General features: G+C 44.3%; 3 protein-coding genes and 2 pseudogenes across 11 annotated transcripts in view; 3 read left to right on the top strand and 2 right to left on the bottom strand.

The window, feature by feature from the left end:
* Positions 1-43590: 43590 nt before the first annotated feature.
* LOC133142595 (1-phosphatidylinositol 4,5-bisphosphate phosphodiesterase delta-3-A-like) lies at positions 43591-138534 on the top strand. Of its 6 annotated transcripts, XM_061263959.1 has the most exons (17): positions 43591-43936; positions 51055-51110; positions 56751-56824; positions 63891-64002; positions 72576-72804; positions 73244-73373; positions 73474-73699; positions 80760-80961; positions 85218-85362; positions 86255-86407; positions 98606-98749; positions 98822-98969; positions 113095-113211; positions 113407-113585; positions 114428-114563; positions 133077-133226; positions 134580-138534. In XM_061263959.1, exons 5-17 carry the CDS (start codon positions 72635-72637, stop codon positions 134702-134704), a joined length of 2025 nt encoding a protein of 674 aa, XP_061119943.1. In that variant the 5' UTR covers positions 43591-43936; positions 51055-51110; positions 56751-56824; positions 63891-64002; positions 72576-72634; the 3' UTR covers positions 134705-138534. The 6 variants fall into 6 exon arrangements, 5 of the variants coding, with proteins under 5 accessions (XP_061119943.1, XP_061119934.1, XP_061119924.1 ...); XR_009710225.1 differs by lacking the exons at positions 56751-56824; positions 134580-138534 and adding an exon at positions 127370-128083 and having other exon boundaries at positions 43592-43936; positions 133077-133206; XM_061263920.1 differs by lacking the exon at positions 56751-56824 and having other exon boundaries at positions 43593-43936.
* A 12593-nt stretch (positions 138535-151127) lies between these two features.
* Positions 151128-151245, top strand: LOC133150581 (5S ribosomal RNA; annotated as a pseudogene).
* A 405-nt stretch (positions 151246-151650) lies between these two features.
* LOC133150592 (5S ribosomal RNA) lies at positions 151651-151769 on the top strand (annotated as a pseudogene).
* A 43901-nt stretch (positions 151770-195670) lies between these two features.
* The window catches only part of itpr3 (inositol 1,4,5-trisphosphate receptor, type 3), a 534890-nt gene continuing 460938 nt past the window's right edge, over positions 195671-269622 (bottom strand). For both annotated transcript variants that reach the window (XM_061272597.1, XM_061272598.1), the window contains exons 50-59: positions 261013-261132; positions 260752-260927; positions 259032-259196; positions 258772-258961; positions 258587-258691; positions 235596-235714; positions 232164-232329; positions 220233-220393; positions 220012-220173; positions 195671-196324 (exon numbers count right to left, since the gene is read on the bottom strand). In XM_061272597.1, the coding sequence (XP_061128581.1) occupies positions 196214-196324; positions 220012-220173; positions 220233-220393; positions 232164-232329; positions 235596-235714; positions 258587-258691; positions 258772-258961; positions 259032-259196; positions 260752-260927; positions 261013-261132 (1475 nt within the window). In that variant the 3' untranslated portion in view covers positions 195671-196213. The remainder of the gene's footprint in view (positions 196325-220011; positions 220174-220232; positions 220394-232163; positions 232330-235595; positions 235715-258586; positions 258692-258771; positions 258962-259031; positions 259197-260751; positions 260928-261012; positions 261133-269622) is intronic.
* Positions 206192-212834, bottom strand: LOC133150443 (uncharacterized). 3 transcript variants are annotated; one of them, XR_009713768.1, is made up of 3 exons: positions 212764-212834; positions 206356-212652; positions 206192-206244 (listed from the first exon to the last, which is right to left on the bottom strand). XR_009713768.1 is itself a non-coding variant. In XM_061272977.1 (2 exons), exon 2 carries the CDS (start codon positions 209358-209360, stop codon positions 206607-206609), a length of 2754 nt encoding a protein of 917 aa, XP_061128961.1. In that variant the 5' UTR covers positions 209361-212652; positions 212764-212834; the 3' UTR covers positions 206192-206606. The 3 variants fall into 3 exon arrangements, 2 of the variants coding, with proteins under 2 accessions (XP_061128961.1, XP_061128960.1); XM_061272977.1 differs by having other exon boundaries at positions 206192-212652; XM_061272976.1 differs by lacking the exon at positions 206192-206244 and having other exon boundaries at positions 207238-212652.

The raw sequence follows: 269622 nt of genomic DNA, 5'->3' as shown, positions 1-269622 counted from the left end.
CGGGAGCGGCACCATTCAGAAAAAGTGCTCAGCTCGTCGAGAAAATGCGATTTAAGCGATAAAATTAAAAATGCTTATAAAGCATAAACCAAACGTTACAGGTGGTCATTTCTTCATGCGCAATGATAAACTCAGCACTCTGAAGCACCCAAGAGCGCTTTTTTCTATGCCAACCTAACCAGAGTGACGGGAGCGGCACCATTCAGAAAAAGTGCTCAGCTCGTCGAGAAAATGCGATTTAAGCAATAAAATTCAAAATGCTTATAAAACATGAACCAAACGTTGCAAATCTTGCACTAATCTCCACCCGTCAGAAGGTAGTGCCTTTTTTACAGGGAAAATTGGAGTATTGCAAGGAGAATCAGGGCAAGGAACGATGACACCTGCCTTTAATAAATCTGAAATAACAGGTGCAATACCCTGTAAGGCATCAGGTTTCAATGGGTACTGTCTCACACAAGGGCGGTATTCATTTTTAGGTCTAATAACAACAGGAAGTGTTCCTTTCACCAAACCTACGTCAGAAGGACCTGTCGACCAAAGTTCACTTGGAATCTCAGCGAGGATTTGCTCGTCATCTGACGACAGCACAAAGTATCAAAATGAGGATTGTTAGAGTGGTGTTCACTCTAACTTATTTTGCAAGAACCACACTGGAGACAAGTTAGTTTTTTTAGACACCTGCAGGCGGAGAGTTCACTCGTCGCTGTGCTTACAGCGATGGTCGAATGAAGTCTGACTCAGGCCTCGTCAGGTGCTTATTTATTGAGCGAAACAGAGTGGGGTTGCAAGTGGGGGTGTGGGAACACACAGGATAGGGTGAGGCCGGTCCCCTGCTGATCAAAGCATAGCAGGGGGCCTTTTACGACTTTCTGTAAATATAAGCAACTTTGATTGCTTCCTCTGCGTCTAGTCAATCAGTTGAAAAGATCTTAGCACTTTGGTCAACTACTTTTGTCTAGACAGGACAAGCTAGTTAAATTTTTACAGGTTACATTCCAACATAATCATACGATGAAGATATTCTGCAAACATATCCCTCTTGTTTCATCATATGATTATGTCAACCCCTATCAGTCAAACATAAGTAAGAAAATACAATGAAAGCAATAACTTCCAGTGAAGATGAGGTATTCCCTCAATACTCCAGTCCAAAGTATGTGTGTAACTTAAAAACCTGCGGCCAGATTAAATGCAGGAAAAGAGTTACACGGTCCCTCTGCCTTAGGCGACCAGAATGTTATCAATCAAGATAAAAATTGCTCGTGATTGTTCAGCCGTTGGGGGCTTGGCACGCCCACTGGTGGAGGGTGAGCACGATTCTCACCCCCTTCCCAGATCAGCTCCGTCCGGGGAGAACTTGGAAATATCTGCTGCGTGGTCGTTGTCTTCAGTGGCTCAGGGTGGACTACCTGGCCACCAAGGGGGAAGAGGATTATTCTGCCTCTGTTTGTACCGGGGGCGGGGACGCTGTCGATGGCGGATCTGGTTCCTTGCAGGAAACCTTCATCGGGGCGCACTGGGACAGATGATACCACGTATCTCCTTTGCCGGCCAGCCGGACGGCATGTGAGATGGGCTCATTCGAGATGTTTCTTCTGCTCCTCCCATCACTGTGTGTTGATTTCTTACGTGTCCTGTTAAGACTCCAAAAACAATTACATTTGACAAAACATTGAATCTTACAGTAGATTAAATCATTCTACTCCCCCACCGTTTTGACACATTCACGTAATGTGTCAATATTGTCGTTGGGGAGCGAAAAGGACCAGCAAGGTGTCTCGGACACATTATCATACCCATCCCAGCTGGACTAGATGGTTCTGTCTTGTCCAGCCACAGGAAACGGGCCTTCTCCATTGAACCATTTGACGTCAATGGTGCCCCTGAGTAATCATCAAATCCTATTCATCTCGATTTGTACTACACTTACAGGCGAGAGGGATCTTATTGTATCAAATTTTACAAATGACAAACCTCAAGACGCGACGCAGGTCTTGGAACCACATCGACGACCGGCAAACGCAAATGCCGGGTCAAGTACTGTTCTTCGCCTTTTCCTTGCAACTCTTGTAGTCAATTTTATTGCCCTTTTGAACTGGGCAGATAGGGGTGTTTGCGAGAAGAGTTTGAGCACTTCCTAATGATTCCCCCTAACCAAAGACCATTTATGACAGGGGCTATCCCATTTATTGCCTCCTGTTTTAGAGGAGATTCTCTGGTCTTTGTCGGATCTGGGCTGGGGGAATGGATGATAAGTCCTGTAGCAAATGGTTCCTTTGATCAGTCAAACAAATGTTGATTAGCCTAAGCGCGTGCCCTTCCAAACACGTACAGCACTTCCTCATAGCTTCTTTAGTCATTTTTCAATCATCTTCCAATTGTTTACAGCACAAGTTTGAAAAGCTCGAGAAAATTTTAACTTAATAGCATGACGCCAAATGTGTTAGAGAATCCATATGTCGTAAAGTGTTGTATTTTTACTGTCTTTCACTATCTGTCCTACTCACTCCCCCCTTCTGAGGCTTTTTTCCGTGTATAGTGCGCAAAATTTAACGAATTTATTGTCCTAAAATCTGGGGTGCGCATTATACATGGGTACAAAAAATTTGTAATTTTTTTTTTTTAAATTTTGTTTTTTTTAAATTTTTTTTTTTTTTTTTTAGAAAACAAAACCAACAACAGGACTGACCGACAAAGTCGTGGAACAAAAAGACAGGGTGACATTACCAAAGACAGGAACAGAAAGCAAACAGACATCATGACAGTAACACATGCAATGATCCGACGGTGAGCGAGGGGCAGACAGGACTTAAATACAAAACACGTTACATCGATTGAGGTGACACAGGAAGAGAGGGGCGACGCGAACAGAAACTATGGCAACCTAGACACATAGCAAAACTGGGGACGAGACGTGACAAATGTCCCTCGAAATGAAACTTGAAATCACCAAGTTTTGGTTTCCATGGGTGTTTTTATTCCTCTTCAACGTCTCTCCCATACAGAGCCGCCTTTTTCACGTCCGCACGCCTCTTTCCCGTGCGCGCACGGAGCGCGGTGGTGCGTTTATGGGCAGTCGGAGAAATCAACACCAACAAAAAAAATTACATCCAGCCTAGTTAAGACCATACCAAAGACTATAAAAATGGGACCCATTGCCTCCCTGCGTGTGTGACGATCATTGGGACATAAAAAAAAAAAAAAAGAAATGCGTATTATACATGGGTACAGGCTTTTTTCCAGCATCAGCATGCCATTTTTAGGGTGCGTATTATACATGGGGGCGCACTATACACGGAAAAAAACGGTAATTATCACTCCAAAAGCAACCTTTACTTTTCTTTTGTCTGTTTTTTTTCTTAGCATTTAACTTAAATTTCGTTGTACGTGTTACAATGACAAATAAAGATCTACCTATCTACTCAAAATCACTCTTCCTTCAAAGTCGCTCGACTAATTTTCCATGGTAGCCTCCAACAACTTCAACCAGTCAAGCTGTATTTTCCTTTCAGTCAGGCATTCAGTCATCAATGCTCATTTGTATCTCACACACAGCCTCCAAAAAGGAGTCTTTCTATCACATCAGTCCCAATTCATCCAAGCTCACCACACTATATTCACATACCATTTTCAACTCAAGGTTCCTGATAGAACAATCCACCAATCCAAAAAAAACCTCAACACACAAAAAAAAAACTGCTGGCAAATTAATCAGGATTTTTTTCTTTGTTTTTAAATTTGAAGAACTCAATCTCTCAGGTTCAGCTCGCATATAGAAGTTTGTATAATCTTATAACACAACCAGTCAACTATCTCTACTAAATGTCAATGTCTTAAATTCACAATTTTGATTCTTCCAATTCCTGAAAGCATGTTCTGTCGTTTCTTACTTAACATGCACTAGTGTGGATCAATTTCTGCAAACAGATTTCTCTCTTTTCCTCTCATTCTTATCTTTCAATTGTTTCTGTTCTGCGGTGCAAATTGGATAGACCACAGTCTAGCAAATTTCTTTATACTAAAAGTTTAGCCAATTTTCATCATTTTAACACACATGCACAGCTCTTGCGCGCGTAAGGTAGATCCCAGCACCAATGATTCGTCACAGGCTGGCCATTTCCTGTGGTCGATCATGAGCTAGTCCCTCCCACGCACGCGAGGACAGCACATTCTAATTTTTCATTTATCTTCTCGAAGCAAGTTGCATTTATTTACCACTTGATTTGGAAATTTTAACTTCAATGTACACACACAATTTGATCTCTGGTCATTTGTCATTGGGCATACAACAGCATTGCCATACTTTTCGTATGGACAGGAGCTCTAATAATCTAAAAAACGTTCTAATAATCTGGCAATGACATGTTCTGCTGTCATATGGACATCTGTTACTTCTTTCTCTGCATGAGAGATTCCCCCACCCCTTGATTAGTTTTGTCTTGCAAAACGACACGCTCTTGCCAAGTGCATAATGACCTCTAACCTTCGCCCAGTCTTTCCCAAAGAAGACATTGCAGCTTCTCCTGCTTCATGCCCATTCAGTCTATAGGAATGTATGATTCCAGCCATGTCTTCTGCCCATTTATCTGGGTCTTCAGCAACAAGGGTAACCCCTTCAACTGCTTTTCTTGCTTCTTCCAAAGTCCATGGCCGAAAAACATACGTATGTGGAGGTTGGCCTTTCCCTACAATAGGGTTTGGCACCTGTATCATTGGGCACACATCAACATTGTCCAAATTTTGGGAAAACCAGCAGTGGTCAAACTTCTTGTTTGTACAGGACTTCTAGCAATGTGACCCTGTCTTTTTTTATATTCTGTTATATGGAGGAGGGTGCAGGTCTGTTAAACCTGGATACAAGTTTTGCATACGAGCGGAAGATCCCTCTTGCTCCACTTGAGCTGCATTTCCAGCAGCGTCTGGAGCCGTGGCCGGGACAGTGCGCCTGCGCACTGTGGCCTCATTGTCTTCCGGCCTGACAAACATAGACGCAGCCTCATCACTTCTCAACTTTCTATCTTTTGTCTTTTGGATTTGTTCTCTTCTCTCTTGTGAAGCACTCAACCACATTCTAGCACAAATCAATTCTTTCTCTTTACTTTTCTTTTTCAGTCCCTTTGACTTCCTATTCACACTCTCCTCCAAAACATCAACCACTATCTTCCATACTTCCACTTTCAACTTTGCTTCTACTCCATACTTTTTCTTCCACCTTGGCATGTATCGCATACAATTAAGAAATTTACTCGCCATGTACTTCTCATCTCCTTCAAGAGCTAGGGATTTACCAGTTTTGTTTCCCATCTTAATTTGGTATTTTAGGTTTATACATTTTTTTATTTCTTTTCTCTTTTCTTTGAGGATCCTCAATGCAGGTTTAAATTGACCTTCCACCAAATTCTCTTTGCAGTCAATTTATCCTACCAGTCACACACTCAACCACACAACTTTCATGCAAACAGCTTGGAAAAACTGACCAAAAAAAAGATTCTACGCCCTTCCTCAATTAGGAGAAAGAAACTCTGTTTTTCTTTTTCTTAGCCTGTTCCTTCCACTGGGACTAGAATCCCAGCTGTTTCATAGCTTGGACAAAGCAAAGCCGTATCTCATAGCTAGGACAAACCAAAGCCGTATCTCATAGCTCGGACAAACCAAAGCTGTATCTCATAGCTAGGACAAACCAAAGCCGTATCTCATAGCTCGGACAAACCAAAGCCGTATCTCATAGCTAGGACAAACCAAAGCCGCATTTCATAGCTTGGACAAACCAAAGCTGTATCTCATAGCTAGGACAAATCAAAGCCGTATCAGCGCTTTTTTCTATGACTTACTTGTCCCCTTGGCCAGCTGCACTGCCGGGTCCCCGTCAATCCACCTCTGTCAGACGAAGACAGACCTAAGATGCTGGCCCAGCGAAGAACTTCCTTCCCAGGTCTTTCTTTACCAGGTCCTCCTAATGGACACTGACCCGTCGACGGTGTACAGCGTGTCGTCCTCCGTCAGCCAGATGGCGGGTATGAGGGTCCCGGGTTTCGGCACCAAAATGTTAGGGTGGTGCTCACTCTAACTTATTTTGCAAGAACCACACTGGAGACAAGTTAGTCGTTTTAGACACCTGCAGGCGGAGAGTTCACTCGTCGCTGTGCTTACAGCGATGTTCGAATGAAGTCTGACACAGGCCTCGTCAGGTGCTTATTTATTGAGAGAAACAGAGTGGGGTTGAAAGTGGGGGTGTGGGAACACACAGGATAGGGTGAGGCCGGTCCCCTGCTGATCAAAGCATAGCAGGGGGCCTTTTACGACTTTCTGTAAACAAAGCAACTTTGATTGCTTCCTCTGCGTCTAGTCGATCAGTTGAAAAGATCTTAGCACTTTGGTCAACTACTTTTGTCTAGACAGGACAAGCTAAATAAATTATTACAGGTTACATTCCAACATAATCATACGATGAAGATATTCGACCTCCATTCGACCATCGCTGTAAGCACAGCTATGAATGGACTCTCCGCCTGCAGGTGTTTGAAATGACTTGCTTGACTCCAGTGTCGTTCTTGCAAAATAAGTTAGAGTGAGCACCACCCTAACAACTGGGGTACTGGGGTCCAAACCATTTGCTGCTCTCACCCAGAAAGTCTTTCCTCCTTCTCCCACATCAGCAGGTATTTCGTGACACGTGGTCACACACGCACCTGAGTCACACAAAAACGTTATGGGAGTCCCATTTACCATCAAAGTTATCACAGGTTTCTCTACATTGTTCACCAACAAGTCCTGAATGTTCAAATCTACATCAGCAGAGGGAGCTGTTGCCAGGACAGTCTTTTCAATTTTATGTTGACCATCGGTTAGTCATAAGGGAGGATTAGCCTGACCCTTATGGGGATTTGGACAGTATTTTGCTGTATGGCCCTCTTTGCCACATGACCAACAAAGAGGAGGTCGGGAATCATGTCGCTTTCACTGACCCTGGGCCCGGGTCATAATCTGTTGGGTCATAATCGAGCGCACCACGATTATACCCTCCTCTGCCTCTGCCACGGAAATTCTCACGACCGCGCCCTCTCTGGCGTGGTTCGAAGGTTCTGTTTTGATAAAACACTTCAGATGATTTATCATTCGCAAAAAAGATGGTGGCCACTTTCCCTTTTTCTTTTCCCTTTTTAAATTGACAACTTTTTCAGCGTGTATAGCATGATCAATAAATTGTGGCAATGTAGAGGTTGGGAAAGTAATCATGTGTTTAGCAACCCAGCTCTGGATTGCTGGCCGTGAATTTGCATGTAGAGCATTTTTGAGCTGTTGGTCATAGACATCAGTTCCAGGCTCCAAACCACTATTGGCTTTGAACACCTTCTCCAATCTGTGTCTATAATCTTCAAACAACTCATCCTCTCTCTGTTTGGTTCGGCCAATATCTGTATAATTTGCTCTACGTTGAAATTTTATTTTGATCCTACCCAATAGTTGGTCAATTTGAGTTTTCAATGGCACCCCCACAAGGGACGGCTCCCGACGTCCCCAGAGCACTAAAACGCAAAAAAATCAGACGGCAGAGGAAGGCAACCCCCCCAGACGACCAGGTGGGGGGGTTAGTACTCCGTCGAAACGTCCGATTCCTCGTCGGACGCAGGATCGACGGACACAGGGGCAGAGGTCTCCGGCACCGGCAGACAAGGTTGCCTCGGGCGCTTACCTTTTGGCCCCTCAACCGTCCTCGGCCGTCCGCGCCTGGGGCCCGGTTGGTCCGGGTGACGGCGATGGAACTCCGCGATGAGCGAACAGTCGAGGATCCAGCGGCTCGGGACCCAAGAGCGGTGGGCGTCGTCATAGCCCTCCCAATCCACCAGGTATTGGAAGCCACGACCGCGCTGCTGCGATCGGAGCAGGGAGCGGATGGCGTAAGCCGGGCCCCCCTCGACGAGCTGGGGCGGCGGCGGCAGCACGGGCGCCGGTGCCAATGCGCGCTCAAAAACGGGCCGCACACGGGACACGTGGAACGTGGGGTGTACCTTCATGGAATCCGGAAGGAGTAGACGGACGGCGGACGGGCTGATCACTGTCTGGATGGGAAACGGCCCAACAAAGCGCGGTGCCAGCTTGCGGGACCCCTCTCGCTGCGGCAAATCCTGCGTCGAGAGCCACACCCGCTGGCCCACTCTGTACTCTGGGGCCGGCGACCGGCGCTTGTTTGCCTGGCGGGCGTAGCCTGAAACAGAGCGGAGAAGAGCGGTCCGGGCTCTCGCCCAGGCACGACGACAACGGCTGACACAAGCCTGGGCTGACGGGCACGCCACTTCACGTTCCTGGTGGGCGAACAAGGGTGGCTGGTACCCGAAGACGCAGTGGAAGGGCGACAGTCCCGTAGCCGAGCTAGGGAGGGAGTTGTGGGCGTACTCCACCCAAGGCAGCTGTTGGACCCACCCACGCTGGTCCCCGGCGGCCATGCATCGGAGGGACCTACCTAGCTCCTGGTTCAGACGCTCCGCTTGACCGTTGGACTGAGAGTGAAAACCCGACGAGAGGCTGGCCGTAGCGCCGAGGAGTCGGCAGAACTCCGCCCAGAAAGTGGACGCGAACTGTGGGCCACGGTCCGACACGATGTCCTGTGGGAGGCCGTGGTGACGAAACACCTCCCGCACCATGATGGACGCAGTCTGCTTCGCGGACGGAAGCTTAGGCAGGGGAATGAAGTGCCTCATTTTGCTGAACCGGTCCACCACCGTGAGGACCACCGTGTTCCCTTCCGAGGGGGGAAGGCCCGTAACAATGTCGATGGACAGGTGAGACCAGGGACGCCGGGGAACCGGCAAGGGTTGGAGTAGCCCGGCCGGAGGACGGGTGGAGGTCTTACAGCGGTTACATATTGAGCAGGCTCTGACGTAATCGCTGGTGTCCACCTGCCAGGTGGGCCACCTGCCAGGTGGGCCACCAGAAATGCTGTGCCACCACGAGGCCAGGCGTGAGTCGTGTGCCCATTGCAGTACGGACGAGCGCAGGCCCTCAGGGACGAACAGGCGACCTTCCGGGCAGTTGCTGGGACCGGGTTGGTCACGTGATGCGGCTTCCACTTGGCGTTCAATCTCCCATGACAGCGCCGCTACCCGCACCGAGCTCGGGAGAAGAGTGGGAGACGGACCCGTTCCTCCTCCCCGCCAGGAAACGAACGCGACAGGGCATCCGCCATCCCGGATGTATTCCTCCATGGCCTGGCGCTCAGGAGCGGACAGGGAGTAGACGCGTCCCTTGGGGGGGAAGGTGCCGGGCAGCAGGTCGATGGCGCAATCGTAAGACCAGTGGGGAGGAAGGGAGGTGGCCTTGGCCTTACTAAAAACTTCTTTGAGTTTGTGATAGACCACCGGTACGGTGGAGATGTCGGGGCTGTACCTGGGCGGGGCTCCACCGAGCGGGCCCTCAGGCACGTCCGATGGCAGCGTTCGCTCCAATGCCGAACCACCCCCACCTCCCAGTCCAGCACCGGGTTGTGCTGCCGCAGCCAAGGGTGCCCCAGGATGAGCTGCTGTCCTGGGAGGGGAAGGAGAAAAAACTGGATGGTCTCGTGGTGATTGCCGGAGAGCAGTACCTTGACTGGCTCAGTCACGAAGGCCACCTCGCCAATCAGACGGCCGTCGATGGCGCGTGCGGGAATGGGCGGGCTCAGAGGCCGGAAGTTAATCCCCCACTGGCGTGCCAGGCGACTGTCCATGAGGTTACCCTCCGCCCCGGAATCCACCAGGGCCGCCACGTTCCGGTCGCCCGCCGCGAGCTGGACACGTGCCTGTAACGTGAGCGAACTGGGACTGGAAGACCCTGTGCTGGTCGAGCTCACGCGGATCCCCCCACCCAGATCCATGGGCTCGGGTGGAGCGGTTGGCGGGTTTCGCAGGGACCTTCGCTCCCGGTCGCGCCGCCGCGTCTGGATCCGCCGGTCTACTCGGGCCGCCAAGTTCATTGCGTCCTTCAGGGCTCGCGGGCGATCGCGGGAAACCAGCTCGTCCTTCATGTACTCCGCGAGACCGTGGAGGAATGTGCTGACGAGCGCCGGCTCGTTCCACCCGCTGCTTCAGGCCAGGGTTCGGAATTTGAGGGCGTAATCTGCGACCGATCGGCTACCTTGACGCAGCGTCGCCAGTTCCTCGGCGGCGTCTTCGGCGGCAGAGCCCAGGTCGAACAAGCAGAGCAATTCCTCCGCGAATGCGTCGAACGTGTCATAAGCCGGGGCCCCCCTCTCGTATTCGGCCAAACCCCACATCCGCGCCTTGTCTGTGAGGTGAGTTAGGGCGAACCCGACTTTTGCAGCCTCCGATGCAAACGTGACGGGCTGGAGATCAAACATTATACGGCAGTTAGGTACGAACGCCCTCACATGCTTGGGATCTCCGCTGAATCGTTCAATGTTGCCGAGGCGGGGCTCCGGAATGTCCGCGAGCCTCCCGGCCTCGGTCGACGGGCGGGGCGAGGGTGCCGCGACAGCCGGGGGACAGCCGGGGGCGCAGCCACCGACAACCTCTGGAGGGCTTGGGCCATCTCCTGCTGCTGTTGCCGTTGGCCCACCCCGATTAGATTCCGGATTTCGCCGGATAGCCTGCCAATGCCGTCTCATCGTCCGCTGGCTGCATAGCGATGGTCCGTCTGTACTGTAAGGGATTGGAGAGTACAGCCAAGTGCGTGACGATAGAGAGGTTTATTGCGGGTGGGGGGTAAGATGGGCGAAGCTGGAGCCGGAGCTGGATCGGTGATCTGCTTCGACGAACAAGCGGTTCTTCTGTTTCCTCAAATTCTCCACTGACGTCAGATCGTCGTGGACCGGAGAGCGACACAGCATCTCGGGGCAGACGGACAATCGGATCTGCGCTGGCGGCGTTTATATAGCGCTGTCCATGCGGCTGTGGCAGGTGGCGGCGATTCCGCTGATGGGGGGGCGTGGTCCTGTCGCAGGTGGCGCCAGTACGTGACACATTATATTCTAATGGACGGCCGTGGTCATCAAAAGGATTCCACCCGCCCTTGACACTGGCCCAATCTTCGGTCAAGGTTGCCATAAAAACCTGCTGCACCTCATCACCTCTTAAGTTATAGGAAGCAATGAGTTGTATTATGTCGGTGCAGTATTGTTCAACGTCTTCAGAAGACAATGCTATTCCTTCTGTAGCTGATTTTACATCAGCTTGTGTCCATGTTCTGTATACTAAAATTGTGGGTCCCCCATCATCATGAGGATTTGCCACTTGAATCATTGGGTAAGCGTCAGCTACTTCCGCTCCCATGTAGCCTGGGCTGCAGCTTGCCGCGGGGGCCGAGGGAGAGGGAGCTTCTGACTTCACGCGGCTCCGCGTCACCATGGCATGAGCAGAATCACTATATTTTGGAGGATCATCTGCACTTGGCAATTTGGGGTACAAAGTCGGAAAGGATGGTTCGCTTTGGCATCCCACAACACCTTTCTTTGTAATTTGATCATCCTTTTCATCTTCATTTATCACACCCTCAGCCACGGCCCTCAAGCGAGGCCGCGCTGATGTCGTTTCATCATCTTCCTGCCTATGCATCAACAAACTCTCTTTGGATTTTTCTTCACTTCCCTTATTCTTCAATTTTTCTTTCAGTTGTCCACATTTTCTTTTCTCAGCTTCCAATTCCCATTGTACTATTAAATGATACCCGTCTTTATTCTTTTTATTCGCGCTACACTTGGCTTAAATTGATTGCTTGACGTTGTTTAATGATTTTGAGCTCAGCTGGCCATCAAAGTTGTAATCGGTTATCCATCCATCCATCCATCCATCTTCTTCCGCTTATCCGGGGTCGGGTCGCGGGGGCAGCAGCTTCGAGAGGGACTCCCAGACTTCCCTCTCCCCAGCCACTTCATCTAGCTCATCCCGGGGGATCCCAAGGCGTTCCCAGGCCAGCTGAGAGACATAGTCTCTCCAGCGCATCCTGGGTCGTCCCCGGGGTCTCCTACCGGTGGGACATGCCCGGAACACCTCCCCAGGGAGGCGTCCAGGAGGCATCCTGATGAGATGCCCGAGCCACCTCATCTGGCTCCTCTCAACGTAGAGGAGCAGCGACTCTACTCCGAGTCTCTCCCGGTTATCCATTTGTCAAGATATTTTATATTTTCTGGGTCGACCTATTCCATTAATTTCAAATCCTTGCATTTTAGTTCATGTCGGGGTAGAGACTTTCGCTTACTATTTAAGTTTCCCATGGTTTATTTTTCTAAATTTTGGAGTTGGTAGTTTGAATGGCACCTACAGTGTCCTAAAACCAACTTTATTCACAGGACAGTGGTTAAAAATTCGATGTGTGGTAAGTCTCCTTTCACCTCCCCGAAGGGAGCGGAGAGTTCTTGCCTCTGCACCCATACAAAGCCACTGTTTACAATCCTGTGTGTTTATATAGAGGAGCGCTCAAATGAGACAACTCTTAGTCAAACCGTACACAAGCACACCACGCGTTTTTTTTTTTTAGGAATAACAGAGGAGTCCGCCCTTCCCACTGCGGAATTTAACTAGCAAGAAAGCTAGGGGGCTCCACACCGCCCCTGCGGAATTTAAGTGTTTCTAATTGCACTTGATAGGGTCTAGAATACTCAAGGTTTTGAGTGACCTCTTGTCACTGCTCGTTTTAAGTGACCTCGTCACCGCTCATTCATTCCTTTTTAGTAGAATTAATATTCCTACTCACGGTCTGCTGATTTTCTTCCTCGGAAGATCTCGTCAACCCTCCCGGTGTCCAGCCGGACTGATCGAGACAGTCCCGTCAAAGAGCTTTTGTTTACCTCGGCCGAGGATTTTCCCCTGCGTCGAAGAGTCCGCTGGACCCGCCAGGTGTGTCGACATCCCAGACGAGCCCCCAATTTCTGTCAGGTTTAATTCGCTGACTGAATAACTATTAAGAGAAGGGTAACAGCAAACAAACCACAAGTGAGACAGAATATTAAGTCTTTTCTCGCGAGGAGTGCAGTACAGATAGCTTACAACAATCTCACTAAACTAAATATCTGTATGCACTCCCGCTCTTTTTATTTGGATTTGCCCTACCCACAATGTGAGACAGAAAGCCACTAAATGGGAGGAGGAAAGCATGTGGGCTTTGTCTCGTGAGGAAAAATCACTAGGTTTTTACATACTGATAAGAACATTTGGAAAGAGGAGTTTGAGTGGACTGGAGACGGAAGAAAAAAACCTTTGACCTCTAGTTAAAACATAGCAAGGGAAGTTTTACGACATTGTGTAGGATGCGACAAGCTAGGTTATTTATTACTGGTTATATCAGGGGTGGGCCACATCGGGCCCACGGGACCATTTAATCCGGCCCGCCAACCCTGAATAAATTGTATTATTAAACTTTCTTTTTTTGGTCATTTAGCCTGCAATGACTGCGATTCCCCAGTAGATGGGGAACCGCTCGCCTGCGCATTTACTACCAGAAGCCGTGTCAGAAAGCTCGGCACACACTCACAATAGCGTGTACGTACTCAGTAGTACGGACATGGCGCACTCGCGCTCTATTTGTATCAGTCCCGAATTTAGAGCGTGGGCTGTGACGACAGCATTCTTGTAACTCGCGCGCTGAGCTTTCAGATACAGTTTTATGCTAAAGCCACCCACAAACCTTCCCCTGGAATCTTTCTATTAAAATGAGTCGCCCAAGGAAAAGCAAGGTGGACACAGTGCCGAGTGTTTAAAAAAGAGTAGCCAATTTGGCTCGACGTACGCGACGTGATGTTCAGCCACATGAACATCAACATCAACCCGTCACAGATCGAGGTAAACGGACCAACACCTCAGATCTCTCCTAAGAATTGCCACAACAAATTTTACTCCAGACTATGACGCACTAGCAAAAAAGGGAGACCAACAACACTGTTCCCACTGAAAATGAACGGGAGGCTCTCAAGTTTATTGTAAAAAAATGCATTTTGAATATGATTTGTACACATAGCAGGGATCGAAACTAGCGACCATTCTCATTTTCAAACAATGCAGGATGCTCAAGGACATTGATGCACCACCTGTTTGCGACTAATCTTAACCTGTAAAGTTCTTAAGGCTTACTTTAAGGAAGTGTTTCCCGTTTCCTCACCTCTGTTACCAGGTGTTTGTGAGTTAAAACTGCTCTGATTTTCAGATACCCCTCACCGTGTTGCTGATTTGATTACTTTATTTGGATGTATGCTTTCACCGATTCTTCGAGATGATATATTTGGTCAGAATGTTTGCCGTTTGATGTAATCTCATAAAATAAACATCTTTCATTAATCTGACCTGCAGGCACTGAAGTGATGGAGACTGTTATTCATAATAACAGTGTCGTATTTTATGAGAATCACTGATAGCAGTTTTTTTGTGAATTATTATGATTTTTTTAATGCTGTTAATAAATGCATTTGTTTTCAAGAAACTTGTTTGGAATATCCATGCTTTACTACCTACTAAAGGCCAAAATATTTTATGCAATGACCTTTACAGGTCGCTTATATATGCTGCTGGTTCGGCCCTCCGGTCCAAATTTAGAACCCAGTTCGGCCCGCGAGTCAAAAGGTTTGCCCACCCCTGGGTTATATACATTCCAACCTAATCCTATGATCAAGATAGTTAGGAAAACCCTGACTTTAATGGTCACTTGGAGGTTCATCTGGGGTGCAAGACAGCAATGAGGCATGTTGTCTAACAAAGTGGTCTTTGTCTCGGTAGATGTCTTCTTTTTGCTGAGTTGTCACTGAGTTGCCAGCTGCGTCCTGTCTGACCCAGGCATAACTTTTCTCTTCTGTGGTACATCATAAAAACAGCAAGGCCAAACAGCAAGCATATATTGCAGGGCAGGTGACACGCCGTCTGGGCCCGGTGCCTTCCTGGTCTTTTGTCTCCGGAACATCTGGCGCACTTCCTCCTCGAGGATCTGGAGTGCGGGCGCGGCCTCTGCAAGAAAGAGAGTGAGTGACAACGATGATAGAGGTGTAGACAGAGCAGTTGTAGGGAGAGTTAAGTATGTAGATTGTGCTGCAGGAAGTCCCGTTGTGTGGGAGGACCGATCAAACCTGCAGTAGAACTTGTTTAGCTGGTTAGCAAGCCTTGGGCTCTCCACAGGACGGGGGGTTCATTTCCTGTAGCCCGTGATGCTCTGCAGACCTTTCCACACTGTTGAGGGATCAGGATTGGCAGAGAGGTGTCTCTTCAGGTTCTCCCCGTAACACCTCCTGGCTTTCCTGACCTCTCGGTTCAGTGTGTTTCTGGTCTGCCTGAACAGGTCGCGGTCGCTGCTCCTGTAGGCCTCCTCCTTGACTTCGCGCAGCCTCCTGAGGTTCGATGTAAACCAAGGTTTGTCGTTGTTGTACGTGCAGAAGGTCTTAGTCTGCACACACAGATCCTCACAAAAACTGATGGATGATGTGACAGTGTCAGTGAGTTCATGCAAGTCTGAAGTTGCAGCTTCGAAAACTCCCCAATCGGTGCAGTCAAAGCAGGCTTGGAGATCCTGCCTTGACTCCACTGTCCACTTCCTCACAGTCCTCACCACAGGCTTACAGGTTTTTAGTTTCTGCCTGTAGGCCGGGATCAGATGAACTAGACAGTGGTCCGAGAGTCCTAAAGCTGCACGAGCCGCAGAGTGGTATGCATCCTTGATCACGGTGTAGCAGTGGTCCAGAGTCTGTGCCCCTCTGATGGGACACGTTACGTGCTGTCTGTATCTGGGGAGTTCGTGTGCGAGGTTTGCCCTGTTGAGATCACCCAGAACAATGATGAGTGAATTTGGTAGAAGTTTCTCCATGTCTGTTACCTGGTCAGCGAGCATCTGCGTGGCTTCAGTCGCACGTGCGTGTGGTGGAATGTAAACAGCCGCCATGACGACCGAGGAGGACTCCCGTGGTGAATAGAACGGCCGGCAGTTTATGAAAAGTGTTTCTAGGAGAGGGCTGCAAAACTCTTTCAACACCGTGACATCAGTACACCAACGTTCATTAATGTAGAAACAGAGATCATCTCCCTTTGATTTTCCGGAGAGCTCCCCGCTGCGATCTGCCCCGCTAGCTCCACGGCGTGGTGGGGGGTTTGTTCGCTGAGCCACGTTTCCACAAAGCACAACCCGGCGGATCTGCTGAAGTCCGTGTTCCTTGAAGTGAGGAGCAGCAGTTCGTCCATCTTGTTCGCCAGGGAGCGGACATTCGCCAGATGAATTGACGGTAGGGCAGAACGGAACCCTCTCTGCCTCAGCCTTACGAGTGCTCTGGCTCGCTTTCCGGCTGGCTGGCTCGTCGCGCTAGCTTGTACAGCACCGCCGCTCCGGCTAGAATCTCCGACAAACCGTCTGAATCGGAGAGAACAGGAGAGAAAATACCAGAAGAAGACTGTCTGATGTTTAACAGCGCTTCTCTGGTAAAAGTGATCCGGGATGGACAGCAGAGGACACAGAAAACACACAAAAAAAGACAAAGAAACAGAGAGCGACTCACCGTGGCTGCCATCCGCGGCGCCATCATATGACGTTGTAGTAGACTACGTTTTTGCAAGGTGGTTGAGGCTTGATGGGCTGTATGTAGCACATGTGCGGGCTCAGCAAGGCATCATCACCTTGATTTAAGATTTCATCACACACTGCGCATTTTTTAACAGGGCAGCGATGTTTAGCACCGGTACCATCGGCTTTCACATAATATTGGAGACCACACTGCAAGCACTTTTTGTATGAGGTGCAGTTGATCACACAATTCGTCGCTCGAAACTCTTTATGTTTGGCAAAGTATTCTTCATTACGGCAAGTTTTGTTACAATTGGGGCAGATAGCATGTTTAAATCGCCGTTGTTTACAACGAGGATCGAGACAAATGTTAGTGTCCTTCACAGTGGTGGAACCGCCAATTTTCATGGCCCCTGTAACAGTGTCTGCAGAAGTAAGCATGTCCAACGAATGCCTCTATAGCTTTCACGCCGTAGTAATGGCCCTCGAGGTGTAAGACAAATAAAGTGTCTTCGTCTGTTTTGGGATAATGTGTGTCGAAAAAAGTCATGGGGCGGCTGTCTTCTTTTCGGTACATTACAGTTATTTTCCGTCTGAGAACTTTTTCAAATGTATGTATATCGCTCAGACTCACAGGTGTTTGACAATTCAACCCCACACTCATGTAAAAGCCGTGCCTGTCTTGTGGCCTGTTTTGTTGTTAGTGTGTCATTTAGCAGATAGGTTAGTGAGAGAGCAAAGCATAGATTGTTGTCCTTTTTACGAGGTATGTGTAAGTGTCGTTTTTTCAGCCTCAAAATTTCTTTGTTGGTACTGTTCACCAATCTGCGACGCATTCCGCCACGCAATGGGGTGACTATTTGCACATAAAGCTCTAAGCTCTCATCAGCCAAAAGCTCTACCGTTTTTTTCCATGTATAATGCGCCCCCATGTATAATACGCACCCTAAAAATGGCATGTTGATGCGGGAAAAAAGCCTGTACCCATGTATAATACGCACCCAAATTTTGACTCCTACTTAAGTCCGTGAATGTAAAATTATTTCAGAAAAAAGATCATCTTTGGGAACAACCGGATGTTATTCTGCCGGTCAATATCACTGCGCATGCGCTAGCATACTCAATAGTGAAGAAATGTTTCGGATTTGTGTAGGGTACATTGTGACAGCAAACGAGCAGGTGATCTAGCAAGCGTCTGATACGAGAGCATTGTGTTCGTATGGAGCGTGTTTGAAGTGAACAGCAGAGAACAAAGCGCATCTGTAATGGCGGCCTCCGTATGATATCCGGATTTTTAAAAAAAAAAAAAAAAAAAATTTTTTTTTTTTTTTTGGACCCATGTATAATGCGCACCCCAGATTTTAGGACAATAAATTAGTTAAATTTTGCGCATTATACAAGGAAAAAAACGGTATATTTGATTGAGCTAGACGTTCAAGGAGAGCCGATACATTATCTCTGATAGAGTTTATGTCGTTCTTTTGCTGGTAAATGTGAGCCCTATCATTTCCAGCCACTAACTCAGCTTGAATCACGTCACCTGGCTGTGTTCGCACATCAACCTCTTGCAAGACATCATCTATTTTTTCCTCAATCTGGAGGTAAAAGGTTGCAAAATCATTGATATACGTTTGTGATGGTATATTTAAATGCCGGCTTACCTCAATATTATTGAAATGCGATCTATTGACTACAACAGAACCGCCGCGCTGATCAGTTATTACAGAACTGTTAGATTGGTGGGGTATGTGTTGAAATGCTGGTGTGTTGTCATCAATAACATATATCTCGTGATCAATTATAACAGAGCAGTTGTTAGGCTGTAATGGCGGTGGAGTGTCAACAGTTATTACAGAAGCATTGTCACGATGGTGTTGAAATACGGGTATGCTGTCATCAATAACAACCGGCCATGAATCGACAGGCTTAACAGTCAACGGGTCAATCAGAGGCTGCGTATTTAGATTTTGGATCATGTTCAGCAATTGAGCAGGAATATCAAGACTGCTACGCCCGTTGCTATCGTTAGCTTGGTTATTTAATTCTGCTATCATGTTTAGCTGTTGGCAGAGTAGCCATACAGCAGCAGGTACTTGTGAGGAACCCAATCGCACCAAACTCAGACGAATAAAATAAAGAAAGACGAGGAGGACGATCAACTCTGTTTGCACACCATTTACTGCGACTACTGCGGCGACAGCTTGTAGGGACCCACTGTGCAGCATGCAGGAAGGCTTTTTATTAAACACCCCCACTTAACAGGTCATCACAGGTGGTTCCAATCACACAATAAATCAAGATGCTGTCATAAGAAAATAACACGATTTTAACATATTCTGACAAAACATACAATAGAAAAATGTATAAATGAGAGCATCTCTCAACATTAGCAATTGTGACGGGATCAGTGTAGGACTCTGTCTACCTTCATTCAGACTTTGATTGTTTAGCTCAATTACGACAACTTGCAAGTGGGCAAGCATATCAGGACTGTCTGTGTTTTCCCCCTCCAACAAGGCATTGTTCACAATGTTGAGCAAATCTGATATTTGGATTGTAGACGCATTGGTTGATGGCAAATCATTGTTAATGCTTGACAAATCTAGCTCAGGTGTATCACTTCTTTGATCTGTTTCACAAGGTGGCTGCAAATCTATTTCGTCAATGTTTGCTAAGAAATCCGACTCTGCTGACGTAAGGTTAGGATGGTCCATGATATTTATTTTTATGAAAATCACAACAGAAACAACAGTGTAGTAAAAAAAATATATATATCAGACCTATCTTGATTCGGCCAAATCTGTCAGAATACGTATTACCTTAAAACATTCTTGTAACCGACTTTTGTAGATGCAATTACCACTGCACTTCACAGGACGCCTTGAGTCGTGTGGTGATGGCTCTCGCGTGTCGACTCAGGCCTGGTGGTTGAGTGTTGCGTGTTGTAGAAGGGTGTCCGTCTGCTCCTTCTCGCTCTTTGAAACCCTCGTCCTGTGTCACGACGCTTAATGGAGGTAGATAATAAAAAGCAGTTAAATCGTTATAATACCAGCAAAATAGCCAGTCGAATGATAACATAGAAAGAGAAAAAAGAAGGAATACCTCTAACTTTGTTTATCGACTCTTGGGGAAGGCTCACGCCTCGTATGCAGATAAAGCGTCCGCCAATTCTGTGTCTGTGGATGCTTCCTGTTCCGCCTCTATGCTCGTGACAACTTTCTGTCGGTCGGCGTGGGGCGTGAGTTTGTTGGTATCACGTGACTCTGATGCGATTGATCTCACTGGCTGTGATGCTTCAAAATGACGTCCGGAGATGTCCACTAGAGTCTGGGTTTCAAAACCATCTTGTGTCGGCGGCTCTTTTTGTCTAGTGGCCGCTGCCACGAGATCTGTTACATACATAAAAAATAAATCACCAACTAATAGCATTTATATTAACTATTGTCATGTAACATGGGGGGTGTGTGTGTGTGTGGGGGGGGGGGGGGGACAGATGGTGCAAAAAGTGAGTATGGATTGCTCCCAGGAATAAATTGGCAAAGCTGAAAGTCCAAATTGTAGCAGCAGATGGTGCAAAATTCGAGTCGAGAATTATTGAATAAATTGGCAAGGCTGAAATTCCAAACCTTTCCAAAGGATGGAGCCAAACCGTAGCAGGAGACTAAAGATGAGCGGGGTCGGGTTATGGGTCACGCATGGAAGCACAAAAGTGTTTTTTATTTCATTTTCTTTTACTTGCTTGGCTAAAATATATTCTGTAACCGCTTAAAGCAATATTATCACACAATTAGACTAAGCTGCCCACTACTATGAAAATAGTGATGTGTTAAAAATTGTTGAAAGGTTGAAACAAATGTGTTATTATTTTCTTTTCTTTTCTTTGCTTGGCTGAAATATATTCTGTAACAGTTTAAAGCAATATTATCATACAATTGGACCAAGGTGCCCACCAAATGTGGTGTGTTAAAAAATGTTTAAAAGATTAATTCAAGGGTTCTGATTTTGGATTTTATGGTTGAGTAAAGTGTAACTTTGAAGTATTATTTTTATAAAAGGAGAAGTGAAGAAAAGAGGAAGTAAGGTACTCGCCAGGGTTTCGGACGAATTTTGGTGGAAGATAAAGAGTGGGGCGGAAACAGCTGCCCAAAAACAGCAAGTGCATGAGCGTGGGAAACTGGACAATGTGGAGGCCAGCAAAAAGGGCGGGGGGCAGAGAAGTCTATAAAAAGGTCGCCATGGACATCTACGGGGCTCTCTCCCGGACCGCGTTCATACGTGAAGAAGCCCGTATGAGTTTCAAGACTTTTTCTAAAGCCTTCGAGATCTTTGTGTGAGACGCAAGATTGCTGGCCTGGATTAACTTGGATTTACTCAAAAGAATTGGACTGGACAATTTTGCGTGAGGAGTTTGGTGAAGGGAACGACCATTGCAAAAGTTACTTTGGCAAAAGTAGTGCTAGGGTGCGCTAGACCAACGAATGCCTGAAGCCTTAACAAAGGCATCTAAAAAGTATCCGTAACGTAATACCAGCATCAAACAACCGAAGGGAGCCATCATTATGGCGCGGTCATTTCGACGACTCGCCTCGAATTGAGTTACTCGGCTCGCGCGTCGGATGACTTGAGGGATTGGCGCCGTAATGAAATTAGAGTGATTCTAGTAGAATTCATTTAACTCGGGTGGTCAGCTACGGACTAGTCCCTTCACCCCCGTCTTATTGAACCCGTTACCGGGGAGCTGGTGCCACTTTAATAAAAAGTGCGCGTTTGGCCTTTTGGCGCCCAAATGTTAGTAAATTTAGAAACACCTTGGCGCGAGTATGTATGTGGGTTTGTGTAGAAGTCAGCAGGCAGCAAGCAGCGGCCACACTGCCAATGCGATGTGACATATCGAGAGCCGTTTTGTTGACGCCACGTCATGTGGGTTAGGAGCCAAATGGTGCCGTGAGCATCCCTAGCCTCCTCCAGGAGAACCGTACATGCAGATAGGGGTCCTCTAGATGTTTCAAGCAGAGTTGCGGTGGAGATTAAATCCGCATATCCCTCCCATCTGAGATGGTCCAAGCTGTACCGCTCCCACTCCTTCACATAAATACCGTCCGGGACTAGCCAAGCTACATTAAAGCAGGCCGGGTAACAACAGTCCCCCACATAAGCTTTTCCGACCACCCAGGCCAATTTCATATGGTTCAATACACATAGGATGCATTCCGGTGCAATCTGGAACACATGGGAGCACAAATTTAACATATCTCATCATATATATCAAATCATAAACCCTCTACCCGCCCTGTGGTGTACAATAGGGGGGCTTCTCGCCACTACTAGGCACCCGATAGGGAATAGACACGGGTCTACTCAGATTAAGCAATCCTTCATTTTGTACCCAAGTTTCACACGGCTGTCGGTCGCTAGTGGGCTGACGCCTCCACCTTTTCTGCGGCGAGACGTACTCCCACAAGGCTCCCTCTACACTTCTGTACTCCTCTTCTTGATATTTGTCTGCACAATATTCTTTCCAATTAGGCATTGTAATACATTGTTCACGAGCCAAGGCCACCAGGCACTTTGTTTTATCTGCGTTACAAGTCATTGACCAGGGTCGAGGATTTACATAAATGTAGGGGGAGTACATGCCCGTGGGCCAAATATCTGTTTCTTTTGAATATACCGTTGCCATAAATTGGTAGTAAATTGTAGTTACATTTAAACAGGGTATCACCCATTGTTTCATTTCATACCCATTAAATCCCCACCATGTTTTGGCGGGGTCTCGAATGTTTATCTCAGACCACGTTTGTAACACCCCTTTTACCGTTTTGTTTGCCAAGAGACTGGTACAGTTGTGAACCCACCTAGTGCCCAAGACGGATCGTTTGATCTCATCCAGGTCACATCTTGGCGACTTTCCAACCATCCAGTCCCTGCCATGTGTAACACCTATATTGTTTTGGACAGTGCTTACAGTAATTTAGATCATGGACCAATTGTAAGTTCGGCTATATTTGCAGTGGTGATAGAGTAAGCAAAATAAATGACCACAGACCAAGGTTTGAATTGAACTGCCGGCTTATTTTAGAAGAGAAAAATTGAGAAAAATAGTTGACATACAATTTACAACAATAGACATACAATTTACATTTAAACTCAACGTTAGTTGAAGAAAATAAGTTTCCTTTCAGTAAGCTTTCCAGTTTAAAGAATTTCAATTAAAACCCGGGTTGTTTTATTAATTCTAAGGTTCAATCGGTTTAGTTACCTCACTTTGTGCTGTTTGAATAATATTCAATACAGGTAAGTAATTCGAAAACAATAGTAAATCTAATTTGAGTTCAGTAAAGCCACTTTTAAATTCCCTCGATTTCACTGGTTTTGTTCACACCAATCAATATTTCAATAACACCATTTCAGCATCATCGTATATATAGTTCACAAAAAATTAAAGTGACAAAATGTACAAACTCAAAACAATTCAGCAAAAGACTGAACGACTTTTGTTATCCAAATGTCTCTATATCCCTTCAGTTTGTTTCTCCTGCTTTGTTCCTGAAGAGTCAATCAATCCTTTCCGAAATCCACCTCGGTGTAGCAGTGGGGGGAAAAAAATATGTATAGATCCTACCAGGTTCGATGAACCTCGTCCATCAAGTGCTCTCCGCTCCTGCGTGAGAAAAGATTCAAAGGCCTCTTTGGTGGCTCGCCATCTTGCGACTCGCACAAGAAATCAGCTTCGTTATTAGTTCAGAGGTTTCTGAACCAACTCTCGTGAATAAAGTCCTGTTCCGCACTTAGTGCATCACCAAGTTGGAAAACGTTTGGAAACAGAAAAATAGGTCCATCAAATACAAAAAACTTTATATAATCCTGTGTCACGTTCCCTCTCTCTCTCTTTAGTTAACGGACTTACTCCCGTATCACCTTCGTCATCATCTCTCCAAAAAAAAAGACAGCGGGAAAGAAAAAAAAAAGTAGAGTTCGCATTTTTGGTCACATGGGTCTTTTCCTACGTCATCATGTCTCCTTCAAAATAAAAGTGAATCTTCATACCTTTGTCATTTTATCAAATACAAAACATTAATAAAATAATAAATTTGTATTGTTTTAATATTTTACATGCTTTTAATCTGTGTTGGTCTGTTTAGAAGATATTTACAATGTACTTTCTTTTGACTGTTTTTATTAACAGGCTCTTATTTTACAAGGCTATGTTAACCTGGGTTACACATGCAACCCAACATAAATTTTTCCCACTACACATGGGTCAATTTTGTCAAATTCTCCCGGTATCACTGTAAATTAATCATCAGGCGTGGGCACCCGCTGAACCCATAAGTGTCTCGTTGATGCGTACAACCGGTGTCCCCCCTGGTACCTGCTTGGCACAGCAATTTTTCTTTCAACCTGCCACAGCCACGGCAACGAATCATTCAACCAAAACTCAAAATCTACCGGACCTTTATAGGGTTGAATATCCTCCCCGCCCTTGTCGAAGCTGTGACAGGGGCCATCGTCTTTTGGTATTTATATGCCCACAAATGGTAATTGTCATCGCAAGATTGTCCCGAGTTAAAATAACACGAATCTAACCTACCCTCTGGCAATCCCAAAATGCCGACTTCTTTTTGTCGGGCCGGCTTCTACGTACCCGGTTAAGCCGACGCTCACTTTTTGAATAATTTGGAGTTGTCTCACGAACCAAATCCAAACAACTCCAACACGGTTCCCACCCGGGATAAGTACCGTGGCATGTGGAGTTTTTCATCGGAGCTGGGAATGAAAATTCCTCCGGATTCCTACTGCCCCTTTCCTAATAACCACCTTGAGATTCGGGCAATGGGACACACGAAGCATTACCATTCTGCGTGCTCATCACCCTCCTTGAAAATCCAATTTCTTTTAACATTTTTCCCTCCTGTTTTATTTTGCAAATCAAACCAATTGTTAGATTGGCAAATTTTTCGGGTGCCTTAAAATACCTATTATCACAAGCACTGATGCTGCGCTTGGTTTGTCGTGTCCCATTTACGAGCTCTAAACGGTCGGAAAAATGAGTTACTTCACTCAAGAGTTCCCTTTTCGTTTTATTCCGTTTCTCTTCCTGATCACCAGGGAGCGGAAAGGCCCCTGGTTTGAACGGCAAAGCGGTCATCTTTTCTGGTTGTCGTAGCACCGTTGTCCAATGTTGTCTAGCAGAAATGGCAGGTGCTGTGGAATCGTTCCACTCCACGGTGATGCTTCCAAACTCCACAGCCCAACAGGTCTGGTTGAAAAGCTTTGTTCCATCATATCTGATGTTGATCATCTCCATTGGGTCGTACAGGGCTGCACTCTTCCGAAGCGCGCAGCGGACTAGGACGCATGCCAAAATGACAATTATAGCCGCCAAGCCTGTCCATCGTCAGGGTCCGCTTCCATGGTGAGGGGGACAGAGGAGAAATAGTTGGCTTCCAATCAATTGTGCTCCAATCCACTGTAGGGTAGTCGAGCAGGCTTGGTGGCTCGTCGTAAAAAGGTGAGATTCGGGGAACCTCATACCCATTGTTCGCTCCTAAAGTTGCTCCTTGCTCTCGACGGGGGGACAGCATATCTATCCACCGGTCTTGAGCTTGCTCCGCGGTTCAGGGGAGGAATCACCTCTGGCCAGGCGCCATCAAGGTTTGGCCCTGGATTATTCCTCCTGGAAGCTGCGTTCGCATAAATTGGCTCCAAAGTTATCCATTCCTTATTCACATACCGTTTTTTTCCGTGTATAGTGCGCAAAATTTTACTAATTTATTGTCCTAAAATCCGGGGTGCGCATTATACATGGGTACAAAAAAAAAAAAAAAAAGTTTTTTTTTTTTTTTAATTTTTATTTTTATTTATTTTTTTTTAAGTCCCAATGATCGTCACACACGCAGGGAGGCAATGGGTCCCATTTTTATAGTCTTTGGTATGGTCTTAACTAGGCTGGATGTAAATTTTTTTGTTGGCGTTGATTTCTCCGACTGCCCGTAAACGCACCACCGCGCTTCGTGCGCGCACGGGACAGCAAACGAGCAGGTGATCGAGCAAGCGTCTGATACGAGAGCATTGCGGTCGCATGGAGCGTGTTTGAAGTGAACAGCAGAGAAGAAAGGCAAAGTGTTGTGAAATAAAATGCACAGAACGGATGCGCAAGACACGTCAGCTATATAAAGAGCGAGAGTTGTTTTCTTCCTATTAGTTTCAATTCACAGTTTAATTAGCAGTTTCAATCAGCAAATAACAAAATGCGTATTACAGGTAATATTTTATTTCACAACACTTTGCCTTGTTCCTTTGGTCTCTGCTGTTCATCCTAAAACACAAAGGCGCTCTTTAAGCAATGCGACAGTGAGCGCCCGGCGCGCTGCGGTTGCGCGACCGCACCAAATTAAGCTCCCTGCGCAGTGCGCACTGAGGTCCACTTAAATTTTAGAAAGTACATCAGGACTTTAAAAATATCTTCTAAATTTCAGCGACGGCTCTGTCACAATAATCGGCCAGCCCGGTGCAGTTGGGCGGTCGGCGGCGCGCTACGGTTGAGCGTTCTCTCGCACGCTCTCTCTCTCGCTCTCTCTAGCTCTCGCACACACGCAAACCGGATATCATACGGAGGCCGCCATTACAGATGCGCAGAACGGATGAGCAAGACACGTCAGCTATATAAAGAGCGAGAGTTCAGTTCTCTACCTAAATCCGTATTACAGGTAATATTTTATTTCACAACACTTTGCCTTGTTCCTTTCTTCTCTGCTGTTCACTTCAAACACGCTCCATGCGCACGGAGCGCGGTGGTGCGTTTACGGGCAGTCGGAGAAATCAACGCCAACAAAGAAAAATTACATCCAGCCTAGTTAAGACTATACCAAAGACTATAAAAATGGGACCCATTGCCTCCCTGCGTGTGTGACGATCATTGGGACTTAAAAAAAAAAAAAAAAAAAAAATTAAATTTTTTTTTAAAAGAAATTCATAAAAATTCGGTGCGTATTATACATGGGTACAAGCTTTTTTCCAGCATCAGCATGCCATTTTTAGGGGTGCGTACTATACATGGGGGCGCACTATACACGGAAAAAAACGGTAAATTTATTGCCCCTCTTCTTCCCGTTGTAAAGCCTTCTTTCCAAAGGCCGGATTGCTCCAGCCCTTTGCTTCGTTGTGTGGGGCACCCCCCAACCCCTGGATCTGCGAGGTCGCAGCCAGTAAGGACAGCCATGTAGTCGGGGAGAGTAAGTGGTGACCCACCACTCTCTAAGCCAGGGGTGGGCAAACTAGGGGCCGCGGGCCACATCCGGCCCACGGGACCGTTTAATCCGGCCCGCCAACCCTGAACAAATTGTATTATTAAACTTTTTTTTTTTGGTCATTTTGCCTGCAATGACTGCGTTTTCCCAGTAGATGGCGAAGCGCTCGCCTGCGCATTTACTACCGGAAGCCGTGTCAGAAAGCTCGGTGCACACTCACAAGTGCGTGTACGGACATGGCGCACTCTCGCTCTATTCGTATCAGTCCCGAATTTAGAGCGTGGGCTTTGACGACAGCGTTCTTATAATTCGCGCGCTGAGCTTTCAGATGCAGTTTTGCGCTAAAGCCACCCACAAACCTTCCCCTGGAATCCTTCCATTAAAATGAGTGGCCCGAAAAAAAAAGAAATGAGTGCCGAATGTTAAAAAAGAGTGGCCAATTTGGCTCGACGTACGCGACGTGACGTTCAGCCACATGAACGTCAACATCAACCCGTCACAGATCAAGGTAAACGGACCAACACCTCGGATCTCGCTTAAGAATTGCCACAACAAATTTTACTCCAGACTATGACGCACTAGCAAAAAAGGGACACCAACAACACTGTTCCCACTGAAAATGAACGGGAGGCTCGCAAGTTTATTGTAAAAAAATGCATTTTGAATATGATTTGTACACATAGCAGGGATTGAAACTAGCGACCATTCTCATTTTCAAACAATGCAGGATGCTCAAGGACATTGATGCACCACCTATTTGCGACTAATCTTAACCTGTAAAGTTCTTAAGGCTTACTTTAAGGAAGTGTTTTCCGTTTCCTCACCTCTGTTACCAGGTGTTTGCGAGTTAAAACTCTGCTCTGATTTTCAGATACCCCTCACCGTGTTGCTGTTTTGATTACTTTATTTGGATGTATGCTTTCACCGATTCTTCAAGATGAAAAATATTTGGTCAGAATGTTTGCCGTTTGATGTGATCTCATAAGATAAACATCTTTCATTAATCTGACCTGCAGGCACTGAAGTGATGGAGATTGTTATTCATAATAACAGTGTCGTATTTTATGAGAATCACTGATAGCAGTTTTTTAGTGAATTATTATTAAGAAAATGTGAATGCTGTTAATGCATTTGTTTTCAAAAAACTTGTTTGGAATATCCATGCTTTACTACCTACTAAAGGCCAAGATCTTTTATGCAATGACCTTTACAGGTCACTTATATGACTTCACACAACGCCTACGTCCATCTGCTCCTGGTCCGGCCCTCCGGTCCATATTTAGAACCCAGTTCGGCCCGCGAGTCAAAAAGTTTGCCCACCCCTGCTCTAAGCCCATCGTTCTCCTTCTCTTGGCTCTGTGCGGGTAGTCCATGGGTGATCACTCCTCGGGGTCGAATGAAGATCTGGTACTTCTCCCTCTCGTTATACAAGATTTCCTTCAGCCCCTCCTCTGTCACTGGCACCTCTCCTGTGACATCATCCAATTTGTCTCTCGGATGCGGCACTCCTCCCGCATGTGGCCTCCGCCCTCCTCGCTGTCACCCTCTGGCACTCTGTCTGATTCGGGGCATCTACAGTCCATTTACAACACATTGTTATCATATATACATATACACAAAAAAAGAATTGTCTCCTCTATTCGTTGTCCCTGCCCGGGGAGTCTGACTGACTCCACTGCTTAGTCAGCTCATCCACAGCGGCCCGTCGATTTTCCTCCCACCGCTGTGGTGGTGGTTTGTCAAACCACAATGTATAATAAGAAGCTGCTCGAGGCAACTCCGCTAATGATGCGTCAGACGCGGACGGCCCTGGTTCCTCAGGACTGGCGTCCACCGTATCGTCTGACATGTCGCTCTCTCGGCAGCCGACCTGTCTCCTAGTCCCGTAGGCTCTTCGCTTTCTCACCGCTAATATTGGACACGACTTGAGGGAGCGGTGGCGGTCCGGTCCCCATCTGGTGTTTCCACTCCCACCACATCCAGGCGTGGGACACGCCTCAAGGGTTCCTGCATACACAGGGCATGCTCCGAGCGAGCGGTGGGTACCGTTTTTTTCCGTGTATAGTGCGCGAAATTTACCTAATTTATTGTCCTAAAATCTGGGGTGCGTATTATACATGGGTACAAAGAAAAAAAAAATTTAATTTTAATTTTTTTTATTTTTTTATTTTTATTTTATTTTTTTAAAGAAAGTCATGGTACAACAAAACCAACAACAGGACTGACCGACAAAGTCGTGGAACAAAAAGACAGGGTGACATTACCAAAGACAGGAACAGAATGACAGTAACACATGCAATGATCCAACGGTGAGCGAGGGGCAGACAGGACTTAGATACAAAACACGTTACATCGATTGAGGTGACACAGGAAGAGAGGGGCGACGCGAACAGAAACTATGGCAACCTAGACACATAGCAAAACTGGGGACGAGACATGACAAATCTCCCCCGAAATAAAACTCACCTTTCTTCTTGTTTGTTGTCAATCGCGCATCGCATTCAGCCATCCTGGCCAACACACTTAGTCAGTAAAATACATAATTGACGACACATCGTTTGATGCGATGGTGCAATCCTTGAGGGTGTGTTATTGTCAAATATTGTTTGTTTTTAATCTCCATCGCGGACCGGACGTCATACGGAGGCCGCCATTACAGATGCGCAGAACAGATGCGCAAGACACGTCAGCTATATTAAGAGCGAGAGTTGTTTTCTTCCTATTAGTTTCAATTCACAGTTTAATTAGCAGTTTCAATCAGCAAATAACAAAATGCGTATTACAGGTAAAATTTTATTTCACAACACTTTGCCTTGTTCCTTTGGTCTCTGCTGTTCATCCTAAAACACAAAGGCGCTCTTTAAGCAATGCGACAGTGAGTGCCCGGCGCGCTGCGGTTGCGCGACCGCACCAAATTAAGCTCCCTGCGCAGTGCGCACTGAGGTCCACTTAAATTTTAGAAAGTACATCAGGACTTTAAAAATATCTTCTAAATTTCAGCGACGGCTCTGTCACAATAATGCTACCAGCGCGGTGCAGTTGGGCGGTCGGCGGCGTGCTACGGTTGAGAGTTCTCTCTTGCGCTCTCTCTCTCGCTCTCGCACACACGCGCACACACGCACACGCGCACACACGCAAACCGGATATCATACGGAGGCCGCCATTACAGATGCGCAGAACGGATGCGCAAGACACGTCAGCTATATAAAGAGTGAGAGTTCAGTTCAGTTCTCTACCTAAATCCGTATTACAGGTAATATTTTATTTCACAACACTTTGCCTTGTTCCTTTCGTCTCTGCTGTTCACTTCAAACACGCTCCATGCGACCGCAATGCTCTCGTATCAGACGCTTGCTCGATCACCTGCTCGTTTGCTGTCCCGTGCGCGCACGGAGCGCGGTGGTGCGTTTACGGGCAGTCGGAGAAATCAACGCCAACAAAAAAAATTACATCCAGCCTAGTTAAGACAATACCAAAGACTATAAAAATGGGACCCATTGCCTCCCTGCGTGTGGGACGATCATTGGGACTTAAAAAAAAAAGAAAAAAAAAAATTTAAACTTTTTTTAAAAAAAAAATCATAAAAATTGGGTGCGTATTATACATGGGTACAAGCTTTTTTCCAGCATCAGCATGCCATTTTTAGGGGTGCGTACTATACATGGGGGCGCACTATACACGGAAAAAAACGGTACTTGACCCTGGTCGGGTGCTACCACTCCCATCACAGCCAGGCATCGGGCAAGCTGCCGGATATAACTTCGTCAAGCACTGGTATGGGGATGGAAACTTCCCGGTTTGGTGACTTGCGCCACTGTCTTCCGCGTTTGGGCCCATCGCTAAATTTTCCCCTTGGTCTTCCGTAGTTTTGGGGAGAGAAGTGGTTAAATCCTTTAATTCTCCCGCCCCGCGTTTTTCAACGTCGTTCTCCTTAGTCAATATCGATTGGAGCAGGCCACCGAAATGGTGACCTGGTCCTCCGTCACTTGGAACCCCAAGTAATCCACTTGGAACCGGGCTAGTTGGCATTTCTTGAGATTCAGCTTCAGACCTGCAGCGGAGACTCGTTCCACAACTCTTTGCAGCAAGTCTAGATGTTCCTCTTCTGTGTCATTTGAAACAAACACATCATCGATATACACGGTGACATCCAAGCCATCCAAAACTTGTAAGACAGCTGATTGAAACACATTCGGGGAATTCTTGTATCCTTGCGGCAATCTTTGCCACACGTACGACTTCCCCCTGTGTGTAAATTCTGTTTTCCCTGTTTTGGCTAGTCGTAATGAAAAAAATCCATTTGCCAAGTCAATGCATGACTTTTATTTTCTCACTCTCAGCGTCTTGAGGGATGCCTGGGGATTTATGAGGCTCACCCGATTAGCCACCGTCCGGCGGTTAAGAACTTTAAAGTTGATCACCGGCCTCCAGCCTCCCCCGGTCGCCTCTGGTTTCTTTACTGCTTGAATTGAGCTATTGGTCACCGGATTTGGCTCTTCCCGAATGATGCCAAGCTGTAAAAGTTCCTTTACAATTGTTTCCATTTCAGCCACTGCGTCAGGGTTCAGGGGGTATTGTCTTACCGGTGGATGAACTCCCCCCTCAATTGTGTGGATGTACTTTGATCCAAGGTCTCCACAGTCGTTCTTGAAATACGCCACGGCTGCTTTCTCCAATATATTGGTCAGTTTCTGCTTTCCGTCCGGGGACAGGTCGCTGTCCTGGACCAGTTGGCTCTTGACGGTCTCTACATCCACAGGCTTGTACCACTCATTAAGTGGCATAATTATTGTCGGGCCCACACGGACTGTTTTTGCTCTTATCATTTCCAATCTTGTTTTTACTGACAGACGCTGGTGTTTCGGTTTTTGTAGATCCTCTGCATCTCTCAAAGTCAATAGATTATGGGGCCCTTTGACCCAAACTATTCCTTTCCGAATTCCAATGGGCATATTAGTCACTGATCCATCTGCCACCATCACAGTTAGGTGTCCTATTCTTTTTAAGGCTTTGCGGGTCATTGACACCTCGGCTCTGGTATCCACCAAATAAGGAGCTCCTTCGATTTCATCATAGAGGTTGTCTCCATCCCTGTAGACACCCGTCAGGGTGACCCGCGCCTCTTCTTCACTCATTTCCAGGGCCCAGCAGGGGCTGGAGCCTTGCGAGCCTTCGCCAGGCCTTCTTCTCATCTGGTGACATCTTGTCATATACGTCTTTTGCCACGTAACCTGTTGGATTTACTTTACTACTCATCGATTTTGGCCTGCCCTGAGTGTTCTGCCTCTGGTCATCATTAGACTTTTGCCCCTTCTCATAAGTTGGCTTTGGTGGTGGCTTCCACCCTGCCTGCGTTTCTTCTGTGCGAGAGCGAGCACTGCCCGATGGATTTGGCTTTTTTCTCTCCATGTAGTGTTTTGTTACTCTGTCCCATTTCTTTATGGATTCTTCGATTCGTGCCAGAGTTGCCTCCGCACCCAATTTCACAAAAGTCGTGTCTTTGTCCTCGGTAACTGCTCTCAAAACTCGCACATATGTGTTTGGGCTTACCACTTGCTTCAACTTTTGCCACACATTCAACAAGGTGAGACCCTGTTTTAGTGCTTCTTTAGCTCTGGTTATATGCACATCTTCGTCATCTTCTTCGTCATTCACCCATCTTTGATAGGCTTCCTGTGCTGTCTCATCTTGGCCGATGGGCTCGGCTGTAATGTATTGCAGCCGCATCTTTTTTGACAATTCTCCACCCGGACCGTCTTTGATTACTGGCCAAGTTGCCGATAAATATTCCTTGACACTTTCCTTCTGGTACTTAACGCCACCATGCCTTTTAGGGTCTTAAAGGCTCTTGTTTCTCTTTCCATGTCGTTTGCGGGCATCCCTGTGTTATCCAGGTAAGTCGCTCCCATCTGCGTGGTGTTCGGCTGAGCCTGCTGGGTGGAGTTTGCAATTATGTTGGTTTGTGTGGACATAGCGGGATTAGCAGCGTGTATGTCCAGGTCATTGCACGCTCTCAGTTCTTCTTGAGCGGCATTATACACGCCCTGCTTCATCCTTCGCAATAGTACATCAAACGTTATAGTCACAAAGCCTTCTCTAAAATCTTTTGTCAAGTCGGTGTAACTTACTAGAGTATGGTAGGCTGGTGTGTTTAACACGTTCATTGCCTCCCTGTAAGTTAATTTCACCGGGACGTCTATATTCCTTTCTATTTTTTCCCACTGCTAATTAAACTGTGAATTGAAACTAATAGGAAGAAAACAACTCTCGCTCTTTATATAGCTGACGTGTCTTGCGCATCCGTTCTGCGCATCTGTAATGGCGGCCTCCGTATGACGTCCGGTCCGAGATGGAGGTTAAAAAACAAACAATATTTGACAATAACACACTATCAAGGATTGCACCATCGCATCAAACGATGTGTCGTCAATTATGAATTTTACTAAGTGTGTTGGGCAGGATGGCTGAATGCGATGCGCAATTGACAACAAACAAGAAGAAAGGTGATTTCAAGTATTATTTCGGGGGAGATTTGTCATGTCTCGCCAGTTTTGTGTCTAGGTTGCCATAGTTTCTGTTCGCGTCGCCCCTCTCTTCCTGTGTCACCTCAATCGATGTAACGTGTTTTGTATTTAAGTCCTGTCTGCCCCTCGCTCACCGTCGGATCATTGCATGTGTTACTGTCATGATGTCTGTTTGCTTTCTGTTCCTGTCTTTGGTAATGTCACCCTGTCTTTTTGTTCCACGACTTTGTCGGTCAGTCCTGTTGTTGGTTTTGTTTTCTAAAAAAAAAAAAAAAAAAAAAAAATTTAAAAGTTTTTGTACCCATGTATAATGCGCACCACAGATTTTAGGACAATAAATTCGTTAAATTTTGCGCACTATACACGGAAAAAAACGGTATTAGATTTGTTAGTTTCCATCAGGTCACCCCTATGTCAAGCTTTAACACCATCTCCTGGTGACATTTTGGAATTACTACATGTTTTGGGATAGCCAATGTGCCTGGGCCAAATTTGATACCCAATTCTACACCATCTTGAACCACCATACCACTTGACAGGTGCGATTGGTTTCGGAATGGGCTGAAAATTTGGCCGAGTGAAACCAGTGAATGAGGCGGGAGCAGACTGAGGAAGGGACGTAGGTTCTGCCATGTAGACCAGTACCAGGATCGGATTCATGAAGCTGAGCCTGTGAGACCAGTTCTTTGATGTCCCAGGAAGGGGAGCTTATTGTGCAACTGGGGGAAAGGATGGGAACTGGTTGAACCGGGAGAAGAACAAGGACCAGCGAAACTGTCGAGAATTCAGGCGTTTGACAGACTGTAGTGTCAAGTGGCATGGTGGTTCGAGTTTTGCCAATATTGTGTATTATGTATAATGCGCCCCCATGTATAATACACACCCTAAAAGTGGCATGTTGATGCTGGAAAAAAGCCTGTACCCATGTATAACACGCACCCAAATTTTGACTCCTACTTAAGTCCGTAAACGTAAAAGTTTTTCAGAAAAAAGATCATCTTTGGGAACAACCGGATGTTATTCTGCCGGTCAGTATCACTGCGCATGCGCTAGCAAACTCGATAGCGAAGAAATGTTTCGGATTTGTGTAAGGTACATTGTGACAGCAAACGAGCAGGTGATCGAGCAAGCGTCTGATACGAGAGCATTGTGTTCGTATGGAGCGTGTTTGAAGTGAACAGCAGATAAGAAAGCACATCTTTAATGGCGGCTTCTGTATGATATCCGGATAAAAAAATAAAAATAAATAAATTGTACCCATGTATAATGCGCACCCCAGATTTTAGGACAATAAATTAGTTAAATTTTGCGCATTATACATGGAAAAAAACGGTATTTAGTAAAAGGGACAATTCATTTCATATAAAGATTTTTATAATTTACGTCTTCTCCTTTGCACTAATACAAATGAAAAAAGTGGACTTATTGTTAGTTCTACGTAATTTTGGAATACGTTTACTGGTCTGGCCCCCTTGAGATCCGATTAAGTTGTATGCGGCCCCCAGACCAAAATGAGTTTGACACCCGTGGTTTAAAGGGTAAAATTCTGTACTTTAGCCCCTCTGCAGTAACGCAGTATGTAGGGGAGACGAGAATTTATTTAAGCCGGTACGGAAATTAGATTCGTTCTGAGTCTAACCACTGTTCAGGTAACTAATCTATTGTTAGATTAATTCCATCATTTCCGGATGCCAGTCCCTTTTAAAGCAACAGGATCTTGGTGTTGAGTAATTCCTTTTCGACACCCGGGATCAAATTGATCGCGGCCGTTTCAGCGGCTCTTCCTTCCTATAATGATTGGGGCTTTTGTTAACCGCTCGGAATAGATTTAGCTGTCTTTGTTAATACCGCAGGAACTCGTTTATTTACACTAGCGTGCACCACACTAGCTGAGCTCAAGTTAACGGTTTTCGAACCAGAACCTAATGTCAAGAATTAAAGCTGTCTTCGTTTAAAAAAGAACTGGACGGTTTAAAGTATGACTATGATAGAGAAACAAAAGAGATTCAAAGTATAAAAGATCAAAATAATCATTAATCGAAATTATAAAGTAGAAATTTAATGAATAAGCAAGAAAAAGAATTACAAGTTTCAATTGTTCGAACAACTAACAATAATTTCCACTCACCCTTCTCAATAGAGCAAAAATGATGCAGTCTCGAAGTTCTCTCGATTGAAAACTCAAAAATATAGTAAAAAAGGGTAAGAGGCTAGGGGTCTAAAATGCTGTTTGGTGGAAAAGTCGAGTGATCAGTTCTCCTTGTTCCAAAATCCGAATTCTGTTTAAAAGAACAGGCTGGCCTAAAGAAGGGAGATGCCGACGCCCTAAAAATGGCCCCTCTCTCCTGCACCGAAGTCTGCATCTCAATTACGGGAAGGCTCAGTTACAGTCTCCGCTAATTCTGAGTTCTTACTCTTGCGTTCTCCTCTTTTTAATCTTTTAGGTTGCCCTGGTTACAAAGTCGTTGCTACACTAAAGGGAGGGGAAATTGTTACTGTAGCAATGCTGATTAGTAGGGGTGTAACGATTCATCGATACACATCGATTAATCGAAATAATGCTCTACGATTTGTTGGCATCGATGCTAAACATAAACATCGATCTATATCGCCCGTTTTTGACCTCAGACATTAGACGCGACTTTATTTTGAAATCCAGTTCATTGTTGCTTGCTTCCTCTTTCCGGGAGCAGTGCGCGGCGTGTTGTGTTGTGAGCAGAGCAGGCACGCGAAAGGGGAGCCGACAACTACGCGGCTCCTGAGCTAGTGCTATGGCTAGTGTTGATAAAGTTCAGTGTTAAAATAAGCACTTTATATACTACAATACTCTTGTAATTTCCTAAATAAAGAGTTTGCAGTACCTTGTTGATTTTGCGTATTAATTGTTATAAATCAGGATATTGTTCTATATCGATCGTAGAGCACTATATCGCGATGTATCATGAATGAATCACAGCAGTCTTTAAGATAACGGCAAATATCGTATTGTGCTTCTTTGTATCAATATGATATCGTATTGTGACAAAACCCGCGATTTACACCCCTACTGATTAGTTAACAAATGTTATGTGGTGCGAGGCCTTAGCCGATTTGTGACTCCAGCAGTGCAGAGTCTGTCCTGTTGTTCCTCAGCTGGTTGGCAGCCGGTTGGCTGACTCGTCCTTGATTAGATATCTCGAAGCGTGTCGAGTGCCGTTTTGCTGTGGAACACTGCAACTAGACTTTCTTGCTAAGGGACAAGCCTGAAGGAACAGATGGCGCCCGCGATGCCAAGCCGTCTGCCTCGCTCCTTTGCTGTTAAGTCTTTTTCCCTGCTCCTGCTGCTTTCTGCCTTCCAATATGTTTCTGCTCTGCTGACATATGATCGCTAGGGGTGTAACGATTCATCGATACACATCGATTAATCGATATAATGCTCTACGATTTATTGGCATCGATGCTAAACGTAAACATCGATTTATATCGCCATGTTTGACCTCGGACATTAGACGCAACTTTATTTTGAAATCCGGTTCATTGTTGCTTGCTTCCTCTTTCCGGGAGCAGTGTGTTGTGTTCTGAGCAGAGCAGGCACGTGAAAGGAGAGTCAACTAGTACGCGGCTCCTGGGCTGGTGCTATGGCTAGTGTCCAAAGTGACGAGGATATTTGCTCCCCTTTAGGCTTCAAGTCATTCGTTTGGAAGCACTTTGGATTCCAAAGAAAAGATGGCTCAACGGACAAGACACGTGCAGTTTGTAAATCCTGCCATGCGATGATCAAATATTCAGGGACCACAAATCTCGCCGCACATTTAAAGAAAAAACACCACATCAAAGTTCAGTGTTAAAATAAGCACTTTGTATACTACAATACTCTTGTAATTTCCTAAATAAGGAGTTTGCAGTACCTTGTTGATTTTGCGTATGAATTGTTATAAATCAGGATATTGTTCTATATTTTTTATTTAAAAAAAAAAAAAAAATCGATCGTAGAGCACTATATCGTGATGTATCGTGAATGAATCACAGCAGGCTTTAAGATATTGGCAAATATCGTATCGAGGTTCTTTGTATCGATATGATATCGTATCGTGACAAAACCTGCGATTTACACCCCTAATGATCGCCAAACCCTCCTCGACCTTAGGGCTTGGTTTAAATCCCCATTGCTACCTGATCGCCCATTTTTCAATCAGCAAACACCGGTGCTGGCGGACATTCCTGAACACCTGCGCCGACTGTCTACTGTGTTTCCCCGGAGGGATTGCGACCAAAAGACCCGTTTCGACACCAGCTGTCATGCCCTCTCCCCTAGAGAAAGCGCTCTAGAACATGAGGGAGACGTGCCGGTGTGATTGTCCACCTCAAAGCTCACCTGAGTGTCTCCCCCTCGGCTGAGCTGCGCCGCGGATTTTCTCCTCATGTCCGGTTTGTATGCAGCCGTTGGATCCAGCCCATCTTTCTGGTACCAGCCCCGCTGATTACTCCGGTAAACGGGCCTGCTACCCTGGCGCAGCTTAAAACTGGAACATTACGGAGAAAGCTTGTTTACATCCAGCCTCTCGACGCCGGCTCCATCTCGCCGCCTGGTCCTCCGCTCTTCCGGTTGCATCACTGACACGTCATCAGAGTGCCGACACCGCGGTAAGGAATAGCGCTGGAAACATCGCGAGACTTGGCCATACTGTCTGTCGAGGGAGGAGAGGTGTGGATCCAAGCCTGCTCTGTCCCATCCAGAGATCTACTGATCAATTCCAAATTAATACTGAACTTTTCAATGCTCAGTCCCTGTCAAATAAATCAAGCTTGGTCTATGATCACATTCTTGATAAAGATATTGACCTGATGCGCCTCACTGAGACCTGGCACCAAACTCAGGTTTTTTCATCATTAAATGAAGCCTGTCCCCCTGATTACAGTTACTTGCAGAGAGCTCGATGCACTGGCCAAGGTGGTGGCCTGGCAGTGATCTACTGCGACACTCTAAAGTAGGGGTGCCCAAACTTTTTTCATGGAGGGCTACATGCAGAAAAATATATGAAAAGCCGGGCCACTCACTAGAGATGAGGTTTATTGCCTCACCTCTAGTGTATTAAAGTTAACAAAATCAAATTTCAAACGTAGGTAAGTTATGCTTAATAATTGAATATGCTTAAAGGAAAACAAACACTACATCACAACTTTCCATTAATGGATTTTTATTTATATTTGTATCAAAAAGGATTGGCAGCTCATTTTCAAAACAGCAGCCTTAGATTGCCTCTTAGTCAGGATGGTGATCCCTCTTCATAGCCCTGTATAAAGGGAGAAAATACCGTTTTTTCCATGTATAATGCGCACAATTTAACTAATTTATTGTCCTAAAATCTGGGGTGCGCATTATACATGGGTACAATTTTTTTTTCATTTTTATTTTATTTATTTTTTTGTAATAAAATCATGGTACAACAATTTTTGAAGAAAATCTTGTCACGGATGGAGTGTGGAAAGGAGCAGGGCGACCAAGTGCAGCTTGGACCAGGGTTCATTGGAGGAACTCAAAACACAGACTTGGTGAACTAACATAACTCTCTAACAAAACCAACAACAGGACTGACCGACAAAGACGTGGAACAAAAAGACAGGGTGACATTACGCGCTATGGATCCGATGCGAATAGTCCTCTTCTTGACTGACAATGAATGTGATAGTTTAATACAATCAGCAAATAAAAAAATGCGTATTACAGGTAATATTTTATTTCACAACACTTTGCCTTGTTCTTTTTGTCTCTGCTGTTCACTTCACATACGCTCCATACGAACGCAATGCTCTCGTATCAGACGCTTGCTCGATCACCTGCTCGTTTGCTGTCACAATGTACCCTACACAAATCTGAAACACTTTTTGCGGCTCCGGGTCACAACGAGGGGCAAGTTTTGGTTTCCAAGGGTGTTTCTATTCTTCTTCAACTTCTCTCCCGTACAGAGCCGCCTTTTTCACATGTCCGCACGTCACTTTCCTCTTTTCATTTTAAACGATTCTTCAGAGAATCATCACACTGCATTTCGATAAATTCCAATTGGAGACTGTCTTCCACTTTTTCTGCATCCATTTTCTGGTTTCTGTTCCTGTCTTTGGTAATGTCACCCTGTCTTTTTGTTCCACGACTTTGTCGGTCAGTCCTGTTGTTGGTTTTGTTGTACCATGACTTTCTTTAAAAAATAAATAAAAAAATAATAAAAAAAAAATAAAAAAAATAAAAATTGTACCTATGTATAATGCGCACCCCAGATTTTAGGACAATAAATTAGTTAAATTTTGCGCACTATACACGGAAAAAAACGGTAATACCATTTACATCGGTAACTATTCTTCTGGCTCCCCTCTCGACGGCAGCATCCACCGCTTTCTCCAGGATTCTTGTCATCATCTTCAGGTAGTCCTGCTGGTTCAGGTCCGCCCGCCACTTCTGCATGACGGCATATATTATCAAAGTCAAAAGTCAAAGTCAAAGTCAGCTTTATTGTCAATCCCTTCATATGTCAAGACACACAAAGAAACCGAAATCCCGTTTCCTCCATCCCACGGTGACGAGACACAGTACACTATAAACACACAAGTAGACGACACAAAATAAAAACAAGAAGGCACAAACAATAACTAATAAATAAATAAAATGAGTGATGAATAAATATAAACAAATAACCCAATAAATAAGAGGAGCAAAACTGAGCCAGTGTGCGTACAGCAGACAGTAAGCATAGCGCAAAGTACAGGACGCTACGCAGAAAGGGGGGACGAGTTCAGGATCCTAACAGCCTGGAGTATGAAGCTGTTGGAGAGTCTGGTGGTGCGGGAGCGCAGGCTCCTGTACCTCTTCCCAGAGGGCAGAAGCTCAAACAAAGAGTGAGCGGGGTGACTCACATCACTCACAATCGTGGTCGCCTTGCGGGTGAGATGGGAGGTGTAAATGTCCTTCAAGGAGGGGAGCGAAGCACCAATAATCTTACCAGCCGTGTTCACTATGCGCTGCAGGGCCTTCAAGTTGTAGTCAGTGCAGCCGCCACCCCAAACAGCAATACAGCTGGAGAGGACGCTCTCAATGGTGCCGCGGTAAAATGTAGTCATGACGGCCGGAGGAGCGTTCGCTCGCCTGAGGTTCCGCAGGAAGCACAGGCGGCGCTGGGCTTTCTTTGCCAGTGATGCGGTGTTGGTGGACCAGGAGAGATCCTCACTGATGTGCATCCCCAGGAACTTGGCGCTGCTCACTCTCTCCACCACAGCACCGTCGCTGGTCAGCGGCAGGTGTTGGGTGTGACCCTTCCGGAAGTCCACAACAATCTCCTTGGTCTTGTCGACGTTCAGCAGGAGGTTGTTGTCACTGCACCACGTGGCCAGAAGGTCTACCTCAGACCTGTATTGAGTCTCGTCGCCCTCGGTGATGAGACCCACCAGAGTCGTGTCGTCGGCATATTTCAGCACGCGGTTGCTGCTGTAAGTTGCAGTGCACTCATGCGTCAGCAGGGTGAAGAGCAGCGGACTGAGCACGCAGCCTTGGGGGGCCCCCGTGCTCAGCGTGATGCTGGCGGAAATATTGTCGCCAACACGTACTACCTGAGGCCTCTGACAGAGGAAGTCCAGTAGCCAGTTGCAGAGGTAGGTACTGAGGCCCAGCTTGTCGAGTTTGCAGATGAGTCGTTGTGGCACAATGGTGTTGAAGGCAGAACTGAAGTCCAATACGTGTAGCTCGCTAGTTTAATGTAACTTAGCGCTTTGTGCATGAATAAAATTAGCATGAATAGACCCTCATCATGGAAAATGCTAGAAGAAATGCATGAAACTGACAACAAAAGAGAGACTGAGAAAGTGTGTTGTTGTCCCTGCACCACGTGGTCAGAAGGTCAACCTCCAGCCTGTATTGAGTCTCGTCGCCCTTGGTGATGAGACCCACCAGAGTCGTGTCGTCAGCAAATTTCACTATGCGGTTGTCACTGTAGGTTGCAGTGCAGTCATGCGTCAGCAGGGTGAAGAGCAGCGGATTGAGCATGCAGCCTTGGGGGGCCCCCATGCTCAGCGTGATGCTGGCCGAGATTTTGTCGCCAACACGTACCACCTGAGGCCTCTGACAGAGGAAGTCCAGTAGCCAGTTGCAGAGGTAGGTACTGAGTGAAGAGCAGCGGATTGAGCATGCAGCCTTGGGGGGCCCCCATGCTCAGCGTGATGCTGGCCGAGATTTTGTCGCCAACACGTACCACCTGAGGCCTCTGACAGAGGAAGTCCAGTAGCCAGTTGCAGAGGTAGGTACTGAGGCCCAGCTTGTCGAGTTTGCAGATGAGTCGTTGTGGCACAATGGTGTTGAAGGCAGAACTGAAGTCCACAAACAGCAATCTCACATACGAGTCCCTTCTCTCCAGGTGGGTGAGGGCCGAATGCAGGGCAGAGCAGATGGCATCCTCAGAGGACCGTTTGACTCGGTACGCAAACTCAGTGGGGGTGTGTTACTGTGAGTACAGCATTAAAACTTCATCTTTCTGACTTGTAGGATGCCCAGACCGCAGTAAAATGCGGGGTGCACTCAGAATTGCTTGCAAAGGCAATCACTATCGTGCAACAATAGCTGACTTTGGTCGAGAGGCCATCGCAACTCGCTTCCAGGTTAACTTCCCGAATCCAGATGTGGATGTTAGGGCAAAGTTCAGTAATCTTGTGTTTTGTGACTGCAGATTCGTCACAAGCCACATAAAAATCGTTGGACTGCAAAACTGTTCAAATCATCAATAAAATAACATGGAACAAAACTCCCTATTACATTTCCTGGCTGCAAGAAATTGCAAACAGTAAAAATAGATTAAAAATATAACCGTAGAATGCGGGATTGTAACCTGTGATGCAAAATAATAAAGAATACCGGGCTGACCACCATAACCCAAAGTCAGCTGTCATTGTATAATAGTGATAGAAATGTTGCGTACTTTTCTAAAACCCATTGTATATTTTGGTTACAAGGTAGACCTGGCGGGCTAAAGTAGGGTGACCAGATTTGGGGTTCTTTTGTGGGGGTGTTCGGGGGGTTCGTTTTTTTTGGAAGGGGGGGGTCATTATTTTTGATGAGGGGTCATTCGTGTAATGTAATGACACATATAACATGGTGTCTGTATAGAAATTGCATTTATTGGCCCGAATAACACAAAACATATATACAATAACAAAAACATATTGACACTAACAAAAACATATGTGTACGCTGACATTTTCGAGTTTTATAGTGGTACACTAAGTAAAAAAAGACAAAGGAAATACGGTCATCGGTGCAACATTTGAAGAGAAAAAAAGGCCTTCTCTTCAGTCCTCCTCTTCCGGGGTGCGTTGGCACCTTTATTTGCCACAGCACGTACTAAGTGCCTGCCTTGCATGTCAAGCACTCAGCTTCTTAAGGATCACGACCCTGGCGAAGGCTCGGTAATTTTTTATTCAACTCCTCGGTGAACGTGCATTTTCGTTTCGGCATTGCTTGTAAACACTCGGTGTACACTGGCCAGCCCACCTTACTTCGTAGCAAAGTGACAAGATTTGAGGAGAAGGGCTTGCCTTATTTGCGAACAATACAGAAAAACTTGAAATTGAGTGAAATGGAACGGAGTGGCAATTCTATTGACAATGTACTGTACATGTATTACGTTTGAGGCAGTCCAACAAAATCCCGGACAATTTTGAAATTCCCCCCGGATATTTTTTCAAAAACATTCATTCTCAAAACCAGAACATGTCCGAGAAAAACAGGACGTCTGGTCACCCTAGCTGAAGTAGCAGAAAATCTATTTACGGTAGCTGTGGTTAAAGTAGCTGATCTGTCTGGCACTTATCAAACAACTTCAATAAGGAAGCGACCACAGCATCAGGGATTCGTGCGTCTAAATCCGGAAAGGGGTTGTCTATTCTTTTTTTATTTGCAGAAGAGCAATCTTCGACAGGAATTGGAGTCAGATTACGTGACTAGGACGCGGTTGTCTAATGTTAACCAATGGAAGGATTTGGCAGTTGGGGGGGTCAATATCTGCCTGTAAAATAGGGGTTGGCTGATAGTGTAGTGATAGTGTGACAGATACTCGCTTGTCTTGTGTGCAGGCACCATGAGTTCGATTCCCGCATATGACGCGCGCGTGCGTGCTTGTGCGCGCGCGATTAAATAAATAAATCTGTCTGTAAAATATCCTGATGTCAACAAAACACATAATTAATATCTCGTTGGTTGCCACACTATCGCTGCTCATTGTCTAAAATTAAACGACAGTTATCCGATTAGCGTTTGCCAGCCGTCAAGTTACTGTCCTTCAATGATGCCAAACCGGAAATGAAATCCAGATATATATCAGTACCTTTTCGAATTTTTATTTTGAGAGCGATGCCTAAAGCGCGTTACTGTTACTTAACGTTTGCTCAATTTATACCTACAGATACAGTATTGGTGAATGATGTCATCGCATGGTTTCGTGTGTTTAATAAAGCTGTATTTTGTGACGTCAGCAACAAGAAGGTTGGATAAACGAGGTATCGACTGCGGCAGGGTATAAATCGTATGCGCGCTGAGCAAGCAACCATAAAGTAGACAGCAGTGATAGAAGGGAAGCAAAATCCTCCTCCTAAATATTATGTTGGGAAACAGAAGGAAAGCAGTCCCCGTGGATAAGACCAGGAGTACGATGTCCAACTCTAAAGCCATTGATCCGCTAAGAAGTCTTGGTAAGAATTTTGCGTGTGTTGTTCGCAAACTCATGCTGGAATGTTTTTTAATTGGTTGCCATCCTTAAAAACCGTTATCAAAGTGACTTAGATGATAGCTGTTTTGAATGTGAATTTGTCAAATACAATGCAAATTATTCCCTGATTCGTTTGACCCACAGGAGTTGCTGACGAGATTAAAATAAATGGATTTTTATTTTTAATCATTTACAGCAGCACCATAAGTGGTTATACCCCACAGATTAGAGAGAGAGAGAGAGAGAGAGAGAGAGAGAGAGAGAGAGAGAGAGAGAGAGAGAGAGAGAGAGAGAGAGAGAGAGAGAGAGAGAGAGAGAGAGAGAGAGAGAGAGAGAGAGAGAGAGAGAGAGAGAGATTAGCATCCTGGAGGATTGATTGATTGATTTTACGGGACATAAACGCATCACAGAAAGAGTCAAACGTTTGGAAGTAAAAAAGGAAAATGAATGTTGTTCAAGACATTTTTTGTGTTCAAACGGGGTAGTAAAAGACAAAACGACAAAACGCATCTAATGTAGTCCAACCCTCTTGTTTTGTATCATATTCACACATTGGCACGTTATTTATTTGTTTACAAAATAAATAAATAGATCCCAAAGCAAAATTAGACTGATGACAAACCCCACACCTATTAACACAAATATAGTCGAGTCTTGTAAACTATTTCAAATAAACATAGTATGTACAAGAAAAAAAACCCAAAACAAACAATAGCCTTTTATTAGTTGATCACTAAATACCTTCTGCTATTAAAGTGCATGATAATGCATATATTTAAATGTTATTATTAGATTGGTCGTTAGTATTCACAGCCAGAGTGGTGGCTAATTTCATATAATTGATTCTTCGGGTCAAGTTTATTTTAAAAATCCAAGGTCTTATGTCCAATATATCGAAATGTTAATTAGATTTCTTCATTGTTCATTGATTTCTTTATTGTGCCTTCATTTATTGTTGTTTGTTCATTTGTTTCTTACAGTTTTTTGTTGTTCAAATATGGTTTGCATATTTTTATAATGCTCAGTTTGTTTACATTGATTCATTTTAATGTCATCAAACTTTCTTCTGTGTGGACCTTTACTTCTTGTAGTTCCTTTGTGATGTTATCAATGATTGTGTTGTCCAGGATCATTTTGACAAAATATATCAAATGTTCTTGCTGTTGATTCAATAGTGCCGTAAAAACCTCTGTTTGTTGTTTCAGTAAATCGTTAACCTGTGATAATGTTAGATTGTCCTCTTCATGCTTTAGCTCTGGGTTTTTGTTTTGGTGCCATGACTACGACAGAGATTGGGTGTAGCCTGGTTGTCACTCGGCTGAGCGTTGTGTGGAGGCTTGTGATCGCTGATGGTAGTAATTAGCCGCTTCTTACCAAGCTGCAAACTTCTCGCCGGGCCGCTAATGGTGGTCGGCTACTTCTCTATATCGTTCGGCTCTGCGTGAGCTAAATCAGCCCCTCCAGGAGTGTATCCACCTTGTTGTAGAAGGATGCCAAAGTACCAGTCAACACTCTTCCTGCACTTGATACTCTCTTTGCGGTCACTCCTCTGTGAGATGTGCACATGAAATGGTACATCTGATGTATACAAACAAGCCAAAAATTGTCATACAAAGGTGTGTACATGCATTTTAAAGTTTGATTTCATTTGATTAATTTATTTTTGTTTTGTTTTAGGGGCGCACATAAAGTGAAGTTCAACTGTGAGCACGGTCTGTAATTTTTTCAAGGGTTAAGCAACTACAGTACACATTTGTGGTTGCAACCACTCTCCATTCTGTCTTTTATAGCATGTTGCAACCTCCATAAACACATGGGAGCTATTTCAAGTTTTTAAAGTGGCTTCCGCTCAAACCACCAAAACTGCTCCTCCCTTCCTTTAATTTCTCTTTTATCTAGGTCCCTAGGCGAATGCACAGATGGGATTTTGGAGCTGGGGACGAAGCTCATACAAGGCGATATAAAGAAAACCCGTAAAACTAGGGCTGTGAACAGCTATTAAGTGCCCTTGAAGCCCTGCAAATGGGGTACTGGCACATTGGGATAACTAGCACTTTCATTGATGTAATGTTTGTCAGACTTCCTGTTCAGTTTTGAGTCGAGCTTCAAAGACGTTTTGTAGGTTTTAAGCTGTATGTCTCCAATTTTGTCAAGGTGAAACGTTCAACTGGGGCTGTTTTGTTCAAAATTTGTAAAGGGTCTAAATACAGTATTTTCCGGACCATATGTTGCAGGTTTTTTTTCATAGTTTGGCCGGGGGTTGGACTTATAATCAGGAGCGAATTATATGTGAAGTTATTAACACATTATTACTTGATCAATAAAACATCATTTACTATAGTATAGTTGATCACGTGTTATTTTAACTTTAAACCACATGAGGGCGCACTAGGCCTGTGGAATAATTGGAGCCGCCATAACAATGAGTTTGACCTCAGCGTCGGATGTACTTCCGGAGTTGTTTATAACTGACACGGAGGACGAAAATTTTGATGGATTTAATAATTTGGAGTGACGCAGATGGTTCGATAAAATTGTCATTTATGTTATAGTCATTTGATATACAGTTTATATATAGTTGAATTTTGGTCATTATGTCTTCATTGATGATAGCCATTGTGTTCTTTTGTTCAGACTTTATATATAGTTATATAGGTCTGTGGAATAATTGAAACTGCAACTGACGATGAGTCCGACGTTAACGCCGCATCTACTTCCGGAGTTAGCAGCGGTATTTTTTTAAGTAACACAGGGTACGAAGATTTCGATGGATTTAATGATTTGGAGCTACACGAATGGTTTGATAAAATTGTTATTACAGTATACAGTTAATATACAGTTATATAGGCCTGTGAAATAACTGGAACTGCAACTGACGATGAGTCTGACGTCAGCGCCGGACGTACTTCCGGAGTCAGCAGCGGCGTTTTTTTTAAGTGAAACAGATTACGAAGATTTCAATGGATTTAATGATTTGGAGTGACACAGATGGTTAGAGAAATTTGTTATTTATGTTATAGTTAACATAACTAACTAGTGCGCCACCGAGTTAGGAGGCTGCCGGTTCAATTCCACCTCCAACCCTCCCTGTGTGGAGTTTGCATGTTCTCCCTGTTCCCGCGTGGGTTTTCTCCGGGCACTCTGGTTTCCTCCCACATCCCAAAAACATGCTTGGTAGGCCAATTGAGCACACCAAATTGCCCCTCGGTGTGAGTGCGAGTGCGGATGGTTGTTCGTCTCTGTGTGCCCTGCGATCGGCTGGCAACCATTTCAGAGTGTCCCCAGCCAACTGCCCGATGACTGCTGGGATAGGCTCCAGCACGCCTGCAACCCCCGTGGGGACAAGCGGTATAGAAAACGGATGGATGGATGCATGGATGTTATAGTTCAGGGGTCGGGAACCCTTTTGGCGGACAGAGCCATACATGCCCATTTTTTTACAAATAATTTCCCGTAAGAGCTATACCATTTAAAAAAGCAATAGGCTAGATACAATTAAATGCATGTATTTTAATTAAGACCAACGATTTTTTGAGTGTACTAATGTATTCTTTTTAGTAACATCACCAAAAGAGCCATATCTAACTCGCGAGCCATAGGTTCCCGACGCCTGTTATAGTTATTGGATATATAGTTTGTATATCGGTATATAGGGCTGTGGAATAATTGGAACCGGAACTGACAATGAGTTTGACCTCAGTGCTGCATGTACTTCCAGAGTCAGCAGCGCCGTTGTTTACACAGAGGACGAAGATTTTGATGGATTTAATGATTTGGAGGGACATGGATGGTTTGATAAACGTGTTATTTATGTTATAGTTATTTGAATAACTGCTAATATGTTACGTCAGGCACGTTCTCAGTTCCTTTTTTGTTTATGTAACGTTAGCATACCGTATTGTTTAGCCTGTTGCCTATTGATAACGGGCCTTCCAAAGAAACCATAATGCCGATGGGGCCCGTGACAAAAATGAGTTTGACACCCCTGCTCTACTGCCATGTTGAACAGGAAATCCTGCAATAGTGTCTTTCTTAAAGCTCTAATAATAGGCAAAGCAAGGCAGGTTTATATGAATAGCACATTTCATGTATAAAATAATTGAAAGCACTTTACATTAAAAAATTAAAACATAACAGAAAAATATGACATCATAATATTATAGTAAAATTATGAAATTATGCATTTGTCTTCTATTATAGCTGCATGTCTGATGTTGGTAGCAACCCAATCAGCGTTCAAATCACTAAATAATTCTGTGAGTTACAGTATAAAGAATGGCGCCAAACACAAACGCTCTAGCTGTTGTATCTCTATGGTCTTGGCAACTAAGAAGAAACTATGCAAGGCAGCCCATCCAGCGTTTGCTGTGAGGACTATTTAGCACTATTATGCAACATCGTGCGATAACTGACCCAGATTCTACTGTTTGCCATAATGTATTGTGAGATAATACAATCTTGTATTAATGCATTTTCAAATTGAATATCTTATGAATCATATTGAGAGTAGGGATTGCTGTTTGCTCGCTCTACACAACACAACATAATTTTCTTGTGTTAGGTGCAATTTTTCTTTCCAGTTTTCCAAGAGGAATTACTGAGTGATTTTCGGGGTATCGATTTTCAAAACACAAGAATTAAAAGAGGTGAAACAATATACTGTAATTTCTGGACTATAAGTCGCACCTGATTATAAACTGCATGAGCAAAAAATAGGGGAAAATCTTGTTTTCTTTCCATACATAAGCCGCACCGTACTAATAGCCGCATGTGCCCGCGTGTTATTTACAAAGAAAGACGGTACACAGAAAGAGTTTTTAAAGTTTTAATAACATACCTTAACTTTTCTCTCCAAACAATGCCTGTGATGCGGCAGTATCACAGCAGCAACACAGAAGTAACACCGCACTAATAGGGCTGGATTAAAAAAACATAGCGGTAAAAGTCACTGAGACGTGGCAGTAACACAGCAGCAACACGGTAGCGCAACACTAACAAGGATGGTTAAAAAAAAAAACACCAGTAAAAGTCACTGAGAGCCGTCTTCATCTTCCTCTTGTGCACTGAAACCATTGAAGTCTTCCTCCTCAGTGTCGGATTGGAATAGCGTCAGATATACATCGCCACACACTTTCTCAGTCTCTCTTTTGTTGTCAGTTTCATGCATTTCTTCTAGCATTTTCCATGATGAGGGTCTATTCATGCTAATTTTATTCATGCACAAAGCGCTAAGTTACATTAAACTAGCGAGCTACACGTATTGGACTTCAGTTCTGCCTTCAACACCATTGTGCCACAACGACTCATCTGCAAACTCGACAAGCTGGGCCTCAGTACCTACCTCTGCAACTGGCTACTGGACTTCCTCTGTCAGAGGCCTCAGGTAGTACGTGTTGGCGACAATATTTCCGCCAGCATCACGCTGAGCACGGGGGCCCCCCAAGGCTGCGTGCTCAGTCCGCTGCTCTTCACCCTGCTGACGCATGAGTGCACTGCAACTTACAGCAGCAACCGCGTGCTGAAATATGCCGACGACACGACTCTGGTGGGTCTCATCACCGAGGGCGACGAGACTCAATACAGGTCTGAGGTAGACCTTCTGGCCACGTGGTGCAGTGACAACAACCTCCTGCTGAACATCAACAAGACCAAGAAGATTGTTGTTGACTTCCGGAAGGGTCACACCCAACACCTGCCACTGACCATCGACGGTGCTGTGGTGGAGAGAGTGAGCAGCACCAGATTCCTGGGGGTGCACATCAGTGAGCACCTCTCCTGGACCACCAACACTGCATCACTGGCGAAGAAAGTTCAGCGCCGCCTGTACTTCCTGCGGAAACTCAGGCGAACAAGTGCTCCTCCGGCCGTCATGACTACATTCTACCGTGGCACCATTGAGAGCGTCCTCTCCAGTTGTATCGCTGTGTGGGGTGGTAGCTGCACTGAATACACTATGAAGGCCCTGCAGCGCATAGTGAACACAGATGGTAAGATTATCGATGCTTCACTCCCCTCCCTGAAGGACATTTACACCTCCCATCTCACCCGCAAGGCGACCACGATTGTGTGTGATGTGAGTCACCCCCCTCACTCTTTGTTTGATCTTCTGCCCTCTGGGAAGAGTTACAGGATCCTGCGCTCCCGCACCACCAGACTCACCAACAGCTTCATACTCCAGGCTGTTAGGATCCTGAACTCTCCCCCCCCTCCACCCTCAGCTGCATAACGTCCTGTACTTTTGCGCTATATTCTGACTGTCTGCTGTATGCACACTTGCTCCATTTTTGCTCCACTTATTTATTAAGTTATTTGTTTATTTAATATTCATTCATCGCTCTTATTTATTCATTGTTTGTGCCTTCTTGTTTTTACTTTTTGTGTTGTTTACTTGTATGTATATTGTGTACTATGACTTGTCACCGTGGGATAGTGGGAAACATAATTTTGAACTCTTTGTGTGTCTTGACGTAAAGAAATTGACAATAAAGCAGACTTTGACTTTTGATTGCTCCAGAGTAGACGTGACTGGGAAATAAATAAAGAAAAGGGTGACGGAACAAGATCCACAATAGCACAGTGCCCCCTAGTGACTGGAAGAAACTCTATAAAGTGCATGCATGAGCAGCTATAGTTTCTACGTTAAGAGCCAAATCGACTGCTTTTGACTTGAAAGCGGCATTTCTTTTGTCCCCCATAACGAGGGTTTGTGTATAAAAGCTTACTTTTTTCAGTAATGTTCGTCTTGATCTCGTTCTGTCTCTTCTTTGAGTCGATTATACGGCACTATTTGCCAGGCGGATGGACATGCGATCAACACAGTGACCGTGTCATATATTCCTCCGCCCAGCAAAGCGGTACCGCACAACAGCTGTCAGCAGCCTTTTTACGAGTGTATAAATGTATTAGTCATCACAAAAATCACGAATATTCCACAGATACGGATGACAAGCCACAGGGTTTAAAACTTAAGCAAAAAGTAGTGTCTTTTTACCGAAAATAACGGTATATAAAATTAGAGAGTAGAGTAGAGAAGAGATACTTCATGGTTGCTTTATAATATGCCTTTCCTTAGCAAATGTTGCTGTTTTTTTTTCCTTATAGGATTACAGGATGATGAAGATGTCAAGTGGATGTTGCGGGGCTCCAATATGGTTAAGGTATGTATGACATATCTTAAATTGAATGTTGACGTTATTATGGCTTGCAGAATTTAACACATTAATTTTGCATTAACTCACTAATATATTAATGGCCTTTATAATTTTATCACGCATTAAGTCAGCTTATATTATTTCTTTTATTGGGAAAGTCTGTTGCTTCTTCTTCTTCTTCTTCCTATTATTATTAGGCAAAGGCCTTCACACTTATTTTATTCTGCACCATTTACTTTATCAATATACTCTATTCTTCACACTTTTTTGACGTTCTACTACTTCCACATAATTCATCCGATTCACTCCATTCCAATTTCAACATACATAGTGCGCCCCCATGTATAATACGCACCCTAAAAATGGCATGCTGATGCTGGAAAAAAGCCTGTACCCATGTATAATACGCACCCAATTTTTATGAATTTTTTTTTTATGAAACTTTTTTTTTTTTTTTTTTAAGTCCCAATGATCGGCACACACGCAGGGAGGCAATGGGTCCCATTTTTATAGTCTTTGGTATGGTCTTAACTAGGCTGGATGTAATTTTTTTTGTTGGCGTTGATTTCTCCGACTGCCAGTAAACGCACCACCGCGCTCCGTGCGCGCACGGGAAAAAGGCGGCTCTGTATGGGAGAGACGTTGAAGAGGAATAAAAACACCCTTGGAAACCAAAACTTGCCCCTCGTCGTGACTCGGAGCTGCAACAAATGTTTCGGATTTGTGTAGGGTACATTGTGACAGACAGCAAACGAGCAGGTGATCGAGCAAGCGTCTGATACGAGAGCATTGCGGTCGTATGGAGCGTGTTTGAAGTGAACAGCAGAGACGAAAGGAACAAGGCAAAGTGTTGTGAAATAAAATATGACCGACCTGTAATACGCATTTTGTTATTTGCTGATTGAAACTGCTAATTAAACTGTGAATTGAAACTACCGTTTTTTTCCGTGTATAGTGCGCCCCCATGTATAGTACGCACCCCTAAAAATGGCATGCTGAAGCTGGACAAAAGCTTGTACCCATGTATAATACGCACCCAATTTTTATGAATTTAAAAAAAAAAAAAATTAAATTTATTTATTTTTTTTTTTTTTAAGTCCCAATGATCGTCACACACGCAGGGAGGCAATGGGTCCCATTTTTATAGTCTTTGGTATGGTCTTAACTAGGCTGGATGTAATTTTCTTTGTTGGCGTTGATTTCTCCGACTGCCCGTAAACGCACCACCGCGCTCCGTGCGCATGGAGCGTGTTTGAAGTGAACAGCAGAGAAGAAAGGAACAAGGCAAAGTGTTGTGAAATAAAATATTACCTGTAATACGGATTTAGGTAGAGAACTGAACTCTCGCTCTTTATATAGCTGACGTGTCTTGCTCATCCGTTCTGCGCATCTGTAATGGCGGCCTCCGTATGATATCCGGTTTGCGTGTGTGCGAGAGCGAGAGAGAGAGAGAGAGAGCGCGCGAGAGAACGCTCAACCGTAGCGCGCCGCCAACCGCCCAACTGCACCGGGCTGGTCGATTATTGTGACAGAGCCGTCGCTGAAATTTAGAAGATATTTTTAAAGTCCTGATGTACTTTCTAAGATTTAAGTGGACCTCAGTGCGCACTGCGCAGGGAGCTTAATTTGGTGCGGTCGCGCAACTGCAGCGCGCCGGGCGCTCACTGTCGCATTGCTTAAAGAGCGCCTTTGTGTTTTAGGATGAACAGCAGAGACCAAAGGAACAAGGCAAAGTGTTGTGAAATAAAATATTACCTGTAATACGCATTTTGTTATTTGCTGATTGAAACTGCTAATTAAACTGTGAATTGAAACTAATAGGAAGAAAACAACTCTCGCTCTTTATATAGCTGACGTGTCTTGCGCATCCGTTCTGTGCATTTTATTTCACAACACTTTGCCTTTCTTCTCTGCTGTTCACTTCAAACACGCTCCATGCGACCGCAATGCTCTCGTATCAGACGCTTGCTCGATCACCTGCTCGTTTGCTGTCCCGTGCGCGCACGAAGCGCGGTGGTGCGTTTACGGGCAGTCGGAGAAATCAACGCCAACAAAAAAAATTACATCCAGCCTAGTTAAGACCATACCAAAGACTATAAAAATGGGACCCATTGCCTCCCTGCGTGTGTGACGATCATTGGGACTTAAAAAAAATAATAATAATAATTTAAAAAAATATATATATATATATTTTTTTGTACCCATGTATAATGCGCACCCCAGATTTTAGGACAATAAATTAGTTAAATTTTGCGCACTATACACGGAAAAAAACGGTAATAGGTGGAGAACTGAACTCTCGCTCTTTATAGAGCTGACGTGTCTTGCGCATCCGTTCTGCGCATCTGTAATGGCGGCCTCCGTATGATACCCGGTGTGCGTGTGTGCGCGTGTGTGCGAGAGCGAGAGAGAGCGAGAGAGAGTGCGGGAGAGAACGCTCAACGTAGAGAACGTAGCGCGCATTATTGTGACAGAGCCCTCGCTGAAATTTAGAAGATATTTTTAAAGTCCTGATGTACTTTCTAAAATTTAAGTGGACCTCAGTGCGCACTGCGCAGGGAGCTTAATTTGGTGCGGTCGCGCAACCGCAGCGCGCCGGGCGCTCACTGTCGCATTGCTTAAAGAGCGCCTTTGTGTTTTAGGATGAACAGCAGAGACCAAAGGAACAAGGCAAAGTGTTGTGAAATAAAATATTACCTGTAATACGCATTTTGTTATTTGCTGATTGAAACTGCTAATTAAACTGTGAATTGAAACTAATAGGAAGAAAACAACTCTCGCTCTTAATATAGCTGACGTGTCTTGCGCATCCGTTCTGCGCATCTGTAATGGCGGCCTCCGTATGACGTCCGGTCCGCGATGGAGATTAAAAACAAACAATATTTGACAATAACACACCATCAAGGATTGCACCATCGCATCAAACGATGTGTCGTCAATTATGGATTTTTTTGACTAAGTGTGTTGGGAAAGGATGGCTGAATGCGATGCACGATTGACAACAAACAAGAAGAAAGGTGATTACAAGTTTTATTTCGGGGGAGATTTGTCATGTCTCGTCCCCAGTTTTGCTATGTGTCTAGGTTGCCATAGTTTCTGTTCGCGTCGCCCCTCTCTTCCTGTGTCACCTCAATCGATGTAACGCGTTTTGTATTTAAGTCCTGTCTGCCCCTCGCTCACCGTCGGATCATTGCATGTGTTACTGCATGATGTCTGTTTGCTTTCTGTTCCTGTCTTTGGTAATGTCACCCTGTCTTTTTGTTCCACGACTTTGTCGGTCAGTCCTGTTGTTGGTTTTGTTTTCTAAAAATAAAATAAAATAAAATTAAATTAAATTAAATTAAAAAAAAAAAAGATTAAAAAATTTTTGTACCCATGTATAATGCGCACCCCAGATTTTAGGACAATAAATTCGTTAAATTTTACGCACTATACACGGAAAAAAACGGTAAAAGTCGCTCCGGAGTACAAGTTGCATCAGCCATAAAATGCCCAAAAAAGTGAAAAAAAACCCATATATAAGTCGCTCTGGAGTATAGGTCGCAATTTTGGGGGCAATTTATTCGACAAAATCCAACACCAAGAACAGACATGAACGAGCACCAAGCTAAACGATAGGTATGCTAACGTGACATAAACAGAAACAAAGAGCTGAGAACGGGCCTTATGTAACATTCAGAGTTAATAAAAAAAAAAAACATTACATAAATAACACGTTTATAAAACCATCTGTGTCACTCCAATTCATTAAATCCATCGATCGTCCTTTGTCAACAATGGGTGCGCGCCGCTGACGGCGCTTGCACTTCAAAATATTCCACAGGCCCATATAACGATATATAAATTAAATATCAAATAACTATTATATAAGCAATAATATTGTCAAACCATCTGTGCACTCTAAATCATTAAATCCATTGATCAAATTCCTTGTTCTTTGTCAACAACGCCGCGCGTGCGCCCTGAAGTCAGCCTCGTCGTTATTCCACAGATCTAGTATATAACTAGATTGTAGCGTTAACAAAGTACAAGGAAAGACGTGGGTTTGGTAAACGACTCTTTATTTAACAAAACAAACTTCCAGGCGTGTGGCGGCGTAGACTTCCAGCCGCGGAGGTGGAACAGAGATCCATAGAATAGGACCGGGCGTGCGTAAAAGCCATGACCGAGCCCCATCCACCGTTCCGGGATAGCCACCCGGCCGAGAGCCGGCCCTCGACTTTCATCCACGGAGGTGAGAGAGAGCTTCGTAGAGTATGACCGGGCGTACGTAAAAGCCATGTCCGAGCCCCATCCATCGTCCCCGGACAGCCACCCAGCCGAGCGCCGGCCCCCGACTTCTATCCACGGAGGTGAAAGAGAGCTCCGTAGAGTAGGACCGGGCGTGCGAAATTTCGTTTTGTGTGCACCGAGTGTTTACAAAATGACAATAAAGTCTGTCTAAGTCTAAAAGCCATAATAGGTTTTCAAACCTGGGATGAAGGAAACCAGGAAGTCGACCACATGAGGTGCTGAGCTGCACGATGTGCCAGGAAAACCTCCCAATTATGCCATCGCGTCTAATTTGACCAATGATCAGAACCTGAATCAAACTGGATTCGCCTGTTGATGAATCGTTAGAGGACTTGGAAGCCTACATCGACGCATTTTATTGTAATACGCCCAACAACAAACCCGAGGCCATGAATACCCGAGCCAAGTCGAACTCAAACGAAAAGGAAATCTCTGACATCAGTGAGTCTATAACATCTATAAAACTACAACTCAAGAAGCTTGATCTACTCGAGCAACTGACTACGGATGTAAAAGAACTGAAGCATTCTGTGGAGTTTAACAACTCACTCATCGAGGTGTTAAAGGCTGACAATGCGTCACTTCGGACCGAAGTAAACCACCTCAAACGCTTGACAGCCGAACTACAAAAAGACAAAGTCAACATGGCGAACTCCATTCTTGATCTGCAGTGCCGAAGTATGAGGGATAACATCATTATACACGGACTTACAGAAACAAAAGATGAAACTCACCGGAAATCAGAAGAACTTGTCAAAACATTTCTTGTCAACGAATTGAAAATGAAGCCTGAGGACGTCGGAGCTGTTCGCTTCTCCAGAGTACATCGCCTCGGGAGGATTAGGACCGACCAACAGAGGAGGCCCATTGTGGCTAAAGTCGTTGACTCAAAGATGAAGTCTGCCGTCATGTCGAGGGGCAGAGAGCTCAAAGGCTCCAACTACTTCATCAGCGACCAGTTCCCTCCGGAGATCATGAATAGACGGAGGCTGCTTCACCCGATCATGGCCGAGGCAAAGAAAGCCAAAAAGACCGCTCGACTGTTCATTGACAAACTTTACATCGACGGCAAACTGTACAGGAACCCCCAAACAACTTATTGGCTGAGTGGAGGAGATGGAGACATTAATTCTCAACTCCAAGAAGAACTGTCTACTAACTTGAAACATGCCGCCTCCCCATAACTGTAAACACAGGCGCGTGATGATGACGTCACCAAAACCAGCGTCCCTGTCGTCATGACAACCACTGACGGTGAATGACTGATTTCTCTCTTTCTCCCCCCCATCTCACCACTCGCCCCCCTCTTTTCTCTTTTCCTCTCTCATACATATATTTCTCATTTTGGCTTAGGAACTGGCCTGAATACTACTGACTGGGCAGGACGAAGCAATTGTCTATTTGTCTGCTCTGTGACAATACAGCGGGTAATGTCTACAGAGTGTTCTTGTGTGTTTGAGTGTGTAGGCGTATGTGTGTACGTCTGTCAGGCCAGTTTTGGGATGGGTGAATGTATGTATCTGTCCATGGTCTTAAGCGTGTGTCTTTGTTGTTGGATCTCAGTAAATCCCCCTCGGTACCCTGTGCATGGCACTTAATGAAATGGACAGTGAAGGAGACGAGGTGATAAATTGCATTGACTATCATCGAAATATAAGTTGTAATCAGTATACTCCCGAACAATTAAAACAGTTAACAAATATAAAAAACTCCTTTTTGCATTTAAACATCAGGAGCTTGAATAAAAATCATGATGATCTAGTTACTCTACTTACAAACACAGGTTGTAGCTTTGACGTAATTGGCTGCAGTGAAACTTGGCTGAATGATCGCTCATACACTGACATCTTAAGTCTAAATGGCTATAAGTTGTTGACTAAGAACAGATGTGGCAGACCTGGCGGTGGCGTGTGCCTATATATTTCTTCTACATGCAACGTGAGGATTTGTGATGAAATTATCATAGCAGACAACCACAGTGACTCCCTTTTTGTTGAAATAAGCGGGAAAAGCAGGCAAAACCTCATGATTGGTATAATCTATCGTCCCCCAGACGCTGACTTCGAAACCTTTAGGACCAAACTGGAGGAAGCATTATTTTCTATAAATGATAACAACAAAAGCTGTGTCCTCCTTGGCGACTTCAATGTTGATCTTTCCAAGGAAGATAACGCCAAAAATGACTTTATAAACACATTACACTCTTCATCCTTCTTTCCCACAATAGATGCTTATACCAGAGTCACTCACTCAACTAAATCAGTTATTGATAATTTCATCACAAATCTTACAAACGCCACACTTACTTCTGGGACTGTACTCTGAGATTTCTGATCATTTCCCTATTGTATTATTCATTGACCTCCCTGCTAAGCCCCCACCTACTCGTCATTCAATAAGATCAAAAATACTTAATGAAGAAACCATACGACGTCTAGGTGAGGACCTGCAGACCAAGACATGGTATGGAATATATGACTGTAGTGATGTTGATACTGCATTTGAAACTCTAACCAAAGAAATATCCGACTCTATTCAAAGGACCATTCCTGAGAAAGTAATCATATGTAATACAACTACTCAAAATCCATGGATCACTAAGGGCATATTAAAGTCTATTAAGCATAAAAATAAATTATATAAAAGATACATAAATGAACCTAACCATAAAAATAAAAATGCATATATTAATTATAGAAATAAACTTACACATATTATCAGAAAGCGGAGGAGTAAGCATTTTGCCGACTTGATAAATGAATCACAGGGTGATTCCAAGAAATCTTGGAGAGTACTGAACAGAAGCCAAAAAACTCCTGTATTCCCTGACCACGATCATAATATAGGCAACATCATCAGAAATAATGGTCTTGCCAACGAATTCAATAACTATTTTGTCTCTATCGGTAGAAACATATCCAGTAAAATCAGTCAGCCTCAGGATGCCTCGTTTAAACACTATCTATCAGGTAATTACCTGGGCTCTTTCTTTCTGAATCCAACTAACTGCAATGAAGTGTATAAAATAATCATGAATATGAAGAATTCAAACTCAGCTGGAACAGATGGTATCTCAAGTAAAATTCTGAAAAGCATCTCCAATATAATAACTGCACCTCTTACATATTGCATCAATCTGTCTCTACTCTCTGGAGTAGTGCCACAAATAGCAAAAATAGCACGTATCACACCAGTCTTTAAATCAGGAGATAAAAACGATCTTAGCAACTACAGACCAATATCAATCTTGCCTACAATAAAGTAAGTTATAAAGTAAGGAGTAGTTTACAATAAACTCAACAACTATCTAAACAAACTAAACATCATTGCCCCATCCCAGTATGGTTTCAGAAAGGAAAACACTACATATATGGCAGTACTTGACTTGACTGATAAAATCTATGGGGCAATCGATAAAGGCGAATATGGTATTGGGATTTTTCTGGACTTGTCTAAAGCTTTTGACACCATCACGATTGATATTCTTATGTATAAATAAATTACAACACTATGGTATTAGAGGCCTGGCGTTAGACTGGTTCCGCAGCTATCTGTCTGGAAGACATCAATATGCCTCTATTAACAACCATAAATCTTCATACAAGCCCATCAATTATGGAGTTCCTCAAGGTTCCATCTTAGGGCCGCTCCTGTTCATCTTGTACATAAATGACATTGTTAATACTTCACCCATACTACATAAAGTATTATTTGCTGACGATACAAACTTGTTTCTTTCCCACAAAAATCCAAATACACTTGAACAAATTATAAATAGTGAGTTAGCGAAAATAAACACATGGTTTAAATGCAATAAACTCTCCCTAAATGTCAATAAAACATACTACATTGTATTCCGGTCCCATAAAAAAAAGGATATTGACCAAATTTGCATAGAAATTAACGGACAAAACATTGAAAGAGTCAGCTCTACTAAATTCCTGGGGATCCACATTGACAAATTCTTGAACTTTAAAAAACATATTGATGATCTCACAATCAAACTGTCTAAATATGTGGGTTTATTCTTCAAATTGAGACATTATCTCCCACTCACTGCACTTCTTATTCTGTACAAATCCTTATTTGAACCTCATTTAAAATACTGCAATATTATATGGTGTAACACATTTCCAACCCATCTAAAAAAGCTGGAGATACTTCAGAAAAAGGTCATACGCGCCATAACATGATCTGAGTTTAAAGCCCCCACTAAAACAATCTTTCACCAACACAATCTTCAAAGTCAAAGTCAAAGTCAGCTTTATTGTCAATCTCTCCACATGTCACAACACACAAAGAGACCGAAATTACGTTTTTCTCTATCCCACGGTGACGAGACACATAACACGATAGACATACAAGTACGCGACACAATATAAAAACAAGAAGGCAAAAATTCAAACAATCAATAGTAAGAGTGATGAATAAATAATAAACAGATAACACAATAAATAAGAGGAGCAAAACGGAGCCAGCAAGCGTAGCGCAAAAGTAAAAAACATCATAAACAATAAATAATAAGAGTAATAATAAATAATAAATAAACAGATAACACAACAAATAGGAGCCAGTGTGCATACAGACAGTACAGACAGTAAAAGTACAGGACGCTACGCAGAACGGGGGAGCGAGTTCAGGATCCTAACAGCCTGGAGTATGAAGCTGTTTGAGAGTCTGGTGGTGCGGGAGCGCAGGCTTCTGTACCTCTTCCCAGAGGGCAGAAGCTCGAACAAAGAGTGAGCGGGGTGACTCACCTCACTCACAATCGTGGTCGCCTTGCGGGTGAGATGGGAGGTGTAAATGTCCTTCAAGGAGGGGAGCGAAGCACCAGCAATCTTACCAGCCGTGTTCACTATGCGCTGCAGGGCCTTCAAGTTGTAGTCAGTGCAGCCGCCACCCCAAACAGCAATACAGCTGGAGAGGACGCTCTCAATGGTGCCGCGGTAAAATGCAGTCATGACGGCCGGAGGAGCGCTCGCTCGCCTGAGTTTCCGCAGGAAGTACAGGCGGCGCTGGGCTTTCTTTGCCAGTGATGCGGTGTTGGTGGACCAGGAGAGATCCTCACTGATGTGCACTCCCAGGAACTTGGCGCTGCTCACTCTCTCCACCACAGCACCGTCGATGGTCAGCGGCAGGTCTTGGGTGTGACCCTTCCGGAAGTCCACAACAATCTCCTTGGTCTTGTCGACGTTCAGCAGGAGGTTGTTGTCCCTGCACCACGTGGTCAGAAGGTCAACCTCCAGCCTGTATTGAGTCTCGTCTCCCTTGGTGATGAGACCCACCAGAGTCGTGTCGTCAGCAAACTTCACGATACGGTTGTCGCTGTAGGTTGCAGTGCAGTCATGCGTCAGGAGGGTGAAGAGCAGCGGACTGAGCACGCAGCCTTGGGGGGCCCCCGTGCTCAGCGTGATGCTGGCGGAGATTTTGTCGCCAACACGTACTACCTGTGGCCTCTGACAGAGGAAGTCCAGTAGCCAGTTGCAGAGGTAGGTACTGAGGCCCAGCGCGTCAAGTTTGCTGATGAGGCGTTGTGGCACAATGGTGTTGAAGGCAGAACTGAAGTCCACAAACAGCAATCTCATATACGAGTCCCTCCTCTCCAGGTGGGTGAGGGCCGAGTGGAGGGCAGAGCAGATGGCATCCTCAGAAGACCGTTTGGCTCGGTACGCAAACTGGAAGGGGTCAATGGTGGGGGGGAGAACGGATCGGATGTGCTCCATGACAAGCCGCTCAAAGCACTTCATGATGATGGGCGTAAGTGCCACGGGGCGGTAGTCATTGAAGCAGGACGGAGCGGGTTTCTTTGGCACAGGTACGATGGTGGCAGCTTTGAAACACGACGGGACGATGGCCTGCTGCAGGGAAGTGTTAAAGATGTCCGTGAAGACATCCATCAGCTCACCAGCGCAGTCCTTCAGGGCCCGACCCGGGATGTTGTCAGGGCCCGCCGCTTTACGGATGTTGATAGCGGCAAGCGCCCTCCTCACGCTGTCGGCGGAGAGGCACAGGGGCAGCTCGTGGGAAGGGGGAGTGGCCTTCAGCGGGCAAGTGCTGTTCTGAGCGTCGAAGCGAGCAAAGAAGCGGTTGAGGTCATTGAGCAGACGGACGTCGCCTTCACAGCTCTGCGGCGCGGGCTTGTAATCCGTGATGGTCTGAATGCCCTGCCAAAGGCTCCGTGCGTCCCTGCTGTCCTTGAAGTGGGCGGTAATTTTGCACGAGAACGCCCTCTTTGCTTCTTTGATGCCCCGGGACAGGTCGGCCCTCGCAGTCCTCAAGCCAGCCTCATCCCCTGCTCTAAAGGCTTTGTCCCTGGCCCTCAGCAGCCTGAAGACAGCCCCTGTCAGCCATGGCTTCCGGTTAGCCCGAGTGACGATGGATTTTGAGAGAGTCACATCATCAATGCACTTCCTGATGTAGGAGGAAACAGTCAGTATACTCCTCAATGTCTGTCCGATCGTCGCAAGTGGCAGCCCTCCTAAACATGTCCCAGTCAGTAGAGCCAAAGCAGTCACGCAGTGCATCAGAGGCACCCTCAGGCCACACCCGTACCTACTTGCAAACCGGCCTGGACGCTCTCACCATTTGTCTGTATGCGGGCAAAAGCATAACAGTGATATGGTCAGAAAGTCCAAGATGGGGGAGGGGGGCGGCTTTGAAAGCTCCTTTATGCGAAGAGTAGACCAGCTTCAGGAAGCTGTCGCCACGCGTAGGAAAATTAACATGCTGGTGAAGCCTCGGAAAAACAGACTTCAGATTAGCATGATTAAAATCCCCAGCGAAGATGGTAAAACCGTCAGGGTGCGCTGTCTGTTGTTCACTGACAGCCTGGTACAGTTCACTAAGAGCCGCGATCCTGTCGCCTTCGATGTTGGAAGGCGGGATGTAAACCGCGACCAGCAGAATCGCGGTAAATTCTCTTGGCAGGTAAAAAGGACGGCACTTAATGATCCAAACTCTGCCAGTGGCGAGCAGTGCTTGCATACCACTACAGAGTCCCGGCACCATTCGTCACGGATGTAGACGCACATTCCACCTCCACGAGATTTTCCCCTTTGTACAATGGCCCGGTCAGCCCGATAGCACGCTAGCCGCTCCAGATGTACGGCAGAGTCCGGAATGTTGACGGTCAACCAAGTCTCAGTGAACACGAGCACACAGCAGTGACGCACTGTCCGGTTTGTAGATCGCAGCAAGTGAATGTAATCCATTTTGTTGTCCAGCGATCGAACATTCGCCAGGAGAATGGAAGGCACGGCCGGGCGAGCAGGGTTGGCCGCCAGCCTGGCCCGGACGCCCCCGCGCTTGCCCCTCTTCAGGCTCCTCGCACACTGCTTTCGACGCTTCCCAACCGGGGGAGGAATAGCAGACGAGCCCGGCGACGCTTCAGGACGTAGCAGTCCGAGCTCCTTTAATGTCCCCGCATCAAAGTCCAGAACTCGACAAAACTCGCTTTCGCCGATGTCAAGCAGAACCTGCCTGCCGTACTTGTAGCACGACTCAGTACGACGAGACGAACAAAAAAAACTGCCGGACAAACACTCATTAGACTGACAAAACACCGTTTGGGCGGGACAGAGAGAGGTCGCTGCGTATGCACGCGCCGCCATCTTGAAACATGGGTTATTGGGGGGTAGAGACTCATACTGTACATTAAGTTAATAAATTCTGCTACTGGAGTCAGCTGAAGTGGGTTCAATAGATCTATATTATAATGGCCACAGACATACACCATTTTCGTATTGATTTTTCTTTCATATATTCCTGATAATAGTTCACTAAATGTCTCAATACATGAACCTGGACATCTGTAAACACAGCTTACCAGAATGTTTTTAGATGATTCCCTTTCTATTTCAACAGTAATACATTCCATGATATTATCTATTGCTTGAGACATACTTCTTACTATCTTACACTTATAGTTTTTATCTATGAATAGAGCAACTCCTCCAGATCTTTTTACCTTCCTATTTAATGTATAACTCTCATACCCCTCTATGTCAATCTTTTCCGACTGATCTTCCTTTAACCAGGTTTCAGATATTGCAATTACAGTAAACGGATTATTCATATCTTTTAAACATTGTTTGATCTTAGAGATGTTTGCTTTCAATGTGATGTAATAGACACAAAAAAAAACGTCATAGAAAATGGAGAAATCCCAACAGAGTAAAAAACAGCCCCCCCAAAATGATCGTAACAGTATCATTGCAGCACCTGGAGTGATATACTACATTTTTCTACACTCCATTATACTCCAGGTACACAAAAAAAATATTTTAAAGGCAAAAAATGTCTCCTTTAAAATTGACAGTGTAGATAATACCGAAACATAGATTTGATTATGATTCAGTCAGTGGTTTGTTCTTAAACGTCCAAAATTGACGAAAATATTGATTGCTAGAAGTACAAGCAGATGTTTGCAGCTGTCTAATTTAGCTGAACATAACAGAAAAAAAGAACTAATATATCAATCATTTTTCTGTATAGGTCCGATCACCTCATTGGCAAAAGCAACGTACTCTGAAGCTGCTGGAAGATGGTGTCACTATTTGGTGCCAGTCCCGCAAAACTTTAATTCGAGCCAAAGAGCAACAATCCTGTAAGTGGTTTGCATTTTTAATCAATATTATTCTGTTTTATTGTTTGTTTTACTTTACTGCTTTATTTATATACTATATATGTGGAGCCATATTTGTCCGATCGTGCAACTGCAGCGCACCGCCGAACGTGTAACCGTAGCGCGTCGCCGACCGCGCAACTGCACCGCGCTGGTCGCATTATTGTGACAGAGCTGCACTGAAATTTAGAAAATATTTTTAAAGTCCTGATGTACTTTCCAAAATTTAAGTGGACCTCAGTGTGCAGGGAGCTTAATTTTGTCCGATCACGCAACTGCAGGATACCGCCAAACGCGCAACTGCACCGCGCTGGTCGCATTATTGTGACGGAGCCGTCGCTAAAATCTAGAAAAAAATTTAAAGTCCTGATTTGTTTTCCAAAATTTAAGTGGTCCTCAGTGCGCAGGGAGCTTAATTTTCTACGATCGCGCAACTGCAGTGCATCGCCGAATGCGCCGGCGTAGCGCGTCGCCGACCGCGCAACTACACCGCGCTGATCGCATTATTGTACAGAACCGTCGCTGAAATTTAGAAAATATTTTTAATGTCCCGATGTACTTTCCAAATTTTAAGTGGACCTCAGTGCGCAGGGAGCTTAATTTTGTCCGATCGCGCAGCTGCAGCACCCCGGGCGCTCACTGTCACATAGCTTTAAGAACGTCTTTGTGTTTTAGGATGGCTTTACTGCTCCCACTTGCTTCCTTTGGAGGCATGATTAGAGTTGATGCAATCCTCAGAGTCACAAGAATGTAATAACGAAAAGAGTCAGTTGGCATGCGGGTCCTCTCGGCTCATCTCGTGAAGTTCGACAACCGAAATTTTGTCCGACATTCGAAGCAAAAATATCTAGAATTTTTTGTTCGAATACCTATTTGTTCGAGAACCGGGACGTTCAAAAACCGAGGCTCCACTGTGTATATGTATTCAAGATTCAAGAGTTCAAGAGTTTTTTATTCGCCATGTTTGAGCGTGCCAAACAAGGAATTTGACTTCGGTAAATCAAACCCTCTGTTCAACATTTAGGTGACTAACAACACTCGGGACATGTGAAAAAAGGCAAATATTCTCAAACATCCCCTGATCTTAAACTCCCAAAAAGGCAAGGAAAAACTCAAAACTCCAGCTAGGGGAAATGAGAAACCTTGAGAAGAAACCACAGATGGGAAGGTCTCTCTTCCAGGATGAATGGATGCAGAGAGGACACATAGTACAAACAGTGTAGAGTAGACAAATTCAAAAAAGGTGTGGAGAGCAGGATGTTATTGCACAGTAATGACTCTGAGACTCTAAGAGTGGTGTGAGTTCATCAGAGCAACAGCCTGGGGGAAGAAGCTGTCTGTGTCTGCTGGTTTTGACGTACCGATTTCAGTAACGCCGTCCGGAGGGGAGTAGTTCAAACAGACTGCAACCTGGGTGAGAAGGGTCTGTAGAGATGTTCCTTGCACGTTTCCTGTTCCTGGACAGGTACAAGTCTTGGATAGATGGGTGGTTGATTCCAATGATCTTGTCCTGATTGTCCGTTGCAGTCTGTGCTTATCTTATTTGGTGGCCGATCCAAACCAGTCAGTGATGGAGATGCAGAAGATGGACTGGATGATGGCAGTATAGAAGGTCTTCAGCAGCTCCTGTGGCAGGTTGAACTTACTGAGCTATCTCAGAAAGTACAACCTCTGCTGGGCCTTCTTCTAGACAGAGTCTATGTGGCTGGTCCATTTCAGGTCTCGAGAGATTGTGGTTCCCAGGAACTTGAAGGTGTCTGTGGAGAGAATAGTATTACTGTGGATAGCGAGAGGTAAAAGTGGTGAAGGGTCTCGCCTGAAATCCACTTTCATCTCCACGATCTTGAGCGGGTTCAGCTCCAGATGGTTTTGGCTGCACCAGTGGACCAGCCGCTCCACCTCCTGTCTGTACACAGTCTCATCACCGTCCTGGATCAGTCCGATGAGAGTGGTGTCGTCTGCATACTTCAGGAGCTTCACAGGAGAGTCACCTGAGGAGAAATCATTGGTGTAGAGAGAGAAGAGCAGTGGGGAGAGGACGCACCCCTGAGGGGCTCCAGTATTGGTGGTCCGGGTGTCAGATGTGATGCCCCCCAGCCTCACACGCTGTCTCCTGTTGGTCAGGAAGCTGGTGATCCACTGACAGGTGGAGGCAGGCCCCGCAAGCTGGATGAGCTTCTGTTGGAGGATGTCAGGAGCGATGGTGTTGAACGCCGAGCTGAAGTCCACGAACAGGATCCTGGCGTACGTTCCTGGGGGTTCGTTTCTTGAAGCCCGTGATGCTCTGCAGACCTTTCCACACTGTTGAGGGATCAGGATTGGCAGAGAGGTGTCTCTTCAGGCTCTCCCCGTAACACCTCCTGACTTTCCTGACCTCTCGGTTCAGTGTGTTTCTGGTCTGCTTGAACAGGTTGCGGTCGCCGCTCTTGTAGGCCTCCTCCTTGACTTTGCGCAGCCTCCTGAGGTTCGGTGTAAACCAAGGTTTGACGTTGTTGTACGTGCAGAAGGTCTTAGTCTGCACACACAGATCCTCACAAAAACTGATGTATGATGTGACAGTGTCAGTGAGTTCATGCAGGTCTGAAGTTGCAGCTTCGAAAACTCCATAATCGGTGCAGTCAAAGCAGGCTTGGAGGTCCTGCCTTGACTCCACTGTCCACTTCCTCACAGTCCTCACCACAGGCTTAGAAGTTTTTAGTTTCTGCCTGTAGGCCGGGATCAGATGAACTAGACCAGGGGTGGGCAAACATTTTGACTCGCGGGCCGAACTGGGTTCTAAATTTGGACCGGAGGGCCGAACCAGGAGCAGATGGACGTAGTGTTTGTGTGAAGTAATATAAGCGACCTGTAAAGGTCATTGCATAAAATATTTTGGCCTTTAGTAGGTGGTAAAGCATGGATATTCCAAACAAGTTTTTTGAAAACAAATGCATTCATTAACAGCATTAAAAAAAAGAAAAAAGAAATTCACTAAAAAACTGCCATCAGTGATTCTCATAAAATACGACACTGTTATTATGAATAACAGTCTCCATCACTTCAGTGCCTGCAGGTCAGATTAATGAAAGATGTTTATCTCATGAGATCACATCAAACGGCAAACATTCTGACCAAATATATCATCTTGAAGAATCGGTGAAAGCATACATCCAAATAATCAAAACGGCAACACGGTGAGGGGTATCTGAAAATCAGAGCAGAGTTTTAACTCGCAAATACCTGGTAACAGAGGTGAGGAAACAGGAAAAACTTTCTTAAAGTAAGCCTTAAGAACTTTACAGACTAAGATTAGTCGCAAACAGGTGGTGCATCAATGTCCTTGAGCATCCTGCATTATTTGAAAATGAGAATGGTCGCTAGTTTCAATCCCTGCTATGTGTACAAATCATATTCAAAATGCATTGTTTTTACAACAAACTTGAGAGCCTCCCCTTCATTTTCAGTGGGAACAGTGTTGTTGGTCTTCCTTTTTTGCTAGTGCGTCATAGTCTGGAGTAAAATTTGTTGTGGAAATTCTTAGGAGAGAGTGTTGGTCCGTTTACCTCGATCTGTGACGGGTTGATGTTGATGTGGCTGAACGTCACGTCGCGTACGTCGAGCCACTCTTTTTTAAACACTCGGCACTGTGTCCACCTTGCTTTTCCTTGGGCGACTCATTTTAATAGAAGGATTCCAGGGCGAAGGTTTGTGGGTTGCTGCAGCGTAAAACTGTATCTGAAAGCTCAGCGCGCGAATTACAAGAATGCCCACGCTCTAAAATCGGGACTGATACAAATAGAGCGCGAGTGCGCCATGTCCGTACTACTGAGCACCGAGCTTTCTGACTCGGCTTCCGGTAGTTAATGCGCAGGGGCGCGGTTCCCCATCTACTGGGGAAACGCAGTCATTGCAGGCAAAATGACCAAAAAAAATGTTGAATACAATTTATTCATTTCAGTTCACCCCTGAACTAGACAGTGGTCCGAGAGTCCTAAAGCTGCACGAGCCACAGAGTGGTATGCATCCTTACTCACAGTGTAGCAGTGGTCCAGAGTCTGTGCCCCTCTGGTGGGACACGTTACGTGCTGTCTGTATCTAGGGAGTTTGTGTGCGAGGTTCGCCCTGTTAAGATCACCCAGAACAATGATTAGTGAGTTTGGTAGAAGTTTCTCCATGTCTGTTATAGAGATGCACCAATCCGATATCTGGATCGGATATCGGCTCCGATATCAACAAAATAGATGGATCGGGTATCGGAAAATGCAGCCGATCTGTGAGACGATCCTTTCCTTAATCTATTGAGACGCGGGCTATGTCATACGTCAGCAGCACGTGTGCCGCAGGACGCGGGCGGGCTATGTCATACGTCAGGAGCACGTGTGCCGCGAGACTTTTCTAAACAAACGCAAACATGGAGCGAACGAAAGAGTCAGCTGTGTGGAGGTACTTTAAACTGAACACGCCAACTAGCTCGACGGCAGTTTGTAATGTCTGCAAAGCTAATGTTGCCAAGGGTGTTGGTAGTACTGCCAGTTATAGTACTACCAATTTAATTAAGCATCTCCAGAAACACCACACAACGGAGCACCAGGGGTTCCAGCAGTTGAGCAGATCAAAGGGAGCGGGAAGTGGACCTACACAGCAGTTAACGTTAGCAGATGCACTGCAAAGACGGGAAGAATTCCCAGGCAATAGCGCAAAAGCGATGAGAATTACTGAGAAAGTTGGAATTCATGGATTTGGATGGGCAACCGATGAGTGTTGTTGAAAACGAGGGCTTCCGACGTTTACTTGAGCACCTGGAGCCATGGTACAATTTGCCATCGCGCAAGTGTTTTTCTGAGACCGCACTGTCAGAAATGTATGAGAAAATGTGAGAACACTTGTCACAAGAATTAAGAGATGTAGATACCATGAGCTTCACAACTATGTAGAGACATGTTTACATTGCTTGATTATTGTATTTGACCAAGTCACTCTTGTCCCGATGCTATATTTTATTTTTAATTCTACTCTGCACTTTCAGTATATAGAAATAATTTTGAATGTTTTTTTTTTGTGTTCGACTAAGCAGAGCTTGTTTTCAGGGAGCACTTCTCATTGCTGCTTAAATGAGCATTTAAGGCAAAGAACTGTGTAGTCATGCCTGATGCCATTGCCTTTAGTCTTTTCTGTTCCACATGTAGAGGTATGTAGCTTGTTAAGTCAATCATAATATCGGATCGGTATCGGGTATCGACCGATATGCATCCGATATACCGGTATCGGTATTGAAACTGAAAAAGTCGGATCGGTGCATCTCTAGTCTGTTACCTGGTCAGCCAGCATCTGCGTGGCTTCACTCGCACGTGCGTGTGGTGGAATGTAAACAGCCGCCGTGACGATCGAGGAGAACTCCGTGGTGAATAGAACGGCCGGCAGTTTATGAAAAGTGTTTCTAGGAGAAGGCTGCAAAACTCTTTCAACACCGTGACATCAGTACACCAACGTTCATTAATGTAGAAAAAGAGGCCACCTTCCTTTGATTTTCCGGAGAGCTCTGCGCTGCGATCTGCTCGCGTTAGCCGAAACCCCGCTAACTCCACGGCGTGGTGGGGGGTTCGTGGCTGAGCCACGTTTCAACAAACGTCTCGGCTCATCTCGCGAGGTTCGAAAACCGAATTTTGTCCGCCATCCGAAGCAAAAAAATCTTGAATTTTTTGTTCGAATACCGATTTGCTCGAGAACCGGGACGTTCGAAAACCGAGACTCCACTCTATGTATATACGTATATGTCACTGCTCAAAAAAATTAAGGGAACACAGATTTTTAGGGGGATATCTATACTGATATGGACAGTTTAATGTCTCAGGAACAAAAGGATGCCACATCTTTTGATGGAAATAAAAGTTTTCAGCCTACAGAGGGCTCAGTATACAGACACCCCAAAAATCAAAGTGAAAAAATTATATGGCAAGCTCGTCCTTTTTGCCTAAATTCAATTTCTGCAACTCAAAATTATTTTCAATATCTTGTGTGGCCCCCACGAGCTTGTATGCATGCTTGACAACGTCGCGCCAGGCTCCTAATGATACGACGGATGGTGTCTTGTGAGATGTCCTCCCAAATCTGTCTAAGGGCATCAGTGAGCTCCTGTAAAGTCTGAGGAGCAACCTGGCGCCATATGATGGACCGAAACATTATGTCCCAGAGGTGTTCTATCGGGTTTAGATCAGGTGATCGTGAGGGCCATTCAATTGTGTCAATTCCTTCATCCTCCAGATACTGTCTGCATACTCTTGCCACAACAGGCTGATTGTTGTGGATCAGGAGGAACCCAGGACCTACTGCACCAGCGTAGGTCTGACCATGGGTGCAAGGATTTCACCCCGATACCTAATGGCAGTCAGACTGCCGTTCTCTAGCCGTTTGTCCCTCCATGGAAATGCCTCCCCAGACTATCACTGACCCACCACCAAACCGGTCATGCTGAATGATGTTGCAGGCAGCATAGCACTCTTCTTGGCTTCTCCAGACCCTTTCACGTCTATCACAGGTGCTCAGGGTAAACCTGCTCTTATCTGTGAAAAGCACAGGGCACCAGTGGTGGACTTGCCAATTCTGGTGTTCTATGGCAAATGCCAATTGAGGTCCAAGGTGCTGAGCAATGAGCACAGGTAACACTACAGGACGTCGTGCCCTGAGGCCACCCTCGTGAAGTCTGTTTTGGACTGTTTGGGCAGAGACATTCACACCAGTAGCCTGCTGGAGGTCATTCTGTAGGGCTCGGGCAGTGCTCAACCTTTTCCTCTAAGCACAAAGCAACAGATATCAGTCCTGCTGATGGAATAAGGACCGTCTACGGCCCTGTCCAGCTCTCCTAGAGTAACTGCCTGTCTCCTGAAATCTCCTCCATGCTCTGGAGATAGTACTGGGAGACACATCAAATCTTCTTGCAACAGCACGCATGGATGTGCCATCCTGGATGAGTTGGACAATCTGCGCAAGGAGGGTTAAGAAATCCCCTCATGCGCCCAGTCGTGATAATGACTAAAGCCAACACTTGTGGAAAAACAGTTAAAAAAGATCAAGAAGGAGGAACTTGAAATGGCCTCCACCTGCAAAATCAGTCCTGTTTTGGGTACCATCTCGTTGTTGCCCCTCTAGTGCACCTGTTGTTAATTCCATCAACACCAATGCAGCTGAAACTGATTAACAACCTCCTCTGCCACGTACCTGACCAAAACCTTATCAGAAAAGTCTAATTGAATTCATGCCATACCCTGATAAAAACCAGTTCCTTTAATTTTTTTGAGCAGTGTCTATATCGATATGTGTGCGTGTGTGTGTGTGTGGGCGTGCGTGCGTGCATGTGTGTGTGTGTGTGTGTGTGTGTGTGTGTGTGTGTGTGTGTGTGTGTGTGTGTGTGTGTGTGCGTGTACATATATGTATAGTATATGTGTAGCGAGAGAGAGACAGAGATACAGATACATACTTAGATAGATAGATAGATAGATAGATAGATAGATAGATAGATAGATAGATAGATAGATAGATAGATAGATAGATAGATAGATAGATAGATAGATAGATAGATAGATAGATAGATAGATAGATAGATAGATAGATAGATAGATAGATAGATAGATAGATAGAAAGTTCAATGCAAATTCTCCTCTGCGATTAAAAATTTCATCCTGATCCTTCCATAAACCGGAATAGGTTCCCACGTTGACTAATTCTGTGAATTCTTCAAAATTAGTTCTTGACATTGTGCGTCTGTTTTAGTTAAGCGTAATTGGTACTTTCTGCTCTGCACATGAAAACACAGCTCCATTCTCCACAGCTGCCCAAAGGGGAAGGGCGGGGCCTTTATTATAGACTCTCTAAGTTGTATTTAAAATATTCAACGGGAACTAAACCACCACTCAAACAAATTTCAAACATTGAGATTATAGGGCATGCCCGTCACTTTTGGTTTTACAATCTGTAGTTTAGTGCCGTGTACTTACTCAACAGCTGTAATACCATTTTCAACTCACTTGGCTTTGGGAGGTCTTAAATTGCTACAAGACATGATTTAGAACATTGATTGTGGACAGTTTACCACGTACAGTACCCCTCCATATGCATTGGCACCTGTGGTTAAGTAAGAACCAACAGTGACACCCATTTAACAAGCACTGAAGTGTCCCAGTCCTTGTAATGCTTCATGTCTAGTTGTAACTCATTAAGTCTACAAGCAATATATACTAAACATCCTGTTTTGATGACCATGTGACAATAATAGTAACTAATAGTCAGTAACGTCTCCACAGTGCAAGTCTGCCTTGTGTACAAATCTGACGGAAGCAGATAAATTCAGAAAACTGTTTTTGATCCTATAGCCAATTTCAAACAACAGCTTCAATGCCTTGACAACACGTCCGATATTTCTTTCAATCTGGTCTGATCTTATTTGTTCAAACTAATATTAAACATGTAATGAAAATATCACTAACATATGTCACATTGCCTAAAGTGAAAATTAGAAAAGTCATCAACAGTAAAAATAATAACTTTGTTTTCTTGATTCTTCGTCTCCCTCATTCCCTCAGTCTCCATCACAGAGGTGGAGTGCGTATGTGAGGGGTGTCATTTGGGGACATTTCGGCAGATGGTTGGTGCAGTACCTGAAGAACGGTGTTTGACGGTGGTCTTCAAAGGTCCCCGAAAGAATCTGGATCTTCTCTGCCAGAACCATGAAGAGGCTTATCATTGGACCCGCGGCATCCGGACACTGCAGGAAAGAATTTGCAACATGACCCAGAAAGAGAAACTTGATCAATATCCTTTGATAAATGTAGAATATTCTGGTTGGGTTTTGTATGCCACATGCAAACAATCAAAATTAAGTCAACTTTCTGTTCATCTGCGCTATGAAATCACAAAGCCCCAAATAGTGAGAAATGATGCAAACAGACACATTTGTGTTTGTCTATTATTTTGATAATTTTCCATTCATAAACTGAGGGTTATTCACGCGATTCTTATGTCATTTTAAAACTCATCCACGAGATCATTGTTTGTCCAAACCGAGTTCAGTTTTGATTGTTACAGATCTTGTTTTGGCACTTGTCAAAATGGTGTGGCGAGTTGGTGTACATTACACGCCAGTAAGTGTTTGTTACTTTGAATTCAACACAAACTTTCCAAATATTATCCTCGGCTGTGTAAAAAACGTATTTTACTGGAGTGCGATAACTTCCTTGATAATACATGTCACCTGGATTCATGCTTACCTGAGTCGTGCTGATCAGAATCATGATGATAAGATGAGCTATGATGAAGTGCAGACATTGCTACAAATGATCAATATTGACTTGAGTGACCAATATGCCTGTGAACTTTTCCAGGTATGTGACCTGCCTGTCATTACTATTTAACTTCACATCTGTTTTATTTTTAAAACAAAATCTTTAACAGTTGCGTCTGCATCAAATAATTCTTTGACAGAAGTGTGATCACTCAGCCGATGGCCGATTGGACCATGGGGAAATTGAAGTTTTCTGCAGAGAGTTATTGCGGAGACCTGAGCTGGATGCCATTTTTATGCTCTATTCCTCTAATGGATCTCTCCTCTCAACTGCTGATCTGAGGGATTTCCTCAACGACCAAGGAGAGGATTCTTCATTCACACATGCCCAGAGCCTCATAATCACCTATGAACTTAATGAATGGGGTATGCTTACCATAACATTTCAGTCATACGATATGCGTTCATCAACATTTCAAGTTTGGTCATTACCCCACATTTACATTAGCCAACAAAAAAAGAAATCAGAGATGGCTTCATGTGTCCCCAAATGATATTTGAAGCTGATTTAAAAACGTCTTTACTTTTCTCTTGCATATCAAGGTTCGGAGATACAGTAATTCCTTGTTTTTTCACTGGGGTTACGTTCTGCATAGAACCTGTGATAGGTGAAATTCGTGAAGTAGAAACCTTTATTTTTTTATAGCATTTGTTTAACAAAGAGAGGTAAATGCTTTCTCACAAATAACTACTGGAAAATAACAATCTTAATCATCAATATGAAGTATGTACTGCATAGTAGGACAAATTTATAGGACGTATTTCATTGCGCCTCTGATTGTGCTGTAGAGTGTTTTGGATTTGGTCCGCAATTTGGGAAGCGTGCTAGCCGCGTTTCATAGCAAGAGCCTATAGCCAATCACCTGTTATCCAATTCACTCACTGCATGCTCGTTTTTCTTCTTCAGTTTTAGGAAAAAAAATAAGACACCGAAACAAAAATTAGACTTAAACGGGTTGGTTGACTTCAATCACAATTCTTGTTAAGAAAGCTCTGTTTTCAGGAAAAATACTATACAGTGCTGGGCTTTTCTTCCAAAAATGCTAAAGAGCAGAAAGTCCCCGTTCAGAAAAAGCAACGAAAAAAGTTCTTGGTCAGTTTATATTCAGTTGCACATGCCGGTGGGGGCCGAGTTTGATGGGTGATGATTCCATGGGGGTGGGCAAGTTCGATAAGAGTTGATTCCATTTAAGTGAGGGGGTGAGGGGTGATTCGGTGTGTGTGGGGGTTGACTTGGCAGGAGCTGTTGTTTTTCCAGCAAGTTTTTCCAGACTTGGCGATCACCCTTTGGCTGGGTTCTTGGCTTTTCTTCTCTTGCAGATCTCCCTCTGGCACCTCTGCTGGTTTTATCTCTGAGTCTACTTCCTGTAAACAATTTTCCCCCATTCTTGCACAACCGGCCTTCTGCATAAATCCACTCCACCCTCTGTCGCACATCATTCATTCATCATCCTGCCAATTTGAGAAAAAACGTGTCCGTTTCAACACTGAGATGTAAAATTGAGAATGAAAACGGTCTGTTTTTTGGGCGCCAAATGTGTATACCCCAGCTACATTACAGGTTTGAAATTTTGGCCCAACTGAATTTGTAATTGAATAGCCCTCCAGTATACAGGAGTGAATACAAATCTGACATTGTGGAGACTTTAGTTGTTAGAGTGGTGCTCACTCTATTTGCAAGAACCACAAGGGAGACAGCATGCCCTTTTATTACCGTAATTTTCGGACTATAAGTCGCGTTTTTTTCATAGTTTGGGTGGGAGGGCGTCTTATAATAAGGAGCAACTTATATGTGAATTTTTTCAACAATTTTCAAAAAAAAGTGAAACCGCGATAAACGAACCGCGATGTAGCAAGGGATTACTGTAATTTGAATTTCAAGTGACGTCAGCAGCGCGGCGTGGCGCGGCGGGTGTTTACAAAAAGGACAAAGATTGATCACGGGATGACGAAGATGACGAATGTTTACAAAAAGGACAAAGATTGATCACGGGATGACGAAGATGACGAAGGGCTCCACGTACTACCGGTATCGTTAGCGGCTTTGTTTCTAAGTGACACGGAGGACGAAGAGTTTGAAGGATTTAAGGATTTGGAGTGACACAGAAGGTTTGATAAACTATTATGCCTTTTACGCACGCCCGGTCCTACTCTACGGAGCTCTCTTTCACCGCCGTGAATAGAAGTTGGGGGCCGGCGCTCGGCCGGGTGGCTGTCCGGGGACGGTGGATGGGGCTCGGTCATGGCTTTTACGCACGCCCGGTCCTATTCTATGGATCTCTCTTCCACGTCCGTGGCTGGATGTCCACGCCGCCACACGCCTGGAAGTTCGTTTTGTCAAATAAAGAGCCGTTTACCAAACCCACGTCTTTCCTTGTACTTTGTTAAAGCTACAATATAGTTATATACTAGATCTGTGGAATAACGACGAGGCTGACGTCAGGGCGCACGTGCGGCGTTGTTGACAAAGGATGAGGAATTTGATCGATGGATTTAATGATTTAGAGTGCACAGATGGTTTGATAATATTATTGCTTATATAAAAGTTATTTGATATCTAATTTATTTATCGTTATATGGGCCTGTGGAATATTTTGAAGTGCAAGCGCCCTCAGCGGCGCACACCCATTGTTGACAAAGGACGATCGATGGATTTAATGAATTGGAGTGACACAGATGGTTTTATAGACGTGTTATTTATGTAATATATTTTTTAATAACTCTGAATGTTACGTCAGGCCCGTTCTCAGCTTTTCGTTTGTGTTGATGTCACGTTAGAATACCTACGTATCGTTTAGCCCAGGGGTGGGCAAACTTTTTGCCTCGCGGGCCGAACTGGGTTCTAAATTTGGACCGGAGGGCCGAACCAGGAGCAGATGGACGTAGTGTTTGTGTGAAGTAATATAAGCGACCTGTAAAGGTCATTGCATAAAAGATTTTGGCTATTAGTAGGTAGTAAAGCATGGATATTCCAAACAAGTTTTTTGAAAACAAATGCATTTATTAACAGCATAAAAAAAAAAAATCACTAAAAAACTGCTACCAGTGATTCTCATAAAATACGACACTGTTATTATGAATAACAGTCTCCATCACTTCAGTGCCTGCAGGTCAGATTAATGAAAGATGTTTTTCTTATGAGATCACATCAAACGGCAAACATTCTGACCAAATATATCATCTTGAAGAATCGGTGAAAGCATACATCTAAATAAAGTAATCAAAACGGCAACACGGTGAGGGGTATCAGAGCAGAGTTTTAACTCACAAACACCTGGTAACAGAGGTGAGGAAACGGGAAACACTTCCTTAAAGTAAGCCTTAAGAACTTTACAGGTTAAGTTTAGTCGCAAACAGGGGGTGCATCAATGTCCTTGAGCATCCTGCATTGTTTGAAAATGAGAATGGTCGCTAGTTTCAATCCCTGCTATGTGTACAAATCATATTCAAAATGCATTTTTTTACAACAAACTTGAGAAGCCTCCCCTTCATTTTCAGTGGGAACAGTGTTGTTGGTCTCTGTTTTTTGCTAGTGCGTCATAGTCTGGAGTAAAATTTGTTGTGGCAATTCTTAGGAGAGATCCGAGGTGTTGGTCCGTTTACCCCGATCTGTGACGGGTTGATGTTGACGTTCATGTGGCTCGAGGTTTGTCGGTGGCTTTAGCGTAAAACTGTATCTGAAAGCTCAGCGCACGAATTACAAGAATGCTGTCGTCACAGCCCACGCTCTAAATTCGGGACTGATACAAATAGAGCGCGAGTGCGCCATGTCCGTACTACTGAGTACGTACACGCACTGAGTGTGCACCGAACTTTCTGACACGGCCTCCGGTAGTAAATGCGCAGGCGAACGGTTCCCCATCTACTGGGGAAACGCAGTCATTGCAGGCAAAATGACCAAAAAAAAAGTTTAATAATACAATTTATTCAGGGTTGGCGGGCCGGATTAAACGGTCCCGTGGGCCGGATGTGGCCCGTTCTCAGCTCCTCGTTTGTGTTTGTCACGTTAGCATACCGTATCATTTAGCCTGTTGTTGCTCGTTCATGTCTGTTCTCGGTGTTGGATTTTGTCGAATAGATTTCCCCCCAAAATGCGACTTATGCTCCGGAAAAACTTATATATGTTTTTTTTCACTTTATTGTGCATTTTATGGCTAATGCAACCTATATTCCGGAGCAACTTTTAGTCAGAAAATTACGGTACTTGGACGTGGAGAAAACATTCGTCACTGTGCATACAGCGATGTTCGAACGAAGTCTGACTTGGGTCCCTTGCAAGAGCATATTTATTGAGAAAACAGGGTGGGAGTGAGAGTGGACATGTTTGGTGGTCACCTCAGCAACTGGTCAGTGCAGGGGGTCCCAGCTCTTTGTTTTATAAGGTTGTGAAAACAGAAACTATTGAAGCATTTTAGATAACTAACTAACCAAGAATGTTTCCACACCATGAGTTAAAAATTCTTGCACAGTGTTAATAAACAATGTTTAAATCTAGTATTTTGCTCACCAACCTCCGACGGCCAGAGTCGACGTCAGTAGTACCCTATCTCCACTATATAGAGTGTTCTGCTTCTCCCTCCTGAGACACCAGATGGTGGACCAGAATTTTCTCTGATGTTGCTTTGAAGTCGTTTTCCATGGTCTCATGGAACTCCTCCTAAGATCAAGTTTTTGTTTTAGCAAACTCCAAAGCTGTATTCCGCTTGGCCATCTAGTACCGGTCAGCTCTCCCACAGGCCAAAATGGCCAAATGAGACTCTTCATCTTAACTGCACCCATGTTGTGCCACCACAACAGGCACAGAGCACCTTATGACCGCAATTATGATTGGCCGCCTCAACAATGTAGGCATGGTCTACTCAGACTCAACGTCTCTTAACTCCCCTGGGACGTGGGCGAAGTTCTCCCAGAAGTGGAAGTTGAAACTCTTGCAGGGGATTCTGACAGACGTTCCCAGCAGACCCTGACAGTACGCTTGGGTCTGCCATGTCGAATCGGCATCTTCCCCCACCATTGGAGCCAACTCACAACCAGGTGGTGATCAGCTGACAGCTTCGCCCCTTACTTTACCCAAGTGGCCAAAACATGCGGCCGCTAATCCGACAACGCAACTACAAAGTCAAAGTCACTGCGGTCAAGGGTGTTCTGGTACCAAGTCCACATGTGGACACAGGGATGAGAATTCTCCGCGGATCCGCGGATTTCCGTGTTTTTTTCCGTCGAAAGTATCAGTTTGTGAATCATGTAAATCCGTTGAGAAATGTTTTTTAAATATGTGGGGGGGGGTAGGGAAGCGGGCAACGTTAGCCTCTGCGACTCGTGAGCATTTGCCTGCCCGCCGCAACGGCATCTTTTGGCACATCTCAAGGCAAAATGAGTTAAGCTGTGAGTACGGAAATCGGCTTGCTTCTGTAAACCTAACTCACTGGGAGCAGGGATGCGACATCCGCCTTATTTTCAGCACCATTTTGGCGCTACTTTTGTTACATAATTTCCACTTGTTAACTTATGCGGGGAACTAAGTGTTTTTACACCGCCACAATGTGAATTTGCGATTGGGTTTTCATCCCTTGTAGACGAGTTATTTCGTTAGATCGATCTAGGGTTAGGGTTAGGGTTAGGGTTAGGGTTAGGGTTAGGGTTAGGGTTAGGGTTGGCAAAAGCAACGTACTCTGAAGCTGCTGGAAGATGGTGTCACTATTTGGTGCCAGTCCCGCAAAACTTTAATTCGAGCCAAAGAGCAACAATCCTGTAAGTGGTTTGCATTTTTAATCAATATTATTCTGTTTTATTGTTTGTTTTACTTTACTGCTTTATTTATATACTATATATGTGGAGCCATATTTGTCCGATCGTGCAACTGCAGCGCACCGCCGAACGTGTAACCGTAGCGCGTCGCCGACCGCGTAACTGCACCGCGCTGGTCGCATAATTGTGACAGAGCGGTCTTTAAGATTTAGAAAATCCTAATGTACTTTCCAAAATTTAAGTGGACCTCAGTCGCAGGGAGCTTAATTTGGTCCGATCGTGCAACCGCTGTGTGCCGGGCGCTCAGTGTTGCATTGCTTTAGGAGCGTCTCTGTGTTTTAGGATGGCTTTACTGCTCCCACTTGCTTCATTTGGAGGCATGATTAGAGTTGATGCAATCCTCAGAGTAATGAGAACGTAATAACGAACGGAGTCAGTTGGCATGCGAGTTCTCTCGGCTCATCTCGCGAGGTTCGACAACCGAATTTCGTCCGCCATCCGAGCAAAAAAAAAAAAAAAAAAAGCAAACTACTACCGTATTTTCACAACCAAAGGGCGCACCGTACTAAAAGTCGCAGTCTCAGTCATGTGTGCCATTACTGTATTTAACACACACATAGGGCGCAGCGCATCATAGGGCGCATGCATGCCATGATTTACGGTAAACAAAAAAATCTGTCACGGGAGCAAGAAAGTGGGTTCGGTTGTCCTTTATTCTACTGTTTAATCATGTACTCTACTGTGCTCACATTATTGTTGATCGATATTCATACGCAAATCCGTCCAAGTCCTCATATTCTGAATCCAAATTAAACAGTTGGGTAAGTTCGACATCTGACATGGCAATTTCCCTCGTCATTGTCTCGTTGTTGTCACATTGCTGTTCGGCAATGATCCCGGCTTTCCAGGAAGCTTGAATTGTGCCTTGGAAGTATGTCTCTGTCTATGCGGACGTACGTATTCCTCTACGTGTCACGTCCAGTCCTCTGATTGTGCCTCGTAAGCAAACGTAAACGGAAGCAAACAGGTGCCTGTATATCACGTCTCTGTTTAGCAGAAGCCAATGGCGGTGGAGGTACGTACTTCTCTACGTGGTACATCCAGTCGTCTGATTGGTTTACAGCCCCGATCGACGTAAAACGTAATGTCCTCCGATTGGTTCATCGGATTCCTGTATATTATGTTTCTGTGTGGCAGAAGCCACACAAAACAATGGCGGCGATCGTACGTACTCCTTTACGTGACACGTCTAGTCCTGTGATTGTTGTTTTTTTTTGTCCCGATCTATGTGGCGGAAGCCACACTAAACAATGGCGGCGACGGTACGTACTCCTCTACGTATTACGTCTAATCCTTTGATTGTTTTTTATGTCCCGATCTACGTCTACACCTGTATATTAGGGAAGCCACACAAAACAACTTTACAGATTTTTGAATTTTGGTCCACAAGAAAGCGCACCTTCTTAAAAGGGGCACCTTCGTTTTTTGCTAAAAGTAAAGGCGTTTACGTGCGCCCAATGGTTGTGAAATTACGGTATTCCTCTCCTGCACATACAAATATGGTTCAAGGTGAACTACAAAAATAACGAGCATTTAAAATGGAATGGATGGAATTATATTAACACACGCTATCTTTGTGAATTAATTGTCTGTCATGTTTGTCTTTTGCTCAATACAGCTCAGAAGAATCATTTGATGACACCCAATGGTTTTACTATGTACATGCTGTCCAAGGAGAATTCTGTGTTTGACCTGGAACATGTTCGGGTTTATCAAGACATGAAACAACCACTTGCACACTACTTCATTTCCTCTTCCCACAATACATACTTAACTAAGGATCAGCTGACTGGAGAGAGCGGAATTGAGGCATATATCCGGTAAGACGTGTTATTTAAAGCTTATAAATATATAATACCGTAATTTTCGGACTATAAGTGGCGTTTTTTTTTCATAGTTTGGGTGGGGGGGCGACTTATAATAAGGAGCGACTTACGTACGTTTTTTTTTTTTCAAAGATTTCCCCCCCCCAAAAAAAAGTGAAACCGCGATAAACGAACCGCGATGTAGCAAGGGATTACAGTAATTTGAATTTGAAGTGATGTCAGCAGCGCGATGCACCGTGGCGCGGCGGTTGTTTACATAAAGGACGAAGATTGATCACGGGATGACGAAGATGACTAAGGGCCCCACGTACTACCGACATCATTAGCGGCTTTGTTTCTAAGTGACACGGTTGAGAGTTTGAATTATTTAAGGAGTTGGAGTGACACAGAAGGTTTGAAAAACTATTATGGCTTTTACCCACGCCCGGTCCTACTCGACGGAGCTCTCTTTCACTTCCGTGGATTGAAGTCGGGGGCCGGCGCTCAGCCGGGTGGCTGTCCAGGGACGGTGGATGGGGCTCGGACAATGTTTTTACGCACAATGTTTTATTGGTCTTACTCTACCGAGCTGTCTTTCACCTCCGTGGATAGAAGTCGAGGGCCAGCGCTCGGCCGGGTGGCTGTCCGGGGACGGTGGTTGGGGCTCGGTCATGGCTTTTACGCACGCCCGGTCCTATTCTATGAAGCTCTCTTCCACTTCCGTGGCTGGAAGTCCACCTCGCCACACGCCTGGAAGTTTATTTTCTTAAATAAAGAGCTGTTCACCAAACCCACGTCTTTCCTTGTACTTTGTTGACGCTACAATCTAGTTATATACTACATCTATGGAATAACGACAAGGCTGACGTCAGGACTCACGCGCGGCGTTGTTGACAAAGGACGAGGAATTTGATCGATGGATTTAATGATTTAGAGTGCACAGATGGTTTGATACTACTATTGCTTTTTAATAGTTATTTGATAGGGGTGTAACAATTCATCGATACACATCGATTAATCGATATAATCTTCTACGATTTATTGGCATCGGTGCTAAACGTAAACATCGATTTATATCGCCGTGTTTGACCTCGGACATTAGACGCGACTTTATTTTGAAATCCAGTTCATTGTTGCTTGCTTCCTCTTTCCGGGAGCAGTGCGCGCCGCGTTGTTGTGTTGTGAGCAGAGCAGGCACGTGAATCGGGAGTCGACAACTAGTACGCGGCTCCTGGGCTGGTGCTATGGCTAGTGTCCAAAAAGACGAGGAAATTTGCTCCCCTTTAGGCTTCAAGTCATTCGTTTGGAAGCACTTTGGATTCCAAAGAAAAGACGGACAAGACACGTGCAGTTTGTAAATCCTGCCAGTGTTAAAATAAGCACTTAGTATACTACAATACTCTTGTAATTTCCTAAATAAAGAGTTTGCAGTACCTTGTTGATTTTGCGTATGAATTGTTTTAAATCAGATAAATCAGATTTTAAATATATCGTGATATATCGTGAATGAATCGCAGCAGGCTTTAAGATATCGGCAAATATCGTATCGTAGTTCTTTGTATCGATATGATATCGTATCGTGACAAAACCCGCGATTTACACCCCTATTATTTAATATCTAATTTATATATCGTTATATGGGCCTGTGGAATATTTTCAAAGTCAAAGTCAGCTTTATTGTCAATCTCTCCACATGTCACAACACACAAAGAGACCGAAATTACGTTTTTCTCTATCCCACGGTGACGAGACACATAACACGATAGACATACATTTACATAACATTTTGAAGTGCAAGCGCCGTCAGCTGCGCGCACACATTGTTGACAAAGGACGATCGATGGATTTAATGATTTGGAGTGACACAGATGGTTTGATAGCATTATTGCTTATATAATAGTTATTTAATATATAATTTATATATCGTTATATGGGCCTGTGGAATATTTTGAAGTGCAAGCGCCGTCAGCGGCGCGCACGCATTGTTGACGAAGGACGATCAATGGATTTAATGAATTGGAGTGACACAGATGGTGTTATTAATGTGTTATTTATGTAATAGTTTTTTTAATAACTCTGAATGTTACGTCAGGGCCGTTCTCAGCCCTTCGTTTGTGTTTATGTCACGTTAGCATACCTTTCGTTTAGCCTGTTGTTGCCCGTTCATGACTGTTCTTGGTGTTGGATTTTGTCGGATAGATTGCCCCCCAAAATGCGACTTATACTCCGGAGCGACTTATATATGTTTTCTTTCACTTTTTTGGGCATTTTATGGCTGATGTACTCCGGAGCGACGTATAGTCCGAAAATTATATATAAATGTTTCAGCTCCAATCCAATTTGAAAATCTCATAAAGACAACCCAAGTCAACACAAAATGTGATGTAAAAAAGAGAGTAGGCATTTACAAGATTTTGTCAGTCCATCCTCCAACTTTGTCCGCGACCTGGGAATCCTTCCATCCTCATATCTCCATTCTTTCTCAGTGTCCATTCTCATTATTTTAAAAGGGCTTCCTTCACCGGTCCATCCCTCTATCCTTAGTCAATTAGAATAAAAATAAAAACAAGGTTCATCGGGAGGTGGAATATCGGAATTAGGTTGAGCAACATGGTTTTGGTCCTGGCCGTGGAACAGTGAACCAGCGCTACACCGTCTGCAGGGTCCTTAAGGGTGCATGCAAGTTGGTCTAACCAGTCTACATGTGTTGTGTGGACTTGGAGGTGTTCGACCGTATTCCCCAGAGAGTTCCGTGGGGGGTTCTTCGGGAGTATGGGACACCAAACACCTTAATAAGGTCGGTTCGCTCCCTATAAAAGTTGTCAAAGTTTGGTCTGCATTTCTGACGGGAAGTCAGATTTGTTCCAATTGAGGGTTGGACTCCTCCAAGGTTTTCCTTTGTCACTGATTCCATTTATAACCTTTATGGACACATTTCCTAGCCGCCGCCAAGGCATTAAGTGGATTCACACTGCATTCAGTCCTGGTGTCACCAGTGATACAGTCAGCCCTGAACAGAGTGGTCTTACAGAGTGGTTCAATTAACCTTTGTGGGGCCTTGATAACTCTCCCAGTCCTTCTTAACCCACTGGGTTTATCACACTGATTTGGTGAAAATTCTTGATTCCTCAACAGAGTGGGCCGCCACAGAGGTCTCCGGGGGACTGCTTCCACCCCCTTGACGCACTGGTCTGCTCACATGGACACTTTGTGCAGGAAAGGACAATGCCGCACTTCCTCAGGCAGCTGGCAAACTTCAATGTCTGCAGTGTGATGCTATGGATATTTTATTAATCTGTTGTGTGGAGAGTGCCCTCTCTTTTGCGGTGGAAGAAGAGGAATGCATCCTGCCTGGACAAACTGCTGAGGAAGGCGGGTTCTGTTGTGGGCAGAGAGCTGCCTGGTCTGACATCTGTGGCAGATCAATGGGCTCTGGCTAGGCTGCTGTGCATCATGGCCAAACCCATCAACCCACTGCATAGCACCATCTCTAAGCAGAGGAAAAGCTTCAGTGACAGGCTACTGACGCCGTCCTGCTCCACGGATAGATCATTTCTCCGTGAGACTTTTTAAGTCATGGATCATGGACATGCTTCTGGGTTAATATTTGACATATGTATGTAACATGATTGATGTTTATTTTTTGTCTGTTAATTTATTTATACTATATATGACTGGTGCATGACATTCTTAAGAATCTTCTACATATCTGTTATGCTCTTTTTATTCTCTCTTTAATGTGCCTGCTCTTGGGTATGGATACTGCCATACACTGAATTTCTCTCTGGGATCGATTAGGTACCTACCTACCCTACCGACCCACCTACCTACAAACCTACCTACCCAACCCCACTGACCCACCTACCTTCCCACCTACCCACCCATCCAGTTTTTATGTGTATCTAAGTGGCAGACTGCTGTCGCACGCATGCGCATGTAGTACTATGAGCAAATGCAGCCAGAGTTTAAAAAAAAAACACAATGGGGAATACAGATACAGAGCGAGGTAAAATTTATTTTTGCGAGGAGACCTTTTTGTTTATGGTAAACTTAGCAAATAGCCTTGCGGGCTTTGGGGGCGGGACTGCGGCATACAACAGCACAGCCAGCTTTCTTAACTCTATCTTGTGAGTGTCAACCAGGAGTAGAGGTCCTCCTGTATTGCATTATACTTTTGAAATGCACAGATTTTGATAAACTGCTAAATAAAATCTAAAGGCACATTTCATTAGTTATACTAGTAACTTAGTAAGATGCCTGTTTTATTTTAGAGCCCTGAAACATGGTTGTCGTTGTGTGGAGTTGGACTGTTGGGATGGAGATAAAGGACAGCCAGTAATCTACCATGGCTACACTCTCACCTCCAAAGTGACTTTTGTTGAAGTCATAGAGACAATCAATGAATATGCATTTAAGGTAAGGGCAAAACACTAACACTAATACTAATACTTGGAAAAACAATGCTGGGTTTGTTAAAAAGGCTCATAAAGGACAAACCAAACAGTGGCAACGGTGGACTGTTTGGTTTGTCCTTTTATATATATATATATATATATTAAGGTCCTGGTCCACTTAAATTTTAGAAAGTACATCAGGACTTTAAAAATATTTTCTAAATTTTAGCTACGGCTCTGTTACAATAATGCGACCAGCGCGGTGCAGTTGCGTGGTTGGCGACACGCTACGGTTGCGCGTCCGGCGGTGCGCTGCAGTTGCGCGACTGGACAAAAACGCGCAAATGAACAAATGCTTAAAAAAGACGGGGGTTTTCCGGGCTTGGAACGGATTCGTTTTTTTTCCATTATTTCTAATGGGAAAATATGATTCTGAATTCGAACGATTCACTTCTTGAACAGCCTTCTGGAACAGATTGTGTTCGAAAACCGAGGCTCCACTGTGTATATATATATATATACATGTAGCCTCCGGCTTTCCCTGTGTGGAGTTTGCATGTTCTCCCTGCGCTCCAGTTTCGTCCCACATTTCAAAAACATGCACGGTAGGCCGATAGAGTATTCCAAATTGTGAGTGCAAGTGTGGATGGTTGTTCGTCTCTGTGTGCCCTGCGGTTGGCTGGCAACCAGTTCAGGTGTCCCCTGTTTACTGCCCGATGACTGCTGGGATAGGTAGCGGGACGCCCACGACCCCCGTGAGGAGAAGCAGTCGTCGGGCAGTAGGTGGGGGACACCCTGAACCGGTTGCCAGCCAGGGTAAAGTGTGAAGCACTTTTGAATTGCATTTTCTATGACTTACTGCTTTTTATGTTTCTTCTGATCTTTGATTTCCCACTATACATATCATGATTTAGGCATCGGCATACCCTCTCATCCTTTCCTTGGAGAACCACTGCTCAGCGGAGCAGCAGTCAGTGATGGCTCGACACCTGCAGAACATCCTTGGAGACAAACTGCTTACCAAGCCCATCGATGGCCTCGATTCCAACACCCTGCCTTCACCGGAAGTATGTTATGTAGCTGAAAAAAAGCCAAGTTGAAAACCCAATGCTATACATTAAATGTAGTATAAAGCTGTATAAATTCAAAGCTAAATCAGGTGTCAGCAAGCCATTTTGACCGTCTGTCTTCAGGGCAAAAGAAAACCCCTGGTAGCCACAAACCCTTTTTGATATCATAGGTGCAGATAACACTCAATAAAAAGAACGTTTAAAAATAATAGAATGTCCAATTACCAATAAATCCTCCTCCTTTTCTTCTCCTTTTCCTTTCGGCTTATCCCCTCAGGGGTCGCCACAGCGAACAATGTCACCCTATCCTGTGAATCATTTTCTTTCACCCCACCTACCTCATGTCCTCTTTCACATCATCCATGAATCTCCTCTTTGGTCTTGACCACCTGCCTGGTGGTTCCATTCTCAGCATCCTTTTACCAATATATTCACTATCCCTCCTCTGTACATGTCCGAACCATCTCAGTTTGACCTTTCTGGCTTTATCTCTGAAACACTTGACACGTGCTGTCCCTCTGATGCACTTGTTCCTGATCCCATCCAACCGCATCACTGCCAAAGAGAACCTCGCCATCTTCATCTCTGCCACCTCCAGCTCTGCTGTCTGTCTTTTCCTCAGTGCCACTGTCTCTAAACCATACAGCATCGCTGGTCTCACCACTGTCTTCTACACCTTTCCCTTCATTTTTGTTGATACTCTTTTATCCCACATCACCCCTGATACTGTTCTCCACCCATTCCACCCTGTTTGTATGCGCATCGTCACCTCTTTTCCACATTCTCCATTGCTCTAGACTGTTGACCCTAAGTACTTAAAATCCTCTACCTTCTGGATCTCTATTCCCCGTAGCCTCATCATTCCATTTGGATCCCTCTCATTCACACACATGTATTCTGTCTTATTTCTGCAAATCTTAATTCCTCTCCTTTCCAGGGCATACCTCCACATCTCTAGATTTCCCTCCACTTGCTCCCTACTCTCACTACAGATCAAAATGTCATCTGTGATCATGGTCCATGGAGATTCCTGTCTGACCTCATCTGTCAGCCTGTGCATCACCATAGCAAACAAGAAGGGGCTCAGAGCTGATCCTTGATGCAGTCCCACCTCCACCTTGAACTTCTCTTTCATCCCTACAGCACATCTCACTCCTGTCTTGCAGCTTTCGTACATATCCTGTACCACTCTCTCATAATTTTTCTGCCACTCCAGACCTCCTCCTAAAATAACACAGTTCCTCTCTGGGCACACTGTCATATGCTTTCTCCAGCTCTATAAAGACACAATACAGCTCTTTTTGACCCTCTCTGTACTTCTCCAACAGTATCCGCCTCCTTTTATTCATAAAATTAAGGCCAAACTCAAATTATCCACCTGCAGACCTTCAAAAATGCACTAGTGTTATCACTAATAGATTGTACAATCAGCTGTCCAATTGACTTTAAAACTATTTCACATGATAAAATATATGCAGTATTTGACCAATTGACTTAGAAACTATTTTACATGATGTAAAATATATGCAGTATAAGGGGTCCTATGTTTACAACAGTCTCGAGTTATGTTGTTTCGTGTTTACGACACGTCTCATATATTTAAAGCCTTTTTTCGACCTAAGCGGTTTTGCGTCGTAAGCGTTGTAAAGGTGTTGTAAGATTCGTAACGCACGCGGGAACTAGTTGGTGCGCGCGGCGAAAGAATACACCGCGAGAGAGGCTGTAGACCGAGGAAGAAAGGAGTTACCCACTCACATGATATATGCCAGGCATGTCCAAATCCGGCCCCCGGTCAGATTTCATACGGCCCGCAGCTACGGTCTTATGATGTATTACCGTTTTTTTCCATGTATAATGCGCAAAGTTTAACTAATTTATTGTCCTAAAATCTGGGGTCCGCATTATACATGGGTACAAATTCTTTAAAAAAAAAAAAAAAAAATATATATATATATATATATATATATATATATATATATATATATATATATATATATATATATATATATATATTTTTTTTGGTAAGAAAATTATGGTACAACCATTTTTGAAGAAAATCTTGTCACGGATGGAGTGTGGAAAGGAGCAGGGCGACCAAGTGCAGCTTGGACCAGGGTTCATTGGAGGAACTCAAAACTCAGACTTGGTAAAATAACATAACTCTCTAACAAAACTGTTAGGATACGGATTTTAGCTATTGATCTGACTCCAAATTGCGATCAACACTTAACACAAGAATTGTTATGTCCAAATCCACAAACTGTCGCACCTAACAATTTTGCGAGTTCGTTCTGTCAAAGAGAAGACCAGTAGATCAATTAGGCCGAATTTACCAATTGTTTAATCCTGACAAAGCAAGCTAATACAGGCGCCTGGGTCTCGGGTCCTTAACACAAAAACTCGTGTGCCTTCGTGACCAGAAAAGACGACACATTCTTCCGGGTTGCCTAGTTTTAAAGAAACACAATATGAATATTCAAGCATGCAAATTATTGTGTGGTGATTGGTCGATGGTCGATGGTCATCTCCTCCTCGTTTGGGTTTTCCCCTGCTCAGCACAGGTGTCTGGACCACAAAGACGAGTTGTTTTTCGCGTTCCCCATCGGCCTTGAGATATCCTACCTTTCTGGACATCCTGTTCCACAATACTTTGAAGAAAACAAATTCATGTAGTCTGCACATTCCTTCCCACTTATTGAGCGACCACACTACTACTAGAAATTATATTGATATGATTATATGTGTCTAACGCAGCCTTAATCAAATGTGTTTCCAAACTGCCGAAAGTACATTTCTCTTTAAAACCAACAACAGGACTGACCGACAAAGACGTGGAACAAAAAGACAGGGTGACATTACCAAAGACAGGAACAGAAACCTGTGTTATTGTCAAATATTGTTTGTTTTTTAATCTCCATCGCGGACTGGACGTCATACGGAGGCAGTATCACTGCGCATGCGCACCATAGATCCGATGCGAATAGTCCTCTTCTTGACTGACAATGAATGTGATAGTTTAATACAATCAGCAAATAACAAAATGCGTATTACAGGTAATATTGTATTTCACAACACTTTGCCTTGTTCCTTTTGTTTCTGCTGTTCACTTCAAACACGCTCCATACGAACGCAATGCTCTCGTATCAGACGCTTGCTCGATCACCTGCTGTCACAGTGTACCCTACACAAATCTGAAACATTTGTTGCGGCTCCGAGTCACGACGAGGGGCAAGTTTTGGTTTCCAAGGGTGTTTCTATTCCTCTTCAACTTCTCTCCCATACAGAGCCGCCTTTTTCACATGTCCGCACGTCACTTTCCTCTTTTCATTTTAAACGAACTGATCGCGGTGGTGCCTTTACGGGCAGTCGGAGAAATCAACCCCAACAAAAAAAATACATCCAGCCTAGTTAAGACCATACCAAAGACTATAAAAATGGGACCCATTGCCTCCCTGCTTGGCACTCAGCATTAAGGGTTGGAATTGGGGGGTTAGATCACCAAATGATTCCCGAGCACGGCGCCGCTGCTGCTCACTGCTCCCCTCTCCCCCAGGGGATGGATCAAAATCACACGGGGATGGGTCAAATGCAGAGGACAAATTTCACCACACCCAGATGCGTGTGTGACGATCATTGGGACTTAAAAAAAAAGTTTGTGTGCGTATTATACATGGGTACAGGCTTTTTTCCAGCATCGACATGCCATTTTTAGGGTGCGTATTATACATGGGGGCGCATTATACATGGAAGAAAAGGGTATTTATGGCTCGCCTGCACTGTCAAACTGAATAAAAAAAATCATGAAACTTGAAACTGTAATTCCTCCTATTACCAAAAGGTGGCAGCACCGCCCCTCTTCCCTCATTTCTGCCATGGCGACTGCAAAGAAAACGAGGAAAGTTGACATTGAGAGCCATCGCTTTCACAAGAAATGGGAATTACAATACTTTTTCACTGAAAATCAAGGCAATTGTATAGAGACAGTTGTCTTGTTTGAGGATTTCAACCTAAAGAGACACTATAGTCTAATACCGTATTGGCCCGAATATAAGACGACCCTGATTATAAGACGACCCCCTCTTTTCAAAGACTCAAGTTTGAAAAAAGACTTTTTGAACACCAGATTTAATTTTTATACAGAAAATAATTACATCTGAAACAAATGATTACAACAATATATTCGAGAGAAAAAGCATATTATTTTGCCTTCTTCAAATCATGCGTAAACTGTCTATCACATCTTAATATTTGTTTAAATATGTAAACTAAAGGGCAATCACATTTGTAAATGAATGGCTTCTGGTTTTTGAAATGTAAATAAACCAATCTACTGTGATAAAAAAACAAAATTGCAATAACTGCATTAACTATCAAAGTGAAGTCTAACTGTAACTGTAGTCTTGAAACAAATCAGAATAAGGAAAAACATTGCAATAAAATAATGCAAACTGCTACCGCTATTGTTGGGGAGCCTGAGGACTGTATCGGGGGTTGGCTCTGATGGTTATGCTCTTTTCGCCCCCGGGTGTCGGTCAGAACACAGGAGGGAAGACGTGGTTCAAATTTGATTGCTTTACTCAATTATTGGCAAAAAAGTAACAGGCACTGTGGCTCATAGGGGCTGTCAAACGTGCACTTTTTATCAAAGTGACCGGCTTCCCATTAAACGGTTTGATAAGCCGGGGTGAAGGGACTCGTCCGTCTCTGACCACCCGAGTTAAATTAATTCTAACAGAATCAATCTAATCTCTTTATGGCGCCAATCCCTCTCAAATCAAACGACGCGCGAGCCGAGTAACCCAATTCGAGGCAAGTCGTCAGAATAACCGCGCCATAAGGATGGCTCCCTTCTGTTGTTTGAGGCTTTTGTTATGTTCCGGATATTTTTAGATGTCTTTGTTAAGACCTCAGGGATTCGTTGGTCTAGCGCACCCTTGCACTAGTTTTGCCGAAGTAACTATTTATATGGGTCTGCTCTACTTTGTTGCTGAAGTAGCGAGCCTACTTGTCTTTATTCGATGAAGGATCGAATTAATAGAAGTATGACAATAATAGTATTTGAGAAGAAATTTAATACATTAATCATTCATTCTAAAACTATATATAAACTCTTAACCGTTGAAATCCTTCAACCAACTCGATTGTTTAAACAAATAATATTCCTCTTAAAACAAATCAAAATGTTTTAAACGAATTATAATTATCCTTCAAATAATTTTGAAGACAATTTAATTCTTCAATTGTCCAATTTAGACTTTGACGCGGCCCGACAAATACGGGACAGGCCCGCGACCAACGGACAATTAAATAAATTTTAACTCTAACAATAATCAGAATAATCTAATTTAAACACCTTCATTATCTAACTCAAGTGAAGCAAATATTTGAACAAGTTGAATATTTAACGAGATGAACTGATCCTTCAAATAATTTTGAAGCCAATTTAATTCTTCAATTGTCCGATTTAGACTTTGACGCAGCCCGACAAATACAGGATGGGCCTGCGACCAACGGACAATTAAACAAATTTTAACTCTAACAATAATCCGAATAATCAAATTTAATTTCGTTACTTTCGTTAATTTTATTTATTACGGTACGATTTTATACCATAATAACCACCTGTCAATGAATCAAATTGTCAAAACAACAACAAACAATCAATTGCATATACCATACAAATTAGCGCACAACGAATTAAATGAGTATATAAACCACATTTATTGAAGAAGCATGAAATAGAATTACAAATCTTAATTCCTCCAAAAAACTGAACAATTTCACTCACTGATACCCGTGCAAATAAAATCATTCAATCCCGGAGTCCTTTTGATTATAAAACATAAATCAGAAAAGACGGAAAAGGTAGCTAGCATTTGTGTGCTATTTTTTGATCGAAATAAAGTCAAGTGATCAGTTCGATTTCATTTCTGAAATTCCAATTTGGGAAATAGGTTGGCCTTGAGAGGACCGACTACCCGATGGGTGTCCTCACCCTTGCGTAAATACAGAAAAAGCCGTTCCCCTCACCTAATTCCTCATGCAATTCTTTGAGTAAATCCAAGTTAATCCAGGCAAGCGATCTTGCGTCTCACACTAAGATTCCTGAGGCTTGGAAAAAGTATTGGAACTCGTACGGGTTCTTTCACGTATTAATGCTCTTCGGGAGAGAGAAGCCCCGTAGCTGCCTGTGGCGGTCTTTTTATAGACTTCTCTGCCCCCCCCCCCTTTACAGGCACCTATACTTTCCATAGGATAGGATTGCCCAGTTTCCCACGCTTATACACCAGCTGTTTCCGCTCTTCATTTTTCCCACGCACCATCTTCCACCAAAAATATAGCCCTGGTAAGCCTCCCACTTCCTCTTTTCTTCACTTCCCTTTTTATGAAAATAACACTTCAATGTTACATTTCAATAAAACATAAAATCAAAAATCCAAACATTTGAATCAATCTTTTAAACATCTTTTAACACACCACCATATTCATAGTAGTGGGCACCTTGGTCCAATTAAGTGATAATATTGCTTTAAGATGTTACAGAATATAATTTAGCCAAGCAAAGAAAATAAAATAAAAAATCCCAACATTTGAATCAATCCTTTAAACATCTTTTAACACACCACCATATTCATAGTAGTGGGCACCTTGGTCCAATTAAGTGATAATATTGCTTTAAGCTGTCACAGAATATACTTAGCCAAGCAGAGAAAATAAAATAAAAAATAAAAAAACACATTTGTGCTTCCGTGCATGACCCAAAACAGACCCCGTGTTATTCTGTTTATCTCTATTTTTGCTCGTTCAGCTTGTCTTGCCCAACTTGGAAGTAAGATGGCGTGCACACGCAGCGGCCTCTCTCTGTCCCGAACGGTGTTTTGTTTTGTTGTTTAATGTGAGTTTGTCCGACAGTTTTGTGTGTTCGTCTCGTCGTACTGGGTTGTGTTACAAGTGCAGCGGGCTGGTTCTGCTCGACAACGGCGAAAGCAAGTTTTGTGGCGTTCTGGACTTTGAAGCGGGGACATTAAAGGCGCTCGTCTGCTCCGTCCTGAAGCGTCGCCGGACTCGCCTGCTATTCCTCCCCCGGTTGGGAAGCGTCTGAAGCGGTGTGCGAGGAAGCTGAAGAAGGGCGAGAGCGGGGGCGTCCGGGCCAGGCTGGCGGCCAACCCAGCTCGCCCGGCCGTGCCTTCCATTCTTCTGGCGAATGTTCGGTCGCTGGACATCAACATGGTTTGCTTTCGCCTGCAGAGATCTACAAACCGGACAGCGCGTAACTGCTGTGCGCTCGTGTTCACTGGGACTTGGTTGACCGTCATCATTCCGGACTCTGCTGTGCATCTAGAGCGGCTAGCGTCCTATCGGGCGGACCGGGCCATTTTACGAGGGGGAAAGTCGCGAGGAGGTGGGATATGCGTCTACATCCGTGACGGAGGGTGCCGGGACTCTGTGGTGGTATGCGAGCACTGCTCGCCACTGGCGGAGTTTGTGATCTCCAGGCTGTTAGGGTCCTGAACTCTCTCCCCCCGTCTGCGTGGCGTCCTGTAGTTTTGCGCTTTGTTCTGACTGTCTGCTGTGCGCTCTTGCTCCATTTTGCTCCTCTTATTCACTGTGTTATTTGTTTATTTATTATTTATTATCACTCTTATTGTTCATTGTTTGTGCCTGCTTGTTTTTATTTTGCGTTGTTTACTTGTATGTTTATTGTGTACTGTGTCTCGCCACCGTGGGATAGGGGAAACGTAATTTCGATTTCTTTGTGTGTCTTGGCATGAAGGAATTGACAATAAAGCTGACTCTGACTCTTTGGTCTCATGTAACGGTTTGGGACCATCTCCTGGAAAAATTTGGAATTTCAGCAATGCCAATTTATTCCTGGGAACAATCCAATACTCACATTTTGCACCATCTGTTCTCCCCATCCACCACGTTACTTGACAGGTCATACAGGCAAACTGGCAAAAGGGTGTAGGCCATGTCACGTTCCTGCGTCACCTGACTTCCAGCTAAGAATAGAATAGCTCTTTATTGTCATTGTCACACATGTAACACATAAACGAAATTTAAAAAGTGCCAACCGATCATTGCAAAAAATAAAAAAATAAAAAATAAATAAAATAAAAAGATAAAAAATACAAGCTAAAAACCCACAAAGAAGAACATACACAGACATAATCAAGCTGTTTCATTTTATAACTATGAATGGAGGACCCACTTTATTTGCAAATGATTACCGTTTTTTTCCATGTATAATGCGCCCCCATGTATAATACGCACCCTAAAAATGGCATGTCGATGCTGGAAAAAAGCCTGTACCCATGTATAATACGCACCCAAATTTTGACTCAAAGTCAAAGTCAGCTTTATTGTCAATCTCTCCACGTCACAACACACAAAGAGACCGAAATTACGTTTTTCTCTATCCCACGGTGACGAGACACATAACACGATAGACATACAAGTACGCGACACAATATAAAAACAAGAAGGCAAAAATTCAAACAATCAATAGTAAGAGTGATGAATAAATAATAAATAAACAGATAACACAATAAATAAGAGGAGCAAAACGGAGCCAGCAAGCATAGCGCAAAAGTAAAAAAACATCATAAACAAAAAGGCACAAACAATAAATAATAAGAGTAATAATAAATAATAAATAAACAGATAACACAACAAATAAGAGCCAGTGTGCATACAGACAGTACAGACAGTAAAAGTACAGGACGCTACGCAGAACGGGGGAGCGAGTTCAGGATCCTAACAGCCTGGAGTATGAAGCTGTTGGAGAGTCTGGTGGTGCGGGAGCGCAGGCTTCTGTACCTCTTCCCAGAAGGCAGAAGCTCGAACAAAGAGTGAGCGGGGTGACTCGCATCACTCACAATCGTGGTCGCCTTGCGGGTGAGATGGGAGGTGTAAATGTCCTTCAAGGAGGGGAGCGAAGCACCAGCAATCTTACCAGCAGTGTTCACTATATGCGCTGCAGGGCCTTCAAGTTGTAGTCAGTGCAGCCGCCACCCCAAACAGCAATACAGCTGGAGAGGACGCTCTCAATGGTGCCGCGGTAAAATGCAGTCATGACGGCCGGAGGAGCGCTCGCTCGCCTGAGTTTCCGCAGGAAGTACAGGCGGCGCTGGGCTTTCTTTGCCAGTGATGCGGTGTTGGTGGACCAGGAGAGATCCTCACTGATGTGCACCCCCAGGAACTTGGCGCTGCTCACTCTCTACTCCTACTTAAGTCCGTGAACGTAAAATTATTTCAGAAAAAAGATCATCTTTGGGAACAACCGGATGTTATTCTGCCGGTCAGTATCACTGCGCATGCGCTAGCATACTCAATACCGAAGAAATGTTTCGGATTTGTATAGGGTACCTTGTGACAGCAAACGAGCAGGTGATCTAGCAAGCGTCTGATACGAGAGCATTGTGTTCGTATGGAGCGTGTTTGAAGTGAACAGCAGAGAAGAAAGCGCATCTGTAATGGCGGCCTCCGTATGATATCCGGATTTTAAAAAAAAAAAAAAGGTTTTTGTTTTTGTACCCATGTATAATGCGCACCCCAGATTTTAGGACAATAAATTAGTTAAATTTTGCGCATTATACATGGAAAAAAACGGTAGCCAATTAAATGTTTAGGCATTAAAAAATTTCATTTTACGCGTTTAATATTATTTTGCTCCTGAACTTTAGCGTAATTTTCATTTATTCTGCTACTCTGAGTATCCTCTTCTCTAATTTGCTGACAAGTTACAGTTAAAATTAGCCAACAATACACTTATACCGAATGAAATTCCCAGGTGTTCTTCAAGTCTGTGATTTTTCAAACAATGAGTCCCAAGAACTTAAATAGCGCAAATAAGTATCTTTTTCACGAACAGAGCAGTGTTTGTGGTCAGTAGAATGAATTATATACTTTAAACATATACTTTTTCCTACTATTAATAATTCCTAATATTTTTGACAAGCAATGAGCATGTTTGGAGACCCCGAAACCTCATTATTCATAATCCCCAGGCCAAAGTTTTACAGAGCATATGTGACAGAACAGCTTGCCGGTCAATGGTCTGTGGGACCACTATCTACCTTCGGAAACTGGCCTGACTAGAGCAATGCAAATTTCGGACTCACAGCTGCCAGAAATGTCCCAAAGCACATCTTCACCCAAAAACCCAGCAGAAACAGAACGTTGTGTGTCAAAAGAAAAAAAACATGAGTGGCAAATGCTCGACATTACAATGGAAGCCTCATGTTGTTAGCTTCAGCTAGGGAAATTGTCAAAGTAAAAAAAAGTCAAAGTCTGCTTTATTGTCAACATCTTCACATGCCGAGACACACAAAGAGATCGAAATTACGTTTTCCCTATTCCACGGTGACACGACAGACATACAAGTAAACGACGCAATATAAAAAACAAGAAGGCACGAACAATAAATAATAAGAGTAACAATAAATAATAAATAAATAGATAACACAATGAATAAAAGCCAGTGTGCATACAGACAGTAAAAGTACAGGACGCTACGCAGAACGGGGAAGCGAGTTCAGGATCCTGACAGCCTGGAGTATGAAGCTGTTTGAGAGTCTGGTGGTGCGGGAGCGCAGGCTTCTGTACCTCTTCCCAGAGAGCAGAAGCTCGAACAAAGAGTGAGCGGGGTGACTCACATCACTCACAATCGTGGTCGCCTTGCGGGTGAGATGGGAGGCGTAAATGTCCTTCAAGGAGGGGAGCGAAGCACCAATAATCTTACCAGCCGTGTTCACTATGCGCTGCAGGGCCTTCAAGTTGTAGTCAGTGCAGCCGCCACCCCAAACAGCAATACAGCTGGAGAGGACGCTCTCAATGGTGCCGCGGTAAAATGTAGTCATGACGGCCGGAGGGGCGCTCGCTCGCCTGAGTTTCCGCAGGAAGTACAGGCGGCGCTGGGCTTTCTTTGTCAGTGATGCGGTGTTGGTGGACCAGGAGAGATCCTCACTGACGTGCACCCCCAGGAACTTGGCGCTGCTCACTCTCTCCACCACAGCACCGTCGATGGTCAGCAGCAGGTGTTGGGTGTGACCCTTCCGGAAGTCCACAACAATCTCCTTGGTCTTGTCGACGTTCAGCAGGAGGTTGTTGTCCCTGCACCACGTGGTCAGAAGGTCAACCTCCAGCCTGTATTGAGTCTCGTCTCCCTTGGTGATGAGACCCACCAGAGTCGTGTCGTCAGCAAACTTCACTATACGGTTGTCGCTGTAGGTTGCAGTGCAGTCATGCGTCAGGAGGTGAAGAGCAGCGGACTGAGCACACAGCCTTGGGGGGCCCCCGTGCTCAGCGTGATGCTGGCGGAAATTTTGTTGCCAACACGTACTACCTGTGGCCTCTGACAGAGGAAGTCCAGTAGCCAGTTGCAGAGGTAGGTACTTAGGCCCAGCGTGTCAAATTTGCTGATGAGGCGTTGTGGCACAATGGTGTTGAAGGCAGAACTGAAGTCCACAAAGAAGCAATCTCACATACGAGTCCCTTCTCTCCAGGTGGGTGAGGGCCGAGTGGAGGGCAGAGCAGATGGCATCCTCAGAGGACCGTTTGGCTCGGTACGCAAACTGGAAGGGGTCAATGGTGGGGGGGAGAACGGATCGGATGTGCTCCATGACAAGCCGCTCAAAGCACTTCATGATGATGGGCGTAAGTGCCACGGGGCGGTAGTCATTGAAGCAGGACGGAGCGGGTTTCTTCGGCACAGGTACGATGGTGGCAGCTTTGAAACATGACGGGACGATGGCCTGCTGCAGGGAAGTGTTAAAGATGTCTGTGAAGACATCCGTCAGCTCACCAGCGCAGTCCTTCAGCGCTCGACCCGGGATGTTGTCAGGGCCCGCCGCCTTACCGATGTTGATAGCGGCAAGCACCCTCCTCACGCTGTCGGCGGAGAGGCACAGGGGCAGCTCGTGTGAAGGGGGAGTGGCCTTCAGCGGGCAAGTGCTGTTCTGTTTTAAACAACAAATTAAATTAAACAACACATAATGAAAATGGTTCAATTCATGGATTTGCAATGAATTGGTTAATATGGGTGTTATAATCAAATATATCAGTTTATAGGGATTTTTCCTGACAAGTTTCTGACACCTTTGGATAAAACACACCCCACTGAAAATTACCAGGATTATTGTTGTTCAAATTTACGGGTTGAACATATTGTTATTGTGGGTTATTTGTGTGCAGGTTCTTAAGGGTAAAATCTTGATTAAAGGGAAGCAAGAGAGCACAGCGGAAGAATGCACATCAAGTTCGTCAGACCTCAGCTCATCAGACGATGAAGTCAGCCAAGCTGGGAGCAGTATCCATCAAAGGAAAAAGATTGACAAGGTCTACACATGTCATTATTTTTGTTATTGTGAGGATATTTTGGGAGTGACCAGTTGTTTGTTGATACTCTAGCCAGCTGTGATGAGTCCAGAGCTGTCAGAATTGGTTGTGTACACCCGCAGTGTACACTTTAAAAGTTTTCAACATGCTGCCAAAGCCCCGCCAAGCCACATGTCCTCATTTTCTGAAAGTGAAGCCCTCAGACATGTCAAAGACTCAGGTATTGTATACACTGTTATATATTGAAAGCTACTTACTGTCACGTGTTCGTTCCTTCACCTCTTGGCTCGGTAACACCTTAATTTAAACACCATTCCCTTGTCAGTTTGTCTGCATTGGTACCCTTCCTTGCTTGCTGGCTGTTTACCAAACTGACTCCCGTTGCCGACCTCGCCTGCCTGTTTGACTAACCAGTTTACGTCCTGCTTAAATGTTTGCCCGACCGCTGCCTGTTGCTGACCATGTCTTTGCCTCACATCCTGCTTGCCTGTTTGCCCGACCCACTACGTGTCTGACTTCATCTCTTGCCTGTCCCCGACCGCTAGCTTGCCTCGCCACTGTCTGACTTACAACACCCACTTATCTGCCTGTCCTGCTGTGCTTCGCTCTGACGCTGCTTCGTTGCTGCTTCGTTGCTGCTTCCTTGCTGCAGTCACTCTGCCAGCGATCCAGTCTTTTACATACCAATTTCCCTCAACTTCAATAAACACAGTTGTGATGCATTTGGGCGTTCTGCTTGATCCATGATTGTCAGGTTTATTTCGCTGACTGAATAAGTGAATAGAAGAGCAACAGCAAACAAACCACAAGTGAGACAGAATATTAAGTGTTTTCTCGCGAGGAGTGCAGTACAGATAGCTTGAGACAATCTCTACACACTGAATATCTGTAGGCACTCCCGCTCTTTTTATTTGGATTTGCCCTACCCACAGTGTGAGACATAACCACTAAAGGGGGGAGGAAAGCATGTGGGCTTTTTCTCGTAAGCAAAAATCACTAGGTGTTTACATACTGATAAGAACATCTGGGAAGAGGAGTTTGAGTGGACTGGATACAGGAGAAAAAACCTTTGACCTCTAGTTAAAACATAGCAAGGGAAGTTTTACGACATTGTGTAGGATGCAACAAGCTAAGTTATTTATTACTGGTTGTATACATTCCAACCTAACCCTACGAAAAGGATAGTTAGGAAAAACCCTGACTTTAATGGTCACTTGGAGGTTCATCTGGGGTGCAAGACAGCAATGAGGCATGTTGTCTAACAAAGTGGTCTTTGTTAGAAAGGAACTGTCCTTCTGTGGTACATCATAAAAACAGCAAGGCCAAACAGCAAGCATATATTGCAGTAATATTGCAGTAAGGCATTGATTAGAGAACGCATGATAACATATATATACATTTTTCTAACAATGATACTGACTTAAAAATGTAATAAGGAATTGAAATACGTATGGTACATTACGTAATCATCTTTTCAAATACATTTTCAACTCATTCAATTAATAATACAAACATTTACTGTATATATATATATTATACATATATCCATCAATCCGTCCATCTTTTTCCGCTTATCCGTCGCGAGGGCAGCAGCTTCAGGAGGGACTCCCAGACTTCCCTCTCTCCAGCCACTTCATCCAGCTCATCCCGGGGGATCCCAAAGCGTTCCCAGGCCAGCTGAGAGACATAGTCTCTCCAGCGCGTCCTGGGTCGTCCCCGGGGTCTCCTACGGGTGGGACATGCCCGGAACATCTCCCCAGGGAGGCGCCCAGGAGGCATCCTGATGAGATGGCCGAGCCACCTCATCTGGCTCCTCTCAACGTGGAGGAGTAGCGACTCTACTCCGAGTCTCCCCGGATGACCAAGGTTCTCACCCTACCTCTAAGGGAGAGCCCGAACATCCTGCGGAGAAAACTCATTTCGGCCGCTTGCATCCGGGATCTCGTTCTTTCGGTCACGACCCATAGCTCCTGACCATAGGTGAGGGTAGGAGCGTAAATCGACCAGTAAATTGACAGCTTTGCCTTTTGGCTCAGCTCTCTCTTTACCACGACGGACCGGTACAGAGTCCGCATCACGGCCGACGCTGCACCGATCCGCCTGTCGATCTCGCGCTCCATCCTCCCCTCACTCGTGAACAAGACCCCAAGATACTTAAACTCCTCCACTTGGGGCAGGATTTCATCCCCGATCCGGAGAGGGCATTCCACCCTTTTCCGATCGAGGACCATGGACTCGGATTTGGAGGTGCTGACCCTCATCCAGCCCGCTTCACACTCGGCTGCGAACCGCTCTAGTGAGAGCTGGAGATCACGGCCTGAAGAAGCCAACAGCACCACGTCGTCTGCAAAAAGCAGAGACGCGATGCTGAGGTCCCCAAACCGGAACCCCCTCAACGCCTCGGCTGCGCCTAGAAATTCTGTCCGTAAAAATTATGAACAGAATCGGTGACAAAGGGCAACCTTGGCAGAGTCCAACCCACACTGGGAACGAATCTGACTTACTGCCGGAAATGCAGACCAAACTCTGGCATCGGTGATACAGAGATCGAACCGCCCTTATCAGTTGGCTCCGTACCCCGTACTCCCGAAGCACCCCCCACATAACTTCCCAAGTCCACAAAACACACTTGGACTGGTTGGGCGAACTCCCACGCACCCTCGAGGATCCTGCTGAGGGTGAAGAGCTGGTCCACTGTTCCACGGCCAGGACGAAAGCCACACTGCTCCTCTTGAATCCAAGGTTCGACGTCCTGACAGACCCTTCTCTCCAGACCTTACCAGGGAGGCTGAGGAGTGTAATTCCCCTGTAGTAATTGGAACACACCCTCCGGTCCCCCTTCTTAAAGAGGGGAACCACCACCCCAGTCTGCCAATCCAGAGGCACTGTCCCCGATGTCCACGCAATGTTGTAGAGGCATGTCAGCCATGACAGCCCCACAACATCCAGAGCCCTTAAGAACTCCGGGTGGATCTCATCCACCCCCGGGGCCTTGCCACCGAGGAGTTTTTTAACTACCTCAGTGACTTCGACCCCAGAAATTGGAGAGTCCGTCAGGCCCTGCTTCCACAATGGAAGGCGTGTAGGTGGAATTGAGAACGTCTTCCAAGTATTCTCCCCACCGACACACAACGTCCCGAGTCGAGGTCAGCAGCACTGTAAACAGTGTTGACGTTGCACTGCTTACTCCTCCTGAGACGCCGGATGGTGGACCAGAATTTCTTCGAAGCCGTCCGGAAGTCATTCTCCATGGCCTCGCCAAGCTCCTCCCACGCCCGGGTTTTTGTCTCACCAACCACCGAAGCCGCGTTCCGCTTGGCCATCCCGTACCTGTCAGCCGCCTCCGGAGTCCCGCAGGCCAAAACGGCCCGATAGGACTCCTTCTTCAGCTTGACGGCATCCCTTACCGCCGGTGTCCACCAGCGGGTTCGGGGATTGCCGCCACGACAGGCACCAATGACCTTACGGCCACAGCTTCGGTCCGCCGCATCAACAATGGAGGCGCGGAACAAGGTCCGCTCAGACTCAATGTCCCCCGCCTCATCCGGGAAGTGGGAAAAGCTCTGCTGGAGGTGGGAGTTGAAGCTCTTCCTGACAGGGGATTCTGCCAGACGTTCCCAGCAGACCCTCACAGAGCGTTTGGGTCTGCCAGGTCGGACGGGCATCTTCCCCCACCATTGGAGCCAACCCACCACCAGGTGGTGATCAGTTGACAGCTCTGCCTCTCTCTTCGCCCGAGTGTCCAAAACATGCGGCCCAAATCCAATGACACGACTACAAAGTCGATCATCAAACTGCGGCCTAGGGTGTCCTGGTGCCAAGTGCACACATGGACACCCTTCTGTTTGAACATTGGTGTTCATTATAGAAAATCCGTGTCGAGCACAGAAGTCCAATAATAGAACACCGCTCGGGTTCAGATCGGGGGGGCCGTTCCTCCCAATCACGCCCTTCCAGGTCTCACTGTCATTGCCCACGTGAGCATTGAAGTCACCCAGTAGAACGATAAAGTCCCCAGAAGGAGCGCTCTCCAGCACTTCCTCCAGGGACTCCAAGAATGGTGGGTACTCTTAGCTGCCGTTTGGTGCATAGACACAAACAACAGTCAGGACCCGTCCCCCCACCCAAAGGCAGAGGGAAGCTACCCTCTCGTTCACCGGGGTGAACCCCAATGTGCAGGCGCCCAGCCGGGTGGCAATAGGTATACCAGGGTCCCACACCTGCTCGACGCCTCTCACCGTGGGCAACTCCAGAGTGGAAGAGAGTCCAGCCCTCTCGAGAGGGCTTGTACCGGAACCCAAACTGTGCGTGGAGGCAAGTCCGACTATGTCTAGTCGGAACTTTTCTGCCTCGCACACCAGCTCGGGCTCCTTTCCGGCCAGAAGAGTGATATTCCATGTCCCAAGAGAGTTTCTGCAGCCAGGGATCAGACCGCCAAGGTCCCTGCCTTTGGCCGCCGCCCAGCTTACATTGCACCCGACCCCTTTGGCCCCTCCCACAGGTGGTGAGCCCATGGGAAGGGGAACCCACGTTTCCTTTTCGGGCCGGGCCCGGCCGGGCCTTCGCCCATTAGACGCTCGCCTTCGAGCCCCGCCTCCAGGCCTGGCTCCAGAGGGGGGCCTCGGTGACCCGCGTCCGGGCGAGGAAAAACGAAATCCATTTATTTTGTTCGTCATAAGGGGCTAGTGTGTGCCGTGCTTTGTCTGGCCCCTCACCTAGGACCCGTTTGCCATGGGTGACCCTACCAGGGGCATGAAGCCCCAGACAACATGGCTCCTAGGATCATAGGGGCACGCAAACCAGCTCAGTGGCTTAGTGGTAGAGTGTCCGCCCTGAGACTGGAAGGTTGTGGGTTCAAACCCCGGCCGGGTCATACCAAAGACTATAAAAATGGGACCCATTTCCTCCCTGCTTGGCACTCAGCATTAAGAGTTGGAATTGGGGGGTTAGATCACCAACTGATTCCCGAGCGCGGCATCGCTGCTGCTCACTGCTCCCCTCTCCCCCAGGGAATGGATTAAAATCACATGGGGATGCGTTAAATGCAGAGGACAAATTTCACCACACCCAGATGTGTGTGTGACGATCATTGGGACTTTAACTTTAACTTAAACCCCTCCACCATGATAAGGTGACGACTCACGGAGGGGATACATATATATATGATACATCTATCTATCTATCTATCTATCTATCTATCTATCTATCTATCTATCTATCTATCTATCTATCTATCTATCTATCTATCTATCTATCTATCTATCTATCTATCTATCTATCTATCTATCTATCTATATATATATGTATATATATATATACGTACATATATATTTACATACAGTCGAGCCTCGGTTTTCGACCACAATCCGTTCCAGAGGGCTGTTCGAGAAGTGAATCGTTCGAATTCCGAATCCTGTTTCCCATTACAAATAATGGAAATAAAATTAATCCATTCCCAGAAAAAAAAGAAGCCTTCTTTAAGCATTTTTTCATTTGCACATTTTTGTCTGATCGAGCAACTGCAGCGCACCGCTCAAAATGCAACCGTAGCGCGTCGCCGACAACGTAACCGCACTGCGCTGGTCGCATTATTGTGACAGAGCCGTCGCTGAAATTTAGGAAAAATTTTAAATTCCTGATGTACTTTCCAATATTTAAGTGGACCTCAGTGCGCAGGGAGCTTAATTTTGTACGATCGCGCAACTGCAGTGCATCGCCAAATGCGGCACCGTAGCGCGTCGCATTATTGTGACAGAACCGTCGCTGAAATTTAGAAAATTAACTTGGCTCGGGCCGTGGGGGCAGCAAGTTTAGGAGGGACGCTCAGACTTCTCTCTTACCCAGCCACTTTGTCCAGCTCATTCCTTGGAATCACAAAGTGTCCCCAGGCCAGACGAGAGACAGTCTCTCCAGCGCATCCTGGGTCGTCCCCAGGGTCTCCTCCCTGGGTAAGCATCCCCTAGGCATCCTGAGACGCCCGAGCCAGCTCATCTGACTCCTCTCAACATGGAAGCGCAGCGGCTCGACTCCAAGTCCCTCATGGATGATCGAGCTTCTCACGCTATATATAAACAGATTATTTTGTTCAGACAATAACAATTTAAGTTGTTACCTGCTGACAGTTTCAAGTGATACTCCAGTCTTCTTCAGAGCCGTCATCTGACGTGCTGCTGACGTGTCATTTATCCATTGGCTGGCTCAGCAGACCTGTCAAAGTCGAGCTGGCCCCTCCACCTTTGGTGGTCTTTAGAAAAGGGAATCCCAGACTCCTGCCGATATAGCTCCAGGGGTCATGGCGACACGCAAAGTGCCCCACCACGATAAGTTGGCCATCCATTGGGGCACACACACATGCACACACACACGCACCCCCCCCCCACAAGTAAGATGGCGGCGCGTGCACACGCAGCGGCCTCTCTCTGTCCCGAACGGTGTTTTGTTTTGTCGTTTAATGTGGGTTTGTCCGACAGTTTTGTGTGTTCGTCTCGTCGCACCGGGTTGTGCTACAAGTACAGTGGGCTGGTTCAGCTCGACATCGGCGGAAGCGAGTTTTGTGGCGATCTGGACTTTGAAGCAGGGACATTAAAGGCGCTTGGTCTGCTCCGTCCTGAAGCGAGAGCGGGGGCGTCCGGGCCAGGCTGGCGGCCAACCCAGCTCGACCGGCCGTGCCTTCCTTTCTTCGGGCGAACGTTCGATCGCTGGGCATCAACATGCCTGCTGAGATCTATGAAACGGACAGTGCGTAACTGCTGTGCATCTGGAGCGGCTAGCGTGCTATCGGGCGGACCGGGCCATTGTACGAGGGGGAACATCGCGAGGAGGTGGACTGCGTGTCTACATCCGTGACGAATGGTGCCGGGACTCTGTGGTGGGATGCAAGCCCTGCTCGCCTCTGGCGAAGTTTGTGATCTTCAGGCTTTTGGCGTCCTGAACTCTCTCCCCCGTTGTTTACTTGTATGTTACTCGTGTACTGTGTCTCGTCACCGTGGGATGGAGGAAACGTAATTTCGATTTCTTTGTGTGTCTTGGCATGAAGGAATTGACAATAAAGCTGACTCTGACTCTGACTCTGACACACACTCACGCCAGAACGCCAGAATGACTGGTGATGTGTAAACCTTTTTGACGAGGAGGAGAGGTGCTCCTCTTGTTCGCTGCAAAGTGAAGGCACACCTCCTCCACTTCCAGCATACGAACCATGAACACGCACAAGACAATTGGCACATCATGATATTTAATACCGTTTTTTTCCGTGTATAGTGCACAAAATTTAACGAATTTATTGTCCTAAAATCTGGGGTGCGCATTATACATGGGTACAAAAAATTTTAATTTTTTTTTTTTTAATTTTTTTTTAAAAATTTGTTTTCTTTTTTTTTAGAAAACAAAACCAACAACAGGACTGACCGACAAAGTCGTGGAACAAAAAGACAGGGTGACATTACCAAAGACAGGAACAGAAAGCAAACAGACATCATGACAGTAACACATGCAATGATCCGACGGTGAGCGAGGGGCAGACAGGACTTAAATACAAAACACGTTACATCGATTTAGGTGACACAGGAAGAGAGGGGCGACGCGAACAGAAACTATGGCAACCTAGACACATAGCAAAACTGGGGACGAGACATGACAAATCTCCCCCGAGATAAAACTTGTAATCACCTTTCTTCTTGTTTGTTGTCAATCGCGCATCGCATTCAGCCATCCTGTCCCAACACACTTAGTCAAAAAAATCCATAATTGACGACACATCGTTTGATGCGATGGTGCAATCCTTGATGGTGTGTTATTGTCAAATATTGTTTGTTTTTTAATCTCCATCGCGGACCGGACGTCATGCGGAAGCAGTATGACTGTGCATGCGCGAAAGCAGTATGACTGCGCATGCGCACTATGGGTCAGCTGCGCAGAACGGATGCGCAAGACACGTCAGCTATTTACTAATTAGCGAGAGTTCGGTTTAATTAGTAGTTTCATCAGAATGGATAAGAGAGCAAGTTATACTCTAGCATTTCGAAAGAAAGTCATTGAAGTGGCAGAAGAATTAGGCAATAGGGCAGCTGCGCGCCAATTTGACGTCAATGAGTCAAACATAAGACTCTGGAGGAAGAAAAAAAATCTATTTGATACAGCGAAGGCTTCAGCAATATATTCCTCTTCTCTTCTTGACTGACAATGAATGTGATAGTTTAATACAATCAGCAAATAACAAAATGCGTATTACAGGTCGGTCATATTTTATTTCACAACACTTTGCCTTGTTCCTTTCGTCTCTGCTGTTCACTTCAAACACGCTCCATACGAGCGCAATGCTCTCGTATCAGACAAGGCTTGCTCGATCACCTGCTCGTTTGCTGTCTGTCACAATGTACCCTACACAAATCCGAAACATTTGTTGCGGCTCCGAGTCACGACGAGGGGCAAGTTTTGGTTTCCAAGGGTGTTTTTATTCCTCTTCAACGTCTCTCCCATAAAAAGAAATTTTTTCAAAAAAATTTAGAAAAATTGGATGCGTATTATACATGGGTACAGGCTTTTTTCCAGCATCAGCATGCAATTTTTAGGGTGCGTATTATACATGGGGGCGCACTGTACACGGAAAGAAACGGTAGTTAGTAATCGATCTAAAGTTATACAAGCATGCTTTATTTGGATTTAAAAGTTACTGGAAAACATTCGACAATGCAATGAAATGTTGCGGTTTACATACCGTCTTTTTCCATGTATAATGTGCAAAATTTAACTAATTTTCCGTCCTAAAATCTGGGGTGCGCATTATACATGGGTACAATTTTTATTTTTATTTTTTTAAAAATTTTTTTTTGAAGAAAATCTCCCTTGAAATAAAACTTGAAATCACCTTTCTTCTTGTTTGTTGTCAATCGCGCATCGCATTCAGCCATCCTGCCCAACACACTTAGTAAAATTCATAATTGACGACACATCGTTTGATGCGATGGTGCAATCCTTGATGGTGTGTTATTGTCAAATATTGTTTGTTTTTTAATCTCCATCGCGGACCGGACGTCATACGGAGGCCGCCATTACAGATGCGCAGAACGAATGCGCAAGAAACGTCAGCTATATAAAGAGCGAGAGTTCAGTTCTCCACCTATTAGTTTCAATTCACAGTTGAATTTGCAGTTTCAATCAGCAAATAACAAAATGCGTATTACAGGTAATATTTTATTTCACAACACTTTGCCTTGTTCCTTTCGTCTCTGCTGTTCACTTCAAACACGCTCCATACGACCGCAATGCTCTCGTATCAGACAAGGCTTGCTCGATCACCTGCTCGTTTGCTGTCTGTCACAATGTACTCTACACAAATCCGAAACATTTGTTGCGGCTTCGAGTCACGACAAGGGGCAAGTTTTGGTTTCCAAGGGCGTTTTTATTCCTCTTCAACGTCTCTCCCATACAGAGCCGCCTTTTTCACGTCCGCACGCCTTTTTCACATGCGCGCACGGAGCGCGGTGGTGCGTTTACGGGCAGTCGGAGAAATCAACGCCAACAAAAAAAATTACATCCAGCCTAGTTAAGACCATACCAAAGACTATAAAAATGGGACCCATTGCCTCCCTGCGTGTAGGACGATCATTGGGACTTAACAAAATAAATAGTAAATAAATAAAATAATAGAAAAATAAAAAAAAAATCATAAAAATTGGGTGCGTATTAAACATGGGTACAGGCTTTTTTCCAGCATCAGCATGCCATTTTTAGGGTGCGTATTATACATGGGGGCGCACTGTACACGGAAAAAAACGGTAGTTAGTAATCGATCTAAAGTTATACAAGCATGCTTTATTTGGATTTAAAAGTTACTGGAAAACATTCGACAATGCAATGAAATGTTGTTGCGGTTTACATACCGTCTTTTTCCATGTATAATGCGCAAAATTTAACTAATTTATTGTCCTAAAATCTGGGGTGCGCATTATACATGGGTACAATTTTTATTTTTATTATTTTTTTATTATTGTTTTTAAGAAAATCTCTCTCGAAATAAAACTTGAAATCACCTTTCTTCTTGTTTGTTGTCAATCGCGCATCGCATTCAGCCATCCTGCCCAACACACTTAGTCAGTAAAATTCATAATTGACAACACATCGTTTGATGCGATGGTGCAATCCTTGATGGTCTGTTATTGTCAAATATTGTTTGTTTTTTAATCTCCATCGCAAGCCGGATATCATACGGAGGCCGCCATTACAGATGCGCAGAACGGATGCGCAAGACACGTCAGCTATATACTAAAGAGCGAGAGTTCAGTTCTAAACCTAAATGCGTATTACAGGTAATATTTTATTTCACAACACTTTACCTTGTTCCTTTCGTCTCTGCTGTTCACTTCAAACACGCTTGTCAAACGTGCACTTTTCAATAAAGTGCCTCCGGCTCCCCAGTAACGGGTTCAATAAGCTGGGGCGAAGGGACTCGTCTGTAGCTGACCACCCGAGTTAAATTAATTCTCTTGAAATCAACCCAACTTCTATACGACGTCAATCCCGCTTAAGTCATCCGACGCGCAAGCCGAGTAACTCAATTCGAGGCAAGTCGCCGGTATGACCGCGCCGTATTGATGGCTCCCTTCAGTTGTTTGATGCTGGTATTTAGTTACGGATACTTTTAGGTGCCTTTGTCAAGGCCTCAGGGATTCGTTCGTCTATAGCGCCCCGTAGCACTACTCTCGTCGAAGAAACTTTTAATAAGGCCCCGCTCTTGCTGGTTTGGGGAAGTAAGGAGACTTCTTCCCTTTTTTCTGAAAAAAGTCAAATTAACAAAAGTATGACAATGATAATGTTTAGGAATAAATTTTATACATTATCACTAATTCTAACGTTATATATATAGACACTTAACCGTAAAAGTGCTTCCTCAAATTCGATTGTTTCCAACAAAATAATATTTAACTTAATACGGGTTAAAATGATTTAATCGAATTATTATTATCCTGTAATTAATTCTGAAGCCAAATTAATCCCTCAAGATCATTCCAAGTAGCTTTTGACGCGGCCCGATTAAATTAAATACTTTTGATCAGGCTCCGTTCCGCTTTTGATGAAGCCGCGAGCCTACTTCCCTTTTTTCGGGAGCAAGTCAAATTAGCAGAAGTATGGCAAAGATAGTTTTTGGACATAAATTTAATGCATTATTCACTCATTCTTAAAATCTCCCGTTAATAAATCGGCTTATCAACCCATCCACAAACAATCGATTGCATATATTATACAAATTAGCGCACAACGAATTAGATGAGTATATACAACTCTTTTATTGAAGAAGCATGAAATAAAATTACAAATCTCAATCCTCCAAAAACTGAACAATTCCACTCACTGATGCCCTTGCAAATACAATCATTCAATCCTGGAGTAATTTTGATTGCAAAAATTAAATCAGAAAAGAGGAAAAGGAAGGTACCAATTGGGGGTTATGTTTTGGTGGAAATAAAGTCGAGTGATCAGTTCGATTTTATTTCTAAAAATCCAATTTAGAAACTAGTTCGGCCACGGGAGAACCAACTACCCGGTAACGGTCTCCCTCCCCGCACGGAAATACAGAAAGAGTCGGTCCTCTCACCTAGTTTCTCAAGCAAAGTTGTCCAGTCCAATTATTTTGAGTAAATCCAAGTTAATCCGTGCCAGCAATCTTGCGTCTTACACAAAGATCTCGAAGGCTTTGAAAAAAAGGCTTGAAACTCCTACCGGCTTCTGTTCGATATGACCGCGGTCCGGGAGAGGGCCCCGTAGATGTCCAAGGTGACCTTTTTATAGACTTCTCTGGCCCTTCCCCTTTTCCGCTGGCCTCTATACTGTCCAGTTTCCCACGCCTACGGCTTCTATACTGTCCAGTTTCCCACGCCTACGGCTTCTATACTGTCCAGTTTCCCACGCCTTCTATACTGTCCAGCTTCCCACGCCTACGGCTTCTATACTCAAAGTTCAAAGTTCAAAGTCACTTTATTGTCAATCCCTTCATATGTCAAGACACACAAAGAAACCGAAATTCCGTTTCCTCCATCCCACGGTGACGAGACACAGTACACGATAAACATACAAGTAGACGACACAAAATAAAAACAAGAAGGCACAAACAATAACTAATAAATAAATAAAATGAGTGATGAATAAATATAAACAAATAACCCAATGAATAAGAGGAGCAAAACTGAGCTAGTGTGCGTACAGCAGACAGTAAGCATAGCGCAAAGTACAGGACGCTACGCAGAAAGGGGGGGCGAGTTCAGGATCCTAACAGCCTGGAGTATGAAGCTGTTGGAGAGTCTGGTGGTGCGGAAGCGCAGGCTCCTGTACCTCTTCCCAGAGGGCAGAAGCTCAAACAAAGAGTGAGCGGAGTGACTCACATCACTCACAATCGTGGTCGCCTTGCGGGTGAGATGGGAGGTGTAAATGTCCTTCAAGGAGGGGAGCGAAGCACCAATAATCTTACCAGCCGTGTTCACTATGCGCTGCAGGGCCTTAAAGTTGTAGTCAGTGCAGCCGCCACCCTAAACAGCAATACAGCTGGAGATACTGTCCAGTTTCCCACGCTCATCACCCTGTGGTTTTTCCGAGCAGCTATTTCCGTCCCACTCTCTTTCCACCAAAATTCTGCGGAAACCCTGACCAGCACCCCACTTCCTCTTTTCTTTACTTCCCCTTTTAGAAAACCAATACTTCAAAGTCAGACTTTACTCAACCATTAAATCAAAAAAACAAATCAAAGCCTTTGAATTGATTTTTTCCTTTTTTAACACACCACTTCGTGGTGGGCCTCCTTTCCCAATTGTGTGATAATATTGCTTTAAGCGGTTACAGAATATATTTCAGCGAAGGAAGTAAAATAAAATACAGTTAAAAGAAAATAAAATAATATTAAAAGAAAACAAGAACTCATCTGTTTTACTCTTTTTAACATACCCCTATTCTCATAAGGGTGGGCAGCTTAGTCTAATTCTGTGATAATATTGCTTTAAGCCAGTGCTTCTCAAATAGGGGGGCGCGGTGCTATTCCTGGGGGGGCGCGTGTGACCCTGGGGAACAGGCTTTTTTTTTGGCAGTACTAGAATAAAGTGTAATTGCGAATCTTCACAGCAGGGGTCAGTGGCGCTCTCATTGTTACTTCTGTGACGTTTGCGACAGTGCAACATTTTACGACTTACAAGACAAGTTAGGATAGTCACGGTGGGGAAGGGGGGGCGCGAATAGTTTTCTTCTTGCTAGGGGGGGGCGTAACAGAAAATAATTGTGAAGCACTGCTTTAAGTGGTTACAGAATATATTTCAGCCAAGCAAGTAAAATAAAATACAATTAAAAGAATAATAAAAACCACCTTTGTGCTTTCATGTGTTACCCATGAATTTGACCACGCTCAATTTCGGTTTCCTGATACGGTATCGCTCCATCTATTGGAAAATCTTGAAATTTCAGCTTTGCCAATTCATTCACTAATTCCCAACTCAGATTTTGCAACATCTGCTGTTAAAATTTGGAATGTCAGCCCCGCCAATTTATTCCTGGGAGCAATCCATACTCACTTTTTGCACCATTTGTTCCCCCCCCCACACTCCATGTTACATGACACGCTCCATACGAACACAATGGTCTCGTATCAGACGCTTGCTTGATCATCTGCTCGTTTGCTGTCACAATGTACCCTACACAAATTCGAAACATTTTTTCCGCCTCTGAGTCACGACGAGGGGCAAGTTTTTGTTTCCAAGGGTGTTTTTATTCCTCTTCAACTTCTCTCCCATACAGAGCCGCCTTTTTCACATGTCCGCACGTCACTTTCCTCTCTTTTCATTTTAACCTAACTGATCGCGGTGGTGCCTTTCTGGGCAGTCGGAGAAATCAACCCCAACAAAAAAATACATCCAGCCTAGTTAAGAAATCACCAGAAAGATCACCATGACAATTGTGAACACACAGAAAGATAATAAATAACTGGAACATCACTCATATATTGGTGATCCCGTTGAGAGTCTCACATATTCCTTCGCTATCGAGTTTGCTAGCGCATGCTCAGTGATACTGACCGGCAGAATAACATTTGGTTGTTCCCAAAGATGATCTTTTTTCTGAAATAATTTTACGTTTACGGACTTAAGTAGGAGTCAAAATTTGGGTGCGTATTATACATGGGTACAGGTTTTTTTCCAGCATCGACATGCCATTTTTAGGGTGCGTATTATACATAGGGGCGTATTATACATGGAAAATTACGGTATTTGATATTTTATAACGGTAACGTGAAATCAGTTTTTGATGGTTTTTCTTCAGATCTGCGTATCTGACTTGATGGGCTGCGTTCATTTGTTCTTACCTTCCAGGGATGTATTTTGTCCGTCACAATAGCCACCATCTGAGCAGGATCTACCCCTCAGGACAGAGACTACAGTCTTCCAACTATAACCCTCAGGAAATGTGGAATGGAGGCTGCCAACTTGGTAAGAATCCTTCACCTTTGCCTACACACTAATCATGCATCACACTGTTGTAGTTTCTGAGGTCTTATGTACATATTTTTGTTCCAGACGTGGGTTGCATGCACCCAAAACTAAATCCACGTCCAGTGCTTGCTTCAAAAATACGTTATGGACAGCAAAATCAAACACTGTTGTTTTGTTGTTCTTTTTCTCCAGTGGCCCTGAATTTACAAACTCCTGGGGAACAGATGGATCTAAATAGAGGCAAGTTCTTGCAGAATGGACAATGTGGCTACATTCTGAAACCCCCTTTCATGTGCCAGCCATATACCACCTTTAACCCAGAGAATGTTGGTGGAGGTCCTGGGCATGCACCAGTTTTTTTCACTGTCAGGGTAAGAAAACTGACACTTATTGTAACCTACATTATGTTAGAGTACAACTTGACAACCAATGACAACATAATTTAGCTATACAGATGGATGAATAGATGGATAGATGGATGGATGGCAGGCAGACAGACAGACAGACAAACAGACAGACAGACAGACAGACAGACAGACAGACAGACAGACAGACAGAAGAGGGATATGGTCTGAATGGAAGCACTTTTCAGATTTTTCCTCCTGAATAAAATGCACATTTTCACAGCAACCCACATATAGTAGTTATAAATCTCAAGTAAGATTGCTGTTACATTGTACCTGAAAGAAAGAAAGGGATTTGGTCTTAATGGAAGCACTTTCCAGATATTTCCCGATGACTAAAAAGCACATTTTCACAGCGGCCTTCATATATTGTTGGAAACTTCAAGTAAGATTGCTGTTAGATTGTACTACTTGACTTTTACCTACCATTGCAAAAATGTTTTATTGGGTTAAACCAGTGCTTCTCAAATAGTGGGGCGCGCCCCCCTTGGGGGGCGCCGTGCTATACCTGGGGGGGCGCGTGTGACCCTGGGGAACAGGCTTTTTTTTTGCAGTACTAGAATAAAGTGTAATTGCGCATCTTCCCAGCAGGGGGCAGTGGCGCTCTCATTGTTACTTCTGTGACGTTTGCGACAGTGCAACATTTTACGACTTACAAGACAAGTTAGGATAGTCAAGGTGGGGAGGGGGGGGCGCGAATAGTTTTCTTCTTGCTAGGGGGGGCGTAACAGAAAATAATTGAGAAGCACTGGGTTAAACAAACACTCCCTTTTCCGACAGATTTATTCATTTATTAATTGCTATTCCAGGTTATTTCAGCACAGCAGCTACCTAAACAAAAGAGGAACAAGCCAACAGCCATTGTGGATCCCCAGGTTTGGGTTGAGATACATGGTGTTCCGATTGATAATAGCAAAAAGAAAACCCATCACATCCAAAATAATGGTATGTACACAGAAAGTACCTTGAGGCAATTGACAATAGGTTTATGTTCTCACACGAGCAGAATCAAATGACTTCAATTTACAGTAATACAGTTCCTACCTGGCCAATCTATACCCCCGTGCCCCACTCCTCCTCAGGAGTCAATGTAATGTGAAGTGTGAATGTAAAGTGCAGAGCAGCACGGATGAGGCGGACTGTCTAGTGAAGGAAAGAACCAAATGCAGGCTAATATTTTTTTTAAAAAATGGAGGAAAAGATTATCCTTCCAAGAAATACAACACGTTCGTATAGTGACCAGCGGCTACCTGACTGAATCACATGTTTGATTTTTAGGTTGAAACTACTTATTTTAAATCTCCATGATCCCTCGCCATAAACTGGCCAACAGCACATCCCATAGTGGGCCTAAGCATTGATCCGTTTACAAAATTGGTTATTGTCTTAGTCCAATTTCAAATCTATCCACTGTGCCGTATTATTATCTAGTTAGGGTGAAACTAACAGGAGTGAAGAGGAAGAAGACGACGACCATAGCATGAGTATTTTGACCTCATTAATTAATTGATTTAATTAATTTCTTCTGTAATTTTGTTGTGGATTGGTTTGTTACAAACAAAAAGTGTCAGGGGTGATGTGTGATAAAAAGGTATCAACAAAAATGAAGGGAAAGGTGTACAAGACAGTGGTGAGACCAACGATGCTAGAGACAGTGGCACTGAGGAAAAGACAGAAGGCAGAGCTGGAGGTGGCAGAGATGAAGATACTGAGGTTCTCTTTGGGAGTGACGTGGTTGGATAAGATCAACGAGTGCTTCAGAAGGACACCGCATGTTAGGTGTTTCGAAAGATAAAGCCAGAAAGGTCTGACTGAGATGGTTCGGACATGTTTGTCAGGGGCCAGGAGTTTTTCTCTTCTGTCCACAGGTGGCATCCGTGAGCAGGGTGGCTGAGGATCCACAGGTGCTGCTGTTCAAGCTCGTTAAGGGGAGGCTCTTAAGGAACTTGCTCCTGCAACTCGTCACCTGAGTGTTTGACAATGTTGGTCAACTCTACGGCTGTGAAACTGCGTATTGATTCTACCCTACTCGCCTATGCCACGACTCCTGGCTCTCGGGTCCTGAACCCCCCTTCACAAATATCCGATAGAATCCACTTCCCTGGCGACACTTCACTCACTCCATCATCGAATAACCAGCTCGGTCACTCCTGTCTCAGACCCCTGCTCTAATGTTCCATTCTCCACCTTTTTTAATAAACCCTTAATGATCACTTTGGTATTCTGAGTTTGTTCTGCTAGTGGCTCAAAACAATCGCTAAAAACCATGTCAGAACACTCAGGCCACCATACCCAGAAGAGGCACTCAGAAGAACCATCACAGACCAACAACAGCTTCAACACCATGAGTCCACTCTCCGAGCCCTCCTGGAGCAGCAGCAAAACACAAACCACCAGCTGGAAGTACTGGCGAAACCTCTTCAAAACGCCCAGGTCAGAGAACCCTCCTCTCTGCCAGCTGACACCACCAACCCATCAGTCTCGCAGCAGATTCTTCACTCTGGCGAAGTCCGTTCCCCCAACCCGGACAAGTTGTCCGGAGAGGTTGGCGGTTTTCTCCAATGCTCCTTAGTATTAACCGTACTCCCCAGTCTTTTCCCCACGACGAGGCGAAGATCTCATTCATTTTGGGACTCCTCATGGGGGAGTTTCTAGTAGGCCTGAGGCCCGTTTTCCTGACTGCAGGCATTTTAGGTGCTCTTTTGAGGAATTTCTGAGGGAATTTAGGCAGACTTTTTTGACCGAGACCAACCAGATAGGAGTCTCTCGCTGTTTATGGGCACTTAAACAGAGTTATAGGCCCGTAGCTGACTTTTCAACTGCATTTCGCACTCTAGCAGCCGCTTCTGGATGGGGCCCTGTAGCTTTAAAAACAGCCTTTTTCAACCCTTAGATGGGTCCTTAAAGGACAAAATGGCTACCCTAGATGAACCGGAGACACTTGGCGAACTAATATCCTTGGCTATTCGGTTAGACAACCAAATTAGGGAGAAAAGAAGGATCTCCCGATGGGAGAGATCCGTGGTTCGACTGCAGCCTCCTTGGGTTACCACCAGTCCGCCTCGGCCGTTGCCTCGCCATTGCCCTCCAGAGCCCGAAGCTATGCAGGTGGGTTGGACTCGACTTTCCCCTGAGCAACTGCAGCAGAGCAGAGAGTCAAGGCAATGCCTGTACTGTGGTTCACAGGATCATTTTGTCGCCCTCTCTCCGATTCGGCCAAATGGAGAGGGTCAACCGAGCTGCAGAAGGGGAGCCTGCCGGACCATCCTCCAGTTATTAAGACCCCTCACTTCTCTCTACCCGCCATAGTTTCAGTCCATAACAACAGTTTCAAACTATCTGCCCTAGTTGAACATAACCTCATCGACCAAGAATTCATCTCCCAAACCCAAATTGAGATGGTGCCTTTCCCCACTCCTCTCTTTGTCTCCGCCCTGGATGGTAAGGGACTATCAAGAATCACCCGACGCACGAGACCTGTGGAACTGATCATCTCTGGCAACCACAGAGAACTCTTCTCATTCTTTGTTTTTCCCACAAGTCAGTCATCCCTTGTACTTGGTTTCCCCTGGCTCCAGAAACATAATCCACATATTAACTGGTCAGATAGTAACATCGAGTCCCTTAGATTGCCTATCCTCCTGTCTTCAGTCTACCGTGCCCTCTTGCCCGCCCCCGGTGACACCTGATGAAACGGATCCCATCGATCTCTCGTAGGTTCCGGGAGAATACCATGACCTTCAAGTCTTCAACAAGAGCAAGGCCTTGTCTTTACCACCTCATTGCCCATATGATTGTGCCATAGAACTTCTTCCCAGTGCCCCACTACCGTCCAGTAGGCTCTACAACATTTCCTGCTCAGAAAGACAAGCCGTGATTGTTGATTATTGATTCCCGACGGCTCAACCTCATCACCGTCAAGAATAAATACCCCCTTCGTTATCATCTCGTCAGCATTTCACAAAGCTTGACCTCCGAAATGCATATAATCTGGTCAGGATCCGCCAGGGAGATGAGTGAAAGACCGCTTTCAAGGCCACTTCGAATACCTCGTCATGCCCTTTGAACTTTGCAACGCTCCCACAGTTTTCCAAGCCTTGGTCAACGATGTCCTCCGAGACTTTCTCAACATATTCATCTTCATCTATCTGGATGACATCCTCATCTACTCGCGAAACCCCTCCAAACACTGCCGTCATGTCCGCCTGGTGCTAAAGCGCCTCCTGGAGAACCGGTTGTTCATCAAGGCTGAGAAATGTGAGTTCCACAAACCATCCGTCACCTTTTTGGGATTCATCCTCGAGGGTGGATAGGTTCGACCGGACCCAGACAAGATCAGAGTGGTCCTGGACTGGCCTGTCCCTGAGACCTGCAATCAGGTCCAACACTTTCTCGGGTTTGCCAACTTCTATTGCCGTTTCATCCGCAATTACAGTCAAACAGCCGCTCCCATAGCAGCCTTGACCTCAACCAAGACAACATTCACCTGGACTCAAAAAGCCAACACCGCATTCACAGATTTAAAGAAGAAGTTCTCAATTGCACCAATACTCATCCATCCGGATCCCTGCAAACAGTTCACCCTGGAAGTTGACGCATCCAACACGGGAGTAGGCGCAATCTTATCGCAACGCTCGGACTCCGATGGAAAGCTTCACCCCTGCGCATTTTCTCCCGGCGTCTGTCACCCGCAGAAAGGAACTACGATGTCGGTGACCGAGAACTTGTGGCCATTAAGCTGGCACTCGAGGAGTGGCGCCACTGTCTAGAGGGCACCGAACAATCCGTGGTTGTCTGGACCAACCACAAGAACCTGGCATATCTACTGTCAAATCCACACTTATCGACCGTAAGTGACCCGACCCTCCGTTTAAAGGGTTAAACTCCCTTTCGGCCCCGCTGCTGTAACGCAGCCCTCATAGGGAGACGAGGGTTTCCAGGTCGGGGCGGGGAAAGATTCGTCCGAGTCTAAGATATCAATTCGGACAGAATTAATGTATTCTTTTTAGGACGCCAATCTCTTTAAGGTCACTCTGAAACCGGTGCAGGGTAACCACCGGAATCAAGATGACCGCGCCCTTTTTACCATTGGCTCCTTCCCCATTTTTTATTTGAAGCATTTGTTATCGCACGGATAAATGTATCTGTCTTTGGCAAGACAGAAGGGATTCGTTGATTTACTAGAGCGCACTTGTTAGGGTGGTGCTCACTCTAACTTATTTTGCAAGAACCACACTGGAGTCAAGCAAGTCATTTTAGACACCTGCAGGCGGAGAGTTCACTCGTCGCTGTGCTTACAGCGATGGTCGAATGAAGTCTGACTCAGGCCTCGTCAGGTGCTTATTTATTGAGAGAAACAGAGTGGGGTTGAAAGTGGGGGTGTGGGAACACACAGGTTGGGTGAGGCCGGTCCTCTGCTGATCAAAGCATAGCAGGGGGCCTTTTACGACTTTCTGTAAACAAAGCAACTTTGATTGCTTCCTCTGCGTCTGGTCAATCAGTTGAGAAGATCTTAGCACTTTGGTCAACTACTTTTGTCTAGACAGGACAAGCTAGTTAAATTATTACAGGTTATATTCCAACATAATCATACGATGAAGATATTCTGCAAACCCTAACATATCCCTCCTGTTTTATCATATGATTATGTCAACCTCGATCAATCAAACATAAGTAAGAAAATACAATGAAAGCAATAACTTCCAGTGAAGATGAGGTTTTTCCTCAATACTCCAGTCCAAATTGTGTGTGTAATTTAAAAAAGCCTGCGGCCAGATTAAATGCAGGAAAAGAGTTACACGGTCCCTCTGCCTTAGGCGACCAGAATGTTATCAATCAAGATAAAAATTGCTCGCGATTTTCAGTCGTTGGGGGCTTGGCACGCCCACTGGTGGAGGGTGAGCACGATTCTCACCCCCTTCGCAGATCTGCTCCGTCCGGGGAGAACTTGGGAATGTCTGCTGCGTGGTCGTTGTCTTCAGTGGCTCAGGGTGGACTACCTGGCCACCAAGGGGGAAGAGGATTATTCTGCCTCTGTATGAACTGGGGCGGGGACTGTCGATGGCTGGTCTGGTTCCTTGCAGGAACCCTTCACTGGGGCGCACTGGGACAGATGATACCACGATCCTCCTTTGCCGGCCAGCCGGACGGCATGTGAGATGCGCTCCACCAATTTATAGGGTCCAGTCGACGCAGGCTCCCTCCCCCTCCTTCTTGGGACCTTCAGCCAGAACGTTGGGGTGATCTGGACCTGGATCCGCCACCGAAAGGACAGCAGCACGTCCGGAAAACAGCAAAAAACAGCACCTTTTCTGCAACCTTTGCATTAGTCATTTGAGATGTTTCTTCTGCTCCTCTCATCACTGTTTTGGTTACCCTGGTTACAGAGGTGTTGCTACACCAAAGGGAGGGAAGATTGTGTCTGTAGCAACGTTGATTAGCTAAGGAATGTAGTGTGGTGTGAACTAGCACTTCATTGTCGGCCCGTGACCCCCGCAGAGTTTGTCCATCTGTTCTTCTCCAGTTGTTGGCCGAGTCGTCCGCGAGTGAGATCAGATAACTTCGATTGCCGCTTTCCTGTGGAACAATGCAACTAGACCTTTGCTAGACTTTATCTACTTAGTAAATTAACACTCAATAACAATAAGTAACTTGTCCTAAACACTAAAACGAATGTTATGTAAATGTAAGGTAACTGGTATGCAGTTCCTTAAACAAACATTGAGTAAATATAGGATAACTTGTACGCAACTACTTCAAACTGTGTTTAACACTTAACAAAGAAAAACAGTTGTGATCAACAACAATCTATGAACCAAACCTACAGTTAACTAAAAGGAATGAAGTTTCTTTCAACCAAATAAGAACATTTTGCCTATGCAAATAAGCTCTGCTCATTGTTAGTGAAGGCCTCTTACAGGAACAAAAACACACAGATAACATAAGGACAGGAAGGATACATATGGCTGACAGGGATCAAAAGACATCCCTGTCACTAAAGAGGAAGAACGTAGATAAAAGGAAAGCCATAAACTCGTAAAGACAAGGCCTACAGGTCTGGCAGGCCAAGGCTTCACTTAAATTATTCCAACATTTCCCTCCTGTTTATCACACATTTGCTAAATTTTTACATTACCAAAAACAACCACTTCTCTTGATTTTCAGTTGTCGGATCACAAGTATGCGCACAAATATTTCCACCAAAGAGGATAAATGTTGCGACATCATTATTCGGAAACACACAGATCTGGGAAAAAGTCTGTAAACCCAAGTGCAAAAATTGCATCATCATCATCGTTATCATCAACATGTTGCTGTTCAGACATTAGGCACACCCGGGCCATCTTGTCGTCCATGGGCGAGATTGCTGTAGTGATGAGACGGTTAAACAGAGCACGGAGACACGGAATACAACAACATCCACACAAGATGAGTATAGCAGTAATTGAGGACACAAGGGCTTTATACTTCCCAAAAGCAGTCATCCACTTGTTGTGCTCTTTCATCCTCGTGTTGAGGGATTGCAAGCTTGCAATCACCTTCGTCAGGCTCCCATCAGGGGCGGTGTCATTCTGGATGAAGGTGCAGCATTGTTCCCTGAACATTGCGCAGACCCTTCCTTTCCCAGACAACAACATAACAAGAGCATTGCGGTTCTGGATTGACATTAGGGAAGGCGTGGCTAGCTGTTCGTGCACTGCCTCAAGTCCCGCTTGTGTCCGTTTGCCCAATTTCTGCATGTTGCAATGGATGTAATTTATCCTGTCAACGTTCTTGTTCATCGTCCACCAGCAGCAAATGGAGGACTCCCATCCCGCTTCAATTTGGTCAATTAATTCTTATTAATCAGGAACTCCTCTGGGGACTCTAATTGCATCAATTTCAGTCAGATCATCGTTGCCTCTCAAATTTAAAGACATTATGTTTTTGTTTTTTCCAGCTTTTTCCCAAATCTTGGCATGTCGGTACATATATAATTTTGGTTGACTACAGTCTCTAAAAGCAATGGTTTCCTTTCTTTTTCTTCCATTCAACGGATATTATATAGAACACTCTGTCGCACATTTCACAATCAGTAAACAAACTATCCACATTCATTTTCGAGATATTGATTCCATTCTTTAACATCTACAGCAGTTGTTGACAAACTATTATTTCTTTACATAACGTTTTTGCCACTGTTAAGGCCTTCAGTGTTTATTTTGAAGCCAATTCAATCCATTTTTAGAATGCATCTATTATGACCAGGCTATATAACCCTGTGGATTGGGTTAAGCACATGTTAAACAAGCTTTACAATTTTTTTTTATAAACGTTTTGAATATTAATCAAATTCATATGTTGTATAAAGCTGACTGAACTGCCCTTCCATCCCCCCTGTTGAGCCAGGTGTCAACGGCACGTGACAACACCATGGCTCAATACAGCTGCCCATTTGTATAGTTTCCTTTTCTTTCTCAACATAACAACCCAATCCACCAATCGAATTAAAAAAAAATTAAAAAATAAACAAAATAACTGCTGGTAAAATAATATAATAGTTAACTGTTGTAGTTTCATAACTTTAACTAACTCAATCGCTCTCTTATTCTCAAATTTTAAATTTAGCTTTGAAATGTCGGTATTTCATAATTGTACATCATCTAATTCCAGAAAGCAAGTTCTTTCCATCTCTCAAATTTTGTCTAACCAAGGCTAGGCATTAAAGGAGCGTGGACCAGTTTCTGCCCATAAACAAATTGCTCGCTTTTTTATTTTTCCTTCCTATCTTAACAAAATCGGTTTTGTTTTGCGGTGCAAATCAGATAGACTACAGATAAATAAATTCTTTAGTGCACCTACATTAGCGAATTTCATCCTTTTAACACATAACACAACACACAGACAACACAAAAACAGCAGAGACACAGCTCACAAACAATACCAACAAACAACGCTGCGCAAACGCCATCCCCTTTTTTGACGTTTTGGTAGTACTTTTATCCTTCGTGCAACTATTGTCACACCTTCCCTAAGCATCACCCTGCTTCAATATCACTTGCCACCACGCACTCAGCACACCCCTGGAGTGGGTACGACCCCACTCCGCGCGCAGCCACAGCAAGGGAAGCAAGAGGGGGGGGCCCGGCATTTTCATACTGATTTATTCCAGCCTGCCCAGTACTGGGACAACCAATGCCGTCGTCCCCCATCCCCCGCCAACCCAGCAAACAGCTACCCGCAGAGTCCAGAGCCCCACACCTACATCAGTCTCCCCCACAATCAAATTACAATATCAATCACCACAGGAGCCGGCTCCTACACCCTTTTCCCACCACAATACCACACTCCCCCCTCCACAGTCCAGTCTAAGTGGAGACAATGGAAGGCAGGAAGGCACAGGTGAGACACCGTAGGAGCAAGCTCCAGCAGTCCTCCCACTAACCAATTACAACAAACAACAAAAGCACAAATCACTTATGTCTGTTTGGGAGGATCACAACAGCCAAACGTTACAAATGACAAACCACAAGACGCAGGTCTTGGAACCGCATTGACGACCGCCAAACGCAAATGCCGGGTCTAGGACTGTTCTTCGTCTGTTCTTTGCAACTCTTGTCAAAAGCAACCTTTATTTTTCTTTTGTTTGTATTTGGGTTTTTTTTTCCTTCTTTCCTTTCTAGCATCTAACTTACTCAAAGTCGCTCAACTCATTTTCCATATTATTCTCCAACAACTTCAACCATTCAACCTGTATTTTCCCTTCAGTCGGGCATTCAGTCATCAATGCTCATTTGCATCTCACACACAGTCTCCAAAAAGGAGTCTTTCTATCACATTGGTCCCAATTCATCCAAGCACTCCACACAACATTCACATACCAAATTTGAGCTGGAGTTTGAATTGAATGGCGGCCTGCGGCCTTGTTGGTCTCTAACTCTTCCTCTGCCCTTTTGGGAGCTTTGGAAGAAGATCGTTGCATCTTCATTTAGATCATTATCATCATCTAGATGAAAGACATCAGAACATTTGCATTTCTCAATCGTCACAACACAAGCAGTGTCTGCTTCCACCAAATGTTTCCTCACCCAGTTGCCTAAGTCGGGGGGTGAAACAGTGAGGAGCGCATTTCCAAGATGTTGAAGATAAGCACTCTCAGCTGCATCATCGAATGGGGTGCCACTATGCACCCAGAATTCTTTTCCAAATCTTAATTGAATGGTGGTCTCATCACTTTCTCTTTCCATTTTTCGTCTCTTGAATTTGTTCTCTTCTCTCTTGTGAAGCTTTCAACCCCATTCCAGCACAATTCAACTCTCTCTCTTCCCTTTTCTTTTCCTGTCCCTTTGTCATCCTATCTACACTCTCCTCCAAAACATCAACCACTATCTTCCACACTTCGACTTCCAACTTCCCTTCTACTCCATACTTTTTCTTCCACTTTGGCATGTATTGCATACAATTAAGACATTTACTCGCCATGAACTTCTCATCCTCTTCAAGAGCTAGGGATTTACCGGTTTTGTTTCCCATCTTAATTTGGTATTTTATGTTTATACATTTTTTTTTATTTCTTTTTTTTCTTTTCTTTGAGGATCCTCAATGCAGGTTTAAATTGACCTCTCACCAAATTCTCTCTGCAGTCAATTTATCCTACCAGTCGCACTCTCTCAACCACACAAACACCCAACGCTTTTTATTTCTAGGCCTATCCAAGATCGGTGTAAAACCCTCCAACACAGCTTGGAAGAACGGACAAAAAAAAAGAATCTACGCCCTCCTTCAATTAAGAAAAATAAGCTCTGTTTTTTCTTAGCCCGTTCCTTCCACTGGGACTTGAACCCAAGCTGTTCTTTGGCCGGAAAAACGTACAAAGAAAAATCTACACTCTTCTTTGACTAACAAAAAAGAAGCTCCGTGTTTCTTAGCACGTTCCTTCCACTGGGACTCTAACCCAAGCCAGAAAACCTTCCAACACAGCCAAAATGTTAGGGTGGTGCTCACTCTAACTTATTTTGCAAGAACCACACTGGAGTCAAGCAAGTCATTTTAGACACCTGCAGGCGGAGAGTTCACTCGTCGCTGTGCTTACAGCGATGGTCGAATGAAGTCTGACTCAGGCCTTGTCAGGTGCTTATTTATTGAGAGAAACAGAGTGGGGTTGAAAGTGGGGGTGTGGGAACACACAGGTTGGGTGAGGCCGGTCCTCTGCTGATCAAAGCATAGCAGGGGGCCTTTTACGACTTTCTGTAAACAAAGCAACTTTGATTGCTTCCTCTGCGTCTGGTCAATCAGTTGAAAAGATCTTAGCACTTTGGTCAACTACTTTTGTCTAGACAGGACAAGCTAGTTAAATTATTACAGGTTATATTCCAACATAATCATACGATGAAGATATTCTGCAAACCCTAACAGCACTCACCCTAACTGAGCTCAAGATAACTACTTCGAACCAGATCTGACAATTCCTGATGTTAAGGATTAAAGCTGTCTTCACTTTAAAAACAATTGAACGGATTTAAATAATGACTATGATAGGGAAATAATACAATTTTAAAGATATAATTACTGCATATAAAACCATGCTCAACATAGTTAATACGAAATAATCGATAACCAAATTAAGGATTAAGAAGAAATTTAATGAATAAGCAAGTAAAATAATTACACGTCAAAAAAACAACTGTCACCCGTCTCAGAACAAAAGAGGAAACAAAAGGTCTAAAATCCGATTTGGTTGAACAAGTCGAGTGATCGGCTCTCCTTTGTTCCAAAATCCGAATTCTGTTTAAAAAAGAAGGAATGGTCTGGCCATGAGGAGTTTAGTCAACGCCGTAACATTGGTGTCTTCCCCTTTTTGCCCAAAACCGCTGTCTCCTCTGCCTCCCTCGAAGCTTAAAATTTGACAAAGTCCAAGTTGAAGCTTAAAATTTGACAAAGTCCAATTCGAAAACTCTGGAAATTCATTTTAGTAGATTTTGGTTCAATCTCAAAAATAATGAAAAATCCATCTTCGTCTAAACGGTGTTCTTTACACCGGGCAGCATCACGGCCATCGCCCTGACTAGGAAGAAGCGCGCCGCTCTGTGTCAGGACAACATATTTATAGGCTTCTGGCATTACCTCATCGGAATATGTAGGTGAAAGGTCGGAATCCCTGTACCAGGTCATAAGAATATCTCGATAAAAGGTCAGAATCCCAGCACCAGGTCATAGGAATCCACTGGTTGTCTTGGCAACCTTGCTTAAAGCAGTAACCACTGCGCATGACTGCTGCCACCGGATGCAGCTGTTTCCTGTTTTGCTCGTTCTTTCACTATTAGCCCTTGATGTCTCCTCTCAACTTAATACATTCAGGTATGGATGGGACACCAATGTTAAATACAGGTTGGACAAAACAATATTAATAACATATATCTTGTCTAATAAAAATCAATCTTAACACATAATCATACTTAACCATAATAATGGGTTCTTCTAACTTAAACATTTATATTGATATTGCTCAAGGTGTTACATCTTAAAATTATAGCTTAGCAAACTCATATTCCAAAACTGTGCGTTGCTACGTGTTTGAGCAGGTCGTGTCCTCTCAATTGCTAACAATTTAATTTACCGTTTTTTTCCGTGTATAGTGCGCCCCCATGTATAATACGCACCCTAAAAATGGCATGCTGATGCTGGAAAAAAGCCTGTACCCATGTATAATACGCACCCAATTTTTATGATTTTTTTTTTATGAATTTTATTTTTTATTTTATTTTTATTTTATTTTTTTTTTAAGTCCCAATGATCGTCACACACGCAGGGAGGCAATGGGTCCCATTTTTATAGTCTTTGGTATGGTCTTAACTAGGCTGGATGTATTTTTTTTTGTTGGCGTTGATTTCTCCGACTGCCCATAAACGCACCACCGCGCTCCGTGCGCGCACCGGAAAGAGTCGTGCGGACGTGAAAAAGGCGGCTCTGTATGGGAGAGACGTTGAAGAGGAATAAAAACACCCTTGGAAACCAAAACTTGGTGATTTCAAGTTTCATTTCGAGGGACATTTGTCACGTCTCGTCCCCAGTTTTGCTATGTGTCTAGGTTGCCATAGTTTCTGTTCGCGTCGCCCCTCTCTTCCTGTGTCACCTCAATCGATGTAACGTGTTTTGTATTTAAGTCCTGTCTGCCCCTCGCTCACCGTCGGATCATTGCATGTGTTACTGTCATGATGTCTGTTTGCTTTCTGTTCCTGTCTTTGGTAATGTCACCCTGTCTTTTTGTTCCACGACTTTGTCGGTCAGTCCTGTTGTTGGTTTTGTTTTCTAAAAAAAAAAAAAAAAAATTAAAAAAAAAAAAAAAAAATTTTTTGTACCCATGTTTCATGCCCACCCCAGATTTTAGGACAATAAATTCGTTAAATTTTGCGCACTATACACGGAAGAAAACGGTGTATTTTTAAAACTTGCCGCGGGCCAATAAAAAAATGGACCGCGGGCCAGTAGTTTGGACACCCCTACTCTAAAGCGTTCTTCTCTGCCTCTACCTGAAGTGTCCTCTTTTGAATATCTGGCCTTCAAATCAAAACCTTCGTCCAAGTTCAATGCTGTTCTTATTTACCGGCTGCCCAAACCACACCCATCATTCATCCCTGAGTTTCATGACCTTCTCACCTCCTTCTGCTCTCTATCTTCCAATAATATAATACCGGGTGATATGAACATTCATATTGATAATCCCTCCTTCCCCCTGGCAGCTGATTTCCTTAATGTGTTCATTTGCTCCAAAGGTTTTCTGAGTATAGGACTATCAACCACGAGATGGCCATGGACCGTCCCCGGTGGAAGAAAGCCATATTGAGAATCCAGTCCAACCCAGCGGCGCCTGGAAAGCGGACTTTAAACCGATGATGATGATGATGATGTTGGACTGTCTCAACCTCACACAGCATGTTGATGCTCCCACACACGCCAGGGGGCGCACTTTAGACCTGGTCATCTCAGACTCTCCCTCTATCAATAAGTTGGCAGTATATGACCTGGGTGTCTCCAACCACAGTGTTATTTCCATGGACATTTCCTGCCCATCCCACACCCCCCAGCCTAAACGCAATATTCCTTTTTTCAAACTTAAAAACATTAACCCTGCCATTTTGCACTCTGACCTCCAAATGCTGGCCTCGGGCAATCTTCCGTCAGCTACTGAGTTGGTTGAACACCATAACCATTCCCTTCGCTGCCTCCTGGATGTACATGCCCCTCTCAAAACAAGGACTGTGTCTTTCTCCTGCACTGCCCCCTGGTTCACTGATGAACTGCGCAGGATGAATACTGCAGGCCGGGCCATCGAAAGGCGTGCTAATTCATCTGGCCTGGTGGTACACAAGCTGGCCTACAAGGAACATCAAAAGGCCTATGCAGCAGCCCTTAAAGAAGCCTGGTCCATCTACTACTCAAACATCATCAATAACAGTCCTGGAAATTCAAAGCAGCCTTTTACCACCGTAAATCACCTCCTTAACCCCAAACACCAAATACATACAGAATCAACAGTAGAACAATGCAACAGGTTCCTTGTCTTTTTCAAAGACAAGATCACTTCCATCTGGTCTCGGCTCTCAGGCTCCCCACTCCCATCTCTGCAATCTGCCTGCCCTCAACCTCCACTTTTTAGCACCTTTGCTGCTGTCACTCAGTCCAAAGTTGAGAGTTTCATCAAAAAAACTAAACCCTCCACCTATGGGTAAATATGGGATATTCAACAGATATGTCTTTTCTGTAATACTTAAAGACAAACAGTCTCGAGCAACAACAATCCAGAGATAAAAGCTACAGAATTGAATAAAAGAGAAAGAAGTTCCTTTGAACTAAACAGAGTACTTTTTTAGGTGTGAGGGAGCTCTGCTCGTAGCTAGTGAGATAAGAAAGGAAGGGAGTTAAAGGAATTCTTTGACGCTAGCTTCGTTGAACTAAGGGACTCCAACACGTAAATTATGAGGCCCTTGGTCAGGCCAGCCATCTAATTATTCCAACAACAATAGACAGTATATTTATATTCTAAAGTGCAAGATGAATATCATAAAAAGCCCATTAAGAGTGTTGAATTTCCTCAATGAGGAATGCGCCAGTCGCACAGCGCAGCATAAACTAATACCAATTGTCTATGCTCAAATTACTCAATGAGTGTTCGTTTTGCTTCTGATTAAGAAAGCTATCAACCCACACAATGAAAAACATACTCACACAAGGTGGTTTGTATTTCAGCCGATCTGTATTGATTCTCTGTTCAGGAAAGTTTACAGCGCTGGACCGCTTTTTCTACCCTACAGAAGCTTGTGCTCGCGTATGAGCAGTCTAAAAGCCGGTGCTCAACTCCTGCCATCCACACACTCATATAGTAGCCTGCCAATGCCACAACTCTAAAAGTATGTCGGTTGAGGTCTCATCAGCATCCATGGGCATCTGTTACTCAGGCGACGGCCTTTCTGTCTGGGCTGCCCATCCTTGGGTTTCTCAGTCATGAAGGTGATTACCTTTGCTGGTACCCTGGAGTTGTTCTCCCTTCTCGTCAGATTTTCTTGCAAACATGTAATATACGTGGCCTACATATTCTTGGGCTATATTTAATTTCCAAAATACCGTTTTTTTCCTTGTATAATGCGCAAAATTTAACTAATTAATTGTCCTAAAATCTGGAGTGCGCATTATACATGGTTACAAATTTTTTTTATTTTTTTTTTAAATTTTTTTATTTAAATTTTTTTAAATTTTTTTAAGAAAGTCATGGTACAACAAAACCAACAATAGGACTGACCGACAAAGACGTGGATCAAAAAGACAGGGTGACATTACCAAAGACAGGAACAGAAACCAAACAGACATCATGACAGTAACACATGCAATCATCCGACGGTGAGCGAGGGGCAGACAGGACTTAAATACAAAACATTACATTGATTGAGGTGACACAGGAAGAGAGGGGCGACGCAAACAGAAACTATGGCAACCTAGACACATAGCAAAACTGGTGACGAGACATGACAAATCTCCCTCGAAATAAACCTTGAAATCACCTTTCTTCTTGTTTGTTGTCGCGCATCGCATTCAGCCATCCTGCCCAACACACTTAGTCAGTAAAATTCATAATTGACGACACATCGTTTGATGCGATGATGCAATCCTTGATAGTGTGTTATTGTCAAATATTGTTTGTTTTTTAATCTCCATCGCGGACCAGACGTCATACGGAGGCAGTATGACACTATGGATCCGATGCGCAAGACACGTCAGCTATATAAAGAGCGAGAGTTGTTTTCTTCCTATTAGTTTCAATTCACAGTTTAATTAGCAGTTTCAATCAGCAAATAACAAAATGCGTATTATAGGTAATATTTGATTTCACAACACTTTGCCTTGTTCCTTTCGTCTCTGCTGTTCACTTCAAACACGCTCCATACGACCGCAATGCTCTCGTATCAGACGCTTGCTCAATCACCTGGTCGTTTGCTGTCACAATGTACCCTACACGAATCCGAAACATTTGTTGCGGCTCCGAGTCACGACGAGGGGCAAGTTTTGGTTTCCAAGGGTGTTTTTATTCCTCTTCAACGTCTCTCCCATACAGAGCCGCCTTTTTCACGTCCGCACGCCTTTTTCAAATGTGCGCACTGAGCGCGGTGGTGCCTTTACGGGCAGTCGGAGAAATCAACGCCAACAAAAAAAATTACATCCAGCCTAGTTAAGACCATACCAAAGACTATAAAAATGGGACCCATTCCCTCCCTGCGTGTGTGACGATCATTGGGACTTAAAAAAAAAAAAATTCAAAAAGAAATTTTTTCAAAAAAATTTAGAAAAATTGGATGCGTATTATACATGGGTACAGGCTTTTTTCCAGCATCAACATGCCATTTTTAGGGTGCGTATTATACATGGGGCGCATTATACACGGAAAGAAACGGTAGTTATGCTGATTGTGAACAGACTGTTTTGTGATAATATTATCAAATGTTCAAAATACTTTCAGACCTCATCATCTTATTTGGCAAATCAAAATTGTTTCTTGGCTTAGCTCACCGTCTGTCATACTGACTTTCTAAAACGTGCAAGCTGTTAATGTTGTCAGAGTATATGTATATGTACGTATATGTACACTAAAACAATAATGGTAAAATATATATAATTAAACAAACTTTAAAAAAGTGAATATGTATACCCCTGGTCTTTTACCATTTTCTTTTTTGGTCCGTCTTCTTGAGAACATATTTGTGAGCTTTGCACACTTGGCAGTGTTGTGGGTATTGTGAGTGATTTCATTTCAATTACTAATTTAAAGGCGTTTGAAAATTGTGCTATTGTGCGACCACAGAGACAGCGATCGGTAAGGGCTGTTTTATCTTTATGACTGCTTATGCGAATAGAATCGGACGTCCCTTCATGATCGCTACCCCGATTAGTAATATACCATTTTTTTCCATGTATAATGCGCCCCCATGTATAATACGCACCCTAAAAATGGCATGTCGATGCTGGAAAAAAGCCTGTACCCATGTATAATACGCACCCAAATTTTGACTTTTTTTTTTTAAAGTCCCAATGATCGTCACACACGCATCTGGGTGTAGTGAAATTTGTCCTCTGCATTTGACCCATCCCCGTGTGATTTTGATCCATCCCCTGGGGGAGAGGGGAGCAGTGAGCAGCAGCGGCGCCGCGCTCGGGAATCATTTGGTGATCTAACCCCCCAATTCCAACCCTTCATGCTGAGTGCCAAGCAGAGAGGCAATAGGTCCCATTTTTATAATCTTTGATATGACCCGGCCGGGTAACTTAAGTCCGTAAACGTAAAATTATTTCAGAAAAAAGACCATCTTTGGGAACATCTTTGGGTATTCTGCCGGTCAGTTTCACTGCGCATGCAGTAGCAAACTCGATAGCAAAGAAATATGTGAGACTCTCAATGGGATCACCAATATTTGAGTGATGTTCCAGTTATTTATCACAATTAGTTTACCAAGTCTGTGTTTTGAGTTCCTCCAATAAACCATGGTCCAAGCTGCACTTGGTCGCCCCGATCGTTTCCACACTCCATCCGTGACAAGATTTTCTTCAAAAATTGTTGTACCATGATTTTCTTCAAAATAAAAAGAAAAAGACAAAAAAAAAAAATTGTACCATGTATAATGGGCACCCCAGATTTTAAAACAATAAATTAGTTACATTTTGCGCATTATACATAGAAAAAAACGGTAATAATTTTTAATAATTATATTATATGAATTTTCACCCAGAACAATGATGTTATTCCCCAAATGCAAACATGTGTGGCTTAGAACGGATTTCCCCACTGCAATTTCCTGATACACTCGGATGCATGATTCTGATTTTATCACACTACACTTCTTAATAACGCGCTTTAGGCGTTGACGCAATTTCCAAATTCTGGACCCCAAAGTCTGTGTAAAATATAGGTTCCACTGTACTTGGCATTGTTGTGGGTATTGTGACAGCTTGTGACTGAAAGTGAAGCGTTCTGGGAGAAGAATGCGGGAGCGAGAGTGACAGTGACAAAGAGACAGTATGACACAGTAGAGTTGACCGGCAACAACCTTGCGTTGCTTTGAATCGCTTGAGAGAGACACAAGTACATATTCTGCACGATTGAGAATGCTGCCTTGTAGTAGCGGTCGCCATGAAGGAACTGCTTCAATCCTCTGTATTAGAGACTCAAATATAATTTTCTAAATTTGCCGTCCCCCATTATTATTAATGATATTTTTACGATGTTTACAAAATCTTGCAGCCTTTCTGCTGTGGAGCGTATGCCAGCACCATTTGCACATAGACGATTGCATCAGTGAAGCATGTCAGTGCGTTTGCAGTTATGTGTTGTGGCAGGGTTCCTGCCACCCTCCACAAAGTTTTTTCTTCCCAATAAAAGCGATACAGACGCGTCAGGCTAGGACAACAATACCATTCAAATGTAAGTCGATGTTTCAGAAGAGTTATGAAAACATTTTACGAAAGTTAAAGAGCAGTGTAGTCTTGGTTTAACGTTCAATTTGGTCTGAGCATTGTATTTTGGCGGATTACACACACGAGACAAAGGAGTGTGAATGGACATGGAAACACCTATCTTGAGGAGACTTTCATGTTAGTCTGCTAAAACGGTTCCATCTGTCCTCAGTCCATACTTTTTCTTCCTCGTTCCCTGCTAAAGGCCGGACAATTCTGTCCTTGGGACAGAATATCCACCTCTGATGGAGTTGTCCCTGGTGAGAGCCAACAAGCAGGTGTATGGGGCTTGTTTGTCACCTTTTTGTTATGATTATCTGATGGGCGAGATGATAGGAGCCATCAACCTCCTCTTGGAGGGGTGGGTTTTAACAGTTGTTTGCCTTTTAAAAGGTGTTTGGCAAAGTCCCCACGAGAAGCAAACGTGTAAGGTAAATGTGTGTACATTTTAGTTCATCTTTAGTTCCTTTTTCTTTGTTTCAGGTTTTAATCCACTGTGGGACTGCACTTTCAACTTTACCGTCCATGCTCCTAACCTGGCACTTGTTCGCTTTGTGGTTGAAGATCATGATTATACTTCAAGCAACGACTTTCTTGGACAATACACCCTGCCGTTGACAAGTCTCCGCACAGGTACAGAATGTGTGAAAGAGCAGTTTTGAATCATGATTGCCTAGATTGAGGGGGCAGTGAAAAATTCTAAATGAGTATTGTAAGTATGTATATTTGTGAAGACACCAGACTTCGCACTCATTCAAGACTTTGTTGACAGAACAAAATCCAGGCATTCAGTGGTGTGACTGCTCTGAGCCCTGTATCCATGGTATGCATGGTATTGTCATGCAAGATTCATCTTTCCAGCGACCTTGACTTGTTTGGTCACTTTGCTCAGTGAGGTCAACCGTTATCTGGGCTGAGGATGGGCAGTAATGTAATTTCCTAAAAGGAGTGTTTAGCATTCCAGATATTTATACCCAAGAACAACAGCAACATAGACAGAAAATATCCCTTGCAAATCAGGTATGTCATTGATCTGACACAAACACATAGCACAGCCTAAAACAGCCTCTTCAAGTGCTGATTCAGCGGTTAATTTGCATTTTCTTTTAAATATGAAGGGACGTGTCTGAGGACGACACTGACAAAATTTGAGACAGAACGCCAATGGTAGGAGACATAGTAAGCCATCAATGTCAAACCAGAAAGGCGTTCTCTAGAGACAGATAATTTTAGTATCATCATCTCTCGTGAGGAAGGTGTACTAGTTAGCACGTCCACCTCACAGTTAGGAGGGTGCGGGTTTGATTCCACCTTCCTTTGTGGAGTTTGCATGCTCTCCCCGTGCCCGCGTGGATTTTCTCCGGGCACTCCGGTTTCCTCCCACATCCCAAAAACATGCTTGGTAGGCTGATTCAGCACTCCAAATTGCCCCTCGGTGTGAGTGCGAATGATTGTGTGTCTCTGTGTGGCCTGTGATTGGCTGGCAACTGCCCGATCACTGCTGGGATAGGCTCCAGCACGTCCGCGACGCCCTTGGGGACACGCGGTACGGATAATGGATGGATGCTGATTCACGATTATACCAGGCAGAGGTTTTAAGGGGCTCGTTGCAAAGGGTTCGTTGTAGCATTAGTTTTAAAATAAAGAAAGAATGAGTTTCTTCTTGTATACCAGTGCTTCTCAAATAATGGGGGGCGCGGTGCTATACCTGGGGGGGCGCGTGTGACCCTGGGGAACAGGCTTTTTTTTTGGCAGTACTGGAATAAAGTGTAATTCCGCATTTTCACAGCAGGGGGCAGTGGCGCTCTCATTGTTACTTCTGTGACGTTTGCGACAGTGCAACATTTTACGACTTACAAGACAAGTTAGGATAGTCACGGTGGGGAGGGGGGGGCGCGAATAGTTTTCTTCTTGCTAGGGGGGGCGTAACAGAAAATAATTGAGAAGCACTGTTGTATACTAACATGCAATACTTGACTTTTACAGGTTATCGCCATATCCGACTGCTCAAGCAAGATGGTTCCTGCCTCTCACCCTCCTCGCTCTTCATCCACGCCAATATCGTTGACTGTCAGAGTAATCATTTAAATCACCACCCTGGGCGTCTGTAGCAAACAACATTTAATTCTATTACTACCTCGTTAAACCATTACAACAACCATGCCATTGCTTTTAGAGTGGCACAGTAATTGGCCACAGTACTGTATTTTCTGGACTATTAAGTCGGTTTGGAGTATAAGTCACACCAGCCATAAACCAGAGTATAAGTCGCAATTTTTGGGTAAATGGAATTTGACAGAATCCAATACCACGAACAGACAGGAATAGGCAACAACAGGCTGAACGGTATGGTATGCTAACATTACATAAACACATAAACGAGGAACTGAGAATGTGCATGATGTAACATATTAAGAGTTATTCAAATAACTAACATAATGTCACTTATAAACAACTCCGCTGACTCCGGAATTAGATTTGCTGACGTCAGACTCATCTCAGTTGCAGTTCCAATTATTCCTAGAGCGCCATCATGTGGTTTAGTGTGAAAATAACATGTGAAGTGAAAACAAGTGAGTAAGTAATGTGTTAATGATCAAGTAATAATGTGTTAGGAATTACACATATACCGTTTTTTTCCGTGTATAGTGCGCAAAATTTAGCGAATTTATTGTCCTAAAATCTGGGGTGCGCATTATACATGGGTACAAAAATTTTTTAATTTTTTTTTTTTTTAGAAAACAAAACCAACAACAGGACTGACCGACAAAGTCGTGGAACAAAAAGACAGGGTGACATTACCAAAGACAGGAACAGAAAGCAAACAGACATCATGACAGTAACACATGCAATGATCCGACGGTGAGCGAGGGGCAGACAGGACTTAAATAAAAAACACGTTACATCGATTGAGGTGACACAGGAAGAGAGGGGCGACGCGAACAGAAACTATGGCGATCTAGACACATAGCAAAACTGGGGACGAGACGTGACAAATGTCCCTCGAGATGAAACTTGAAATCACCAAGTTATGGTTTCCAAGGGTGTTTTTATTCCTCTTCAACGTCTCTCCCATACAGAGCCGCCTTTTTCACGTCCGCACGCCTCTTTCCCGTGCGCGCACGGAGCGCGGTGGTGCGTTTATGGGCAGTCGGAGAAATCAACGCCAACAAAAAAAATTACATCCAGCCTAGTTAAGACCATACCAAAGACTATAAAAATGGGACCCATTGCCTCCCTGCGTGTGTGACGATCATTGGGACTTAAAAAAAAAAAAAATCATAAAAAAAATTCTTAAAAATTGGGTGCGTATTATACATGGGTACAGGCTTTTTTCCAGCATCAGCATGCCATTTTTAGGGTGCGTATTATACATGGGGGCGCACTATACACGAAAAAAAACGGCACCACCGGCCAAACTATGAAAAAAAACTGCGATTTATAGTCCGGAATATACGGTATATAGTATATGGCGAGGTACAATATATTGCAATCTTGATTTAACAGACAAAAGGGCCGTTGTCCATTAGAGCTGATTGTCCATAAACTTGAAATACATTTTCTTTGTGGGCTAAGCCATCAAATACAGTACAAATACTGTATTTGTATTTCATGAATCAGCTCTAATAGTTTTGTGGCCTAAAAATGTCCAGTACAAGACAAAATTCATATAAACTAGAGCTGCGAGAAGCTATGAAGGTCTATCGCAGTCCTGGCAATATTGGGTTTCTGGCACAATGGAATACTGGCACATTGGATTTTTTTGGGGGGGGGCTGAAGTGAATCAGAAGCTACTTTGGTAATAAATGACATCAATAAAAGGCCACAAGTGGGTCAAAATCTCAAAAGGCCAAATTCCGGTTGAGTTTAGAGTAGATTAAATAGTAAATCTGATTCATTATTACTTTGATAAACCATGACGAATCATGACAGAAATTAAAGTAATTGACCAACTTGAGTTTAGAGTAGAGCTCCACAGACTTTTTGTAGGTCTTGGGCTGGTACATACAAGTAGTCTCCAATTTCTTTGGTAGCTCTTCGTTCAACAGTTCAACTAATCAACTTTACTTTTTAAAAGGTGCAATAAACTAAAAAAATAATGATTAATTTACCTAGTGTGATGTGTGCATATTTCTCATATTTTTTCATTATTGTTAAGATCATCAAAATCGGTTTTATTTAAGCAAACAGCATGTAGTTAGAGTGTTGGACAAAATCAAAGACTTTGCTTGGTTGTTGTTTTTTTTAATCATGACCATTTTAAGATTGAACAACCACAGTTTCAAGACAAACTGATCAAACGTCTCGGAGGAGTTTCCTAATGTTACCTAAATTAAAGGCCAAAAATTGTGCCAATTTGAAAATATAAAAATGATGACATTGCTGTTAGTTTTCCCAAATGGATCCAAAAGACATATTTGTAGGTTGGCTGTTACACACATCACCAAATATTCATTGATCTTGGTGAAACATATATATAGGAGAGCTTTATTAAATTATTAAATTTTTTAAATAAAATTTATTAAATTATTTTAGGGGGTGTGTCATGTAACATGGAGTGTGGGGAAGGAACAAATGGTGCAAAAAAGTGAGTATGGATTGCTCACAGGAATAAATTGGCAGGGCTAACATTCCAAAATTTAACAGCAGATGGGGCAAAATCTGAGTTGGGTATTAGTGAGTGAATTGGCCAAGTTGAAATTCCAAAACTTTCCAAAAGATGTTGCCAAATCGTTGCCAGGAACCGAAATTGAACGTGGTCTGATCAATGGAGCACACACGAGAGCACAAAGGTGGTTTTTATTATTCTTTTAATTGTATTTTATTTTACTTGCTTGGCTGAAATATATTCTGTAACCGCTTAAAGCAATATTATCACAGAATTAGACTAAGCTGCCCACCCTTATGAGAATAGGGGTGTGTTAAAAAAGGATAAAAACAGATGAGTTCTTGTTTTCTTTTAATTTTATTTTATTTTCTTTAAATTGTATTTTATTTCAATTGCTTGGCTGGAATGTATTCTGTAACCGCTTAAAGCAATATTATCACAGAATTAGACTAAGATGCCCACCCTTATGAGAATACGGGTGTGTTGAAAAAAGAAAAGAAATCAATTCAAAGGCTTTGATTTATTTTGATTTAATGGTTGACCAAAGTCTGACTTTGAAGTATTGGTTTTATAAAAAGGGGAAGTAAAGAAAAGAGGAAGTAGGGTGCTTGCCAGGGGGGTTTCCACAGAATTTCGGTGGAAAGAGTGAAACGGAAATGAGCTGCCCGGAAAAACCGCAGGGGATGAGCGTGGGAAGATGGACAGTATAGAAGCTGTAGGCGTGGGAAACTGGACAGTATAGAAGCCGTGGGCGTGGGAAACTGGACAGTATAGAGGCCAGCGGAAAAGGGAAGGGCCAGAGAAGTCTATAAAAAGGTCACCTTGGACATCTACGGGGCTCTCTCCTGGACCGCGGTCAGAACGAACAGAAGCCGGTAGGAGTTTCAAGACCTTTTTCCAAAGCCTTCGAGATTTTTGTGTAAAACGCAAGATTGCTGGCACAGATTAACTTGGATTTACTCAAAAGAATTGGACTGGACAACTTTGCTTGAGAAACTAGGTGAGAGGACCGACTCTTTCTGTATTTCCGTGCGGGGAGGGAGACCGTATCGGGTAGTGGGTCCTCCCATGACCAAAACTAGTTTCTAGATTGGATTTTTAGAGATAGAATCGAATTGATCACTCGACTTTATTTCCACCAAAAAATAACCCCCAATTGGCACCCATCTTTTCCTCTTTTCTGATTTAATTTTTGCAATCAAGATTACTCCGGGATTGAATGATTGTATTTGCAAGGGCATCGGTGACTGGAATTGTTCAGTTTTTGGAGGATTGTGATTTGTAATTTTATTTCATGTTTCTTCAATAAAAGAGTTGTATATACTCATTTAATTCGTTGTGCGCTAATTTGTATAATTTATGCAGTCGATTGCTGGTCGATGGGAAGATAAGACGATTTATTAACGAGAGATTTTAGAATCGGAGATTAAGGCATTAGATTTATTTCCAAACTCTGTCTTTGCCATACTTCTGCTAATTTGATTTACTTCCAAAAAAAGAGAAGTAGGCTTGCGGCTTTATCAAAAGCGGAACGGGGCCAGATCAAAAGCATTTAATTTATTCGGACCACGTTAAAGCTACTTTGAATGATTTTGAGGGATTAATTTGCCTTCAGAACTAATTACAGGATAATAGTAATTCGATTAATTCATCTTAACCCGTATTAAATAAAATATTATTCTGTTGGAAACAATCGAAGTTGAGAAAGCACTTTTAGAGTAAGTGTTTATATAAATAACGTTATAATTGGTAAATAATGTATTAAACTTATTCTTAAACACTGTCATTGTCCTACTTCTGCTATTCTGACTTACTCCCGGAAAAAGGGAAGTAGGCTTGCGGCTTTATCAAAAGCGGAACGGGGCCTGAGCCAAAGTACTTAATATACTCGGGCCGCGTCAAAGCCACTTTGGATGATTTTGAGGGATTAATTTGCCCTCAGAATTTATTACAGGAAACAATTGAGTGCGAGGGAGCGCTTTTACGGTTAAGTGTTTATATATATATCGCTGGAATTAGTGATTAAACTATTAAAGTTCTCTTTTCAATCCTATCATTGTCATACTTTAGTCAAGCAGAGTTTCCACCGAAAAAAAGGGAAGTAATCTCTTTACTTCCCCAAACCGCGGCCAGAGCGGGGCCATATTAAAAGTTACTTAGGCGAGAGCAGCGCTACGGGGCGCTGTAGACTAACAAATCCCTGAGGCCTTAACAAAGGCATCTAAAAACATCCGTGACGAAATACCAGCATCAAACCATTGAAGGGAGCCATCAATACGGCGCGGTCATACCGGCGACTTGCCTCGAATTGAGTTACTCGGCTTGCGCGTTGGATGACTTAAGCGGGATTGACGTCGTATAGAAGTTGGGTTGATTCCAAGAGAATTAATTTAACTCGGGTGGTCAGCGGCGGACGAGTCCCTTCGCCCCGGCTTATCGAACCCGTTACTCGGGAGCCGGAGGCACTTTATTGATAAGTGCACGTTTGACAGGTGCCGCTAAGCCATTTTTTCAAAGTTGCACCATACACTAATATTATATCCCTCCCTGATGTTTGTACAAAGTTTCATGAGTTTTTATGCATGTCTATAGCCTCAAACTTAGTGTTGGTTTCTTAGGGAACGCTTCATTGTCAGGGCAACAGTGTTCTGCGATATCTTGTGAACTTTGTGTTTTATGCATTTTGAAGGGCCTAAATGCTAAATTTGGCTAACCTGCTAGCAGAAAAGATATCAAAAAATAAAACTAAAATTAGGCAGGTCGGTGGAGCACTGGTTAGCACGTCCGCCTCACAGTTCGGAGGGTGCGGGTTTGATTCCACCTCCAGCCCTCCCTGTGTGGAATTTGCATGTTCTCCCCGTTCCTGCGTGGGTTTCCTCCGGGAACTCCGGTTTCCTCCCACATCCCAAAACTTGCATGGTCGGCTGATTGAGTACTCCAAATTGCCCGGAGGTGTGAGTGCGGATCGTTATTCGTCTCTGTGTGCCTACTGCCGGATGATTGCTGGGATAGGCTCCAGGACGCCCGTGACCCCGGTGGGGACAAGCGGTGCTGAAGATGGATGGTAAACAAAAATTAAGTCTAACATTCTATGTGAAATTCTTTTTTAAGGGCTTGGGATTTGCGTCTGAATTCCCATCTTTCCCATAACTTACTGTGGGTTCAGAGATGTCAGTATAATTGAAAATATTCAACCATAATTTCTTTGTAAAAGTGCACAAAAAATGTTGTACGGTTGAAAGTCTAAAGCCGAGTATTTATCAACCATGACACTGACTATCCAAACTGGACTCTCCAGATGTCAAAATACGAATAATTAAAATACTATTATTTTACCCGTGTTCTTGGTTATGTTTTTTGTATCGCTACAAAGAATGGTCAATAGCTACACTGATGATGTTGAGAAATCACGAGACAGAGCAAAAAAACCCCTTATCTTTGAGGCACATAAATTGTTGTACGACTGTGGGTCCCAGGGCATGTGGGGATCGAGGGGAATGAGAAGGTGGACATCTTAGCCAAACAAGCCTTGGAAGCGCCAGGGGTGGAAGACGGGTCTGCTTAAGTAAAGCTGAAGGGAAGTCCATTATAAGAAAACACGTACTAAAGAGGTGGCAAGACTATTGGGAAGCCCAAGGTACTGGACAACATTTGTTCACAATACAGAAACAGGTGGGGGTGAGATGGAGTTTCGGGAGGAACCGGAGGGAGGAGGCAGTAATAACACGACTGAGGATTGGGTATAAATGAGAGGTTGCATAAAATAGGAAAACATCTTGATGGGAAATGTGTACATTGTGGGGAAAGTGAGACGGTTCAGCATGTACATGGTCAGGTGACGCTTTCTCGCCTTTTACGGACAGTATAAAACCTTCTAACCTGGAGAATGGTTGTTGTTTCATCTGCTGCTGTGCCTCATGTACTGGCCGCCATTAAACAACCCAAGGTCTCGCATATAAAGAACTAACTGTTACTCCACATCTTTGTTTTCCTTGTTCAACAACAGACATCTCAAACAACGCACAACACTATCTCTCTGTCTCTCTGTCTCTCTGTCCCTCTGTCTCTCTGTCCCTCTGTCCCTCTGTCCCTCTGTCTCTGTCTCTCTGTCTCTCTCTGTCTCTCTCTGTCTCTCTCTCTCTCTCTCTCTCTCTCTCTCTCTCTCTCTCATTATTGAAGTGGGTGAAACAGCAACGTGTACATATTTTGTTAAGTTAGACAAACTCATATTTTTTTTATGTTCATATGTGCGCAAATCTTCTCATTATTTTATATAAACATAACTGCTCAATCAGAACACGAATACAGCACACAGAATTTTGTAACCTTCCAATAGACATAGCCACACCTACACCCACACACCATCATCATCATCATCATCATCATCATCATCATCATCATCATCATCGGCGGTCACTCGTACTCGAGTATGACTGTCCTCCGTCTTGGTCCTTGTGGGTCTTCAGATGAACGTGGAGGCCGATCCTGGACCCGATTGTTCTTGTGCAGTGTGGGCAGGTGAAAGTAGTGGTGGTGGTGGGTTTGGGCCTGTTTGGTGGATGCTCTCTCCTTTCTGAGTCTGCGCTTGTCTTCTGCAGTATGGTGGAGGTCGTCGTTATAAAGTGCAGCACCCTCACGGACAAGGTTTCTCCATGCCAACCTATTTTTTGCCAAATCTTCCCAAGTTATAAGGTCTATGTGGAACCTTTTGATGTTTGTTTTGATGTTGTCCTTATACCTCATCTTCTGGCCTCCTGGGGCACGTTTTCCTTCAACAAGCTGGGATTAGAGAACTTATTTTGGAAGGTGGAGATCAGGCATGCGGACAACATGACCAGTCCATCTGAGCTGGTATTGAGCGATGGTGGGGGTGATGATGGGAATATCAGTCTCCTTCAGGACGCTGGTCTTAATGCGTCGATCCTTCCAACTGATCCTGATGATTTTTGGAGGCATCTCTGATGGTATATCTCCAGTGCCTGCTGTATGTGGTCCAAGCCTCTGACCCATACAGAAGAGTTCTCTGAGCTGCCGTTTGGTGCATAGACACAAACAACAGTCAGGACCCGTCCCCCCAGCCGAAGGCGGAGGGAGGCTACCCTCTCGTTTACCGGGGTGAACCCCAATGTGCAGGCGCCCAGCCGGGGGGCAATAAGTATACCCACACCTGCTCGACGCCTCTCACCGTGGGCAACTCCAGAGTGGAAGAGAGTCCAGCCCCTCTCGAGAGGGCTTGTACCGGAACCCAAACTGTGTGTGGAGGTAAGTCCGACTATGTCTAGTTTGAACTTTTCTGCCTCGCACACCAGCTTTCCTTTCCAAGATTCAAGAGTTTTTTATTCCATTGTTTGAGCGTGCCAAACAGGGAATTTGACTTCGGTAAATCACACCCTCTGTTCAACATTTAGGTGACTAACGACACTCAGGACGTGTGAAAAATGGCAAATATTCTCAAATATCCCCTGATTTTAAACTCCCAAAAGGGCAAGGAAAAAACTAAAAACTCCAGCTAGGGGAAATGAGAAACCTTAAGAGACCACAGTTGGGAAGGTCCCATATCCAGGATCACCAGGCTGCAATGGATGCAGAGAGGACACATAGTACAAACAGTGTAGACAAATTCAAAAAAGGTGTGGAGAGCAGGATGTTATTGCACAGTAATGACTCTGAGACTCTAAGAGTGCTGTGAGTTCATCAGCGCAACAGCCTGGGGGAAGAAGCTGTCTCTGTGTCTGCTGGTTTTGGCATTCCAGCCAGAGAGGTGACATTCCATGTCCCAAGAGCCAGCTTCTACAGCCGGCGATCAGACCGCCAAGGTCCCTGCCTTTGGCCGCTGCCCAGCTTACACTGCACCCGACCCCTTTGGCCCCTCCCACAGGTGGTGAGCCCATGGGAAGGGGAACCCACGTTTCCTTTTCGGGCTGTGCCCGGCCGGGCCCCATGTGCGAAGGCCCGGCAACCAGATGCTCGCCTTCGAGCCCCGCCTCCAGGCCTGGCTCCAGAGGGGGGCCCTGGTGACCCGCGTCCGGGCGGCCCTGGTGATCCGCGTCCGGGCGAGGGAAAACGAAATCCATTTATGTTTTTTTTCATAAGAGGCTTGTGTGAGCCGTGCTTTGTCTGGCCCCTCACCTAGGACCCGTTTGACAATGGGCTGTTAACAGCCGTACTGGAGGGATTGCTTTTTATGGCAGATAATCGTTCCCTATGCTCATCTCGAATAAAAATGCTTCTCTTTGTGCTCATCCGTAAAGAGACGCACATGGCTTCACACAAGCAACTCAGTCACAGGCCATTCCATTCTAACAATGGAAAATTTCTCAACCTTTTTGTCTGTTTGTGAAGCCTTTACAATGTCACAACTTATTATTACTGAAAAAAAAAATACGACAGTTTTGTTCCTTTATTTCAGCTTTTTCCGATGTTATTGATCTTGTGATAAATTTGGGGAAAAAAAATAAAAACATTGTGAAGGTAACTTTGAAGGCGTAGAAAACGAGCCGAACATTACAACATTCAGACTTTGTGAGCCGTGTTTATTAACTGACCAAAGTACATCCCGTGCGCATGACAGAAAAAGCCGGCAACAGTAAACGTTGCACTACAGATGCCCCCCCAGATTTCACATTAAAACCTGAGAAAAGAAAAAAATCGATGATCAACGGCGTGGGGGGCAAATCAAACGTCCAGTGCAGCTCCATTGAACGAGAGAAGGCAAAACCGCCTCCTCCGAACTCAGAAGCTAAGCAGGCTCTGTTAGGGTAGTGCTCACTCTAACTTATTTTGCAAGAACCACACTGGAGACAAGTTAGTCGTTTCAGACACCTGCAGGCGGAGAGTTCACTCATCGCTGTGCTTACAGCGATGGTCGAATGAAGTCTGACTCAGGCCTCATCAGGTGCCTATTTATTGAGAGTAACAGAGTGGCGTTGAAAGTGGGGGTGTGGGAACTGCTGATAAAAGCATAGCAGGGGGCCTTTTACGACGTTCTGCAAACACAGCAACTTTGATTGCTTCCTCTGCGTCTAGTCAATCAGTTGAAAAGCTCTTAGCACTTTGGTCAACTACTGTTGTCTAGACAGGACAAGCTAGTTAAATTATTACAGGTTGCATTCCAACATAATCATACGATGAAGATATTCTGCAAACCCTAACAGGCTCGGTGAGTACTTGGATGGGAGACCGCCTGGGAATACATTTATTATATATACATACGTATATATATATATATATATATATATTGCACTTCAATATTCAAAGCAGTTTTTTACAACACCGATCACGTATTGCATTCGGAAACTTTGGACGTTTTCAGTGGCTATTGTGTCTATAAAATGCAATACTTTGATCCCTGGTGGTTTACGGCCATACTATCCTGAGAATAACCGATCTCGACTGCTTGTCCGATCTTGGAACGAGAGAAGGCGGATCCGCCCCCTCCGAACTCAGAAGCTAAACTGGTTAGTACTTGGATGGGAGACCGCCTGGGAATACCAGGTGCTGTAAGCTTCTTTTTTTTTTTTTTTTTTTTTTTTTTTTTTTTTTTTGTACTTCAATATTTAAAACAATTTTTTCCAACAACGATCACGTATTGTGTTAGGGTGGTGCTCACTCTAACTTATTTTGCAAGAACCACACTGGAGTCAAGCAAGTCATTTCCAACACCTGCAGGCGGAGAGTCCATTCATAGCTGTGCTTACAGCGATGGTCGAATGGAGGTCTGACTCAGGCCTCGTCAGGTGCTTATTTATTGAGAGAAACAGAGTGGGGTTGAAAGTGGGGGTGTGGGAACACACAGGATAGGGTGAAGACGCTCCCCTGCTGATCAAAGCATAGCAGGGGGCCTTTTACGACTTTCTGTAAACAAAGCAACTTTGATTGCTTCCTCTGCAGCTAGTCAAAAAGTTGAAAGGATCTTAGCACTTTGGTCTACTACTTTTGTTAAGACAAGACAAGCTGGTTAAATTATTACAGGTTACATTCCAACATAGTCATACGATAAAGATATTCTGCAAACCCTAACATATCCCTCCTGTTTTATCATATGATTATGTCAACCTCGATCAGACAAACATAAGTAAGAAAATACAATGAAAGCAATAACTTCCAGTGAAGATGAGGTTTTTCCTCAATACTCCAGTCCAAATTGTGTGTGTAATTTAAAAACCTGCGGCCAGATTAAATGCAGGAAAAGAGTTACACGGTCCCTCTGCCTTAGGCATCCAGAAAGCTATCAATAATAACAGTTCAATACAAAAATTCCTCGTGATTGTTCAGCCGTTGGGGGCTTGGCACGCCCACTGGTGGAGGGTGAGCACGATTCTCACCCCCTTCGCAGCTCTGCTCCGTCCGGGGAGAACTTGGAAACATCTGCTGCGCGGTCGTTGTCTTCAGTGGCTCAGGGTGGACTACCTGGCCACCAAGGGGGAAGAGGATTATTCTGCCTCTGTATGAACTGGGGGCGGGGACTGTCGATGGCTGATCTGGTTCCTTGCAGGAACCCTTCACTGGGACAGATGATACCACGAATCTCCTTTGTCGGCCAGCCGGACGGCATGTGAGATGCGCGCCACCAATTTATAGGGTCCAGTCGACACAGGCTCCATCCCCCTCCTTCTTGGGACCTTCAGCCAGAACGTTGGGGTGATCTGGACCCCGGTCTTTGCTTCCGTATCCGCAGTAGTTTGCTGACCAAATCCCGATCTGGATCCGCCACCGAAAGAACAGCACCGCGTCCGGAAAACTGCAAAAAACAGCACCTTTTCTGCAACCTTTGCATTAGTCATTTGAGATGTTTCTTCTGCTCCTCTCATCACTGTTTTGGTTGCCCTGGTTACAGAGGCGTTGCTACACCAAAGGGAGGGAAGATTGTGTCTGTAGCAACGTTGATTAGGTAAGGAATGTAGTGTGGTGTGAACTAGCACTTCATTGTCGGCCCGTGACCCCCGCAGAGTTTGTCCATCTGTTCTTCTCCAGTTGTTGGCCGAGTCGTCCGCGAGTGAGATCAGATAACTTCAATTGCTGCTTTCCTGTGGAACAATGCAACTAGACCTTTGCTAGACTTTATCTACTTAGTAAATTAACACGCAATAACAATGAGTAACTTGTCCTAAACACTAAAACAAATGTTAAGTAAATGTAAGGTAACTGGTATGCAGTTCCTTAAACAAACATTGAGTAAATATAGGATAACTTGTACGCAACTACTTCAAACTGTGTTAAACACTTAACAAAGAAAAACAGTTCTGATCAACAACAATCTATGAACCAAACCTACAGTTAACTAAAAGGAATGGAGTTCCTTTCAACCAAATAAGAACATCTCGCCTATGCAAATAAGCTCTGCTCATTGTTAGTGAAGGCCTCTTACAGGGATCAAAAGGCATCCCTGTCACTAAAGAGGAAGAACGAAGATAAAAGGAAAGCCATAAACTCGTAAAGACAAGGCCTACAGGTCTGGCAGGCCAAGGCTTCACTTAAATTATTCCAACATTTCCCTCCTGTTTATCACACATCTGCTCAATTTTTACATTACCAAAAACAACCACTTCTCTTGATGTTCAGTTGTCGGATCACAAGTATGAGCACAAATTTTCCACCGAAAAGGATCAATGTTGCGACATCATCATTCGGAAACACACAGATCTGGGAAAAAGTCTGTAAACTCAAGTGCGAAAATTGCATCATCATCATCGTTATCATCAACATGCTGCCGTTCAGACATTAGGCATACCCGGGCCATCTCGTCTTCCATGGGCGATATTGCTGTAGTGATGAGACGGTTAAACAGAGCACGGAGACACGGAATACAACAACATCCACACAAGATGAGTATAGCAGTAATTGAGGACACAAGGGCTTTATACTTCCCAAAAGCAGTCATCCACTTGTTGTGCTCTTTCATCCTCGTGTTGAGGGATTGCAAGCTTGCAATCACCTTCGTCAGGCTCCCATCAGGGGCAGTGTCATTCTGGATGAAGGTGCAGCATTGTTCCCTGAACATTGCGCAGACCCTTCCTTTCCCAGACAACAACATAACAAGAGCATTGCGGTTCTGGATTGACATTAGGGAAGGCGTGGCTAGCTGTTCGTGCACTGCCTCAAGTCCCGCTTGTGTCCGTTTGCCCAATTTCTGCATGCTGCAATGGATGTAATTTATCCTGTCAACGTTCTTGTTCATCGTCTACCAGCAGCAAATGGAGGACTCCCATTCTGCTTCAATTTGGTCAATTAATTCTTATTAATCAGGAACTCCTCTGGGGACTCTAATTGCATCAATTTCAGTCAGATCATCGCCGCCTCTCAAATTTAAAGATATTATGTTTTTGTTTTTTCCAGCTTTTTCCCAGATCTTGGCATGTCGGTACATATACAATTTTGGTTGACTACATTCTCTAAAAGCAATTATTTTATTTTTTTTCTTTCTTTTTTTCAATGGATATTATATAGAACACTCTGTCGCACATTTCACAATCAGTAGACGTGACAGATTTCACACACTCTTTTATCAATGGCAACGGTACAACATAAAGAATCAGCCGTAAACCCATACACATGACATTCATTATTTTTCCTGTCTTTGCAGCTTGTTTTGCCATTAGCAATCAATTGTTTATTTTACCAGTTACTCTTATAGTGACCTAAAACAAACTATCCACATTCATTTTAGAGATAGTGATTCCATCCTTTAACATCTACAGCAGTCGTTGACAAAGTATTATTTCTTTACATAACGTTTTTGCCACTGTTAAGGCATTCAGTGTTTATTTTGAAGCCAATTCAATCCATTTTTAGAATGCATCTATTATGACCAGGCATTATAACCCTGCGGATTGTGTTAAGCACATGTTAAACAAGCTCTACAATTTTTTTTTTATAAATGTTTTGATAATGAATCAAATTCATATGTTGTATAAAGCTGACTGAACTGCCCTTCCATCCCCCCTGTTGAGCCAGGTGTCAACGGCACGTGACAACACCATGGCTCAATACAGCTGCCCATTTGTATCGTTTCCTTTCCTTTCTCAACGTAACAACCCAATCCACCAATCGAATAAAAAAAATGAAATAAAAATAAGAAATAACTGCTGGTAAAGTAATATAATAGTTAACTGTTGTAGTCTCTTATTTTTAACTAACTCAATCGCTCTCTTAATCTCAAATTTTAAATATAGCTTTGAAATGTCGGTATTACATAATTGTACATCATCCAATTCCAGAAAGCAAGTTCTTTTCATCCCTCAAATTTTGTCTAACCAAGGCTAGGCATTAAAGGAGCATGGACCAGTTTCTGCCCATAAACAAATTGCTCGCTTTTTTATTTTTCCTTCCTATCTTAACAAAATCGTTTTTGTTTTACGGTGCAAATCAGATAGACTACAGATAAATAAATTCTTTAGTGCACCTATATTAGCCATTTTCATCCTTTTAACACATAACACAACACACAGACAACACAAAAACAGCAGAGACACAGCTCACAAACAATACCAACAAACAACGCTGCGCAAACGCCATCCTCTATTTTTTTGACGTTTTGGTCGTACTTTTTCTTTTTTCTTTCCTCAGTGCCTTTTATCCTTCTTGCAACTATTGTCACACCTTCCCTAGGCATCACCCTGCTTCAATATCACTTGCCACCACGCACTCAGCACACCCCTGGAGTGGGTACGACCCCACTCCGCGCGCAGCCACAGCAAGGGAAGCAAGAGGGGGGGGGGGCGGCATTTTCATACTGATTTATCCCAGCCTGGCCAGTACTGGGACAACCAATGCCGTCGTCCCCCACTCCCCGCCAACCCAGCAAACAGCTACCCGCAGAGTCCAGAGCCCCACACCTACATCAGTCTCCCCCACAATCAAATTAAAATATCAATCACGACAGGAGCCGGCTCCTACACCCTTTTCACACCACAATACCACACTCCCCCCTCCACAGTCCAGTCTGTGGAGACAATGGAAGGCAGGAAGGCACAGGTGAGACACTGGAGGAGCAATCTCCAGCAGTCCTCCTACTAACCAATTACAACAAACAACAAAAGCCCAAATCACTTATGTCTGTTTGGGAAGTTCACAACAGCCAAACGTTACAAATGACAAACCACAAGACGCAGGTCTTGGAACCACATCAACGACCGCCAAACGCAAATGCCGGGTCAAGGACTGTTCTTCGTCAGTTCTTTGCAACTCTTGTCAAAAGCAACCTTTATTTTTCTTTCGTTTGTATTTGTTTCTTTTTTCTTCTTTCCTTTCTAGCATCTAACTTACTCAAAATCAGTCTTCCTTCAAAGTAGCTCAACTACTTGTCCATAGCAGTCTCCAACAACTTCAACCATTCAACCTGTATTTCCCCTTCAGTCGGGCATTCAGTCATCAATGCTCATTCGCATCTCACACACAGCCTCCAAAAAGGAGTCTTTCTATCACATTGGTCCCAATTCATCCAAGCTCTCCACACAACATTCATATACCATTTCCAACTCAAGGTTCCTGATAGAACAGTCCACCAATCCCAAAAAAACTCAACACACAAAAAAACTGCTTGCAAATTCATCAGAATTTTCTCCTTGTTTTCAAGATCATTACCATCATCCAGATGAAATACATCAGAACATATGCCTTTCTCAATCGTCACAACGCAAGCAGTGCCTGCTTCCACCAAGTGTTTCCTCACCCAGTTGCCTAAGTCGGGGGGTGAAACAGTGAGGAGCACATTTCTAAGATGTTGCTGATAAGCACTCTCAGCTGCATCATCGAATGGGATGCCACTGTGCACCCAGAATTCTTTTCCAAATCTTAATTGAATGGTGGTCTCATCACTTTTTATCTTTCCATTTTTTGTCTCTTGAATTTGTTCTCGTCTCTCTTGTGAAGCTTTCAACCACATTCTAGCACAATTCAACTCTCTCTCTTTCCTTTTCTTTTTCTGTCCCTTTGTCGTCCTATCTACACTCTCCTCCAAAACATCAACTTATCCTACCAGCCACAAAAATTCCAGCGCTTTTTATTTTTAGGCCTATCCAAGATGGGTGTAAAACCCTCCAACACAGCTTGGAAGAACGGACAAAAAAAGAATCTACGCCCTTCTTCAATTAAGAAAAAGAAGCTCTGTTTTTTCTTAGCCCGTTCCTTCCACTGGGACTTGAACCCAAGCTGTTCTTTGGCCGGAAAAACGTACAAAGAAAAATCTACACTCTTCTTTGACTAACAAAAAAGAAGCTCCGTGTTTCTTAGCACGTTCCTTCCACTGGGAATCTAACCCAAGCCAGATCCCTCAGACAAAGAAGAATCTACGCAGCGAAGAAATTCTCTTCCCAGGACTTTCTTTTCCAGGTCCCCCTAAAGGACGCTGGCTTGTCGACAATGCAGCACGTCCTCCTCCGTCAGCCAGATGGCGGGTTTGAGGGTCCCGGGTTTCGGCACCAAAATGTTAGGGTGGTGCTCACTCTAACTTATTTTGCAAGAACCACACTGGAGTCTAGCAAGACATTTCAAACACCTGCAGGCGGAGAGTCCATTCATAGCTGTGCTTACAGCGATGGTCGAATGAAGGTCTGACTCAGGCCTCGTCAGGTGCTTATTTTTTGAGAGAAACAGAGTGGGGTTGAAAGTGGGGGTGTGGGAACACACAGGATAGGGTGAAGACGCTCCCCTGCTGATCAAAGCATAGAAGGGGGCCTTTTACGACTTTCTGTAAACAAAGCAACTTTGATTGCTTCCTCTGCAGCTAGTCAATAAGTTGAAAAGATCTTAGCACTTTGGTCTACTACTTTTGTTAAGATAAGACAAGCTGGTTAAATTATTACAGGTTACATTCCAACATAATCATATGATAAAGATATTCTGCAAACCCTAACATATTGCATTTGGAAACTGCACGTTTTCAGGGGCTATTGTGTCTATAAAATGCAATACTTCGATCCCGGGCGGCTTACGGCCATACTACCCTGAGAATAACCGATCTTATCCAAACTTGGAAGCTAAGCAGGGTCGGGCCTGGTTAGTATTGGATGGGTGACCACCTGGGAATACCAGGTGCTGTAAGCTTCTTTTTTTTTTGCACTTCAATCTTTAAAGCAATTTTTTACAACACCGATCACGTATGGCATTCGGAACCTTTGCACATTTTCGGGGACGATTGTGTCTATAAAATGCAAAACTTTTATACCTATGAAGGCTTGCGGCCATACTACCCTGAGAACGCCCTGTTGTGTCTGACCTTTGAAGCTAAGCAAGGTTGGGCCTCCTTAGTTCTTGGACGGGAGACTGCCAGGGAATACCAGGTGCTGCTGCCATTTTTCTTCTCTTCTTTTCTTTCTTTTTTTATTTTTTTGCACTTCAATCGTTAAAGCAATTTTTTACAACACTGATCACGTATGGCATTCGGAAGCTTTGCATGGGATTTCATGGACGATTATGTCTATGAAATGCAAAACCTTGACACCTATGACGGCTTACGGTTATATTACCCTGAGAGCGACTGATCTTGTCCGATCCTGGAAGCCAAGCAAGGTCGGGCCTGGTTAGTACTTGGATGGGAGACAGCCTGGGAATACCAGGTGCTGTAAGCCAAGGCTGTGGACTCGGACTCTGTGACTCGGTCGTTTTTGCCAGACTCTGTGCTGATTTTGACCGAGTCCAGCGAGTCCGACAATTAAAAAAAAAATACGTTCAATTTTATTTTCATCATGCTGCTGAGAATGCGCGTAGGAATACTGTCCAGAGCCCTGCTTGCTTGTTATGAAGATAAATTTTGTTGTTGCGTGCGCGCCCGCGCCTGCCTGCCTGCGTGCGTGCACGTACAAGACCCACAAAGCCCCGCGCGCAGCCAAGAACCCGGGAGCAGCGAGAGAATAATGTTTTGCCTCTAGATTTGGGGGGGAAACGGAACGTAAGTTACGATCAATGCGGCCACGTTGAGTTGCACTTAGGCTAATGTTTACATTATGTACCAATGTCAAGGACGATTATGTCACCCAGCTTATATCATTGATGTGTTTCGATAGTTGTGGGGTCGTCACTAATTATTTGTGTTTAGATAAATGTCTGAGCTATAATGGTGTAATTAATTATTAAAACTTGAAAGTATCTGTTGATTGTATTCGTTTATATGTTTAATAAAGACAAAGCCATCACAAAACTGTTGTAATTATTTAGATTTTGATCTAAATTAGCCTTGAATAAAGACTAAGCAGTCACATGAATTAACAGAAAAAATGGACAGCCGGACTCGGACTCGTGGTCAAGAGGTGCAAAAATCCGACCGAGTCCACAGCCATGGTATGCATATATACTATATAACCCAGCTTGCCCGGCCGTGCCTTCCATTCTTCTGGCGAGTGTTCGGTCGCTGGACATCAACATGGTTTACTTTCGCCTGCTGAGATCTACGAACCGGACAGTGCGTAACTGCTGTGTGCTCGTGTTCACTGGGACTTGGTTGACCGTCATCATTCCGGACTCTGCTGTGCATCTGGAGCGGCTAGCGTGCTATCGGGCGGACCGGGCCATTGTACGAGGGGGAAAGTCGCAAGGAGGTGGGATGTGCGTCTACATCCGTGACGGATGGTGCCGGGACTCTGTGGTGGTATGCGAGCACTGCTCGCCACTGGCGGAGTTTGTGATCTCCAGGCTGTTAGGGTCCTGAACTCTCTCCCCCCTTCTGCGTGGCGTCCCGAACTTTTGCGCTTTGTTCTGACTGTCTGCTGTAAACTCTTGTGTTATTTGTTTGTTTATTATTTATTCATCACTCTTATTGTTCATTGTTTGTGCCTTCTTGTTTTTATTTTGGGTTGTTCACTTGTATGTTTATCGTGTACTGTGTCTCGTCACCGTGGGATAGGGGAAACGTAATTTTGATTTTTGTGTCTTGGCATGAAGAGTTTGACAATAAAGCAGACTTTGACTTTGACTTTGATACTCGGCATGTGTAATGTAATGCAGTGACAGGTGTTCAGCCAATGATTGGATGTATATTTTAATTTTAGTTTAATTACGCTATGCAGCAAATCATAGCATTCAGCTAAGGTGATCAGGGAGTCAGGCAGGAAACTATTTGGTGTGTTTTCTGGAAGGAAAGTCAATAAGGAGAAGTGCAGGTGCATGAGTGCATACGTGGCAAGAGGTTAGCTAAGAGGAAGTGGGACATCAAGAAGACTGAAGAGAGTAAAGAGAGATACAGAGAAATGCGGCGTAAGGTGTCAAATCTGCACTTATTATATTTAAGCGACCGGCTTCTGTTGGGTTCACAACATTTATCTGAACAGAATCTCACAGAGGCGGGATATGTCTTCGATGGCCAGCGACTTCTGCAGAAGGGCACACCCCAGCCACACAGCGAGTGTGGCTGAGATCCGCGCCTTCCCTCAGTTTGGTCGTGCCTTTTATTGAGGAACAAACAATGGGGCAAGTGTACATGAATGCATAGCTTCTTTAGACAGGAAGGACATTCCACAGCACAACAGGATACTATCTCGGACTGAAGCGGTATGGTCGGCACGTGACTTTAGCTAGACAAATGGGACGGTTACCCCTGTGGCGGTCTCATGATCTCCACTTAAATAGGACGTTTGTCTGCTTCAGCTATCGCATGACAACCTCATGTCCTGTTTATGGATAGCTAACAATGGGGCTTATTGTATAGCGCGACTCGTGACTTCAGACATAAGTTCCTTAGCCAGCCATATGCTCCCAAGTCAACATCACGAGGTCAAAATGTCACATCCTGTAGAACAGGGGTGTCAAACTCCTTTCCTCGGGGGCCGAATCCCTACATGTTTTCCAAGTTTCCCTCGTTAAACACACCTGATTCAATCAATCAGGCTCCTGCTGAAAGTGAGGACGAACGAAATCGATGGATTTAATGACTTGGATTGACACAGATGGTTTTATTAACATTTTATTTATGTAATAGTTATTTGAGAAACTCTGACTCTCAGTTCTTCGTTTGTGTTTATGTCACGTTAGCATACCTATCGCTTAGTCGGTTGTTGCTCGTTTCATGTCTGTTCTTGGTGTTAGATTTTGTCGAATAAATTTCCCCCAAAATGCGACTTATACTCCGGAGCGACATATATGTTTTTTTCCCGTTATTGTGCATTTTATGGCTAATGCGACCTATATTCTGGAGCGACTCTTAGTCCGAAAAATACGGTAACTACAACCAAGTCAAATTACCAAGTGAATTTAACTCTGACCATGAACGGATTTAAAAGCGGATCAAAAGCAATAGTTAGTCCCCCAAAACCTGGCCTAAAATATTGAAATATGAATTAATTATAAACGAATCGAATTGTCAAATCAAAATCAAATAATCGATAGCATATCACATACAAATTAACCCAAAATGATTTAAATGATTATACAAAGTCACATTTATTGAAGAAAGTATGAAATAGAATTACAAATCTTAATTCTTTCAGTAACTTAAACAATTCCACTCACTGATTCTCATACAAATAACATCACTCAGTCATGGAGTCCTTTTGATTGTAAAGCACGAAACAGTAAAGTAGGTAAAGGTAACTACAAGTAGTATGCTCTTTTGGTAGAATTAAAGTCAACTGATCATTTCGCTTTCATTCCTAAAGTTCAAGTTTCGAGAAATAGGTTGGCCTTAAGGGCACCGGCGATCGCCCACAATGGCTATCCTCCCCCTGGCTCAATCACAGAAAAACTCACAGAGAACTCACATGGACAGAAACCACGTACATGATCGGGGACGAGACGTGACATACTAGCATTACCTCATTAGTATCTATACAATCCATAGCATAGGATTGCACAATCTCATCTGATCTGTGAGGGTTGCGCGATTGAGAAGATTTTCTCCTGCCTTTCTTCTGGGAACCACTGCTGGTCTCAGCGATCTTGCTTCTGATTCTCTGTTAGGGTGGTGCTCACTCTAACTTATTTTGCAAGAACCACACAGGAGTCAAGCAAGTCATTTTAGACACCTGCAGGCGGAGAGTTCACTCGTCGCTGTGCTTACAGCGATGGTCGAATGAAGTCTGACTCAGGCCTCGTCAGGTGCTTATTTATTGAGAGAAACAGAGTGGGGTTGAAAGTGGGGGTGTGGGAACACACAGGTTAGGGTGGAGACCGGTCCCCTGCTGATCAAAGCATAGCAGGGGGCCTTTTACGACTTTCTGTAAACAAAGCAACTTTGATTGCTTCCTCTGCGTCTGGTCAATCAGTTGAAAAGAACTTAGCACTTTGGTCAACTACTTTTGTCTAGACAGGACAAACTAGTTAAATTATTACAGGTTATATTCCAACATAATCATACGATGAAGATATTCTGCAAACCCTAACATATCCCTCCTGTTTTATCATATGATTATGTCAACCTCGATCAATCAAACATAAGTAAGAAAATACAATGAAAGCAATAACTTCCAGTGAAGATGAGGTTTTTCCTCAATACTCCAGTCCAAATTGTGTGTGTAATTTAAAAAACCTGCGGCCAGATTAAATGCAGGAAAAGAGTTACACGGTCCCTCTGCCTTAGGCGACCAGAATGTTATCAATCAGGATAAAAATTGCTCGCGATTGTTCAGCCGTTCGGGGCTTGGCACGCCCACTGGTGGAGGGTGAGCACGATTCTCACCCCCTTCGCAGATCTGCTCCGCCCGGGGAGAACTTGGGAATGTCTGCTGCGTGGTCGTTGTCTTCAGTGGCTCAGGGTGGACACCAAGGGGGAAGAGGATTATTCTGCCTCTGTATGAACTGGGGCGGGGACTGTCGATGGCTGATCTGGTTCCTTGCAGGAACCCTTCACTGTGGCGCACTGGGACAGATGATACCACAAATCTCCTTTGCCGGCCAGCCGGACGGCATGTGAGATGCGCTCCACCAATTTATAGGGTCCAGTCGACGCAGGCCCCGTCCCCCACCTTCTTGGGACCTTCAGCCAGAACGTTGGGGTGATCTGGACCTCGGGCTTTGCTTCCGTATCCGCAGTAGTTTGCTGACCAAATCCCGATCTGGATCCGCCACCGAAAGAACAGCAGCACGTCCGGAAAACAGCAAAAAACAGCACCTTTTCTGCAACCTTTGCATTAGTCATTTGAGATGTTTCTTCTGCTCTTTTTATCACTGTTTTGGTTGCCCTGGTTACAGAGGCGTTGCTACACCAAAGGGAGGGAAGATTGTGTCTGTAGCAACGTTGATTAGCTAAGGAATGTAGTGTGGTGTGAACTAGCACTTCATTGTCGGCCCGTGACCTCCGCAGAGTTTGTCCATCTGTTCTTCTCCAGTTGTTGGCTGAGTCGTCCGCGAGTGAGATCAGATAACTTCAATTGCCGCTTTCCTGTGGAACAATCCAACTAGACCTTTGCTAGACTTTATCTACTTAGTAAATTAACACTCAATAACAATAAGTAACTTGTCCTAAACACTAAAACAAATGTTAAGTAAATGTAAGGTAACTGGTATGCAGTTCCTTAAACAACATTGAGTAAATATAACTTGTACGCAACTACTTCAAACTGTGTTTAACACTTAACAAAGAAAAGTAGTTCTGATCAACAACAATCTATGAACCAAACCTACAGTTAACTAAAAGGAATGGAGTTTCTTTCAACCAAATAAGAACATTTTGCCTATGCAAATAAGCTCTGCTCATTGTTAGTGAAGGCCTCTTACAGGAACAAAAACACACAGCTAAGATAAGGACAGGAAGGATACATATGGCTGACAGGGATCAAAAGACATCCCTGTCACTAAAGAGGAAGAACGTAGATAAAAGGAAAGCCATAAACTCGTAAAGACAAGGCCTACAGGTCTGGCAGGCCAAGGCTTCACTTGAATTATTCCAACATTTCCCTCCTGTTTATCACACATTTGCTAAATTTTTACATTACCAAAAACAACCACTTCTCTTGATTTTCAGTTGTCGGATCACAAGTATGCGCACAAATATTTCCACCAAAGAGGATAAATGTTGCGACATCATTATTCGGAAAGACACAGATCTGGGAAAAAGTCTGTAAACTCAAGTGCAAAAATAGCATCATCATCATCGTTATCATCAACATGTTGCTGTTCAGACATTAGGCACACCCGGGCCATCTTGTCGTCCATGGGCGAGACTGCTGTAGTGATGAGACGGTTAAACAGAGCACGGAGACACGGAATACAACAACATCCACACAAGATGAGTATAGCAGTAATTGAGAACACAAGGGCTTTATACTTCCCAAAAGCAGTCATCCACTTGTTGTGCTCTTTCATCCTCGTGTTGAGGGATTGCAAGCTTGCAATCACCTTCGTCAGGCTCCCATCAGGGGCGGTGTCATTCTGGATGAAGGTGCAGCATTGTTCCCTGAACATTGCGCAGACCCTTCCTTTCCCAGACAACAACATAACAAGAGCATTGCGGTTCTGAAATGACATTAGGGAAGGCGTGGCTAGCTGTTCGTGCACTGCCTCAAGTCCCGCTTGTGTCCGTTTGCCCAATTTCTGCATGTTGCAATGGATGTAATTTATCCTGTCAACGTTCCTGTTCATCGTCCACCAGCAGCAAATGGAGGACTCCCATCCCGCTTCAATTTGGTCAATTAATTCTTATTAATCAGGAACTCCTCTGGGGACTTTAATTGCATTGATCTCAGTCAGATCATCGTCACCACTCAAATTGAAAGACATTATGTTTTTGTTTTTTCCAGCTTTTTCCCAGATCTTGGCATGTCGGTACATATATAATTTTGGTTGACTACAGTCTCTAAAAGCAATGGTTTCGTTTCTTTTTCCTTTTTTTTCTTCAACGGATATTATATAGAACACTGTCGCACATTTCACAATCAGTAGACGTGACAGATCTTTTATCAATGGCAACGGTACAACATAAAGAATTTGTCTTTGCAGCTTGTTTTGCCATTAGCAATCAATTGTTTATTTTACCAGTTACTCTTAGTCACCTAAAACAAACTATCCACATTCATTTTAGAGATAGTGATTCCATCCTTTAACATCTACAGCAGTTGTTGACAAGGTATTATTTCTTTACATAACGTTTTTGCCACTGTTAAGGCATTCAGTGTTTATTTTGAAGCCAATTCAATCCATTTTTAGAATGCATCTATTATGACCAGGCATTATAACCCTGTGGATTGTGTTTAGCACATGTTAAACAAGCTCTACAAAAAAAAAATTATTAACGTTTTGAATATGAATCAAATTCATATGTTGTATAAAGCTGACTGAACTGCCCTTCCATCCCCCCTGTTGAGCCAGGTGTCAACGGCACGTGACAACACCATGGCTCAATACAGCTGCCCATTTGTATCGTTTCCTTTCCTTTCTCAACGTAACAACCCAATCCACCAATCGAATAAAAAAATAAAAGTAAATAACTGCTGGTAAAGTAATATAATAGTTAACTGTTGTAGTTTCATAAGTTTAACTAACTCAATCGCTCTCTTATTCTCAAATTTTAAATTTAGCTTTGAAATGTTGGTATTTCATAATTGTACATCATCTAATTCCAGAAAGCAAGTTCTTTCCATCTCTCAAATTTTGTCTAACCAAGGCTAGGCATTAAAGGAGCGTGGACCAATTTCTGCCCATCAACAAATTGCTCGCTTTTTTATTTTTCCTTCCTATCTTAACAAAATCGGTTTTGTTTTGCGGTGCAAATCAGATAGACTACAGATAAATAAATTCTTTAGTGCACCTATATTAGCGAATTTCATCCTTTTAACACATAACACAACACACAGACAACACAAAAACAGCAGAGACACAGCTCACAAACAATACCAACAAACAACGCTGCGCAAACGCCATCCTCTTTTTTGACGTTTTGGTTGTACTTTTTCTCTTTTCTTTCCTCAGTCCTTTTTATCCTTCGTGCATTTATTGTCACACCTTCCCTAGGCATCACCCTGCTTCAATATCACTTGCCACCACGCACTCAGCACACCCCTGGAGTGCGTACGACCCTACTCTGCGCGCAGCCACAGCAAGGGAAGCAAGAGGGGGGGGGCCCGGCATTTTCATACTGATTTATCCCAGCCTGGCCAGTACTGGGACAACCAATGCCGTCGTCCCCCACTCCCCGCCAACCCAGCAAACAGCTACCCGCAGAGTCCAGAGCCCCACACCTACATCAGTCTCCCCCACAATCAAATTAAAATATCAATCACGACAGGAGCCGGCTCCTACACCCTTTTCACACCACAATACCACACTCCCCCCTCCACAGTCCAGTCTCAGTGGAGACAATAGAAGGCAGGAAGGCACAGGTGAGACACCGTAGGAGCAAGCTCCAGCAGTCCTCCCACTAACCAATTACAACAAACAACAAAAGCACAAATCACTTATGTCTGTTTGGGAGGATCACAACAGCCAAACGTTACAAATGACAAACCACAAGAGTCTTGTGACAAGACGCAGGTCTTGGAACCACATCAACGACCGCCAAACGCAAATGCCGGGTCAAGGACTGTTCTTCGTCTGTTCTTTGCAACTCTTGTCAAAAGCAACCTTTATTTTTCTTTTGTTTGTATTATTTTATGTTATTTTTTATTTTTTTCCTTTCTAGCATCTAACTTACCGTTTTTTTCCGTGTATAGTGCGCCCCCATGTATAGTACGCACCCCTAAAAATGGCATGCTGATGCTGGAAAAAAACTTGTACCCATGTATAATACGCACCCAATTTTTATGAATTTTTTAAAAAAAAAACTTTAATTTTTTTTTTTTTTTTTAAGTCCCAATGATCGTCACACACGCAGGGAGGCAATGGGTCCCATTTTTATAGTCTTTGGTATGGTCTTAACTAGGCTGGATGTAATTTTTTTTGTTGGCGTTGATTTCTCCGACTGCCCCTAAACGCACCACCGCGCTCCGTGCGCATGGAGCGTGTTTGAAGTGAACAGCAGAGAAGAAAGGAACAAGGCAAAGTGTTGTGAAATAAAATATTACCTGTAATACGGATTTAGGTAGAGAACTGAACTCTCGCTCTTTATATAGCTGACGTGTCTTGCTCATCCGTTCTGCGCATCTGTAATGGCGGCCTCCGTATGATATCCGGTTTGCGTGTGTGCGAGAGCGAGAGAGAGCGAGAGGGAGAGCGTGCGAGAGAACGCTCAACCGTAGCGCGCCGCCGACCGCCCAACTGCACCGGGCTGGTCGATTATTGTGACAGAGCCGTCGCTGAAATTTAGAAGATATTTTTAAAGTCCTGATGTACTTTCTAAAATTTAAGTGGACCTCAGTGCGCACTGCGCAGGGAGCTTAATTTGGTGCGGTCGCGCAACCGCAGCGCGCCGGGCGCTCACTGTCGCATTGCTTAAAGAGCGCCTTTGTGTTTTAGGATGAACAGCAGAGACCAAAGGAACAAGGCAAAGTGTTGTGAAATAAAATATTACCTGTAATACGCATTTTGTTATTTGCTGATTGAAACTGCTAATTAAACTGTGAATTGAAACTAATAGGAAGAAAACAACTCACCGCTCTTTATATAGCTGACGTGTCTTGCGCATCCGTTCTGTGCATTTTATTTCACAACACTTTGCCTTTCTTCTCTGCTGTTCACTTCAAACACGCTCCATGCGACCGCAATGCTCTCGTATCAGACGCTTGCTCGATCACCTGCTCGTTTGCTGTCCCGTGCGCGCACGGAGCGCGGTGGTGCGTTTACGGGCAGTCGGAGAAATCAACGCCAACAAAAAAAATTACATCCAGCCTAGTTAAGACCATACCAAAGACTATAAAAATGGGACCCATTGCCTCCCTGCGTGTGTGACGATCATTGGGACTTAAAAAAGAAAAAAAAAAAAAATTAAAAAATAAAATTTTTTTTTTTTTTTTTTGTACCCATGTATAATGCGCACCCCAGATTTAAGGACAATAATTTAGTTAAATTTTGCGCACTATACACGGAAAAAAACGGTACTCAAAATCATTCTTCCTTCAAAGTTGCTCAACTACTTGTCCATAGCAGTCTCCGACAACTTCAACCATTCAACCTGTATTTTCCCTTCAGTTGGGCATTCAGTCATCAATGCTCATTTGCATCTCACACAGCCTCCAAAAAGGAGTCTTTCTATCACATTGGTCCCAATTCATCCAAGCACTCCACACAACATTCACATACCATTTTCAACTCAAGGTTCCTGATAGAACAATCCACCAATCCAAAAAAAAACTCAACACACAAAAAAAACTGCTTGCAAATTAATCCGAATTTTCTCCTTCAAAGAACTCAATCTCTCAGATTTAGCTTGCATATAGAAGTTTGTATAATCCTACAACCAATCAACAATTTCCATTAAATGTAGCATACAATGTCTCTGTATTAGCATGAGCGGTTGTTAGAAAAATGTATATATATGTTATCATGCGTTCTCTAATCAATGCCTTACCGCAATATTACTGCAATATATGCTTGCTGTTTGGCCTTGCTGTTTTTATGATGTACCACAGAAGGACAGTTCCTTTCTAACAAAGACCACTTTGTTAGACAACATGCCTCATTGCTGTCTTGCACCCCAGATGAACCTCCAAGTGACCATTAAAGTCAGGGTTTTTCCTAACTATCTTTTTCGTAGGATTAGGTTGGAATGTATACAACCAGTAATAAATAACTTAGCTTGTTGCATCCTACACAATGTTCTAAAACTTCCCTTGCTATGTTTTAACTAGAGGTCAAAGGTTTTTTCTCCTGTATCCAGTCCACTCAAACTCCTCTTCCCAGATGTTCTTATCAGTATGTAAACACCTAGTGATTTTTGCTTACGAGACAAAGCCCACATGCTTTCCTCCTCCTGTGGGTAGGGCAAATCCAAATAAAAAGAGCGGGAGTGCCTACAGATATTCAGTGTGTAGAGATTGTATTAAGCTATCTGTACTGCACTCCTCGCGAGAAAAGACTTAATATTCTGTCTCACTTGTGGTTTGTTTGCTGTTGCTCTTCTATTCACTTATTCAGTCAGCGAAATAAACCTGACAGAAATTGGGGGCTCGTTCCGGGATCTCAACACGCCCTGAACGGTTCCAGCGGGCTCTTCGACGCAGGTGACAATCCTCGGCCGAGGTAAAACAAAAGCCCTTTGACGGGACTGTCTCGATCAGTCCGGCTGGACACCAGGAGGGTTGACGAGATCTTCCGAGGAAGAGAATCAGCAGACCGTGAGTAGGAATATTAATTCTACTAAATAGAAACCGTTAAATTCCGCAGGGGCGGATGTGGAGCCCCTAGCTTTCAAGCTAGTTAAATTCCGCAGCAGGAGGGGCGGACTCCTCTGTTATTCACTTAAACATTTAAAAAAAAAAAAAACCTTGATAATTCTAGACCCTATCAAGTACAATTAGAAACAGTTAAATTCCGCAGGGGCGGATGTGGAGCCCCCTAACGTTTTATGTTAGTTAAATTCCGCAGCAAGAGGGGCGGACTCCTCTGTTGTTAGAAAACGCGCGTGGTATGCTTGTGAACGGTTTGACTGAGAGTGATCTCATTTGAGCGCTCCTCTATATAAACACACAGGATTGTAAACGGTGGCTTTGTGTGGGTGCCGAGGCAACAACTCTTTCGGGGGAGGTGAAAGGAGACTTACCACACATCGAATTTTTAACCACTGTCCTGTGAATAAAGTTGGTTTTAGGACACTGTAGGTGGCATTCAAACTACCAACTCCAAAATTTAGAAAAATAAACCATGGGAAACTTAATAAGCGAAAGTCCCTACCCCGACATGAACTAAAATGCAAAGATTGGAAAATAATTGAAAGGCAGGATCCCAACCGATTTAAAAAAGATTTCGATAAATGGGTTAAAAAATATAAATTTGAGGGAGAACTAGAAGCAGTACAAGAGCAAGAAGAGAAAACACATGCTACAAATTCAAAACTAAAGATCATTGCAAAGTTGTATCCGCAAATGCATGACACACACAAAATTGAGGAATCACCTCCTCCTTATGGGATGACGGACAGAGCCACTAGGCAGAAAAGCCCGCTAGAAATGGATTGGTCAAAGGAAATCAGAGCAAATTATACATAAATAGGCAGAACAAAGCAAAATGATAATGAAACCTTTGATGAGTATCGGGTGCGCATGACAAAAGTGTTTAAAACACACAGTGGACTGGTGGAAGATAATGCGCCTCAAGGTGCTTATCAGCAACAATTAAAAAATGCCATCCATGTAGGGTCCAAGCCTGCAATACAAATTAGGGTGATCAATAATCATATAGGAATGAACACCGGAACTTTGGAGGAATACATAAATCATGCCCTCCATGCGGAAAAAGTAGTAATAGACAAACAAAAACGAAAACAAATGAAAGCTTCAAAACACACTTTTCTGGTAGACCAGGATAGTGACACTTTTTACCATAATGCAGGCAGAGGACAGAAAGGCCAGAGAGGGCGAGCAATGTCTAAAGGAGGCTTTAGAGCCCGAGGAAGAGGAGTTGTGCAACCTCCAATAAAATGCTGGAATTGCGGAGAAAACGGTCACATGGCACGTGACAGCACAAATTACCAAAGACAGTTATGACTAGGCCAAAGTCAAATCAAATCAGGTTTCCATGTAATGAAGTGGGAACCTGGCTGCCAAAATTAAAGAGAAATTAGCTTAAATATACAGGAGATATTTGTGTTAAAAGGATAAAGTAATATAAAGTAACACTGAAGTTAAAATTTGCAAAATACACGGAAAGGAATTACACACATAGTTTCTAAAAGTGAAATAGAGAATAAATCAGAAAAGTAACACGAACAAAAAGGTGTGTTAGTGGGATCGATGTGTGTTCTATATGTTGAGCGTCATCCTTTTGTGCTGGTGTGTGTGTGCGTGTGCGCGCAGAGGATCCTCATGAATGGGGGTGTGTATGAGTGCTTGATAGGACGAGAATAAGAGACAGCAAATGTTGTGTAGAAGACTGAAAGATGTTGAAGGTGAACATGATGAAGGGGGCAACGGCAAAGTTGGCCTGCCCTTTGAGAAGGTGAAACTGATAAGCGTGCCTGCCATTGCTAAGCTCGTGTGGGCGGTGGGGCGGCATCATGGTTGTTGCAGGAAATGGCCAGCCTGTGACAAATCAACATTGATGCTGCGCCCCCCCCCCCCCCCCGCACGAGAGGTGCTGTGGCTGCAGGCGAAGCAGGGAAAGTGTGAGTTTCTCAGAGAATGTTTGAATATTTGAAGCAGGGTGATGCTTGAGGAAGATGTGACAATATTTGCATGAAGGATAAAAGGCACTGATGAGAAAACAAAAGTATAACCAAAACGTCAAAATAGAGGATGACGTTTGCGCAGCGTTGTTTGTTTGTATTGTTTGTGAGCTCTGTCTCTGCTGTAAGTTTTTGTGTTGTCTGTGTGCTGTCAGTGTTATGTGTTAAAATTGGCTAATGTAGGTGCACAAAAGAATTTGCTAGATTGTAGTCTATATGATTTGCACCGCAAAACAAAAGCAATTTTGTGAAAATAAGAAGAAAAGAAAGGCAAGCAATTTTTTTTGTGGGCAGGAACTGGTCCACACTGCATTAATGCCTAGCCCTGATGAAACAAATTTTGAAAGATGGAAAGAACTTGCTTTCTGGAATTGGATGAAGCAAAATTATTAAATAACATTTCAAAGCTAAATTTAGAAGAAATAGTCGATTGGTTGTGTCAAGACTACACAAGTTTTTACATTTGAGAATAAGAGAGTGATTGAGTTAGTTAAAGTTAAGAAACAACAACAATTGACTGTTATATTAATTTACTGGCGGTTACTTTGTTGTTTTTTATCTTTATCTTGATTGGTTTGACACCTGGAGGGAGGAAAGATTACGATGTGGAACACGGGTTGAGACAACCAGTTACACACGCAAAACATGTGTGCACTGGGACACTGACAAGCATTTTGTAAGGGGTGTCAAATTAAATGAAGATGAAATCATATGTAGTAATACAACACTTTACTACATATGGGATTCTCTAAATCGTACAATTGAGTAAAATAAAACATACTTTTAGATTTTTGTTCAAATTACTAGGATTCTTGTGATAAACGATGAGAAACTAATTGAAAAAAGAAAAACTACAAGAAACTACAACTAAGCTAGTTGTGGAAGCAGTCCAATTGCCACGACAAATGGCTATATGCACGTGTGCAGGGCACGCACGAGACTGATAAGGTGTCAAGACGTAACAAGCTTGCAGACGGAACCGCATAGCTGCGGTGCAAAAGACGCTTCAAATTTTATACACATAAGAAGTGGATTGAATTACTGGAATTTTTTTTTTTTTTGAAGCTGTGCAGCGACAAAGTCCATAGACTGAAACTCAATTATGGACGAAAAGTGGGGCATGAGTGGAGGATGGTGTCTATAAATGACCAGAAGACTGACCTATCCTACAAAAAACCTATACAAATGGGCAGCAATATTGAGCCATGGTTGTGTGTCGCATGGCTCAAGAGGAGGGATAATGGGGCAGTTCAGTCAGCTTTATACAACATACGGGTTTGATTCATATTCAAAACATTTTCAAAAAAATAAATAAATAAATAAAATAAAAATAAAAAAAATTGTAGAGCTTGTTTAACATGTGCTAAACACAATCCACAGGGTTATAATGCCTGGTCATAATAGATGCATTCTCAAAATGGTTTGATTTGGTTTAAACAAAAACACTGAATGCCTTAACAGTGGCAAAAACGTTATGTAAAAAAATAATACAGAGATATGGGATTTCGGAAATTAATTCTCGTGACAGAACTGGTATAAAGTGTGAAAATGTGCATGGGGAAAATGGAAGATCATGGACAAAATGTTTAGACCTGGTCAAACTGTACATAAATATTATAAGTACTGTGGGTTTAACCCCGTATGAAAAATTGTTTGGGCGACAATATAGATTACCATGTTTTAAAACCAAGTGGGAAACTAAGGATGATTTAAGTTTTTGCATTTACATTTTATATTTATAATTAATATTTTAAAGGCAAAAAGAACAAAGCACGTTCTCATTAAGAACAGTGAAAACAAAACACTGGTGTTCTTCCAAGGGGGAAGGGCCACATTGAATATTGATAATTACATCAACTGCCATTAAAATAGCAGAAAGGTCAGTTGAGGTAGTCCTTGCAAATTACAAAAGGGTAATTTCTTTTGAGGTAACGTTCAATCGGGAAAAAGTGACCCAAAGGGAGCCTTACCTCTTAGAGAAATGCCGGGAACAAGAAAATGGAACAATGACGTAATTGCATGTAAGGTGGCTATCTTTGTTGCCACTTTGTTAACTTCAGCAATATGGTATTTGTGGGAACTAAGTCATAATGTGTAGGGGAGAGATGAGTGACGAACAACTTATATTGATCACTCCAAAAATTTTTTTTTTAATTATGCTGCATTGTAGCAATTTAAAAGATCAATTTGACCTTTGCAGGATGATCTGCTGTGTCAGATCTGGACTGCCATGAGAGTATGATGTTTATATTTGTACTTTGTCAACAACCGCTGTAGATGTTAAAGAATGGGATGAATCTATCTAAAGTGAATGTGGATAATTTGTTTCAAGTAACTAGTATAAGAATAAACTGCTAAACGAAACAATTGATTGCTAATGGCAAAACAAGCTGTAAAGACAATTGAATATGTCATGTGTATGGGTTTGCGACCATTGCTTTATGTTCTACCGTCACCATTGATCAAAGATCGTGTGAAGTCTATCACGTCGATTGGATTGTAAGATGTTTGAAAGAGCATTCTATATAGTAATATCCATTGAAGAAAGAAAAAAGAAGCCATTGCTTTCAGAGAATGTAGTCAAGCTAAATTGTATATGTATCAACATCCCAAGATCTGAAAAAAGAAAAGAAAAGAAAGCTGGTAAAAACCAAAATATCTTTGAATTTGACAGCCGACGATGATCTGACCGAAATTGATGCAATTGGTGTTCCCGGAGGAGTGCCTGATAAGTGTAAGCTGGTGAATCAGATAGCTGGTTTTGAATCCACCCTGTGTTGGTGGTGTACTCTTAACAAAAATGTCGACAGGATCAACTACATCCATTACAACGTGCAGAGGCTTGGAAATTGGACCGAGGCGGGTTTCAGGGCGGTCCACTCCCAACTGGCCGCGACTTCCCTCATGGCTTTCCAGAACCGAATGGCCCTTGACATGCTACTCTCAAAAGAGGGTGGTGTCTGCGCCATGTTTGGTGAGCAATGCTGCACATTTATTCCAAATGGTACTGCCGCTGATGGAAGCCTGTCCCACGCCCTTAAGGGCCTGAGGACCTTGAATGGGAAAATGAAGGAACACAGTGGAGTGAACACGGAGGTTTCGAACGACTGGCTAAACGTGTTCAGACAGTACCGTACCCTGGTTTCCTCGGTCCTAGTCTCCCTTGCCGTTTTTTCTGCTGTTTTGACCTTGTGTGGATGTTGTTGTATTCCGTGTCTACGGTCTCTAATTAACAGGTTAATTACAACTGCTATCTCTCCAGCAGCTGAGACTTTTCCGTTGCTCTAAAGGGGAAGACTTTGCGACTGACGAGGGTTGTCGCTCTGGCGATGGCCCCATCTGTGAAGCTCCTGTGGTAAACCTGTCCGATTTGTTTCCCGACTCTGACATTGATTATTAAGGTTCGATCTCCTCCCGGGTTTAAATTTGTTCTTATGAATTGTGATCCTACGCCTGAAAATCTTTTTGAAATGGCCGCTTTTAGGTGATAAGATGGTCTCTGAGAACTTATGATAAACAGGAGGGAATTGTTAGAAAAATGTATATATATGTTATCATGCGTTCTCTAATCAATGCCTTACCGCAATATTACTGCAATATATGCTTGCTGTTTGGCCTTGCTGTTTTTATGATGTACCACAGAAGGACAGTTCCTTTCCAACAAAGACCACTTTGTTAGACAACATGCCTCATTGCTGTCTTGCACCCCAGATGAACCTCCAAGTGACCATTAAAGTCAGGGTTTTTCCTAACTATCTTTTTCGTAGGATTAGGTTGGAATGTATACAACCAGTAATAAATAACTTAGCTTGTTGCATCCTACACAATGTCGCAAAACTTCCCTTGCTATGTTTTAACTAGAGGTCAAAGGTTTTTTCTCCTGTATCCAGTCCACTCAAACTCCTCTTCCCAGATGTTCTTATCAGTATGTAAACACCTAGTGATTTTTGCTTACGAGACAAAGCCCACATGCTTTCCTCCTCCCCTTTAGTGTCTTATGTCTCACACTGTGGGTAGGGCAAATCCAAATAAAAAGAGCGGGAGTGCCTACAGATATTCAGTGTGTAGAGATTGTATTAAGGTATCTGTACTGCACTCCTCGCGAATATAATATATATATATAATATATATATATATATATATATACATATATATAATATTCTGTCTCACTTGTGGTTTGTTTGCTGTTGCTCTTCTATTCACTTATTCAGTCAGCGAAATAAACCTGACAGCGGTCAAAAAGGGGGGGGGAAGCTTGACATGTTGAAAATTTGGCTTTTCCTCTGCCTCTTCCTCCACCCTTTGATTGGTATTGTTTTACATGACGACACACTCTCGCCAAGTGGCCCCGTTTCCCACAGTTCCAACAGTCCAAATTTGAGCTGGAGTTTGAATTGAATGGCGGCCTGCGGCCTTGTTGGTCTCTAACTCTTCCTCTGCCCTTTTGGGAACTTCGGAAGAAGACCGTTGTATCTTCATCTAGATCATTACCATCATCCAGATGAAATACATCAGAACATATGCCTTTCTCAATCGTCACAACGCAAGCAGTGCCTGCTTCCACCAAGTGTTTCCTCACCCAGTTGCCTAAGTCGGGGGGTGAAACAGTGAGGAGCGCATTTCTAAGATGTTGCTGATAAGCACTCTCAGCTGCATCATCAAATGGGATGCCACTGTGCACCCAGAATTCTTTTCCAAATCTTAATTGAACGGTGGTCTCATCACTTTTTATCTTTCCATTTTTTGTCTCTTGAATTTGTTCTCTTCTCTCTTGTGAAGCTTTCAACCACATTCTAGCACAATTCAACTCTCTCTCTTTCCATTTCTTTTTCTGTCCCTTTGTCTTCCTATCTACACTCTCCTCTAAAACATCAACCACTATCTTCCACACTTCAACTTTCAACTTCCCTTCTACACCATACTTTTTCTTCCACTTCGGCATGTATTGCATACAATTAAGACCTTTACTCGCCATGTACTTCTCATCTCCTTCAAGAGCTAGGGATTTACCGGTTCTGTTTCCCATCTTAATTTGGTATTTTAGGTTTATACAATTTTTACAATTTTTTTTTTCTTTGAGGATCCTCAATGCAGGTTTAAATTGACCTTTCACCAAATTCTCTCTGCAGTCAATTTATCCTACCAGTCGCACTCTCTCAACCACACAAACACCAACGCTTTTTATTTCTAGGCCTATCCAAGATGGGTGTAAAACCCTCCAACACAGCTTGGAAGAACGGACAAAAGAAAGAATCTACGCCCTCCTTCAATTAAGAAAAAGAAGCTCTGTTCTTTTTCTTAGCCCGTTCCTTCCACTGGGACTTGAACCCATGCTGTTCTTTGGCCGGAAAAACGTACAAAGAAAAATCTACACTCTTCTTTGACTAACAAAAAAGAAGCTCCGTGTTTCTTAGCACGTTCCTTCCACTGGGACTCTAACCCAAGCCAGATCCCTCAGCTTGGAAAAACAGACAAAGAAGAATCTACGCACTCCTTCGATGAACGAAAAAGAAGCTCTGCTTTTCTTAGCCTGTTTCTTCCCCTGGGACTTGAACCCAAGCTGTCTCCCGTATGGGTGTAAAACCTTCCAACACAGCTTGGAAGAACGGACAAAAAAAAGAATCTACGCCCTCCTTCAATTAAGAAAAAGAAGCTCTGTTTTTTCTTAGCCCGTTCCTTCCACTGGGACTTGAACCCAAGCTGTCTCCCGTGCACCCTTTACGCGTTTCACAACCACACAATTTTTTAACTTACCTGACCCCTGGTCCGTTGCATTGCGGGAACCCGTCAATCCACCTCTGGCAGACGAAGGCAGACCTAAGATGCTGGCCCAGCGAAGAAATTCTCTTCCCAGGACTTTCTTTTCCAGGTCCCCCTAAAGGACGCTGGCTTGTCGACAATGCAGCACGTCCTCCTCCGTCAGCCAGATGGCGGGTATGAGGGTCCCGGGTTTCGGCACCAAAATGTTAGGGTGGTGCTCACTCTAACTTATTTTGCAAGAACCACACAGGAGTCAAGCAAGTCATTTTAGACACCTGCAGGCGGAGAGTTCACTCGTCGCTGTGCTTACAGCGATGGTCGAATGAAGTCTGACTCAGGCCTCGTCAGGTGCTTATTTATTGAGAGAAACAGAGTGGGGTTGAAAGTGGGGGTGTGGGAACACACAGGTTAGGGTGGAGACCGGTCCCCTGCTGATCAAAGCATAGCAGGGGGCATTTTACGACTTTCTGTAAACAAAGCAACTTTGATTGCTTCCTCTGCGTCTGGTCAATCAGTTGAAAAGATCTTAGCACTTTGGTCAACTACTTTTGTCTAGACAGGACAAACTACCGTTTTTTTCCGTGTATAGTGCGCAAAATCTAACTAATTTATTGTCCTGAAATCTGGGGTGCGCATTATACATGGGTACAAATTTTTATTTATTTTTTATTTTTTATGTTTTTTATTTTTTTTAAAGAAAGTCATGGTACAACAAAACCAACAACAGGACTGACCGACAAAGTCGTGGAACAAAAAGACAGGGTGACATTACCAAAGACAGGAACAGAAACCACATCATGACAGTAACACATGCAATGATCCGACGGTGAGCGAGGGGCAGACAGGACTTAAATACAAAACACGTTACATTGATTGAGGTGACACAGGAAGAGAGGGGCGACGCGAACAGAAACTATGGCAACCTAGACACATAGCAAAACTGGGGACGAGACATGACAAATCTCCCCCGAAATAAAACTTGAAATCACCTTTCTTCTTGTTTGTTGTCAATCGCGCATCGCATTCAGCCATCCTGCCCAACACACTTAGTAAAATTCATAATTGACGACACATCGTTTGATGCGATGGTGCAATCCTTGATGGTGTGTTATTGTCAAATATTGTTTGTTTTTTAATCTCCATCGCGGACCGGACGTCATACTGAGGCAGTATAACTGCGCATGCGCACTATGGATCCGATGCGCAGAACGGATGCGCAAGACACGTCAGCTATATAAAGAGCGAGAGTTGTTTTCTTCCTATTAGTTTCAATTCACAGTTCAATTAGCAGTTTCAATCAGCAAATAACAAAATGCGTATTACATGTAATATTTTATTTCACAACACATTGCCTTGTTCCTTTCGTCTCTGCTGTTCACTTCAAACACGCTCCATACGACCGCAATGCTCTCGTATCAGACACTTGCTCGATCACCTGCTCGTTTGCTGTCTGTCACAATGTACCCTACACAAATCCGAAACATTTGTTGCGGCTCCGAGTCACGACGAGGGGCAAGTTTTGGTTTCCAAGGGTGTTTTTATTCCTCTTCAACGTCTCTCCCATACAGAGCCGCCTTTTTCACGTCCGCACGCCTTTTTTACATGCGCGCACGGAGCGCGGTGGTGCGTTTACGGGCAGTCGGAGAAATCAACGCCAACAAAAAAAATTACATCCAGCCTAGTTAAGACCATACCAAAGACTATAAAAATGGGACCCATTTCCTCCCTGCGTGTGTGACGATCATTGGTACTTAAAAAAATAAAATAAAAGAAAATTAAAATAAAAAAAAAATCATAAAAATTGGGTTCGTATTATACATGGGTACAGGCTTTTTTCCAGCATCAGCATGCCATTTTTAGGGTGCGTATTATACATGGGGGCGCATTATACACGGAAAAAAACGGTAGTTAAATTATTACAGGTTATATTCCAACATAATCATACGATGAAGATATTCTGCAAACCCTAACAGCTCAATTCGTGTTTTTCCCACATTGCGCAAGCCTGCTGCCTCCCTGACAGCTGTTGCCGCTTTTTCATTTTTTCTACCAACTATTTTCCACCAAAAATATGGCCAACACCCTTTGAGCCTCTTTCCCGTTTTTAGTCATCAAAAACACTTTTCTATGTTGCTTTCATACAATATGAAAATACAAATTCAATAATGCATATCAGAAAACATTGGTCAATTGTTTGTTTCACCCAACATCTCTTGATTAACAAATTTGTATTTAAAGTCATGAATCATTGCTGTTGCTTACCCATGCTGATTAAGACATCATAAAAACATTTGAATCAAACTTTTGATTAACTATACTGATTAAGACATCAGAAAAACATTTGATAAACCTGTTGATTTTACTAATTCTTAACACACCACCATACTATCGTATGGCAGTGGGCATTCCTTTGTTAATCATGTGATAATATTGCTCAAGCTGTTACTGAATATATCACAGCCAAGCAAAGAAAAAAAACAAATATCTAAACGTGTGTGCTTCCATGTGTGACTCAGAACCAACCTCGTCCCATTCTACTCATCCGTATTTTTCTTAATTCAGCTAGTTTACTAATTATCCCTTTCAAGTCTCATGTCAAGGTTTGGCACCATCTTTTGGTAAAATTTGGAATTTCAGCAAAGCCAATTTATTCCTGGGAACAATCCAATACTCACATTTTGCACCATCTGTTGCCCCCTTTCCACCATGTTACTTGACAAAGGTGAAAGCAAAAGTGGCAAAGGCCAATGAGCATACGACGACCTGTATGTCAGGTTGGACGGTAAGGAGGGAGAGAAGGATTCATACAGATTGGCGAGACAGAGGGACAGAGATGTGAAGGATGTGCAGCAGGTTAGGGTGATTAAAGATAGCAATGGAAATGTTTTGACCAGGGCTGTGGAATCGGTCGGATTTTTGCACCGAGTCCGAGTCCGGCCTCTTGGCCATGAGTCCGAGTCCGGCTGTCGATTTTTTCTGTTAATTCATGTGACTGCTTAGTCTTTATTCAAGGCTAATTTAGATCAAAATCTAAATAATTACAACAGTTTTGTGATGGCTTTGTCTTTATTAAACATATAAACGAATACAAAAAACAGATACTTTCAAGTTTTAATCATTATAGCTCAGACATTTATCTAAACACAAATGATTAGTGACGACCCCTTATTTGGAAAGCGAAAAACCCATGTCGTACGGCGTCAGCACTATGTTGTTTTCAATAAAAACATGAACTCACGCTTGCGTCAGTCAATTTAAATTTTTATAAAGGATTATTCTCATTTGATGCCATCCGCGTTCTGCCATTGAAGCGGGGTGCATTCAAAGACCAGTCGTACAGACGGAACACTCGTTCACTTCACCAAAACGCAACAATATAATTACGTGAGCTCTTTGCATAAACATCGATGCAAAGAAACTCCTCTTTTTGGGTACAGGCTACAAGGAGTATATATTACAAAGGAGACTTTCTACTTAATTGTGATCATCATTCATCCATCCATCCATTTTATTTTATTACTCAGGTATTTTCAAAGCAAATTAATATTGTTGCATTTATTAATTTGCTTTAACATGACAGCGCAATATAATTAAAAGCTAACACGATAGCAATGTCAAACGTGTTCATTTAAGAAAAAGCCACACACGTTTTGTGATCAAATCTTTCATAACGAGAATGATTTGAGTGGATTGATTTTACAATTTTTATCCCCCCTCCCCACCATCTGTCACTTTGCTTGGGACAAAAGGAGCCTTCAGAACTGAAATTTTGTCTCAATTATTCATTCAAATCAATTCACTCAAATCATTCTCGTTATGAAAGATTTGATCACAAAACGTTTCCGTCTGTACGACTGGTTTTTGAATGCACCCCGCTTCAATGGCAGAACGCGGATGAATTTAAAGACATCAAATGAGAATAATCCTTTATAAAAATTAAAATTGACTGACGCAAACGTGAGTTCTTCATGTTTTTATTGAAAACAACATAGTGCTGCCGCCGTACGACGCCGTACGACATCGGTTTTTCGCTATAATTCGGTATAATTTGACGTAGTCCAAAGGCACCCAAAGTTAAGGTTTCATGGGAATATTATTGTCATAATTGTCTGGACCATATATGATATTTGTTTAATGGTAGTTATTGATAGATCTTGAAGATGTCAAGTTATAGGTGCATATAGCACGTTCATTGTAAGAGAGGAAGAGATGTTGTGTATTTTGGGCTAACTCAAATTCCGTAGTAGAAAAACCCCGGAAGTGGGATGGGCGCATTCTGTGTTGTTGTGGTACGCCCTGTGAACGCACTGTGAGTAAGGAATAAAGCAGTTATCATTCACGTCGTTGTCCGACCTATTCTTGCTATCTAAGAACCTGGAAAATAGTAAGGATATAACATATATCACGGGTCATTACGGCGAGTTTGGTGGAGTTTTTACTGCTTCTTACAACTCCTACCGCGCTGACTGTAACGTGACACTCTCTGGCTGCGTCTTGCCTCTTTTTTTTATTGTCGGAGTCGGTGGACTCGGTCAAAATCAGCACTGAGTCCGAGTCCGGCAAAAATGACCGAGTCCGACCGAGTCCGAGTCCCTGAGTCCGAACCGAGTCCACAGCCCTGGTTTTGACAGATACTGGAAGTGTGATAGGAAGATGGAAAGAGTACTTTGAAGAGTTGATGAATAAAAACAAGAGAGAGCGAAGAGTGGAAGAGGTGGCCGCTGTGGAACAGGAAATTGCAATGATCAGTCGGGGTGAAGTAAGGAGGGCACTGATGAGGATGAAGAGCGGAACAGCAGTTGGGCCGGATGATATACCTGTGGAGCAGGGACGTGCGGTCAGAGGAGGCATGCCTCCCCTGCCATTACGAAAAACAAATTCAATTGTTTTTATTAAAAAGTCATTTTCCTTTTAATTTCAGTAGTTTTGTATCATTTTGAACCATGATCGCTGAATTTTTATAGTTATGTTAAAACCGAAGACGAGTCGCTCAGAGGAGGCAACTTCCTGCCTTGCCTCCTTTGAGGATTGCGTAATCACATGGCTGCCTATGCTGACAGGCTATGTTGTTGGACTGAACTGCTGTCTGTCTCTATGTCACTGTTTTAGTGTTCAAACACTGTGGCTATATTAACTAATTTCCGTAGTTAAGCTGGTGTATTGAATATCTAGTGGTTTTTGTCATCCGTCTGTAACGTCGTGTTTCTATAGATGAATAAAACGGCTTTGAAAAGAGACCTTATAAAGGCAACAAAAAAAAGGTTCTCAAGCCTTATGGCAGGGGGTGCTAGTGATCCCGGGATGCTTCATGCGCCCACCTGTAGAATAAGTGATATCCAGTTCAAATTGACAGTGAACAACTGAGGAGCAGTCGTCCATTTATTTCGTTTTACATTCGGGTTTTTTTTGTTTTTACATTTCGTTTTGCAATGGAGGATTACATATGCAAACTCAAACAATTTTCAACTTTGGAATTTCGGTCGAAGCAGGAGGTCATCAGTAAAGGAAGACCAACTCCGGAGTTTAAAGGTTTGATTCGGACAACGGGACTTCGGAGCTTTTCTTTTCAAACGGTACGCACGAAAGATTCCATGTGCTTTATTGAGTGTTTTTATGTGTGAAGATTGCTGATATGGGATTTTAATTAAAATAGTTCAAATTAAATAATGAATTAGCTACTCTAGAGCAGCGTTCCTGTTAGAAAAATGTATATATATGTTATCATGCGTTCTCTAATCAATGCCTTACCGCAATATTACTGCATTATATGCTTGCTGTTTGGCCTTGCTGTTTTTATGATGTACCACGGAAGGACAGTTCCTTTCTAACAAAAGACCACTTTGTTAGACAACATGCCTCATTGCTGTCTTGCACCCCAGATGAACCTCCAAGTGACCATTAAAGTCAGGGTTTCCTAACTATCTTGATCGTAGGATTAGGTTGGAATGTATATAACCAGTAATAAATAACTTAGTTTGTTGCATCCTACACAATGTCGTAAAACTTCCCTTGCTATGTTTTTACTTGAGGTCAAAGGTTTTCTCTTCTGTATCCAGTCCACTCAAACTCCTCTTCCCAGATGTCTTTATTAGTATGTAAACACCTAGTGATTTTTCCTTACGAGGCAAAGCCCACATGCTTTCCCCCTCCTTTCTTTAGGGGCTTGTCTCACACTGTGGGTAGGGCAAATCCAAATAAAAAGAGCGGGAGTGCCTACAGATATTTAGTGTGTGTAGAGATTGTATTAAGCTATCTGTACTGCACTCCTCGCGAGAAAAGACTTAATATTCTGTCTCACTTGTGGTTTGTTTGCTGTTGCTCTTCTCTTAATAGTTATTCAGTCATTGAAATAAACCTGACAGAAATTGGGGGCTCGTTCCGGGATCTCGACACGCCTTGAACGGTTCCAGCGGGCTCTTCGACGCAGGTGACAATCCTCGGCCGAGGTAAAACAAAAGCCCTTTGACGGGACTGTCTCGATCAGTCCGGCTGGACACCGGGAGGGTTGACGAGATCTTCCGAGGAAGAGAATCAGCAGACCGTGAGTAGGAATATTAATTCTACTAAATAGAAACAGTTAAATTCCGCAGGGGCGGATGTGGAGCCCCCTAGCTTTCAAGCTAGTTAAATTCTGCAGCAGGAGGGGCGGACTCCTCTGTTATTAAAAAAACAAAACAAAAAAACCTTGAGAATTCTAGACCCTATCAAGTACAACTAAAAACAGTTAAATTCTGCAGGGGCGGATGTGGAGCCCCCTAACGTTTTATGTTAGTTAAATTCCGCAGCAGGAGGGGCAGACTCCTCTGTTATTAACAAAAATCGCGCGTGGTATGCTTGTGTACGGTTTGACTGAGAGTGATCTCATTTGAGCGCTCCTATATATAAACACACAGGATTGTAAACGGTGGCTCCTTTTGGGGGAGGTGAAAGGAGACTTACCACACATTGAATTTTTAACCACTGTCCTGTGAATAAAGTTGGTTTTAGGACACTGTAGGTGCCATTCAAACTACCAACTCCAAAATTTAGAAAAATAAACCATGGGAAACTTAAATAATAAGCGAAAGTCCCTACCCCGACATGAACTAAAATGCAAAGATTGGAAAATAGTTGAAAGGCAGGATCCCAACCGATTAAAAAAAGATTTTGATAAATGGGTTAAAAAATATGAATTTGAGGGAGAACTAGAAGCAGTACAAGAGCAAGAAGAGAAAACACATGCTACAAATTCAAAACTAAAGATCATTGCGAAGTTGTATCCGCAAATGCAGGACACACACAAAATTGAGGAATCACCTCCTCCTTATGGGATGACGGACAGAGCCACTAGGCAGAAAAGCCCGCTAGAAATGGATTGGTCAAAGGAAATCAGAGCAAATTTTACAGAAATAGGCAGAACAAAGCAAAATGATAATGAAACCTTTGATGAGTATCGAGTGCGCATGACAAAAGTGTTTAAAACACACAGTGGACTGGTGGAAGATAATGCGCCTCAAGGTGCTTATCAGCAACAATTAAAAAATGCCATCCATGTAGGGTCCAAGCCTGCAATACAAATTAGGGTGATCAATAATCATATAGGAATGAACACCGGAACTTTGGAGGAATACATAAATCATGCCCTCCATGCGGAAAAAGTAGTAATAAACAAACAAAAACGAAAACAAATGAAAGCTTCAAAACACACTTTTCTGGTAGACCAGGATAGTGACACTTTTTACCAAAATGCAGGCAGAGGACAGAAAGGCCAGAGAGGGCGAGCCATGTCTAAAGGAGGCTTTAGAGGCCGAGGAAGAGGAGTTGTGCAACCTCTAATAAAATGCTGGAATTGCGGAGAAAACGGTCACATGGCACGTGACTGCACAAATTAACAGAAAACACTATGACTAGGCCAAAATCAAATCAGATCAGGTTTCCATGTAATGAAGTGGGAACCTGGCTGCCAAAATTAAGGAGAAATTAGCTTAAATATAAGGAGATATTTATGTTAAAAGGATAAAGTAAGATAAAGAAACATTGAAGTTAAAATTTGCTAAATAAATAGAAAAAAAAATTACACATAGTTTCTAAAAGTGAAATAGAGAATAAATCAGACAAGTAATACGAGCAAAAAGATGTTCTTAGTGCTTCTATGTGCTCTTATATGTTGTGCTTCATCCTTTTGTGCTGGTGTGTGTGTGCGCGTGTGCGCGCAGAGGATCCTCATGAATGGGTGTGTGTATGAGTGCGAGTGAGATGTGTGTTCTATGGAAGAAATCAGTAATGGAGAATGTTCTGGAGGCTGTTGAGCAATAATAGGGAAATTGAGAAGTGGACGATGATGTGTTTAAGTTTGTTGGAGAAACTAAGATGAGCAGTGTGTGGCAGTAGAGAAAATAAGACGTGTGTGGCAGAAAGTGACTAGAATGGTGGCTTGATAGGACGAGAATGAGACAGCAAATGTTGTGTAGAAGACTGAAAGATGTTGAAGGTGAACATGATAGGGGAGGGCAACAGCAGAGTTGGCCTGCCCTTTGAGAAGGTGAAACTGATAAGCGTGCCTGCGCTCACGCGTTGTCGCGGGGCTGTCCGCGTGGGCCTTTGCTATGCTCGTGTGGGCGGTGGGCCGGCATCATGGTTGTTGCAGGAAATGGCCAGCCTGTGACCAATCAACATTGATGCTGCGCCCCCCCCCCCCCCCTTCGCACGAGGGGTGCTGTGGCTGCAGGCGAAACAGGGACAGTGTGATTTTCTCAGAGAGTGATGCTTAAGGAAGATGTGACAATATTTGCATGAAGGATAAAAGGCACTGATGGGAAAACAAAAGTATAACCAAAACGTCAAAACAGAGGATGACGTTTGCGCAGCGTTGTTTGTTTGTATCGTTTGTGAGCTGTGTCTCTGCTGTAAGTTTTTGTGTTGTCTGTGTACTGTCAGTGTTATGTGTTGAAATTGGCTAATGTAGGTGCACAAAAGAATTGATTTGCACCGCAAAACAAAAGCAATTTTGAAAAGAAAATAAGAAGAAAAGAAAGGCAAGCAATTTTTTGTGGGCAGGAACTGGTCCACACTGCATTAATGCCTATCCCTGATGAAACCAAATTTGAGAGATGGAAAGAACTTGCTTTCTGGGATTGGATGAAGCAAAATGATTAAATAACAACATTTCAAAGCTAAATTTAGAAGAAATAGTCGATTGGTTGTGTAAGGACTACACAAGTTTTTACATTTTACAAACAACAACAATTAACTATTATATTAATTTACTGATGGTTAATTTGTTGATTTTTATCTTTTCCAATTAGTGGATTGGTTTGACACCTTGAGGAAGGAAAGATTAGGATGTGGAACACGGGTTGAGACAACCAGTTACACACGCAAAGCATGTGTGCACTGGGACACTGAGAAGCATTTTGAAAGGTGTGTCAAAATTAAATGAAGATGAAATCATATGTAGTAATACAACGCTTTACTACATATGGATTCTCTAAATCGTACAATTGAGTAAAATAAAACATACTTTTTGACTTTTGTTCAAATTACTAAGATTCTTGTGATAAACGATGAGAAACTGATTGAAAAGAAACTACAAGAAACTACAACTAAGCTAGTTGTGGAAGCAGTCCAATTGCCACGACAAATAGCTATGTGCACGTGTGCAGGGCACGCACGAGACTGATAAGGTGTCAAGAGGTAACAAGCTTGCGGACGGAACCGCATAGCTGCAGTGCAAAAGACGCTTCAAATTTTATACACACAAGAAGCGGATTGAATTACTGAAACATTTTTAAAGATGTGCAGCGACAAAGTCCATAGATTGAAATTCAATCATGGACAAAGAGAGGGGCAAGAGTAGAGAATGGCATCTATAAATGACCAGAAGACTGACCTATCCTCCAAAAAACCTATACAAGCGGGCAGCAATATTGAGCCATGGTTGTGTGTCGCATGGCTCAAGAGGAGGGATAATGGGGCAGTTCAGTCAGCTTTATACATCATGTGAATTTGATTCATATTCAAAACAGTTAAACAGTTATAAAAAAAATTTTTTTTGAAGAGCTTGTTTAACATGCAATCCACAGGGTTATACTGCCTGGTCATTAAAGATGCATTCTCAAAATGGTTTGAATTGGCTTCAACAAAAACACTGAATGCCTTAACAGTGGCAAAAACGTTATGTAAAGAAATAATACCGAGATATGGGATTTCGGAAATTAATTCTCGTGACAGAACTGGTATAAAGTGTGAAAATGTGCATGGGAAAAATGGAAGATCATGGACAAAATGTTTAGACCTGGTCAAACTGTACTAAATATTACAAGTACTGTGGGTTAACCCCGTATGGAAAATTGTTTGGGCGACAATATAGATTACCATGTTTTAAAACCAAGTGGGAAACTAAGGATGATTCAAATTTGGCATTTACATTTTATATTTATAATTAATATTTTAAAGGCAAAAAGAACAAAGCACGTTCTCATTAAGAGCATTGAAAACAAAACGCTGGTGTTCTTCCACGGGGGAAGGGCCACATTGAATATTGATAATTACATCAACTGCCATTAAAATAGCAGAAAGGTCAGTTGAGGTGGTCCTTGCAAATTACAAAAGGGTAATTTCTTTTGAGGTAACGTTCAATCGGGAAAAAGTGACCCAAAGGGAGCCTTACCTCTTAGAGAAATGCCGGGAACAAGAAAATGGAACAATGACGTTATTGCATGTAAGGTGGCTATCTTTGTTGCCACTTTGTTAACTTCAGCAATATGGTATTTGTGGGAACTAAGTCATAATGAGTAGGGGAGAGATGAGTGAACAACTTATATCGATCACTCCAAAAAAATTATGCTGCATTGTAGCGATTTAAAAGATCAATTTGACCTTTGCAGGATGATCTGTTGTGTCAGATCTGGACTGCCATGAAAGTATGATGTTTATATGTGTACTTTGTCAACAACCGCTGTAGATGTTAAAGAATGGGATGAATATATCTAAAGTGAATGTGGATAATTTGTTTCAGGTAACTAGTATTAGAGTAAACTGCTAAACGAAGCAATTGATTGCTAATGGAAAGACAAGCTGTAAAGACAAACAAAATTTAATATGTCATATGTATGGGTTTGTGACCATTGCCTTATGTTGTACCGTCACCATTGATCAAAGATTGTGTGAAATCTATCACGTATATTGGATTATGAAATGTGTGACAGAGCATTCTTTATAGTAATATCCATTGAAGAAAGAAAAAAGAAGCCATTGCTTTCAGAGAATGGAGTCAAGCTAAATTGTATATGTATCAACATCCCAAAATCTGAAAAAAGGAAAAGCTGGTAAAAACCAAAATATCTTTGAATTTGACAGCCGACGATGATCTGACCGGAATTGATGTAATTGGTGTTCCCAGAGGAGTACCGGATAAGTGTAAGCTGGTGAATCAGATAGCAGCTGGTTTTGAATCCACCCTGTGTTGGTGGTGTACTCTTAACAAAAATGTCGACAGGATCAACTACATCCATTACAACGTGCAGAGGCTTGGAAATTGGACCGAGGCGGGTTTCAGGGCGGTCTACTCCCAACTGGCCGCGACTTCCCTCATGGCTTTCCAGAACCGAATGGCCCTTGATATGCTACTCTCAAAAGAGGGTGGTGTCTGCGCCATGTTTGGTGAGCAATGCTGCACATTCATTCCAAATAATACTGCCGCTGATGGAAGCCTGTCCCAGGCCCTTGAGGGCCTGAGGACCTTGAATGGGAAAATGAAGGAACGCAGTGGAGTGAACACGGAGGTTTGGAACGACTGGCTAAACGTGTTCAGACAGTACCGTACCCTGGTTTCCTCGGTCCTAGTCTCCCTTGCCGTTTTTTCTGCTGTTTTGACCTTGTGTGGATGGTGTTGTATTCCGTGTCTCCGGTCTCTAATTAACAGGTTAATTACAACTGCTATCTCTCCAGCAGCTGAGACTTTTTCGTTGCTCCAAGGGGACGACTTTGCGACTGACGAGGGTTGTCGCTCTAGCGATGGCTCCATCTTTGAGGCTCCTCTGGTAAACCTGTCCGGTTTGTTTCCCGACTCTGACATTGATTATTAAGGCTCAATCTCCTCCCGGGTGTAAATTTGTTCTTATGAATTGTGTTCTTACGGCTGAAAATCTTTTTTGAAATGGCCGCTTTTAGGTGATAAGATGGTCTCTGAGAACTTATGATAAACAGGAGGGAATTGTTAGAAAAATGTATATATATGTTATCATGCGTTCTCTAATCAATGCCTTACCGCAATATTACTGCATTATATGCTTGCTGTTTGGCCTTGCTGTTTTTATGATGTACCACGGAAGGACAGTTCCTTTCTAACAAAAGACCACTTTGTTAGACAACATGCCTCATTGCTGTCTTGCACCCCAGATGAACCTCCAAGTGACCATTAAAGTCAGGGTTTCCTAACTATCTTGATCGTAGGATTAGGTTGGAATGTATATAACCAGTAATAAATAACTTAGTTTGTTGCATCCTACACAATGTCGTAAAACTTCCCTTGCTATGTTTTTACTTGAGGTCAAAGGTTTTCTCTTCTGTATCCAGTCCACTCAAACTCCTCTTCCCAGATGTCTTTATTAGTATGTAAACACCTAGTGATTTTTCCTTACGAGGCAAAGCCCACATGCTTTCCCCCTCCTTTCTTTAGGGGCTTGTCTCACACTGTGGGTAGGGCAAATCCAAATAAAAAGAGCGGGAGTGCCTACAGATATTTAGTGTGTGTAGAGATTGTATTAAGCTATCTGTACTGCACTCCTCGCGAGAAAAGACTTAATATTCTGTCTCACTTGTGGTTTGTTTGCTGTTGCTCTTCTCTTAATAGTTATTCAGTCATTGAAATAAACCTGACAGTTCCCCAACCTCTTTTGTGACACGTTACGTGTCGGACAAATTTTACTGGGGGTGGGGGGAGAAACGTCAGTGCCTCCCCGGTCATGAACATCATCGCACGTCACTGCTGTGGAGGTATGGAAGTTTCTTGGGGAGGTGTCTGTAGAGTTTTTGACCAGACAGTTCAATGACATCTTAGAGAATGAGAGGATGCCGGAGGAATGGGGGACAAGTCTGTTGATACCAATCTATAAGAACAAGGGGGATGCGCAGAGTTGTGGCAACTACAGAGGAATAAAGTTAATGAGCAACACAATTAAGTTATGGGAAAGAGTGTTGGAAGCTCGACTAAGAGCAGAAGTGAGTATCTGCGTGAAGCAGTAGCGTTTCATGCCCAGAAAGAGTACTACAGATGCAGTATTTGCTTTGAGGATTCTGATGGAGAAGTACAGAGAGCGTCAGAAGGAGCTGCATTCTGTCTTTGTAGATCTGGAGAAAGCATATGACAAGGTGCCCAGAGAGGAACTGTGGTATTGTATGAGGAAGTCTGGAGCAGCGGAGAAGTATGTGAAAGTGGTACAGGATATGTATGAAAGTTGCAGGACAGGAGTGAGATGTGCTGTAGGAATGACAGAGGGGTTCAAAGTGGAGGTGGAACTGCATGAAGGATCAGCTCTGAGCCCCTTCTTGTTTCCAATGGTAATGGACAGGCTGAAAGATGAGGTCAGACAGGAATCTCCATGGACCATGATGTTCACGGATGACATTGTGTTCTGTAGAGAGTGTAGGGAGCAGGTGGAAGGAAATCTAGAGAGGTGGAGGTATTCCCTGAAAAAGAGGGGAATGAAGATTAGCTGAAAGAAGACAGAATACATGTGTGTAAATGAGAGGGATCCAAATGGAATGGTGAGGCTACAGGGAGTAGAGATCCAGAAGGTAAAGGATTTTAAGTACTTAGGATCAACAGTCCAGAGCAACGGAGAGTGTGGAAAACAGGTGAAGAAGCGCATCCAGTCAGGGTGGAATGGGTGGAGAAAAGTGTCAGGGGTGATGTGTGATAAAAGAGTATCAACAAAAATGAAGAGAAAGGTGTACAAGACAGTGGTGAGACCAGCGATGCTGTATGGTTTAGAGACAGTGGCACTGGGGAGAACACAGAAGCCAGAGCTGGAGATGAAGATGCTGAGGTTCTCTTTGGGAGTGACGCGGTTGGAAAAGATCAGGAACAAGTACATCAGAGGGACAGCGCATGTTAGGTGTTTCGGAGATAAAGCCAGAAAGGCCAGACTGGGATGGTTCGGACATGTTCAAAGGAAGGAAAGTGAATATATTGGTCGAAGGATGCTGAAGATGGAACCACCAGGCAGGCGGTCAAGAGGAAGACCAAAGAGGAGATTTATGGATGGAGTGAAAGAGGACATGAAGTTAGTTGGGGTGAGAGAAGAGAATTCACAGGATAGGGTGAGATGGAAACAGATGGTTCACTGTGGCGACATATGTGTTGAAGTAGTTGCATATAAATTATCCCATATTTACTCAATATTAGTATTGTGTGAAAAAAAGCAAGAAGGTTGCATTGTTCCACAGGAAAACAACACTCAACACGCTTCGAGATATCTCATCAAGGACGAGTCAGCCAACCAGCAGCCAACCGGCTGAGGAGGAGCAGGATAGACTGCAACCTAACTGTTGGAGTCACGAACCGGCCAAGGCCTCACACCACATAACATTCCTTAGCTAATCAGCGTTGCTACAGCTCCAATCTCCCCTCCCTCTAGTGGAGCAACGCCTTTTGTAACCAGGGCAACCCAAAAAAAAAAGAGGAGATAGCGGAAGAGGAGCTCAGAATTACTGCTTGGCACTCAGCATTAAGGTTTGGAATTGGTGGGTTAGATCACCAGATGATTCCCGAGCGCGGCACCGCTGCTGCTCACTGCTCCCCTCTTCCCCAGTGGATGGATCAAAATCACATGGGGATGGGTTAAATGCAGAGGACAAATTTCACCACACCCAGGTGTGTGTGTGACGATCATTGGGACTTTAACTTTTAACTTTTTTAATTGGTGGAGGACTGTAACTGGGCCTCGTGAGCAAAAGAAATTCTGGTTGTCTTCTCCTCTTCTTTCAGTGTGTAAAATAATGTCTTATGGTACTTAGACCTGACAGAAAGGAAGAAGAAGAAGCCAACCATAGCATTGATAGTTGTATGTGCCCTGCCCTTATGTGCATGTTAGCTTGTACAACAACAACGCAGCGGCGCAATGCAATCCCTTTTCATGGCAAAATGAACGGGCAGCGCCAGCGACACATTCACTCACCAACCCGAAGTAAAAAAGAAATGTTCTTTTAGGATGGAATGGCTGTCTAAGTAGTATGCGGAAATACATGAATGAGCTGTGAAACTGGTTGAGATTCTTTGAGTGAGAAAGGTCTACTCCGCAAAACATGCACCGAAGCATACATATAACATATGTCAAAGGCGTCAAACTTACTTTTGCAGCGGGCCGCATCGTAGTCATAATTTCCTTCGGAGGGTCAATAAAATTATCAACCCAAACAAATGTATGAACGTCTCATATTATTTATAGTATTAGCTATTCAACTAACTGAAAACTAGTTTTCAAAACAGTCTAATAAAAAATAAAATATATATATTATTGTTAGGGTGGTGTTCAGTCTAACTTATTTTGCAAGAACCACACAGGAGACCAGTAAGTCTTTTTAGAAACCTGCAGGTGGAGAGTCAATTCGCCGCTGTGCATACAGCAATGATCAAATGAGATCTGACTCAGGCCTCATCAGGTGCATATTTATTGAGAGAAACAGAGTGGGGTTGAAAGTGGGGGTGTGGGTGGACAGGATGGGGTGAAGCCCCTGGCCTGCTGATTAAAGCATAACAGGGGGTCTTTTACGATGTTGTGTAAACAAAGCAACTTTGATTGCTTCCTCTGCTAGTCAATCAGTTGAAAAGATCTTACCGTTTTTCTCCGTGTATAGTGCGCAATATTTTACTAATTTATTGTCCTAAAATCTGGGGTGCGTATTATACATGGGTACAAAGAAAAAAAATTTTAATTTTTTTTTTTTTTAAATTTTTTTTTTTTTTTTTAAATAAAGTCATGGTACAACAAAACCAACAACAGGACTGACCGACAAAGTCGTGGAACAAAAAGACAGGGTGACATTACCAAAGACAGGAACAGAATGACAGTAACACATGCAATGATCCAACGGTGAGCGAGGGGCAGACAGGACTTAAATACAAAACACGTTACATCGATTGAGGTGACACAGGAAGAGCGGGGTGACACGAACAGAAACTATGGCAACCTAGACACATAGCAAAACTGGGGACGAGACATGACAAATCTCCCCCGAAATAAAACTCACCTTTCTTCTTGTTTGTTGTCAATCGCGCATCGCATTCAGCCATCCTGCCCAACACACTTAGTAAAATTCATAATTGACGACACATCGTTTGATGCGATGGTGCAATCGATGGTGTGTTATTGTCAAATATTGTTTGTTTTTTAATCTCCATCGCGGACCGGACGTCATACGGAGGCCGCCATTACAGATGCGCAGAACGGTTGCGCAAGACACGTCAGCTATATAAAGAGCGAGAGTTCAGTTCTCCACCTATTAGTTTCAATTCACAGTTTAATTAGCAGTTTCAATCAGCAAATAACAAAATGCGTATTACAGGTAATATTTTATTTCACAACACTTTGCCTTGTTCCTTTCGTCTCTGCTGTTCACTTCAAACACGCTCCATACGACCGCAATGCTCTCGTATCAGACGCTTGCTCGATCACCTGCTCGTTTGCTGTCACAATGTACCCTACACAAATCCGAAACATTTGTTGCGGCTCCGAGTCACGACGAGGGGCAAGTTTTGGTTTCCAAGGGTGTTTTTATTCCTCTTCAACGTCTCTCCCATACAGAGCCGCCGTGTGCGCACGGAGCGCGGTGGTGCGTTTAGGGGCAGTCGGAGAAATCAACGCCAACAAAAAAATGACATCCAGCCTAGTTAAGACCATACCAAAGACTTTAAAAATGGGACCCATTGCCTCCCTGCGTGTGTGACGATCTTTGGGACTTAAAAAAAAAAAAAAAAAATTAAAAAAAATTCATAAAAATTGGGTGCGTATTATACATGGGTACAAGCTTTTTTCCAGCATCAGCATGCCATTGTTAGGGGTGCGTACTATACATGGGGGCGCACTATACATGGAAAAAAACGGTAGCACTTTGTTCTACTACTTTTGTTAAGACAGGACAAGCTAGGAGTGTTAAGACAGGACAAGCTAGGTAAATTATTACAGGTTACGTTCCAACATAATCATACGATGAAGATATTCTGTAAACCCTAACAATGATTACATATAATGTAGATTTAGAAAATATATGAACAGTTTATTTAGTATTGAAAAAATATGAGGGGCAATAAAATTTGCTAGCAATATCTCTATTTTTATTTTAGTATTGACATATGAATTTGATGCACAATTTGTCTTTGTGGGCCTTGTGATATTATGTGGCGGGCCGTATCTGCCCCCCGGGCCTTGATTTTGACACCTGTGATATGTTAATACGTTAATATATAACATACTAGAAAATCTCATGAATACCAACAAGATTTTTAAATTTTTCATTTTAATTGTGCCAATTCGCTTATATTAAAAGCAAACTAATGAAAATTGCCGCTGTGATTTAACAGGGCCGTTTAATCTGGCCCGCCAAACCTGAATAAATTGTATTATTAAACATTTTCTTGGTCATTTTCCCTGCAATGACTGCGTTTCCCAAGTAGATGGGGAAAGGCCCGCCCGCGCATTTACTCCCGGAAGCCGTGTCTGCACACTTACAAGGGCATATACGTACTCAGTAGTATGGACCCGGCGCACTCCGCGCTCTATTTCTAATAGTGCCGAATTTCGAGTGTGGGCTGTGACGTTAGCATTCTTGTAATTTGCGCGCTGAGCTTTCAGACAGTTTTACGCTAAAGCCCCCCCATAAACCTTCCCCTGAAATCCTTGTATTAAAATGAATGGCCCAAGGAAAAGAAAGGTGGACACTGAGTGCAGAGTGTTTAAAAAAGAGTGGACAACAAAATACTTTTTCGCTGAATTCCGATGAATACCAGTTTGTCTGATATGCCAAGAAACGGTTGCAGTATTCAAGGAGTACAATATTAGCCATCACTTTGCTGCGCAGCATGCTAACTACGCTAGCAGTCAACACATGAACGGGTGGCTACATCGGAAAGGTTGACAGCTAATTTGAAGACTCAAGAAAACCTTACTCACAGGCAAACTGCGGATCAAAAGTCAAGTACAGAGGCAAGTTTTAAATGCACCACCTGTTTTTGACTAATCTTAACTTTTAAAGTTTTTAGGCCGATCTTAAGGTTTCCTCACCTCTGTCAGCAGGTGTTTGTGAGTTAAAGCTCTGCTCTGATTTTCAGATATCCGTCATCGTGGTGCCGTTTTGATTTCTTTATTACTTTATTTAGATGTATTCTTTCACTGATTCTTCAAGATTACGTATTTGGTCAGAATGTTTGCCGTTTGATGTGATTTCACCTCATAAGATAAAATATCTTTCATAAATCTGACCTGCAGGCGCTGAAGTGATGGAAACTGTTATTCACAATAACAGTGTCGTATTTAATGAGAATCAGTGATAGTAGTTCTTTGGTGAAATATTTTTTTAATGCTGTTAATAAATGCATTTTTTTTCAAAAAGCTTTTTTTGAATATCCATGCTTTACTACCTACTAAAGGCCAAAACATTTTATGCAATGACATTTAAATGTCGTTTATATTACTTCACACACCCCTGGTCAAAATTTATAACCCAATTCGGCCCGCAAGTCAAAAGGTTTGCCAACCCCTGACCTAAACCAACGAAGAAAAAGCACCTACACTAATTAAGCACCGCAATTGCCAGTGTTGGGAAAGTTAATTTCTACACAAACTACTTCAAAGTTCAGCTCACATAAAATGAACTTGTTCATAGTTCATAATTGATTTTTGTAACTAAAGCCATGGTTCCAAACATGAAAACGTCATAGTACTTTTCTTATCCCCAATCCCCAAAACAAACAAATTTTCTGCGAGCTGTTACCCACTGACCTATTGCCTTTTCCATGTTGTTTTCACCCATTCCAACCACGTTAATATCAAGGTGCTACTGGTGTAACCCATGTTAACATAGCCTTGTAAAATAAGAGCCTGTTAATAAAAACAGTCAAAAGAAAGTACATTGTAAATATCTTCTAAACAGACCAACACAGATTAAAACCATGTAAAATATTAAAACAATACAAATTTATTATTTTATTAATGTTTTGTATTTGATAAAATGACAAGAGTGTGAACATTCACTTTTATTTTGAAGGAGACATGATGACGTAGGAAAAGACCCATGTGACCAAAAATGCGAACTCTACTTTTTTTTTTCTTTCCCGCCGTCTTTTTGTTTTTGGAGAGATGATGACGAAGGTGATACGGGAGTAAGTCCGTTAAACTAAAGAGAGAGAGGGAACGTGACACAGGATTATATAAAGTTTTTTGTATTTGATGGACCTAATTTTCTGTTTCCAAACGTTTTCCAACTTGGTGATGCACTAAGTGCGGAACAGGACTTGATTCACGAGAGTTGGTTCAGAAACCTCTGAACTAATAACGAAGCTGATTTCTTGTGCGAGTTGCAAGATGGCGAGCCACCAAAGAGGCCTGTGAATTTTTTCTCACGCAGGAGCGGAGAGCCATTGCTGGACGAGGTTCATCGAACCTGGTAGGATCTATCCATATTGGGCGACAGGGCCTTCTCCGTGGCTGCCCCCTCTCTCTGGAACGCTCTCCCCAGGCACATCAGAGATGCCCCCTCCCTCCCTACCTTCAAAACCACCCTAAAAACCCACCTCTTCACATTAGCCTTTCCTAACTGACCCTGCCCTTGGTGTTTCTTTGTTCTTCTTATTTTCTTTTTTCTTTCTTTTCTTAGTTTTCTTTCCCAACAAAGTTGTTCTTTATCCTCCCTCCTCCCCCAGCCCCCCCCCCCACACACACACACATGTAAAGCGACTTTGGGTATCTAGAAAAGCGCTATATAAATCCCAGTTATTATATTTTCTTTCCCCCACTGCTACACCGAGGTGGATTTCGGAAAGGATTGATTGACTCTTCAGGAACAAAGCAGGAGAAACAAACTGAAGGGATATAGAGACATTTGGATAACGAAAGTCGTTCAGTCTTTTGCTGAATTGTTTTGAGTTTGTACATTTTGTCACTCATATTTTTTGTGAACTATATATACGATGATGCTGAAATGGTGTTATTGAAATATTGATTGGTGTGAACAAAACCAGTGAAATCGAGGGAATTTAAAAGTGGCTTTACTGAACTCAAATTAGATTTACTATTGTTTTCGAATTACTTACCTGTATTGAATATTATTCAAACAGCACAAAGTGAGGTAACTAAACCGATTGAACCTTAGAATTAATAAAACAACCCGGGTTTTAATTGAAATTCTTTAAACTGGAAAGTTTACTGAAAGGAAACTTATTTTCTTCAACTAACGTTGAGTTTAAATGTAAATTGTATGTCTATTGTTGTAAATTGTATGTCAACTATTTTTCTCTATTTTTCTCTTCTAAAATAAGCCGGCAGTTCAATTCAAACCTTGGTCTGTGGTCATTTATTTTGCTTACCACTGCAAATATAGCCGAACTTAGAATTGGTCCATGATCTAAATTACTGTAAGCACTGTCCAAAACAATATAGGTGTTACACTATTACCCTAAAATATCAAATACATGAGAAAATTGCTTGACTTGTAACAAAAATATGATGTCACGTCATATGATGGCGCCGCGGATGGCAGCCACGATGAGTCGCTCTCTGTTTCTTTGTCTTATTTTGTGTGTTTTCTGCTGTCCATCTTGGATCACTTTTACCAGAGAAGCGCTGTTAAACATCGGACAGTGTTCTTTTGGTGTTTTCTCTCCTGTTCTCTCTGATTCAGACTGTTTGTCGGAGATTCTAGCCAGAGCGGCGGTGCTATACAAGCTAGCGCGACGGCGGCGCGGAAAACGAGCCGGAGCACTCGTAAAGCTGAGGCAGAGAGGGTTCCGTTCTGCCCTACCGTCAATTTTTCTGGCGGATGTCCGCTCCCTGGCAAACAAGATGGACGAACTGCTGCTCCTCACTTCAAGGAACACGGACTTCAGCAGATCCGCCGCGCTGTGCTTCGTTGAAACGTGGCTCAGCGAACGAACCCCCCAACACGCCGTGGAGCTAGTGGGGTTTAGGCTAACTCGTGCAGAACGCAGCGCGGAGCTGTCCCGAAAATCAAAGGGAGGTGGTCTCTGTTTCTACAATAATGAACGTTGGTGTACTGATGTCACGGTGTTGAAAGAGTTTTGCAGCCCTCTCTGAGAAACACTTTTCATAAACTGCCGGCCGTTCTATTCACCACGGGAGTTCTCCTCAATCGTCATGGCGGCTGTTTACATTCCACCACACGCACGTGCGAGTGAAGCCACGCAGATGCTGGCTGACTAGGTAACAGACATGGAGAAACTTCTACCAAATCCACTAATCGTTGTTCTGGGTGATCTTAACAGGGCGAACCTCGCACACGAACTCCCCAGATACAGACAGCACGTAACGTGTCCCACCAGAGGGGCACAGACTCTGGACCACTGCTACACCGTGATCAAGGATGCATACCACTCTGCGGCTCGTGCAGCTTTAGGACTCTCGGACCACTGTCTAGTTCATCTGATCCCGGCCTACAAGCAGAAACTAAAAATTTCTAAGCCTGTGGTGAGGACTGTGAGGAAGTGGACAGTGGAGTCAAGGCAGGACCTCCAAGCCTGCTTTGACTGCACCGATTGGGGAGTTTTCGAGGCTGCAACTTCAGACTTGCATGAACTCACTGACACTGTCACATCATACATCAGTTTTTGTGAGGATCTGTGTGTGCAGACTAAGACCTTCTGCACGTACAACAACGACAAACCTTGGTTTACACCGAACCTCAGGAGGCTACGCAAAGTCAAGGAGGAGGCCTACAGGAGCGGCGACTGCGACCTGTTCAAGCAGACCAGAAACACACTGAACCGAGAGGTCAGGAAAGCCAGGAGGTGTTACGGGGAGAACCTGAAGAGACACCTCTCTGCCAATCCTGATCCCTCAACAGTGTGGAAAGGTCTGCAGAGCATCACGGGGTACAAGAAACGAACCAGTGGAGAGCCCAAGGCTTGCTAACCAGCTAAACAGTTTCTACTGCAGGTTTGATCGGTCTTCCCACACAACGGGTTTTCCTGCAGCACAATCTACATACTCACCTCTCCTCTATCATCGTTGTCACCCACTCTCTCTCTTGCAGACCAGGAAGGCACCGGGCCCAGACGGCGTGTCACCTTCCTGCTTGAAAAACTGCGCTGAGCAGCTGGCGCCCACCTTTGCACGGATCTTCAACCGTTCTCTGGAGCTGTGTGAAGTTCCCTCGTGCTTCAAGAGCTCCACCATTGTTCCAGTGGCCAAGAAGCCCGCCATCACATGTTTGAATGACTACAGACCTGTCGCACTGACATCTGTGGTCATGAAATCTTTCGAGAGGTTAGTGCTGAACCACCTGAAGGATGTCACGGGCCCCCTGCTTGACCCCCTCCAGTTTGCCTAACGGGCAAACAGGTCAGTGGAGATGCGGTCAACATGGGACCGCACTACATCCTGCACCACCTGGACACCCCAGGAACGTACGCCAGGATCCTGTTCGTGGACTTCAGCTCGGCGTTCAACACCATCGCTCCTGACATCCTCCAACAGAAGCTCATCCAGCTTGCGGTGCCTGCCTCATCCTGTCAGTGGATCACCAGCTTCCTGACCAACAGGAGACAGCGTGTGAGGCTGAGGGGCATCACATCTGATACCCGGACCAACAATACTGTAGCCCCTCAGGGGTGCGTCTTCTCCCCACTGCTCTTCTCTCTCTACACCAATGATTTCTCCTCAGGTGACTCTCCTGTGAAGCTCCTGAAGTATGCAGACGACACCACTCTCATCGGACTGATCCAGGACGGTGATGAGACTGCGTACAGACAAGAGGTGGAGCGGCTGGTCCACTGGTGCAGCCAAAACTACCTGGAGCTGAACCCGCTCAAGACCGTGGAGAAGACAGTGGACTTCAGGCGAGACCCTTGACCACCTTTACCCCTCACTATCCGCAGTAATACTATTCTCTCCACAGACACCTTCAAATTCCTGGGAACCACAATCTCTCGGGACCTGAAATGGACCGGCCACATAGACTCTGTCCGGAAAAAGGCCCAGCAGAGGCTGTACTTCCTGAGACAGCTCAAGAAGTTCAACCTGTCGCGAGAGCTTCTGAAGACCTTCTACACTGCCATCAACCTGTCTGTCCTCTGCACCTCCATCACTGTCTCGTTTGGATCGGCTTCCAAACAAGACAAGCACAGACTGCAACGGACAATCAGGACTGCAGAAAAGATCACTAGAATCAACTTCCCATCTATCCAAGACTTGTACCTGTCCAGGACCAGTAAACGTGCAACAAACATCTCTACAGACTCTTCTCACCCAGGTTGCAGTCTGTTTAAACTACTCCCCTCCGGACGGCGTTATAGAGCTCGATATGCCAAAACCAGCAGACACAGAGACAGCTTTGTTAGAAAAATGTATATATATGTTATCATGCGTTCTCTAATCAATGCCTTACTGCAATATTACTGCAATATATGCTTGCTGTTTGGCCTTGCTGTTTTTATGATGTACCACAGAAGAGAGATTACAGACTGGGTCAGACAGGACGCAGCTGGCAACTCAGTGACAACTCAGCATAAAGGAAGACATCTACCGTTCCTTTCTAACAAAGACCACTTTGTTAGACAACATGCCTCATTGCTGTCTTGCACCCCAGATGAACCTCCAAGTGACCATTAAAGTCAGGGTTTTTCCTAACTATCTTGATCGTAGAATTAGGTTGGAATGTATATAACCAGTAATAAATAACTTAGCTTGTTGCATCCTACACAATGTCGTAAAACTTCCCTTGCTATGTTTTAACTAGAGGTCAAAGGTTTTTCTTTTGTATCCAGTCCACTCAAACTCCTCTTCCCAGATGTTCTTATCAGTATGTAAACACCTAGTGGTTTTTTGCTTACGAGACAAAGCCCACATGCCTTCCTCCTCCCCTTGGTGGCTCGTGTCTCACACTGTGGGTAGGGCAAATCCAAATAAAAAGAGCGGGAGTGCCTACAGATTTTTAGTGTGTGTGTGTAGAGATTGTCTCAAGCTATCTGTACTGCACTCCTCGCGAGAAAAGACTTAATATTCTGTCTCACTTGTGGTTTGTTTGCTGTTGCTCTTCTATTCACTTATTCAGTCAGCGAAATAAACCTGACAAGCTTCTTCCCCCAGGCTGTTGCTCTGATGAACTCACACCACTCTTAGAGTGTCAGAGTCATTACTGTGCAATAACATCCTGCTCTTCACACCTTTTTTGAATTTGTCTACACTGTTTTTGCTATTTTTCACATGTCCTGAGTGTTGTTAGTCACCTAAATGTTGAACAGAGGGTGTGTTTTACCGAAGTCAAATTTCTTGTTTGGCACGCTCAAACATGGCGAATAAAAAACTCTTGAATCTTGAAAAATATGACTGTGGTCCAAAATGTGCTGCTATAGGTGCCAGACTGAGTTAGGATTTTTTTTTCCATGTATAATGCGCCCCCATGTATAATACGCAGCCTAAAAATGGCATGTTGATGCTGGAAAAAAGCCTGTACCCATGTATAATACGCACTTAAATTTTGACTCCTACTTAAGTCTGTAAACGTAAAATTATTTCAGAAAAAATATCATCTTTGGGAACAACAGGTTACATTCCAACATAATCATACAATGAAGATATTCTGTAAACCCTAACAATGATTACATATAATGTAGATTTAGAAAATATATGAACAGTTTATTTAGTATTGAAAAAATATGAATGGCAATAAAATTTGCAAGCAATATCTCTATTTTTATTTTAGTATTGACATATGAATTCGATGCACAATTTGTCTTTGTGGGCCTTGTGATATTATGTGGCGGGCCGTATCTGGCCCCCGGGCCTTGATTTTGACACCTGTGATATGTTAATACGTTAATATATAACATACTAAAAAATCTCATGAATACCAACAAGATTTTTAAGTTTTTCATTTTAATTGTGCCAATTCGCCTATATTAAAAGCAAACTAATGAAAATTGCCGCTGTGATTTAATTCTTTTAACAAGCCATGTAACTTGCTACGATACAATCTTTTGAACTGGTGTGATGTTTGTGGTCACATCTAATGTTGCTCACAATGGTACTCAGGGAGCTTTTGCGTCTGCTCAGACATGAAAAATTAGAGGGACCATTGACACTCACTGTGCGCGTTCACGTTGACCGCTGTTCAACTGGCTTCCATATTAACTTGTCCCGTCTCCCCTACAATAAACTGTGAACCCATTACATGCTAGGACACAAAAAAACGTAGTTTCACTTTGTACAATAGGGCTCTTGTGACATCTCATTGACATATGTCACATAGTCCTGTGCATTTAACATTATTTTTAGTAAGAATAGACTTTTACAGTTTAGATCATAAAACAAACAAAATCACAACCTTGTTTCTTTAGATTTTAATATCTTACTAATAAAGAACTCAGCAGTAGTATTTCTTCACACAACAATAGCTACTAATATGATATAATTAAATACAGAAAAAAGTTAATATTTTAGAGATTCATGCCTTGTGTGAGAAAGATGGCGCAAGAATATTGGTGGGCGGGCATGACCCCAATAGCCTCCCCATGGAGACAGGTGTGTTTGTTGTGTCAATATATTTTGCAGTATAAGCGCATAGCAGAGTGACGGTAAATTATACACAGTAGGACAGTGTAGTACACCATATAGTAGAGTTAAACTTCTAAGTAATCTGTCTGTAGCATTTTAATGATTGACTCCCAATATTTTAAATCACTGGTATCAATGACAATGTCATAAATGAGGATAAACAGAATCACAATGTGGTTAATATTGATGCGTGTTGAAAGCACAAATTTTAAGTAAATAGTCACAAAAAAGTCAGTGAAATGATTCTGCTGCTTTCTTGCCCAAGTGTATACCTAGATTCATTAAATTTTGTGGTAGTTGATTTTTATTTATTTTACAGCTGCTGGTGGTTCCCTCCAACGGCACTGGGAGGAAGCGAAGAAATGACGGTCTGTTGAACATCCAGAAATCCCATCCTCTGTTTCCTCTTCCTCTGCTCGGTCATCTACACACATGCGCACACACAGATACGCATGCACACGCACGCACACACAGAAATTGATCAATATCAATAAAGAATGCCTTTGCCCAAAAATATCAATATAAAAAAAAAATCTGAACAGAAATCCAGACACCGCCATTATCTGTGTTGCATACAGCGCGCAGCCACCTCAGACCATGAAGAAGTACATCCGAAAACGAAGAAGCACCTAAACCGCACATGGGCGAACTGGCCCACGGGGCCGTTTAATCTGGCCCGCCAAACCTGAATAAATTGTATTATTAAACATTTTCTTGGTCATTTTTCCTGCAATGACTGCGTTTCCCAAGTAGATGGAGAAAGGCCCGCCCGCGCATTTACTCCCGGAAGCCGTGTCTGCACACTTACAAGGGCGTATACGTACTCAGTAGTATGGACGCTAAAGCACCCCATAAACCTTCCCCATAAATCCTTGTATTAAAATGAATGGCCCAAGTAAAGGAAAGGTGGACACTGAGTGCAGAGTGTTTAAAAAAGAGTGGACAACAAAATACTTTTTCGCTGAATTCCGATCAATACCAGTTTGTCTAATATGCCAAGAAACGGTTGCAGTATTCAAGGAGTACAATATTAGCCATCACTTTGCTGCGCAGCATGCTAACTACGCTAGCAGTCAACACATGAACGGGCGGCTACATCGGAGAGGTTGACAGCTAATTTGAAGACTCAAGAAAACCTTACTCACAGGCAAACTGCGGATCAAAAGTCAAGTACAGAGGCAAGTTTTAAATGCACCACCTGTTTTTGACTAATCTTAACTTTTAAAGTTTTTAGGCCGATCTTAAGGTTTCCTCACCTCTGTCAGCAGGTGTTTGATAAAATATCTTTCATAAATCTGACCTGCAGGCGCTGAAGTGATGGAAACTGTTATTCACAATAACAGTGTCGTATTTAATGAGAATCAGTGATAGTAGTTCTTTGGTGAAATATTTTTTTAATGCTGTTAATAAATGCATTTTTTTTCAAAAAGCTTTTTTTGAATATCCATGCTTTACTACCTACTAAAGGCAAAAACCTTTTATGCAATGACATTTACATGTCGTTTATATTACTTCACACACCCCTGGTCAAAATTTAGAACCCAATTCGGCCCGCAAGTCAAAAGGTTTGCCCACCCCTGCCCTAAACCAACGAAGAAAAAGCACCTACACTAATTAAGCACCACAATTGCCAGTGTTGGGAAAGTTAATTTCTACACAAACTACTTCAAAGTTCAGCTCACATAAAATGAAGTTGTTCATAGTTCATAATTGATTTTTGTAACTAAAGCCATAGTTCCAAACGTGAAAACATCATAGTACTTTTCTTATCCCCAATCCCCAAAACAAACAAATTTTCCGCGAGCTGTTACCCACTGACCTATTGCCTTTTCCCTGTTGTTTTCACCCATTCCAACCACACTAATATCCAGGTGCTGCTATTACCCTAAAATATCAAATACATGAGAAAATTGCTTGACTTGTAACAAAAATATGATGTCACGTCATATGATGGCGCCGCGGATGGCAGCCACGATGAGTCGCTCTCTGTTTCTTTGTCTTATTTTGTGTGTTTTCTGCTGTCCATCCCGGATCACTTTTACCAGAGAAGCGCTGTTAAACATCGGACAGTCTTCTTCTGGTATTTTCTCTCCTGTTCTCTCTGATTCAGACTGTTTGTCGGAGATTCTAGCCGGAGCGGCGGTGCTATACAAGCTAGCGCGACGGCGGCGCGGAAAACGAGCCGGAGCACTCGTAAAACTGAGGCAGAGAGGGTTCCGTTCTGCCCTACCGTCAATTCTTCTGGCGAATGTCCGCTCCCTGGCGAACAAGATGGACGAACTGCTGCTCCTCACTTCAAGGCTCACGGACTTCAGCAGATATATATATATATATATATATATATATATATAGGTGTGTATATATATATATATATATATATATATATATATATATATATATATATATATATATATATATATATATATATATATAGGTGTGTATATATATATATATATATATAGGTGTATATATATATATATAGGTGTATATATATATATATAGGTGTATATAAATATATATATATATAGGGAACGTGAGCTGGGTTTAGACCGTCGTGAGACAGGTTAGTTTTAGACTTAGACTTAGACTAGACTTAGACAGACTTTATTGTCATTTTGTAAACACTCGGTGCACACAAAACGAAATTCGTTTACCCTACTGGGTCAAACAAGTGATCATTTGACTCCTCGGCGTAAAGTGTCAAGCCAGAACGTTTGCATTAAGCTGCTACCATGACATGAGGAGTGACTTCCGGGTTCTCTGCCGGACGCCCTCTTCCTTCTCAGCCCAGGCTCCTAATACTTTTTAGGCTTGGACGATCTTGTTTTCTCCAGCGTGGAACTCATCTCCCTGACTCTAAAGTAAGTTTGAATCTTTTATTACACTGTCGAATTTGTTTTTCACAGCCGGAGTGCCTGGGAGAGCGGAGGCTTCGTGGCCGTTTGTCTGCAAGTCGATCATCGGACGCAAAGTATGGCTGCGGATCAAGAGGTTTGTGCGGCTTCGTGCACCAACTGCACCCTTCTCTTAGAGAGGTTGTCCCTGCTAGAGGGACGTGTCCGCCAGTTAGAGCAGAATTGCGCGATAACTGTAGATGTGGCGGATACAGACGCGGGCTGTAGTCAGCCCGCTAGCCCAGTTAGCATTAGCCCCAAGCGGCTTGCTAATCGCGATGAGCCAGGTAAGACGCATAGCCGTCCAAAGTCATCTCGGTCTACTGGCCCTCGCACTTTGGTCATAGGTGACTCCATTACCCGGAATATTACGCTTAAAAATCCAGCCACGGTAATGTGTATTCTTGGGGGCAGAGCACCCGACATAGAAGCTAATCTTAGGGTGCTGACTCGCAATAGGTCTAGTCAACAGCGTAGTTCCATTAACACTAGCTACTCGGACATAGTGATACACGTCGGCTCCAATGATGTTAGGATGAGGCAATCGGAGATCACAAAGAGAAACATAGCGAGGACTTGTGATCTCGCCAGAAAGATGAGTCGGCATCGAGTATTTGTCTCTGGCCCCCTGCCTGGGAGAGGCACTGATGAGAGGTTTAGTAGATTAGTCTCCCTTAATCGATGGATGGCTGGGTTCTGTAAGAAGCAGGGACTGTATTTTATAGATAACTGGCCTTCCTTCTGGGGCTGCCCCGACCTGCTGAGGAAGGACGGCCTTCACCCTAACCGTGCAGGCGCCTTCACTCTTTCTAGGAATATAGATTACTGTTTGAGCCACACATGACAGGTCACTTTAGAGCAGGCCGGGTCACAGGTGATTAGACCACCTGTCAAAATGGGTTTGGAGTCTGTTAAGATAAAGTTAACTAGCGCTAGGCTTGACTCCCAGCATGCACATAGCTCCTTGTGTAGACTCGAGCGTGATAGTTTGAATAGTGCTACAGTACACATAAATGCACTTTCTACTGGGGTAGTAGACAAATCCAATCACTCCACCCCGACCGGTTTTGCTGATGAAACGGTGCCGGTTTCAGATAATTCTACACGTGTAACAAATATCTACTATCAGATTCCCACGGTCGTATCATCCCACCGCACTAACATTTGAGAGGTGATGTCAGGCCTAGAGAACACAATCTTACTCGCATCTCGTATAAATATCCTTCGATAGATCCGCACCCGGATCGACCAATTACACTTAAACTTGGTTTTATAAATATTAGATCGCTTCATACGAAAGCCATTCTCGTTAATGATCTCATCACAGAACATAATCTAAACGTTTTTGGTTAAAACCTAATGAACTGATGCCGCTTAATGAGGCCTCGCCTCCAAATTTTGTGAGCTCGCATGTGGCGCGTCCTCGAAAAAAGGGTGGGGGTGTCGCCCTCATCTCGAATTCCGAGCTTAGTTTTAGGCCTCGTTCGATCAACGTATTTAAAACATTTGAGGTTCTCACTGTCCGATCCACTGCTTTACCGTCATTTTATCTTGCTGTTATTTACCGTCCACCCGGGGCTTACTCTGGCTTCCTGGATGAATTTTCAGAATTTATGGCTGATCTAGTAACCAATGCGGATAATATAATTGTCATGGGCGATTTCAACATCCACACGAATTTACCGTCAGAGCCACTTACTTCGGCGTTTCAGACTTTAACTGATACGTTTGGTTTTACGCAAGCCGTACAGGCAGCAACGCATAAGAATGGAAATACCATGGATCTGGTATTATCCCGAGGACTTGCAACCTCAAATATAGCAGTACTGCCATACACTACTGTTTTGTCTGATCATTACTTAATAAAGTTTGAAATTCTAGTTCCTTGTCAAAGACAAGAGAGCAATCAGCATTATTGGAGCCGTCATTTCAACTCCATGACTGCAACTGCGCTATCTGACATACTGTCGCCGGCAACCGCTATATTTCTCACATACGCCGGCTCTATTGATAATCTTACAAATGAATTCAATGCGACATTGTTAAATGCCATTGACGCTGTGGCGACGTTACGTCTAAAAACTTGCCGTAGAGTGCCTACTCCGTGGTTCACAGATGAAACGCGTACGCTTAAGCAATTATGTAGAAAGCATGAGCGCAGATGGCGTCTAACCAAACTTGAGGTTTTCCATCAGGCATGGCAGGATAGCCTCCTGAAATATAAAGATGCGCTTATTTTAGCAAAAACTCGGTATTTTTCGCAAGTTATTAATCTCAATAAAAATAATCTGAAACACCTATTTGATACAGTGGCAAAGCTGACTCTGCGCCAGCCGACCACCGATAGTTCCTTCCACTCAGCTGACGAGTTCATGAAATTTTTTGCTCAAAAGATTGAATCCATTAGGGATGAGATCAAGAATACCATTCCAATCGCTCGGTCGAGCTCGCCGTTTACCAACGCTGATGATCATGCAACAACCCTCTCAACTTTTAAAAGTGTGTCTCTTGAAAGGCTTACACAATTGGTTAGTGCGGCTAAACAAACAACATGTTTACTCGACCCTCTTCCAGCCAAACTACTTAAAGAATTATTTCAAATTTTAGGACCGTCCGTCTTAAATATAATCAATCTATCTGTCTCCTTTGGGATAGTGCCAACAGCCTTTAAAACCGCTATCATTAAACCGTTACTTAAGCGACCAAATCTTGACCCGGATTGTCTCAGTAATTATAGGCCAGTTTCAAACCTCCCATTCATAGCTGTTAGGGTTTGCAGAATATTTTCATCGTATAATTATGTTGGAATATAACCTGTAATAATTTAATTAGTTTGTCCTGTCTAGACAAAATTAGTTTACCACTGATTGACTAAACTCAGAGGAAGCAATCAAGGGTGCTTTGTTTACAAAAAGTCGTAAAAGGCCCCCTGCTATGCTTTGATCAGCAGGGGACCGGCTGCTTCACCCCAACCTGTGTGTTCCCAAACCCCCACTTTCAACCCCACTCTGTTTCTCTCAATAAATAAGCACCTGACGAGGCCTGAGTCAGACTTCATTCGACCATCGCTGTAAGCACAGCGACGAGTGAACTCTCCGCCTGCAGGTGTCTAAAATGACTTGCTTGACTCCTGTGTGGTTCTTGCAAAATAAGTTAGAGTGAGCACCACCCTAACAATAGCAAAACTTCTTGAAAAAGTAGTAGCGCAGCAGCTTATTGATTACATGGTTGCCAATAATCGATATGACACTTTTCAGTCTGGTTTTAGAGCTAATCATTCCACTGAGACAGCACTTGCTAAAGTGACTAACGATCTCCTCATAGCTATGGATTCAAACACTTCGTCTGTACTGTTACTACTCGATCTTAGTGCTGCCTTCGACACTGTAGACTTAGATATTTTATTAGGGCGTCTTAAAATTTGTGTTGGTATTTCAGGGTCAGCACTAGGCTGGTTCCATTCCTATCTATCAAACAGGACGCACCGAGTGGTCCATGGCAATGCGTCCTCGGAGCTCTATAATGTTACGTGTGGTGTCCCACAGGGATCGGTTCTCGGACCAATTCTTTTTAATATTTATATGATTCCGCTTGGCGACATAATACGTAAATATAATATTAGTTTTCAATGCTATGCGGATGACACCCAATTATATATGCCGTTATCGATGACAGATCCGCGGGATTGTTGTAATCTTGAGGCGTGCCTTGCGGAGATCAAGCAATGGATGTCTTTCAACTTCCTTCGTCTTAACCCAGATAAAACTGAGATGTTGATAATTGGGCCAACTTGTTATCAACACTTATTCAAGGAAACCGCTATAACTATAGATAACCGTACTATCACTCAAAGCGATACTGTAACTAACTCGGGGTAATATTTGACCAAACTCTCTCCTTTCAAAAGCACATTAAGAATATAACCAGAATTGCGTTTTTTCACCTTCGTAATATTGCAAAGATTCGTCCGATCCTCTCGACCGGTGATGCAGAAACTATTATTCATGCGTTCGTCACGTCGCGCCTGGACTACTGTAATGTACTATTATCGGGTCTTCCTAAGTCCCGCATCAAAAGTCTACAGTTAGTACAAAATGCTGCTGCAAGGCTGCTCTCTCGGACAAGAAAATTTGATCACATTACCCCAATACTAGCCAACTTACATTGGCTCCCGGTCCATTCAAGATGTGATTTCAAGGTTCTTCTATTAACCTATAAATCACTGCATGGCTTAGCGCCTTCATATCTCGTCGACCTAATTGTTCCTTATGTTCCGTCTCGTAACCTTCGTTCGCAAAACGCTACCCTTTTAGTGGCACCGAGGGCCAAGAAAATGTCTGCAGGCTCTAGAGCATTTTCTATTCGTGCTCCAGAGCTTTGGAATGCCCTACCAATGGATATTAGAACTGCTACCTCAGTAGAAACATTTAAGACACGTCTAAAGACACATTTCTATGACATGGCCTTTAACTAACCTGTAGTGGCCGATTCGGCTGGAGTTTGTTTTCTCTCCCTCTCCACTCCCTCACTCCCCGGCCGGGGAGGTGGTTAGGTGGCACCCATGCTGACAGCGGCTATCTGGATTCTCGTGGGTTAATTCAAGATGGGGGAACTGCAGCTCAACCTCCTCGTAGACACTGCCAGGACAATTGAGGGCTCCTTTGGCAGCCCTCTGCTCTGACATGGACATCCACTTTTTATTTCATTGATGTTCATGTTGTATCATTTGTGCCCTCTCTGCATCCATTCCAACCTGGTGATCCTGAAAAGGGGATCCGTCCATCTGTGGTCCCTTCTCAAGGTTTCTTATTTTCCCCTAGTAGGGGTTTTTAAGTTTTTCCTTGCCCTTTTGGGAGCTTAAGATCAGGGGATGCTTTGAGAATAATTGTCAATTTCTGTCTATGTGAAGCCCTTTGAGACTGCTTGTGATTTAGGGCTATACAAATAAACTTGACTTGACTTGACTACTGTTAATGTGTCGTCGCAATAGCAATCTATTATATATAGACTCTCTCTCTCTCTCTCTCTCTCTCTCTCTCTCTCTCTCTCTCTCTCTCTCTCTCTAAAGAATTCCGCGGGTGGTCTCCCACTCCAAGCTCGGGTCCTCTACCAGTATTTTGGCTGTTCCTAGCACTGCACTCTTCTGGACTGAGATGTCTGATGTTGTTCCTGGAATCTGCTGTAGCCACTCCTCCAGTTTGGGGGTCACTGCCCCAAGTGCCCCAATGACCACGGGCACCACCGAGGCCTTCACTTTCCAGGCCTTCTCAAGCTCTTCTTTGAGGCCCTGGTATTTCTCTAGCTTCTCAAGTTCTTTTTTCCTGATGTTGCCATCGCTTGGTATTGCTATATCCACTACAACGGCTTTCTTCTGCTGTTTGTCCACCACCACAATGTCCGGTTGGTTCGCCATCACCATCTTGTCAGTCTGGATCTGGAAGTCCCACAGGATCTTGGCTCGCCCGTTCTCTGCCACCTTAGGGGGTGCTTCCCACTTTGAACTTGGGGCTTCCAGTCCATACTCTGCACAGATGTTCCTGTACACTATGCCAGCCACTTGGTTATGACGTTCCATGTATGCTTTTCCTGCTAGCATCTTACACCCTGCTGTTATGTGCTGGACTGTCTCAGGGGCCTCTTTGCACAGCCTACACCTTGGGTCTTGTCTGGTGTGGTAGATCTTGGCCTCTATTGCTCTGGTGTTCAGAGCCTGTTCCTGTGCAGCCATGATGAGTGCCTCTGTGCTGTCCTTCAGTCCATCTTTTTCCAGCCATTGGTAGGATTTCTTGATGTCAGCCACTTCACTTATCTGCCGATGGTACATCCCATGCAGGGGTTTGTCCACCCATGATGGTGTCTCTAGCCACTCTTCCTCTGTTTGCCATTGTCTGAGACATTCACTGAGCACGTCATCCGTTCGGGCCTTTTCCTTGATGTACTCATGGATCTTGGCTGTTTCATCCCGAACAGTGGCTCTCACACTCAGTAGTCCTCGGCCTCCTTCTTTACGGCTAGTGTACAGTCTCAGGGTGCTGGACTTAGGGTGGAACCCTCCGTGCATGGTTAGGAGCTTCCGTGTCTTGACATCTGTGGTCTGCGTCTCTTCCTTTGGCCAGCTTATTATTCCTGCAGGGTATCTGATGACTGGCAGGGCATAGCTGTTTATTGCCCGGATCTTGTTCTTGCCATTTAGCTGACTTCTGAGGACTTGCCTTACTCGTTGTAGGTATTTGGCTGTGGCTCCTCTCCTTGTGGCTTCATCGAGGTTGCCATTTGCTTGTTGGATACCAAGGTACTTGTAGCTGTCCTCAATGTCTGTTATTGTTCCTTCTGGGAGTGAGACCCTTCTGTATGGACTACCTTCCCTCTCTTTGTCACCATGCGACCGCACTTCTCTAGTCCGAATGACATTCCAATGTCTGTGCTGTAGATCCTGGTTGTGTGGATAAGTGAATCGATGTCTCGTTCGCTCTTGGCATACAACTTTATGTCATCCATGTATAGGAGGTGACTGATGGTGGCCCCATTTTTGAGTCGGTATCCGTAGCCAGTCTTGTTGATTATTTGGCTGAGGGGGTTCAGACCTATGCAGAACAGCAGTGGGGACAGAGCATCTCCTTGGTATATGCCACATTTGATGGAGACTTGTGCAATTGGCTTGTAATTGGCCTCAAGGGTTGTTTTCCACAGTCCCATCGAGTTTGCAATGAAGGCTCTCAGGTTCCTGTTGATGTTGTACAGTTCCAAGCATTCAGTGATCCATGAGTGTGGCATGGAGTCGTAGGCTTTCTTGTAATCAATCCAGGCAGTGCACAGGTTGGTGTGTCGAGTCTTGCAGTCTCGGGCGACTGTTCCGTCAACCAGCAGCTGGTGTTTGGCTCCTCTGGTATTGCTGCCTATGCCTTTCTGTGTTGTGCTCATGTATTGAGCCATGTGTACACTTATCTTAGCCGCTATGATGCCTGACATGATCTTCCATGTTGTAGGGAGACAGGTTATTGGCCGATAGTTGGATGGGACTGTACCCTTTGTGGGATCCTTCAGGATCAGGGTTGTGCGTCCTTCAGTTAACCATTCGGGGTGAGTTCCAACTTTTAGTAGCTGGTTCTGCTAGGCGCTCATGGAGTGCAGTGAGCTTCTTAATCCAGTAGGCATGGATCATATCTGGCCCGGGTGCTGTCCAGTTCTTCATACCTGAGACTCTCTCTTGGATGTCTGCCACAGTGATGGTAACTGGGTTCTGCTCAGGGTGGTTGCTGTGGTCTTCTCTTAGAGAGACTAGCCATTGTGTCTCACTGTTGTGTGATGTGTCCTTTTCCTGCTCTCCTTGTGTGTGTTTCTAACACCAATTCAGCAGTAAGCCTAACTCCTGCTAAGGTAGACACTGAGTCAGGGTATAGCTTCCAAAGCTCCTTTTTATTGCAGTGTTCTCCCAAAACATGGAGTAAAACTGAAAAGCGATACGGAAAAAATACGACATAAACATTCGTACTTTCAATAAAGACTCCTCATAAATAATACGAAAATATGATAGAGCTTTAAAATATAAATGGAAACTTACAGACGATGATGTCGAAGGCACAAACAGAAACAAGGATGACCATGGATGAACACTTGACTAGCACTAGCTGCCCACGGCTTGTTGTGATTACGACAAAAATGGCCGACGGCCGACTTCCTGCTAGACATCGCCTTCAAAATAAAAGTCTATCTGTCGAACACCGAACAGACAAGTTTCGGGGCAGAACACTCCCCGCCTGGTATCTGACAAGATGCCACACTTCGAACTAAAACATCCTACAGTTAAATGTTTCAGTCCTGCCTTTTCAGAAGCAGAACAATCTCTGTAACTGGTCTAAAGAACTTCTTCATGGATCCATCTTTAACAACTCTCATCTCGACCTTGCGAACTCTTCCATCACGTCCAGGAAAGGTCTTAGTCACAAGGGCCATGGGCCAGTCGTTACGACACGTTTTACTGTCCTTCAACATAACGACATCCCCATCTTCAATGTTAGGTCTGGATTCCTGCCATTTGTGTCGAACTTGCAGAGTGTGCAGGTATTCGCGCCTCCAGCGACTCCAGAATTGATCAGCCAACCTTTGTACCTGGCGCCACTGCTGCTTGAACAAGTCTTTGTCGGTGAACTTCCCAGCTGGAGGTAGAATACTTTGTTTGTTAGTAAGGAGCATTGCCGGTGTGAGTATCTGAGGAGCATCTGGATCAGATGAAATAGAAACAAGCGGTCTAGAGTTGATAATGGCTGTCGCCTCTGCCATAAAAGTGCACAGGACTTCATGGGTCAAACTTGAGGAGTGAGTACGCATCAGCATTGAATCCAAAATCCTCCTTGCGACTCCGATCATGCGTTCCCACGCACCACCCATGTGTGAGGAATGAGGTGGATTGAAATGCCATGAACAACCTTTACTGTTGGTGTATGTTTGGACCTCTGATTCCTTCAGAACTTTCTCAAACTCCAGCTCTTTACAAGCACCAATGAAGTTGGTTCCACGGTCTGAGTGTAGCTGTTGAGAAGGGCCACGGATTGCAAAGAACCTTCTCAGGGAGTTGATGAAGGAGGAAGTATCCATGGACTCAATCACCTCTATATGGACGGCGCGGGTACTCAAGCATGTGAACAGAACAGCCCATCGTTTACTTTGAGCTAAGCCTCCTCTTGTGCGCCTTGCTGTCACAAACCAGGGACCGAAGACATCCACACCAGTGTATGTAAAGGGAGGTGAAGTGCTCAACCGTTCTTGGGGAAGGTCCGACATTTTCTGCCTCTCTCTTCTTCCACGAAGTTTAAGACAGGTGACACATCCATGTAAAATACTGCTTATGCGTCTCTTACCACCAATCAACCAAATGCCAGCGGCTCGTACAGCGCCCTCTGTGAAACTTCGGCCTTGGTGTTCAACCCGTTCGTGATGATGTCTTATGAGCAATGTGGACACATGATGTTTACCTGGCAGAATGATTGGATGTTTTTCAGGATCGCTGAGATCTGCCAGCTTCAGTCTCCCTCCAATCCTCAACAAGCCATCTGGGGCTATAACAGGATTTAGTTTTGACAATGAACTTTTCTTGTTAACGTCTTGCCCCTTGGAGAGGGAGTCGTATTCTTCAGAAAAGCAGGCTCTTTGTACAGCACGAAGGATGGCTTCAGATGATTTTGACAACTCATCGACACTGTGAGGCTTTGAACACTGGTGCCATCCAGAACATACAGTGACATCCTGGTCTGTTGACTTAAAAGAACGAGTTACATGGAGAAGAGTTGCCACCGCTCTTTGCAAGGACTTCCAAGATGAGAATCTTTCAAATCTCTTTGGATCGAAGCGCTTGTCTCTTTGGCCCGTCACGCAACTTGTTACTTGTGGTCGGAGCTCCACATCTGAGTCTGGATCGATGATTTCAAATGACTGTTGATGCTCAGTGGCTGCTTGTGGTTTGTATAGAAAGGCTGGACCTGTGAACCAGTTGGTTTGTGTGAGGATGGAAGCTTGAACCGATCTGGAGGCATGGTCAGCTGGGTTGTGTTCCGTAGGCACGTACCGCCATTGCTTTGGGTCTGTGGATTGCCGGATCCTTTGAACTCTGTTGTGGACATACACATAGAAACGTTTTGACTGATTATGTATATATCCCAGCACCACTTTACTGTCACAATAAAAGGTGACTGCGTCAAGTGGAAGATCGATCTCTTGAACGATGAGTTCAGCCATTTCTACAGCTAGCACTGCCGCACAAAGTTCCAGTCTGGGAATGGTGGGTTCGCTGGGAGGAGAAAGTTTGGCTTTTCCTAAGATGAAGCCCACGTGGATCTGGCCATCCTCGTTAGTTGTTCTGAGGTATGCGACAGCACCAATAGCCTTTGTAGAGGCATCAGAGAAGATGCAGATCTCCTTTTGCTTTGCCTTGGAAGGAGAAGTGGTGGTATAAGCACGAGGAATGTGAAGATGTTGCAATTCCTGAAGAGAATCTCTCCATGTTTCCCACACTTTAAGTTTTTCTTGGGGAAGAAGAACGTCCCATTCAGTTCCTTCAAGAGTAAGCTCTCTCAATAGTGACTTTCCTTGAATGGTCACAGGAGCAACAAAGCCAAGCGGGTCGAAAAGACTGTTTATTGTAGAAAGAATCCCACGACGTGTGAATGGCTTGTCATTGACTGACACTTGGAAGGTGAAAGTGTCTATTTTGATTTCCCAGCTCAAACCAAGACTTCTTTGGGTGGGCGCCGTTTCTGTTCCGAGATAGAGATCTTTAATGTCTTTAGCATGATCCCCTGCTGGAAATGCTGTCAGGACTCTAACACTGTTAGACGTGATCTTGTGGAGTCTCAAGTTTGACTCCAACAGAGAAGCTTGCGTCTTTTGCAGCAGAGCAATTGCTTCCTCTTCGGTGGGTGTTGAGACCAGGCCATCGTCGACATAAAAATCTCGCTCCACAAAGTGTCTGGTGTCTGACCCGTATTGCTGTTCTCCCTGCTGGGCTGCTCTTCTGAGACAGTAGGTGGCCACGGCTGGGGAAGGGCTATTGCCAAATACATGTACCCTCATCCGGTATTCGACAATGTCTTTGCTGGGTCGTTCTCTCGGAACCAGAGGAAGCGCAAGTAATCTCGGTGGTCCTCTCTTACGACAAAACAATGGAACATCTGTTCGATGTCTGCCATAACAGCTATTTTCTCCCTCCTGAAGCGAATGAGAACTCCAATGAGACTGTTATTCAGGTCTGGCCCGGTGAGCAGGACATTGTTGAGTGGGAGGCCATTGGATTGTGCACTAGAATCAAACACAACTCTGATTTGTCCAGGTTTTCTGGGATGGTAGACTCCGAACATTGGTAAGTACCAACATTCTCTTCCCTTTTGTAGCGGAGGGGCTGGTTCAGCATGGTTGTTGTCAAAGATTTTTTGCATAAAGGTGACAAACTGTTCTTTCATCTTTGGCTTCCGTTCCAGAGTGCGTTTCAGAGATGAAAGGCGGGTCATAGCTTGCTCTCGGTTGTTTGATAAGGGAGGTCTGGGTGTCTTGAAAGGGAGAGGTGCCACCCAGCTGTTACACTCATCTTGGAAAACTTGATCATTCATTATTTTGATGAACTGTTCATCTTCGATGGAGAAGGCTCGCTTGTCGTCATTGTCAGTCCTTGCAAAAACTGTAAGGCCAAGCGAGTCATCTGGTGAACTGTGAGAAAGACCATTGACGAAACTGGGACTGGTCGCTTGCTTGAGATTGATGTGGCTCGTGCATGGCCTGAACAGCGAAGGTCTTCCATCTTCTAGTACATTTGTTTTGTAGCTGTGAATGATAGGCTTGTGGACTTTTCCCAAACACACGTCACCCACCAGCACCCATCCAAGATCAAGTCTTTGCGCAAAAGGAGTATCTCCAGGACCATTAATCTGCTGCCTCACTTTATGAATGCGAAGAATGTCCCTACCCAGCAGAAGAAGGATCTGGGCATTGTCGTCCAAGGCTGGGATTTCGTTGGCAATACTTTTTAGATGGGGGTGGTGGAGAGCAGCCTCTGGAGTTGGTATTTCGTCACGATTGTCTGGTAAATCGTCACATTCTGTGAGTTCTGGCAGCGTCAAGTTAACGCCACCATTAACTGCTTCGATATGGTAGCCGGTTGCTTTCCTGCCAGAGACTGTGGCTAAGCCAGCACATGTTTTGAGGGTGTAAGGGTATGCGTCTGTCTCGATTTTGAAGATGTCAAAAAACTGTGACCGAGCTAGAGATCTGTTGCTCTGGTCATCGAGCATGGCATACATTTTTTCGGCTTTCTCTGGTTGATTGTCTGGATATACTTTAACGAGGCAGATCTTTGAGCACGACTTTGCTTTGAGATGATCCCCGCACACTTTGGTGCACAGAGAACTTACGACTGGAGTTCTCGTGGTTTCCTCCAACTCTGACTCCCCGCCATCATTCTTCGGGGAATTTGAGACTCTAGCTGCCCATGGTGGTGGACCAGGGTGAAGAGCCGTTATATGATTTTCACTGTCACACTCGTCACATTTCAGGTGTGCTTTGCAATCACGAGCTGGGTGGGAGGATGATGAGCAACATTTGAAACAAATGCCTTGTTCCTTTAAGTATGCTTTTCTGTCTGCAAGAGTTTTTAGCCTGAAGCCCCGACATTTCTTTAAAGGGTGAGGCCTTTTATGGATTGGACATTGCTTCGACACGTCCTCTTCGGAAGCTGTTTCATCTTGTTTAACATCAGTAGAAACTTTTGTCTTGTGCACTGAAACCACTGTTCTAGGAGCTTTATGTTTCGGCATTGCTCTTTCAAATGTTAGGTTGTTTCCAGAAAGGGTAAAGCTGGGATCATTCCTTGTTTTAGCTTGGTAGCAGATAAAGGAGGTGAAGTAAGAAAAAGGCGGGTAACTGACCTTGTGATCTTGCTTGTACATTGATCCCTGAGAAAGCCATCTCTCTTGCAGGCTGAATGGCAATTTTTCCACGATTGGTTTTATGCCACGAGCAGTGTCCAAGAATGCCAAGCCTGACAGGTATCCATCTTCTTTTGCTGACAATAACTCTTTTAAAAGGTCTCCAAGTTCCCTTAATTTTTGGCTGTCCTTATTCGAGATTCTAGGAAAGTTGTCGAGCTTTGCGAAAAGCGCATTTTCAATGACTTCTGGAGCGCCAAAACATTCATCAAGTCTTTCCCAAGCTGTTCGTAGAGCTGCATTTGGGTTGCCAATGTTAACTGCTCTCAGACGTCTCACGTGTTCAGATGATTCTTTTCCAAGCCATTTTGAAAGCAGATCCAACTGTTCGCTAGCTGTCAGATCCAAATCTTTGATCGTGTTGAAGAAGGAGGACTTCCATGCTCTGTACGATTCAGGACGATCATCGAAGTTTGATAGGCCCGTGCAAACAAGTTCTTTGCGTGCCAGGTACTTTGCCATGTCCAACATAACTGAAGACTCTGGACTGGTTCGGTACATGTGAGATGTGTCAGAGTACTTTGGGAAAGTTAGCTTGGATGTGGGATTGGTGTTGTAAGTGTCTTTCTCTCTTTTGACTTGGAAATTCTCTTGGGTGTGCGGTTGGACTGATGATTTAGATTCATGTATTGGCTGAGAACTCTGAAGTGATGTTGGTCTCTGTTGAAGTTGAGGTGGGGCTGGCCAAGAATCTTTCATAATATATTCTTCTTCTTTGTGAACATATGGTGTTGGCGCGTTAAGGTGAGGCTCAATAGATCGCTCTGCGGTCTCTGAGAAGACTACAGGTTCAGGGAGCTTGTCAAAACGTGTAGTTTGGTCACGAACATATTCGCTTACGCGTTCTTGTGTGTCTTGCTCCACGACAGGGAAGCTCCTTTTGCTACGGAGCTCCTCTTCCTCAATCTCCGCTGCTGCCTCTAAAGCTTCTGCCTGGGCATTAGCAGCTGCAGCTTCTCTTTCCAATTGCAAGGCATCGAGGCTGGCTTCTAGTCTTGCTTTGTTCACCTTGATACTGATTTCACGCTCTGCAAATGCTGCACGTGCACGAGCAGCCTCTGCTTTGGCTCTTGCCTTTGCAGCAGCAGCGCTGACTGATGATTTGGTCGAGCTAGAGCTTTTACGACTGACCGACGATCCACTTTGAGATGACTTGAAGCCTTTTGTTGTAGTATTTTTCTTCTGATCGTTGTCCATGTTCATGTAGTCTGCTGCTGTGTATTGTGTTGCCAGCTGCGTATCGTCTTTTTACTTTCCTGCTCTCCTTGTGTGTGTTTCTAACACCAATTCAGCAGTAAGCCTAACTCCTGCTAAGGTAGACACTGAGTCAGGGTATAGCTTCCAAAGCTCCTTTTTATTGCAGTGTTCTCCCAAAACATGGAGTAAAACTGAAAAGCGATACGGAAAAAATACGACATAAACATTCGTACTTTCAATAAAGACTCCTCATAAATAATACGAAAATATGATAGAGCTTTAAAATATAAATGGAAACTTACAGACGATGATGTCGAAGGCACAAACAGAAACAAGGATGACCATGGATGAACACTTGACTAGCACTAGCTGCCCACGGCTTGTTGTGATTACGACAAAAATGGCCGACGGCCGACTTCCTGCTAGACATCGCCTTCAAAATAAAAGTCTATCTGTCGAACACCGAACAGACAAGTTTCGGGGCAGAACAGTCCTTCTCCCATATGCCCTTCCAGTATTGCACAGTCTCCAGCCTTGGTGGGTCCGTTCTGCTGTTGTTACCCTGCCATTGAGAGTACACTTTTCCTGGTTGGGTTGTGAAGAGCCTGTTTATTCGCCTGGCTTCACTTTCTCTTGTGTATCTCTTTAGGCGGCTGGACAGGGCTAGGAGCCTCTGTTTGGCAGTCTCCAGTGCTTCAGGTACGTTCATGTGGCTGTACTTCTTGGGTGCTGGTTTCTTCATTGCACCTTTCTGGATCTCTGATAGTTGGCTCACGTCTCTCCGCACTGTCTTGATCTTAGCCTCCAACCTTCTTTTCCATGGTGGGTCTTGTATCTCATGCTTGATATTGCTCTTGTAACCAAGCATCTCCAGGATCACTGTTGCTGAAGTGTATATCAACTCATTTGTTTCAGTGATGGTGGTTGTAGGGATTGCTCTCAGTGCTGCATTCAGATCTTCAACCAGACCTTCTGGTGGTGCTTCACTTAGCCTTTGTAGTTGGCGTCGGGGTTGGCCGCTGTTCATTCGAGTCATGATCTTATCCTTCAGGTCAGTTGCTGTCTTGTTCAGGCTTGCATTTCCTCTTGGAGCTGTGTACCCAATTTCTTGGGCAGTTGATGTTGACTCCTCTCTGACCTGGAATTCGGGTTCCCATTTGTCTTGGCATCTGTGTTGTACCTCGTCAATCTCAAGTTGTGATATCAATTGTCGTTTCTGGATATTGGAGCACTGAGTCACTAGTTGTTTAGTGGTTAGTGTTGAGTGTGGATATCGCTCCTTCCATTGCTCCCACATTCTCTTCATGTACCCCTTCTGACTTGGTTTACTGGAGTAGTAGCACTCCAACAGTGTTAGGTTCTCACATCTCACCCATTTCCGCCTTGTTCGAGTAGCCCACTTCTCATCTAGGCGTTCTGGTTCCCCAACGGCTGACGCAGACCTTGTTTATGAGGTAGGCGATATCGTCAAGGGTCTTGCCCACAGACCCACACTGGATGATGGTATGGCTCCGCCCCGGCCAGGTCTCGAACCCGGGTCCCGCTGGTTGATAGTCTGGCGACTATCCTACTGAGCTATCCAGCCGATATATATATATATATATATATATATATATATATATATATATATATATATATATATATATATATATATATATATATATATATATATATATATATATATATATAAAAAATAAAAAAAAAATCCCCTCTCACCCTCCGCGGGTGGTCTCCCACTCCAAGCTCGGGTCCTCTACCAGAGGCCTGGGAGCTTGAGGGTTCTGCGCAGTATTTTGTCTGTTCCTAGCACTGCACTCTTCTGGACTGAGATGTCTGATGTTGTTCCTGGAATCTGCTGTAGCCACTCCTCAAGTTTGGGGGTCACTGCCCCAAGTGCCCCAATGACCACGGGCACCACCGAGGCCTTCACTTTCCAGGCCTTCTCAAGCTCTTCTTTGAGGCCCTGGTATTTCTCTAGCTTCTCAAGTTCTTTTTTCCTGATGTTGCCATCGCTTGGTATTGCTACATCCACTACAACGGCCTTCTTCTGTTGTTTATCCACCACCACAATGTCCGGTTGGTTCGCCATCACCTTCTTGTCAGTCTGGATCTGGAAGTCCCACAGGATCTTGGCTCGCCCATTCTCTGTCACCTTAGGGGGTGCTTCCCACTTTGAACTTGGGGCTTCCAGTCCATACTCTGCACAGATGTTCCTGTACACTATGCCAGCCACTTGGTTATGACGTTCCATGTATGCTTTCCCTGCTAGCATCTTACACCCTGCTGTTATGTGCTGGACTGTCTCAGGGGCCTCTTTGCACAGCCTGCACCTTGGGTCTTGTCTGGTGTGGTAGATCTTGACCTCTATTGCTCTGGTGTTCAGAGCCTGTTCCTGTGCAGCCATGATGAGTGCCTCTGTGCTGTCCTTCAGTCCAGCTTTTTCCAGCCATTGGTAGGATTTCTTGATGTCAGCCACTTCACTTATCTGTCGATGGTACATCCCATGTAGGGGTTTGTCCTCCCATGATGGTGTCTCTAGCCACTCCTCCTCTGTTTGCCATTGTCTGAGACATTCACTGAGCACGACATCCGTTCGGGCCTTTTCCTTGATGTACTCATGGATCTTGGCTGTTTCATCCCGAACAGTGGCTCTCACACTCAGTAGTCCTCGGCCTCCTTCTTTGCGGCTAGTGTACAGTCTCAGGGTGCTGGACTTAGGGTGGAACCCTCCGTGCATGGTTAGGAGCTTCCGTGTCTTGACATCTGTGGTCTGAGTCTTTTCCTTTGGCCATCTTATTATTCCTGCAGGGTATCTGATGACTGGCAGGGCGTAGCTGTTTATTGCCCGGATCTTGTTCTTGCCATTTAGCTGACTTCTGAGGACTTGCCTTACTCGTTGTAGGTATTTGGCTGTGGCTCCTCTCCTTGTGGCTTCATCGAGGTTGCCATTTGCTTGTTGGATACCAAGGTACTTGTAGCTGTCCTCAATGTCTGTTATTGTTCCTTCTGGGAGTGAGACCCCATCTGTATGGACTACCTTCCCTCTCTTTGTCACCATGCGACCGCACTTCTCTAGTCCGAATGACATTCCAATGTCTGTGCTGTAGATCCTGGTTGTGTGGATCAGTGAATCGATGTCTCGCTCGCTCTTGGCATACAACTTTATGTCATCCATGTATAGGAGGTGATATATATATATATATATATATATATATATATATATATATATATATATATATATATATATATATATATATATATATATATATATATATATATATATATATATATATATTCCATATGTATGTATGTATGTATAAAGTCATATGCAAAAGTTGACTGGGCAACCCGGATCATTTTCAAGATTTTCCTTTATAAATAATTGATTGTTCGGATCAGCAATATTCAAGATTCAAGAGTTTTTATTCGCCATGGTTGAGCGAGCCAAACAAGGAATTTGACTTCGGTAAATCACACCCTCTGTTCAACATTTAGGTGACTAACAACACAGGACATGTGAAAAATGGCAAATATTCTTAAACATTCCCTGATCTTAAACTCCCAAGAGGGCAAGGAAAAACTCAAAACTCCAGCTAGGGGAAATGAGAAACCTTGAGAAGAGACCACAGATGGGAGGGTCCCTCTTCCAGGATGACCAGGCTGCAATGGATGCAGAGAGGACACATAGTACAAACAGTGTAGACAAATTCAAAAAGGTGTGGAGAGCAGGATGTTATTGCACAGTAATGACTCTGAGACTCTAAGAGTGGTGTGAGTTCATCAGAGCAACAGCCTGGGGGAAGACGCTGTCTCTGTGTCTGCTGGTTTTGGCGTACCGAGCTCTGTAACGCCGTCCGGAGGGGAGTAGTTCAAACAGACTGCAACCTGGGTGAGAAGGGTCTGTAGAGATGTTCCTTGCCCGTTTCCTGGTCCTGGACAGGTACAAGTCTTGGATAGATGAGAGGTTGATTCCAATTATCTTTTCTGCAGTCCTGATTGTCCGTTGCAATCTGTGCTTGTCTTGTTTGGAGGCCGATCCAAACCAGACAGTGATGGAGGTGCAGAGGACAGACTGGATGATGGCAGTGTAGAAGGTCTTCAAAAGCTCTCGCGGTAGGTTGGACTTCTTGAGCTGTCTCAGGAAGTACGGCCTATGCTGGGCCTTCTTCCGGACAGAGTCTATGTGGCCGGTCCATTTCAGGTCCCGAGAGATTATCATATATCATATAGCAGACAAAACCAGTGATATTTGAGAAGTGAAATCAAGTTCATACGATTTACAGAAAGTGTGCAAACATTACCTCAACAAAAGTAGGCAGGTGCATAAATGTGGGCACCCCGACAGAAAAATGACATCAATATTTAGTATATCCTCCTTATGCAGAAATAACAGCCTCTAAACACTTCGTATAGCTTCCAATGAGAGTCTGGATCCTGGTTGAAGGTATTTTATACCCCCTCTGTATACCCCTTTTATACCACCTTATCGTGGTGGAGGGGTTTGCGTGTCCCAATTATCCTAGGAGCCATGTTGTCTGGGGCCTCATTGCCAAAGGGTCCTAGGTTAGGGGCCAGACAAAGCACGGCTCAAAATAACCCCTTATGAAGAAAAATATATATGGACTCAGTTTTCCCTCGCCCGGACGTGGGTCACCGGGGCACCCCTCTGGAGCCAGGCCTGGAGTCGGGGCTCGAAGACGAGCGTCCGATTGGCCTTTGCCCATGGGGCCCGGCCGGGTACAGCCCGAAAAGGAAACGTGGGTACCCCTTCCCATGGGCTTATCACCTGTGGGAGGGGCCAAAGGGGCCGGGTGCAAAGTGAGCTGGACTAACCAGGCTGCAGAAGCTGGCTCTTGGGACATGGAATGTCACCTCTCTGACTGGAAAGGAGCCCGAGCTGGTGTGCGAGGCAGAAAGGTTCCGACTAGACATAGTCGGACTTGCCTCCACACACATTTTGGGTTCTGCTACAAGCGCTCTTGAGAGGGGCTGGACTTTCTTCCTTCCACGCTGGAGTTGCCCACTGTGAGAGGCGTCAAGCAGGTGTGGGTATACTTATTGCCACCCTGGTTGGGCGCCTCCACAATGGGGTTCACCCCGGTGAATGAGAGGGTAGCCTCCCTCCGCCTTCGGGTGGGGGGGACGGGTCATGACTGTTGTTTGTGCCTATGCACCGACCAGCAGCTCAGAATGCCCACCCTTTTTGGGGTCCTTAGAAGAAGTGCTGGAGAGTGCTCCTTCTGGGGACTCTATTGTTCTACTGGGTGAATTCAATGGTCATGTTGGCAATGACAGTGAGACCTGGAAGGGTGTGATTGGGAGGAACGCCCCCCCTCCCGGTTCTGAACCCGAGTGGTGTTCTAGTATTGGACTTCTGTGCATGACACGGATTGTCAGTAATGAACACCATGTTCAAACATAAGGGTGTCTATGTGTGCACTTGGCACCAGGACACCCTAGGCCGCAGTTCAATGATCATCTTTGTCGTTGTGTCATCGGATTTGTGGCCGCATGATTTGGACACTCGGGTGAAGAGAGGGGCGGAGCTGTCAACTGATCACCACCTGGTGGTGGGTTGGCTCCGATGGTGGGGTACTATGCCGGTCAGACCTGGCAGACCCAAACGTACTGTGATGGTCTGCTGGGAACGTCTGGCAGAATTCCCTGTCAGGAAGAGCTTCAACTCCCACCTCCGGCAGAGCTTTTCCCATGTCCCGGAGAAGGCGGAGGACATTGGGTCAGAGTCGACCATGTTCCGTCCCTCTATTGTTGAGGCAGCCGACTGGAGCTGTGGTCATAAGGTGGTTGGTGCCTGTCGTAGTGGCAATCCCTGAACCCGCTGGTGGACACCGGCGGTAAGGGATGCCGTCAAGCTGAAGAAGGAGTCCGTTTGGGCCGTTTTCGCCTGTGGGGAGAATACTTCGAAGACCTCCTCAATTCCACCGACATGCCTTCCATTGAGGAAGCAAGGTCTGGAGGCTCTAAGGTGGACTCTGGGGTCGAAGTCATCGAGGTAGTTAAAAAAACTCCTTGGGGTTAGGCCCCGGGCGCGGATGAGAACCGCCCAGAATTCTTAAAGGCTCTGGATGATGTGAGGCTGTCCTGGCTGACACACCTCTACAGCATTGTGTGGACATCGGGGATGGTGCCTCTTGATTGGCAGAATGGGGTGGTGGTCCCCCTTTTTAAGAAGGGGTACCGGAAGGTGTGTTCCAACTACAGAGGAATCAATCTCCTCAGCCTCCCTGGTAAGGTCTATTCAGGGGTGCTGGAAAGGAGGGTCCGTGGGAGGTTGAATCTCTGATTCAGGAGGAGCAGTGTGGTTTTCGTCCTGGCCGTGGAACAGTGGACCAGCTCTATACCCTCGGCAAGATCCTCGAGGGGGCATGGGAGTGCGCTCAACCAGTCATGTATTTTGTGGACTTGGAGAATGCGTTTGACCGTGTCCCTCGGGAAGTTCTGTGGAGGGTGCTTCGGGAGTATGGGGTGCCAAACTAACTGATAAGGGCAGTTCGGTCCCTGTATCACCGATGCAAGAGTTTGGTCCGCATTTCCGGCAGTAAGTCGGATTCGTTCCCAGTGAGGGTTGGACTCCATCAAAGCTGCCCTTTGTCACAGATTCTGTTCATAACTTTTATGAACAGAATTTTTAGGCGCAGCCGAGGCGTTGAGGGTGTCTGGTTTGGGAACCTCAGCCTTGCATCTCTGCTTTTTGCAGACGACGTGGTGCTGTTGGCTTCTTCAAGCCGTGATCTTCAGCTCGAGAGTCAGCACCTCCAAATCCGAGTCCATGATCTATGATGAGGTCGGAAAAGGGTGGAATGCCCTCTCCGGATCGGGGATGAGATTCTTCCCCAAGTGGAGGAGTTCAAGTATCTTGGGGTCTTGTTCACGAGCGAGGGCAGGATGGAGCGTGAGATCGACAGGCGGATCGGTACAGCTTCGGCTGTGATGCGGACTCTGTACGGGTCGTGGTGAAGAGAGAGCTGAGCCAAAAGGCAAAGCTCTCAATTTACCGGCTGATCTACGCTCCTACCCTCATCTATGGTCACGAGCTATGGGTCGTGACGGAAAGAACCAGATTCCGGATACAAGCGGACGAAATAAGTTTTGTCCGCAGGGTGGCCGGGCTCTCCCTAACAGATAGGGTGAGAAGCTTGGTCATCCGTGAGGGACTCAAAGTCGAGATGCTGCTCCTCTACGTTGAGAGGAGCCAGATGAGGTGGCTCGGGCATCTCATCACAATGCCTGGAGCTGTTTCGGGCATGTCCCACCGGCAGGAGACCCCGTGGACGACCCAGGACACGCTGGAGAGACTATTTCTCCCAGCTGGCCTGGGAACGCCTTTGGATCCCCCGGGATGAGCTGGTTGAAATGGCTGGGGAGAGGGAAGTCTGGGCATACCTCCTAAAGCTGCTGCCCCCGCAACCCGACCCCGGATAAGCGGAAGAAGATGGACGGATGGATTTTGTTGCTAATGCTGATGTCCTAAAATCATTAAATCAAGGTACCACGTATTGTAATCAGTCTTGTTTAACTTATTTACATACCTGCTCTTTGAGATCTGTAAGCTGCATAGTGAGTGCCATCACAACTTTCATGGTGGAGCTAAGCTTGTCCTGCAGCATCCTCATCTCGTTCTGCTCTCCATCGTCATCGTTGACCACCAGCGACATGGCCTGCATGCGGGGAAACCAATCCAGGTTGTTGTTCTGAAACACGTTCAGGAAGTCAGTTGGTATCTCAGTGGTGTGACACACATCTCTTGTACCTTGATCATCTTAGCCACGTAGCTCTCAGGCCCGGTGTAGTCTGTTTTGTTCTTCTCGCGCACCAGAACGATGAAGTACAAGTAGTTCCAGATGTTGTGCTCCAGCTTGATGTGCTCCTCGAATGATACAGTCTTGTTGTCAAACTTATCTCGCTCCAGACCTGAAAGCATGAAGCACTACATCACTCGCTGTAATAATTGAATACAGTGGTGCCTTGACATGCGTTTCATCTGTTCCCTGACCAATTGTGTAACTCAAAACACTAATTTGTTTAAATGAATGAAAACCAATTAACCCATTCCAGCCTCCCTCGAAAACCTCCCAAAATGTTATAACATATTTACGTAACGTTCTATCTCTTCTCTGTCTTTCTTAAGTCGCCGGGCAAGTCCCGATTGTCTCCGATTACGCCTAGATGAGACCGGCTCATTTCAGAGAAACAAGCTCAGTGCTCCCACTAATGCAACGTAATGGTGAGTTTTATTAATAAAATTTAATAAATAATAAATAAATTTTTAAAAATTCATTTATACTTGTTGTCGTATCATTTTATTTCATCGGTTTTACATATTTATTATAAAATGTATTATTTATTTATATAAATGTATTATTTATTTATATAAAGGTTGGTCCGCGAAAATATTTCTGACATGTAACCGGTCCGTGGCGCAAAAAAGTTGGGGACCACTGTCCTATGGCACGGGCACGTGACAATTCTAGAATCTTCAAAAAACTTGTGTCATCACTTTGAAAGGAGACATTCGGTTCTATCTACAAGTGTTTGAGGACCATCGCCCCTCAAGCAACATGACACTCCAGCAGACAGCTGAAGATACCAGTGTCTTTTCATGTGTTCCTGAAGTGACCTTTAAAACTGAATAACCTCATGCATATGCGATTTTGAGAAGAATTTTGAGAGATTGCATTTGTTTGCTACTGCTGCTTCTGTTGCCAGCAAAGCTGGGATCTTTTGCCGTCACCGCTACATCCACTACATCTGGACTGTCTTGGAACCGACACTTCCCTGACAGCTCACCCATCCCCTCATTCTGGACTACCTCCGGCCCCCCTCATCATGCCCCCCCCCCCCCCCGTACTGCCAACCTCAACAATTCTCTGCTTCCCCCACTCTGCTCCTCCTTCCATCTCCTTCGCACTGCTGAACTGTTCCTCCCTCTCCCACAAATCACCGGTTATTTTGAATTGTTACTGGGCAATAACTTGGATCTGCCTCTTCTCTATGAAACATGGCAATGGCCCCTGCATTTCTTTGCTCTCAACCAAGCCACTCCGTCTAACTACAGCTACATCGCCAAACCCCACTTTTCCGGGCGAGGCAGTGGTATTGCTGTCCTCAAACAGTCCCTATCCATCACTGAACTGAACCTCAACCTCCCATCTATTTCATCTTTTGAATATCTCGTTTTTTCCCTCCCCAACTGCTATTCTCATCTACCGTCCCTCAAAGTCACACCCGTCCTTTCTTTCTGAACTCTCCGAACTCCTCACCATTGCATCCTCTGTCTCCTCCCGCCTCCTACTTACCGGTGATTTCAACATCCACATCAACCAGCCAAATACCCCACTGGGGTCCAACTTCCTCTCTCTTCTGGACTGATTCTATCTTACCCAGCATATCAACTTCCCCACTCACACCGAAGGCCACACCCTGGATATCATCGGCTCCTCTTTTCCACTAGTATCCAACCCCCGTCCTCTCACTTTTCCACTGTCAGATCATCTCTGCATCCTCTTCTCCGCTCCTCTACCCTCGCCACATAATCCCACAAAACGCACCATCTCCTACCGCAACATCAAGACAGTAAACCCACTCACACTTCGCCATCATGCTCAACAACATCCTCTCTGACTCCATCGATCCGTAGCCCCCTGGAAAACTTCCTCTGTCTCATTCACCAACTCTGTCCCCTGGTACACCCCGGAACTCCGCTCCATGAATCGAACTGGCCGTCAACTTGAAAGAGTTGAACCCGCCTCATCGTCCATGCTGAAGCCTTCAAACAACACATCTCCTCCTACCGTGATGCTCTCCTTCCTGCCAAATCCGCTTACTTCTCATCCCTCATTAACAGGACCAACCGGAACCCCCACATCCTGTTCTCTACGGCCAACAAATTGCTCCAGCCACTGACCATCAACCCCCTCTCCTCAACCCCCTCCCTGTAACTCTTTCCTTCTCAGCTTTAACAACAAAATCGCCCAACTCAAAAGTTTTCTGACCACCACCATCAATAACTCCTTCTCCCCCACCTCTCCTGCTCTCCTGCCCCCACTTCCTGAGCTTCCGCCCTTCCCCTCTCGCAAGACCTTCTCCCCTGTCGACTCCTCCCACATCCTGTATAGCAACACATCTAAGACAACCACCCGCTCTCTTGATCGTCTTCCAGCGACCCTAATTAAGGCCTGCCTCCCTGTCCTGCTCCCTCACCTCACCACCCTTTTTAATCAGTCTCTATCCCTTGGTCACCTCCCCACTGTTTATAAGCTTGCCGCCAACACCCATATCCTCAAAAAGTCCACCCTGGACCCAGGCAACCTCTCCAACTACCATCCCATCTCCAACTTTTTATTCCTTTCCAAAACCTTGGAACGCATTGTGTCCGCCCAACTCCACACCCATCTCCAGTCCAAGAACCTCTATGAACCCTTCCAGCTCGGATTCTGCCCACTGCACAGCACTGAAACCACTCTTCTTAAAGGTACCAATGATCTCATCTCCGCAGACTCCAGTGCCCTCAACGTCCTGCTACTACTCGACCTTAGCGCAGCCTTTGACACTGTGAACCACTCCACCCTCTTCAAAGGCTGTGCCAACTAGGTGTTGAGGAGATGGACTCGACTGGCTCACGTCATATCTCACCAACAGGCACCAGTTTGTCTCTCTCTCCGGCCACACATCCATCCTCTCACCAGTCACACAGGGGGTCCCCTAAGGCTCAGTTCTCGGCACCCTCCTATTCATCTGCTACCGCTTTCCCCTTGGTGATGTCATCTGCAAACTCAACCTGGACTTCCACTGTTATCCTGATAACACCCAGATATACATACGCACTGCACCCACCCGGAACCCTCCCCTCACCCACCTAGAAACCTGCATCTCTACAATAAAAAATGGCTGGCACACAACTTCCTCAAACTCAACAGTGACAAAACAGAGCTCCTCCTCATAGGCACTAAATCCACTCTCAATAAAACTGGACCCATCTCACTCACCATTGACTCCTCAACCATCATTCCCTCCCCTCTGGCACGCAACCTCTGTGTTATTTTTGACTCTACCCTGTCCTTCAAAGTCAAAGTCTGTTTTATTGTCAACGTCTTCACATGCCGAGACACAGAAAGAGATCGAAATTACGTTTTCTCTATCCCACGGTGACAAGACACGTTACACGATAGACATACAAGTAAACGACGCAATATAAAAAACAAGAAGGCACAAACAATAAATAATAAGAGTAATAATAAATAATAAATAAACAGATAACACAACAAATAAGAGCCAGTGTGCATACAGACAGTAAAAGTACAGGACGCTACGCAGAACGGGGAAGCGAGTTCAGGATCCTAACAGCCTGGAGTATGAAGCTGTTTGAGAGTCTGGTGGTGCGGGAGCGCAGGCTTCTGTACCTCTTCCCAGAGGCTAGAAGCTCAAACAAAGAGTGAGCGGGGTGACTCACATCACTCACAATCGTGGTCGCCTTGCGGGTGAGATGGGAGGTGTAAATGTCCTTCAAGGAGGGGAGCGAAGCACCAATAATCTTCCACCCTCATGTTAACGCTATTGTCAAGATCTCCTACTTCCACCTCCGCCGCATCATCAAAATCCAACACTGCCTCGCTCTCCCTGCCGCTGAATCCCTCATCCATGCCTTCATCTCATCCCAGCTTGACTATTGTAACTCTCTTCTCACTGGCATCACTTCTCCCTTCACTCCATAGACTTCAACTAGTTCACAACTCTGCTGCCCGCCTCCTTAGCCACACCCGGTCCTGCGAACACCATCCATCCATCCATCTTCTTCTGCTTATCCGGGGTCAGGTCGCGGGGGCAGCAGCTTAAAGAGGGACTCCCAGACTTTGCTCTCACCAGCCACTTCGTCCAGCTCATCCCGGGGGATCCCAAGATGTTCCCAGGCCAGCTGAGAGGCATAGTCTCTCCAGTGTGTCCTGGGTCGTCCACGGGGTTTCCTGTCGGTGGGACATGCCCGTAACACCTCCCCAGGAAGGTGTCCAGGAGGCATCCGGATGAGATGCCCGAGCCACCTCATCTGGCTTCTCTCAACGTGGAGGAGCGGCTCTACTCCGAGACTCTCCCGGATGACCGAACTTTTCACCCTATCTCGAAGGGAGAGGCCGGACACCCTACGGAGAAAACTCATTTTGGCCGCTTGTATGCGGGATCTCGTTCTTTCGGTCACGAGCTATGGGTCGTAGGTGAGGGTAGGAGCGTAGATCGACCGGTAAATTGAGAGCTTTGCCTTTTGGCTCAGCTCTCTCTTCATCACGACAGACCGGTACAGAGTCCGCATTACAGCCAACGCTGCTCCGATCCGCCTGTCAATCTCACGCTCCATTCTGCCCTTGCTCGTGAACAAGACCACAGGATACTTGAACTGGGGCCTGATCTCATCCCGACCGCTTCACACTCGGCTAAGAACCACTCCAGTGAGAGCTGGTGATCACGGCTTGAAGAAGTCAACAGCACCACGTCGTCTGCAAAAAACAGAGACGTAATGCTGAGGTCCCCAAACCGGACACCCTCAACGCCTCGGCTGCGCCTACAAATTCTGTCAATAAAAGCTATGAACAGAATCGGTGACAAAGGGCAGCCTTGGCGGAGTCCAACCCTCACTGGGAACAATTCCGACTCACTGAAATGTGGACCAAACTCTGGAATTGATGATACAGGGACCAAACCGCCCTTATCAATTGGCTCCGCACCCCGTACTCCCGAAGCACCTTCCACAGTCTTCCCGAGGGACACGGTCAAACGCTTTCTCCAAGTCCACAAAACACATGTGGACTGGTTGATCAAACTCTCAAGCCCCCTCGAGGATCCTGCGGAGGGTATAGAGCTGGTCCACTGTTCCACGTCCAGGACGAAAACCACACTGCTCCTCCGACGGACCCTCCTCTCCAGCACCCCTGAATAGACCTTACCAGGGAGGCTGTTGAGTGTGATTCCTTTGTCAATCCTAACAGATGTGTTAAACCGCTATATATTAGTGCTGTCAGGTGATTAAAATTTAATCTACCGTTGTTTTCCATGTATAATGCGCCCCCATGTATAATACGCACCCTAAAAATGGCATGTCAATGCTGGAAAAAAGCCTGTACCCATGTATAATACGCACCCCAATTTTTTATTTTTTTTTAAGTCCCAATGATCATCACATACACATCTGGGTGGAGTGAAATTTGTCCTCTGGATTTAACCCATCCCCGTGTGATTTTGATCCATCCCCTGGGGGAGAGGGGAGCAGTGAGCAGCAGCAGTGCCGCGCTCAGGAATCATTTGGTATCTAACCCCCAATTCCACCCCTTAATGCTGAGTGCCAAGCAGGGAGGCAATGGGTCCCATTTTTATAGTCTTTGGTATGACCCGGCCGGGGTTTGAACCCACAACCTTCCAGTGTCAAGGCGGACACTCTACCACTGGGCCACTGAGCTGGCAAAGAGGGTAACCACCACCCCAGTCTGCCAATCCAGAGGCACCGTCCCCGATCTCCATGCGATGTTGCAGAGGTGTGTCAGCCAGGACAGCCACACAACATCCAGAGGTTTTAAGAACTCTGGCCTTGCCCCCAAGGAGTAACTGCCTCAGCGACTTCGACCCCAAAGATTGGAGAGTCCACCTCAGAGCCTCCAGGTCCTGCTTCCACAATGGAGTCGGTGGAACTGAGGAGGTCTTTGAAGTATTCTCCCTACCGACTCACGACGCCCCTCCTGAGACGCCGGATGGTGGACCAGAATTTCCTCGAAGGCCTCCGGAAGTCAAGGCGGACACTCTACCACTAGGCCACTGAGCTGGCAAAGAGGGTAACCACCACCCCAGTCTGCCAATCCAGAGGCACCGTCCCCGATCTCCATGCGATGTTGCAGAGGTGTGTCAGCCAGGACAGCCACACAACATCCAGAGGTTTTAAGAACTCTGGCCTTGCCCCCAAGGAGTAACTGCCTCAGCGACTTCGACCCCAAAGATTGGAGAGTCCACCTCAGAGCCTCCAGGTCCTGCTTCCACAATGGAGTCGGTGGAACTGAGGAGGTCTTTGAAGTATTCTCCCTACCGACTCACGACGCCCCTCCTGAGACGCCGGATGGTGGACCAGAATTTCCTCGAAGGCCTCCGGAAGTCATTCTCCATGGCCTTGCCAAACTCCTCCCACGCCCGAGGTTTTGCCTCAGCAACCGCCAAAGCCGCATTCCTCCTTGCCATCTGGTACCTGTCGGTTGCCTCCTTCAGCTTGACGGCATCCCTTACCGCCGGTGTCCACCAGCGGGTTCGGGGATTTCCGCCACAACTGGAACCGACCACCTTACGGCCACAGCTCCGGTTGGCTACCTCAACAATGGAGGCATGGAAAATGCTCCACTTGAACTCAATATCCCCCGCCTCCTCCAGGACGTAGGAAAAGCTCTGCCGGAGGTGGGAGTTGAAGCTCTTCCTGAAAGGGGATTCTGCCAGACGTTCCAAGCAGACCCTCACAGTACATTTGGGTCTGCCAGGTCGGACCGAGATCTTCCCTCACCATCGAAGCCAACCCACGACCAGGTGGTGATCAGTTGACAGTTCGGCCCCTCTCTTCACCCGAGTGTTCAAAACATGCAGCCGTAAATCCAATGACACGGCTACAAAGTCGATCATTGAACAGCGGCCTAGTGTGTCCTGGTGCCAAGTGCACACATGTTTGACACCCTTATGTTTGAACATGGTGTTCATTATTGACAATCTGTGTTTAGCACAGAAGTCCAACATTAGTCAAAGTCAAAGTCAAAGTCAAAGTCAGCTTTATTGTCAATCTCTCCACATGTCACAACACACAAAGAGACCGAAATTACGTTTTTCTCTATCCCACGGTGACGAGACACATAACACGATAGACATACATGTACGCGACACAATATAAAAACAAGAAGGCAAAAATTCTAACAATCAATAGTAAGAGTGATGAATAAATAATAAATAAACAGATAACACAATAAATAACGGAGCCAGCAAGCATAGCGCAAAAGTAAAAAACATCATAAACAAAAAGGCACAAACAATAAATAAGAGTAATAACAAATAATAAATAATAAGAGCCAGTGTGCATTCAGACAGTTCAGACAGTGAAAGTACAGGACGCTACGCAGAACGGGGGAGCGAGTTCAGGATCCTAACAGCCTGGAGTATGAAGCTGTTTGAGAGTCTGGAGGTGCGGGAGCGCAGGCTTCTGTACCTCTTCCCAGAGGGCAGAAGCTCGAACAAAGAGTGAGCGGGGTGACTCGCATCACTCACAATCGTGGTCGCCTTGCGGGTGAGATGGGAGGTGTAAATGTCCTTCAAGGAGGGGAGCGAAGCACCAGCAATCTTACCAGCCGTGTTCACTATGCGCTGCAGGGCCTTCAAGTTGTAGTCAGTGCAGCCGCCACCCCAAACAGCAATACAGCTGGAGAGGACGCTCTCAATGGTGCCGCGGTAAAATGCAGTCATGACGGCCGGAGGAGCGCTCGCTCGCCTAAGTTTCCGCAGGAAGTACAGGCGGCGCTGGGCTTTCTTTGCCAGTGATGCGGTGTTGGTGGACCAGGAGAGATCCTCACTGATGTGCACCCCCAGGAACTTGGCGCTGCTCACTCGCTCCACCACAGCACCGTCGATGGTCAGCGGCAGGTGTTGGGTGTGACCCTTCCGGAAGTCCACAACAATCTCCTTGGTCTTGTCGACGTTCAGCAGGAGGTTGTTGTCCCTGCACCACGTGGTCAGAAGGTCAACCTCCAGCCTGTATTGAGTCTCGTCTCCCTTGGTGATGAGACCCACCAGAGTCGTGTCGTCAGCAAACTTCACGATACGGTTGTCGCTGTAGGTTGCAGTGCAGTCATGCGTCAGGAGGGTGAAGAGCAGCGGACTGAGCACGCAGCCTTGGGGGGCCCCCGTGCTCAGCGTGATGCTGGCGGAGATTTTGTCGCCAACACGTACTACCTGTGGCCTCTGACAGAGGAAGTCCAGTAGCCAGTTGCAGAGGTAGGTACTGAGGCCCAGCGCGTCAAGTTTGCTGATGAGGCGTTGTGGCACAATGGTGTTGAAGGCAGAACTGAAGTCCACAAACAGCAATCTCACATACGAGTCCCTCCTCTCCAGGTGGGTGAGGGCCGAGTGGAGGGCAGAGCAGATGGCATCCTCCGAAGACCGCTTGGCTCGGTACGCAAACTGGAAGGGGTCAATGGTGGGCGGGAGAACGGATCGGATGTGCTCCATGACAAGCCGCTCAAACCACTTCATGATGATGGGCGTAAGTGCCACGGGGCGGTAGTCATTGAAGCAGGACGGAGCGGGTTTCTTCGGCACAGGTACGATGGTGGCAGCTTTGAAACACAACGGGACGATGGCCTGCTGCAGGGAAGTGTTAAAGATGTCCGTGAAGACATCCGTCAGCTCACCAGCGCAGTCCTTCAGCGCCCGACCCGGGCAACATTAGAACACCGCTCGGGTTCAGATTGGGGGAGGGGGGGGCGTTCCTCCCAATCACACCCTTCCAGGTCTCACTGTCATTGCCCACATGAGCATTGAAATCACCCAGTAGAACAATGGAGTCCCCAGAAGGAGCACTCTCCAGCACTTCTTCTAAGGACTCCAAAAAGGGTGGGTACTCTGAGCTGCTGTTCCGTGCATAGGCACAGAGAACAGTCATGACCCGTCCCCTCACCCGAAGGCGGAGGGAGGCTACCCTCTCATTCACCGAGGTGAACCCCAATGTGCAGGCGCCCAGCCGGGGGGCAATAAGTATACCCTAACCCTAACCCACACCTGCTCGACGCCTCTCACCGTGGGCAACTTCAGAGTGGAAGAGAGTCCAGCCCCTCTCGAGAGGGCTTGTACCAAAATCCAAATTGTGTGTGGAGGCAAAACCGACTATGTCTAGTCGGAAATTTTCTTCCTCACACACCAGCTCAGGCCAGCCAGAGAGGTGACATTCCATGTCCCAAGAGCCAGCTTCTGCAGCCGGGGTCCCCGCCCTTGGTCGCCACCCAGCTCACTATGCACCCGACCCTTTTGGCCCCTCCCACAGGGAGGGAGCCCATGGGAAAAGGGACCCACGTTCCCTTTTCGGGCTGTGCCCGCCCGGACCCCATGGCCGAATGCCTGGCCACCAGACGCTCGCCTTCGAGCCCCACCTCCAGGCCTGGTTCCAGAGGGGGGCACCGGTGACCCACGTCCGGGCGAGGGAAAACTAAGTCCATTAATTTTATTCTTCATAAGGGATATTTTGGGCCCTTAGCCCCAGACAACATGGCTTCTAGGATCATAGGGACACGCAAACCCCTCCACCAAGATAAGGTGACAACTCATGGAGGGATCCTGCAAACACATCATTGCAAACACATCACTCCAATTCTCCACTCTGTTCACGGGCTCCCCATCAAACAGCGCATCATCTTCAAAATACTTCTCCTCACATTCAAAACCCTTCACCACCTGGCTCCCCCTTACCTATCTGAGTTCCTTATCCCCTCCGATCCTCCACTACTTCTCTTCCGACAGTCCCAAAAACCAAACTCAAATCCTTCAGTGACAGAGCCTTCTCCTGCACAGCACCCCGACTATGGAACTCTCTCCCACAATCTGTCTGCGACTCACCCTCACTCCCCATATTTAAGTCCCGTCTAAAAATTTACCTTTTTTCACAAGCCTACGACCTCCCGTACCCATAACCAGTGTCCTGTTACCAACTTTATCCTATTGTCTCCCACCCCCCCATTTATGTCCTAACCTTTGTTTCCCTGTAAGCATCTTTGGGTCTTTGAAAAGCGCTATACACATTGAATGTATTATTATTAGTAGTACAGTGGAGCCTCGGTTTTTGACCACAATCCGTTCTAGAAGGCTGTTCGAGAAGTGAATCGTTTGAATTCCGAGTCACGATTTCCCGATACAAATAATGAAAAAAAATGTAATCCGTTCCAAGCCAAAAACGCTTTTCAAAGCATTTTTTCATTATTTTACACCATAAACTGCATAAATAAGTGAGTAGGTAATGTATAAATAAATAATATGAATAATAAACTGAATTCATAGAGTAGGCTAGGCTGGGGAATGTATTGGCGTATCTGTAGCAACTCGCTTGTGTGATCGCGAATTAGCATCTTTCCTCTAACTTGTTAGCCTGCCCAGTACTTCTTGTTAATATGTTACACGCACACATGTATAATATTTATATTTTCAATATTTGTACACAATCTTCTGTATGTTCTTTATACTTTTAATATATTAATAACATGTTTGAATCAATTACTTAATATTTTAACAATAAAATATGCACTTAAATGGTTTCATATACATTTATTGACACACAAAAAACTAACAGATGAAAAAAAAATTACAGATGAGGTGACCGTACTTTGCGGATTTCACTTATCCTGGGTGGTTTTTGGATCGAATTGTCATCGAGACAACAAAATACATTAGCCGCCGTGCCGCTGCGTAACGTCTACTCGTATGATGCGAGGCAAACTTAAAGGAGCGCGCCGGAGCTGTCAATCAAACGGCGCGCACACGAAGCAAACCGCAACAAACGGACAAACGGCACAACAGTGGACAGTAGTAACAATGAAATTTATATACTCACTTTGTGCCAAAGATGCACACGATCACAGCAACATACTCAGTCGATACCAGCAACACACGCTTGGGGTAAAACGATCATGCTAATGCTTTGTGGTAAGCAAAGCGTTAGCTCACCCCGTGTTTGGTGTGCACATAGCATTAGATCAATCTCTAGTACTATTTTATCTCCTCATTCTCCTGTCTAAGAATCTTCGCTCTTCTTCTGCTTCTTCTTCTGCTTCTTCTTCTTATACAGTCTTGTCTCTTCTGCTACGCTCACAGCTGAATAGTTATTAAAACACACATGCACATGTCTAGGCACAGACACATGGATGGACAGACCATTCTGTCACTGGGATGAAATACCCCTCTGCTGAGCCCACATTGCAAAATGCTTTGCACAATGGTGTCGGTTTTTTGATACAGTGCCAATTGAGGGATGGAGGTTTGTGGTCTTGTTTTCGGCCTTGCCAGTCACATGCAGAGATTTCGCCACATTCTCTGAATCTATAGCTATTATAGAATGCAGATTATGAAATCCCTACATTCCTTGGAACTGTACATCAAGAAAGGTTGTTGGATTAAATATGAACAGTTATTCACAAAGTGGTGAACCATTTTTGCTTGTGAACAACCGAATCGAATTAGGGATGCTACTTTTACTCTCAATCATAGGACTGTCCTGTTTCCTGTTAACCTGTTCACCTCTGGAATGTAGCATACAGGCATTTTTTTAGCATTTCCCAATATTCTCTGAATTAACGTTCAGGTTTTTTGAAGGTAGGCATCAAATAAAAACTGAGAGAATATTTGCAAAACAAACAATTTTCAAACAAATAACAAAAAAAACAACCAATGCACATCAGTTTGGACATTAAATATCTAGTTTTTGCAGTCTTATTTAGTCTAATAATGTGCGAATCAATCTATTTTGTTGGACTGTATTCACATTTTACATAATGTCTCAATTTCATTGGAATCTCAAAAATGTTACGGTACGTTTAATTAGGTATAAATGTATATTATGACTTCATGTACAGTGATCAAATAAATACAGTACTATTTTATAAATGTTAGAAATATGATGGGATGTACGGTGTGGACTGACAGCAGATGAAACAGGTGGTCTTCAGGATCTCTTCCTTCTTCTGCTTCTCGCTCCTCAGGTCAGCAAAGGTGTCAATGATGACTCCGAAGATGAGGTTAAGGACAATGATGATGACGATGAAGTAGAACAACAAGTCATAGACCACACGGGCAGGAAACAGTGGCTCCTACCAAGACAGAAATATATGAGGGGCAAGGACGTGCAGTAAGAGGAGGCACCGCATCTCTGTCCATTCAAAATAATGTTTTAAAACAATAATAAATAAAAAGCTTTCAAAATTTTTGAATACAGTTTAAAACATTTGGATAAAATATCTCAGTTGAATTCTTTTAAAATACAATGACTATAAAAAGGGCAAAAATTGTGCCTAAGTCCAAAATAAAGTAAAATTGGCAGACTTTCTGTTGGCTTTAGCATATGGCTACAATAGACTTTTTGTATGTCTTGAGCTGTTACTTCATCCGTCCATTATCTGTACGGCTTGGCTCCACGGAGGTCGCAGAGGTGCTGGAGCCTATTCCAGCTGTCATCGGGCAGTAGGGGTGAGGACACCCTGAACAGGTTGTCAGCCAAAATAGCATGGACAAATCTCCAAACCACCTTCCAATTGCTCACAACAGAATAGCATTTCTCATTGCTTTCATCAAATTCCAGTTGCCTTAGTACATGTCTCAATTGTTTCTGTGGATCTCTGCAAAATATTAAGTTCAAGTAGCCAGAGATCCCTGCTCCATGCAATGGACGCTGCATGTCTAAACATTTACAGGACATCAGTGTAGGGCAAGGGTGGGCAAACTACGGCCCGCGGGCCACATCCGGCCCACGGGACCGTTTAATCCGGCCCGCCAACCCTGAATAAATTGTATTATTAAATTTTTTTGGGGGTCATTTTGCCTGCAATGACTGCGTTTCCCCAGTAGATGGGGAAGCGCTCGCCTGCGCATTTACTACCGGAAGCCGTGTCAGAAAGCTCGGTGCACACTCACAAGTGCGTGTACGTACTCAGTAGTACGGACATGGCGCACTCGCGCTCTATTTGTATCAGTCCCGAATTTAGAGCGTGGGCTGTGACGACAGCATTCTTGTAATTCGCGCGCTGAGCTTTCAGATGCAGTTTTGCGCTAAAGCCACCCACAAACCTTCCCCTGGAATCCTTCCATTAAAATGAGTCGCCCAAGGAAAAGCAAGGTGGACACAGTGCCGAGTGTTTAAAAAATAGTGGCCAATTTGGCTCGACGTACGCGACGTGACGTTCAGCCACATGAACGTCAACATCAACCCGTCACAGATCGAGGTAAACGGACCAACACCTCGGATCTCTCCTAAGAATTGCCAAAACAAATTTTACTCCAGACTATGACGCACTAGCAAAAAAGGGAGACCAACAACACTGTTCCCATGGAAAATGAAGGGGAGGCATTTTGAATATGATTTGTACACATAGCAGGGATTGAAACTAGCGACCATTCTCATTTTCAAACAATGCAGGATGCTCAAGGACATTGATGCACCCCCTGTTTGCGACTAAACTTAACCTGTAAAGTTCTTAAGGCTTACTTTAAGGAAGTGTTTCCCGTTTCCTCACCTCTGTTACCAGGTGTTTGTGAGTTAAAACTCTGCTCTGATACCCCTCACCGTGTTGCCGTTTTGATTACTTTATTTAGATGTATGCTTTCACCGATTCTTCAAGATGATATATTTGGTCAGAATGTTTGCCATTTGATGTGATCTCATAAGATAAACATCTTTCATTAATCTGACCTGCAGGCACTGAAGTGATGTTATTCATAATAACAGTGTCGTATTTTATGAGAATCACTGGTAGCAGTTTTTTAGTGAATTATTATTTTTTTAATGCTGTTATTAAATGCATTTGTTTTCAAAAAACTTGTTTGGAATATCCATGCTTTACTACCTACTAAAGGCCAAAATCTTTTATGCAATGACCTTTACAGGCCGCTTATATTACTTCAGACAAACACTACGTCCATCTGCTCCTGGTTCGGCCCTCCGGTCCAAATTTAGAACCCAGTTCGGCCCGCGAATCAAAAAGTTTGCCCTCCCCTGGTGTAGGAGATGGTTGCAGCCTGCACGGCGTTTCTTCCGGTGTTGCATTGCAGGGGAAAATAACTGCTGCGATGTTGTCGAGAATCTGTGTCCAGACAGACACCAAGGTCTGGACAGCCAGGAGAGTGAGGATGGCCAGGACAATGGAGGGGGAGCGGGAGGGGGAGGAGATGGGAGGACAGCGACCAGTAAAGAGTTGCTATAGTGTTTTCTGTAAGCTGCAGATCTATTTACAGTACACTGTAGGCAACATCAATTTGTTTGTGTTTTGTTTATGTTTTGATATTGCAGTATGTGTGTATTATTTTCTTTTCGTTCTACAATACTGTACTGTATGGATGTTACATACTGCACAGTATTTGAGTGAATATAAATGGTTGATATGACTGTATTTTGTGTGTGATGTCAAAGCTTTGAGGCTACTTGATATCTTACTGTGAAACTTTTTTTCCTTCATTTTTATAGTACATTATTGTATCCTGTTAGGTAGTGACAAAACATCTCAACATTTTGACTTGTAGTGCTCACACAATGCCAAAAGGACAATGCATTTTGGGGGCACTGACTATTTAAATGACAAAGAAACTTCATTTTGACTAATTGGTGAACTGTTTTGGGAGAGATATGAGCTGATTTTTGGGAGTCTGAAGAAACATTTTCCACCCTTTCCCAGACAAGCAGCAGCAATACTAAGATACCTATGCATAGACACATGCAGTTAGGACATCCTGCACAAGAAATCATACAATGCTTAAAAGCTACGACAGGAAAATGCACCCCAAAGTTACTTTGAGGCAGTGAAAAGCCTGAAATATCATCTTCTGAGTCCTGCCATTGTTTCTCTTAAAATTATGTCACACTTTTGTTGCTCACCAGGATCTCACTTTGGAAAAACTGCTAATTCGTCAAACATCCATCCATCCATTTTCTATACCGCTTGTCCCCACGGGGGTTGAGGGCGTGCTGGAGCCTATCCCAGCGGTCATCGGGCAGTAGGAGGGGGACACCCTGAACCGGTTGCCAGCCAATCGCAGGGCACACAGAGACGAACAACCATCTGCACTCGCACTCACACCTAGAGGCAATTTGGAGTGCTCAATCGGCCTACCAAGCATGTTTTTGGGATGTGGTAGGAAACCGTTGTGCCCGGAGAAAACCCACGTCAAATATATAAAACAATAAATTATTTTCATGCTTTAAAATATTTAATTAGAAATTACTTGTGACATAACTAGATTGCATTTGGCATTTTCTGAAATTACTTCACAGTTGGTCATTAAGGGTCACCGGGAGACAATGCTTCTATACGTGCATAGCTGCATGGAAATTGCAACATTAAGTGGCAACATGAGAGAAAGTGCTTACATTTTTGGAGGGCTGGCGGAGGACATCACCCACTCCACCACCATTCCTCAGGCCATGATTCAACACCGTCACGATACACATCAGCAGCGTGTCACAGGCTCGCTCACTGCTTGACTCGCCTGTCGGAAAAACCCAAAATGCAAACTAGTTCATGTTTGACAGCTGACGTAAAGGTGTGTTACAGAGAAAATGTATGTCTCAAAATGTAAATTTATATGCCGATTACCAGATATATCACAGTATAGTATTTTTCCCTTAAATACACAAAATACAACAAAGTGAAAAAATGATTATTAAATTAAAGTAATTAAAAAACACAAATCCAGTGACTAAATAAATGCCATTAAGAGGTAGAGGAGGAATGAGGTTAAGTGCAAAAAAATTAAATAATTGCAACAGATTGCTTTAAGTAACATTACAGTACGCCTACTGTTTATGTATCCATTAAAAGTGCTAATAAATAAACTGTTTCAGAGGTTCAGCTTTAGGTACACAAGATTGGCATATTGTAATGAAAACTTGACTGTGATGCCTGTATCTGAAAATAAGACGGTCCAGTCAAAGGAGTACGTAGAAAACACTGGGAAACACAGTTTCTGTTGCCTTAGGTTGCTCTCGCTCTGATGAACTCACACCACTATATGCACACTGGCTTTTATTCGTTGTGTTATCTAGTTATTTATTATTTATTGTTACTCTTATTATTTATTGTTTGTGCCTTCTTGTTTTTTATATTGCGTTGTTTACTTGTATGTCTATCGTGTAATATGTTTTGTCACCGTGGGATAGGGAAAACGTAATTTCGATCTCCTTGTGTGTCTCGGCATGTGAAGATGTTGACAATAAAGCAGACTTTGACTTTTGACTTTTAGAGTCTCAGACATTGCTGTGCAATAACATCCTGCTCTCTACGCATATTTGAATCGTCTCTAATATGTGTACTATGTGTCCACTCTGCATCCATTGCAGCCTGGTCATCCTGGAAGAGGGATCCTCCCATCTGTTGTCTCTTCTCAAGGTTCCACATTTCCCTTAGTAGGAGTTTCGAGTTTTTCCTTGCCCTCCTGGGAGTTTAAGATCAGGGGATGTTTGAGAATATTTGTCCATTTTTGCACATGTCCTGAGTGTTGTTAGTCACCTAAATGTTGAACAGAGGCTTTGATGTACCAAAGTCAAATTCCTTGTTTGGCATGCTCAAACATGGCCAATAAAAAATTCTTAATCTTGATTTTGATCTTGACAATGGGCTGTCACAAACTTTTTGCTGCAGAATCCAAAACTCATTTTAGTTTTTATCTACCACATCGAATTCAGCATAAAACAAAATATAATTTATGAGGGTATTCCCATGGTTACAAGAAAACCGAGCAGTGATTATCTTAATTCCTACCTATAGATGTTTGTTTGCAGATATTGATAGTGCTGACCTTTTAGGAGCTGCACACACCACTCATCGCACTGATACTGTGACTGCACATACAAGTTGCTATGTAGCTCTAAATGAGTCCAAATGTAATAACCTCAAGTCTTTCGGCCATCAGTGGAATTGACATTGAGGAAGAAAATGGACATGGTTGAAAGAAAACTGACTGCTACGTATTTCAGAATCAGCTTGCCAATTTTTGTTTTAATGAGCACAAAAATCGAACTCAACAGATGTTTTTTCAATTGCTCCCCAGTGTACAGTGTAGACAAGAGATGATGTAGAATATAGCTGTGGGGTTGGATGGTTCTGTGTGCTGAGCTGTAAATGAAGTGAAGAAAAAAAATATACCGTATTTTTCGGACTAAAAGTCACTCTGGCATATAGGTCGCGTTAGCCATAAAATGCACAATAACGTGAAAAAAAACATATATAAGTCGATCCGGAGTACAAGTCGCATTTTGGGGGAAATTTATTCGACAAAATTCAACACCAAGAACAGACATGAACAAGCATCAACAGGCTAAACGATAGGTATGCTAACGTGACATAAACACAAACGAAGAGCTGAGAGCGGGCCTGACGTAACATTCAGAGTTATTAAAAAACTATTACATAATTAACACGTTTATAAAACCATCTGTGTCACTCCAATTCATTAAATCCATCGATCGTCCTTTGTCAACAATGGGTGCGCGCCGCTGACAGCGCTTGCACTTCAAAATATTGCACAGGCCCATATAACAATATATACATTATATATCAAATAACTACTATTTAAGCAATAATATTATCAAACCATCTGTGTCACTCCAAATCATTAAATCCATCGATCAAATTCCTCGTTATTTGTCAACAACGCCGCGCGTGCGCCCTGACGTCAGCCTCGTTGTTATTCCACAGATCTAGTATATAACTATATTGTAGCGTTAACAAAGTACAAGGAAAGACGTGGGTTTTGTAAACGGTTCTTTATTTAACAAAACAAGAGTTCAATGAGCCAACAACTACTGAACTGTAACGATAAAAACATATACAAATTGCTACACAAAATAAAATATATCAAATAACATAAATAGTTAACAGCCACACGGCCCCAAGCACCGGCGTCGACTTCCAGGCGTGTGGCGGCGCGGACTTCCATCCCCGGAGGTGGCACTTCCAGGCACGGAGGTGGAAGGGAGCTCCATAGAATAGGACCGGGCGTACGTAAAAGCCATGTCCGAACCCCATCCACCGTCCCCGAACAGCCATCCGACCGAGCACCGGCCCCCGACTTCCATCCACGGAGGTGAAAGAGAGCTCCGTAGAGCAGGCCGGGCGTACGTGAAAGCCATGTCCGAGCCCTATCCACCGTCCCCAGACAGGCACCCGGCCGAGCGCCAGCTCCAGACTTTCATCCACGGAGGTTAAAGAGAGCTCCGTAGAGTAGGACCGGGCATGCGTAAAAGCCATAATAGTTTTCCAAACCTTTTGTGTCACTCCAAATCATTAAATCCTTCAAACTCTTCATCCTCTGTGTCACTTACCAACAAAGCCGCTAATGGTGCCGGTAGTATGTGGGGCCCTTCCTCATCTTTGTCATCCCGTGATCAATCTTTGTCCTTTTTGTAAACAACCGCCGCGCCGCGCTGCTGACGTCACTTGAAATTCAAGTTACAGTAATCCCTTGCTACATCGTAGTTCGTTTATTGCGGTTTGACTTTATTTTTTTTTTGAAAATGTTTGAAAAATTTCACATATAAGTCGCACCTCAGTATAAGGTGCCCCCCCACCCAAACTATGAAAAAAAACGCGACTTATAGTCCAAAAATTACGGTACTTGCACAGGCATACTTTATTTCACAAACTAGATGAAATCTTCAACGTTTCATGTCTCTATGATATATTTCCTTATATCGCCAAACACGCACACACACGCAAACTCTCCAGCTCTTCAAAGCAGTACAAAGCAAGTACGAGGGAGAGATGTGGATAGAGTTTTGCTGACTCTACCTTTTATGCAAGAACTACACGTCATGTAAGTTTATTATTTTAAAAGCGGCAAGCGGAGAAAGCCATCATCCCATTTCCATCCCCTGTGTGGTACAGAGGTGCTTGAAAGCAGTCTGACTTTCACCTCTTGCTAGGAAATATTTATTGAGAGAAAGCAGGGTGGTGGCTAGGGTGAACAGGTTTCGGGGGTTACCTCTACACACTGGTTAATCAGTGCAGAGGGTTTGTTTTACAAGGTTATGGAAACAGATACTAGTGGAGCATTTTAGAAAACTAACTAAGCAAGAATTTTTCCTTATCATTTGCAAGGTTCCAATAACTGAATGTGGAAAGACAAGGAAAGTTGGAAGGTTTTAACAAAGTTAATGATTCTAGTCAACATTCCAACATAATCATACTATCAAAATAATTTGTCAATCCTAACAGATGTGTTAAACCGCTATATATTAGTGCTGTCAGGTGATTAAAATTTAATCTACCGTTTTTTTCCATGTATAATGCGCCCCCATGTATAATACGCACCCTAAAAATGGCATGTCAATGCTGGAAAAAAGCCTGTACCCATGTATAATACGCACCCCAATTTTTTATTTTATTTTAAGTCCCAATGATCGTAACACACGCATCTGGGTGTGGTGAAGTTTGTCCTCTGTATTTGACCCATCCCCGTGTGATTTTGATCCATCCCCTGGGGGAGAGGGGAGCAGTGAGCAGCAGCGGCGCCGCGCTCGGGAATCAGTTGGTGATCTAACCCCCCAATTCCAACCCTTAATGCTGAGTGCCAAGTAGGGAGGCAATGGGTCCCATTTTTATAGTCTTTGGTATGGTCTTAACTAGGCTGGATGTATTTTTTTTGTTGACGTTGATTTCTCCGACTGCCCGTAAAGGCACCACCGCGATCAGTTTGGTTCAAATGAAAAGTGCGGACATGTGAAAAAGGCGGCTCTATATGGGAGAGAAGTTGAAGAGGAATAAAAACACCCTTGGAAACCAAAACTTGCCCCTCGTCGTGACTCGGAGCCGCAACAAATGTTTCGGATTTGTGTAGGGTACATTGTGACAGCAAACGAGCAGGTGATCAAGCAAGCGTCTGATACGAGAGCATTGCGTTCGTATGGAGCGTGTTTCAAGTGAACAGCAAAGACGAAAGGAACAAGGCAAAGTGTTGTGAAATAAAATATTACCTGTAATACGCATTTTGTTATTTGCTGATTGTATTAAACATTCATTGTCAGTCAAGAAGAGAAGAGGACTATTCGCATCGGATCCATAGTGCGCATGCGCAGTGATACTGCCTTCGTATGACGTCCAGTCCGCGATGGAGATTAAAAAACAAACAATATTTGACAATAACACAGGTTTCTGTTCCTGTCTTTGGTAATGCCACCCTGTCTTTTTGTTCCACGTCTTTGTCGGTCAGTCCTGTTGTTGGTTTTGTTAGAGAGTTATGTTAGTTTACCAAGTCTGTGTTTTGAGTTCCTCCAATGAACTCTGGTCCAAGCTGCACTTGGTCGCCCAGCTCCTTTCCACACTCCATCTGTGACAAGATTTTCTTCAAAAATTGTTGTACCATGATTTTCTTCAAAAAAAAATATATATATATATATACCGTATTTTCCGCCCTATTAGGCGCACCGGGGTATAAGGCGCACCTTCAATGAACGGCCCATTTTAAAACTTTGTCCATATATAAGGCGCACCGGCCTATAAGGCGCATAAAATAGAAGCTTTACTGCAACAAACTGAGGTTGACTAGGGTTGCGGTATGCACCCACTAGCCAATAACCAACGAGCCCTCTGTAAACAATCGCGTTTCTCAAACGATCTCCTATAAAATGATTGGAACTGACTAAAGTTCATTGTTTCCCTTCCATAGCAATCCGTAGATTTACTCGAAACATGAACAGAGCAGCCTATTTTGACATGAAATAGCCTCGCGCGTATAGCAGCTATCGTTATAGCATTAGCCATCCGCAAAAACCCATGACCCTCAGCTCGCAATCTCCCATGAGCCTCAGCAAAGTGTAAACAATCGCGTCTCTCAAACGAGCTCCTATAAAATGATCAGAAGTGACTAAAGTTCGATCTAACGCATTGGTACTACTTACCTATGTTTCCCTTCCATATCGATCCGTAGATTTACTCGAAAAATGAACAGAGCGGCCTATTTTGACATGAAATAGCCTCGCGCGTATAGCAGCTATCGTTATAGCATTAGCCATCCGCAAAAACCCATGACCCTCAGCTCGCAATCTCCCATAAGCCTCAGCAAAGTGTAAACAATTGCGTCTCTCAAACGAGCTCCTATAAAATGATCAGAACTGACTAAAGTTTGATCTAACGCATTGGTACTACTTACCTATGTTTTCCTTCCATATCGATCCGTAGATTTACTCGAAACATTAACAGAGCAGCCTATTTTGACATGAAATAGCCTCGCGCGTATAGCAGCTATCGTTATAGCATTAGCCATCCGCAAAAACCCAGGCCCCTCAGCTCGCAATCTCCCATGAGCCTCAGCAAAGTGTAAACAATCGCGTCTCTCAAACGAGCTCCTATAAAATGATCTGAAGTGACTAAAGTTCGATCTAACGCATTGGTACTACTTACCTATGTTTCCCTTCCATATCGATCCGTAGATTTACTCGAAACATGAACAGAGTGGCCTATTTTGAAATGAAAAAGCCTCGCGGGTACAACAGCTATTCGGTGACGCCCCCTGACTACAGTTACCGTAATTCTGGGAAGCGATGCGACCTTGTAATTTACTAGACGTACTAAAACGTACTAAAACATTTTGGCAGAACACTGTGTACAACCAGTATGGATCAACAAATTTATCACTTGATCCATATATAAGGCGCACCGGACTATAAGGCGCACTGTTGACTTTTGATAAAAATTTAGGTTTTTAGGTGCGCCTTATAGGGCGGAAATTACGGTATATATATTTTTTAATATTACCCATGTATAATGCGCACCCCAGATTTTATGACAATAAATTAGTTAAATTTTGCGCATTATACATGGAAAAAAACGGTAATTGATAACAGGAGTCGAAATTAATTAATCTAATTAATTACATTTTAATCTCATGTCTGATAAAGGTTCGCAAATAAGGATATTTAATTCAAGGACATTACAAAATAGTGCATGACTAATCAGTTGAATACACTTAGAAGGAATTTGAAATCCTGATTTTTATTGGGGAAGTGAACTCCATAAACGAAATTTAAGAGAATAAATGTCAAGCACATCAGCAAATCAATTGGGCCAAAATTCAAAAATACAATACAATACAAATCCCTCATCCCCCATTGTCTTGGACCCTATTGACGCTATGCTTACTGTCTGCTGTACGCACACTGGCTCAGTTTTGCTCCTCTTATTTATTGGGTTATTTGTTTATTATTTATTCATCACTCATTTTATTTATTTATTATTTATTAGTTATTGTTTGTGCCTTCTTGTTTTTGTTTTGTGTCGTCTGCTTGTACGTTTATCGTGTACTGTGTCTCGTCACCGTGGGATGGAGGAAACGGAATTTCGGTTTCTTTGTGTGTCTGACATATGAAGGGATTGACAATAAAGCTGACTTTGAACTTTGAACTTGTAATGGGCGGATTTAGATAAAATATTTGCAGTTGTGTTGAAAACTTAGAGGTGACTAATATTTATTTAAAGACACACACACAAACACACAGACACCACCAAATGCAGCTTTATGATGTGGACATTTATTCTGTAAATCTACATCCAAGTCAAAGTCAAAGTCTGCTCTATTGTCAATCACTTCATATGTCAAGACACACAAAGAAACCGAAATTCCGTTTCCTGTATCCCACGGTGACGAGACATAGTACACAATAGACATACAAGTAGACGACAAAATAAAAACAAGAAGGCACAAACAATAAATAATAAATAATAAATAAATAATACGAGTGATGAATAAATAATAAACAAATAACACAATAAATAAGAGGAGCAAAACTGAGCCAGTGTGCATACAGCAGACAGTAAGCATAGCGCAAAGTACAGGACGCTACGCAGAAAGGGTGAGAGAGTTCAGGATCCTAACAGCCTGGAGTATGAAGCTGTTGGTGAGTCTGGTGGTGCGGGAGCGCAGGCTCCTGTACCTCTTCCCAGAGGGCAGAAGATCAAACAAAGAGTGAGCGGGGTGACTCACATCACTCACAATCGTGGTCGCCTTACGGGTGAGATGGGAGGTGTAAATGTCTTTCAAGGAGGGGGGTGAAGCACCAATAATCTTACCAGCCGTGTTCACTATGCGCTGCAGGGCCTTCATGTCGTAGTCAGTGCAGCTACCACCCCAAACAGCAATACAGCTGGAGAGGACGCTCTCAATGGTGCCGCGGTAAATTGTAGTCATGACGGCCAGAGGAGCGCTCGCTCGCCTGAGTTTCCGCAGGAAGTACAGGCGGCGCTGGGCCTTCTTCGCCAGTGACGCGGTGTTGGTGGACCAGGAGAGATCCTCACTGATGTGCACCCCCAGGAACCTGGCGCTGCTCACTCGCTCCACCACAGCACCGTCGACGGTCAGCGGCAGGCAGAGGCGTAGCCAAGCCGCGGCGAGCCGGGGCGGCGCCCCGGTTCGGACTCCCTGCGCCCCGGTTGAAAAAAATCGAGCTTTTTTGATTCTTGATTTTCATGCCGTTTTTTTTTCTTTTGGTCTTGCGCGAGTGTGCTTGCGCTATTCTATGTGCGCGATGTTATCCATTCACCGTTTGCCTCCCTGACCCGGATGTTGTTTTAGCGATCAGCGAACGGCGTGGGTGATGTTAGATTTTTTTTTCCTGTGGGCGCGCGCCCCTACTGGAAAAATTCCTGGCTACGCCTCTGGCGGCAGGTGTTGGGTGTGACCCTTCCGGAAGTCAACAACAATCTCCTTGGTCTTGTCGACGTTCAGCAGGAGGTTGTCCTTGTACCACGTGGTCAGAAGGTCAACCTCCAACCTGTAATGAGTCTCGTCTCCCTTGGTGATGAGACCCACCAGAGTCGTGTTGTCAGCAAACTTCACAATGCGGTTGGCGCTGTAGGTTGCAGTGCAGTCATGCGTCAGCAGGGTGAAGAGCAGCGGACTGAGCACGCAGCCTTGGGGGGCCCCTGTGCTCAGCGTGATGCTGGCGGAGACTTTGTCGCCAACACGTACCACCTGTGGCCTCTGACAAAGGAAGTCCAGTAGCCAGTTGCAGAGGTAGGTATTGAGGCCCAGCTTGTCGAGTTTGCTGATGAGACGTTGTGGCACAATGGTTTTGAAGGCAGAATTGAAGTCTCACATACGAGTCCCTTCTCTCCAGGTGGGTGAGGGCCGAGTGGAGGGCAGAGCAGATGGCATCCTCAGAGGACCGTTTGGCACGGTACGCAAACTGGAAGGGGTCAATGGTGGGGGGGAGAACGGATCGGATGTGCTCCATGACAAGCCGCTCAAAGCACTTCATGATGATGGGCGTAAGTGCCACGGGGCGGTAGTCATTGAAGCAGGACGGAGCAGGTTTCTTCGGCACAGGTACGATGGTGGCAGCCTTGAGACACGACGGGACGACGGCCTGCTGCAGGGAAATGTTAAAGATGTCCGTGAAGACACCAGTCAGCTCCCCAGCGCAGTCCTTCAGCGCTCGACCCGGGATGTTGTCAGGGCCCGCCGCCTTATGAATGTTGATAGCGGCAAGCGCCCTCCTCACGCTGTCGGCAGAGAGGCACAGGGGCAGCTCGCGTGAAGGGGGAGTGGCCTTCAGCGGGCAAGTGCTGTTCTGAGCGTCAAAGTCTACATGGGAATTATAGGAAGAATGTCGAAGAAGACTAACTACAGCAAAGCATATAATATCATCAGATAAACAAGATAATAAAATCAACTCAAAATAAATGATATGGGCATGAAATGCTGTTAACGTTCTCAAAGGATGGCTATGAATCAACTGAATTCCCGTAACACCAATTGTTTGTACTTTGTTCATTTGCTCTTATTGTCTTCTTGGATGGATGAGCTGGAAGTGGTTTGAGAGTTGAGTTTGCAGTCAGCTGGCCAAGCCAAGAAGGAAGGAATTGGCAGGAAAGGTTGAGAGAAATTTTAAATATAAAATGAAAAATGTACAAAGGAAAGGCTGGTATGGCATAGCACATGCTCAGGGGAGTGCTCAAAGACACCTGGTGTTTCACACCTGGCTGTTGAGGCGAGCTGTGTGAACACTCACTCTCCTCGTTTCAGCAGACGAGAGTGAATTCAACCACAAGTGCTGGTGCACAGCCAAAACAATTATTTCGCAGAACAAGAAGGTGGCACTTAGCATCTTAGGGCCTTATCCAACATGCACACCAAGCGTGTGGTGAGCGTCACGCTTCGCTTACCACGCGAGCGTTTTGACACGCTGATGCAGGCAGCTGTTCATTAGCGGCTGGAAGCGCTCAATGGAGGAGGAAGGGCCTGGTGATGACGACAGTTTTGTGCCCAACGCTTTAATTTAATGCGAGCAAATGCGCTGAAGAACGTGAGCCAGCCGCTTCATCTGCATCATCTTGCTGCACACTTTTTAATTTTCTACGGCAAAACTCCTTTGATGACAAAAAATGTTCGCTCTCAGTTCTCCAAGTCTGCTCTCACTTACTTTTTTCCCGGTATTCTTCCATAGACGTGTTGTAGTTTTTGGGATAATCATCTTTTCCTGCATTTGGTCCTCTCCTTCCCCACAAAGTCCATAACACGTTAAAAGTTAACTCATTTTATATTCTGTGAAAAGGCCAAAATTGTGGTGTTGCGTTGCGGATCCCCACGTCCCACACCCCCAACACTCCACTCAGATGCGCTGGCATGCGCAATATCCATTAACTGATTGAATTGCATCGCCAGAAACTTGAATAAAAACCTTGGTGTGAACGCACCATAGTGTCCATGTGCTAGTAGTGAACCAGAGTAGGAAGCTGCAGGTTCTTTGGCATTCCAGCAGGGTCCTTAAAGGCCAGAGCCCAGGTCAGCGGATTTCCCTGACCCCAAAAACCAAGTTTGCAAGTTCCCAGAGCAAGAGAAAGGAAGGTTCAAGGGGAGGGAGACAGGAAGTGGCATCAGCTCTTACATCCCAGACACACCTGCAGTCTCAAGTGGCAGCTGGGGGAGGTTTTGGGCCACAGTTCTGGCCCTTATTCAAATAACAAAAAACAACAAAAAATGGGAAGTATAATTCACAGTCATGTTGTATACCAGTTATATGGTATTTTGAAATCATAATCTGTGTATAATATATCTTTGGAACCTAACCAAAGTCATACCTCTACTTATAAATGCATATTGTGCATGCTGTGGACAAAAATTCTTATCATGGATATCTAGTCAAGTCAAGTCAAGTTTATTTGTATAGCCCTAAATGACAAGCAATCTCAAAGGGCTTCACATAGACAAAAAATGGACAATTATTCTCAAAGCATCCCCTGATCTTAAGCTCCCAAAAAGGCAAGGAAAAACTCAGAAAAACCCTACTAGGGGAAAATGAGAAACCTTGAGAAAGGACCACAGATGGAAGGATCCCCGTTTTAGGATCACCAGGCTGCAATGGATGCAGAGAGGGCACATAAAGTACATATTGTGAAAATCAATGAAAAAGTGGATGTCCAAGTCAAGGTGTGTTTAACAAGGGAAACTTGGAAAACATGTAGGGATTCGGCCCCCAAGGAAAGGAGTTTGACACCCCGGGACCAGTTGCTGAGGTGACCACCAAACTTGACCACCCTGTTTTCTCTCAATAAATATGGTCTTGCAAGAGTCCTAAGTCAGACTGCTTTCAAGCAAATCTCTACCACACAGGGTGCTGATGGCATCTCCGCTTGCAAGCGTAAAATGGCCAAACTGTCTCACGTGTGGTTCTTGCAAAGAAGTTAGTGAGCAACATTCTAACAATCTCGATAATGCACTTTTCAGAACATAATCAGACATGAAACATATTACGAACAACATACAAACTCGAGTTCTTCAGTTTTGTCATGGTTGTTCGGTTACATGACATTTTATTAGGAGTTCCTGTAATCTGAAGGAAGTGTCACGTTTCATTGGAATGAAAAGGATAAGGTGGATGGGTCCTCAAGCCCTGAAACAGGAATTAATGTCTCCCTTACAAATGGCGACATAAATTTCTTTGCGATTTTAGAGCTGTGTGCAGTGGCGATTGTCGCTGCAATTATATTATAGTACAAGTTTGAAAATGCGAATGTCTCTACTTCTTTAGGCCGGGAATGGCGACACCGCAGGCTTTGAAATGGAAGACCGAGAGACAGACGGTGGTGGTGCGCGGTCGGGCGCCGCGCTCCTTGCGGGTCCCCTTGGGCATCCCCGCTGACCAGCGGACTGTTCCAAGGGCCAACAGTGAAAATCGGTGATGAGCTCTGGATCCAAGATCCACCGGGTTGGTACCCAGGAGCGGGCAGAATTGTCGTAACCTTCCCAGTTCACAAGGTACTGGAGGCCCTGGCCACAGCGCCGTGACTGGAGTAGGGTGCAGACTTTGTAAGCCGGGTCCCCATTGATGAGCCGGGGAGGCGGCGGAGCGGGCGCCGGTACCAGTGGGCTATTACGAAGGGGCTATACACGCAAAACGTGAAATGTGGGATGCACTTGCATCAATTGCGTGAGGCGGAGTCGGCCGGCGGCGGGGCCGATTACCTTCCTGACGGGGAACGGTTCCACGAAGTGAGGCGTCAGTTTGCGGGACTCAAACCGGAGAGGCAGGTCGCGCGCAGAGAGCCACACTTGTTGTTCGACCCAGTACGTCGGGGCCGGCATTTGTTAGCCTGGCGGGTGTAGTTGGCAACAGATCGAAGGAGGGAGGAGCGGGCTCTCGCCCAAGTTTGGTGGCAGCTCCTGTTCCTCGAAGCTGTTATCCGAAACAAAGTGAAATGGAGAGAGGCTCATGGGAGTTGTCGGGCTCACTTCGGATTACTTGATGGCGTGCATTGGAAATGGATTGGAGGGACTTACAAGCTCCTGGTTGAGGCGCTTAGCCTATCCGTTGGACTGCGGGTGGACCCCGACGTGCGACTGGCCGTGGCTCTCAGGAGGCGGCAAAACTCGACCCAGAGGACGGCAGTGAATTGTGGGCCTCGGTCAGAAACGATGTTCCCTGCGAAGCCGTGATAGCGGAAAACCTCCCGGAGGACGATCTGGGCAGTCTGCTTGGCCGTGGGCAGAGTGATGAACCGTGCCATTTTACTGAAACGGTCCACGACCGTGACGATTACCATGTTGCCATCCGATAGCGGGACACAGAGTTTGGAGGACTCCGGTTGGGGGATCAATTGGAGGTCTTGCATTGATTGCAGGCTCTGACGTACTCCCGGATGCCCTTCATGGTGGCCCACTAAAACATTGGGCCGTCAAGAATTCCGCTCGCACTGGTCCCGGACGACAGGCAAGGTGGGAGTTGGGTGCCCACTGCAAAACCTCTGTCCGGAGATGGTCGGGCATTAACAATCAGCCCTCCGGGCAGGTGCTAGGACTGGGCTGATTCTGTGCTGCCGCCTTCACCTGATCCTCGATGCGCCAGGTAACGGCAGCGACAGCCACAGACTTTGGCAGGAGCATCGGCCCTGGCATTGCGAGAGCCTACGTGGTATGATAAAGTGAAGTTGAATCGATCGAAGAACAGTGACCACCGGGCCTGGCGGGCGAAGAAGCCCTGAGGCACTCTAGGTTGTGGTGGTCGGTCCAGACAATGAACGGGGTCGTCGCGCCGTCCAGCCAGTGCCTCCACTCCTCCAGGGCCATTTTCACGGCGATGTCGTAGTTATGTTCAGAGGCCGACAGGCGGTGGGAAAAGAAAGCGCAGACAAACTTATTGTCCTGCGCGTTGCACTTTGACAGCACCGCCCCGACTCCCACGCCAGAGGCATCTACCTCGACAAGGAACTGCCGCTCGGGGTTGGGCATCCTGAGGATAGGGGCAGACGTGAGCCTCCTCTTAAGTTCCTGGAAGGCCTGAGCGGCGGCAGCGGTCCACCGTGAGCGGAGCGGCCACTGTGTTGTTGCCCCGAATGAAGCGCCGATAAAAATTAGTGAAGCCTAGGAACTGCTGAAGCTGTTTCATTGATGACTCGGCAGGTGGGACAGTGGAAGCGTGCAGTTGCCCGTGGGCAGGGCGCAGAGGGTTCCCAGAACCTGTGCCACCTCCTTCCGATGTTGCTCAAGCTGTTCCTGCTGCAGCTCGAGCCGTTGCTGGCATCGGCTCACCTCCACCAGGGACTTGAATCTCGGCCGAGAGGCTGCTGCCTTCAGTACAATGCGATTTGGTCACTCGATGGCTGCATGTTGGTCAGTCTGTACTGTGACAGGCAAGGCAGGACAGCCAAGCGCAGAGTAACAGATTTTATTGAATGCAAGGGAAGGGGAAGTGGTGTGCTAGAGCTCGAGCAGGAGCGAGTGGATGCTCGTTCCGCGTTGTGACCGGTGATCGGGTGTCACAGCTGCATGGAGGAACGCGCTCCACGGCGCGCGGGGAAGCCGGGGAGCAGGAGCTGACCTGACGGAGAGAGCACCAAAACAACCTGTGGCAGGGCGGGGCGCTTGTGCTGATCGCAGTCGGGGAGGGGCAGAGAGTCAGAACGGGTGGCGAGCAGAGCGGCGGTCGGTAACGGGCAGTTGGTCAGGGCGGGCGGCAGGCAAGACGAGACGGGTCAGCGAACGGAACAGGTTGGTAACAGGAGTCAGACGGGTAGACTGCAGTGAGCAAAAAGGTAGCATCATGGGACATACTGACAAGTAAGTGGCTGATTAGCAGGGTTTAAGTAGGGAGGTTAAGGAGCAGCCGGCAGGTGTGGGTGATTGAGCTGATTGGCGGGGTGTGGCTGTGAGCATGTGACAGGCGGGGTTTACCGGGTGATTGACGGGCAGCTGTGAGCGTGTCATAAGCATGATGAGTGGTCGTCCTCAGTATACATTGCGCATTAGTAATGACTGTGGGGCGCAGTTCCTCACAGCATCCCCAGTTCAACCTTTAATGCTGAGTGTCAAGCAGGGAGGCATCGGGTTCCATTTTTTTATAGTCTTTTTGGTATGACTCGGCCGGGGATCAAACCCACAACCTCCGAGTCTCAGGGCGGACACTCATACCACAAGGCCACTGAGCTGGTGATTAATGATGATTAATAGGGGTGTAACGATTCATCGATACACATCGATTAATCGATATAATGCTCTACGATTTATTGGCATCGATGCTAAACGTAAACATCGATTTATATCGCCGTGTTTGACCTCGGACATTAGACGCGACTTTATTTTTAAATCCAGTTCATTGTTGCTTGCTTCCTCTTTCCGGGAGCAGTGCGCGTCGTTGTTGTGTTGTGAGCAGAGCAGGCACGTGAAAGGGGAGTCGACAACTAGTACGCGGCTCCTGGGCTGGTGCTATGGCTAGTGTCCAAAAAGACGAGAAAATTTGCTCCCCTTTAGGCTTCAAGTCATTCGTTTGGAAGCACTTTGGATTCCAAAGAAAAGATGGCTCAACGGACAAGACACGTGCAGTTTGTAAATCCTGCCATGCGGTGATCAAATATTCAGGGACCACAAATCTCACCGCACATTTAAAGAAAAAACACAACATCAAAGTTCAGTGTTAAAATAAGCACTTTGTATACTACAATACTCTTGTAATTTCCTAAATATGTAAAGAGTTTGCAGTACCTTGTTGATTTTGCGTATGAATTGTTATAAATCAGGATATTGTTCTACATTTTTTATTTAAAAAAAAGAAAAAAAATCGATCGTAGAGCACTATATCATGATATATCGTGAATGAATCGCAGCAGGCTTTAAGATATCGGCAAATATCGTAGCGTAGTTCTTTGTATCGATATAATATCGTATCGTGACAAAATCCGCGATTTACACCCCTAATGATTAACTTAAAATCTCTATTTGCCCATTAATGAGTCATGCAATCATTAAAAGTTTTACTTTTCTTCTCCAAAAGGTTAATTTTTTTTCTCCAATCGAGTTGAATCTTTTATATGTCGTTTGCAAGGTTAACAAAAACTTGACATTTGGTTAGAAAAATATATATATATTGAGTATAAAATCTAAATAAATTCAGTCAATCACAATCTCAGTTCTTGTTCCCTCGTGCTCGTCGGAACCAGCGACTTTCACTATGCTAGCCCCGTGGTGACCATCTGCATGTGCCCCGACTGGGTGCCCGGGACGCTCCTCACACGTTTGCCTGCTTTGTGATGTTTTCACCGATGACCATGGTCCATTGGGCGCCGTTGAACTGGATTGCCCTTGCACCTGTCGATGGACCCCGTGGAGGCTATTTTGTGTGTTTTGGGGTGTTCTCTTGTATTGAGGGGTGCTGGTTGGACGCTGTTACTTTTTTTTCCTTTGTCTTTTAGCTTTGATTTGCTTTGATGGCTTTTATCTTGTGCACTTTCTGACTTTCTTTGTGGCCCCGTTGTGTGGCAGCCTTATGAGAGCCTATTGAGTTCGACTCGATGCGCCAGGTAACGGCAGCGACAGCCACAGACTTTGGCAGGAGCATCGGCCCTGGCATTGCGAGAGCCTACGTGGTATGATAAAGTGAAGTTGAATCGATCGAAGAACAGTGACCACCGGGCCTGGCGGGCGAAGAAGCCCTGAGGCACTCTAGGTTGTGGTGGTCGGTCCAGACAATGAACGGGGTCGTCGCGCCATCCAGCCAGTGCCTCCACTCCTCCAGGGCCATTTTCACGGCGATGTCGTAGTTATGTTCAGAGGCCGACAGGCGGTGGGAAAAGAAAGCGCAGACAAACTTATTGTCCTGCGCGTTGCACTTTGACAGCACCGCCCCGACTCCCACGCCAGAGGCATCTACCTCGACAAGGAACTGCCGCTCGGGGTTGGGCATCCTGAGGATAGGGGCAGACGTGAGCCTCCTCTTAAGTTCCTGGAAGGCCTGAGCGGCGGCAGCGGTCCACCGTGAGCGGAGCGGCCACTGTGTTGTTGCCCCGAATGAAGCGCCGATAAAAATTAGTGAAGCCTAGGAACTGCTGAAGCTGTTTCATTGATGACTCGGCAGGTGGGACAGTGGAAGCGTGCAGTTGCCCGTGGGCAGGGCGCAGAGGGTTCCCAGAACCTGTGCCACCTCCTTCCGATGTTGCTCAAGCTGTTCCTGCTGCAGCTCGAGCCGTTGCTGGCATTGGCTCACCTCCACCAGGGACTTGAATCTCGGCCGAGAGGCTGCTGCCTTCAGTACAATGCGATTTGGTCACTCGATGGCTGCATGTTGGTCAGTCTGTACTGTGACAGGCAAGGCAGGACAGCCAAGCGCAGAGTAACAGATTTTATTGAATGCAAGGGAAGCGGAAGTGGTGTGCTAGAGCTCGAGCAGGAGCGAGTGGATGCTCGTTCCGCGTTGTGACCGGTGATCGGGTGTCACAGCTGCATGGAGGAACGCGCTCCACGGCGCGCGGGGAAGCCGGGAAGCAGGAGCTGACCTGACGGAGAGAGCACCAAAACAACCTGTGGCAGGGCGGGGCGCTTGTGCTGATCGCAGTCGGGGAGGGGCAGAGAGTCAGAATGGGTGGCGAGCAGAGCGTGGTCGGTAACGGGCAGTTGGTCAGGGCGGGCGGCAGGCAAGACGAGACGGGTCAGCGAACGGAACAGGTTGGTAACAGGAGTCAGACGGGTAGACTGCAGTGAGCAAAAAGGTAGCATCATGGGACATACTGACAAGTAAGTGGCTGATTAGCAGGGTTTAAGTAGGGAGGTTAAGGAGCAGCCGGCAGGTGTGGGTGATTGAGCTGATTGGCGGGGTGTGGCTGTGAGCATGTGACAGGCGGGGTTTACCGGGTGATTGACGGGCAGCTGTGAGCGTGTCATAAGCATGATGAGTGGTCGTCCTCAGTATACATTGCGCATTAGTAATGACTGTGGGGCGCAGTTCCTCACAGCATCCCCAGTTCAACCTTTAATGCTGAGTGTCAAGCAGGGAGGCATCGGGTTCCATTTTTTTATAGTCTTTTTGGTATGACTCGGCCGGGGATCAAACCCACAACCTCCGAGTCTCAGGGCGGACACTCATACCACAAGGCCACTGAGCTGGTGATTAATGATGATTAATAGGGGTGTAACGATTCATCGATACACATCGATTAATCGATATAATGCTCTACGATTTATTGGCATCGATGCTAAACGTAAACATCGATTTATATCGCCGTGTTTGACCTCGGACATTAGACGCGACTTTATTTTTAAATCCAGTTCATTGTTGCTTGCTTCCTCTTTCCGGGAGCAGTGCGCGTCGTTGTTGTGTTGTGAGCAGAGCAGGCACGTGAAAGGGGAGTCGACAACTAGTACGCGGCTCCTGGGCTGGTGCTATGGCTAGTGTCCAAAAAGACGAGAAAATTTGCTCCCCTTTAGGCTTCAAGTCATTCGTTTGGAAGCACTTTGGATTCCAAAGAAAAGATGGCTCAACGGACAAGACACGTGCAGTTTGTAAATCCTGCCATGCGGTGATCAAATATTCAGGGACCACAAATCTCACCGCACATTTAAAGAAAAAACACAACATCAAAGTTCAGTGTTAAAATAAGCACTTTGTATACTACAATACTCTTGTAATTTCCTAAATATGTAAAGAGTTTGCAGTACCTTGTTGATTTTGCGTATGAATTGTTATAAATCAGGATATTGTTCTACATTTTTTATTTAAAAAAAAAAAAAAATCGATCGTAGAGCACTATATCATGATATATCGTGAATGAATCGCAGCAGGCTTTAAGATATCGGCAAATATCGTAGCGTAGTTCTTTGTATCGATATGATATCGTATCGTGACAAAATCCGCGATTTACACCCCTAATGATTAACTTAAAATCTCTATTTGCCCGTTAATGAGTCATGCAATCATTAAACGTTTTACTTTTCTTCTCCAAAAGGTTAATTTTTTTTCTCCAATCGAGTTGAATCTTTTATATGTCGTTTGCAAGGTTAACAAAAACTTGACATTTGGTTAGAAAAATATATATATATTGAGTATAAAATCTAAATAAATTCAGTCAATCACAATCTCAGTTCTTGTTCCCTCGTGCTCGTCGGAACCAGCGACTTTCACTATGCTAGCCCCGTGGTGACCATCTGCATGTGCCCCGACTGGGTGCCCGGGACGCTCCTCACACGTTTGCCTGCTTTGTGATGTTTTCACCGATGACCATGGTCCATTGGGCGCCGTTGAACTGGATTGCCCTTGCACCTGTCGATGGACCCCGTGGAGGCTATTTTGTGTGTTTTGGGGTGTTCTCTTGTATTGAGGGGTGCTGGTTGGACGCTGTTACTTTTTTTTCCTTTGTCTTTTAGCTTTGATTTGCTTTGATGGCTTTTATCTTGTGCACTTTCTGACTTTCTTTGTGGCCCCGTTGTGTGGCAGCCTTATGAGAGCCTATTGAGTTGCGCTCATGCCATCTGTGTCTTTTGTATACCCACTCTGTGGTATGGATACTGCTGGGGCTTAATTTCCCCACCCCTGGGGATCAATAAATATTAAATCAATCAATCAATAACTAAGAGGATTCCTGCTACTACTATTGCCCACACTGGACTTGGCTCATACACAGTTCAGACGTCTGATTGTGTGTGGCACCGCCATGTGGACCAACTTCTAATTGTCTGTGACTATGGAATGTGACAAAAACAATGACAAATTTTTACCTCAACTCTATTAGAATCCTTACCAGTGGAGCATTCAGTCAATCCCACTGGTGTTCTGGGTTAAAATAAATCTGTAGAGGAGATGGTACCAATGCCAGAACCTAGTCCAATGGTCGGGGAACTGGAAAAGTGTTTGTTTTGTTGAAGTGTGTGTATTGTAAATGAAAATACTATAATGTCGTGAAAGGGGGGGGGGCTACTTTTGATGTAAGGGGGAGGAGGTGTGATGTATCCTGGTTTGTAGGTAATCCCGTAGTTACGTGTGATGTCATTAGGCAAAGTGTGCACGCGCTGTGTAATATTTAGCCCTACAAGCTCTACTGCAAAGCTTTGTTGTTATTAAAAGCTACTACATAGTCCCAAAAGAGCTAACTGAGGTGGGGACAGGGCTTCCACGAGAGGTCAATTGTAAAAGTGTTTAAATTATGTCATGTATATTTGGGGGAGCATGGTGTCAAAGTATGACAATTATTGAAGTAATAAAGAAGGGGTGAAAGGGGACAGTTCATTAATAAAGTTTGTGTTGCTGAAGTGCAAGCTATTTTAGCGCCTAAATCAGTGGTTCTTAACCTTGTTGGAGGCACCGAACCCCACCAGTTTCATATGCGCATTCACCGAACCCCTCTTTAGTGAAAATTATTATATATTTTTTTCAAATTCAATACATAGATGTTTTACTAGTGCACAAAATGAGCCGTGCATAAACAGAGTTCAAAGAACAAAACCAACACAATGCATGAACTCACAACAAATTACACACCTGCGAATCAGTGTGATTTTTGCTGTTGCCTTTGTGAGACCAGATAGATATGCGTCAACACGAATATACACGATAAATGGGGTGTGTTCGGGCCTCCGCAGAGGAGGCTCTGCCAAACCCCTGAGACGGACTCACCGAACCCCGAGGGTTCGATCGAAACCCAGGTTAAGAACCACTGGCCTAAAACAACTGTAGCATTAGCAAGCAGCTGCTAACACTTTCGGCCAGGGCTGTGGACTCGGACTCGGGGACTCGGTCGGACTCTGTCATTTTTGCCGGACTCGGACAAATTTGGTGCTGATTTTGACCGAGTCCACCGAGTCCGACAATAAAAAAAAAAAAACATTTGTGTTTATTTTTCGTGCGTATTTGCTTCGCTTGAGTTCAATATGGTTTTGGGGCAAACGCGCATGCGCGTGAGGGGAAATCACGCAAAGGAGGAGGGACAAAGAGAGCGATTGGTTTTGCTGGCTTTTTAATGAATGGCGACTGTGACTACGGGGGCCCATTAGGTCCAGAAAAGCTGACAAGACGCTTGCCAAAATGGCAAGGAAAAAATGCACAGCTAAACGAATATATGACGATAAACACAGGACGTTTTTAACAGAGTTAAAGTTGTTTTTTGTTGAACGCTATGGCAAGCCATTCTGCCTGATATGTCGGACGTCATTGGCGCATTTAAAAGCTTCTAATGGTCAGCGCCACTTCAGCTCACTTCATGCCAATATCAATGAGGACTTTGCAAAAGGGACTGAATTTCGCAAGCACAAGTTTGGAGACTTTGAAAAGTCAGGCAGAAAAATAGGTACAGTTTTTCAAAAAAATTACGAAGCACTCAGAGACTGTCACACTTGCAATGTTTCAACTGGCTTGGAACATTGCACGGGCTAAAAAGCCATAAAATGAAGCGGAGTTCGTTAAAATATGCCTCAGTGACGTTATTGAATTTTATTTTCATCATGCTGCTGAGAATGCGCGTAGGAATATTGTCCACAGTCCTGCTTGCTTGTTATGATGACAAATTTAGTTGTTGCGTGCGCGCCCGCGCCTGCCTGCCTGCGTGCGTGCACGTACAAGACCCACAATGGCCTACGCGCAACCAAGATGGAAGAACCCTGGAGCAGCAAGAGAACAATGTTTTGCCTCTAGATTTGGGGGGGAAACGGAGCGTAAATTACGATCAATGCGGCCACGTTGAGTTGCACTTAGGCTAATGTTTACATTATGTACCAATGTCAAGGACGATTATGTCACCCAGCTTATATCATTGATGTGTTTCGATAGTTGTGGGGTCGTCACTAGTTATTTGTGTTTAAGATACCGTTTTTTTCCGTGTATAGTGCGCCCCCATGTATAGTACGCACCCCTAACAATGGCATGCTGATGCTGGAAAAAAGCTTGTACCCATGTATAATACGCACCCAATTTTTATGAATTTTTAAAAAAACTTTTAATTTTTTTTTTTTTTTTAATTCCCAAAGATCGTCACACACGCAGGGAGGCAATGGGTCCCATTTTTAAAGTCTTTGGTATGGTCTTAACTAGGCTGGATGTCATTTTTTTTGTTGGCGTTGATTTCTCCGACTGCCCCTAAACGCACCACCGCGCTCCGTGCGCAGGGGAATGAGGCGGCTCTGTATGGGAGATACGTTGAAGAGGAATAAAAACAACCTTGGAAACCAAAACTTGCCCCTCGTCGTGACTCGGAGCCGCAACAAATGTTTCGGATTTGTGTAGGGTACATTGTGACAGACGGCAAACTAGCAGGTGATCGAGCGAGCGTCTGATACAAGAGCATTGCGGTCGTATGGAGCGTGTTTGAAATGAACAGCAGAGACGAAAGGAACAAGGCAAAGTGTTGTGAAATAAAATATTACCTGTAATACGCATTTTGTTATTTGCTGATTGAAACTGCTAATTAAACTGTGAATTGAAACTAATAGGTGGAGAACTGAACTCTCGCTCTTTATATAGCTGACGTGTCTTGCGCAACCGTTCTGCGCATCTGTAATGGCGGCCTCCGTATGACGTCCGGTCCGCGATGGAGATTAAAAAACAAACAATATTTGACAATAACACACCATCGAGGATTGCACCATCGCATCAAACGATGTGTCGTCAATTATGAATTTTACTAAGTGTGTTGGGCAGGATGGCTGAATGCGATGCGCGATTGACAACAAACAAGAAGAAAGGTGAGTTTTATTTCGGGGGAGATTTGTCATGTCTCGTCCCCAGTTTTGCTATGTGTCTAGGTTGCCATAGTTTCTGTTCGTGTCACCCCGCTCTTCCTGTGTCACCTCAATCGATGTAACGTGTTTTGTATTTAAGTCCTGTCTGCCCCTCGCTCACCGTTGGATCATTGCATGTGTTACTGTCATTCTGTTCCTGTCTTTGGTAATGTCACCCTGTCTTTTTGTTCCACGACTTTGTCGGTCAGTCCTGTTGTTGGTTTTGTTGTACCATGACTTTATTTAAAAAAAAAATAAATAAATAAATAAATAAAATTAAAAAAAAAAAATTAAATTTTTTTTTCTTTGTACCCATGTATAATACGCACCCCAGATTTTAGGACAATAAATTAGTAAAATATTGCGCACTATACACGGAAAAAAACGGTAAATGTCTGAGCTATAATGGTGTAATTAATGATTAAAACTTGAAAGTATAGGTTTATTGTATTCGTTTATATGTTTAATAAAGACAAAGGCATCACAAAACTGTTATTATTTAGATTTTGATCTAAATTAGCCTTGAATAAAGACTAAGCAGTCACATGAATTAACAGAAAAAATGGACAGCCGGACTCGGACTCATGGTCAAGAGGCCGGACTTGGACTCGGTGCAAAAATCCGACCGAGTCCACAGCCCTGCTTTCGGCAGTATACGTAGGTGACAATGGGACATAGATGTGATCCTCCTTTTATTTTTTAAAACAGTGTGGCACTGTTTAATGTGGTGCGTCTACTCTACAGTACCATTCCATTGATGAATGACCATGGGGGTAGGAGGCTTATCAAATCACAGCTTTGTAGAGCTTGAAAATGTGTTGTCTGAAATCGTGATTTCGGCTCGAAAATCTTAAATCCAGCCCACTTTTGAAGCACCATGAACCAACAGTGAATGCATACCATTGTCTTTACTCTCAGCCACACTGTCCTCCTCCGCCATACAGTGGATGCCATCTGTGGAACATGACTTGAGGAAGTCCTGTGCAGTGTTTCTCTGCTGAGGACCTGAAAAAACAAACACTCAGGTAGCATTATCTAGCAAGATTCGATGTATGACATCTTGGGAGTAACCATAGTGGTATTACCTGGAACAAGCTGTGGCAGCGGGTCGACCTCCATTATGAAGTCCTCCTTGAGGCACAGAAAACCCACAATGGAGAAGAGGTAGACAAGGATGAGGGCAAGCAGCGCAGTCAATAGGATGGACCGTCCGTTGCGTGTCACGCTTTTGATCACATTGAACAGCGTCTCCTCACGGTAAATGAGGTCAAAGAGCTGAAAATGTGGACATGGTTGTTAGTAGCAGCATGCTTTCAAATTTCAGCAGAGCTCATGAGCTACATACCAGGATGCTGTAGAATAGTTCGTGCACAAAGAGGCCCAACGTGGAGGTGAGGACATAACCCAGATGGTACAGGAACTCCATGTCCATCACCATGGCCTTGTAGCCCATGATGAATGTTCCATTGTTTCCCACAAAGCTCACCACAAACACCACCTTGTTGAGCAGCTAAAATAAAGACAGCGACCATGTCACTGCCATGACAATACATTCACAATGACAATGCTAGCCTAGCAAGCCACATGCACTAAGGAAGTGGGTCTAGAAAGCTCTCCCTGCTAGGCTCAGGTTTAAATTGAGGCATCCAATTAAAATCCTTTATTTGCTGTGACATGTCCTTTGTGCTTAACGTCACTCTTCAGCGACGGAAATTCATCCTTGTTCAAAATGGCGCACAGGAGAGATGACAGAAACACATTCATTAAAAACGCAGCAGCTGACAGAACTGTAAGCATTCATTTTTTTGACGTCATGTCTGCTTTTCACATTTTATTGTCTGTTTGCTCAGGTTTACCTCGCCTCAGAAATGTGCTTGATTATGACCAGACTCAGTCATTGGTACAGCGATGACTGGATTTCCAGGCTATGACAACGCACCAAATTATCACTTCAAAATAATCCAGGCAACAAAGAAAGTGCTCAAGCATTGCAACCAGAAGCCTGACTCAGCCAGGAGCCTCGACCCGGATCTTGTTGGAAATTTTGGGAGTACCAGATTTCCAGAGAAGAAGCCAACCCTTCAGCTGAGTGTGGCTGTTTGGATATATAGGCAGCACAGTTTGTACCCATATGTGGACTTAGGATAAATGTAAGTCAAATGAACCCTTACCTATTTTAAGTAAATATATAACAACATATGTACAATTCTGCATACATTAAGCCACCTGGAACGCGTCATGTTTGCGTATGTTGGTGACTGGAGAAAGGAAATAGACATGACAGGGCACTTCAGCTGCGGAGAGGCTTCCCGTTTCTTTTAAATCAGCCAGCGAGAGGCTAATTCTTGTGATATGTTGAAGTAGTCATAGGTACAGATAACCATGCAAACTTTGGTACCACTTGACGACGGATTTTGGACATTTTAAGCAATGGTCTACAATGATTTACAATGGGGAAATTGTGATCGCTTCCTACCGTGACGTTATCAACCAAGACATGGCTTTGGTTAGTTTATTTGGTATAGTTTGTCAAAGTATATATATTAATTAGATCACCTGCTGCTGTTAATCACAGCCAATACAACCCTCTCCTCCCTGCCCATCCAATGGTCCTCCAGGCAACGTCCCCTTTGAGCGGCGTTTTCAAATTTTGCTGATGGGTGGAGCAAGAGTCTGGTTGGGAGTGAAATACTCTTAAACAGCAAATGCACTTCTCATAGGTAAAACTCGAAGTAAAAAACTAGATTTTTAAGAATAATCTAAAAGCCAACACCTGAGCAATTTGAAAAAGTTGCATATTCCAATACTATCACTCACTCTAAAAGTGGGTGGGTTCAAACAAAAGGTGCTCTGTCTTCAGTTTAACATAACTGGATGTGAATGCCATTAATTAAAAGCTGGACTTCTAAACTTTTGTCTCATTCATCTTTTAATCTGAAACCTAAATGTCTTTGGTAAACAAAACAACAAAGGAAATGACCTTGTCTTTGGAGGGGACTGTATACGGTTAGATTAGGCACATTAGACATTTTGTCTTTTATCAGACATGATTTGGGTGGTCTTACATTGAGCGTGCCTAGAAGGATGAGTGTGTTCCCGATACCCAGGTGGTAGATAGACCTCAGGATGAGCGCTAAAGTCAGCGGCTGGAGGCCATAGCGCTGAGAGAGTAAGGCCAGCATGGACAGTCCGGTCAGAACCCAGAACAGCATCAATAGCAGAGAGTCATCGATGGCTCCAGCTGGTAAAGTGGAGTAGGGGGAGGAGATAAACTTCTGGCTATACAAACAGGACATGACACATCAACTGAGAATGCTCAATGGCACCTTGTCCTGAATCATATGGGTAGAAGAAGGCGATGATGAGGTTGATGAAGACAGCCAGGTTGAAGGAAATGGTGCCCCACAGTGTCATTCTTCTGGAGAACCAATAAAGCACTGGCATGCCTGCCACACACGTGTGTCATTAATAATAATAATAATAATAATAAATTATATTTATAACGCACTTTATATTCGGGGGAATCTCAAAGTGCTACGTGGCAGATAAAAAACAAGAAAACAAAACAAGGACAAGTATAAAACAACTGGACGACAACCAAGATGTGAGAGAAATTACGGAAATGCTAAGGTGAAGAGGTGAGTTTTAAGTCCAGTTTTGAAAGAGTCAGTGGATTGGGGTGCTCTTAGGTGGTCGGGGAGGGAGTTCCACAGTGTAGGGGCTGTATGGCAGAAGGCCCGGTTGCCCATGGTGCGCAGCTTGGTTTTCGGAATGTGGAGAAGGTGTGAATTGGATGAGCGGAGGGTTTGGGTGGCAAGTTTTGGGGCAAGGAGTTATTTGAGGTATGGGGGAGCATGTCCGAGGATACAATGGTGAGTGAGGAGGGCGATCTTATAATCAATTCAGAATTTAATGGGGAGCCAGTGCAGAGAACGGAGGATGGGTGTGATGTGATTGCTTTTCCGCACCCTCAACAGGATCCTAGCAGCGCTGTTTTGAATGTACTGAAGCCTCTGGAGACTCTTGCTAGGGATCCCGATGAGGAGTGCGTTACAATAGTCTAGCCTTGAGGAGACAAAGGCGTGGACAAGTTTCTCAGCATCCGTCAGGGTAAGTGTGGGGCGGAGTTTGGAAATATTTCTGAGGTAGAAGAAGGAGGTTTTGCAGATGTGTGTTATGTCATTCAAGTGTACACACAGAAATGGATGTCTGCATGCAGGCATGCTCATCTATGAGTGACTGCCATGGACGTAATCTGGATTATCTCTCACATTGAATGAATGACTGAATGTATTTGTTTCAAACAAATTAATAAATCAAGGCAAAGTCATGTAAATTATGACTTTGCTTGAGACTAGGTACAAACAAAATACAGCACATAAGGATCAGAGGTGCAGGTTTACACACCGGGAAAGGATTGGGAAGAAGTAGGACTTTAGTCCAACTCTCTCTCCAATTTGAAATTTAACATTTTTAGTTACCGTAATTTCCGGACTATAAACCGCTACTTTTTGCTCAAGTTTTGAACTCTGCGCCTTGTTGTCCGGTGCGGCGTATCTATGGATTTTTCATGATTTTTGCGATGACTTGATTACTTATACACTTGTAAAAAGGCTGTGGACCGGTGTTGTGCAGCACGGCTTTGTTGAGCGGAGGGATATGTGACACGATTACTCGGGACAAGAGTGGTGTGTTGATCGCATGCCCATCCGCCAAGCAAGTAGTGCCGTATAATTGACACAAAGAAGAGACAGAACGAGATCAAGACGGACATTACTGAAAGGAAGCTTTTATCCACAAACCCTCATTATGGGGAACAAAAGAAATGCATATGAAGCCGCTTTTAAGTTAAAGGCAGTCGATTTGGCTCTTAACGTAGGAACTACAGCTGGTCATACACTGTAGAGGTCTCTTTCGGTCACTATGGGGCACTGGGTTATTGTTAATGACATCTTGATGCGTCACTCTTTTCTTTCTTTATTTCCCGGTCACGTCTACTCTGGAGCTATATGTGTAGCACGCTAGTTTAATGTAATTTAGCGCTTTGTGCATGAATAAAATTAACATGAACAGACCCTCATCATGGAAAATGCTAGAAGAAATGCATAAAAGCGACAATGAAAGAGAGACTGAGAAAGTGTGTGGCGAAATATATCTGACGCTATTCCAATCCAACACTGGGGAGGAAGACTTCGATGGTTTCAGTGCACAGGAGGAAGATGAAGACGGCTCTAAATGACTTATACTGGTATTTTTTTTAACCAGCCCTGTTAGTGCTGTGCTACCATGTTGCGACTTTGTTACCGCTGTGTCTCAGTGACTTTTACCGGTACGTTTTCTTTTTTTTTTTATCCAACCCTATTAGTGCTGTGTTACTTCCGTGTTGCTGCGGCATTACTGCCGGGTCACAGGCAGTGTTTGGAAAGAAATGTTAAGGTTTAAAAAAACTTTAAAAAGGCTTTCTGTGTACGTAAATAAACCATAAATAACTCGCATGCACATGCGTTTTTTAGTACGGTGCCTTTTCCCCTAATTTTTGCTCGTGCGTCTTGTAATCAGGTGCGGTTTATAGTCCAGAAATTACGATACTACCTGTAACAAAGTAAAAACACTTCACATGTACAGTAAAAAAGAGCAAACACATTTTAAGTAATTAATTTCATTGTGTTCATAATTCATTCTGTGTCAATTATTTAAATTAATTTTTAAATGTCGTCATGCTATTCCAGAGTTTAACACTTGCAACGGAGAGACAAAATCTTTTCATTGTTAACCTGTATTTGGGTACAGAAATGTTACCCTCATTATTCCTTTGTAACCACTGTATTATTGATGAAAATGCTTTTGAATGTTTTTAAGCAAAACGTTTTGCTGCACTTTGAACATAGTTTGACCAGTTTGATAATCTACAAGGTCCTTGAACTTGAGTATCTGTGATTTAAAAAAACACATTAGTGTGGTCAAGATAATCAGATTCATTTCTAATTCTAATGGCCTTTTTCTGTAAGTAAGTGATTTGTAATATTGAGGTTTTATAGTTGTTTCCCCATGTCTCTGAGCAATAGCTTAGACATGGTGATATCAAATAACTATATATTATAGTTTATAAACACTTTGCCTTATACAAGATTGAGATATTTTATGCCAGTTTGTTTTTAATGTATTTAATATGATCTTTTCAATCTATATGGTCAGCTACAATCACATCAAGAAATTTTATGGTTTTGTATTATTTCAATAATGGTTCCATCTATTTGTATTTGAACATCAGTTAGTTTGCAATGTTTACCAAAAATCACGAGTTTGGTTTTACTGAAATTAAGTGTTAATTTATTAGAATCAAATCATGTTTCTTTTTCATTTCCATATCCATCAAATTTAAAAGTTCTTCTAGATTTTCTCTTGAGCAAAACATATTTGTATCATCAGCAAAAAAATAAAATTTTTAATAACTTCAAAAGATGATAAAGATTGAACAGAAGATGTATATTGACCCATTTTCATATACATAGTAGGTTATTTATGTAAAGATTGAACAGTTTGGGGCCCAATACTATACTGTAGTTTACTACTATACTGTAGTATGGTATTGGGCCCCAAAATGTATACTATACTACCGTTTTTTTCCGTGTATAGTGAGCAAAATTTAACTAATTTATTGTCCTAAAATCTGGGGTGCGCATTATACATGGGTACAAAAAAAAAATTATTTTATTATTATTTTTTTTTTTAAGTCCCAATGATCGTCACACACGCAGGGAGGCAATGGGTCCCATTTTTATAGTCTTTGGTATGGTCTTAACTAGGCTGGATGTAATTTTTTTTGTTGGCGTTGATTTCTCCGACTGCCCATAAACGCACCACCGCGCTTCGTGCGCGCACGGGACAGCAAACGAGCAGGTGATCGAGCAAGCGTCTGATACGAGAGCATTGCGGTCGCATGGAGCGTGTTTGAAGTGAACAGCAGAGAACAAAGGCAAAGTGTTGTGAAATAAAATGCACAGAACGGATGCGCAAGACACGTCAGCTATATAAAGAGCGAGAGTTGTTTTCTTCCTATTAGTTTCAATTCACAGTTTAATTAGCAGTTTCAATCAGCAAATAACAAAATGCGTATTACAGGTAATATTTTATTTCACAACACTTTGCCTTGTTCCTTTGGTCTCTGCTGTTCATCCTAAAACACAAAGGCGCTCTTTAAGCAATGCGACAGTGAGCGCCCGGCGCGCTGCGGTTGCGCGACCGCACCAAATTAAGCTCCCTGCGCAGTGCGCACTGAGGTCCACTTAAATTTTAGAAAGTACATCAGGACTTTAAAAATATCTTCTAAATTTCAGCGACGGCTCTGTCACAATAATCGACCAGCCCGGAGTTGGGCGGTCGGCGGCGCGCTACGGTTGAGCGTTCTCTCGCACGCTCTCTCTCTCGCTCTCTCTCGCTCTCGCACACACGCAAACCGGATATCATACGGAGGCCGCCATTACAGATGCGCAGAACGGATGAGCAAGACACGTCAGCTATATAAAGAGCGAGAGTTCAGTTCTCTACCTAAATCCGTATTACAGGTAATATTTTATTTCACAACACTTTGCCTTGTTCCTTTCTTCTCTGCTGTTCACTTCAAACACGCTCCATGCGCACGGAGCGCGGTGGTGCGTTTACGGGCAGTCGGAGAAATCAACGCCAACAAAAAAAATTACATCCAGCCTAGTTAAGACCATACCAAAGTCTATAAAAATGGGACCCATTGCCTCCCTGCGTGTGTGACGATCATTGGGACTTAAAAAAAAAAAAAAAAAAAAATTAAATTTTTTTTTAAAAAAAATTCATAAAAATTGGGTGCGTATTATACATGGGTACAAGCTTTTTTCCAGCATCAGCTTGCCATTTTTAGGGGTGCGTACTATACATGGGGGCGCACTATACACGGAAAAAAACGGTATACTATGGTCCTACGGGACACTACAGAATTTTTTTAAACATGAAGATGACCCATTTTCACATACTGCTGTTACTTACATAACTTTCGACCGAGTTCAAAGCACTCCTCTAATACCATATTGTTCAAGTTTATTGGCTGTAATATTGCGATAATCAAGTCAAGTTTCAAGTCAAGTTTATTTATATAGCCCTAAATCACAAGCAGTCTCAAAGGGCTTCACATATACAAAACACATTGACAATTATTCTCAAAGCATCCCCTGATCTTAAACTTCCAAGAGAGCAAGGAACGTGGCGGGTTCGCTTTGGCCTGGGGAGTCAAGTTCAGCATTCACTTTGAAGGTATCTGGCACCCTCTAGCGTTGTGAATCTCTAGGGCCCGAATATAAGACGACCCCCACTTTTTTAGTCTTATTTCAATGCAAAAAACATCATCTTATATTCGGTTATCCATAGTTAGAGTAGTTTCCTTAAATAAGTGGTGATAACGAGCTAGACCAATTATCAACATCTCAGTTTATCTGGGTTAAGACGAAGGAAATTGAGAGACATCCATTGCTTAATCTCCGCAAGGCACGCCTCAAGATTACAACAGTCCCGCGGATCTGTCATCTATAACGGGATATACAGTATAATTGAGTGTCATCCGCGTAACATTGAAGACTACTATTATATTTACGTATTATGTCCCCAAGCGGAATCATAGACTATTAAACAGAATTGGTCATAGAACCGATCCCTGCGGGACACCACACGTAACATTATAGAGCTCAGAGGTCGCATTGCCATGGACCACTCGGTGCATCCTGTCTGATAGATAGGAATAGAACCAGCCTAGTGCTGAACCTGAAATACCAGCACATCTTTTAAGGCGCTCTAATAAAATATCGAAGTCTACAGTGTCGAAGGCAGCGCTAAGATCGAGTAATAACAATAACAATGAAGTGTTTGAATCCATAGCTATAAAGAGATCATTAGTCACTTTAGCAAGTGCTGTCTCGGTGGAATGATTAGCTCTAAAACCAGACTGAAAAGATTCACATCGATTATTGGCGACCATGTAATCAATAAGCTGCTGCGCTACTACTTTTCCAAGAAGTTTTGCTGTGAATGGGAGATTTGAAACTGGCCGATAATTACTGGGACAGTTCGGGTCGAGATTTGGTCGCTTAAAAAGCGGTTTAATGATAGGGATTTTAAAGGCTGTTGGCACTATACCAGAGGAGACAGACAGATTAATTATATTTAAGACGGACGGTCCTAAAATTTGAAGTAATTCTTTAAATAGTTTGGCTGGAAGCGGGTCGAGTAAACAAGTTTGTTTAGCTGCACTAACCAATTGTCTAAGCCTTTCAAGGGACAAGCTTTTAAAATTTGAGAGGGTAATAGCATGATCGTCTGCGCCGGTAATCGGCGGTCTCGACTGAGCGATTGAAATGGTCATCTTGATCTCATCCCTAATGGATTCAATCTTTTGAGCGAAAAATTTCATGAACTCGTCAGTGGAAGGAGCTATCGGAGGTCGGCAGGCGTAGTGTTAGCTTTGCCACTGTATCAAATAAGTATTTAGGATTGTTTTTATTGAGATTAATAACTTCGTTTTTGCTAAAATAAGCACATTTTTATATTTCAGGAGGCTGTCACGCCATGCCTGATGGAAAACCTCAAGTTTGGTTAAACGCCATTTGCGCTCATGCTTTCTACATAATTGCTTAAGTGTTTCATCTGTGAACCACAGAGTAGGCATTCTACGGCGAGTTTTCCGACGTAGTGGCGCGACAGAGTTGATGGCATTTAATAATGTCGCATTTAATTCATTTGTAAGATTATCAATGGAGCCGATATATGCGGGAAATATGAAAGTTGCCGGCGGCAGTAACTCGGATAGCGCAGTCGCAGCTACGGAGTTAATATTGCGGCTGCTGTAATTCTGATTGCGCTCTTAGCTTTGACAAAGAAATAAAATTTCAAATTTTATTAAGTAATGATCAGACCTAACAGTAGTGTATGGCAGTACTGTTATATTTGAGGTTGCCAGTACTCGGGATAATACCATATCTAAGGTATTTCCATTCTTATGCGTTGCTACCTGTATGGCTTGCAAAAAACCAAACGTGTCAGTTAAAGTCTGAAATGCTGAAGTAAGTGGCTCTGACGGTAAATTCATGTGGATATTGAAATCGCCCATAATTATTATATTATCCGCATTTGTCACTAGATCAGCCACGAATTCTGTAAATTCATCCAGGAAGCCAGAGTAAGCCCTGGGTGGACGGTAAATAACAGTGGAGGTGGTATACTATACGTGGACTTCATAGGAAATGCAAGTCAGTTAGTAAAAAATAAACCATTATATCCTCCCTTTAAAGTCGAAATTCCAAGATTAAAGTCAGAATTCTGAGAAAAAAAGTAAATGTCCTGTCAACGTTTTTTGTTTTTTCTTCAATGGCCCTAATTCTTTCCTTAAGAATCAGCCATCTTTTTTCTGCACTTATTAAAAAAGTGAAAATTAAGAGTACAGACGTATTTTCTACTACACCACTGATATAAGAGCATTTCAATGTATTACCGAGTCATTTAAACACAACAGTACTTTATTGCAATAAGATTAAAGTGACATTTCCATTTCCCAGAAGTCCCAAAATGGCCTTGCATAACATCACAGGCCTTGTTTGGCCTGGCCTGGCTTCCGTTGCATTTTCATTACAACTGGCATAAATCGATTGGGGCACGATCAACTGAATTGTGAAAACCTCCACTCTAAAGTGCACATTCGCACCATGCTAAATTCTGACATAACATTTAATGAATGGTAAGTCTTGGTCACTGCCTTTGCAGTGATTCAAATATACGAATCAGTTGCTGTTGCATGGTGTGGCCAAAGTCCGCCGTCAAAAGAATAATAGAGTATATCCCCCTCTCCAGACAGGCTTTGCAAATTTGCAACAACTTAATTTTAACCCCCTAATTAATCCACATTAATATTTGTTTTTGCCTTCTGGGAGGCGCTACAGAGGCATTCGAACAAGGACTACCAGACTGAAAAACAGTTTCTTCCCAAGAGCCATCACCGGTCTGAACTCTGAGAGAAAACAACACCAGCTATAATACAACATCGATACTCCTTTAAAAACTACGTGCAATAACTATTTACCGTATTTTTCGGACTAAAAGTTGCTCCGGAGTATAAGTCGCATTTTGGGGGACATTTATTCGACAAAATCCAGCACCAAGAACAGACATGAACGAGCAACAACAGGCTAAACGATAGGTATGCTAACGTGACATAAACACAAACGAAGAGCTGAGAGCGGGTCTGACATAACATTCAGAGTTATTAAAAAAATATTACATAAATAACACGTTTATAAAACCATCTGTCACTCCAATTCATTAAATCCATTGATCATCCTTTGTCAACAATGGGTGCGCGCCGCTGACAGCGCTTGCACTTCAAAATATTCCACAGGCCCATATAACAATATATAAATTATATATCAAATAACTACTATATAAACAATGATATTATCAAACCATCTGTGTCACTCTAAATCATTAAATCCATCGATCAAATTCCTCGTCCTTTGTCAACAACGCCACGTGTGCACCCTGACGTCAGCCTCGTCGTTATTCCACAGATCTAGTATATAACTATATTGTAGCGTTAACAAAGTACAAGGAAATACGTGGGTTTGGTAAACGGCTCTTTATTTAACAAAACAAGAGTTCAATGAGCCAACAACTACTGAACTGTAACGATAAAAACATATCCAAGTTGCTACACGAAATAAAATATATCAAATAGTTAACAGCCACACGGCCCCAAGCACCTGCGTCGACTTCCAGGCGTGTGGCGGCGCGGACTTCCATCCCCGGAGGTGGCACTTCCAGCCACCCGGCCGAGCGCCGGCCCCAGACTTCCATCCACGGAGGTTAAAGAGAGCTCCGTAGAGTAGGACCGGGCGTGCGTAAAACCCATAATAGTTTTTCAAACA

This window comes from Syngnathus typhle, linkage group LG2 (assembly GCF_033458585.1).
Source record: "Syngnathus typhle isolate RoL2023-S1 ecotype Sweden linkage group LG2, RoL_Styp_1.0, whole genome shotgun sequence".
Taxonomy (NCBI): domain Eukaryota; kingdom Metazoa; phylum Chordata; class Actinopteri; order Syngnathiformes; family Syngnathidae; genus Syngnathus; species Syngnathus typhle.
Note: the sequence above shows the minus strand (reverse complement) of the source record. Positions and strands in the feature narration are given on the sequence as shown.

Excerpts from the sequence above, each read along its gene's own strand:
- LOC133150443 (XM_061272976.1), bottom strand. The coding sequence starts at position 212,467 with ATGAACATGGACAACGATCAGAAGAAAAATACTACAACAAAAGGCTTC.
- LOC133142595 (XM_061263920.1), top strand. The coding sequence starts at position 43,846 with ATGTTGGGAAACAGAAGGAAAGCAGTCCCCGTGGATAAGACCAGGAGT. Across the intron at positions 85,363-86,254 it reads TCAATGAATATGCATTTAAG|GCATCGGCATACCCTCTCAT; the intron begins GTAAGGGCAAAA and ends ATCATGATTTAG. Across the intron at positions 98,750-98,821 it reads AAAGGAAAAAGATTGACAAG|CCAGCTGTGATGAGTCCAGA; the intron begins GTCTACACATGT and ends TTGATACTCTAG.